We start from the raw sequence: 273703 nt of genomic DNA, 5'->3' as shown, positions 1-273703 counted from the left end.
ACTACACAGTGAGTTCTGCACTGACCAGAGCACCCTACTGAATCTCTATCTCAAAAAAAAAAAACCAAACAAAAATAAAAAATGAGTCTGTGGTTCTATTTTATTACTTACCCTAAATGTACATTTTCAGAATCGAAAGTTTTTAATTGGATGATATTTTCTTCAATATGTAAAGATTTTATATTACATAGTCACCTGAAACAAGTGAATTATTAATTTTTTGTGAGTATACCTGTACTTATGACCACGATAGAAAGATGTTTATCAAAATAATATATCTATTTCTTCCTATACTCAGATTTTTAAACAACTTTTATAAATAATCCAATTTTAGAATTTCACTGTAACCACTTTACCATGAATTCCTTCCTTTTCTCTTTATTATTTTCTCTTGAATATGTTATAGAAAATAGTCTATCTATGCCACATCTTTTTAGGTAATGTGTCCTTGGGAATGGAGAAAATCAAATGGGATGGATGTTGTTTTTCCTACGTTGTTCTATTACCAATCAATAAAGGCTTGGAAGTCAGATTTTGGGGGTGAAAACATGATAGATCAAAGAAGCAGTAGGGGAGGGGTAACCAGCTGACCTCTCTCCAAGAGGTTAAAGGACCATGATCTGTTAAATACATCTGGGGTACACAAGCTTGATTCCTAGTTACCTGCTTCAGACTCAAGCCCAGAAACATGTAAAGGAAGTTAGATTAAGCTTACTTCTAGAATTAATTTTTTTGAGGTAATATTTATACCTTAAGAAAAGTTTTAAAGAATCAAATAAAAACCAAAGATTATGAGATTAGTGACAATAGTCCCTTAATTTTGGTTTTTCTCCTGTCCCGTACCAGGTGGCTCTTCAGACATGAGACAGAGATTTTAGATTTTTCTTTAACAAGCACACTTGGGTTTGAGAAGGAGAGAGCCATGTTCCAACTCCAAAGCCAGCTTTAATTTTTAATTGAATTGGGACCACAAAGAAACCATTTGCCTTTTATATTTGTACAGAGCAGCAAAAACAAGTATTTGGGAAAACTTACGAAATTCTACCCGGATGGAGATGTGCTATACCATTAAGCCAATTTACTTTTTTTTAAATTTATTTATTTGTTTATAAAAATTTCCACTTCCTCCCTCCTCCCCATATCCTCTCCTTCCCCCCACTCCCTCTCCTCCTCCCCCCTACTCCCTCTCCACCACCTGTGGGAATGGAGTGTCTCCTGTGCCTCTGTAGAGGATTAGCCCTAGCACCAGCAGGTATCGGGGTGTCCATTGTCCCTGCAGCAGGTGTGCATGTGGGGGAGCCACAGCAAGGAAGGGTGTGGGGGGTGGCAGGAGAAGCAGCCTGGGCACTGGAGGAGTGGTGGCTTCAGAAGCCACAGCGTGATCTCCTGCTACACATTGGATGCCAAAATGTGCTCATCTCAGTCACTCGATTATCAATAAAGACTCAGGAGTCAGGTATTGGGGGTGAAAACCTGATAGATCAAAGAAGTGGCAGAGGAGGAGCGACCAGCTGATCCTCTCTCCATACTTCCCAGATCAAAGAAAGCACAGGAAATCTCTTAAGCTCCTCCCTGCTCCTTCCTGTGCATCTTCTCTATCCATATTCCTGGCTTCTCCATGGCTATTTCCAGTCAGCCAGTTGCTGGCTCTGCCCCCTGATTCAAGGTTAACTTTATTGACAGTCTCAGGTGTCACTGTGCAATCACATATCTTACAACAGAGGAAGTTTGATGAAGACTTGAATATAGGTCTTGTATCCTGTAGGTCCATCTGGGTCTTGTGTCTGAACCATTTCCCTAGGGCAGAATGGGACCTAAGATGTTATTCTGTTTCAGCAACAGTCACTGGGGAATTGACCACTGAACTATAAAAATATATAACAATAACCTTAGACGAGTTCCTTTATATTCAGCAAAACTTATTTTATCAACAACATTTTATAGTTTCAGCAAGCACTTTATCTGGGCTAGATGAATTGGAAGGCCACAATAGGGAAACAAAATGTGTCATTTGTCTGCATACTGGTCATGGGGGGAAAGCATGCAGACTGGTTTTTCCTTTTTGATATCCAACAGAAATCAGTCAATGATAGTTACTTCAAACCCTCTGCATTTGGTGATAGTTCACAAAACGTTGCTCAGGGCCAAGACGAGGATTTTGTGGAAGAAGTCATTCTAATGGATTTATTTGAGGTGAAAGCTGCAGAATATGAAGATGATCAAGAGCAGATACAAAAACAGGAGGCAAATATTTTTTTGCCAAGTAGTTCTCCAGGTAATACACTCCCCCGAAATACACAAGTCATGCATGTGTCATGTTACAGGGTGCTGATTTGTGTGCATGTTGGAGCGGTAAAAGATACTGATCTTATATGTATGAGTTATCCCACTGTGGACTTTAAAGTGCTTATCTGAGTTTTGTCATTAAGTGGCCAACCAGCATAAACTGCCCAAAGGCATGATGCCGCGCATCCTAGAAGACGAAGGATTCTATACTAAAGAAAAGCCAGTGATGTGTAAAAAGATCTGCAACAAAATGGAAAACCGCCTGCTCCAGGAGGCAAGTGTACCAGCTAACATGTGACATTTGTTTATAGTGAAATATTCAATTACTAGATTTTGTACATATTTCTGATAGGGAAAATGTTGGTTCGAAGAAAGTGGAGAGATAATGTCATTGCCTTCACCTATTAGACAATCTTGGAATTTTAGGATCAGCACGAGCAAGGAATCTTTGAATCCGGCACTGAAGACTGTACTCAGGAAGGTAAGCGGCAGTAATCTGTTTGTAATCGTGCCTGGATAACAGCTCTTGTAGTAGCAGTTATCACATGTTCTATAGTTTTACTTTACCTTCTAAGTATACTGAGCCTAGTCATAGAATAGCTAACCTTGGATGAAAATATTAAGTAATCTTTAAGATTATTGCGTGACACTGGGAGTGGACTCTGAGGTTTCAAAAGTCCAAGCTGGCCAGGCCCAGTCTTTCTTTCTTTCTCCTTCTCCTCGCTTTCTACTTCTTTTCTGCTCTCCGTCTCTCTTCCCCTCTCTGTCTTCCTTTGTGTGTGTTCAGCTTTGTCTGTCTGTCTCTCTCTCTATCTCTCTCTGCGTCTCTGTCTGTCTGTCCATCTGTCTTTCTCCCCGCTGCCTGAAGATCAGGATGTGGCTCTCAGCTACTGCTCCAGTACCATCCATGCCACCATGCTCCCCATCATGATGATGATGGACTAAACCTCAGAAACTGCAAGCCAGCCCCACAATAGAACAGTGATGAATACAGTGATTAATAAGAGAAAGGGAAATTCCTTGGTTTATGGGTTGAATGGGTGAACTTTGGTCTTGTATGCCAAGATGGAGAATTTTTGGAAGTGGAAGTTCTAACTTTGTATCTCCTAAGATAATTCATTCCAGTGCCGCGTTCTTATTGTTTCCTACTGTTGAATTAAAATCTGCCTCCTGAATGCTCTACTTATTTGACCATATCTGGCTACAGAAAACTTATAAAGCACATTACCCCTGTGACAGCTGAACTATTTGAAGTCTATAGTCACTCCGTCCTTTAGCTTTTGCTTACAGTGTAAACTCATGTCCTAAGATTGTTTTTAGAAATTCCATCAGCTCAGTTACTGTTTTAGCTTCTGAGGACCACAGCCAGTAAGTATTGTGTTGGAGGAGGGCCGCTTGTTTGTTTCCCAACTGCTCAGCCCCCAAATAATCATACAGAAACCATATTATTTAAACTACTGCTTGACCCATTAGCTCTAGCTTCTTATTGGCTAACTCTTACATATTAATTTAACCCATTTCTGTTAATTTGTGCATCATCATGAGGTCATGACCACCCAGCAAAGTTTCAGCAAGTCTGTCTCTGACAGCAGCTCTATGGTTTCTTCCTGATCCATCCTTCTTTTTCCCAGCATTCAGCTTAGTCTTCCCTGCCCAGCTCCATTCTACCCTATCATGGGCTCAAGACAGTTTCTTTATTCATTAACCAATGATATTCATAGCATACAGAAGGGAATCTACCATCAGTATTGAGTAAGCAAAGACCAAGCAAAGACTAATGTCTCCCCACCAGGACAAATAAAATCAAGTGTGTGTCTTAGCTAGCTAGTGCTAAACAAGACAAGCTTCTCTAACTTGAATCCCCAGCTTTATCATCTAATAGTTTTAAACTGAAACGACTATCTTTTTGGTGTTTTTCCAGGTCAACTTACCAGTGTACTATTAACTGATCAGTTCCTTAAGTGGACTTGAGCGGGGCATTATATAGAGAACAGGGACTTAACAGACATGGTTAATAAAAACTAAGCTTTTGTTACTTTTCTCCTTCCTCCTTGAAGACACTAAGGCTGAATTACTAACTCAAGAAAAAGCAGAGAGGCAGAGGTTTAGGATCAGTGCTGGTGGCCTCTAGTTCTTAGGGAGCACCCAGTCTGCCATACCAGGTTTGGGGTGACCCATCATTTATTCCAGAACAACAGAAGGTGTGATAGTAATGACTGAAGGCATAGTTTTTGTCAATTTTCTTTTTAAATAACAGAATTACAGGCTGTGTAAACATCAAAGAAGTTTACTGAGTCCTTGAGTCTTCCCCAAGGTCATGGGACCACATCTGATAACGACCTTGCTGATATGAAGATGGATGCTAAAATCCCACACTAGTTCAGAATTGAGTATGCTTATAATAAAGGGTTATTTATTTAAGGGTAGACTCACAGATCACAGTCCTCTGCTCAAATGGGAAAACAGCAACCGAATCCAGCCACCAAAAGAGAGGGCAGACACGTGCTTTATTTACATTGCATTTATAGTATAAGAGGCCACACCCAAGTAGGCAGGTAACTTAAAGGCTAATGGCTGAAGGATTTCCTACAGCACCCCCCCCTTATGTTTAAATAACAGAGTTCTAAACCTAATACAAAATTATATACAATAAGAACAAATATCAACTATAAAAATTAGAATTGCATCCAGCATAAATAATATCAAGGAAGAAATGTGATAAGTGTTTCAATAATTATCCTATCCTAAGGAGTCTAAGTCTTGTATGATAAATAACTTGGCCAAGTCATGAGAGGAAAGTAACTATGACTATCTAGTATTCAACCCCATCGAAGACCTGAGAAGGGAAATATTACTTGAGTAAGCAGGAAGTGCAATCAAGTAACTTCTAAAATGTGTAACAAATGACAGAGAAAACTGGCTACCTGGGCAATCACCCAAAATCTCATTGGCAATGTTGGAGCAACCAACTCTGGCTAAGGCCTAGAGTAACTGACAGACCATTTTCAGAGGCAGGAAATTTTTCAAAACTGTCTTACCTTGTCTTGGCAGGATTTGACAGGCTTGCTTTCTTGCTTGCTTGTTTGTTTGTTTGTTTGTTTGTTTATCCTGCCTGTCCTATACAGACATCATGCATTTTGTCAGTGATCGATACATGGGGAGTTCCTTGCCCAAAGGTCAGATTTTTCAAGAAGAAAACAAGCTCCAAGTGGAGTGTCTTTGGTGCTCAACATTCTCTTGGGAATAGTTTGGTGCTGCCAGGAGCAGTTGTGTCTCACATCAATAGAACCCTAAGTTGTTTAAATGCCATATTCTACAGCTCTTTGAAGTGGCTGAAGATTACATATCTATGCAGAATACAATCTCTTTGTATCTAAAAAACTTGATTAGCCTAACTATAAGTATGACAAACATGGATGACTATTGACTTATAATTCTTAATACCTATGTGACTCAAAAACTAAGACTCCATATTAGAATATTAAACAATCTTTAAACAACTGTGCAACAATGACCTCAAAGTGTATCAATATACAAAATGTCTTAAGCAGAGGTAGAAGCATGCATGTATAGAATATGACAAAATAGTTTTGCCTAAATATACAAATATTGTAGACAAAGATAGGAACATATTCAATATAATTTAAGTTTGTATCAGTATAGAAGAATCTATACCAATGTAAATTGCCTATAAATAATAGCTCACAAGTATTTACTCTGTAACTCACTATTATTATTAGTGTGAGTAAGCTCACACTTATCTATTATCCCATCCAATTTCCCTTTTTTTAAAAAGAGATCCCTGAGCCTACATAATTTCCCCTCAACTGCCAATCCTATATCAATTATAATCAACCCTAATTGTTGGCTCTAACCGAGGACAAACTTTGTTGGGAGAGGGGACATTGTCTCCTAGAATTACTTCCAGCTGTCATGGGGGTAATGTTCTTTCTATGGGATCCTGTGAAAGTAAAATGATGGTTAAGTTTCAAGATTACTGTCTGGTATAATTGCAAATAGTCTCTGAGTATTCAGAAGGGTTTTTCTGAGGTTTCTATTTGGAGTTCTGGACAAAACTTTGTAAAAAGGTGCATCATTTCAGCTAACCATGTTGGAGCCATCTTGAACATCTGGTACCCAAAACAAGTCTTATAGTAGTGCTATCAGCATCATGATGGAGTCACTGTTGTAGGGCTCCATCTTCTTCCTAAAAACTTCAAAATTTATTGCAGGAAAATTCATTGTTCAATGTAGAAAGCTTAAACATTATTTATACAGACATATATTCAATGAAAGGAATGACAGAGACAAATATACATATGAAGAAAAGTAAATTTTTTTCTAAATTCTTTCTTCTTTCTGTCCCATACCAGATGGCTCCTGACATGAGACAGAAACTCTGAATTTTATTTTTAACATGTTTGGATTTAGAGAAGGACAGAGCCATTGTCCAACTCCAAAGCTAGCTTTGATTTTTCAAGTGAGTCATGATTATTATTCTAGTTAATATTCAGAGATTCTTACTCTCAGACCTGTCCTCATAAGTCATAATTCTCTTTGCTTGGTGATCCTATCTGGATAGTTATCTTTTCCTCTTAAGGTATGTAGATGTCCAGGATATCTTGACTGTTTGAAATGATTATTTTCCTGCAAAGACAAGAACAGAAACCTGCCCCAACCCTTATAAGGTTTTCTTATCACCTGTATGATTGTCACCTCTATGGATGAGCCGTCATTTCTCTTTCTTAAAAGATTTCTCTTTTTCAAACTGAATCTTTATTAATTTTGATGATATTCATAACTTTTCTTCCCCTGTGGAAACAAGAACGAAAACCCCTTCCCCAATGTAACATATCTCCTGGCTTCTATTATGAGGTCAACACATCCTTGAAATAACCAGCTGATGTAATTCAGAAGACTTTTCTATTATAAAATGTCTCTCTGCTGCTGTTGTTCCTTTCTCATTAACATTAAAAAACTCAAGGTTAATAAAACATTATGTAATTTATTTCTGGGGTATTTTCCATTCCTTTCTGTTTCTTTAACATATCCTTTATGGTTCAATCTTTCTATAACTGCCTGATCTGTAGGATTGTTTGGTATACCTGTAATATGCTTTATATTATAATAAGCAAAAAACAGTTTCATTTTCTTAAGAGACATATGCTGAACCATCATCTGTTTTTATTTGGTCAGGTATACCCATGGTGGCCATAATTTCTAATAAATGTGTGATAACTGAATCAGCCTTTTCTGAGCTCAAAGCAGTTGCCCATTGAAAACCTGAATAAGTGTCAATGATGTGGTGTACATAATTTAATTTTCCAAAATCTGTAAAGTGGAACACATTCATCTGCCAGATTTCATTCCTTTGAGTACCCTTTGGGTTAATTCCTGCAGATAGCAGTGTTTGGTTATAGAAAGAGCAAGTAGGACTTCTGTTTATAATCCCCTTAGCTTGTTGCCATATAATAAAAAACTCTTTAAAACTTTGCTATTCAGATGGGTTTTTTAATGAAATTCTGAGACCTTCAACACACTTCCAATCAATAATCAATCAATTTCTGCATTACCTTATGCTAGAAGACCTGGCAGATCCGAATGGGATCAGATGTGTGTTATGTATATGGGACAAAGCTTATTCCTGATTATTTCTTGAACCTGTATGAATAATTAAGTCAATTCTGTATCATCTGGCATAGATTCAGCAGTTCCAATATGCAAGACAACTATTTCTGCATATTGTGAATCAGTAACTATATTAAAAGGTTCTTTAAAATCCCTTAGTACCATGAGAATAGCAAATAATTCTGCCCTTTGGACAGAATTATAAGGGCTTGGTTCCACCTTACTTAAATCTTCTGAATTGTAACCTGCCTTTTCTGATTTATTTGCATCAGTATAGAATGTAAGGGCTCCAGTTAGTGGTGTGTCCCGTACAATGTGGGGAAGGATCCAAGTAGTTCTCTTTATAAGGTTAATTCTATCACTTTTGGGATAATTGCTATTAATCTCTTCTAAAAAAATTAGCACAAGTTCTTTGCCAAGGTTCATTGTCTTCTTATAATTTTTTAATTTCGTCAATAGTAAAAGACACTATAATGTCTACTGGGTCTATACCTGCTAGTTGATGAAGTCTCAATTTTCCTTTCATAATTAATTCAGAGATTTTTTTCCACAGAAGTTTTTAATTTTTTACTTGGTTTATATGCTTAAAAAGTTCATTCTAAGATAATTTCTTTCTGCTGCATTAAAATTTCTGTAAGGGAAATTCTGGAAGGCAGTATGACTAGAATACAAAGATTTGGATTCACCCTATCCACATGTGCCTCCTGTAATTTTTCTTCAATGACAATCAATTCCTTTTCTGTATCAGCTGTTAATTCCCTGGGACTATTTAAGTCTTCGTCACCATCTAAGGTTTTGTTTAAATGATCAAGTGTTATCCCAATAGCTGGTCATAGACTGGAAATGTCTCCTCACAATCTTTGAAAGTCATTGAGTCTTCAATCTGTCTCTCCTAATTTGTGCCTTTTGTGTTCTAATTTTCTGTAAACCTATTTTATAACCTAGGTAACTGACACAATTTCCTCTCTGTATTTTTTTCAGGAGCAATTTGTAATCCCCATTTTGGCAAAATTTTCTTTACTTCTTCAAACATTCTAAAGTATCTACATTTGAATCAGTTAGCAAAATGTTATCCAAGTAATGGTAAATTATATATTTAAGAATTTTTTAACATATTATTTGCAATGGCTGACTTACAAAGTATTGGCATAGGGTAGGGTTATTAAGCATTTCCTGTGGGAGGACGGTCCACTGATATCTCCTAGTAGGCTGAGAATTATTGTAAGTAGGTACTGTGAAGACAAATTTTTCTCTGTCCTTTTCTTGTAAAGGTATAGTGATTAAATAATCTTTTAAATCCATAATTATAAGAGGCCTTCCTTTTGGTAATAGAGAAAACAGAGGAATTTCAGATTGTAGAGGGCCTATAGGTTGAATAGTTTGTTGACATCTCTTAAATTTGTCACCATTCTCCATTTACCAGATTTCTTTTTAACAACAAATACAGGAAAATTCCAAGGGCTGGTTGATTCTTCAATATAATGAGCATCTAGTTGCTCCTGTACCAGCTGTTCTAAAGCCTGCAGTTTATCTTCTGTTAAAGGCCACTGTTTAACCCATATTTGTTTTTCAGTTAACCATTTTCAAGGTAGGGCCATTAGTACCTCTAAAAGTTTGCTAGTTGCTTTGTGTTCTTGTACAGCCTGAATAGTTTATGACCTTTGTGTATAGTACCTTATAATATCCTTCCCAGAAATATGAGTTTCTGGGACTGCAGGAATGTTAACATGGGTATTCCATTGCTTCAGCAGGTCACAATCCTATAAATTCACCGCAATATTAACCAGATATGGCCTTAGCCTTCTTCTCTGTCCTTCTGTTCCTATGTCCTTCAACCCATCTCGTGATTTGTTTTACTTGAGATAAGGTTCCAATTCCTAGAAACTGAACAAATGCCTCTTGAAGAGGCCAATTTGGATGCCAAGATTCTGGAGTAATGATACTGACATCCACACCTGTGTCTATCAAACAAACAATTACAATGCCATTTATATGCATACTTAGCTTTGGTCTTTGATCATTTATAGAAGTGTGGCAGAATATAAGTTTCCTATATCCTATTAAATTTTTGATTCATTTTCCATGTTTGTTCCATCATCCAGAACAGTATAGTTTTTTTGTTTGTTTGTTTGTTTTTGTTTTTTATAGAAGGCTCTGGACATTTAAATTTTTCTGGTGAGACATACCCTCCACAGTGACTGGGAATGACTGGACCACTTTTGACTTGGGGGCCTGTGAGAGGCCCCCAAGGGGTTTCCTGATGCTATTGGGTTGCCTTGTCTGTCTTTTGTTGATCTGCTTTCATTGGTCAAATGTCAGCCTTTGTTACACCTTCTACATAATCCAGAAAGTTGATAACTTTTATTTTTGCCATTCCCAGAGGAGACATTATTTCTAGGAATTCATTGTCTACAATCCCTTCTCAGATGTCCTATTCTACCATAATTAAAACATTTGACATTTTGATGTCTTCTCATACCTTTGGAAATTGCTTCTCCTACTCAAGATTCAGTATTATAGTCAAATGTCTCAATGTTCATTGTATGCAGGATCCATTCATTCATTGGTGCTGATCTAACGTATCTTTTTGCATTCTAAGTTGGCATTTTCAAAAACCAGAGATTCAGTAAGTACTCATCTAGCTTCTGGGTCTGTTACTCCTATTTGTACAGCCTTAGTTAATCTTTGTAAAAATGTCACCAAAGGGTTCTTTCTGGCCCTGTTTAACCCTGATATATGATTCATTTTTTTTTTTACTAGTTCTTGAATCCTGTTCCAAGCATTTAAGGCTGCTTTGTGGCATAGGGAGAAGATTTGTTCATCGTAAAGAGCTTGAGCCTATGGGACGGCATATGTGCCCTCACCAAGAATTTAATCTTGTGAAGTCTCAAGTCCTTTTGCTTTTCCCTGTTGTTCTAAAATTTTTGCCTCTTCTCGCAAATAACATTTTCACAGCAGTCAGGGCCGATCATCCAGGACTGCTGAAACTAATTGAAGCCACTCGTGTGAGGCAGCCTTATTGCTAGAAGCCCATGTCTTTATCATCTCCCTAACAAATGCGGAATGCAAGCCATAAATTACAACAGCTTGCTTAATTTTTTTTTAGATCATCCATTCCTATAGGTATCCATCTACCTTCTTTGGATCCTTTTGGGCATTTAGAACTTGATGCTTTGTCAGAGTAGATTACAGGGTAGGAATTTAAAACCCTGGGTAAGTCATCTCTGACAGCTACTGGCAATGTTAAATCCTGTCCTTGTTCCTTCTTTCCCTACTCATAAGCTCCAATAATTTGTTTAATCATTTCAAATCTTTTTACTACTGTCTTTTCTAAAGCATGAATCTCTTGGCCTGTATATATTTCTACTGGTTTTATTGAGGTACCAATCTTCTGGTCCTCATTCTGTACATGTAATTCCAAGGTCTGAAGTTTTTCCTTTAAAGATAACATCTTATCCTTGGATACTATTTGGATCGTGTGCAGATTGCCTTCCTGGAGAGATACTCTATCTGCTAACCTATCAACTTTTTAACACATTTTGATTGGCAAATTCAATAGTATGAATTATCTTACAGATTATCTTACAGATAATTTCTCAGTACCCTTGACATGGATTCAATTTTGTTTGTCAAATTAATGTTGTTACCCGTCTCAATAGTATTAATTTTTTCAGATACCTTTTGATTTTCGGTGGTATTAATCCTATCAGCTAGCTGTTCATTATTAGTCTGTAAAGACTGTATCATTGCTAAAAGTGCCTCATTCTTGGCTCTGTTATCAAACCATTTTCTTAAAGATATAATATGAAGAAAAAAACTGAGTCTCAATATCCTATAAATGGTTTTATCACAATAACCATATAAGCTTTACAGAATACAATCCATAACATCAGCAAAAATGTTATTGAAATTTTGCATGGTAATGTCTGCCATTATATAACTTTCAAATTTATTTATTTATTTATTTATTTATTTATTTATTTATTAATCAAATAGTTACCTGTTTTATAAGATCCAGTAAGTTGTTTTAGGTATAATAATCTCTATTGTCCAGCAGGTGTCATGGTTGCAGTGTTGTGTCAGGTGGCACAACTGGTAGTGGCACCAATGTCCTGTGCAGCTTCAGCCTTCTGCCTTGGTGCTGATCAAACACTGACAAATACACTTTGCTTGACAAACCAAACGGAAGCTGTGCAAGTCACTGCACATCAGGGGATGTGGCAGTGTGTGTGTGGGAATGTGCACAAGCTTGGGAAATTTCCAAGTCGCCACACACTTAGCTCTGCTGTGGCAGGGCTTTTACAATAAAAAAAAACAAAACCACTTAGTAGGTGAAAGCAAGCCAGGTGGGCAGAGGTGGGAGACCTTCTGGGCCATCAACTGTTTGGGCCTTTTGAACTGGTCCACCCATTAGGTGTGGAGTTGGTATCCATGTGGGGCACCAGATGAAGATGAATGCTAAAAAGAAATCCCACACTAGCTCAGAATTGAGTACAATACAGGGTTATTTATTTAGGGGTAGACTCACAGATCACAGTCCTCTGCTTGAACAGGAAAACAGCAGCTGAGTCCAACAGCAGGAAGAGGAGCGGGCATGCTTTACATCGGCATTTATAGTATAAGAGGCCACGCCCAAGTGGGCAGGTAACTTAAAGTCTGCCCGATGAAGGATTTCCTACAGCACTGGCAGAGTCCCAAGACAGTGCAGTATGTCCTGGCAAGAGGCAGAGCACATGAGAAGAAACTCGACAAAACAGATTTTTACAGCTGATGACCCACTCTTGAGGGAACTATTTCATCCATTTGTTCTGGTTAGGATTTTGTCAACTTGACACAAGCTGGAGTTGTTCTGGGATAAGGAACCCCAATATAGCTTAGATTTATTTTTAGCTAGCTCTTATATCTTAAATCAACCCATTTCTATTAATCTGTGTATCACCATGAGGCTATGGCCTACCAGTAAGGTTCTGGAATCTTTCTCCTTTGGCAACTACATGATGTCTTCCTGACTCTGCCTTCTTTCTCCCTGAATTCCGTTTAGTTTTCCTGCCTACCTATATTCTGCCCTGCCATGAGTCAAAGTAGCTTTTTTATTAACGAATGGTAGTAAAACATATTCATAGCATACAGAGGGGAATCCCACATCAGAGGTGAAATCTAGTGTCCAAATGGAGATATCTTTTGTAGAGAGAGGGATGGTGTCCTTAGACCACTTAGAGAGCCTGGCTTCCTGCAAGGGACTCTTCAGACAATTACTAGTATACTTACTCATAAATAATTTTAATAGATAATTCCATTTAACTCTGACTCACAAGACAAAACTCTTAATGCAAAAGTTGTAACACAATTTGGCATGGTGTTCCTATAAAAATTATTTTGGGTCTTGTAAATTGAAAGTCCAACATCCATGTAAACAGTAACGATGTACATGACAATAATTTATAGCAAGATGATTAAGATTCTGTGTTAAAATAAGGTATTGTAATAAAAAAGAAAAATGTAATATAAAACTATTTTATTAAATTAAAAGTTCAGATAAATTTCAAAGATGAACCACTTGCTGCCTTTACAGTTTTGAAGCTCTGGAATTTAAATATGCCTAGCATGTTATTTTATAAGAAAAAGTTACTTGTGGTTTCGAAGGCAACAGAATCAAATAAACTTGGACATATTTTTCTTTAAAAGGCAGTGAAATCTGACCTGGGATGCTGTTTTAGGAACAGAATGGATGGTCAAAGGGAAATGTACCAATTAGATCTTAACATTGTGGGCTTGCAGTTCAGCCATCACCCGCTCTTCAATCAAGAACAAGTCCTATGTGCCAGGCTGCTCCAGCTCTGTGAGTCTTTCCAGGACAGGCAGAAGCAGAGTTTATCTCAACTGCTCTATGAGAAGGTGAGGGGGCTCCTGGTGACTTTCTAGGGCCCAACACTTAAAACTGGAAGAGGATACTCTTGGAATAGAACAGTTAGCAGAGAACCTTCTCTCTTAATGCTTAAAGATTTAACCCACTAGAACAGTGATCTGAGAACAAATGGGAAGGTTTGACTTGTGGAGGAGATAGCCTCAAACCTTCCCCATAGGATGTTTGCCACAGATAAAGCATCCACTAATTCGTGCTACTCTTGGTTCTATGATGCAAGAACATTTGAAATTATAATGGTATCTTAGTTAGGGTTTCTGTTACTATGAAGAGACACCATGATCATGGCAATTCTTTCTTAAAAAGGAAAACATTGAATTGTGGTGGCTCACTTACCATTCAGAGGTTTAGTCCATTATTGTCATGGTGGGAAGCAAGGCAGCATACAGGCAGGCATGGTGCTAGAGAAGGAGCTGAAAGTTCTTACATCTTGACTCACAGGCAACAGGAAGTGGTCTGTAACACTAGGCATGGCTTGAGCATATATGAAACCTCAAAGCCCATTCTCACAATGACATACTTCCTCCAACAAGACCACACCTACTCCAACAAGGCCACAGCTTCTATTAGTGCCCTCCCTTTGGGGGTCATTTTCTTTCAAACAACCACAAATGGCTTTAAGAGGCACCACCTTAAAGTCTTGCAATTTAGCATTTGTACTCAAATAAGTAGCAGTCTTGAACCTCCTGTGAAATTGAACTGTCTGCTTCTGAGGATGACTAACCTAGAATTTTTGGTACTCACAGGGACTATTCTCATGTAACTACTCTATTTCCTCCTCCTATTAAATTCTCTCACACAATCAATAACATATAATTCAAACAGATGAACCAAGTTCTGGTATTTCTGCACTATCATCATCATCATTATCATCATCATCATCATCATCCTCCCCACCAGGGTGAGCTCTTCTGCATTGCTCCTTACAACAGTGGGCAAGGAGAGGGGCCAGTTCTCCTGCTTACCTGCCCTCAGGGTCAGAGCTGCCCAGGTGAGGTGTAGGTCTCTCCTGAATGCTCTGCTGAGCCAGTGAGGGACAGAACCAGCTCTCCCTAGTGTTGCAGCCAGTGAGGGACTGGGCCAAACTCTGTACAGCCCTATCCTCTCAGCCTTTGAGGGTATCAGGAGCCATGGACATCGACAGAAACTGAGGCTGCATCAGAGCCATGAACCCAGACATGGGCCCTGGCAACAGTTCAGGCTCAGACATCACCATGCCCTGGGTGGCAATCAAGCTACCCACCTCAACCTGCTCCTCACCTATTTCAGCTCTTCGGATATGCCCCTGTCCACAGGACATGACCATTCTGTCTCTCTCTCTCCCATACCACACTATACATTTGCCCACCATAGGAGTCCTTCTGCTTGGCACGGTAAGCTGCTGAGTGGGCTCCATGTTTTCTCCTCAAAGCCTGAGGCGAACTGTGCCAGGTCTGTGTATGGGACTCATTGTCCCGCTTAGTATGTCATGGTCCTGGGCAGGACCATGCTTCCTAGTCACAAAGAGATAATAGTGCCCAACCACCTGGTGCCAGGTTCCTGGTTGGTGCTCAGGTGTTGCTGGAGCCCTCTCACAGGCTGTGGCTAGAAAACCTGGGAAATTATCTCATCTTTAAAACCCATAGCGACAATAATTTTTATCTCCATAGAATACTGTCTATATGAATATATATGAATATATTCGGAGTGGCTTTATCTTTACTGTCCATACTCATGGCTCTATACATAAAGTAAGCTATTTGAGATCATAGTTCATCACATATTTCCACATTGCAGTCTTACAAATCAATCCTTATTCTTTTAATCAAGAAAAACGATCATTTAATTGCAGCTGATCGTGTCCGGAATCTGACAGGCCAAATTATAAATACTCTTCCATGTATTACTATGATATGTGTATATAACTCTAGCCTTTTATCCTATGTGTGTCTTGGATAAAATTGAGCTCCAACCTGATGCTTTGTCTCCCAAGTTGAGCCTGGGGGCTACCAGCATCATTTCTGTACTGACTTGAAGAGCTATCTTTACTGTAGTCTGATGAATATATTTATGTACTATTATGTGCATAAGGACTATCTCTTCTACTCCTCTATTGATCTAGTCTTACCTTGTTTTCATTACTAAACAATTATTAGATTATGTAAGGTAGGATAAAATTTACACTTGTGTGCTTCCGTTGCACACATCTGGATTTAGGTTTCTACAGATGAGTTAGAGCAGCAGTCACACGTATATGAAGTATAGCAAAAACCTCTTTTCTTGATTGCAGCTCAAAGCACTGACAGAGACTACCAAACGCGCTAGCAAAAACACAGAAATAAACCAGTTTACTGGGGAAACATTACAAGATTATTACTGGCAGATAAGGTAGGTTTTGAGTGAGTCCTGCATGCATCAAACATTTATTAAGTAGATTGGATGATAAGCTGTACTTGCTCTGGGATATATAAAATTCAAAAAGTAGAACTTCCTACTCTTCAGGAGATTACAGAGATGCTGCCAGTCTTTCCTTAGGGCTGTGTTTGTGTAGAAACATTTCATAGAACTACCATGAGAAAACACTGGTAGGTTTAATATCTACCAATGAAAGGTTTCTTGATGAACATCTTTGCAGAATTCCTGAGGAGAAAGTCTGAAGCCAGAAAGTAGAGTAATTAACTTGGTTTAAAAGCAGGATTGAGCAGACAGAGAAGTCGGTGACCTTGGAGAAACAGAAAATCACCCTAGGTGACCTGAGAGCCATTACCTAGACTGACACTCATCATAGGAGCTCCAAAAGATGTGACAGGCCTGAGGAGCCTTGAAGCCATGGCAGGAGAGGAGGATACTGAGCTGATAGCATGCAGACAGGAAACAGAAAGAGAAGAAAGGAAAGGAGAAGAAGGACTCGGTGCAAGATGCATCCATTAAAGTCATGCTCAAGTGACCTGCTTCCTCCTGCGAGGCCCCACCCCCAACCAGTGGTACAACCAAATTTTAGTTAAGTTAGTTAGAATCTACGTGATCTAGTCACTCAACAGCATCATCAGTGGAGTTTCCAAATGGGTTGTTAATAACAGTATTTGGAGGTGGGGTCTTTAAAGTTAATTAGGGATCCATGGTCATGGGCGGTGGTTTTTAATGTCTTAATAAAAGGACTTTGGAGAGCAGGCTCTACCCACCAAGAAAGTGATACGGGTTGAATATTGAATGGTATTTCTCTACCCCCACGTATTTTAAATAACCACAGTCTTTCCCCAGCTCCTTCCTAGAGTGACCGATAATCAGGATCATCCTCATTGTTACTTCTCATCGAAATCTCGTGAGATCTGAAACCTGACCATGTCTGAACTGTTCCTAAGTTAGTGGCTGCATGGCTGCCCAAATATAACCTAAAATTTATGGGAGGACACCCTTGTATTAGGGGAAATAAAAGCACTGACTGGTTTACACTTTTGGTCATAAAGAGCAGAGTACCAACCACAAATGATCTCAATGTCACATAGCAAGAAACGTCACCAAAATGTCAGGGCTCCCAGCCCCTTTCCTTATGGTTTCTTTCTTTCGGCATCTTCTGCCCATTCCTTTGGGGTGTCTCTGACTTCTTAGCTAGATTTCCCTTCTTCCAGAAAGCTCATATATTAGCAGAAAGCTTTTGAATAGTGATTTTAAAACAACAACAACAATAACAACAACAAAAACCTTTGCGGAGTTCATTTCTGCTGTGTTTTCAGTGGACAAAAGAAAAGCATCCTAAGATAGAGGTTCCAGATGTGGGTCAAGTAGGGGGACCAGATCGGTTCAGTCCAGTATGTTCTTCTACGATGCTCCAAGTGACCTCAGCTCTAACCTAGCAGCCCACTCTCACTCTGCAATTCTTTTCACAGCGACACAAAGCGACTGTACGACGCAGAAAGGGAAAAGGACCATGCCCTACTGCACAGTGTTTTGCAAACTTGGAAACAGATGAAATCTCTCCGGCAGAAGCAAGGATTTACAAGCACCCCAGTGAAACTGCAGTTTCATAGGTAAGTGGCCGCTCTGTGTTCATTAGTCCTCGAGGAAGTGCCTGCAGACACGGAGAATTCACAGTCACTGAGAAAAGATGTAGAAGGAGCACACTGATGTGTAAAGGCCTGTGTGTTGAAGATCTCAACAAATCTTACGAATCATTTAGAAGGTAGCTTGGTTGAAAAGTGGGTGGAGGGATTGGACAGATGCACACCGGGAGGTAAGTGGACGAGAAATGAACACATGAACACACGAGTAGCAGCACGCCAGAGAGAAGTGCAAGTTAAAGCCACAGTGAAGCAGTGTTAGCAAAGCTGTCCAAATGGCTAAAAACAAAAAGTCAAGCAAATACCGCCAAGGATGCTGAGCAGCAAAATCTCCATGCATTGCTGATGGCACAGAGGCAGTTTGGTACTTTCTCATAAAGTTGAACGTGGATCCAGCAATCATACTGCATACATTAAAAATAGTGAAACATATTTGAAAAAGTTAGATTGAGTCATAAAAGTGTATCTATTATAATATGGGAATTCCAATTTGGAATTAAATTTGTTAGTCATGTAAGTTCCCTCCTGACAACTCTTTGTCCTGCATCTATCTTTTTCAAAACTGCTAAGGGTGAGGGTTGTTTCAGGCAAGTAGGGAGGTGTATTTTCTGTTGTTCCTCTACTGTGCCGTAGCTTTTAACAAAAGCATTTCTGACAGTGCCTAAACCCAACCCAGCATGGGATTTCATCTTAAACTCCCAAATGAACTCCCAAACTCAACACACCCATGCACCATGAACTCCAGAGGACAGCCACAGACACCACATGGCTATTCAGACTCAAGACCTTGAGCACAGGGTATGTGTTCCCCAAGTCTTATTCTTGCTGCTTTGAACTCCGGTCCTCACTGTTGACTTTTCCTAGCGTTAAACAGATTTGATCTGGGATTTGCCTTGGTGCTTTTTTTTTTTTAACTTAGAAATACCTGCACTAAATCCTGAAGTATCAGTGGCTCGGATGATCCTAGCAGGACTTATCCCCAGTGATCCTAAAGTACCCTTCAGATAAACCAGGAAAGCAGCGTGTTTAATGCTCCTGAGACCTCTTTGTCCTGGACAACTTCGCTGTTCTTATCCTACCAACCAGCCTGGTCCTGGTTGATCCTAACTCAACAAGATTGTAGCCACCTCTCCAGAGAAGACGACTTGTGACAAGAATGCGTGGCACCGACATGCTGCCTCCTTCTCGTGTTTGGCTTGGGGCACAGAATCTGACGTTCCCTAATAATACCCTCAGTGAGGCAGCTGAGTGAACATCTAGATGTACGTGGAAGGTGGTAGCTTATATTAACAGCAGATGCCACCAGTGTCCATGATACTCCTTAAGGAAAGGGGAGACAGTGAGATTAGGAGAGGCTCGAGAGCAGATACTTGAGAAATGTTTAAGTGGCTTAGAAGGGGGGAGAGACCCAAACACAAGACAGAGAAACACCAGAGAGCACTTTACCACAGAGGTGCAGGGGTGTGCGGGGTGGGGGAGGCACTGTATATACAGCAGGAAAGAATGTCTAACCACACTTAATGCTTCTGAGAGACTGATTGGATCTCTGACATGGAGGAAAAGACAGTCTCAGCTAATGCATGTTTTATAAAGTGGCAATGGCTGATGGGAACTAGCAGGAAGTTGAAGATAAAGCTGCTCATCTCATTCAGGCTGGAAACTCACCTTGTCAAGTGTGAACACCACTTTGTTAAGTTTCGAGAGACCTGGGCTGGCGCGATGGCTCAGTGGGTGACAGCATGTGCTGCCAAGTGTGACAATCAGAGTTCTGTCCCCAGGACCCACATGGTAGGAGGAGAACTGAGTCCTGTAAGTTGTCCTCTGGCCTCTACATTTGTGCCATGGTGTTCACATGCGTGAGCCACCCACCCCTACCTAAATAAATAAATATGTGGAAATAAATGTATAGTTCACACACACACACACACACACACACACACACACACACACACACTTTTTATAAGGTAGAGAGAAACCGTCTGAGCCGGTTGCTGCCAGTTACTGACTCCAAACCACACCACTGATAAATCAGAGAGCTCAGGTTCATGTAGATATTGGCTTCACTTATGTTCTCTGTTGGCCACTACTACCTAGAGGAATGCAGATCACTAAGAAGAGCTTAAGATTTGAAGGTGTGAGGTGAATGGAAGTCACACAAGGGGAGACTCTACACTTACTAGACTAACCAAAATCTTGGCATTTTCCAAATGGTTCAGAATAAAAAGGAGTCCACAAACCCAAGATGACTCTACCTCAGTAACTATCCCAAAGGGATTCTAAATATAAAAGCCTCAGAACTTATTAATAACACTAGTTCTCCAAATTACTGTCCATTAGAATCACCTGGGACTTGTAACAACCACTGTTCCTAGTTAATTGGTGTGGTGCATGGTCTGAGTCCAAGAGTCTTAAAATTGAATCTCCCTAAGTGATTTAATATGTCATAACATTTGAGCGATTACATTAAAGTACAGTAAGTCAGCTGATTGCATATTGATGGCTGTGAATCAGAGAAAGGCAATAATGGCTATCCTTGGTCATTCTGTGAAAGTTTGTCTGTGCACTTCACATAAAGCACCGATTGCATTCGGCCTTCGCATCAGCCTGACTTTCAGATGCGAGCAGGCCTAGAGCACTTCAGTCATTTGCGTTCTGCAGTGCTGTGGATGAGGCTGGGTTTTCAGCACACGTGCCCTGGTCTCAAGCCTGTACAGGTATCACACACAGAAGCCTTCCTGTGTTCTGTTTCAGAAAGGCAAAGGATATCATCCCTTAAACAGCTCTAAATGGGAGCTGGAGAAGTGGCTCAGAGGTTAAGAGCACTGATTGTTCTTCCAGGTCCAGAGTTTAATTCCCAGCAACCACATGGTGGCTCACAACCATCTGTAATGAAATCTGGTGCCCTCTTCCAGCCTGCAGACGTATATACTGACAGAACACTGTAAACAAAATAAATAAATCTTTAAAAAAAAAAACCCAGCTCTAAGAGGATATGCTTGACAGTTTGTCGATATTTTAAATATATTCCAGACCCTTAGAGGATGTATATCACCCGGAAGAGAAACCACCTTCCTGTTTGTAATCAGTCCTCTTGTGCATGGAGAGGTTTCATTTCTCATGACTGAGGAATTGCTGGGTCACATGGTAATCTGGTTAGCACTCTCCCAACCTCTTTGCAGAGTAGCTGTGTCCTTTTATACTCCAAACAGAGTATACATTTGCTGCAGGAGCTCCTTCCGCTCCTTCAGCCAATAGCAATGGTCTGGTATCTCAGTGGTTATTGGCTGAAGGAGCGGAAGGAGCTCCCGCAGCATACATTGTCCCAAATGACTCTCTTCTGAAAGCATCAAAATAAAAACTGAAACTTGGAACTGAAAAGCACAAAACTCCCTAATCAAGAAAAAGTGTTCCAGATAAGAAGAGCCTTGTTGAATTGTAGTAGTGCCCACTGCACGCGGCTGTGAGACTTAAGTCAATGTGTATCAAGTACTTAGGGCACGCATGCTCAGTAAGTACTGAGAGTAAGCCATTGCCAACAGTAGCAGAAACAGTCCCAGCACTGTGACCTTCTTACTGTTAGTGCATCAGCCCCAGAGAACATATGGAGCATGTCCACTCCCTCTGGTTACCTTCTACCTCTACACCACGTTTTGTTTGCATGCCTTAAACCATAAGAGACAAAAATGGGATTTCAGATGCATGACTTTTATTTACATTATCCCCATTCTTCTGGCTACTTTTCTCCCCTGAGGAGAGGTGGACTTCGAAAAGGCTGCAAATGCTGGTAGCAGATTTACCCACGAAGAAGAAACCGGTGAAAACTGCAGAAATGCTTAGGGAGGTTTTTTTTCCCCAAAATTTTCTCTAACAACTCCCAAATACCTACATTACTTCTGCTCTAAAGAATTTTATTTATTGTTAATTAGGATAAAAATGAACACATGGAATGAGCAGAACCAAGCAGGAGTGTCTGGGGAAGAAAGTGAAGAAATGCCACTTCAGAATGGAGACACACGGGAGGTATGTAACATGTGTGATGACACCGGCCATCTTAACCTGCTGGAGTATTCCATTACTTGGTACATGCTTCTTGGAACTTGCAACAGATAGCAGACAAATCCAAGTGTAAACAGCTCCCATGCTAATTTATCCGTCCTCCTCTTTTGGTTTCTAGAGATGCTCCTATCCAGCTTCAGACCTGGAAAGAATGGAAATGGATAGACTGAAGCCAATTACACCAGTGCCATGGCTTTCTTTCTCAGCAGAGTTAACCAACGTATCCAAGTGTTCATTGTAAGCACCTCAGCAAACTGTTTCTTTCTCACCAGTTGCCCATTGTATTGTTTCGAATAACGATGTCGGATTTCTTGAGTACCATTTGTTTGACACTGCTACATTTGCATATATGCATTTTTATGTGCCAGCATCCCCATTGCTCTATGGAGTGTGATGCTATCCTCATCTTTGAAGTGGGGGGAGTTGATTCTAATGGAAGGTTAAGTTGCTCCAAGCCACATATCAAATACATTCCTGAAGGAAGCCTATACTGTTTTTACTAGCAAGCATGGTATATTAGTAAGTTTTATACTTTGTCATGGTTGTAATTTTTATTCAGGTAGGAGTGGGGACATAAAGTCACTGTTAGTATATTTTCACTGGCCTCATTATAGAGCACCTGGCATTTATGGAAACTGCTCCATGTCAAGAGGGCCCCTTGAACAGTTCCTTTCTTTGACAGTACGGATTTCATTCTTTCCCGGATTTCTTTCTTGTCCTTGCCTAAGATGTTATGTGTAAATAAATAGACGATTTCTCTCATCCACTAGGCTTGCAGATTCCATCTTCCGTAAACAGGATATTTCAGCTTAGGGCACCGAACTGCATCTAGTTTTCTACTTTTCTCTCCCAGAGGAGGCAGATGAGTTCATTGTTGAGCATTGTGAATGCATCATTTAGCCCAGAGCTGGAACGTGGACAATATTTCAGTAAATACGCACATTTATAAGGAAATGGATTGAAAAGAAAACACAAAGACTAGCAGATCGAGAGCACAATTAGCACCGACCTCTTTCTGAGCAGAGAGGTCCAGCAGAAAAGCAGCCTTTTATTGGCCCTTTAATGAGGGCCTAAGATAATTTATTAGGTAAAATGTGTACAAAATGCCCATCCGAAAGAAGGAAGGGAAACAAACCATGAGAAGAAATCAGTAAAAGAATGGTCAACATGACCGTTCCATTTAGGGGAAGGTTTGTATTGTAAATAAGGGAGAGAAAATATCCAAAGACATCTGAAAGAGTCCAGAGCAGAGAGAAAGGGGAGTAGACTGGACATGGCCAGAGCTATCCGCGAGAGGGGAGAGCACACCAGAGAGTGGAGAGTAGAGAAGAGGCAGCACAGGAGCAGGGGTGGACAAACCATGTGGATTATAAGGAGCTGATTGTATTGCATTATATTATAATATTATATTATGTTATATTATATTATTTTATATTATATTATATGGAGGTTAGCTGGGAGGAAGGACTCCTTTGGGGCATGGAAAAACCCATTTTATAAGTTCCTGAGGAATGCTGGCTTCTGTCTAACTGCCAGAAATCCTTCTGTAGTTGAACTTGAGCTCATTTCTAGACATATGGAGAGCCTGAGACTTGAAAGAGGAAAGAGGAGAAAGGAAAGAGGACCTACATGCCAGAGAATCTAAAAAAGGGTTGGTATGGTTACGGCAAAAGGAAATACAGCTTCCAAAGCCATGGCTGCGAGATAGAACAAAATCGATTCTTTAGAAAGAAGTAAATGCTGAGCCAAGGCCAGAAATGAGAGGAAGCAGAAATGGGGAGGATTAAAGATGGTTCACAATGGAAGAAAGCAGGCACAGTTTCCTGAAGATAACATAATTTTGAGTTGATAAATTTTCATAACATAGAGAGCAAGGTCTGTGGTCTATAAGGCCCACAGCAATTAGGATGTCCACACAAGACTCGACTTTCAAATTTGCTCAGTGTATTCAAACAAGCATTCCTTATACTGTCAAGCTATTATAAAAAGTTAAAAAAGCTATCTCACTGAGCAGGGAACAGTCGTTTGGACAGAAATGCTGCTGTAGGGTTTCCCTGGGGAAATCTCCGGTGAGAACACTTCTGACCTTTGTGGGCTCAACCCACATCTGCCGTGACGTCCTTCAGCTGTGGCAGGCACAGCTGTGGAGGGCACTGATGGAGGTCCAGGAAATTGTCAAGGATGCTGGCCAGCAGCCTGCATGAGCCCAGTGATGGTGCCGGAAGTTCAGTGGCTGCCGAGGTCAGAGTCACACAGAGTGTCAAAGACTCTTTGCTGATGGCTAGAGCCATGTCTTGGAAGCACAGCAGTGTAATCCTAGAGACCATTCGCAGAGGTCCAATTCTTGTATCAGGCCATTGTGCAGTTATCAGGATATCAGGGCTCTCCTCTGGGGACTGGTTCACCAGGTAGCATCGCCACCCTGGGGTTAGTTCTCAGCATATCAAGGCCTGTCCTGGGCTAGGCTGTATCTGAGCTGTGGGGTGCTTGCCAGGGGTTTGCTCCTGAAGCCTACCTCTTTGGCGGCGTTAGGCATTGTATTTCAGATCACATAATACGACTTTTGAGTTACACCAAGTGGTTTTCTACTTACATTTCTAATGCACAATCTGTGTGTATGTTGTTGAGAACACCACACAGGATGGCTGTCTCGGGGGTAACTGGGAAGACGGAAGAGAAGAGGAGACACAATAAACATCGTTTGTCCCCTGACCTCCTGGGAGGGCTACAAGGAGTAGACAAACAATGGAAAGAGACTCTGGCCCATCAACTGATTATGGCAGTGGGGAGCAGGCGGTTTCAGGCTTAGGTCTAGGGCTTAGCGCCAATGAACCGTTCTGAAACCAAGCCTTACTCCTCACTGGCCTAACCTCATGGGTTAGGTGATTTTATGACCAGCAAGTGTTTCCATAGAGAAAGTGACCCCTTTCTCTCCTATTGTGGTGTTTGCCCCGTCAGGAAAGGGGCAAACACACCCTGGAGCCTAAGGAATTTACAGTTGTGTGTGTGTGTGTGTTTCTGTTTTTTATGCAAACCCTCCACCCCTCACCATAACCTCCTCTTCCCTCTCTTGTAAGACATCTGGTGGGTGTTACAGTTTCTTTGAGATATGGCTTGGCGGAATTAACAGCCAAACCTTGCTTTCAGTTCCTTTCTATTTTTGAATGTACATCTATCTTTCTTAAAAAATGATTGACTATAAAGAGAATATTTCTATCACACACAAGCAGGTGCTATTTGACTTAAAGATAGAATTTATCATTTGAAATAGTCGTTCTTTTTTCTTTTTAACTTCCTAAGGTAATTTTGAGGAAAAAAATAGCATCTTACATTGTTTCTGATTTTTTGGGTCATCTAATGACTTGTTTGATTTTTTTTTAGATATGAGCAAAAAAGGAGAGCCAAAATTCAAAAGCTCAAATATTTTATCAAAATATTCTACAATGATAAGCAGGTTTCTTGCACTTCCGTGTCTCCCCTACAGCTTGATTTTAAAGTCATGTTTCAACAGATTTTTAACATTCACCTATTATACTGGCCCGAAACTATTTGCTTGGAGGTATGCCATTTTCATTCATGTTTGTGTCTTATTTTATGCCAAATGTGTCATTTTCTTGCTAATGCTTGTTATATATAGTAGGTTATTTCTTTTATATTACGGAATGTCTTATGGCTATAGCTAGTAGTATATTTACAATTAATAAATGCATAATCTACCTCTGCTGTGGGCTTTCATGTCTTAAACACAGAAGTGTATGTTTTTGATCCTCACATCTTTCTGTTTCACTAGCGCTCCCATCAGCCCTGCATATGCAGTGTTTCTCTTCATAGTGAGTAACCTGGTTAAGCTACAGTAAGGCCTAGGGGTAGCAGAGCATCAAACAATCGCTGCACGTTTTCCCAGCCCAGACTTGGTGGCTTCAGTCTCTTGCCATGCCTGTTCTTCATCCTTTTTTCTTTCGTCCTTCCTTGTTGCTTTTATCTTGCATCCCTTTAAGAAAGGGGGTAGACGAACACATAGCAGGCCCCTGATCTAATGGGCGCACGTGTTTGACTACTTAGTTCTCAGCTGGTGGCACTGTCTGGGAAGGCTGTTGGACCTTTATGGGGCGAAGCCTTGCTGGAGGAAGTGAGTCAATGTGAAAACAAAACTGAGGCTTTCTAGCTTGTCCCCACTTCCTGTTCTTGCTGCTTTGTGAGCCCGGCCGCGTGACCTGCCAACTTTCTGTTCACACCTTGACTGTGTGAGGAAAATGTCGTAGAACAGCGTTATTTTTATATAGTATTTTTCAAAAATTATACTGATGTGTTATTGAGAGTTCTTCTCTTTTTCTGTTGTTCCTGTTTCGCATTTTGCTGAGTTCTCAATTATCTATTTTATATGTAGGTTTATGAAATAAGCAAAAGGACAAGTTTACTGGTTAAAATCTATCTGCCATTACCTGACAAGACGGAGCTGAAAGACAAGACTACCCTGGAATATACAGAATTTAGTTCCGATAAACTGGTCGCACCAATGGATGGAGGTGTGGGGAGCAGTGAGTATTGAACATCTCCTCTCCTCGGCTTTCTTCATGAGTACCAAATCATAAATGAGCCTGGGTCACACTCATGAGTAAAGAATCCTAGCTGGGTGTTCTGCGACACAACTTTTCCGGGGGAGATGCAACACGTACATCTCAGACAGGGAGCCCACAACAGACCAAAGTGCACATCACAAAGTCCAACTTTGTGAACCAGCGAGTTGTATTGAGTTCACTGACAGGAACAGAAATGACTGAAAGACAGCTGCATCACCAAAGCCCACCCGGCATGAGTGACAACTCACAAAGCTGGGGACCTGAAGCCCATGCACAGCCTACAGGCAACTCCACAGGTTGAGGGCATTTATTCCAGGTGCTCCCATTGGTCTAAACCTTTTCTGGGAAGCCTGGCTGGTCTCTGTTTCTCCCAAGCCGCTGGTCTGGTCTCAGAGTCTTCTTAGAAGTTCAACTTCCCTTCCTCTCTCAGAGGGATTATCAACTTTTATTGCTCATTTTTGCCAGGGGTGGGAGTGGGGGGGGAGCGGTTTTAGTGAATTGGTTTAGTTTCAGGAACTTCCTGAAGCTATTTTGAGTTGTTTCCCTGCAAAGCAGAATGCTTCAGTCTGGAGGAAATTTACACAACACTAGCTATGGTAGTACGTGTGATCCCAGCTCTCAGAAGGCCCAGGAGGATAATGAGGTCTAGGCCAGCCTCGAATTCATAGCAAGTCTTAAAAAAAAATGGCTGGGCGGTGGTGGTGTACACCTTTAATCCCAACACTCGGGAGGCAGAGGCAGGTGAATCCCTGTGAGTTTGAGGCCAGCCTGGTCTACAAGAGCTAGTTCCAGGACAGCTAAGACTGTTACACAAGGAACCCCCCCCCTCACAAAAAAAAACAAAAACAAAAACAAAAAAACTTCATTTACAGTATTTGGTTAAAAAAAATTCAGATTAAAAAAATTAGATTAAAAGTTTGTCTTGAATCAGGTCTTTGGGAAACTTAAACATTGTCAAGAATGCCTGTGTTTCTCCTTGTCCTACAGAGCAGGAGCAGTGTGGGTTCTGGAATGTGAGCTCTGGGATGTGTACATGTATTTGTGTGGGGCTTGGGTGTCTGTGCAGGTGTCAGTGTGTATTGTATGGTGTACGTGAAGTGTAAGTGTGTGTATTTGCGTGGTATGTGTCTGTATGGGTGTGTTTTGTGTGGGGTGTGTGTGCATTTTTGTTGAATGTGGGAGTGTTAGTGTGTGTATGTGTGTAATTGTGTGGTGTGTATGTATTTACGTAGTATGTGTCTGTGTAGGTATGTGTGTTATGTATTTGTGTAGTGTGTATGTGTGTGTGTGTGTTTGTGCTTGTGTGTGTAGGCAGGTATCTTTTTGTCAGTCATTGTTTACCTTATTTTGAGACAGAGCCTCTTACTCAACATAGGCAGGCTGGCCAGTGAGTAAGCATCTGTCTACTCTTGTTTTCTCAGTCTGGGATTGTGTAGGTGTGCCACAGGCCACCCTAGTCCAGGATTGTGTAGGTGTGCCACAGGCCTCCCTAGTCCGGAACTGTGTAGGTATGCCACAGGCCTCCCTAGTCCAGGATTGTGTAGGTGTGCCACAGGCCTCCCTAGTCCAGGATTGTGTAGGTGTGCCACAGGCCTCCCTAGTCTGGAACTGCATAGGTGTGCCACAGGCCTCCCTAGTCCAGGATTGTGTAGGTGTGCCACAGGCCTCCCTAGTCCGGAACTGCATAGGTGTGCCACAGGTCTCCCTAGTCCGGGATTGCACAGGTGTGCCACATGCCCAACTTTTTACTTTGGTGCTGAAGAGCTGCACTAAGGTCCTGTTCTGAGCTATCTCCCAGTCTGGGGGGCTTTGCTTCTGACTTCCTCTCTTTTACTGACTGTAATAATGCTACAGAATATGTCTGCTATTCTTGAATCAGTAGAGCAGGTAAGGGAAAAAGGAGGAAAAGAGGGACTGAGAAAAGGGATGAAGGAGAGGAGAACATTTCTATCCTCTTGTTATTTGATTACCTCACTCTTCTCATGCAAGTAGATTAGTTGTCACGTCTCAGAGAACACAGACCAAAGCCTCCCCTTAATGGTGAATCAATCCCACACCAGTTATGTTTTAAAGGGGTATGTATTTTGGGGGGTAAACTTACATGCACATAAACCGTCAGGAAATTAGCCTAGTCGCTGGAGCAGGAGCAGGAACCAAGCACCAGAACCAAGAGGCCCGAGCTGAGGCTTGCTGCTCTTCTTTTAAAGAGAAATAGACCACACCCTGGTGGGCTGGTATTTCGGCGGCTATTGGCTGACGGAGCGGAAGGCGCTCCCGCAGCACTGTGGGCTCGTGCTTCAGCGACTATTGGCTGAAGCAGCGGAAGATACTCCTGCAGCACCTCCCCCTTTTGTTTAAGTAAGAGAGTTCTAAGCCTACTATGAAATTATATACAGTAAGTACAAACCTACAAAATTATATACAATAAGTACAAATATCCTATTCTAACTAGCTAAAGTCTTGTATAATAAATAACTTGGCCAAGTCATGAGAGGAAAGTAGCTACATTTATCTAGTCTTCAACCACATAAAAGATCCGAGAAGGAAAATAATGTTACCTGAGTAATTAGGAAGTGCAATCAAAGAACTTCCAAAACATGCAACAAATCACAGAGACAACTGTCTACCTGGGCAATCACCAAAGACCTGTTTGCAGCGTTGACGCAACCAACTTTGACTAAGGCCTAGAATAACTGACAGATTATTTTTAACAGGCAAGAGATTTTTCAAAACCATCTTGCCCTGTCTTGGCAAGATTTAACAGTTCTGTTTATCCATTTCCGGATTTTATCCATTTCCGGATTTTAACAGGCAAAAGATTTTTCAAAACCGTCTTACCCTGTCTTGGTAAGATTTGACAGGTCTGCTTATCCATTTCTGGATACCATGTATTTGTCAGTAGTTGAGGTATGGGCAGTTCCTTGCCCAGAGGCCAGTATTGTCAAGAAGATAAGCTCCAAGTGGAATGTCTTTGGTGCTCAGCAATCTCTCGGGAATAGGTCGGTGTTGCCAGGAGTGATTGTGTCTCACTACACAGAACTCTAAGATTAAATTAAATGCCATTTTCTACAGCTCTTCAAAGAGGTTGAAGACTATTTATATATAATCTCTATGTATCTAAAGAACCTGATTAGTCTAACCATAAATATGACAAACATAGATGACTATTGATCTACAATTCTTAACATGTATCTAACTTAAAGACTAAGAGAATGAACAACTGTGCAATAAATGAGTACAATGACTTCCAAATGTAAACAATAAATATCAATACATAAACAATATATGAGTATCTTAATCAGAGGTAGAAATGTACACTGCAATATGGTATACATATATCAATACAATATATATCAATACATAAAAAATGTTTTAAACAGGTAGAAGCATACATACATACAATATTCAATATAATTTAACTTTGTATCCATATAAAAAAATCTATGCCGATGTAATTATCTATAAACAATAACTCACAAATACCATTATTATCTATCCAATTTTTCCTCTTTTTTTTCCAAAAAGATCCCTGAGCTTATAAAATTCCTTTCCCAACTTTCAACCGTATACTAATTATAATCAATCCCTAAATATTGTTCCTAAACCTGAGGACAAACTTTGCTGAGAGAGGGGACATCATCCTCTAGAATTACTTCCAGCTGTCATGGGGGTGAGGTTCTTTCTGGAGGATCCTGTGAAAGTAAAATGATGGTTAAATTTCAAGATCAATGTCTTTTAAAATTGCAAACAGTCTCTGAGTATTTTGTGGAGGTCTGGCCAGAATGTTGTACAAGATGTGCACCATTTCAGCTAACCAAGTTGGAATCATCTGTGCAGCTGATACCCGAAACAGGACTTGTAGTAGCACTATCAGTATCATGACGTCATATCAACTGAGTGGAGTTGTTGTTATGGGGGTTCCATCTTCTTCCTGGAAACTTCAAATGTCAGTGCAGAAAAAACTCATTGTTCATTGTGGAAAACTTAAACATTAATTATATAGACATATACAAACATATATTCAATGAAAGGTATGATAGACATATTCAATGAAAAGTATGATAGATATGAAGAAAAGCAAAGATGTTTTCTAAACTCATATTTCTTTCTGTCTCATATCATGGCTCTTGACATAAGACAGAAACTCCAGAAACTCTGGGTTTTTCTCCTAACAACAGGCTTGGAATTAGAGAGGGACCGAGCCAAGAGTCCAACTCCAAAACCAGCTCTATAAATTCAGAAATATGATTTAGTATATTCCAGAGCTTCATACTCACAGAACCAATTCAGTTTTCTTGATAAGCCATATTGGGTAGTTATTTTTCCATCTGTCAGTATTCAAACATCCAGGGTCCTTTGAATTTTTCAAAGACGAGTGTTTTCCTGTGGAGACAAGAACAGAACCCTGCCCCATTCTATGTTTTTCTTACCACCTGTATGGTTATCATCATTGTAGATGCTGTCATTTCTCCTTTCCAAGAGGTTTCTTCTCTTCAAATCTAACCTTTATTAATTTTGATGGTATCCACAATTTTTCTTCTCCTGTGGAAATAAGAGCAAAACCCCTTCCCCAACGTAGCACATCTCCTGGCTTCCATTGAGAGGTCAGCACATCCTTGATATAAACCGGTTGATTTAGTTCAGCACTTTTCCATTATCCAATGTCTTTCTGCTGCTGTTGTTCCCTTCTCATTAGCGTTAAGAAAATTCAAGGTTAATAAGGCATTATGTAATCTATTTCTGGGGGCATTTTCCACCCCTTTCTGTTTATTTAACATAGCCTTTATAGTTCGATTTGATCTTTCTATGACTGCTTGACCTGTAGGATTGTATGGTATACCTGTGACATGCTTAATATTATAATAAGCAAAAAAACCATTTCATTTTCCTAGAGACATAACCTGGACCATTATCTGTTTTTATTTGTGCTGGTATACCCATAATGGCCATAACTTCTAATAAATGTGTGATTACTGAGTCAGCTTTTTCTGAGCTTAAAGCAGTTGCCCACTGAAAGCCTGAATAAGTGTCAATGGTGTGATGTACATATTTTAATTTTCCAAATTCTGCAAAGTGGAAGACATCCATCTGCCAGATTTCATTCCTTTGAGTACCCTTCGGGTTAGTCCCTGCAGGTAGTGGTGTTTGGTTATATAAAGAGCATGTAGGGCATCTCTTTACAATCTCCTTAGCTTGTTGCCAGGTAATGGAAAACTCTTTCTTTAAACCTTTGCTATTGACGTGATGTTTTTTATGAAATTCTGAGGCCTGCAACATGCTTCCAATCAATAATTGATCAATTTCTGCATTACCTTATGCTAGAGGACCTGGCAGACCCGTATGGGACCGGAAGTGTGTTATGTACATCGGGAAAAGCCTATTCCTAATTATGTCTTGTACCTGGATAAACAATGAAGTCAACTCTGTATCATCTGGTATAAATTCAGCAGTTTCAATATGCAAGATAACTCTTTCTGCATATTGTGAATCTGTAACAATATTAAGAGGTTCTTTAAAATCCCTTAGCACCATAAGAATGGCATATAATTCTGCCTTCTGGACAGAAGTATAAGGGCTTTGTTCCACCTTACTCAATTCATCTGATTTGTAACCAGCCTTCCCTGATTTATTAGCATCAGTATAAAATGTGCGGGCTCCAGTTATTGGAGCATCACGTACAATTCGAGGAAGAATCCAAAAAGTTCTCTTTATAAGGTTAAGTCTACTGCTTTTTGGATAGTTGCTATTAATTTCTCCCAAAAAATTAGCACAAGCCCTTTGCCATGGTTCATTGTCTTCCCATAACTTTTTTATTTCATCAGTAGTGAAAGGCACTATAATTTCTGCTGGGTCTATACCTGCTAGTTGACGAAGTCTCAGTTTACCTTTTATAATTAATTCAGAGACCTTTTCTACATAAGTTTTCATTTTTTTACTTGGTTTGTGTGGTAAAAAGATCCATTCTAAAATAGTATCTTCCCTCTGCATTAAAATTCCCATAGGAGAAATTCTGGAAGGCAATATGACTAGAATGCAACTAAGATTTGGATCCACCCTATCTACATGTGCCTCCTGTAATTTTTCCACAATCATGGTCATTTCCTTTTCTGCTTCAGCTGTTAATTCTCTGGGACTATTCAAATCTTTGTCACCATCTAAGGTTTTGTTTAAATGAATTATTAGATCAGGTGTTATCCCAACAGTTGGTTATAGACTGGAAATATCTCCTAACAATCTCTGAAAATCATTAAGAGTCCGTAACCAGTCTCTCCTAATTTGTGCCTTTTGTGTCCTAATTTTCTGTAAACCTATTCTGTAACCTAGGTAATTAACAGAATCTCCTCTTTGAATCTTTTCAGGAGCAATTTGTAATCCCCATTTAGGCAAAATTATCTTTACTTTCTCAAACATTTTTTCTAACGTATCTATGTTTGAATCGGATAGCAAAATGTCATCCATGTAATGGTATAATGTAGATTTAGGGAATTGCTTATGTATCATTTCCAATGGCTGACTTACAAAGTATTGACACAGGCTGGGGCTATTGAGCATTTCCTGTGGGAGGATAGTCCACTGCTTGTATCTCCTAGTAGGCTGGGAGTTATTATAAGTAGGCACTGTGAAGGCAAATTTTTCTCTATCCTTTTCTTGTAATGGTATGGTAAAGAAGCAATCCTTCAAGTCAATAACTATAAGAGGCCATCCTTTGGGTAACAGAGAAAGCAGAGGAAGTCCAGACTGTAGAGGGCCCATAGGTTGAATTACCATGATGACAGCCCTTAGATCTGTCACCATTCTCCATTTGCCAGATTTCTTTTTTACAACAAACACAGGAGAATTCCAAGGGCTAGTGGACTCCTCATTATGTTGAGCATCTAATTGCTCCTGTACCAATTGTTCTAAAGCCTGCAATTTATCTTCAGCTAAAGGCCATTGTTTAACCCATATTGGCTTTTCAGTTAGCCATTTTAAAGGTAGGGCTGTAGGTACCTCTAATGGTTTGTTAGTTGTTTTATGTTCTTGTACAGCCTGAATGGCTGGTGACTGTAACATGAGGGGGCCGGCTTGTTGGGGTTTCCATCCCTCCAAGTACCCCAACAGCTGGCAAGCAACAAAGAAAATCACACACAGGACTCCATAAGGTTATAAACTGATTGGCTCATTAGGTCAGGCTTCTTGTTAACTCTTATAACTTATATTAACCCATTATTCTCATCTATGTTAGCCATAATGGCTCTGTACCTTTTTCAGCTGGGCAGGTTACATGCTGTCTCTTCGGTGGTCTGCGCAGGAGTGGCTGAGGAACTTTTCTCCTCCCTAGCCTTATCCTATTCTCATTACTCCGCCTCTACTTCCTGTCTGGTTGGCCCGCCTATACTTCCTGCCTGGCCAATCAGCGTTTTATTAAAATACATGATTGACAGAATACAGATAATTCTCCCACACCAGGTGACCTTTGTGCATAGTACTTTATTACATCCTTCCCAGAATCATGACTTCCTGAGACTGCAGGAATGTTAATCTGGGTATTCCATTGTTGTAGCAGGTCACGGCCCCATAAATTTATTGCAATATCAGCTACATATGGCCTTAACTTTCCTCTTTGACCCTCTGGTCCAATACAGTGAACCCATCTTGTGCTTAGTTTAACTCAAGATATGGTTCCAATTCCTAGTAATTGAACATATGCCCCTTGAAGAGGCCAATTTGGATGCCAAGATTCTGGAGTGATGATACTCACATCTGCTCCTGTGTCTATCAAGCCAACAATCACAATTCCATTTATACATACTCTCAGCTTTGGTCTCTGATCATTTATAGAAGTTTGCCAAAATACACGTTTCTTATTTCCTAATTGAATTTCTGACTTATCCTCCACATTTGCATCATTTAGAACCTTATGATCTTGTACAGAAGCTTCTAGAGTTTTTAATTTTCCTGGTGTGACATGTCCTCCACGTTACTGGGAATGACTGGGCCACTTTTGGCTTGGGGGCCTGCGAGAGGCCCCTCAGGGAGTTTCCCGATGGTATTGGGTTGCCTTTTCTGTCTGTTGTTGATCTGCATTCATTCGTCCAATGTCTTCCTTTACCACACTTCCTACATATACCTGAATGCCGAGGTTTCCTATTCCTGCCATTCCCAGATGAAGTGTTATTCCTAGAAATACCTTGCCTGCAATTCCTTTTTAGATGTCCAAATTTACCACAATTAAAACATTTGGCAGGTTGATGTCCCCTCATCGCTTTAGAAATCGCTTCTCCTACCCAAAATTCGTCATCGTAATTAAAAGTCTGAAAATTCATGGTATGCTGGATCCATTCATCCATAGGTGCTGATCTAGACCTTAAAGGCCCAATTATCTTTTTGCAGTCTAAGTTTGCATTTTCAAAAGCCAGTGATTCAAGAATTAGTCGTCTAGCTTCTGGGTCTGTTATTCCTGTGTTCAGAGCCTTAATTAATCTTTGCAAAAAGTCAGTATAGGGTTCTCCCTGTCCCTGCCTAACCCTAGTATATGACTCTACCTTTCTTCCTGGCTCTGGTAATCTACCCCAGGCATTTAAAGCTGCCTTGTGGCATAGAGACAATACTTCATCATCATAAAGAGCGTGGACCTGTGGATCAGCGTAAGCTCCTATGCCAAGAATTTGATCCTGTGAAACCTCTATACCTTTTGCTCTTCCTTGCAGTTCCATATGTTTGGATTCTTCCTTGAAATAAACTCCAAACATCAAGGAAGGTCCATCTTCGAGGACCACTGAAACTAACTGTGAGAAATCATGGGGGATAGCCCTGACATTAGAAGCCCAAGTTCTTATCATTTCCTTAACAGATGTAGAATGCAAGTCATAATTAACAATGGCTTGCTTAATTTCCTTTAGGTCATTCATACCTACTGGTGTCCATCTAGATTCTTTGGTTCCCTTTGAGCCTTTTGAAGTTGATGCTTTGTCAGAATAAATCACAGGGTATGTTGCTAAAACCCTGGGTAAGCCAGTTCTAACAGGTGGTGGTGGCATTGTATCCTGCCCTTGTGTCTTCTCACCCGGATCATCAGTTCCAATAATTTTTTTCAATCATTTCAAATCTTTGTATCATCACCTCTCTTAAATCCTGAATCTCCTGACCTGCATATGTTTCTAGTGATTTCACTAAGGTATCAATTTTTTAGTCCCCATTCTGCCCTTGTGACTCCAAGGTCTTAATGGTTCCTTTTAAAGATAGTATCTCTTCCTTGAACTGCCCCTGGATATCATGTAAATTGCCATCCTGGAGGTATATTCTGTCTGTTACCTTATCAAAACTCTGTGACAACTTTTCAAAGTCAAATTTCAACAGCTTGGATCCTTTCAGGTAATTTCTTAGTGCCCTTAGATAAGGAGTCAATTTTGCCTATCATAGTATTAATCCTATCAACTAATGCCACATATTTCCTCAATGATATAACATTAAGAAGGAAGCTAAAACCTAATAACCAGTAAATTGAGGTACCTCCATAGGCATATAGGCCACTTGTGATTTCTACCAAAGTGGCAGCAAAAGCTGTAGCTAGAGTCCCATTAAAAAATAAACCTGCCATTTTACCTTTCAGCCACCATATGGGAATGTCTCCGAGTCGCGACTGGAATCACTGTAGGCCTCACGACAAATCCTGTTTTAAAATCTGCTCTGTTATTTGTTCAAAAACTGGGGAAAATGAGTCAATTGAGAGGTCAGATGTACACAGAGAGAAAATCCAGAGGCCAGGCACAGAGCACAAAAAGTCAGAGAGCTTCTAGTGGCCAATAAACAAGGCAGCCTGGCCTAACCTGGCCGGGCTCTCCTGCCCTGCCGCTCTGTTCAACCCGATGTAAAGGGTCATGACACAGCCACTGTGCTATTGCTAAAGAGGCCTAGTGCTTTGGGCCCCGTGTCCCTGTGCTGGATTAAGGGTCAAGCTGCTTGCAGCGCTCCCAATCAGTTATGGCGGATGGCAGGGGTTTCAAATAGCTTGCTGGAACTTCAAAGGGAGCTTGCACTGTGAGCTCTTTGACTCATGTTGCAAGGAAAAATTTTAAAAATCCGTGCAGAACAGAGCAAAGTAGGCCAGGAGAGACTGTCCGAACCTGTGTATCCTGGGAGGCATGGAGGTTATGGCTGAGGGAGGGCTCGTGCCAAGCCAAGCTGGTCAAGCTGAGCTGGCAGTAGGCAGCCAAGCCAGAGGCCGGCAGCTGAGGGAGGTGGGGGGGTGGAGGGGTGGGGGGCTTGTTTCTTAAACCAAACACTGGGCGCCAGATAATGGCGAATCAATCCCACACCAGTTATGTTTTAAAGGGGTATTTATTTTGGGGGGTAAACTTACATGCACATAAACCGTCAGGAAAGGAGCCTAGTCGCTGGAACAGGAGCCGGAACCAAGCGCCGGAACCAAGAGGCCGAGCCAAGGCTTGCTGCTCTTCTTTTAAAGAGAAATATACCACACCCCAGTGAGCTGGTATTTCAGCGGCTATTGGCTGACAGAGCGGAAGGCACTCCCGCAGCACTGTGGGCTCGTGCTTCAGCGACTATTGGCTGAAGCAGCGGAAGGTACTCCTGCAGCATCCCCTCCCTTCCAGATTCCTTTCTTTCATCTTCTTAGGGGTTTTGCATCTCTTTGTGCCTATCAGGTGAAAAGCAGAGGTGTGGACAAATGAGCAAGAAGAAAGCCAAAGAAAATGTGGACCAAAAACAAAACTGGGAAGGGCAGGCTGAAGAGCACAGTCTTCTTGGGTCCATAGAGATCAAAACATTCTCTTCTTCTATAGAGGCCTTGGAGGGGAGACTAAGGGCACCAAACATAAGGGAGCGTGGTAGTAGTTTCACAGGGTGGTGGTAAATGAGACAGGGGATAGAGGATGTAGGGATGTAAAAAAAGAGAAGTCTGGCCCCTTTGTGTGTGTGTACAGTGTGTGTATCTGTGTGTCTGTGTGTCTGTGTGCATGTGCCCTTGCACTCATTCATGGAGTCTAGAAGGAGGTGCTGTGTCCCTTGAGCTGGAGTCACTGGCATTTGTGAGATGGCCAGTGTGAGTTCTGGGATCCTAACTCTGGTCCTCATGATTGAGCGGCAACAAGTGCTCTTAACCACTGAGCCCTCCCATCTCCCCCCCCAACCCCATCTGACTTTTTTTTTTTTTGCCAATGATCCTTTCTTACTGGAAGAAGTCCCAGAAAGAATGGTTACAGAATCCCAGATATAAGAAATGGAGAGATGCTCATCTCTGTGTTTGACTCAACATTCTCCTCTCATTTGTAGTCTGAAACAGTCCTCCTTGTAGTACCTTAGAGGGGAGATGAAGGATTGGTGTGGGAGAATTGTCTGTATTCTGTCAATCATGTTTTAAGTAAACGCTGATTGGGCGGGCAGGAGGTGTAGGCAGGGAAACCAGACAGAAAGTAGAAATGATGCAAGGAGAGCAGGAGAATTCTGGGGAGGAGGAAGTTGATTCCTCCCACTCCTGCCCAGATCACCGAAGCAGCAGGATATGAGTTGCCCCACTGAAAAAGGTACTGAGCCACATGGCTAAAATAGATCAGAATAATGGGTTAATCAAGATGTGAGAGTTAGCTAATAAGTAGCCTGACCTAATGGACCAATCAGCATTATAACTTACGAGTCCTATGTGTGATTTTCTCTGGGACTAACAGCTTGGGGGCCGGGCAGGACAGAAACTCCAACAAGCAGGGCCCTTCATGTTACAAAGGATACAAGATGGAGGCCAGAGGCTGCTATGGTGACTTTCATCGTTGCTCTCCACCCTTTTGTTGTTGTTGTTGTTGTTGCTTAATTGAGTCTCTCCTCCATGGACCAGACGGCCATCACTCTGGCGAGGCTGCCTAGACAATTGAGCCCCAGGATCCACCTGTCTCTGCCTCCTCAGCCCTGGGATCACAGAAAGCTTTCATATGGCTTCTAGGGATCCAAACTCACATTCATGCTCGCATGAGAGGCATTTTACACACAGAATCATCCTCCCCACCCCTCAACTTGTGGATTTCCAAATGAGTGATGTGTTCTAAATGTCTTTTGTAAACAGATGTGCCTTTTAATCTCGAGGGAAGTGAGAATGAAGAACTTTGCCTTTTAACCTCAGGAAAACTCAGCTATTCCCTCTCATGGGCTTTAGATGACAATGGAATCCCTTTGACACCCGTATCACAGTCATTGCGATCTGCATACTGTAGGTAATAAACTTTTCATGTTTGAAACATAGTTTTACATCTCAGCAAGACATCCCATAAAATGTGCATGTAAATGTTTGGGTGAAGGCTTCGCTCTAGCCCCTGGCATCCATATACTCAAAGAGTCTGGAATGTTCTGATGGAAGCTCCATCCCAAGCCCCCTCCCCTAGAGCTGCCTCAGTCCAGACTCTGCCCCTGAGAAAGTCCACTAACTGATGAACCCTCCCCAGAGATGCTCAAGACCACTCTTACAGGGTATTTAAAATGCCCCCCAGAAAACAAACACATGGTTTTCTGGTCTTCCTTTCCCATCTCCTCTGGGGGTGGGGGTGGCCTGGAAAGCCAAACAGGAGCATTTGTATCCATTAAACCTTGGCTTTTTTTTTTTAACTTGGTTTGATTTGGTCTGATTCGGATTATTGCGTCAACAGAGAAGCTCACTGGGGCGTAGAAGGGGCTTGTAGACAGCAGCAGGCTGCTGACTTTTCGTTGACTCTTCACACTGTGGCACTGTTTTCTGTGTAGGAGGACGTGTTTCTTCCCCGCTTAGGTTTACAGTCACATGGACAGCTAGAGAGGGATTTCCATCTGTAATCCTCAACTTGCAAAGGCTCAGAGTTCGTTACTGAGGGTTTACATTTTCCCAGTCATTCCAGATCGTGTGGTGGAAGGACAGTCCTAGACTTCTAGAATGTACTTGCAGTACTCCACCTTAATCCACACAGTGTGGTCTTCAGCTCTCCAACCGGCCTTGAGTAAAAGACAGAGCAGCAGACTTGGTGTTTGTTGGTAGAAATGGTTCACTGCTGATGGGGATTTTGGCTCAACCCATAGTTGAATGCCAGTGGGGTATGCAGGGGACTCACTGCAACATGGTTCTGAGGTTTGTGATAGTTTATGAGGCAAGTGTCATGGGATTCTGTGAAATCCAATGACATATTCCTTCCTTAGAAGGTATCTTGTATAAGTTTCTCTCTCCAATTTACTGTGAACATTCAAGTTTTGCCTCAACCCTTGTGTTCTGGGGCATGTGGACTAACACTGTCCCAAGAGGAAGGAAAACATGTTGCAAGATGTTAAGGATGTCATGTCTTAGAGATCTTTTGTAACAAAGATAGAAGAAGAATTCAAGTTCAGAAATAGGAAATAAAAGGAAGACTGACCCGAACTCCACCTGTCATGGCTGTGACTTCATTTGCGGTCATCGTGTCCTGGGGTGGGTCAGCCACAGATTGGTAACAGCCATTAGAGACGTAAGAACAAACCCTGATGAAAGAAAACTGGATGAAGTGGACATCAGCTTTGGCTAACACATTACAGGATCCGTGTCCACATTGCAGTTCTATGACCTCAGTTGACAGATGGGAGCTGCTCCCAAGTGCTTGCGAGAAAAGGGAATGAAAAGGAACAAAACAAATCAAAAAGGAGGACGTGACTGCTCCTAGGTGTGGTGGCGGCGGAGGAGGGTTATTGTAGACTGGAAGGGGAGTATGTCAGAGGCAGGGGAATCCAGGGGAGTCCAGAGAGAGCATGCCCCTGAGCCGTCAGAGGAGAGAGCTGAAGGGGGAAAGGGGAATAGCAGGAGACTAAGAGGCCAGGAGGGTAAAGAGCCAGGTAAGTATAATGATTGAATCCTATAGAGAAGGGCTGCTGGGGAAGGGCAGCCCAAGCCCTGGGGTGGAGGGTTGTGGGAGATGGCAGGTGCTTACCATATGCTGTAGCAAGTAGGGACTGAGGGATACTAGGAGAACCTGATAGGCAGGTCCATTTTGATATGTTAAATAGGTACCTCCACCGTCTGTCCCAGGTTTGAGACCAACAAAAAGATCTTAGAAACCCATTCCAGATTCTTCTAGTTAACATAGCTATGAAAACATCAAGTTACTTGAAAACTCCAAGTACACACTCTAAGGTTGCCTTCTTTCTGCTCTTAGTCTACATTTAAGTCACTAAGGGCATATCGTGAATCTAGCTGTCCCAGTGTTTGACTCTCCTGGCCTATACTGTCTACTTAGTCGCATTGTTTTTTGTTTGTTTGTTTGTTTGTTTGTTTTATTTCAACAACCTAAAGACAATGTTTTGAAAATTTTTTTTAGCTATTTGTTTTGTATATTTATTTATTTTCACATTTACTTACACATGCATGCTGCAGTGCCCACGGAGGTCAGAGGACAACTTAGAAGAGTTCTCTCCTTCCACTATGTGGGCTCCAGGGATAGAACTAAGGTTATCAGGGTTGATAGTAGGCACCTTGACCCACTGAACCATACTACCAGCCCCTTAGGTTCATTTTTTTCATTGTGTGCTTTCTTGATTTTACACAAACAATTATTTGGATTAAAGTTTAGTATTGTGCATCACATAAAATATTTAGCCCATTATTATGTTTAGAATTTTTAGGATACAACCAAATAGTACTATTCACTTAAACATCTACGGCATTCCAGCTCCTCTGCAAATCAGAGATGGCACAGATGAAATACCTGTAGAGTTTTATCCTTAGCAAGATTATTGTCATTTACCATTTACCGGAGAGCTATAGTGAGACTAGAAGATGAGGAACACCAGTTCGTGTATCACAGAGATAGGTTCTCTTTTATCCTTAAATACGGGATGTGGGTAGGTTCACCTCTAGGTTCCCACCATGGGCGGGCTTTAGCCTGTGCAATGCGTAACCTGTATGTTGTATGTAGAGTCACAGAATATCTTCTCCACATTAGTGTGCTGAGGAATGTTGATGCCAGAGGTGTTCCTGGACTCTCGTGGCCCGTGAACTCTCAAAAGCTTTCTGACTGGGCAGATGACATCAGGATCGATCCAAATAATCCGGAGTGTTCAGATATAACAGAGCTTATTATGGTACGTTTTTGAAACTCTCAATACTATTTATTTCCTTATATGTGTCTCTTACACTCTTTCATTATTTGCTGTGTATTTTTCCAGAGGCTTGGGGTGCACGTGAAAGTAGAATTGGGGGCACATATGATTTTCAGTCAGAGTACAGGAAAGACATTTAAAAAGCATCAGCTGAAATGATTGCTTTGGACCTGGTGGTTGGCAGGCTGACCTTTAGGCTAGCGTCTGTTACACACCAGCCATATTATTAGATACTGAAAGTGATATATCAAGAGGACTTAAGAATGTTCTCTTGCACGCAGACACCATTATCTGGGCACTTGTGCTCATCCCTACAGGCAATTGAACTGTTCTGTGCTCCCAACATGCTTTCTTTTGACCTCCCTTCGTCCATGTCACACTGACAGTGGCTGTCGTATCCACCCTCCAGGTCTGGTGTTCCTAGTTCATCCACATGCCCCTTTCTGCCTTTTGTTCATATACAACATCGCATTTTCTCTTTCTGTGTGAGTCCTGATCATTCACGTTAGAAAGCATGCCAGCCAGAGGCTGTATTTCCACAGGTCACTTGCCTCCCCAGGTCCAATTGCTCCGCCTTCTCAGACTGCAACAGACCTCACTGCTGATGGAGCGAAAATAGTATTCTGAAATAATTCTTGAATTAAAAATAATTTCCTAAGTAAAGACTTTGCGTGTTTGTGTCTTACAGTATTTGAGACATAGAGGGCAGGAAATCCCAAAATATTTCCGTCTCGAGCAGTTGCAAGATGAATTTAACTTTGTGTCTGAGGAAGAAATGAGAAGGAGCAAACGCTTCCAGCTGCTGCAGCTGAGAAACGCCGGCCAGCTAGATCTCTTCCTTCTGCAGCAGATGCCTCTCTACGACAAAGAGATTCCAGACATAGTCTTCCAGGTACTGACTCCCATTCAGACACAGCTCATTGTATGTCAGTAGCCGCTGCTTTCAAGCTGTCTTCATCTCTATTCATTTTGGTAATTAATAATCAACACTCAGACCCTTCCCTTTTCTTTAGATATTACAAACGTACAGATCACCTAAGTCCCATCATGACCTTAGCTTGACTTTTCAATGTAGTATTATCCAATCTACTTCACAGCCCAAATTCATTTGCTGTCGTCCAGATTAATGTGACTGGTGTGCTTTTGTTTTCATAAAATGTATCACCAATGTTATAGTGGTTCCAGGGAGGAGTCAGGAAAGGAATACTACCACAGTGAATACAGATAGTAATTTTAGGACATATCTCAATTCAGATCTTTAGAATCTGAAAAAGAGACAAGAGATGCGCTGGTCTCGTTGAGTTGTATGCTGCAGCCGCTACGTTCAACCAGTGATGGTCCATTACACCATGCTGTCCGGGCCACACCGGCCGGGAGTTCCTGGTGGTTGCTGTCAATCTGCAGGTGGGGGAGTAAAAGGACCTGCTTTTATTAAACACATTACCAGCTCCCACCAGTCTCATAGTAGGGGATTGTAAGAGAAGACGGCCGGGAAAGTAGCCACTGTCATAACCCCACTGGAGCTTTTCAGAGAGAGAGTTCACAAACAACTGTTTCCCACCGCTGGAGAAACTCCTGCCCAGTGGAATTGCCGCTGCAGGGTGATGGCAGCCAGCTTGAGTACAAAGGCCAGATTCTGATGCCCTCTCGGTCACCTGGAAGCTACACAGGCAAAATTATGCAGGGCTCCTCTCATCATACTTAAAACTTCAGCTGTAGTGGGAGTGTGCTGCCCCGCCCCCCAGTCAGGCAGGTCATGGGTGCTCCTTAGGCGTGGCTCAGCGGGAAAGAAGAGCGACAAAGCGATGATTTTTCTCATCTCATTTTCAAAATGACAACTTCTCTTGATCATCACTACAATTTAGAAGATCGGTGTGCCTGTCAAATGACTCAGAGGATAAAGGCACCTGCTGCCAAGCCTGACAGTCTGAGTTCAATTCCTGAGAGAGCCCACTCGTGTGAATTGCCCTCCACGTGCAGGTGCTTATACTAAATACATTAATACAAGTAAAAGATCGATGGACTTCACGCCAGAAGGAAACAGGATATATTTATAAACTGGTTTGGGCCAGTTCTCAGTGAGAGAATCAGAAAAGGCGGTTCCTTCTGAGGAATGTTTGCCACCATCCCTGTTCGTGAACAGAAACAAATTACAATATTTTTGTTGGAGTACGTCAGATTTGATATTACATTCAGGCAAAACTAACCTCATTCTCTCTTTAGGAGTATGAAAGTCAGGCACAGAAGGATATGCCCATCTCAGATGTGAACTCTATCACCGCACAAAGAATTAATTCTGTCAATTTCCTGAGAAAGGTAATGAGAGCATGGTATTGTCAATGTAGTTGGCTTCCTTGGGTGAGCACCCGTCTGCTAGGTGCACGGTAGATAGTCTTCAGAGAGGCTCACTGTGAGAGCACAGACCTAGCTTCTGTCGAAGTAAGAAAGTTACAATGTCTTCCTCCTACCTCATCCTAATTAACACTGCACTTTGAAAGCAAGGCTCGGGATATGATCTAATAATGAGTTTGCCATATTGGAAAGTAGAGACATGTGCTTACTCCCAAAGAAAGAGAACTCACATCATTTTATACCTTCTGGGACATCCAAGAAGGAGGTGAGCTGGCTCTACTGAGGGCTAAGGGAGCAATTGCTGAGGATGCCTGATAGGCATAAACAAATCCTAGGAAGGAGCGCTAAGAAAGCTATTTGGCTGTGTAGTTAGGTGTAAACTTGTTAGTCTAGACCTGCAAAGTTGGCAGGTTCACATAATAATACTAGAATCACAGATAATGGAATGTTTACCCTGAAGACCTATTAGGTCTATAGATTCTTAATCCTTGGTCTCACTGGACTGTCTGTCAGTGTTTGCTGTGTGCTGCAGAGCTTTATATGTGTTCCATGGGACATAAGTTGTGTGCACTAGATCTTTCCTGTTGAATTGGCATCATGGGTAGCCAAGGCTGGAGCTATAGCTGTAAGGTACAGTCCCAGCTAGCTCAAGGACCACTCGATAATGCTTTGCTGAAATGACAATATCTAAGAAGCTAGTGCATTTCTTCCAGAGTGGTCCTTCAATTTGTTTATTCCGGGACCATTACTGAGTATCTACTACGAGTCCTGACCTCCCAAAGTTTATATTCTAGAAGAAGCCATAATAAAATAAAATAAATATAATAAAAATAAATATTTGAGAGAATGGAGCATGTTAGGGGAAGGAGTAGAAAATGATGATATGAACTTTGTCTTTCTCTCACGTGTGTGTGCATGTGTGTGTGTTTGTTTAGGGGGTATATTTATAAATAACATGGTCAAGAAAGGAAGCGCATAGGAAGATAACAGTTGGTCAATAACTCACTACTTGTTCATTTAGAACTGAGCTAAGTAGGGAAGGTAGTCATAGAATTTCCTGGAAAAAAAATCATTTCAGGTAATATAAATCTACATGTTTGAAAACTCAACTGAAGCCCATCTGTCTCATGGGAGAAACTGCAAGGAGCCCAGTCCTACACAGTGCTAAGGGAGATGAAAGAGTAAAATTCCTGCATAAGAGCGGTCTGGTTCAATTTCAAGGGGGAAGTTTGTTGCCTGTGTGGCAGGTAACCAAGCTCCAGGTTTCGCTGTCCCCAGAATGACGTGTGGCAGGACAGAAAGCTGAAAGTCACCAACTCTGCTTTCTGGTTTCATGTCTGAAAGCCTAAATCTATTACGAAGACTGGAGCTGGGGGAGAGGGAAGAGTTTCCCGAGACTGTTGTAGTCGTAGAAGAATGGGGATTTGAGCCAGGTTCCGTGGTACATAACTGTAATCCCAGCACTTGGGAAGCTGAGTGAGGATTGCAAGTTCAAGGACAACTTGGCCCACTTAAGATCATGCCAGCCTGTGCTACATACTGAGACCCTGACTCCAATTTTAAAAAGAAGAAGAAAAGATCAAGGTTTATAGCAGCAGCAGTGAAACTCTCAGCTCCGATTGACTCTTGCCATGCTGGTGGAATAGGGACCTATACTTAGCATTAGATGGACTGGAGGGAACCACAAGTGCAGGTTTCTTCTAGTCTGTGGGCCAGGGTGATTTATGTTGGGCACTAGACTATCTTTTTTTCTTAGCGAAAACTATATCTGGCAGCACAGACCATGAGTTAGCTGGGGACACTGAGCAAGGAAATTGGATAAGATGAAAGGAACAAGAAAGGTAAGGGTATAGAAGGAATTTTCTTTGACATAAGAGTTAGTTTTGAGACTAATAAAATCAGTTTTGAGAATAATTTTAATAGTAGTAGAAATAGCAATATTTCTTCTTACCTAACTTCCTTCTTCCTCACTGCTTGAAAACTCAAGGGGTAAAATATACAGTGCTCCAGAAGCATTGTGAATACATAGCCTTAAACCAGAAACATTGAAAATACATAGCCTTAAACCAGAAACATTCCCTTTCTTTTAACTTCTGGATTTTTCTTTAGGTGAGAAGGTTGATAATGAAAAAAATCATCAAAGTCAGCAAATTTAACTTATCAGATATTGTGGCTGACTATGAAGAAATTGTATCTACAAGGTACTTTAGAATTATAAAATGTGCAAGTAAACCCTTAAGCTACTATCATCATAATCCTCTGGGTTCTCTGTATTTTAAAAATATTATGTCACATGTCAAACCTGCAGTGATGTGTTTGTCTAAGTTGTTAATACTGGGGTGAAAACCTAACAGACCCAAGGAGCAGCAAAGGTGCAGCCAGTTGACCTTCTCTCTACACTTCCCAGATCAGAGACCACAAAATCTCTAAGTCCCTCCCTACTCCTTCCTGTGCATCTTTTTTTATCCATATTCTGGCTTCTTTATGGTTCATTCCAGTCAGCTAGTTGCTGTCTCTGCCCCCTGATTCAGTTAACTTTATTTCCACAGTCTCAGAGTATCACAGTATGATCAAATATCCCACAACATTTCCCCCTTTTAATTTAAAGAAAAGGGAAAAGTTTTAACTCCAACACAATAAAAACTATATACAATAAGAACAATTATCAGGTATTGACTAAATAAAAAGGAAAAAATTCACTGAATGTTCCTCCTGATGCTGTTCTGTGTTTCAACCTCTTATTTCTCTCATATCTCTGGTTTTTGTTGTTGTTGTTTTTGCTTTAAAATTCTAATCCTCACGCTCCTACCCTGGAATGTATAAATTTTATCGAGGCTGGTCTTCGACATATGTGCATCTTGTAATTTCTTTTCTACCAGAGCCAATTCTTTCTCAGCCTCAGCTGATAATTTTCTTGGACTATTTATGTCCTTATCACCTTGTAAGTTTTGAAATAAATTACTTACTTCTTGAGTTGTTAATCCAATTGCGAGCCATAGCCAGTTTATATCTCCCAGCAAATTTTGAAAATGAAGAGTTCATAATTGATCTCTCCTGATTTGTACTTTCTGTGGTTGAACTTTCTGTAAACCTATATTATATCCTAGAGCAAGAGAGTTTCCCAGCTGTCCCAAACTAAAAATTCGGCAAAACTCGAAGCCCTTCCCTTCTTCCTGTGTGTCTCTATGGCCATCTTCCTGGTTCTTCTATACTCTCTATGGCTAATTTCTGTCAACTAGCCCCTCATCCAAGGTTGATTTTGTATTAGCACCTTCTTGGGGTTTCACAGTGCAATCAAATATCCTGCAACATCTCAGTGGTGGGTGCCAGGGCACTGAGCTGCACAGGGGCAGGTGGTAGAGCCTTTGCTGGGTTATCTCCATTCCCTAGAGCCCAGTATGAAGCCCAAGAGCAGAGTCAGGAGTGGGCCTGATCCTCTCTAGAGACTACATGCAAATTCTCAGCATTACCTGTAAGGTTCTGACTGCTATGTGATACTGAAATCCACTGTGTTGCATTTTCAGACCATGAGCAGAAACGGCTGTGATTGTGGATTTTTGTCATCAGGAGCAAATAACTGATTCAGAGAAGTGGAGAATACTGAAATATTCAGTAATTTTTGAGAAAATGCTTGCTTTAGAAAATAATAATTGTGGTGTAATATAAATGTTTTATAGCTTTATCTTGCTGCTTTTGGCTTCTTTTTGGAGTGTGTAACCAAAGAGCTGGTGCAATTACATGCACTCCCAGTCTAAAGGGATCACTGCTTCCTTTCAAAGCTCAGAAATGATTTCTACTTTGGGTTGAAGAGAGCTCTGTCCCCTTCTGCAATGGACACAATATGGTTCAGAATAATGGCCTTATTAGCAGTTATCTTAAACACTAGCATATTTAAAACAATGTTATTTTGTGTATATGGAGCTGATCACTTTTTACTCTTTAGCCAGTTGACAGATGCGATTTGTAAGTTCATTGAACCACGAAGGAAGTTAAAGCCTCAGAGGAAAGAAAGAAGAAAAGTCACAGCACAGAGTGTCTCTGATGGGGATATAAAGATTCTGGTCAGGATCTTGAGAGCTTACAACATTCCTACCAGAAAAAAAGTAGCTCATAGGTAAAGTGATGGGCTCCAATGTCTGAAGTTGCAGAAGGTCTCTCTTAAAGATGTTAAACACTCTCACTACTTCATCTGTGAAACTTTTATTTCATTAATGTTTCAATGCATAATGCCTGGAGTTGTGGCTCAGAGACAGAGCTCCTGCCCAGCACATAGAATGTTGTGAGTTGAATGTCCACCCCACACAGATACTTATGTACACCCATACATACAAATCACATGCATAAAATGAATAAGCTTTTAACCCCTCATTAGGCTAGTCAAACCTATTCATGATGTCACATATTGAAAGTTTCTGAAGTAGCTCAGAGGTAGAGTGTTTTCATGGCATGCTCAAAGCCCTGGCCCAAAACAAACTGCCCAAACCAAGCAAAAATGTTTCAGAGGTATAGGATTCCCAAAGTAGCCTTAGTGTGTGCTTTGGGGGTACTTGTCACATGAGCATCTTCTGTGTCACCAAGTGAATTCTTTTTGGTCCTGTTCCCTACTGTGAGTTTCTGAAGTTTTCTGTGATCAACCACTTCATTTACTGTCACGGCGGTGTACTCTCCCTGTCAGAAGCAGAACGGTGGGAAAAGCAGGTGGGACATGCATTTTGTTTCAGGAAGTCTTCCAATGTGGAAAGGCTCATTGTGGTCAGAGTCCCTGCAGCTATAGCCTGTTCTGCCTAGGACCCGTAGGTAACTCTACCAAAGTGGGACATCACCTGTCTTTCCTGTATGCATCGATTATGTTTTATTTGTATTTCTTGGGATCAAAATAGACTTTACCTACCAAAGGCTAATCAAATTAAGGCCCTGTGAATATTAAGTACCTATTTTATAAAATGTATCCTGGATATTTAAGGGCAAAGATTATTGATAAATATGAATATTACTACCCAGATGCCCCAGGAATATGAGGCATTTCTTCTTCCATGTTTACCACATGCTTGCTTTGATAAGCTTAGTACAATTCATGGATTCTATCTGTGAAAAACAGACACTTTTTTTACTGGCTATTCATTTATATGTAAAGCCTTGTAAAGATTTTGACTTTGTTTTACAAACTACAACCTTATTTCTTGACACAACTAATTGTTTTCACAACCGATGCACATATTAATGGTTGTTTGTGAAGAAAGGACATAAAATTGCTGTCTCTTTCTATAGCCATCATTCTACAGAGGAAACTATTCTAACACCAAAAAAAAAAAAAAGTAGGAAGACTATATTCCCCAAATAGTACATTTTCCCCTGGGTGCTGAAAACCAGTGAGCATTTTGCCACTAGATCCATCTTGTACTTCAGTGATCAGGAACCACATTCTAGACTAGTGATGTTCACCAATGTGATATGACAATAAATAAATAAATAAATACCTCTGTAAGACCCAGGGTAATCCTCATGGTTACCAACACTACTGCTAAAACTATGTCTCAATGTTGTTTTTCCTGAAGAACTTGGGGTACGTCTACTTACTTGAGGTCATCCATGTCTCACCACAGACATCAAGAAGCAATCAAATCTGTAGCCTCGAATGACTTCTTAAATGAGGTATTTAACATCTTATGTACAATATTGGCCGACTGCTCTCAGTTGCGCCTGGCTTCCAACTGGCTTATTCATATCTACATTCTTCAGATTTCAGTTATTTTCCTTTAACAAGGGAAAGGTATTATTGAGTAATATAATTCACATCATCTCACTCTCTGCTCTCAGGCCCCATAGAACAAGGTCTGAGCTCCTCACTCACACACAGAATCTTTGATAGTCTAGCTCTTTCTCTGCCTGCTGTTTTCATGTCTGTCTACTGCACAGCTATGTTGTCTTGGCTTCCAGTAGTTGTTCCCTCTGCTGGAAATGGCCTCCACCCATCTCCATGCTCTTACCCAGATAAGCATAGCAGTGTTCCAAAGCCTGAGCTCAAACAGGATTTCCTCTGTGATGTTCATCTTGGCCTCACCTCAGAAACACACCCATACCCTTTCTTGAGACCCCCCCCCCCAGGTGCAATCTGGTTCTCTTGCTTTATTGCTTACATTTTATGGTACTTATTAACTTGTCTGTCTAGTTTTCCATGAAAAACTTTAAAACCTTTAAGGAAAAATTCCATTTGTCTTTGGATCTTTGAAGAGTGCCTGACATAGAATAAGAGCAGTAGATGTTCACTAAGCCAATGACTAAACAATGGCTATTAGGAGAACTATAGAAACTAAGGAAACAAGATGCCCGATGATCTAACTTTTTGCTTTCCTCTGTCATGTAAGATATTTTTTAAAAAAAACCCAGTAATTGTTTACTCTGCGTTTCAGGGTACTGTGCACCCTTTCATAGAAGTTTCTTTTCAACACACTGTATATCAAACCAATACTGCAAGCGGATCTCATCCATGCTGGAATGAAGAAATCAAAGTAGATTTTATGTAAGTTGGAGTTCATTTTCCTGCAGTTTCTAGTCAGAGTAATTCTGCAGTGAGGGAGCATGCTTATGTATGCTTGGATGAGTGTGCATGTGGAGGTAAGTAACGTCCACCTTTTTTCTTGGGAAGGGGTATTGTGTGAGACTCCTTGTAGGGAGGTACAAACAATGTCTGTTCGCCCCAGGTAGGGAATCAATGACAGGCCAAAGAAGTAACTCTACAAAATCCAATTTGGAAAAGCAATGAGTGTATTGTAGCTACTGGCATAAGTATAGGTGAGGGCTTAGTTACAGAAGCTGCATCACCACAAAAGCCACCCCAGCCTGGATGTAACATCGGGAAAACTAAAGTCCTGGGGTGCTCTGCAGAACCTGCAGGCAGCTTAATGGGTCAGAGTCTGCACTCCTCAGCGATCCTTACTGCTTAAATAACCTCAGAGGTGGGACTTGTGAATCTAGTATGTTTCAGGGGCTTCCTGAGATTTGTGAGTTGTTTATTTCATAAGTCTTAAACAGTCTTCCTCTAGGATAGAAGTGTCTCTGTTCCAAGACTATCACTATAGAACACACAGTATCTCATTCTCCTAGTACTCAACAGCCTTTATCAATGTATTGATACTGTTAGAGAAAGGGGATACTGTTAGAGAATAGCTCACAGGAGTGGGTTTCTCTCTTGAGCTATGTGAAGAGCCAGCAAGAAGACTCACACCAGATACTGTATACCTCTGTATTCCCAGCTTCCAGAACTGGGAGAGATAAATGTCTGTTCTTTACAGGTTACCTTGTCTCAGGAGTTCTGTAGTTGCGACATTAAATAGACTAAGACACTTTCATCCCTTATCTGAACTTGTGTATAGTTCACTATTGAGGGAAAACACCATGATTACTTAACCCTTTCTTGTCTTACTTCCCTTTGCAAACAGCGCTGTTCTGTACATTCCTGCACTTGTCTTCTAAAGCATGTTGTTTTAAGTTAGTGGCTCTCAAGCATCATAGTCCCCTAGACAGATTCTTAAACATAGATATATGGACCTACCTTCTTAGTTTCTAAATTTGTAGGTTTACCGTGGGGCCTAGTAATTCCACATCAATCAAGATTGTACATGTATGTGCTTAATCAGCAGTGTATTTCCTTTGCTTTATTTTCTTAAAACTTTTAGCCATTTATATTAATATTTTAGATTATTTACATTCTGTCAAGAAAGAGTAAAACCATATTCCCTACGAGATTTCTTTATGTAAAAGGCATTTTAATGAAAGTTAATAAATCGGATTTCAGCTTCCAGAAGAAACATGTCCCCAAGTTTCCACTTGCTTCAAAGAAGAAAAGAAAGATAAATATGGGCTTGACTAATCCCATAACTAATTGTGCTTAGGAACACACCACTCCATATCATTTTATCTGGTATCACTGTGCTTTACTGCTGAACACACATTTACTGTCTACTTCATAATCAAGTGTCCATAGCTGCTAAAAATTTAAACATTTTTCAAATAATATAATTTTATTTTGAGGAGTGGGAAAATTGAACTTTTATTCCTATATATATATGATCATTTTATATGAATATTTTACATTATTTCATAGTCCATATGGCATCATAATCATTGTATGTGATTGTTTATATGATTTGACATTATTTATGTTATATTTGTGGGCTGGAGAGATGGCTCAGCAGTTAAGAGCACTGCCTGCTCGTTCAAAGGTCCTGAGTTCAATTCCCGGCAACCACATGGTGGCTCACAACCATCTGTAATGAGATATGTTTCCCTCCTGAGGAAGAGACTTGGTCAGTTGTCCTCCTCAACTTAGACCATGAAATCCAATATGGACAAGTTCAACAGAACCACCATATATGGGCTGCCTGTGTATACAATCTTTTCATTCATATGTTTTATCTGGCTCACATATTGGCATATAGCCACTTCCAACAAATGCTAAGGAAACACAGAAGAACTGACATAACTATCTACATGTTCTCTATAGTAACATGGCACAGGCTATATGGGCTTTTTTACCCAAGATTCCTCTCTCAAAATGAAAACCACCAGACACTGACCAGGATGTATGAGAGAAAAGGGGAGAGGGAGAGGGAGGGAGAGAGAAGGAACAGGACAAGTGGAGAAAAAAATGAAAAGTTTGTAAAGTAAGGTAGATAGATGATCATGTGTGTTTGGAAATACTTGGGTTATTAATTTAGATATTAGAGTTTAGAGTTTATTCTTTGGGGTTGTTTGTTTAAGATAAGGTCTTGCCATGTTCCCAAACTGGCCTAGGACTTCACTATATAGATGAGGCTGGCCTTGAACATTTGTTCCTTCTGCCTGAGCATTCTGGGTGCTTGGATTATAGTCATGTGCCAGTATGTCCAGATAGATACACTACATTAATTTGATAAGGAAAACATAAAAGGATCAGTAAGAAAGATAAATTTATAAGTAAACTAAATAGAATAATAAACTAATATTAAATACTGACAATTTGTGCTTCTAACAGTTAGATAAGGTTAAAACTGCAGTGGGAACCAGAAAGTCACCTAAGGATCCAACTATTACTTTTTTGTTGTCTGTAATAGAAGAATCTGTTCTAAGTCCTTGTTCCCTGTGACATTCCAGTGATTAAAAGCTGTATGCAGGACTGTAGAGAGCGCTGTAGTATTTCTCTAGTATGCATCAGGCTCTGGGTTCAATCCCTAGCACTAGAAAACGGGGGGAGGAAGCCTACATGCAAATGTAACATATGGTTACAGTAAATAAAGAATAATTAGTGAAGTCTAGTTTGGAGGATGAATTGTGGTAAAATTTGAGGCAAGTTTGAATAGACTATATAACATAAGATAATGTCGAGGACTTGGTAAGTTAAGGTATACCAAACGGACAAACTGAAAAGTGTGTTGAAGTGATTCTTGTCCTTTCTTGTGCTAGCATAGTGCTGTAAATATACATAGCCCCCCCCCACCTTGCCTGGGCATTCTGACCATGAAATGAAATCCCAGGGAACAAAGTAGGAGAGTTAGCTTATTTTATTTCTTGGAAATATAAGAAACATTCAATTTAAAATTGTCAAGGAACATAACCAGTGTTTTCTGGTGGATGCTGCCAGCACCGTTATCAGAAAAGTATAGGTATTATTGGAGATTCCTTGAAGTAGTACTTGCTTAAGAAAACAAACAAAGAAAACCCCCAAAACTTTAACAACTTCAGTAGCAGTAGCAATTGTATGGTAAAAAGTGAAAATATTGCCAGGCAAGGGCTGGACTGCTTGCTACTCAGCAGCCAAAAGTTGGAACCTCAGGGTTGTGGGCATCCTGGGATCAGGGAGCTGCCACCCCCAAAGCTCTATCTTAGGAAACTCAGGGGCACAAAGGGCTCCTAGTGGTAGGGAAAGGAGTGGAGTGAGACCAGGAGCAGGAAGGCTACATGCTGGGCTGAGCATCACCAACCTGGGCAAACATTTCCTTTTTATCTGCTGCCAGCACATTTCATACAGGTCATACCAAGAGGTTGACCTGACCTCTTGGTAGTAATTCCTAAATTTTCTTCAGTGAGGCATACTTCTTTTCTGCAAATTAAGCCCCCCAGCAATGTCCATGTTTTGTATTAGCTGTTGAACAGAACTAAAGAGAAAGAAAGGTGTTACACACTCTGGTGTAATGTAGTGGTCACTGGCTGGCCTGGGAATTGTAAATCCAAAGATGTCTGGAGTCTCGGTCATTTTGGTGCATCTTCTCTTGTGCCAAGCATTGTCTTTCTCTGCCTGACTCATTTTATTTAACATAATCTCCAGCTGAACCCATGTTGTCTATTTTTATTTTCATCTTAAGAGGAATATAAGGTAAATTATAGTACACACATTAGTTCCAGTGAACAGTAGAAGCCAGGCTTCAAGACATATAGCTTTTTGTAAGTTTAAACTTTTACAAAGGAAAAGATTGTAGGTAATTTATTATACTTTATCAATGATGTGCTTTAAAAAATTAAGTAGATTTTGAAAAAAAAAACTTCAACATTCAAGTGTCCTTTTCTTGTTTTCAGCTCACCAGGACATGATTACAGCTTCTCTAGTTTATCGAAAATAAAAGATAATATACATATCAACGTTTTTGATGAAGTGGTAATTGAGAAACATGAGGTAACATAGGAAAATGTCTGGTTAATGTTGAAATAATTATGAGGTCAAACTAAATGAAATCTTGGAACATTTTTGTGAGCTTATTTTGTTGTCTATTTCTGAGACAGGAACTCACTGTGCAGCCCAGGTTGGCCTAAAGTCATTGTATGGCCCTGGCTGGTCTTGAACTTATAACACTCCTATTATGAGTTTATGCCACTAGGCCCCATGTAATTTGCTTTAATGTGATATGTGAAATATTTTCTTAAAAGGGTTTGATGCAGTAAAGTCAGACACATGACAATCCACTCCAAATGTAACAAATCATAGCAACCTATAAGGAGGAAGGATGGTGAACAGGCCAGGACTTGAGAGACCATTACATTTAAATGCGAGCTTTTTAGTAGTAAAGACAGAAAGATAGGCAGAAAACCTCATAAATTTTTCATTTTCTGATCAAAGAAAATACATGGCTCTACACAAGACACCGAGTTATTTTAGGACCAGAATTTTGTTGTGTTTGCTATAATTTCAAAACGAATGACTGCCTTTCTGTACATTAGTGGAAAGTCCCAACCCAATGCCTAGCACCATAGCAAACTCTGTAGTACGTGTTAGTTTCCTTCCAGTTAGCTTGGCATGGAAAATATAATAGCTGCTGTCTTCAGGTAGGTAAGTTAAATACTTTTGTATAAATTGCTTTAAAACCATTGGAACAGTTCCTAGCAGTAAGGTCCACCCTGCTCACTGCCTTCAAGCCAGTACTCCAGATGGCAGGTGGTAGAAAGGAATCAGGATCACTCAAGAGCCTTCCTCAGCTCAGAGTTCAATCTTGAGGAGCTTGGATGTGCGGAGGGCTTTATCAGGAGGGAAAGGATACTTAGTGAAATGATGACCAGCAGACTACACGCTGAGTTAGGTCTTTGTCATCCAAAGTATCTCTTTTTTTTCTTCTCTGAACCGTTGCCATCATGGTTCTCAGCCACCTGGTGTTATCTCCTGTAGTTCTGTTTAGACGGTCATCTTACTAACCAACACCTCCCCCCACCCAAGTTAAACTGTTCAGCAATTTACATGGGTGTGTTCTGTGATGAAGGAATGGAAGGGGAGTTATAAACGTCAACAGATGTTCTGGGTTTTGGGAATCTAAACCAAGAACTTGTTGGAAGGCTCTACCCCTGGCGAGGGCGGAAGGGGACACCACCTAGCCAGCATAGTGATCAGTGAGGTGGCAGATGTTGTAGATAGATTGCACTCGCGTCCATTCTTGTTACTTTGTTTTTTGTTTTGTTGAGACCGAGTTTCTCTATGCTGCCCTGGCTGCCCTAGAACTTGGTCTTTGAACCAGGCCAACCTTGAACTTCACAGAGATCCACCTGCTTCTGCTTCCTGAGTGCTGGGATTAAAGGTGTGCTCCACCATCACCCAGTGTTAAAATAAATTGAAAGAAGTAATGTTTAATATCTTAGCCATTTAGATGAGCCTTCTCTTCTGGGTATGTCCAACCTGTGACCCACAGGCCACATGCATCCTGGAATAACTATGATGAGCCCCAACCCACTTGCAGGTGACATCAAAAAATTAGACACTCATACATTAGGATTTAGAATGCCAGGGAAAAGGGAAAGGGACAGACCTTGCCAAAGAATTGACAAGGGATGTGCAACCAACTTGTAAAAAGGACGGTAGGAAGGGAAGTGGAATCGCTCTGCTGGGGACAATGCCCTTGAGAAGTGACCCTCTTATCGCAGTTGGTTGAAGGCAGATGATTCTAACTGGGGGAGTGGAGGCTCTAGGTCGGAGAAAATGGATGAGATCCTGCAGTGCAGAGCCCAAGATTAGATTGTCAGACAAACTCTTAGTGGCAACGCCTTCAAGCCAGCTTCCCAAGAGTGTACGAACATTCACATCAAAACTTTACATGAATTCTTAGTAACAGCCAAAGGTAAAGTATTAAGTGGCCATTTGTTGACAGCTTGCATTCAAGGATTTACTGTGAATAACTTTTCTGGTTCTATCTCAGTGGCTGGTTTGACAGATGGGAATAAGCTGACTGACACTGAACTCCATTGTAATAAGGCTTTGCATTGTTCTGGGTCAGTCTGCACATGTCAGGTGTTAAGATGTGCTTGCGACAATGTTGGCACTCTGTTTAGAAGAGGAAACTGTCCTTATTGGCCTTTCCTCATGGACTGTGTTGTAGGTAACTATAGACTAAGCATTCCATTTTCCCACAAAGGATTAGAACAAGCGACGAGATAAGCGTCCATTTGAAAGAGAGTCTGGGTTGATTATTGATCACTGTTCTGTTCATAAATGCCTTTTTTCTCCTATGTTTTTTCTTCCTACTGTCAAATCTTTTTTACTCCCCATGGATCTCCCCTTCATTACAAGTCTCCCAGACACGTCACAGATTTTTAGCACTAGAGATGACAGAGCTGTTGTGAACTGCATTTGGAGATGGGCTGGACACTCCAGGCTTGGAGCCTGGGTTAACTAAACAGTAACATCAACGTGATAGCTCCGGAAAGAATTTAAATGAGCCCAGTGTTCAGATGATGGTTTAAATGCTTAGGAAGGAAAGTGGGGTTGGGGTGTGTGTATGGAGAGAGTACAGGGGAGGGGAGGGGGAGTGAAGGATGGGAAGAAAGGACAAAAGTAGAGAAAGGATTCTTTTTAAAGAGTTCACATCATTAGCATATCATTATCAGTGGTCTTCCAATCTTTAATATACTATTAACCTCTTATTATTCCTGACTTTATCCAAGTACTTCTGTTTTTTGTTCTGATTTTACTATTTGTGTTTCTTTCTTAAAAATATTTATGTTACTATTTATTTATGTGTCCATGTGTGTTTATGTATATGTGTATGTATAGACCAGAGGGATGTCAGATCCCCTGGAGATGGAGTTAGTTACTGGTGGTTGTAAGTAGTGTGAGGTGGGTGCTGGGAACTGAACTCAGGTCCCTTGGAAGAGCAGCAAGTGCTTTTGACTACCAAGCTGTCTCTCTAGCCCTTTGTGTCTGTTTTTAAGACAAGATCTTAAAATATTGTTCAGGTTGGCCTAGAACTCATGATTCTTCTTCCTTAGTCCCCCAAAGGGAGGGGTTACAGGTATGCATCAGCACACTGAAATTCTTTAAGATCAGGGATTTCTGGAATAAAAGGGGGTGGGGGCTTATTTAGCTATCACAGCTCCTAGTCACAAGGGGTCCTTGGACAAGGTCCTGCAACAAAGCCTGACAGCAATTGCAAGTAAGTCAAAAGAACCCCAAAACCAGGACCTTTTTATAGTGAAAATGGGGGTTAGGAGAGCATAAATCACTCACATTGAACTTACACTGCCTGGATAAAAGAAGGGCAGGAAAAGCTGAGACAGGAGGAGAGTCCCTAACTAGAGAAGCTTGCTTCTGCTCGGTTGCCCTGGTCAGCAGGCTGTGCAACACGAGGCATTGATGGCCTTGGTTCTGTTCAGCTCGTGTCTTGTTAACTGATTAATGTTCCCTGTTTTCCCTCCTCCTCTGGCCCTTGTGCTAAAATTTAGAACTTCACAGGACTTCTACCAGATTTCTCAACTTTTTTGAAAAATAATCATTTGAAGTTTTATACTTCATTCTGTGTTTTCCGTTTCATTTATTTCTGCTTGAAGTTTTATTACATTCTTCTAATGTCCTTGTGACCATGGTTTCTGAATTTATTTGGGCAAATGTGTTCAATATCTGTTTGTTTGGTCTCTGACTCAATCCTAAATAATAGAAGCATTCTAAACCTCTCTCCTCATCTTCAAACTATCTTGGACTGAATATTTTCTACCTGACTTACCTACTATTTTTAATTCACATTATTTTCTATGTATGTTTTTTATGATGTATTCTTCCTTAGTCTACAATTTTTGTATATTACATGTTTACATTCTCAAATGTTTGAAAGGTTTTAGTGTAAACTTTCAATTTTACATTTTAGTTGCATCATTTAGTTGCATGAGCAATCATATCATTTATTTTCTTGTTTCCAAGTTTTGTAGAATCAGTGGTCCCACTCTCCAGCTGCACTTTAACATAAGCTAATAAAAAGAGCAGGCTAGGTTACAAAGAAATCACATCCTAAGACAAAAGGAAAGTGTCATTTTGATTTGCAAGGTCTAGGTGCTGAAATGGTGGCACTGAAAGTGTTAAACTGCCTCTTTGAAGATCGGCCTCCTGCTGACCTGCCCTAGCAGGCTCCCAAATGGTGATCTTCAAAATAAAATTCTTAACTGTGTGTGGTCAGGGCTGCACTTGGGAGGTATAGGTTCAAAGTCAGTCTCAACTACATCCATGGGTTCATGGAGAGACCTTGCCCCAAAGGAATAAGACAGAGTGAGAGAGAAGGACACGCAATAAGATAGGGATGCAAACTGCACCCAAATACACCACACAAACACCCAGAGACAGAGAGACAGAGACAGAGACACAGAGACACACACAGAGAGAAACAAAAAATGAATTGTTATAGCTCCCTGTGAGTTTGTAAAAGTATTCATCTTATAGGGGCCATTTTTTGAGTTTGACTTCAATTTGCTTTAACAGGACCATTGTCTTAAGAGCTGCAGTACTCACTCCTACATACAAAAGAACTGGATGGGCTCTGTCAGCTTCCCCTTCTCAGCTCTTCTGCAACAGTCTGAGGTAACAGAAAGTTCTTTTCTTATTATTCCAAGATTTGTTTCTGTCTAATAAAAGCACTTTCTGATGTTAGCCAGTCAGAGTCTGTGATTGACAGGTTGAAAGGTTATTAAAATGACCCTATATTACCAAGTGCCGTGGGGTTTAGAGTACTTACAGAGTGTGACTATCTCTGGGAGATACCTGTAAACTTATTTCTTACATTTTGAAAGTGTTAATTAAGACAGAAAAAAAAAGCAGCTAGGCCTAAGTCAGAAAGCAAAATTCGTATTTGCACAAAGGTCTTTCTAAGGCCAGACCCAGGGGCCAAGAATTTTGTCTCACCTGCCTTGTTTATCAGCCATGTCAGGCTAATTACGAGATCTGGTCTCTGCAAGACCCTGTTTAGGGTCAATAGCAGCAATGAGCCTGCATGACCAGCATGTGTGAAACTCCAGTCTAGGCTCCAGTTTGGGCTCAGTTATTTCCTTACTGAAAGATCTTAAGCAAGCTATGTCAGACACAGGAGATTTGAAAAGTCAGAAGTGAGTTTCCTACCTCAAGGTCATTGTCTGGTGGGCAGGGGGTTTAACATTTTGGTGCATCATGGTATGCCATAGTGTTTCAGTGGTATATGGGATGGGGGGGTTAACATTTTGGTGCAGTGTGGTATGCCATGGTGTTTCGGTGGTGTATGGTGTTTCGGTGGTATTTGGGATTGCGTCCTGTGAGTGTAAAGAGTAGCCAGTAGAACTTCCCTCTTCCTGGGTCACTGGGACAATGGAGGTGTAGGGTAACAGGAGAAGAATGTTTTAGTAACTTGTTTGTTTTGTTGTTGTTGTTGTTGTGGGATATTTGTACACTGTGTGAAGATGTAGTGCTGTGATTGGTTTAATAAAAAGCTGAATGGCCAAGAACTAGGCAGGAGGTGTGGGCGGGACTCCCAGGCAGAGAGAGGAAGTAGGAGGAGATAATCAAGGCACTGAGGAGACATAAGGAGCCGTGGAGGAGTTGGACATACAGAATGAAAGAAAGGTAAAAAGCTACATGGTAAAACATAGATTAATAAAAGCAGGTTAATTTAAGTTATCAGAGTTAGTGGAACAAGCCTAAGCTAAGGCCAAGCTTTTGTAAATGATAATAAATCCATGTCTTTATTTGTGAGCTGCTGGCCCAAAGAAAAGTTCAATCACAGTTTTTCTTACTTGGCTCATTGAAGTAAATATTTCAATTAATTTCACAAGTACTTGAGGGCATTTAAGTGAGAATTAATCATGTGTATATTAGTTAGGACTTGATTAGTTCAGGTACAACAGGAAACCAAGCACGGGTGATGTAACTTGGTGGTCTATTTACCTCCCCAGTAAAGATGCCGGGGCAGCTGCTCATGAACTGTCATGAACCCAAGCTGTCTTTCTCCTTCTGCTCCACTGTCCTTACTATGTGTCCTTTATTCTCAGAAGTGCAAGCTCTTCCCTTCAATTCCAGCTTCGTAGCTGTGTTGTTACCAGAGGCAGGGAGAAACAAGGCAACCGTCCCCATTTCAGAGAAGGAGTTCCCCAGCCATCCAGATTTCTGCCTACATTTTGCTTATGTGACCACAGCCCTTCTGTCATGGCACCAACCGAAACTCGACTCTTTTTATTTTGTTTTTAGAGAAGCAGATCATAGATAATAGCTGGAAGATAGGAAGATGTTATAGGCAATCACACGAAGCCATAATGGAACATATTACCGATAAGGAGATCCAAGTGGTCAGAGGCGCAGGGCTTCCTATAGTTGTAAATCTCTGCAGACATCTCTCAGCCTCAGACCAGGCTGTGTGATGGGCAGGTAGTTAAGAAGTGTGGTTTTCAAAGATAAACAAATATGGATTAGAATCCTGGCTCCCCTACTCATTAGTTCTATGATCTTTCACAAAATAATAACTCTTACAACCTCAAATCTAATACTTTAAATAAATATGAGGGCCTCACTGATGAGAAAACCCTGCACCAGCACTTGGTACAGGGTCTTACATAGCACGGGCTCGGTAACCATTAGCTGCTGCTGCCCCTTCAATTTCTCATTTACATTCATGATCCCTGTTTCCATCTTGCTCGGGGCTGCTTTTCCTGCCATTACCTCCCCCCCCACACAAACACACACACATACACACTCCAGACTCAAATGCAGAATATAATGTGATCTTCTTTGAGCCTGAATTAGATTTTCTTGTTGTAAGGTTTATCTTACTTTGGCTTCTGTCTACATGTGTGGGTATGCGCTCGAGAGTCCAGATGAGAGCATCAAACCCCCTGGAGCTGGAGTTGCAGGCCTCCTGACATAGGCACTGGAACCACACCAGGATCCCCTGGAAGAGCAGGACACACTCTTAACTACCGAGCCGTCATTCCAGTACCTTAAATTAGATTTTCTAACCAATCACTGTGGTTTGGTAATCTGCTTCTTTAGTTCTTCCTTTTCTTATTTTTTCTCTCTTTGCATAACACATATTGGTCAGGGATCCAAAGTGTCAAGGGTGCCCATTGATCACCCCAGGGAGCCTGGTTATCCCCAGCAGGAGCCCCTGTCCCTGGAAGTCAAGTCTCTCCTGGGGAGAAGATAGGTTTAGCTGATATTGATTCTCATCACGTGTTCTTTCAGATTAGCGGGACATTTCAAGTGAACATTCCGCCTGTTTTGCTTGGGTATACCTGGAGTAACACTTACATCCCTCCTAGAGAAGACTGCAGTGGGCAGAATCCAAAAGAATGTACATTCCTAAATATTTTTGCTACAATTGAACCTCAGATATCATATATCACGTTCAATCCAAAACTAGATGAGGTAGGTTCCACACCGAATTGTTCTGGAACAAATCATCAAAAGAGTGGAAACTGTTTTTAAAAACCAGTTGTAATTTCAAAGTTGTAAGTAAGCAGTGGTTTTTCTCTTGTTTTCGGGGGAGGGGGGGCGGCAGGGAGGGGCGGCACAGTGTTGAACTATTTTAAATCTGATTCTAGTTTTCAGATCAAATAGACATTTTGCAGCGAGCACAGACTTTTGCCAGGAACTGTAAAGCCATGTTTCCCAACCGAAGAGTTGTGACCACTGTTTTTAATGGCGAAGGGATGCAGGTCTTTGTAACAAGATACATCAAGGCGTTGAATCCACCTCAGCAGCTTCTCGATATATTTCTTCAGGACTTGAATGCTACCCTTGTGAGTGACATTTTTTTTCTTTCAGTTATTGTTTTTAGCAGCTTCATGGAGATTATAGAGCACGTTTGAAGAATCAGGTATATCTTTTATTTGGGGATTCATCTAGGTGATTCGGTCTCTTCAGACAATTTGTTATTTGTGAGTTACAGAGCTCTCCTAACAGGACCCTGAGAGCTAAAAATCAAAGCCTGGATTTAGGTTGCTTTTTACTGTACTCTGTTTTTTCCATTGTGATTTCTTCATGCCGGTGACTCTTACTACCCACTACCCTGGAATTAACAGTATTCTTGGGTGCTCATGGAGTACAGGGGGCATGTGACTTGATTGCATGAAGCTAACATATTTCCCAGCATCTGTGGAGCATTGTGGGGCATATGACTTAAGCAGCATGAGGTCGTCAGTGCAGAGTCAAGGCTGTGCATGGAGGGGATCTGCCACACATCGCTGAATGCTAAAGAGGTTTCTGTGTGCTCCTTTTTTACCTTTGGGTCTCAGTCTGCCGCATTCTGGTGGGGAGGGGAATTCGTCAGTGTGACTTGTGTTGTCGAGGAAGCAGGACACATCCCCTTCTCTAGCTGCAACAGCTCCGTGTAAGTTTATAAGGAAAGAAACTCAGAAAGATTCTGAAGCAAAGCAAGTCAAACCTCCGCTGTTTTGCACCTTTTAAAACTGTTGACCTGTTGATGCAGTGTTACAGTATTTTAAATTCTAATAATTTATTACAATAATAAATTATAAATAATAAATACAATAATAGTGCCTAGCAAGTGCTCTCTGGGTCAGGCCACCTGGGCCCAATCCCCAGAGCCTCATGTAGAATATTACCTTTGTGAGCCTGAACAAGTTATTTCATCACTCTGAGCCTGTTCCCCGGTCCCCTGAGAGTCCTGCCATGTGCTCTGAGGGAGAACGTATGTAAAGCACTGGGCTGGACAATGGACATACTCACTGATGTCAGTTAATGTTATTATTCCAGAACCTCATCGCACGATTTGTATCTTTGATTCCTTTTACAACAGAAACATTGGATGAGAATGATGGTTTTGACATATGGATGACATCAGAGGTAAGAAATGACATCGTATAGTTAGTTAAAATGTGAAATGCTTCTCATTTGTCTTTCCTCTTAAAGTAGCACTTCTTGTGCAGCGTTCTGCCTTGTGAAATGTGAAAGTATCTGATAACTCATGTAGGCTTTCCAGCTCCCTAATAATTTATGGAAATAAATCGTTAAGATGATTTGTTTTCAAAATTCAGAGCAATTCCTCATGAATACTTTTATTCCGTGGGAATTTTAGCAGTGCAGTATTAAGACATCCTCCAGAGCAGTGTGGATTGTCTCTGTGGAAACAGTCAGACATGTCAGCAGCATGTCACTTCTCAAATGTGTCCCTGGTCCCCCCGCTCTGAATGGAGAGCTCCTGCAACTGTGCTCTTCTTGCATCTGTTTTTGGTTCTTTGCAGACAGATTGCCAAGTGGAATACAGGACCCATGCAATATTTGACACACACTTAATAGTATCTGGAATTTACATTTAACTGGGATTCTATATTTTTTTCCAAACCTGGAAACCTTTCATCCTACCTTAGCTTTTATTGAGTGGTTTTTAAATTGACCCACACTTATACTGTATAAACATATGATTCAGCTACACTCTCTTTGAAGCAAAGGGACACTTGTTTTTTATTTCCTCTCATACTTAAATTTAGCGTTAAACATCCAATACGTATTTTCAATTGGATAGTACAAATATAAGAGAGAGCTGGTGTGGTGGTGCTTGCTTTAATCCCAGCACTGAGGAGGCAGAAGCAGGCAGATCTCTGTGAGTCCAAGGCCAGCCTGATCTAGAGAGGGAGTTCCAGCACAGCCGGAGAAACGTAGTGAGACTGACGAAAAGAAAAAAAAAGAAAAGAAAAAAGAAAAACAGAGAAAAAAAAGCCCTGAGAGAGAACAGATGATCTGGAGCCAAGTTGACGGCTCTGCTAGCATTTATTTGGTTTTCTTGAAGGGGCTGGATTGGGGCTAAAATGAACTAAGACATACAGAACTAACTTAATAGTTAACTTCCCTGCTTTTCACTAGGTGGGACTAAAGTGGATGTATACAGATGGCTTTGCTCCAGGATCCAAAGATTGGTAATAGGTTTTCTGTACTTTGATAGTAGGTCTCCACTGACATAGTAAACCAGATCAAGCTGAGTTGAAAAAGTAAAAGAACAAGTTTTGTGGAGGCCCAAAAAATGTGAGCCTATTTCCACCTTGACTGAAGGTCAGAGAGTTTTAGCTTGCTCAAAGTTAACAACAATAAGTGTGGCTACACATCCTGACCTAGGGTGTGGTTACTTGGTGTTTTGGACATTCATATGGTCCATGAAAATAGGTCCACTCCACCCTGATCAGAGAATTCTAGCATACTTCTCTTTCTTTTGAATTAGGAGGTTGACCTTTGGAGGGGCTGCCTTCAGTATACTTGGTCTAGGGTGGGTTCACTGCCTAAACAACAGAATGCCTTTTTTAAAGAATTGATGACTTGCTGTCTCAAAGTATTGAAGCAAATAACTGTTCTAGTTGTCCATTGTATCATGTTAAAGCAGTGTTTTGCTTTCTCCCCCCTGTTGTATTGGGGTATAAAAGTGTATGGAAAATTAAAAGCAGGAATTTCAGTATTTACTGGAGCTCCCTCCCAGTACTATCCAATAGTTCTGTTTTATTATTTTCATTCCTGTCTTAGGTCTCTTTACTTATTTTTCTAATACCATGCCCCTACCTTGGTAAGTGGTATACTTGTCAAAGCTGGTCTCTGACAGGATTTATTTTGAGCAAAGTAACTCCCAGGTGAGTCCTCCAGTCCCCAGAGATTGAGGCAGGAGAAGGAGCAGAAGACATCACATGCCTGAACTAAAGGAGGAAGCTTAAATACAATGTAGGCAAGGGGCGATGATGTATCCTCCACGAACTAGGTTTGTGCCCACGTATTGAACGCTTTAGGCAGCGTCTTGGAGAGGAGCTACTGTGGCTGCCAAGAATGTAAAACTGCGCTTTCTGTGCCTTTTCTTTGTTGGAAATTCTCTGAGAAGGTGGGGCTTGGAGAGAGAAGAATGGGGCTTTCTGGATCAAGCAGAAATGCTGTTTTTTAGTCTAGATTCTTTTGAGACTATCTAATCAAAACATGCTCAAGGGCATTATGGTCATGTTGAATATTAAAGAAGCTGAGCTGAAAATAAGCATTCAGTCCTACCCTGAACATGGCCTCCCTGGCCACACCAGTGCCCATAGCTAAGGTGTTACTGCGTGTTTGAGATTCTTCTTGGCTAGTGTCTATCCTTCCTCTCTCTCCTAACCCTGTCATCTAGTGTCAGATGCAGCCGGGACACACTGATGTGGCTGTGTCTCTTGTTCAGCTTCCATAAAATGTTTCCATGCTGTTGAATAAACAGTTGATGCCCAGAGCTTGCCGGCATCTTCATCCCTCCCCGTCTGCCTGGCCTCTCTGGGGCTGGAATGACCTGGGGACTGTGTGTCTCATCAGCCCGTAGTCACTGCTACCCAACAGCAGATTGCTACTGTATCTCAGGGTGCACAGAAAAGAAACGGCTGACGTGACCACTCCATGATACAGCTAAGGCCTTTGTTGTAGATATGAGAGAGAGAACATCCAGAGTCATCTGAAGGTGTTCAGGGCAGAGAGAGAAAGAAGTAAACTGAACGTGGCTAGCAGGAGATAGAGAGGAGGAGAGGAAAATAGTGAAGATAAGAGCGAGTTACTGGGAGTTAGAGAGAGAAAGTAAGAGCATAGCAAGAGATAGAGGGATATGTACGTAAGAGAGGACATAGTAGGACTAGCCAGGTTATAAGAAAGATGAATAGCTGAGGGGAGGGAAGCCCATAGGCTGGAGGGAGTTTAGGGTGGGGAGGAGATGGGAAGGGTTAGGATGCTTGCATGGATCTTGTAATGTGAAACAGGAACCTGTGACGCTGAGGGAACCTGGAGGCTAGCATGTGCTCTGACATAGTGGTGGACAGCACAGCCGCCATATGTCCCTGCCCAGAGGTAAGGGAAATGACTGCTTTTGCAAATGGCAGCAGGTTCCACGAGTGCCTGCAGACTGCTGGCTTTTATCTCAGCACCAGAAATCCTATAGTCCAGTTTGAGCTCATCTCTGGCTATTTGGACAGCCCAAGATCCAAGATCACAGCTAGCTATCATTTGAACAATTAAGACACATCAACAGAAGATAGAAATCCAGAATTTTACACAAAATTTTCCTTTTAAAATAATTCTAGGGACTAAGGCCAGGTCATGGTGGCACACACCTTTAATCCCAGCACTCCAGAGGAAGAGGCAGGCATATATCTGTGAGTTCGAAGCCAGCCTGGTCCACATGGCAAGTTACAGGACAGTCAGAGCTATACAGAAAAACCCTGTCTCAAAAAATTAAAACAAACAAAAAAATTCTAAGGAACAAACAAAGCATACTTATGATGGTGAGTTGTAGGCCACCAGACTGCCTTTCCTGCTGTCCCCCATTGCTTCTTGCCATACAGTCGTACCTGTTGTCCTATATCTGATCTCTTACTTCTAGCTCATCTGTTCAGCTCTTTAGGGTAAAGATGTTTCTATTATGCTTTTGTATTTGGCATTATCTAACTCATATTTCTTCCTTTTTTTTTTTTTTTGTCCTGTATTGGTACAGGACAGATGGTAGCCCCAGGGCCCAAAATTTCCCCAGATCCTGTGTGATTGCTTATCAGATATGCTTCCTTGGAGCTTGGGGCAGTATAGTACTTGTTCTCAACAAAAATGCCCCATTTTAGATGTATATTGTCTGTCTACTCTATAATATTCATATTAACTGTCCCATTATCCGAGTGGCCTGGCTTTCCAAGTTACTGTTCTCTTCTCCTCACATCTCATTGGAGCCAGAGCGCTGTTTTGTTTTTATATTAATAGCAGCTGATAAAGTCAGGACACTTAGACAGAAGGAAAGGTAAGGCTCTAAATGTGTTCCTTGTTCTATTCTCCTCTCCTCTTCCTCTCCTCCTTTCGGAATATATTGCATTATGTTTGTTCCTTTTCTTTTGCCCAGTGCTGCATCAGTTTGGCGATTGGAAATAAGGAAGAACATGCCATACTTCTCTGTAATTTCTTTCTGTACTTCGGAAAGAAGGCATTGGTGCTCCTGGGGACCTCAGTTCTAGAAGTAAGTGCTGGGAAAATGTGAATAAACCAGATTCAAACTGTGTATTCGCTAGACTTGGGGCGAACTAGACAGTTTCACGGGCAAACATTTTTGACTTGAGGATAATGATGTTCACCAAAAGTCCTACAGGGCAAAGAATAGGGTTTTTTCTCCTTGTGAAACAGTGCTGCTTAATAAGGCCACTGTCACTATAAAATTACATCATTCAACAGCAGCTGTTTATGGTATATGAGGGTTATGTAGCATCAGCTGCATGGAGCTGTGGCTGCCCTCATCTACCACCATCGTTCAGGGTTTCAGATACCACATTGGAAGGCCTTGAACAAACACGCCAATAGTGTCTTCCAGGGTTTACTCTTACGAGAACTGATCAAAATACATCCTTACCGATAGGAAACATTCTACAACTCAATTTAGACACTTCTGTATATTCAGAATATATATCCTTCCAGAAGCTGTCCTTTGTAGCTGCTTCTGTTCCTGCGTGGCTGTTTGTCCACGTGTCAGCATTCCAGGCTTGCCTTATGTCTTGCTGCTGCTACGTGTCTTACTTCCCAATATCCCTTGCCATGGCTCATCATTTGTCAAATTTGTTAATGGCCCATTGGTCCCCTGCTGTAGTTGTTAAATGCCACTAGGTGGCAGTAAACACACTAGATCTCAATAAATATATATTTGAACACCATAGGGGGCTAGTTTCACCTGAGTTCTGTGGTTGGGGTGAAGCCCCCTCTCACTATGGAGAGGCATAGTGAAGAACAAGAGCTCTGAGCCAGACACTGGGGACATCAGGCACACAGGGCAGTGTTGAGGCTGGCTGGGTTCAGGACAAGTGTTAGCACCCAGCAGCTTCCCTTAGGTCAGACCTCAGCTTTGTTCGCCTCTCAGATCCTAACCTCTGCCCCGAAGTGGAATTCTGCCTCTCACGGCCACTGCACCTCCTTAAACTCCGACTTCTCACTAAAGAGGGGGCAAAACAAATGTTCCTACCTCACAGAATTGAGAGCAGATTAAAAGGAAAATCAGTGTGGATCTTAGCCTAAACAATAAATGTTAAATATTATTATCATTACTTGAATTATTTCTTTTTCACTAAGAAAGTGTCAACACTAAAGAGATACATGTAGAACGAAATAGCTATTTGTGAAAACCTTTCAAATTGTATTTATTATTGAGGAGGTGCACGGCCCAGCACACGTGTGATGGTCATGGGAAAACTGTGGAGTACTTTCTCCTTCCGCCTTCAAACAGGTCCCTGGGGTCAGGCCACATCACTGGTTCCATAACTAGTTCTTAGTATCTTTCCTAAATAAATATTATTATTAGTGTGTATATGGGGAACAGCATGCCACGGTGCACATGTGGAGGCCAGAGAACTCTGTGGGTTTGTCCCTGCTCTTCTACATGAGCTCCCAGGATGGAACTCAGGTCGCTAGCCTTGCACAGAAGTGTCTTCACCCACTGAGCATGCTCCCCAGCCCTGGGCTTCTTATTCATTAGGTTGCCTTTCTGTATACTTTAGCTTCTAGTTCCAAGCCTTGATTTCAGTTTAGTGGATTTTAAACTCCTTTAATGATTCCCCCTTAGCCTTAGACCACTTTATCTTCCCTTTCTCTGCCTGGTATTCAGTCTCCAAGTATATTCTAACCAAAGAGAGGCCCCACTGTAATGGTCTGTCCCGTCCCTTTGAGACAATCCCCACCCACTCCCTCCCCTGTCAGCTGAGGCAGGCAGATCTTCCTTCCTGCTTGCAGTCCAAGACTCTCTCTCTCTCTCTCTAAGAGGCAGCTTCTGTCTCTCCCTTCTCACACTTCTCCCTTTCCCCCCTCTGTTTTTCTCTCTCTCTGTGTTCTTTCCCCTTCTCCTCTTATCTTCCATAACCCACTAAATAAATATCCAACTTCACTCTGCATTGCATGCCTATCCTTCTCTGTCTCTCACCCGCCATACAACTTCCTGCCTAGGACCTGACTGCCTTGGTGGCCTGCCGTGGTCTCGGAACCCGCTGCCCACTACCTGCTGCTGCTCAGGGACCTGTGGCGTGGTCTTATGGCCCGCTGCCAACGGCCGCCACTTGGGGATCTTCAACATTTTACTTAAATAATTTCACCCACAGCTCTTTTGTGTGAATCAGACAAAAATGACCCTGTCACAGATTGCTGTAGGACAATTTAACAGACCACTGTCTGTTAGAGAGTCATCATTGTATACAGATTTTATTAGAGTACTAAGTTTTATTGCCACCAGTGTACCCTACAGAACCCCCAAGGGTGGTACTGGGTCACAGGTCCTCTGAATTTAAATCCTCATACTACCTGGGTCTGAGGATTTCTGGAACTTTCTTGTTGTTGTTTTTTTTTTTAAGAATTATTGCTTGTTTGTTTTGTTTTGTTTTTGCTGCTAGGTTTTTAAACTCCCAAAGAAACTTTTAAAGCTCAGAATAATTATTATATGATAATTATAGGAGGTAGTAAAAATACAGCAAATACGACTGAATCTTTTTCCTTATGCAGGGGCATGTGGCTTTTGTATTAACCCAAGAAACTGGAGAGTCTTTGCTTTGGAATCCATCAACGGGACAGTGTCATAAGCAGTTTGACCCATTTTGCCCCTTGCAAAGTGTGGATTGTTTGTTCAATGATAGAAATGTAAGTATATGAAGGAAATATTTTGAGTTATTTCTTCACACCATCCTCAGCACGCAGTAGAATCACCCAGGAACTTAGAAGTGGTGGTATTCAGAAGTCTGTGGGGTCAGAGATCAGGCCATCATTTACCCTTAAAGCCAGTCTGTAGAGCTTCCAGGGATGGCACTACCAAGCTAATGCTGCCCTTGCAGTGCCCTGGAACCTGCTTCTCCCCAGGCCTCCCTTGGCTTCCGCCACTTTGTTGAGTACCAGGCTCTAACATCTGCAGCATTCTTAGCTGCCATAGGTCTTGTGTTCCCATGGGATTACACCGACATTTTGTTTATGCATTTATAGGTCTGGTTTAATATTCAACAAAATAATACACCGATGGCTGTGCATTTTGACTACTCAAAAGAAAGCTTCTGGAAACAGTTGCTGCCAAAAGACTTCCCAGGGACAAAAGCCCAAAGTGTACAGGTAAATACGCTTTCAAGTGCACCTGCAGGAGAGTTACTAGTGTATCTAATCTTTGTCAGTTGTGGCAGCCCATGGGTGTTGAATTACTCGGCAATGTTCACCAAAGATGAATCCTCTGCCATCCAGCTTATGTTTGTTCTACTTTGACCCCTTTCCTGTATCTGCAGAAAAAAGAATTTGAGAAAAGAAAATGTCATCTTGAGTGTTATATAGATCTTAAAACCTTTGTAATGTTCAATGTGGCTTAGTAGGTTTTTATGTCTGGTGATGATCAAATATAAAAAAATGATAAATAAAGGTGCTTCTCTGGACTCCAAATCATAGAAGTCATCCGTGGAATAAAAACAGGACATAAATAGTACCAGTGAGTGGGGCTGAAGCAAGGATGACAGCAAGGTCTAAAACCACTTCGGCAAGGGAAGGAGCTAGAGCAGGCATCCCCCCTGAAACCAAGGACGAGGATGGAATGCTCCTTCTCCTCACTTCTGAAATAAGATGGGAAGAAAAAGCCTGGTGTTCAGGAGACTGGAGACCAGAACCGACCGAGGATCTGAATGATGTGGCCAGCAGATCTGCGCTGTGATCACTAGCACTGTCCAGATTGAGGGCTATGCGGTGCCAGAGTCAAGGCAGTTACAAAGTCCACAAACTAGGAGCTATGTGAGCCAAGAGAAAGGGGAAGGAGACAGTGAAGGGGAGAGAAGGCAAGAAAAGAATGGAGTAATAGGCAAAAGATTAATCACAGAAGCAGAAATTCACATGTGCAGCCTCACTTATAAGCAGGGAAATATGACAAGAAAAAAGATGTGTGATCATACCAAGTGTTAACAAAGAGCAGAGAATAGGGCAAGTGCAAGCTGCCTGATGCCATGATAAAGTTGAACGTGCTCAACTTGTGATCCACCAGTTTCACCATCTAGCTCTGTGCCCTGGTGAATGTGCATAGGGAGAAAAGCACAGTGGTCAGCAGAGAATCAGATGGATGAACAGAATGAAACAGCAAGGAATTAGAAACAGTTACTGTTATGGATTTGCTGCGGGTCCTGAGAGCAAAGGGGGTCGGGCAGGGTCCTGGCGCACCACACAGCAGGTCTCCAAAGGTGGCTGGTTCCCTGGGCGTTCCCAGTGGCTAACCATGTGGGTGGTGGGTGGGCAAGGGGCAGACAGATAGGCACACCATGCAGATGAGTTTGCTGCAAGCTGTCCGGGTCCCAAGCAAGGACAGCACACGAGACCACACGCAGCACACGCAGGCTCCATGTGACTGTGGAGGGTGGGCGAGAGAGACAGGCATACCATGTAAAGTAAAGTTAGATATTTATTAGATGGGTTATGGAGGGGAAGGAAAAGGGGAGAAGGGTGTGTGTGTGAGAGAGAGAGGGGGGGGAAGGAAGAGAAAAAGGGAAGAGAGACAGAAAAGAGGGAAGCGGAGAAGTGGGGAGAGAGGCAGAAGCTGCCTCTCCCAGAGAGGGGACAGGAAGAGAGGAGAGTGGGGCAGAGGCTGCAAGGAGGAAGGGAGTAGGCGTAGCTTGTCTCTTAAAGAGCCAGAATATTACAGTTACAACTTCTAAACTGGTCTGTGGATTGTGAAATATCATATAACGAATTCTGCCACGGCACTGGAAATGTTTGAACCAGCTTGCACAAGTTCTCATCAGTGTGCGTATTACCGTAGAGTATATGGGTGGATCTGCATATCAGTAGCTCCTCTAGCTCCCCAATTCCAATTCCAATTCCCAGACAAGGTTGAGAAATGCTGGCCTAGAACTATGCACACAACAAGAGTGGATAGAAAAGGTGTAACATAAAGAAAATATGAGGAGTATGTCAAATAAGGCACAAAGTACAAACTCCTTAAGTTTGAGAACTACATTGTGTATATGTGTGTGTGTGTGTATACACATATATACTTTTTTCTCTGTTTTTAAATTCATTTTATTGAACTCTACATTTTTCTCTGCTTCCCTCTCTTCCTCTCCCCTCCCCTCCCCTTCAACCCTCTCTCATGGTCCCCATGCTCCCAATTTACTCAGGAAATCTTGTCTTTTTCTACTTCCCATGTAGATTAGATCCACATATGTCTCTCTTAGTGTCCTCATTGTTGTCTAAGTTCTCTGGGATTGTGATTTGTAGGCTGATTTTCTTTGTTTTATGTTTAAAAACCACTTATGAGTGAGTACATATGATAATTGTCTTTCTGGGTCTGGGTTACCTCACTCAATATGATGTTTTCTAGCTCCATCCATTTGCCTGTAAATTCCAAAATGTATTTTTTTTTTCTGCTGGGTAGTACTCCATTGTGTAAATGTACCACATTTTCCTTATCCATTCTTTGGTCGAGGGGCATTTAGGTTGTTTCCAGGTTCTGGCTATGACAAATAATGCTGCTGTGAATATAATTGAGCACATGTCCTTGTGGTTTGATTGAGCATCCTTTGGGTATACACCCAAAATGGTATTGCTGGGTCTTGAGGAAGGTTGTTTCCTAATTTTCTGAGAAATCACCATACTGATATCCAAAGGGGCTGTACCAGCTTACATTCCCACCAGCAATGCAGGAGTGTTCCCTTTACCCCATAACCTCTCCAGCATAAGTTGCCATCAGTGTTTTTGATCTTGGCCATTCTTCCAGGTGTAAGATGGAATCTCAGAGTTGTTTTGATTGGCATTTCCCTGATGGCTAAGGTTGTTGAGCATGTCCTTAAGTGTCTTTCAGCCATTTTAAATTCCTCTGTTGAGTTCTCTGTTTAGGTCTATATTCCATTTTTTATTGGATTATTTGTTCTTTTGATGACCAATTTCTTGAGTTCTTTGTATATTTTGGAATCAGACCTCTGTCTGATGTGGGGTTAGTGAAGATCTTTTCCCATTCTGTAGGCTGTCGTTTTGTCTTGTTGACCATGTCCTTTGCTTTACAGAAGCTTTTCAATTTCAGGAGGTCCCATTTTTTAATTGTTTCTCTCAGTGTCTGTGCTACTGGGGTTATATTTAGGAAGTGATCGCCTGATATACACTTTTATACACACTAGATTTGGAAAGGCATAGATGAAAATGCTAAATAATAAATTCAGGTTAGAGGTCACTTTTAGACTGGCGGGGGAAGAGCAATATCAGAGAGCAGTATACATAGAAGGACAAAGAGAGAGAGCACAGTGTGCACGTGTGCTGACTCCGGGGAAACGCTTCCCAGAAGACATCTCCTCAATGATGCTGGCCCCTTCCCAGTCAATTCTTCAGCTCCAGCTGACCAGACACCACAGATTCTTCATACAAATGGCCATAAGTCTTTGCTTCCCTCTGAAACTTCACAAACCAGGGTCTTTTCATCTGCACTGTTTTCAACAGTTGTATCTTCTAAACTCCTCCAGAACAGCCCACTGAGCTCTCAACAGTCAATGCTTGTCTAGCCCAAAGTCCCAAAGTCCTTCCACAATCAACCCCCCAAAACAACATGGTCAGGTCTCCCACAGCAACATCCCACTATCCTGGTACCAATTTCTGTCCTAGTCACTGTTTTATTGCTTTCAAGAGACACCATGACCAAGGCAACTATTATAAGAGAATGCATTTAACTGGGGGCTGGCTTACAGAGGTTTAGTCCATTATCATCATGACAGGGAGTATTGCAGCATTCAAGTAGACACTGGAGCAATAGCTCAGAACTGTATATGCATAGAGAGCTGTCTTATCTTTGTTCTTAAAAAAAATCTCAAGTAAGGACTAGGAAAGGAGCTCAGAGGTAGAGCACTTGCCTATCAAACTTGAGGTCCTGGGTTCAATTTTCAGTATTGTAAAATAAATAGATAAATAAATAAATAGAACTGAGTGAAAATCTAACCCAATACAGAGGAACACAATGGTTACTCATGGCCGTGTAGCCATATGTTGGGTATGAATTCATTATGCCATTCTCCATGATTGTCTGTCAATTCAAGGCAACTCATAGTATCAAAAGGACTGCATAGTTCCCGGGGCTAAAGTCAAGAATACCAAGGAGTATAGAATTTCCCACCTTCAGAGTCTTCCCCTCTCCTAAGAAACACCGCTGTCCACCAGCCCCTTGTGCATTCTCCTAAACATTCCCCACGCAGATCAAGCTTATGTGTGTATTTTCGTATTTCCTGTTTGAAGTGCCATTTTTAAAAAAGGGAAATGTGCTTATCTTTCTTGAGCAAACCACACATACAGCCTGTACAGTCCACGCTTCCTCCACTACCCTCTAGCCGGGCTGCTGCCTCCTAGAGAGAGCTTTGTTTTGTTTTGTTTTTGTCTGTTTAGTTATTTCTTGTCCAGTCAGGAGGTATTTTGTGGTTCTCTGTTGGTGTTGTTTTACGTGTAGTTGCCACAAGGTAAAAAACACATCCTTATTCTTTGACCTTACATTTTCAAGGAGGAAAAATAAACAACTAATCCCGCCCCCAGCACTAGCCCAGGCTAGAGGTGAGTGCTGCCACAGAAGGCATGAACGTGAGGGGGCAGTGGTTTTGTTTGTTTGTTCTTTGGGAGCTCACAGCAGGAGGAGGGAGGAAAGTTCTGGGGCTTCAGCAAAGTGACTGACAAGCTAAGCTAGCAGAACTTGCCTCCTTGGAATTCATGGAAAAGAATGGCCTCCAAGGCATAGCTAGCAGTGGCCACCTGCAGTGGCCAGGAAGTGTCTTTCCAGGAGCTTCCAGAACATCTTGGCTGCTGCATAAACAGAGATGGGTTGAGGAATGAGCAAAATGCTGGTAGGGACTTGAGCCTTAATCTTCAGGGAAGTCAGAAGCCAACATCACTACTGGAGGCCATGATCCAATATAGGCTCTCAAAAGCTTCTGTGATTGTTGGACTTGTATCTTTGGATTTTTATGGTGCTTGGAACTGAACCCAGGGCTCTGTGCACGCAAAGCAAGCACTACCATTGAGCTGTATCTCTCTCCAGTCAGTCTCCTGCCTTACCACATCCATCCCTGAATAAGCCTCTCTCTGACCACTATTTTACATGATCAAGAACACACCTTTCATTGTGTAATATAAGCACATTTAGACACCCAGAGCCCAGATTAACAGGCAACTTTTTAGTAGTTCTGAGGAGCACAAGTTCCTGCAAAGAAAGGTACCTTTGACAAAACTGGAAAGCCCACAAAACCCCTATCCCAGGATTTACCAAGTCAACAGACTCGGGCCTGAAGGGACTCACTAATCCACAGGAGTTGCTCCAAGGGTAGATAATGGTTGCCAGGTCAGGGAATCAGTCTCCCTGCTCTGTGTGGAGTAGCTGCAGCCCCCCTCAAGGTGTCTCTGGAGTTCAGACTTGAACTTGCTCAGCTGTGTTCAGTGGGCCTGAGTCTACTCTTTGCTAAAGTAGCTGTCCAGCCACTACTGGCAGGCGCCAGATTCATCTGGGAGACTTGTCAAAGCACAGAGTTTCTGATTCAGTGGGCATGAAGGCAGAGCTGAGAGTTCACATTTTTACCAAGTTCCTGTCTGGGGTTGGCTCTGGGGCACGACTGGGAACACAGAGACCTAGCAAGTGCTGTTTCCTTTTGCACAACTTTCATTCCCCTCTGGGATCACCTGTCTCTGTCCCTCCAGCTGCCTCTGGTTCCAGTTCAGAATACCCAAAGAAGCAACTGCCAGAATCCAACCCCTTAAAACAACTCTTGTAAAGCTCACAAGGAAGGTAGAGCTGGGCTAGCAGGAACTGAGAGGTAAACAGAGTTGTATTTGTCAAAGTCCCCAGAAGTGTAAGAGACCAGTGCTGTGAGATCATTCGGTAGTATCAATAAGCATGCCAGATACTTGGCTAAAGAAGAAATGAGAATAGAATAGCAAGTGTGTCTTACCCGTGAAAAGTATTCCTTTCATAACCCTGCCCCCATGATGAGTAAGTAGTGTGGAAATCAAAGAAAATGTGTGGTCTTTGTTAGAATTCGAGATGGCTTTTCCCTTGAGAGACTAGTTTGGGTCCAGCCTTCCCAGCCCCAGGACTTCAGGGGTGACTGGGATCTAAAGGTGGTCTAACTTTGAGCTGTCTACATTTCAGCCTGAAGAAATAGTTTATTCTGACACTGATAAAAGCATGGTGGAAGATCTGAAGAGCAGGTACTGTGTCCTCCCACTCATCTCTTGTCTGCCACCTCCTAGCCCAGCCTTGCAAAGTGCTCATTAGACTCAGCAACAGAAGCATGAAGAGGGAGATGACAACGGCTAGTCCTACTGAACCACAATCCCTTTAGCAACTAAAGAATCCCTTGAAAGGACGGTCGATGTTAACTCTGGGCATCATTGGCCATGGTTGAAACATTTTCAGGGTAGATAGTTGATAAGCCTATGGTAAAGGCAATGCAAAAGCCAACACCTTCTAGAAGGATATGAAGGCGAATGGCCATGACCCTGGTTGTGGTGAAAACATCTCAGTTGGACAGTACAAACACTCAACAGCACTGTCAATCCTGGATGGTCCCCAAACATATACATTCATTGCCTTATGGAGGGCCTCCATCAAGCCCTAGATGGGTCATAGGCTATAGTAGGTCCCACTCCCACTCCACATGTATCGGCAGTTTCTGAATCTGACTTCCTGCAGTGTCTCACACTCACACAGCAGGCTGGAATGTAACCTACTGTGTGGCCTAAATCATCTTGTCACTTCCTTTCCTTGATCACATACAAGTTTACTCCCATCCCCAGCCGTTACTCCCCACTTTGTGAGATTAAAAAAAAAACTATTATTAATATTTAGTGTGTGGGGATATTTACCACATGCATGTGTGGTGCCCACAGAGGCCAAAAGAGGACTTCAGCTCCTCTGCAACTGGAGTTACAGATGGTTGTGAGCCACCACACGAGAGCTAGGAATTGAAACTGGGTCCTCTGGAAGAATAGCCATTGCTCTTAACTCTTGAGCCATTTCTCCAGCCCCCATTTCCCAGGAAAGAAAACAAGGAATAAATGCAGTAGGGAAAGGGTTCCCAACTAGTGTGCATTAGAATTGCTTCCAGAACTACTTACACTACAGGCTCTAGGGGCCCAGACTCCACTTGCATCATTATCAGAAGGTGAAGCATTCAGACATCAGCCCCATTGAGGCCCACCTAACACTTTAGCCAACATACTATAAACTCGGGAGTTGCACTATAAACTCAATTGAGAAGAGACTTTCAGTAGCTTCTCTATAACAACCTATAGCCTCAACCCCACAAGGTCATCCCACTCACAGGACCCCGTGAACCAGCTTACACCCTTCTCCCTTTTCCTAGCATGGTTCCACCAGGCACCATTACAGGGCTGCTCTAAATTTCTGCTCCTGTGGAATGACTTTCTAGGGTAGGTGGGTGGATGTGACTGCCATATTTACTCCCTTGCCTCCTTTCCTCCCAAGTCCACACCCTAATTAACTGCACTAATAATTCCACTCCGGCTAATACCTCATACCAGATATCTGATTTTTAAAAAGGCTATTTCCTGGAAACACTATGCCCTTTGCAAGGGACAGGTAAAATATCAGCCAGTAATCACATGGCAGGTGCTATCAAGTAGCAAGTGCTATACTTGGATATCTGGAAGAGATACTCTTAGCAGGCTATGCATGGAGGCTTCTGGCCTTCCTGAACCAACAAGAGCGTGCCTCTCCCTACCTGATGGATCAGTGTGAATCATAGCTGGCACCCCTTACTGTAAATCTCAAAAGTTTCCTTCTCATTCATGAAGTGACAAAGTTCTTGTGACATTCACTAAATGAGTCACAGTTAGTCACGGAGTTATCTTTGCCTTCTTACCACAGGCTGGAGAGGGCTCTGAAGTGTAAAATGATGGAATGGCGGCCTAAACACCCCACACGCTGGAATCGACAGTGCACATCTGTCCTGCGACAAATCCTTCCTAAACTAGAGTTTTACACGGGAAGTTTTGCCTCATTTGAAGACAGTGAGTTAGAAAGGCTGCTACAGTTTTACTGGGTTTGTATATGATTTAATGTGTAAATGGCATTTGGTTTTAACCTGTTACTAACTGGTAAATAGCGGCAATCTGAATTATCACTGAAATGCCTCTTTTCTTGCTCACCGAAGACAGGTGAGCTGGAAATCCAAATCTCCCCCTCTAGGACCCAGGGGACTAGATGTCTCCCAGGAGAACTCCCTGAGAGAAAGAAGGATCTTGGGAGCTGAGTACCTCAGCAGTCAGGGAGGGCACCATCCATTCAGGAATAAGGAGCAAGTTGTTCTTATTTTTTTTCTTATTTTAACAGAATTTGGGATTAAAGAGATTAATAAATATAGTTAAATTTAAGCTAAAGTTTAAAGCTTAGTGTTTCTATGTAAAAATATCAAACTAATAATGCATAACAGACAATAATTAGGTCAAGACAGAACCTTTCAGCCTGGATTCTACTTACTTATAGAACAAAAATTCAAAACTCAACATTACATGCATGGCATTTTCTTAGAACAAACTGTGTGTTTTATGACACATAATGGTGAACTCTGAGGAAAGAAGTCCTCTCTGAAACTAGGAAACTGAGAAATGATCTCCAGTAACCTACTGGGTTCTATATCATTGTTTCTGGGCAAGAGAAGTCCAGAAAACTTCAGTCACCTCTGTATGCAAATTACGGCCAACTCTATGTCCAGCCTGGACCTTGATACCCAGCCTCACCTTTTACCATCATCAGTGCACTGACATCTCCCTGGAAAGTGAAGGTATCTCAAGCTCAGCCAGTCCATAAACAAATAAGGTGGACATTTGCTAGTCTTCCTCCCTTCGTCCGGCAGCGGCGCTCCCTCACACACCCACCTGGTCTCTAGGAACTAGTCCACTGGACTTTAGAAACTCCAGTTTCCAAGGGTGAGAATATTCCCCTCTATCACCCAGGAAGCTAGATGTCTCCCAGGAGGACTGAGAGAGAGAGAGAGAGAGAGAGAGAGAGAGAGAGAGAGAGAGAGAGAGAAGAGAGAGAGAAGAGAGAGAGAGGGAGAAGAGAAAAAGACAGGGAGCTGAGTACCTCAGCAGTCAGGGAGAGTACCACCCATTCAAGAATAAGGAGGAAGTATTCTTACTTTTCTTTGTTTTTAATAGAATTTAAGATTAAAGAGATAAATAAAATAGAGTTAAGTATAAGCTAGAGTTTAAAGCTTGGAGTCTCTATGTAAAAATATTAGACTAATAATAAATAGTAGACAATAACTGGGTCTGCACTGAGTCCTGTAGCCTGTAGTCAGATCCTATTTCAGTCATTCACTAGTTTCAGCCTAGGTGAAGTCATTTAACCCAGCCATACCTTTTGTCCCATTGGTAACAGGAGTAAAAATAGTTGTCTGTTTTGTGGTCATGGTGAGGATTGAGTTTATACTTAATATTTTACTCACAGTTTAGTGTTTAGAAAATGCTAAACATTGTTTCCGTTCTGTGCTAGGACCTAGGCTAAGCATTGGAATTATGACAGGAAACAGTAAAGATACAGGTGATGGGCTAGAGGAGACCAGAAAATACAAATGATGAAATGTTAGGTGAGCTGGAGAAAGGGCAGTGCCCACGGGAAAAGCACGTGATGTGTGCAGATTTAAGGATGAGAAAAACTCACCCGAGGGAAGCAACGCAAGGCTGAAGAAAGGGTTCATGGCTGTCACCTGTGTGCTATTATGTAACATTACTGAGACCACATTCCTTCAATAGTATATCACACAGTAGTGACTCGATACAAAAACAATCTTTGAATAAACTGCTCAAAAGCTCCACTTACATCCCTCCTGTGTAGGACCCCCATTTCCGTGTTGGCAGTTCTAACTTTGTTCTGTGTCAGCTGCACCGATTCTGGCGTCAAACAGCGCTGGCTGTTCTTTAGCCAGTCCGTAGAGCGGGGGTGATGGGAGAACTTACTTTATAACGTTATCTGTGGCTCATTTAACATGGTATCTACAACGTCAGGGCCACTCACCAAAGCCGGTTATTGTTAATACTGCCACATGAGTAAGGCTTCTGTGATGTCTATGCAGACGGTAATTCTGACTTCCTCTAGACTGTAACGTGCTATTGTGTTGTGCTAACCTCATCCAGGTCACAGGATTTCCCATCCAGATGCCCTATACAGATGTCCAATCAGTCATTGATGCCGTCTACCAGACTGGAATTCACTCTTCTGAATTTCCCCAGACGGAATTTGCTTTAGCTGTGTACATTCATCCATACCCAAACAACATACTATCTGTGTGGGTCTATCTGGCGTCCTTAGTCCGCTATCAGTGAGCGGGAAGAAGGGAAATGCAAAGAGCACTGTGGTCTCCTAGATCCAAGATGTCCTGTCACCTTGAGATTTTGCTGTTTATTTTCAAGTTCACCAATGCTGGACATAATTTGGATTCCTGAGTAGAGCTGGGAACTAGGAAGACCACACCTACCCTTCTCCAGGCTTTGAGGGTAAGTTTAGATATCTCCTTACCAACATACCTCTTCTGGGAGCTCCTCGGGCAGTCTGGATGCTTTGTGTATCAAAGTCTACTTAGATCTCATTCTGGAAAGGAAGCAGTTCTGGCCTGCTCAATCATGGAGATCACGCCATCTCCATCAGAGCCATCTTGAAAGTCTTATTAAGAATGAAGATTCCCAGATTACCCAGGACTTCCTAAATCGGAACTGCTGAGAGGAGAGCAGTATTTCCAACAAGCTCCCAGGCAACTGTGATCCCTGGGATCACAGTGTGGAGGGATCACAGTGTGGAAGCCTGACCTTGCAGAGTGTTGTCAGTACTAATGAGACATGGGTGCATTTGATGCTCTTTCCGGTACAATTCCAGGTAAAAATTCCCCAGAGGGAACCCTGAGGTCATGTTCCCGTCTGAAAGCCAGCAGGCTCCAGATGTAAGAAAAGCCTGTTTCAGTTTGAGTCAAAGGGCCAGAAAACACCTATGTCCCAGCTTAAAGAAATTAAGCAAGAGGAAATCCCGTTTACTGGATTGGGGGAGGGCAATCTTTGATTCTACTCAAACCTCCAGCCAGCTGCATGAGGACTGCCCACATTCAGAAAGGCTGTCTGCTTTACTCAGTTTACCAAGTCACAGATTCGCCAATCCAGTGCTGCCTTCACTTGTGTATCCAAGATGCTTGATCACAGGGGATCCTATGGCCCCGTCAGGTGGATAATATCAGTCTACATCCATTTTAACCACAAGTAAAAATGTATGTAAATTTTTAATTTTGGAGTACTCACAGGTAAATTCCATATTCTAAATACTGCAAAAGTTTGGGCCCTATTTTTGAGAGTAAAGACTCTCCTTAACAATCTGCATCATAGTGGCTCGGCAACAGCATTAGGATCTTCCATAGCAAGTTCATTGCAGGTGTGATCTGCCTCTCCTCGCCCTCTCCAGCTGCTGAGGGTCAGGTATTTTAGAGAAGGATGACAGGTGTCAGCGCACTAAGTCCAGTTAATGAGCTTCTCCAAATCTAAATGGGAGGTGATGGTGCTGTAGGCAAAGATCCTGGGTGTGACTTCGTGGTTGCAGCGACTTAAATAGTACACAGGCGTAAATCTGTACCAAGGAAACAAGTCAAGAACAGGGCCCAGGGTTTCTGACCTCTAACGTTTGGTATCCAAAAGAATCTGATGGAGCCCGGGAAGAATCCTGAATGCTCAGTAGACTAGAATGTAAGACAAAAACAAGGTGCACAATATACCATGGAATCAGGTACCATTTTACACACAAAATGAGGCAAGGGGGTTACATTTGTGCGATGCTATAAAGACCTGTATGTTTCTGGGAAGGTAGAACAAAAGGCACAGCAGTAATGGTGCCTCTGGGAAGAAGTGGGTCCCTGGAGGAAGGAATCTGCTGGTCCTTACTCACTACTTCATATTGTTGAATGTTTTGTCTTTTGCATGCGTTATTTAAAAAGTTTTTCTTTTAAAAGCAATTTAATTGTTCAATTAAATTTACTTTTTTAACTTTTAAATACATTTTATGTATGTGGTTTACAAAGTTTTGTTTTTGTGGTACTACAGCTTGAAACCATTTGATAAACACAAGCATCAAGTATAGAAAGCGTCATGAATAATCTCCTCTGTGCGTTCCAATGTTAGTGTCTATGCTGCCAGAGCATGGCGGCTTCCTAAACTGCCCAACGTTCCCAGAATTACGAAATCTGCTGAGAATCTGGTCTCACCCTCATCTCTGGCCAAGCCAGCCTTCTGCGCCTTAGGCTGCAACCCACCTCTAGTTCCTTCTCTCTGATGGGTGGGTGTCTTGCCCTTTTAAGTTTTATACCTTTGCTGGCCACTTCCTAGGTTTGTCCTCCATTTCCCTTTCAGGTGTGTTTTCTCCCAAGAGGCCTCCCGTGTTTACTGTCCCCCTTCTGTTGGGCACACCCAGATAGACACCGGTGACTTACTTCCCGTCAGGCCTTTGCATGGCTCCCCATCATAAGACAAGGTCCACTTTTCCAACCTTGTTTCCCTCAAAGCACTTGTTACCATGGGGTTTGGATTTATCTTTCATTTATTGTGAGTAAACTATGAGAAAACAGAGTTCAGTTAAGTAACTGCTTCGTACCCAGCTCACTCTAAAGGAATAAAGAAATAGAAGACTAAAATTTACCTCTTGGGAATGGAAGACCACCAAAGACATACACAGACATGAACAAGAATGGATATTGCCATCTTATGACAGGCCATTGAAGTCTAGAAAATAATACATGATTTCCCAACAGTATCTCCCTATAAACAACGTCCTCAAAGTAGAGACTGCAGGACAACCGGCTCATTACAGCATCACACAGGCGATTACCGTCTGTGGCCCACTTTTCTGAAAAGGTTAAGAAAGGCCTAGACTCTAAATCATTTGGAAGCCAAATTATCGCCATAAACCTGCTCAGTGGTTATGAATTGGAAACGGGGGATATGGGTACTATTTAAATACCATAAATACATGGAAATTTTAGCCCGATGTGTCCTCCTCCTCTGCGGGTAGCCTCTTCCTGAACTGCACTGGGCTAGGCTGGGCCCTGCCAACTTTCATTTGTACATTTCCCTTTTCTTGCCAGCAGTTCCCGAACTCCTGCTTTCCCCAGGCATTAGCATTGCCACCCACAGGTCGCAGCGTCCCGCCAGGATGTATGCAAATGCCAGTGCGATAAGACAGCTCCTGCAACACGCGCCTGCTCCTCATTTTGTAGAAACCCCTTATCGCCCTTCCTCTTTCTAAACAAAATATTCAAAGGAAGGGGTGCGGTCTCATGACTTTTGTTTAAATTCTGAAGTCGCTCTATAGGCTTTGGAAAGTTGGGGGACTACTGTCCCAGCTGACCACCTGCTTTGCGGTGGTCCACCAAACACTTCCAAATACAATTGATAGGATTTCTGTTACTCACATTTCAGCTCCATCAACACTTGCTCCATCAACACTCCAACATCGATGCTGGAGTGTTTCCAGAGTTTGGGGGTTTCTTCATTGACCACCGCAGATGGCCAATTACATTCATTATAGATTTGACAAGCCACGTTACTAAAGATGTTAATTCCACTCACAACTCTTTGAGAATCGCCGAAGCAAATGCAAGGAGAAGAACTGAATCAGACTGCTAAAAGAATACTGGGTTTAGAGTAGGAACTGGAGCAGCGTTTGTCAAGCAAAGCGGCTTAGGGACAGTGGGAACAGCTAAAGTCTATTTGAAAGGGGGCGGGGGGGGGGCCGTAGAGTAGTTCCTCTAAGTGAGAGGCAGCGGGCCAGGTCCGCGCTGCCAAGGTTAAGCGCAGGGCCGAGGCGTCGCAACTTTCTTTGCCTGCGCCCGGGACCCATCAAGGAAGGCTCGCTGCAGGTGAGTGGCCGCGGGGGCCGCCAGACTCCAGCGGCTGCAGAGCCGAGCAGCCCGGGTTCTCCGCTCCGGCCGGGCGGGGGCCGCAGAGCCGAAGTCGCACCTGGCGCGGCCCGGCCGCCGATTGGCCGGCGCCGGGCGACCCCGCTGTATCGCGAGACGAGATTGGCAGCGTGGGGCGGCCCGTGCCCCCGCGCTGGCTTTGTACGCCGAGCCGCCTGCCGGTCCTTTAACAATGGGCGGCGCGAGCGGCCCGGTGCTGGGCCCGAGCTGAGACGGGGGCTCCGCGGCCGACTGTCCGCGGCATGAGCGCTGCCGGCGCCTCGCGAACACCGGCCGGGCTGGTGCTGTGAGGGCCGCGGGTCCCGGTAAGAGACAGCGCGAGCCGGGCAGGCTTGGCCGGGAGGGCAGCATCGCGAGGAGAGGCGAGGCGCCTGGCACGGCCGACCAGCCGGCCTTTTGTTCGCCACTCGGGGGACGCGGCGGCGGCGGCCGTGCCTCAGACCCCGGGAGAGTAGAGCGCGGCGGGCTGCCCGCGCGGACCTGGCCGAGCGCTGCTCACTCTCCATTCCCGCGGCGTCCGGACTGTGTCGGCTGTGCGGGACGGCAGAGTTCGAACCCGGGACTTGGAGAGCCCGAGCCCAGCCGTCCCACCCCGAGCTCCCCAAGCTTGCACCTTCCCGCTCCTCCGGCTGGCGGTCGCAAGCTAAGCCCGCGCCTCTGACTCCGGGGAGATCGGGCCTTGCTGGCCTTGGAGGATGGCTGCTTGGGGTCGGGTCAGGTGAAGAAGAGCAGCCGCGCGGGGTGACCTGAGGTCACGGCGCTGGTGATGGGGACGCGGAGGGTCGTGCGGGGGGGGGGGGGGGTGCTGGCGGTGACCGCGTCTGGGGCGTGTCTTCCAGACTGAAGCTGAGGCGTCTGGCCGGGTGCGCCGCCGGCTTCCATGGAGCTGGAGGGGCAGTGGTGGCGAGGACAGCTGGCTGCGGATATTCACCAGGCACTTCGGTACAAGGTAACGCCGAGGCCCGACCTTCCCATCCCGGCCCTTGTGCTCCCTGGAAAGGCCAATTGGGTTCTTGACTCCACTTTACAGGGCAAAGAAGGAGAGTACGCTTACTTGTCAGGGTTAATTAACCTCTTCCTTCCCTGGGCTGCATCAGAAGAACCTGTAACTGTGGAGAGGAGTGGGGCGTGGTAGTTGGGAGAAGGAAGGTGGAAAACGATGTTCCAATGTTGCCAGGTGGAGCATGGATTTGATTGTGTGTGTGTGTGTGTGTGTGTGTGTATACTGACTTTGTATCGAGTGAACAGCCGTCTTTGCTCGCTGCTGTGTGCAGCTGTTGTAAGCCACAGTTGGGCATAACTCAGCTCCCCGGCCTTCCCTCAAACTTGGTATGAGACTTCAGACTACTTAATTCTCTGTTTCCTCTGTAAGAGGAGAAATAGCAACTCTGGAGCGTTTCTTACGGGCTGATTGTGAAATCTGATGTCTGCACTGTAAAGGGACTTAGAATGGTGCCCCGACCTATATTAAGAGCTATGTGCTAACTTAACTCACTGTTACCTGGTCCTTCAGGTTTGAGGCCATTTGAAAAGCCTTGAGGTGGAAGGAAAGAGCTAGAGCTACTCTTTGGTAGCATCACGTGTAGAAAGTAGATGCGGTATACTTAATAAGCACTGAAGAAAATACACTTTTTGGACCAAAGTCTTTGTATTGTTGCTTCTTCAGGAACAATTTTACTCTGAGTGACTGTAAGTCAGATTTATAGGATAGCCCTGCTTCTCTGACAGCCAGAGGAGAGATCTAGAAAGATCTCTGATTTGGTTTCACCTAGGTTCTTAAGTGTAGAAAACTAGCAATCAGAACAGCTGACTCTTCATTAGGAAGCTCATGTAGCTTGAGGCTTAAGGGTCCCAGGATAATGGATCTGCATCTTGTGTATCTGACCACATGTAGGAGGTTGGGACATCAAGTCCTGGCTTAAGTTGTTAAACTTGCACCCTTTTCTCCAAAGCTTGAAATTACTAAATGCTCTTTACTAATCCTGACATTCAGTCTCGTCCCCCACAGCCACCCCAGACCCGTGTGAGACTGCGCTAAATAAATGTTCCAGCTGTGGAATGATTCTTTGGTATTTTAGGGGGAAAGTTGTCCCAATTTACTTTTGATTTTTGGGAGAGAGATATGGATTTTCTAAGTGTCAGTCTCTCGATCTCTCTAGTATGTAGCAAACTAGTTAGTTGGTATAATGGCACCTTTTTGTGTGGATGTGGAAGTTTAGAGACTTTTTCCCCATGGTGATCCCCATGGTTTTTACCTTCTAATATTTTATATGTAGGTAGTTTTAACCCTGAGTGGTTATCTGGATTACTTTTGCAGGTGATCTTAGAAGTAGAATTTTCCTTTTTAAAATTAGGAGTTGTTTGCTTTTGTGCAGTCTCTGAAGGGGCCACAGAATAAGACAGACCTGTATAGTCAGGTGAACGTGAGGAATTTCTTCTGAAGCCTGTCTCAGGCCACCTGTTGCAAACTGCTCAGACTTGCCTTTAAGCTCAGTGTATACCATGGTCCTGATTTCAGGGAATGATAACATTTTATAAATGATTTGCACTAATTAATGGGACTTGAACTTTACAACTGAAGAGGTCCCTATTTGTAGTGCACTGGAGTCAAGGAAGTTAAACTTTCCTCATAAAATGCTGATATCAGCTACTAACCAGAGATTTAGTCATTTGTTTATGGAGCATGTTAGTACTTAGTATATGCAAGGTGTTTGAGCAGTGACCGTGCCACAGGCATGGTCTTGCCTACGTAGACTCCAACAATCTGTTTTATAAGTCAAAGGCATCTGAAGGTAGCTCTTCCCTGGGGCAGTTGTCATTCATTTGCTGTGAAAGACAGTCTATATTTAGTTCCAGTAAAGAGGTAGTTGATGTGACCATCATTGTATTTACTGGGAAAGTGAAGTGCGCTGAGCGCCAGCTATACTACTTTTGTAAATAACAGTTTCCCGCTGAGACTGACTTCGCAGGCCCATCCCTGTAAGTGCTTGTCTTCAGTCATTCTGCTCTGATGGTGGAACTCTTTGGAAGGTGTTTGAGGAGCTACAAAGACAAATGAAGACGACAGTCTTGTGAGAAACATTAAGAAAGTATTGGTCCCCAGGAGTTGCAGTTATATTTGGGAGTTTCCTGTAGGCTAGAGATGCACGGGTCTGGATAGGGATGGAATTTGAAGTGCCTAGCTGGTGAGGACTTAAGACTCAAGATGGTGCATTTGGCTTTCCTGTGCTTTGGTCCTTTACATTCCTGAGAAGCAAATCAAAATAAGAGTGTTCTGTTCTAAGGGACTAAGGAAAAAAAGCAGAAGAAACTGGCTGATGAAGGTAAGGTCCTTTTTCCGCGCCTGCTCGTCTGTAGTCCCTGCGGAAAGAGGACTGGCTCTAGCAGTCATCCGCAGCGCTCGTCCTTCCCACTGAAGAGGCAAGGGGATTTCACTGGACGTATTATTAAAATCTCTGGGGCAGGTCAGGTAGCTCAACAGGTTATGTGAGATATTATGGGATGGCGCAGTGGGTGCTTGTGGTTTGAGGGTTAGAGTCTTCGTGAAGGTGGATGGAGAGAACCAACTCTACAAACCTGTCCTCTTGTCTCCATATGCACACCATGGCATGTGTGTCAGCCCACAAACACCATGTGCTCACACGGTAGTAACAGCGAATGAAAAACCTCACTGATGGCCCTGGGGTTCTTGGCTGTTTTTACTAATATTTTCCAGGTATGATTCCTAGTCTTCTAATGTAATATTCAGGCCCCCCCCCCAACTCCTTATCCCGTGGACCAAACTAGGTCTTCTTTGGTGTTCTCAATACCCTGTGATGTCAACAGTGTATTGTAATAATCTCTGCATTTTAATTCACCTGCTAGGAAGAGACTTGAGACAATTTCCATTGTTTATCCCCAGGACTATAAATTATAAGTTTTCCTCTTTCTAAACTAAAACTCTGTACTCTTTCCAGTTCCTCTGCCACCTGACCCTGATAACCACTATTTGACGCTGCTCTGTGACTTTTAGCAAATACTTGGTGTAAATGAAATCATAATAATATAATAATTGTCCATTTATGTGACTTAGCATATTATCTTTACGGTTCATCCGTGTAGCATATGTCACTTTTTCCTTTTTTGATATGGGATTTTTCTGTAGCTGTGGAGCCTGTCCTGGAACTCATTCTGTAGACCAGGCTGGCCTCAAACTCAGAGATCCACTTACCTCTGCCTCCCAAGTGCTGGGATTAAAGGCGTGTGCCACCACCATCCAGCTTCACAATTTCCTTTTTAAAGCTGCATTTTGTGTGTGTGTGTCTGTTCATCCATCACATTTTGCTCACTGTGGGTAATGGTATTGTGGACATGAGTGTACAAATACCTACCTGTCTTTCTACTCTCAGATTTGGGATATATAACTAAAAGTAGAAATGCAGAGTCACGGGGTGATTCTGTATTTAAGGTTTGAAAGCTGCCACCCTGTTCTCTCCAGCAGTTGCATCACTTGTGTCACCATTAGTCATGGGTGAGGGTTCTAGTGTCTTCATAGCCTTGTCAATACTTGTTGTTTTCTCTTGGAGGCATTTTTGGGGGTGGGGTTTTGATAATAGCAATCTAGATGGGTATGAAGTGGTAGCTTGTGGTTTTGGTTTACATTTTTTTTAATGATTAATGGTGTTGGGCATCTCTGTACTTGTTGGTTACTTTATGTTTTTTCTCTGTGTCTCTTTGTGTTTTGTAAAAATACTTTGTATTTTTGTACATATGGTACCATGTATGTGATTGATGCTCTGGATATCGTCCTCTACCATTCTTTCATATTGCTCTGAGAAAGGATCTACCATGAAACTGGAACTTGTTTTGGCTATATTGTCTGACCAGCAAGCCCCGGAAGTCTGCCTGCCTTTGCCGTCCCTGATGTTGAAGTTAGAGACCTGTGCAGCCGTACCCAACTTTTTATATAAATCCTAGGGATTTGAGTTTGGGTCTTCATGCTTTCATAGAAAGTTCTCCTACCCTTTCAGCCACCTCCCTAGCCCGCTTGCCTGTTTTCTTAGGGAAAATGTCTGTTTATTTTCCTACTTTAAAATTGGTTGTTTTATTATTTTTGAGTTATAGGGATTTTTTTTGTAATTTGTGAAGGATTGGAGATATAGCTAAGTAACAGTGTGTCTAGTCTGTGCAAGGCCATGGGTTCAATTCCTAGCACTCTAGAACAAGAAAAAAAGAGAAAGCTTAAAAAATATTTTGGCTACTAACCTCTTATCAGATATATGATCTTAAATGTTTTCTCTCATCCTGTGGACTGCTTTTTTCACATGATTGTATCCTTCAAGATATAGTTTATTTATGAATTCAGTGTACTTACTCCTTCTTTAGTTTTGTTTTATTTCTGTGTGCTTTTGGTATTTGTAGTTCTTTATTCTGTTGTGATTACCTGTCAAGTTTATTCTTGGTCTTATACTCATAAAATGAATTTGAAAGCTTCCCATCTTTGATACATATTTGGACACCCCCCCCCCCGTGTGTGTGTGTTTGTGGTGTTGCTTGTTGCTGAGAACTGAACACTGAACTCAGAGCATTGCACATGATATGAATATGCTGTACCACTAAGCTAAATTTCCAGTCCCAGAATCTCTTAATAATATAGAGTTTAGAAACAAATTATATAATATTGTCCTAAGAGTGAATACTGGTGATTTAAAATTTTTAGTGTATATGAAAGGTGGCAAGGTAAAGATACTAACTGGTGAAAGGGAAGTAAGGTTGAAAGATAGTGATGGATAAGTCCTGGTCTCTATATGAGTGTATTGTCTGCGCAGTTCAGGAGCATACTCAACAGTCTGCTCCCTCTCAACCTAGGAAGGGTGTATTTGGGCTGTGGTTGGCTTTGTGTTTGTTTTTCTTAAAGCCATACACCCTCTTCCCACTCAACTTTATTTCTACAGTCCTTTGAAGCCAAGCATGTCTTTAAGCTCTTACAACAGAATATTTTAGAAAAACAACGTTAAGTCTGCCTTATGAAGATCTTTCTATAGATTAAATGCTCTTCCTTTTCATTTAGGAACTGAAGTTGCCTTCTTACAAGGGCCAGTCCCCTCAACTGAGTCTCAGGCGATATTTTGCTGATTTGATTGCCATTGTGAGCAATCGCTTCACTCTGTGCCCCTCTGCCCGCCACCTTGCTGTCTATTTGCTGGACCTGTTCATGGATCGCTATGACATCTCTATTCAGCAGCTGCATTTAGTTGCACTTTCCTGTCTGCTTCTAGCAAGTGAGTATGAATCTGCTTTACATGACTCAGAATCTACATGTTTATATGATAGAGCTATAGCGAACTCAGTGAAGTATTCAAGTCCCAGTCATTTCAGTTTATTGCTTTTAGGAATTATATACTGTGCTTGTTAGCTAGATATTAAAAAAATAGTTCTGACATTTAAAAAGAAATACATGCCCAAGCCCTACCTCCTGAAGACTGATACAAATACAAATTCTAAGCAGCACAGATATACTGGTTAATCTCCATTGTCGACACAATTTGAATCACCTAGGAGATACACCTCTACTCATATCTGTGTGGAGTTTCCAAAGAGGTTTAACTGAGGAAAGACATACCTCAAATGCAGGTAGCACCATCCCATAAGTTGGGGCCTAGACTAAATAAAAAGGGGAAAAGGAGAAAGCCAGCTGACCCCTTACATTCCCTTGTCTCTGCTTCCCAGTCAGCACTACAGATGGAGCCACTGCTGCCACTGTGTCTTCCCCACCATGACAGACTGCCTTCCTCTGGACTGTGAGCCAAAGTAAATCCTTCTCCTTTAGCTTTCTTGTGGTCAGATAAATGAGAGGCGTCACTAATATACTGTGCCAGAATTTCAATAATAGGGACTCGATGTTTTTATTTTTTAACACTTTAAAAATCCCAAAGGTAATTTTGGTTGAGAACCTTTGTTCTTGATCAGTGATTGACAACCAGAAGCAACTTAGGGAACACTACAATATCTAATGTGTAGATGTTTGGATACTGCTAAACCCCCTGGATTCAAAGAACAAGTCCCTGGAACCAAGATTCTCTGACTCAAACATCAGTGTAACTGGAGTTGAAAACTGTCTTAAAGGTGCTGCACCCTTTGTCGTGGCTACATGGTATAAGTTTAATGAACTCAGTCATGTTTGCTGCAGCTGATACTAAGTGGCTTCGGTATATAATCTGATAGACTCTTATTTATTACCCGTACAGAATGTGCTGCTAGGCTCTCGGTGCTGAAACTCACCTTGTTTGCTAGTATCTACACTGACGAGAGAGGGCATATAAAAGAATGAAAATTGAGTTTTCTTCATTCAACAAAGTAAAAAGATCACATTTGATATGAAGTCTAATTGATAGTTGTATTTGATATTGTTTTTGTATTATCCATATCATTAAAACTTATCTCAAAGTAGTATATAGTTGTTATTGTCGGCCTTGACCTCTGATCTCACTGGAAGGTTGGCATCCAATATGGCTGCTGTGGTAAGTACATTCCCATTAGGCTGTGAAGCTAGTAATCTTTCTAAAATACCTTTTTGCTTAGACACTAATAAACCCATAAAACTCAGTGTATTATTAGGTGGTATCATTTCCAGATCTGAGCCTCTTAAATTTTATATACTTGCTCCAAGACTACTACCTAAGTGACTTTTTAAATTATTTCAGATCCTTTGTGAAACCAGATGAGTAAATAAAACCCAACTATAGTGATGGCTTCACACTGCCTGTGGGTTCGGGTGAGAACTGATTAGTGAAGCATTTAGAATCCTTACAGATCCAGCTGCTGGTCTTGTCTCATCCATCATGTGCCTCCTGAGCCAAATTCTTAGCAGGATGCTGTTTACTTCCTGAATATCTTTATTTCCCTTTGAAATCTGTTTTCCTCTAAGATCTAGACACATAGTTCCCCTCTCCATCTTAAAGCTAGAGAAGTAGTACTTACACATTTGTAATTAACTTTAATTAAAGTTTTATGCTCATAGGAAATCATATATAAAATGCTACATGTGTTTCATCACTGGCTATGAAGCCCTTTAGAGTTTATCTGCATAAGATTGGAAAATCCCGTGCTTGACAGGTCAGGTGTATGAACATCCATAAGTAATATATTTGTTTTTATCCCATAGAATGTTAGGTTACAGAATTAGCTCATAATGGAGACCTATGCTGGCCATCAGACAAAAGCAATATTTAAAATTTTTAAATCAATAATGAAAAAATAGTTTTATGGCCTGCGTTTGTCTGCTCAACCATTGCCAAGTTCCAGCTTGCTCTCTGTGCTTCCTAGAGTGTTGTGAACCAAATAGGAAGCTAAGCTTCACGGATTGTAAATAAAGAACGATGCTAACAGTCTCATCAGATAACTTACATTGTGACTGACTAAAGATTGCTTACCAGTAACTTACCAAACTGACTAGTGCTACTTATATTACATGGCACTACTGGAGTCCACTTCAAGATCTGGTTGGTTACTAAGAGTTTTAAGCCAGACATGACAGACCCTATATTCAGGCAACACTGCAAGACCCTGTCTGCAGGAGGAAACGTTTTTGATCACCCTGTAGTGCTGGCCATCATGATGCTAAATTCCTACACTTTGCTATTTCCCTAACAGAGGAAGGGAACTTGATTCTTGTAATGTGTTAGGATAGCTGAAATGGAATTTTCAGTTCTTGTATTAAAATTACTAACTGCAATGTATGGTTGTGATCCTTTTGTTCTGTGGAAGCTTATTTGGTGTAATTAATGTGACAATGTATAATTTTTAAAGCTTATTTTCTAGTAACAAGGTGTACTGTTCATATTTGTTGTAGTTCAGATATGAATTGCTAATGGGGCTCACCATTCCAGAGGGGAGTAGAGTCCATGACCATGGCAGGGAGCATGGCAATAGGCAGGCATGGTGCTGGAGCAGTAGCTGAGAACTTGACATGTTGAGACACCAACTGTGAGGCAGAGAGAGGACTGACTGGAATGGTGGGCGCTTCTGAGACCTCAAAGCTCACCTCCAGTGACAACCTCCTTCCACAAGGCCACAGTTCCACCCCCTGGGTACCAATCATTCAAGTGAGTGAACCTATGGGAGCATTATCTTTCAAAGCACCATAATCACTGACTACTAGGAGAACCAGATACCTCTTCCCTTAGTTCTGCTGTCACCTTTGACCCCCATGTTCCTGAGAGAGACTTGGTTTTACATTCTTCCTTTTCCAAGGTAGAGCAGGTGTGTTCAGTGTACACGTCAAAGCCTCAGCCCTCCTAAGTAAGTGATAGGTAAGAGTTGGAGCAGTTGCCCTCCGCTGGGTCAGAACTGAAGACCTTGGAACTTAGTTAACAACATTCTGTCCTCCTCTCCATCTCTAATACATCCAAAAAGCTTAGGATGTTTATAAACTGATAGTCTGTTTTCAGTGTTTGATATGTGTTACAAATTTGTGGAATCTAGTATCTCTTTTTTTAAAAAAAAATAGATTGGTCAGTATATTTGATCTAGTATTTGTTTACTCTCCAAATTAGACACCTATTTTTACTGCAGTCTTTTTTTTTGTTAATATTTATTTATTATGTATACAATATTCTGTCTGTGTGTATGTCTGCAGGCCAGAAGAGGGCACCAGACCTCATTACAGATGGTTGTGAGCCACCATGTCGTTGCTGGGAATTGAACTCAGGACCTTTGGAAGAGCAGGCAATGCTCTTAACCACTGAGCCATCTCTCCAGCCCCAATCTAGTATTTCTTATATTCTGTTTTTCTTTTCTTTTTCTCTCTTTTTGGTTGATGTTTTTGTTTGTTTGTTTTCCGAGACAGGGTATCTCTGTGTAGCCCTGGCTGTCCTAGAACTTGCTCTGTAGACCAGGCTGGCCTTGAACTCAGAGATTCACTGACCTCTGCCTTCTAAGTATTGGGATTAAAGGTGTGTGCCACCACCACTTGGCGGAGTCTACATTTATATAATAATTGGATGCTGTATATAATTTGACCAAAGACAGATCACAATTTGTATATTCTTGGAGGTAATGCTTATCCACCTACCTGGGTAGCTACATTACTAGAATTGTGAAGAAAGGCCCTGCACATTATCTGATTTGAAAGTGCTTTGTAGTATTTAGGAGTCAGATTGTAGTGATGGTTTTTTTTTTTTTTTTTTTTTTTTTAATCAGTAACAGTACAAATTTCAGTAACCCTTGGTTCTCAGGTTAATTCTCTATAAAATGGAAATAAAAATGCCTAGTTTATAAAAGTTGTTGTGTGGAGCAAGGGCAACATAGGAAAATTGCAGTATAGAAAGTTGAACATTGGATGGCCAATTCCCCAGTATGCTGTTCTGGAATCTCTAGCTTGGCTTTTTACTCTTTTTTTTGTTTTGTTTTGTTTTGTTTTTTATTTTTTGTTTTCTTTTTTTTTTTTCTCCAGCCCTGTTGGCTTTTTACTCTTAAAGGGTCTGACTTCTTCTAAAATAGCTGTGTTTGTCCATGAAAGTAACTGTTCTTACATTTTAGCTGTTTTCCCTGGCTGGCTTCAGCTTATTTGAGCAGCATTAGGCTTACAGGCAGTTTGGAAGCAGCCTTGGAATGAGGCTTCTGATACAGGCTCTTAGTGCTTATAATTTGTAACAAGTGTTACAAATTGTTCCTTTTGGCTCCCCAGTATTAAGTTGCTTTTTTTTTAGTTTATTTTTTATTAGGTCTATTAGAAAAATTAAATCGCATAGTCGTTTTGATTTACATTTTAATTTTTAATGAGTTTAGCCTCCCTATCCCCATCGGTTGCCTTTCTGTTCATTCCCTATTTCTCTATTAAATTTATGGTCTTAGTAATTTGTGAGAATTCTTTGTATATTAGTATAGATGACTTTTCTATTTGGTGGTGAAAGAATAAAATGTTGTCTGAGCTCCAGATGGGATCATCCACTCTACTCATTGTATCGATCTTCTCTGCCACAGAGCGACCATTTGCTATTGTGTTTAAAATGTGGTTTCCATGGCTGGTCTGTACATTTCCCATAAGGGAAAGGCGGCCTGGTATTTTGTTTTTGGCTTCTAATTCTTTATTTTTCTGGGAAGCAGTATGAATTGCCTTTATCTTCATTTCCTGTTTGGGTCCTTTATCAATATAATCATATGGCTTCTGGTATTTCCTTTCAAGTGAAAAAAAACCCTGATCTTTGTGGTTCGTGTGTATGAACAAGTAAATTTAAACTATGCATAGCAGTTAACACAATAATGATAGATGTGAATGCATGTAACTCATTGATGTTATCACACTTTTGGAATTTCTTGTCCATTTGTTGAGTATATACCACTATCTATGACAAAAAGGTTCTCAAAAACTGAAAACTGAATTAGAATCCCAAATGTGGTGATTTATGCAGCATGTTGTTTATTTTTTAGACAGGGTCTTACTATGTAGTTGGCTGACCTGAGACTTCCTATGTAGACCAGTCTGGTCTTGAACACATAGAAATCCACCTGCTCTGTTTCCCAAGTGCTGTGATTAAAAACCTGTGCCACCATACCTGGCATGCATTTTATTTTATTTTTAAGTGAATTACTTTTACTTTGTATGCATTGGTGGTTTGCCTGCATGCATGCCTGTGTAAGGGTGTTGAATCCCTTGGAGCTAGAGTTGCAGACAGATGTGAGCCACCATGTGGGTGTAGAGAAATGAGCCTGGGTCCTCTGGAGCAGCCACTGCTCTTAATGGCAGAGCTGTCTCTCTAGCCCCATGCAGTTTATTTTTAACTTTGAAAATCAGCATATGAAAGAAAATCAGAATATAAACTCCTTGACATTTACTTTAAATATTTTTATAAGCACAGACACAGAAGTCTGGCATCCTGAAAGCTGCCCCCAACTAATCTGGCATGGTGTTTTGCTTTAGAAGTTCAGATTTGAGGATATAAATGTCTTCCTTCTGGCTCCCATTTTTAGTTCACTCAACTTTTTGACCCTGGGTGAGCTGGCTGACCTCATGTAACATCAATTGACCATAAACAGTTTTATTTTTTGATGATGAAAGTTTCAAGGGGAGAATATGAAATACTCTTGATCCTTGAATTACAGTGAATTATGGCATATTAATTTCTTCAAAGGAACTTAAAGCATGGTATAAATAAACTCATTAATTTTTATAACATTCCTTTGAAGTATGTATCTAGTACTGCTGTACACAAATGGCAAGGTGCTTGAAAGCCTTGATGATTTCATCTGGAGGGACTGAACAATTGCCCACATCATTGTCCTTCTGCATAGCTTCACATTATTACTCTGAGAATAATGACTTCTTTTCCTCTTCAGTGGTGATGCTGATCATGGTCATGAAGAGCATTGTGGTATAAAGGGCCATTCTTATATGGCTTGAATTGGGAAAAGCTGTCTAGATTCTTAAAGTCTGAATTATATAAGTTTTGCTTCTCTCTGCAGTAGTCTTTAAAGAGTAGTTTTAACCTGGGGATGCGGTATGTTTGTAATTCTAGATTCTCAGGAGACTGGACCAGGAGGATGTCAAGTCTGCGACCAGTCTGGGCAACTTAAAACAGCATTTTGAAATTAAAATTGGAAAGAGTTGATAGTACAACTCAGTTGTACAGCAGCTGCCTAATATGTGTAAAACTTTCAGAGGACCCAGGACCTCAATAAGTGGTTTAATTTTAAAGAAGTTCACAGACTCTCTAGAGCTGAAGTAGCCTAAGGATAGGAGTTTAGAGTCTCCTGACATCAAGGACAAAGCCTTCTACCCCAATTCTGTTTCCTAAGCAAACTCCTAGGTAGGCAGCAGTGCTTTTCCAGCCCCAAAATGAGCCTGTGAGCAAAGCCCACTGGCTACCTACTGCAGCACACTGGTCAGCTGATTGGCCTTGGCCTTTGCCATTTGTGGTAGCAGCTTTAGTCAGTGTTTCAAATCCACCCCTTCAAAAAATATAGTTTCCCTGCTTTGGCAGTCTTTCTTACCTTTCCCTATAAATTGTTTATAAATGGGTAGAATAAAATTAGATTTCTAAGGAAAACAGATACTGAAATCATTTTCAAAATATTGAAACAATTTTTAACAGTAGTGGTGCACACCTTTTATCCCATCTTTCGGGAGGCAGAGGCAGGAGGATCTCTGTGAGTTCAAGCCAGCCTGCTCTACAAGAACTAGTTCTAGGGCAGGCAACAAAGTGACACAAACCCTATCTCGAAGAACAAAACAAAACAACAAAAAAAGAACTAATGTAAACTCCCTTGTGAGGAATCTGTAATTATAACTTGAGCATCAGTGTAAAGTAGAACACAGTACTGAGAGAGTGCGTTAGCCCTAATCTCTGTTCTTTCGTGGACATGGTGATGCCCCAGAGACAGGCATGGGTTATAGAAATACCTGAATGCATGCTTTATGTGTAGTAATGCTTGTTTGGAAATTTAAATGTAAGTTGGTTCATAATCTGTAGAAACAGTTTTCTTAGGTGGAAAGAAAATCTAAGTGAGTAGTTGGAACACTAGATGAGTGTTTTCTCAGAAGTTGATGCTTCAAATTATGAACTCTTACCATGTCACCTTTGCTCCTGCCTTGAGTAAGGGGATTTAAAAGAAGATAAGAATCTTCCCCTCTCCCCCACCACCCCCTTCGCTTTAAAGCTTTATTCTTGGAGGGAAGGGAAATATGCACTTGGGTGTGTGTACTTTGTGGAACTAGGAGGACAACTTTAGTAAAGTTTGATCTCTTTTTCCACCCTTATGGGGATTGCACTCAGATTTCCAGCACCTTCACCTACTGAGTCACCTCATTGACCCAGATTTTGAGCTTTTTGAGACAAGTTCTCACAATACGGCCTATATATATAGCCTCACACTTACTGTCCTGCCTTCGCCTTCCTAATGATTACAGGCACATGTCATGCTCCATGCTCAACCATACCTAGCCCCCCTTCCCTTTTTTGAAAAATAAACTTACAGAAGAGGAGCAGTAGAGGTCCTTTGTGTGTTTGTTTTTGAAATAACAGTGCCTGTATTAAAGTTATTTACTCAGTTTTTCTTTCACATTTTCTTTCTCTCTGCTATTGAGACTATGCTGAAAATCTGCCAAGATTACATATGTGATGCTGACTAGTTTCCAGAAAAGTTCAGAACTCCTGGGGAGTGTGGCTCAGTGTGGAGCACTCACCAAATAAACTTCTGATGTTAAATTCTCGGTGCTCTAAAATGATTTTCCTTAACCAGCTACTGCCCACAAAAGGGACACTTTTGGGGGAGGGGGAGAATCAAATAGGTAGTTACTGCCTCATTATAGTATGACTATTTCCTTTATGCCATAGGACACTGTTCAAATCTGTACACATTTTTTTCAGAGAATGGTTAAATGTAAAGGGTGGGGAAGTACTAGGGAAGACAGTGTGCAAACATGGAGATTGTTATGATGTAGGTACATCTATATGAGATGGAGACAATATGCTTAAATCTGTATGTGTCCTACTAGCAAGGCACGAGGTCCCATTTAACTGGTAAGACCTCCAAAGATGACTTTTCTAACATTTTCTCCACCCATTCCCCCTTCTTACAAGGTAAATTTGAAGAAAAAGAAGACAGTGTGCCTAAGCTGGAGCAGCTCAACAGCCTGGGCTGTATGACTAACATGAATCTGGTGCTAACGAAGCAGAATCTGCTGCATATGGAACTGTTGTTATTAGAGACCTTTCAGTGGAACCTCTGCCTTCCCACAGCTGCCCACTTCATTGAGTATTACCTCTCTGAAGCAGTGCATGAAACAGATCTTCATGACGGCTGGCCAATGATTTGCTTGGAAAAGACTAAACTCTACATGGCCAAATATGCAGATTACTTCCTGGAAGTATCTCTGCAAGGTGAGTTGTTAGAATACCCTCATGTGGCTGTGCACTGATAACACATGTATTCTGTTGCTTAAGTTCATTTTTGGTGTCTCCACAGATTATGCCTTTCTAAATTATGCACCTTCTTTAGTAGCTGCTGCATGTGTGGCTTCTTCGAGAATTATCCTTCGTCTTTCTCCAACATGGCCTACGAGACTGCATCGTCTTACTGCTTACTCCTGGGATTTCTTAGTACAGTGTATTGAACGACTATTGGTGTAAGCCTTTTTGCTCTCGCATTTGTAATGTCTAGCTAACATTTTCCTTTGTATATAATACACCCTATAAACTGCTTCTCAAAGACCCTAGGCTCTGAGGGTGCTTCTGTGAGTTGCTCACTGCTGTGAACAAATAGTGCCATGCAGCAAAGGAGCGTTCTTTGCCTGTGAACCAGGTAAAGCTCTGTTGTTGTCAGACTCTACGTAGTTGACTGGAAATGGAGCTGTTGCATATGTGGAGGCCCACAGCACTGAGGTCAGTCCAGGTTCACCCCATTTCCATCTCCATACCACTGGATTTTAAGGGTCATCAGGATGTGCCTTCAAATTCCCAGTTGGAAAAAATCCTCAAAAGTTCCAACAATGTTTCTACCGAGATGAATCACTTGAGAGAGCTATAAGGAAGGTGTCGCTGTTGTTAGGATGGTGGCACAGTGACCGCTACTTAGGTAGCAGTAGTGACTGGTTATGACGTGAGCTATGGCGCAGGTGGGACGTGGGACTTGGCAGCATTCTTGCCAAGTAACGGTCTTGTTTCCTTTCTCTTGTCTCAGTGCTCACGATAATGATGTGAAAGAAGCAAACAAACAGAGGGGACAACCAGCTCCTCCGACAGCACAGCTGGGTGTGTTCCAGACAGCTCAGCCCTCGCGACCAGTTCACTTCCAGCAGCCTCAGTATCTTCATCAGACCTCGGTGCAGTGTCGACACCCTGTGTCAGAGCAGCCAGGCCGTCAGCAGATTGTGTCCGCCACACACACTTCGTCTTACACCCTGCAGCCTTGTCCTGCGGGCTTCCAAACTAGTGTTCAGGGCCTGGGCCACGTGCAGACTGGTGTTGGAATGTCCCTGGCCATACCAGTGGAAGTTAAACCCTGTCTCAGTGTTTCCTATAACCGGAGTTACCAGATAAATGAACACTTCCCATGTATTACTCCATGCTTTGAGAGGTGATGACGTATATATTGTAGATCATAACTGACCCAGACTGCTCTGAGATGGATAGCTCTGGGGCAGGCTTTTTATTTTCCTCTTCAAAAGGAAAGAAAAACAGATCGTATCAGTGCAGCAGGCACCAGCACCAGGAGACTGTTCACTGCCTCGAATACCTAGGAGGACTCGGCAGACACTAACGGGTGTCAGTCTGTGTAAGGCTGTGACAGAAATGTTCCAGCCTTGGCTGATGGTCCAAACATTTCAAAATGCTTAATGCAGCTGAAAATTTGTCATTCTGATATTTGAGCTGTGGTAGGCTTTGGGGTCTTATGCTGGCACATACATCAAAGACTTACTGTGTATCTGTGGACTTGCCAAACCATCTTTTATGAAGGAGAGTTAACAGTATTAATTTTTGAAAAATTGTTTTAATCTTTCAGCTCAGAGTCTTTTTGGCCTACTGGTGGGTTCAAACTCACCAGTTGCTAAGTATACTAATCTGTGCAGTTAAAAAAACACAGATGATTTTATATAACTTCCTATCATAAATAATATACATGTTTGGATTTATATACTAAAATCAGGGGTGAAACAGATACATACTTTGAAATCATGATCATAATTTTTGTTTTACTCTGGTAGTTTTCCCCCTAAGTGATCAGCCCCGATTCTTCAGGATTAAGTACATTTAACTCAGGGAACTTGTAGAACTTGGAAACACTTAGCTGTAACCAACATGCCTTGCAGTGTTCGTGTGTGAACTACCTGTGTAACATAGGCTACAATGCTCCTGCTGGGATGAGAATCTAAAGTGGGTCCTGTGGTGCTCACACGGGGACAGGTTGTGCGTCACCCCATACAATCAGAGGTTGATAATCAGTTCTGTCGTCCAATTTTCAGGAAAAGGCATGCTGAATAGTGTCAGTACTAGAGTAGAGTCTGGAGTTGAGGGTGGCCAGGGTAGTACTCAGGTTGGGCTAATGCAGCACTTTGTTATGGGGAGGGTAGTTCTGTAAGCAACCTTGGAATCCAGCAAATCAAGCTAAGAAAGCAGGGGTACTGATTTAAAATTTCAGTAGCTATTTTCATTAGACTGGCTGTGCAGCTGCCCTGGGACAGTTCATTCTATTGGTAGTGAGTAAAAACAGCAGTAATAGTCATTACAGCAAGGGCAGCCTGGCCATAAAGTATTGGGGGAGGGGCAGATAAACTTAAAAAGTAAAAAATAACTGATGAACTGTATACATTGTGCTCTTATCCATGAAAGAAGAAAGAACTGGTGGAGGGAAACTTTGTGGTTTAAAATGAGTAGGGCGTGTCTGTGTTTTTATAAGATAGCACTTGAATAGAAGGGAAACTGTGGCAGATGTGAGACTACCAGTGTGTGTTGATGAGAACTAACTCTAAAGACGGGGTGTGCAGCAGGAGTCTCGTAGCTAGCCAGTGGCCTCTGTTGGGAAAGGAAGGGCTCCGCAGCGTGATGGACTGGTAGAGGCAGCTCCGGTGGATGAGTGCCGGTGAGTGACTGCTGCCAACAGGAATTTTTAGGGAAGTATCCTTTCCTTAAAGGAAGCTAACTTTCGTATTTAGAATGCAGAACGCGTAGTGTGGACTTACTAGTCTGGTGCTGAAAACCACCAGAAGAGCACGCATGGCAGTTCTCAGGCATGAAAACGGTTACCCCTTTTCCTCTTTAAAAAGGCTGCTAATTGGATTTTATAATTCTTACCTTAGGAAAACTTGAATTATTAGGAGAAAGTAGGTTCAAAAGATGATAATGTGTCTTTCACACTCACAGACAGAGCCCAGCAACATGGAGTCCAGTTTTCAGTGTTGTAACTACCTCAGTAATGCTATGAATGTAAGCTATTGGGATAGAAATCCTAACTTGAAACAACAGCCAGTGCCTGTGGTAATTTAATGTCTTGTCAATACTTTTAGTGATTGGTTCTGTGTCATTCTTATTGTCGAAGACTATTTGCCTTTTTAAAAAGCTTATTAACACTTTTTCCAGTTTATATTTAAAAAGCTGAAGAACACTGGATTAATCCTTTTGGGGGTAGTCAAGTAATTGATGACTATTGCTGTATACCCAGTGCGGGAGGCCGGAGAATCATGACTATTTTAGAACCTTTGAATTCAATATAAATGGAACTCAACAGCAGTTAGCTTGGGGGTGGGGGCTGTGTGGGTTTTGTTTAATTTATTAATTAGTCTTAAAAGTTGTTTTTGTTTTGAGATTACTGGACCATCATTAAATGTGTACTGTGAAAAGATTAATGATGTGTACAAAGGACTTAACGAGAGTCCTTAAATAAACACTATTCAAGTACAAACTGCAAACCAAAATATCTGTGCTCTGACTGACCACGAACAGGAGTATGGTGCTAAGTCTACACAGCAGGGTTAGATGAGTGCTATGCACTTGATTTTAAATAAAAGTAGTTTTCATGAAAATGGTCTTGCTGGTTTTGTTTTAAATACAGGCTTGTCAGGTGTAACCTCTGAGCCATGTTGTCATGCATGTCAGACTCGCAGTCACAAATGGATTTACTAAGAGGCTTCCAGATATAGAACATTGTCACAGTGACCGGAAACATTTGTCCCTTTATGTATTACATCCTGATCATTAAAACCCATGAGAGTGTATCAGACAACTTTGCCTTCTAAGCTTAAAATGAGTTGTGTGTTAGTAACTGTAAATTCTTTTTTTACTGAAAATATTTTTTTCGTGCAATATGTTTTCATCGCTGTCCCTCCCTCATCTTCTAGATCTTTCCCACTCATCCAATTCTGTGCCTCTTTCTCTCAATCTTTAGAAAAGAAACGAGAGAGAGCAGACCACAGCAGGAAAAAAGAAAGCACATAACATGCAGAGATGTATGCATACACACAAACCATAAAAACACAAAATTAAAACCAAGTTACATAAGCAAAGGCCAATAAGGGGGGAAAATGCCCAGACAAAGCATGAGACAAAAATATTCCCAGAGTATCATTGAGTTCATTGTGAGTTAGCCCTGCTCTTGAATGTGGCTTGTATACTCAGTGAAACTCCATTGGAGTAAATTTTCCTTTGTGAGCTGTTGTCTATTAGAAACAGTTTCTTATTTAGAGATGGAGGGTGTGTCTACTTCCCCTCTCAGTTCTGGGACCCAATCTGGCTTGGACCTGTGTAGTCCCTATGCATGCTGCCACCTACTCTGCGTTCACACCTTCATCAGTCCTGGTGTGTCTGGAAGCCCTTGTTTCCTTGGCCTCTTCCATCCCCACTGGCTCTTAGAATCTTTCTACCTCTGCAAGGTTCCCTGAGCCCTGAGAGGAGAGGTTTGATGGGGATAGCCTATTGAAGATTGAGCATGTCCAACTCTCTCTGCACATTGGCTGATTGTTAGTCTGTTTCCATCTACTACAGGTAGGAACTTCTCTGATGATAGCTGAGTAAGACACTGATCTATGATCTATGGGTTAGCAGAATGTCACTAGGATTCATTTTGTTATATTTCTTGCTTGTTTTTTTTAGACCAGGCTGGCCTCTAACTCACAAAGATCCACCTGCTTCTGCCTCCTGAGTGCTGGGATTAAAGGTGTCCACCACCACCACCACCGCCTGGTGTTGGTACATTTCTCTGGCAGAACGATAGTATTTGGTTCCCCCTAGATCCATGGCCTCTCTAGTCCCGGGTTCTTAGCCTGTGAGTGCTGGGCATGGGCTCCATCTCCTGGAGTAGACCTTAAATCCAGTCATACGTAGCTATGAATTCTAGTACTATCTTAGAAGCTTCAGGAAACCTGCAGTCTGCGTTCTTAGGAAAAGTCAGGACAGCCAGGTGGTGGTGGTGCACGCCTTTAACCCGGCACTCAGGAGGCAGAGGCAGGCGGATCTCTGAGTTCGAGGCCAGCCTGGTCTACAAGAGTCAGGACAGGCTCTAAAACTACAGTGCAGCCCTCTCTCGAAAAACCAAAAAAGAAAAAAAAAGGACAAAATGATCAGCCATCTGAGTGTCAGCCATGAGTAAGCCTGTGTTCACCAAGTGTAAATGCCATTTGTCACTGAATTCAGCTGAAGCCTTAGCAGGTTTTGATGCAGCATTAGCACCCGCTCTCCCAAGACTTAGTATGTGGTTCTTTAGAGCTGAATTTAGGAAGCAGGAAAAAGAGCAGCAAGTGTTCTAAACAGGGCCTAAGCTTTGCACTCTGACTCTAACCCAGGAAGTGTTGCTAAACAACTGCTTTGGAAGCAGATGGTTAAGACACCACCTACCACCCACAAGGCTTACATCTGCCTCCATAAATATGGCTGACACACTAGAAACAATTAGCTGTAGAATCTGGGACTCTTGCTTAATAACTGTGGTGGTTTAGGAATCATTCATTTTGAAAATCCTCGTTTCCTGCTCTAAAAGTAGCAAGTACAGTCAGTTGATAGCGTAAAGATTGAAGTCATGCCTCTAGGGGCAGGTAAGTGCTGCCCTCATCCCAACTATCTGGAGACACTGTCAGATACTCATTACCACCTTAAATTCAAGGAGTTCTTAACCTTGAGTCATGGGCCTCTGGCTCAGTATGCACTTTAGAGACGACATCCTCTCCCTAAAGTTTTGTCAACAGAGAAATCTGGTTTAAAGATATCCAACAGTGTTTTGTGCATCTGGGTGACTTGCTAACCTTCCTCTAGTAGGATATGCTCCTCTTCCTTTTTAATAGCCTAACAGGAGTCCCCTGTATCCCACACCCAGTTTCTCCTCTTACTCATTTTACATCGTATGTTACTTTCGTCACAACCAAGTAGCGCGTTATTGGAAGTCTTTAGTCAGTTCTTATGTGTACATGTTCACATATTCATGTACATCTATGTGTGAAGGCCGGAGGCTTATGTCAGGTGTCGTCTTCAACTGTTCTGTTCTATTTCCTATAGCTCATTGACTAGACCAGATAGCTAGCAGCTCCAAGAATTCTGTGCCTACCCTCCAGTGCTGGGATTATAGACTTGCTTTGTTGTGTCCAGCTTGCCTGCCTGCCTGCCTTCCTTCCTTCCTACCTTTCTTTCTTCCTTCCTTCCATTCTTCCTTTTTTATATATAAATTCATAAGTGGTGAGGGAGGCACATGTGTGTGCATGCATGTGTAGACCAGAAGTTGACATCAACTGTCTTGCTCAATCACTGTACACTTTACTGAAGAAGGGTTTCTACCAGAACATGTGCTTGCCAATTCAAATTAGCTAACCACCGTGAAACCAAGGATCCTGTATGCCTCTGAGAGTGCTGGGGCTGTCGTCAGGCTACCATCAGTGATGCTGGGGATCCAGACTCACACAACAAGCCCTTTATCCGCTCAGCCATCTCCCCAGTGCCCCCCCTTTTATCAGCATTTGTGCTGAGGGACTGAACTCAGCTCTGCATGCTTGAACAGCAAGCATTTCACTGATTAAGCCATTTCCCCAGCCCAAGATTTTCTTAGTTTTTCCTTCTTGTAATTCTGATCACAAATGTCTCCCCAAAGTCTTGTTAAAGTCTTGATTTTCTGCTGCTGATGCTACCAAGAGGTTATGGGACCCTTATGAGATGGGACCTATGGAAGGAAGTTAAGGTCATTGATAGCGTGCCCTTGAAGGGGACATTGGGAACCCTGGCTTCTTCCTCTCTCTATTTCCCAGCTGCAACAGACGTTGAGAAGTTGTAGTCCCTAGTATCTGTCTCTCCTCCACAGTTTCCTACCCGGCAGATCACATTGAGATTTTCTTTAGGCAATTCTGAATTGCAGCAAAGTCTCAGTGGCGACTTTGCAGTTTGGTGCAGGTATTTGAATATGTTTCTTATGGGCAGGGCGTTTGTCTTACTTATTCTTTCTATGTATAAACCTAGAACAACATGGACTCTTGGAGTAAATCAAAAAACAGTCCTGAAATGGCCAATGACAACTAAACAGGCTTGTGCCAATTTAAGAGAAAGAGTATTCTTTCTAAGGGTGAGGGTAAGCAGGATAACACTGGGCTACGGAGCTTTAAGAGTCAAAAGTGAATGCAAGTGTTGTCAGTTAACCTGTTCCTCAGGGCTTGTGATGTAATTCAAGGGACTTTACAAAGAAAGAATGCACTGAGAAAGGTAGGTTAGTGAAGAGACCACAGTCCAGAGGCTCTGCAGTGATGACATCAGAAAGTGGAGGTCTATGGGTACTTACAGTGCAGGTGCAAACACCCGAAAAGGCTAGAATTGATAGACTAATTCTGTTATTTACAAAAGTGAATTACCAATACTAAGGTGCTGGCTAAATAAATAGAAAAACAGGCTATTATACAATCGGTATTCCATAGATATATCTATGAGAACAAAACCATAAATCTTGATTATTAAAGAAATATAGAAAAAAAAACTACCCATTAAATTTTTTTTCTTAAAGTTTAAGAGCTGGTAGGCTAACAAAAGATAGCAAAACATAAGTTCAAAAGTAACAAATCAACACAACTCAGGCAAACGCAACCATTAAGGGAAAGGCAATTCCAGAGAAGACAAAGTGGCTAAGAGCACTCGCTGTGCAGGCATAAGGACCTGGTTGGGATCCCCAGGACTCTCTTAGTAGCCAGTACCTGGAGAGTGGAGACCAGCAGATCCCTAGAGTTCCCTGGGTAGCCAACTTCTCTGAACAGGTGAGCTTCAGATTCAGTGAGAGACCCCCGTCTCAAGGGAATATGCAGAAAAGAATAAGAGACAGCACCCGACATCTTCCTCTGACTTCAGCATAAATATGCTCCCGCATGCACATACAAGCACATGTCATATATAACACAACAACATTTTAAAAAATTACCATTTACAAAGTGGAATCATAACTCAGTGTTGTATGGAAGATAAAAAAAAAATAAATTTAAGGATTACCGTTAAAAACTCGGAGGAAAAACAAAGATCAAAACTTCAATAGCAAGCAGCATAGTGGTTCAGTCTTATAATCTAAGCACTTGAAGGCTGAGGCAGGAGGATTGGCACTAGTGAAAAGCCAGTCTGATGCACATAGTGAGATCCTGGCTCTCAAACAGGAAAAAAAACAATCTTACTAAAAGACACACATTCTAGTGTCAAACGTTGTACCTGCAATAAGAATGAACAGGTAGGAGCAGCTGGGAGCAAATAATTTAGCAACATTGAGCAAAAAAAAAAATATAGGGAAAAATTATAAAAGAAAACAAACATCAGTTGCAGGAATCAATTGTTTAGCATATCGCTTTGGTAATCTGACAGTTTACACAGAAGTTCTGAGAAGGAAGGTGGCACAAACCTGGCATGAAACAGAGGACACTGAGTGATACCTGGGGACAGCCTGTCACCATGCCATCAGCGAAGCTCTCGGGCTCCCCAAGTCTTTAGGCAACCAAAATTCCTTTATTGGCCTGGATAGGTGCCTAAGGTTAGAGACGCAGTAACTTGCTTCTTGGCCCATTCCCAGTAGCTACTGCAGTCCTACTCAAGGAGAACAGAACTATGGTCTTCAACTGCCAAAACTCTTGATGGTTTCCAATGAAACCAACCCATTGCCAATTCCCACTGCAACACAGTTAACTAATAATTGATCTTCATGTTTCCTTTGATAAAGTCAAACTAATATGAACTCTCAAAAACATGAAAAACACCTGATTGTGCCTTAGTATACAAAGAAAAACTGCAGTCAATCCAAGGAATAGAATTAATGTGGAAACACACCCAGGTAATCGCAGCGAAACATCAGGTGGTGTAAACAGAGGTCTGTACTCTCAGGATGCTGAGGCAGGAGAGTTTGAGGCCAGCCTGGGCTCTGTAGAGGACCCCCTCACCCCACACACACAAATTCCAAATAAACAAAATCCAACAAACAAAACAGACTGGCACCAATAATAAATGAGTATGGCTGGGATGTAGCTCAGTGGTAGAGCACTGTCCTCGTGTGTTCAGTATCCTGGATTCAAACACTGGCACTGGAAAAAAAAAAAAGACTTCAATTTTTAGTGCTGCTGTGAGGACCAGCTCAGCAGCTCAGGAATTGAGGGGGAGTCACTGAGTTGACGAACTCGTCACTCAATTTGACTTTTCTACCTGAGGAAGTAAAGCTTAATTCTCTGGGGCCCGCAAAGAAGGGAGACACACACACACACACACACACACACATTTCTCTATTCTTTATTTCTTTTCTTACCTCTATCCAGATGTAGAGGTATCCCTTTTGTGTCTGTATTTTTTCCCTTACAGTTAACATACCCCTATCAGAATCTTTCAAGCAGTATAAATTTATGATATGGTTACACTATATTTTTAAGTGAATGATTACAGTGAATACAAGTAGAAAAAAAAACATGTTTCCCATTTTCCTTATATGATTAAAAATTTTATGTATTACAGAAGAAAAACAAATTACTTCCAAGAACCCACATACATTCATCTCCAAGCAACTTTCTATAGGTTAACAGAGTGTAAGCAAGCAAGGTATTTTTCTCAGCCAGTTCTTTTACTGGCAGGCTGCATTTTGCAGTTACAAAGTAAGGATCAATCACTTTATTATTTATCTCAGAAAGTAATCTTATGAAAAATCTTAAAAGAATTACAAATCTAAACATTTATATGTGAAAAACAATCAGCTCTAAACCCTCAGGGAGTATACCCACTCATCAACAGTTTTTTATATCAGGAAGCTGAGGGTAGAAATGGGCACAAGGAATTCATCATCACCTTTGATCACCAACCCATCCTAGCAAAAAAAGGCATGTCAGCCAACAATAGCCAGGCTGTCATTGTTTCTGTTCCCTGACCTCAATGAGTCCCTCACTCAACTATTAAAAGTGTGCCTTTCTAAACTTTAAATTGTTCCCCAAGATTTTCTACCACAAAGCCACTTACAAAAACATCTTAACCTAACCTTAAGTCATTACTTACAGCTTTGTTTCAGCTATGATGCACACGGAAACCTGTGACCACGTCTCCCAACATTTAGATTAAAAGAGCTTGAGCTAGCCTAGCTTCTGGGGCTCAGTTTTCCTTAATCATTAACCCAAGCCACAGTCTATACTGCTCCTCAAAAGAAACTCCTAAGTCCTAGCTGTGTGACACTTCCTTGGTGTTAGGATTCAGGCATTATGCTGGCCCCTGTCACCTGGCAGGATTCACTCAGGCAACATCCTGGCCAGTCCAGGGTCCTATGCTACTTAGTCTGTATGCAGGTGCAAAAGGTCCCTTTAAGAGACAAGCTCCGCCCATTCCCACTCTCTTCCTGTGGTTCTTCTGAAGAGGCAAGCAGATCTGTCTCTGTCTCTCTCTCTTTTCCCTCCTTTCCCTTTATCACAATAAAACGCCTCACTTAAGCTCTGTCTGCATGGCTGTTTGTCTGTCCCTCACCCATTGTGGGTTCTCACTTGCTGCCAAGGTCCCTCTCTCCTGCAGAAATCATTGTTCTTGGTCCTATTTTCTATCCTCTGCAGCCTTTGCTTTATCAGGAGCAAGGGCAACACTTTAAGCAGTGCAGCTTAAGAGGAAATCATTCTCATAATAATCCACAGGTAAAAAATGCCCAGTAGAAACGTGTTATTTCCATGAGATAATCACACTACATTAAAGGCAGTGAGAACTCTCCCACACACATTCATTCATATCATGCCAGATACCAGAGAAAAACGATGATGGCAAACATGCAAAGACACAGCAGTAGTCAAAGATATTCCGGAGCCAAAGCCCTCGGGCCATTGCCTATCTGAGATTCACCCATCAGCGCCTTATATTCTGGTGAACCAAACTCCTGAATTCAAGTACAACCCACTGCTCCTCTGACATGGTCACTGGCACTTCAGTTCAAACAAAACAATCTAAACTGAAATTAAGAATAGCTGGAATAGTCACTATAGAGAAATTTCTACACATCATGAACTCTGTGATAAAATTATAACAGTGTTCAAAAGAAAATTAATATCCAACTAAACATGTTAGAAGAAGAAAAAGAAGCCAAAAAAATCAGAAGAAAGAAAATAAAGGTGGAAATTAATGAATTTCAAAAGAAAAAACCTACAAAGTACAAATATGATGTTTCTATAAACATAGAGTGCAGCTAATACTTAACAGAAAATACTTAAAAATTGGAATGAGGGAATAAAATTACCACTATTTACAGACAGGAATGTATAGATAGAAATTTCAATAGAATCACTAAAATAAAAGGGGAGGGGGAATATACAGGCCGTAAGTTAAATCCGCATGGTATATAATTAGAGTGTTTGTCATATATTCAAACAAAGACCAGTTAGACTTACTGCAAGATAAACTTAGTTAAATGGTCTCCAAAAGATGATGAATGGCCTAACAGTAAATATAAGAAAGACTGTACATAAGATCAGAGATTGTTATGAGTAGAGTCTTCTCTACATAGCAGAGAGTTGGACCCATGAACTCTTAGCAGTACAATATTTTGGTTCCTGTTCTATTGCCATGAAGTAAAAAGACACCATGAGCACAGCAACTATTTTTTTAACATTTATTTATTTATTTATTTATTTATTTATTTATTTATTTATTATGAATGCAGGGTTCTGCCTGAATGCATGCTTGCATGCCAAAAGAGGGCACCAGATCTCATTACAAATGGTTGTGAGCCGCCAGGTTGTGAGCTGCCATGTGGTTGCTAGGAATTGAACTCAGGACCTTTGGAAGAGCAGCCAGTGCTCTTAACCTCTGAGCTACTTCTCCAGCCTCAAGCACAGCAACTCTTATAACAGAAAGCATTTAACTGGAGCTTGCTTACAGTTTCAGAGGTTAGTCCATTATCATCATGGCAAGAAGCATGGCAATACTCAGGCAGACAAGCTGGAGAAAGAGCTGAGAGTTCTCCATTTGGATGCACAGGCAGTGGGAAGAGAGAGACTCTGGACTTAGCAGAGACTCCTTCAACACACTTCCTCTAACAAGTCACACCTCCTAATCCTTCCAAATAGTGCCAGCCCCTGGTAACAATGTAATGGAATCTATGAGCCTAAGGGGGCCATTCTTATTCAAACCACCACAATCACCAAAACAAGACTTCCCAATGAAATCAGGCCAGATAACCTGTTGGACATGCCAGAAAAACAAAACAAAACAAAAACCCTGTCCTAAACAGCTATTTCATAGAAAAATCAGTATATAATTGATAAGCTCTTCCAAAGAGGTTCAATTACACTTAAAATTAGGAAATAAGAAACCTAAAAGTGAGATTTTTTGACTTATCTTTACAAGCATGAAATCATTTGGTTACAAACCCATTTTTTGGAGAAGTAAAAATACATGTTTAGTAAAGTCATTCATAGAATTTATTCTGACAACCTTTCTAAATACGTTTTGGTTCAGGACTGGAGAGGTGGCTCAATGATTAAGAGCACTGGTTGCTCTTCCAGAGATCCTGAGTTCAATTCCCAGCAACCACGTGGTGGCTCACAACCATCTGTCTGTAATGAGATCTAGTGCCCTCCTCTGGCCTGCAGGCAGAACATTGTATAATAATAAATAAATATATAGATATAGATATATAGATAGATGGATGGATGGATGGATGAATAGATAGATAGATAGATAGATAGATAGATAGATAGATAGATAGATAGATAGATAGATAGATAGATAGATAGATTTGGTTCTATTTTAAATTCATGAGAAGTTGTGCTAATCCATCATGAAATAAAAAAGTAGAATATGAATTATACATTTGATATTCAGGTCATGTAAGATACATGTGATCCTGTGAGCACTGGTGTAAGGATGCCTCATTTCATCCTTTGATATAGCTCAGGGGTCAGACAAATCTCTGTGAAGTACAGAAATACTTTATAATTTTAACGACACTTTAACAGTAAGGTAAATCCCTTACTAATGACTGTCAGTCATTTGAAATATTTCACTCTTATCAATAATAGTGACAAAAACAATCTACCCTGTCTTGTTTCATAACTGTATTGATCTGTAAATAGTTCATTACATTTAGAATTCTCATACAAATTTAAAAAGGTTACTTTTTTTTAAGATTACAAAGTAATTCTTCCATGGTTTTTCTTAGGTCAAAATTTAACTTTATGAGATGTGAATACAGCTTAATTTTTTGCAGGTGGTTACCCAGTTGACCCAACTCAATTTTTATTATGGTCTGTATTTTCCTTCACTACTTTAAGATGCCATGTCTATCATATATATAATAAGTCCTACATATATTTGTTTGAAATTTTCTATTATGTTTCATTTTGTCAACCCCTTTGCCAGTATCATTCATTGACTGTAGGTGTACAGTAACATAAGCTAAAGTTTTCAATATTCTCTTTTTAGAATTTTCTGGCTTATTCTTACTTATTTTCATTGAACACTGAGATTTTGTAAGGTTTATACATGAATTTTAGGATACTTGATGGGGTGGTTTGAAAGAAAGTAAATGGTCTCCAAAGGGAGAGGCACTACTAGGAGGTGTGGCCTTGTTGGAGGAAGAGTGTCACTTTAGGGGCGGGCTTTGAGGTCTTTTTTGCTCAGAATTTCCTCAGTCTGACAGTCGGTCAACTTCCTGTTGCCTGCAAGATGTTGGCCTCTCAGCTATTCCTCTAGCACTCTATCTGCCTACATACTGCCATGCTCCCACCATTGCCTCATGATGAGAATGGACCGAACCTCTGGAACGGTAAGCAAGCCTCTTCCAATTAAATGTTTTCCTTCAAAGAGTTGCTGTGGTTATGATGTCTCTTCACAGCAATAAAACCCTTAAGACACTTAATGTGTTTTTTAACATTTATTATTATTGTTGAGAATTTCATATATGAATACTGTCTCTACCTAATTTCCACTCTCCCCTCTCTAACTCCTCTAGTGTTTTCCCCATTCCCTCTCTACTTCATGATTCCCCCGTGTGTGTGCGCACACGTGTGTGTAAAAACAACATGCTGAGTCTATTTAGTGTTACTGTATATGTATTTAGGGGATGGAGAAGATGAATTCTTCTTCTTTCCACAGCCATTAGTTATCTCTAGCTCTTTGTCTAAGGGTGGAGGCTTGTGAGATTTCCTCCGTCCGTACTGGAATGTCAGCTCAGTCTCCCCACAGTAGGGCTGCTTACACTATATAACTAGCTTTCAGGAGAGGTCTGGGGATTGAAACTGAGGTCTTTATACTTGCATAGAAATCACCTGTACTCAGCACCTCCAGCCATTTTCTGATGTATTTTAACTAACTTTTGTATATATTAAAGAATGGTTATTTTTAGGACACATTTTGTTTTCAAGACTTTTTCCTTAAATACATGAGTATTTGCTTATATTTAAACACTTAAATGAATTAAAATTATTTAGAACAAAAAGTAAGCTACTGTTTTATACATATTATATATAATATACATACATACACACTTATATGGGAAAATATATCTTTTTTATGTTTAGAGAAAGAACTTCTCAGGTCAAGAAGTGAACCAATTTCATTCTACTCCAAAGAAGGTTCTAGATGGAAGCTTCAACAGATATTTGTGCATTTCTTTTTCTGGTTTGAAGAAACACAGGGGTCTTTGTATTAAAAGATTTATTTCCGGAAGGGTTATCGCTCTTTTTAGGAAATGGTTAATTTACTGTGTCTTTGTATGTTTGTGAGTATGTCTACACTCTGTGGTGGTTTGAATAGGAATGGCTCCCACAAGCTTATAAATTTGAATGCTGGGTCATCAGGGAATGGCATTACCTGAGAGGGATTAGAAGGTGTGGCCTTGCTGGAACAGGTGTGCTCCTTGTTAGAGGAAGTATGCCACAGTTAATGGGCTTTGAGGTTTCAAAAGCTCATGCCAAATCCAGAGTTGATCTCTTCCTGCTGCTTGTGGATCGGCTACGTCTTGAAGCACAATGTCTGCCTGGGTGCTGCCATGCTTCTCAACATCATGATAATGGGCTAAACCTCTGATATTGTAAGCAAACTCCAATTAAATGCTCTCCTTTGTAAGAGTTGCTGGGGTCATAGTGTCCACAGCAGTAGAACACCAAGACACACCATTATGTGTAGGTGTATTTACAGGCCATAAGAGGGCATCAGATCCCCTGGAACTAGTCTTGCAGGTGGTTGCAAGCTACACAATGTGGGTGTTGGAACTGGGGTTCTGGTTATTTGCAAGAACAGCAAGCCCTCTTAAACACTGAGTCAATCTCTCCAGCCCCAGCTGTGTCTGGAAAGTAGCTCTTTAGTCTCTTCTGTTTGCTTGACTCTGATGACTGTGTGAATTGCCAGGGCTTTACACATGTTAATCAATTGTTCTATCACTGAGCTACATGCCCAGCCATTTTATTTATTTAAAAACAGTGGCTCACTATGTAGCCCAGGCTAGGCTCACACTTGTAATCTTCCTACCTTAATCCCAGATGCTGATATTACAGGTGTGCACCACCACACTTGGCTTGAGTGTAGCACATAAACAACAGAATGCACACCTTCAGTAAGCTTTGACAGATAGAAACCTGTGTGATGACCACGACAAGCAAGACTCAGAGCATTCCCTTTGTCCTAAAATGTCCTCTCTGTCCCTTCCCACTCAGTCATCCTTGTGGCCAAGCCCACAGTCGAGACACCCATCAGAAACATCACCCTGAGGTGAGGACCTGCTGATGTATAATCAACTTAGTTTTCCTAGCTACGGGGAGTCAAACCGACCCAAGACTTTCTCAGAGTCCCTGATGAAAGGACAAAGGGAACTTTCCTTCTATGTCCTTGTCCAGGAGTGGACTTGGCAAGGCTAGTCTAGGGCTGGAGCCAGTGCCTCAAGAGAGTCAAGGTTGTGGCTTCTGGAGACCTGACTCTTCCTCCTGGGCTGTGGTTATCAGTCCTTAGTCAGCTGTGTCTGAGATATTCTGTGTTCTCTTTGCCAGCATTGTCTGACTTAACTCTCTGTTGTCCTTGGTTGTTTCCCCCCTGTAAATAGTATATACGATGCTGTACTTTTAAACCTGCTTAGTTTAAGTCATCAGCTTCTTTGAGATCCCTGGGTACCAACTCTTGCTGTTTTCTTCTTTATTTCTCATCCTTGATCTTCCCATACAACATCTTGCTGTTCAAGACCCCTTTTCCTACTGGTTCAGGACAGTTAGGGTTTCAAACAAATGAATCTGTACCATATGTTAAGATTGGGGCTGGCTTCTTTCATTTGCTATCCTATTTGAGATTCACCATTTTTTTAAGTTTTAATCAATTTTTTGTTATTATTGTGTGTGATATGTGTGGGGTCTGACATCACTAGGCTTGCAAGGCAAGATCTTTATATGCTAAGCCACCTTGTCAACCCAGCTTGCTTTTATTTCTGCATGATATTTTGCTTGTTCTTTGAAACAAAAAGAACAAATCACAGCACATTATAAATTAATATTAAATAGTTTGGGAGTTTATTAATGCCTTCATTCATTCACCCACACATCTTGTCTGTGCGCGCATGTGTGTGTGCATGCATGCACAAATGCACACGTACATCTGTGCATATGTATGGAGACCAAAGATCAACACCAACTGTCTTCTTTTTAACCAGTATCCACCTTAGTTTTTGGGACAGGATCTCTCTGTGAACCTGAAGCTCACCAATTTGGTCAGTGACTGGCTCAGTCAGTCCCCGGGATCTCCTACCTTCCCCTCCTCAGCATTAGGATTATAGAAGTCATCCACCTTTTCAACCATTAACCTTTTTCTCATTCCACAAACATTTTCCCGAAGCTTCTATGAATCAGGAAAGTGTCAGCCACAGGTTAAATGTAGGCCACAAGCTGCATATAGTAGCACAGGCCCTAGAATCTTAGTACTTGGAGCATTGAAACAAAAGGATCGCATTTTAAGACACTATCTCAAGATAAAAATAAAACAAAAACATACAAACACATAAATGTAGGCTGGTTCTGGATTTGCATGTCACAGTTTGATCTTTTGAGATAAAATTTATCAGTCCCTCAGCCTTTTTTCAAGTACTGATACTATGGATCTGCAGTTAAAGTGATGAGGTACCAGAGTCAATGCTCTCTGTGGACTTCATGAATAATGTATTGCATTCTATTATTAGAACAAAATCAGATGGCCACAGCCAAGATTACATGTCCATGTTCCCGGCAGGAAGAACTATATATGTCACTTTTATCAGAAAAGCAAGAGTTCTCCCAGAAGTTCCCAGAAGATTTCTTCTTATTTCATCATCCAGAAATGAATCTCCAGGCCATCTATAGGTTCAAGGAAGTTGATGAGGCTCTTGCAAAACAAGATGATGGATGTGACTGATGCATACCTATTTTGACACAAGATTGGCACAGTGTCACCCTAAACAAAGCCAAGGCTCTAACAAAAAATACATGTTGTGTCTGGCAAGCCTTTTTATGATGGCTGCAGTGAGCCTTGGGGAGACTTCGGCATAGACATAATAATGAGAGGATATTCCTACACGGGTGCAGAACTCTCCTTAGAGCTCACCAGCCAGCTCTCTAGAACAGCACACACAGTCAGCACATTTGCTCCTCTTCGCCGATGACTGTGTCTGTCAAAGTTATGGCTGTGGAACTGGGCCCTTTATAAAGGAAGATATAGATGGATAACATTTGCAGGCTCCCCTGAAGAGGGTCCCTCAAACCTGAGAGCTGAGGAAAGCAGTTTCCATGGGAATCTAGAGTCAACTCCTTCCTCTGCCGTCTCTCCCACGCATGCTCCCTGCTCAGCTCTCCTCCGTCACCGGGAAGAGAGAGAAATCCAGTTTAGATTCTAGGTCAAGAAAGCTTATCCTTTGTGTCCCCAAATACGGAGAAACCAAAGTCAATTCTCACAGAGAAACATGATTAAGATAAATAGCAAGTTGTCAGCTTTAGAACTCGAAGACCCTGATGTGAAGACATGCCTCTGATGTGTTAACTCAATGACCACTCAGATAAATATAACAGCTTGCAGTATTCCTAGCCAGAAAAGCTGGGCAAAATAATTATAGGCCTTCCCCACCAGAATAGGTTTGCCATAATAATCTTCCAGCAGGTATGAGAAAGACAGACTCACCTCTTCAGAACGTGTTCTTGTTTCAAAAGTGGATATATGGTTGATTTGGGGCCAATAAGACATATGGTTTGATTCCAGGAGAGGCTGTCTAATGGTGTACAAGGAACCTTGCCAGCTCTGCATGGGATGCCTGAAGCTGCTGCAGCCAAATGCTGCAGCTTGATACTCAAGTTACGACCCACCAACCGTAACAAAAAAAAAAATGCTACAGAAAGTTGACAGTGTAGCTTGATGCTGTAGTGTTTGTGTAGTGACCTGAAGCACTGGGCTCCATCCCCTGCAGAGTGTGGGGGGGGCACATATGGTGGCCGGTGGGGGGGGTGTTGTGTGGGCAGTGACAGAGACAGTGGCAATAACCTATGTCTTTAGTGATATCACTGTGTATCGGAGCAACCTACCCTGAACCTGCACACACCCCCTGCCATCTGGAGTCTCTGTTCTATAAGTAGTTGTTATCTAAGTGTTCTATTGCTGTGGAGAGGCACCATGACCACAGCAACTCCTATAAAAGAAAGCATTTAGTTGGGGGCTTGCTTACAATTCCAGAGGTTTTAGCCCATTGTCATCATGGTGGGAAGCATGGCAGCATGCAGGCAACCATGGTACTGGGGAAGGAGCTCAGAATTCTACATCAGTATCCACAGGCAGCAGGAAGAGAAAGACACTGGACCTGGCTTAGGCTTTTGAAACCCCAAAGTTTACCTTCAGTGACACACTTCCTCTAACAAGGCCACACCTATTCCAACAAGCCACACCTCCTATTTCTTTTCAAATAGTGCCACTCTCTGATGATTAAACATTCAAATCTATGAGCCTATGCCTGGGACACTCTTGTTCAAACTGCCATAATTATACTACTCCTTGACTCTGGGTTTCTAATACTTGCAGCCAAACACACTACAGCTAATGCAGACATTTTTGTATCTTTTACATCTTCAACGTGGCAAACTATAAGTATATTTCATTATGTCCTCCTAAAAATATTATCCTTTGGTTATCTGAACAATTTCAGCTAGAAGATTCATTATACACACACACAGACACTCACTTGCATGTGCATGCTCCTCCCTCTTTGGTTTTCTAAAAAATGTTTATTCTTATATCTCTTAGAAGAAGATATATCTTCAAGGCTCCTCCATCCTTCACCTTGAGTGCTGTTAAACCTAAAAGGCATCATATGCATGAAAACCTTCTATAACTAATATTTTTATTTCACTACCAAAAGAAATACTCAAAATCCAGTTTCTGCTCAACTACCAACAAAACAATTATATTCAGTCTAATTCACCCAACATTCATATCAAAAATAGGTTATTACCAACTTGTTCTTCTAAATGTCCATTGCCACTCCTGAGGGCTATGTTATCTAATGCCTGGATGGATGTTTCTTTGTGTCTTTTCAGACTCACTGAGCCCTTTATGCAACTGTAGCTAAGATCTCAAGGTTAGAAGCTGGCCTTGACGTCAGCTCCTCCCCACTCTCTCCTTCAGCCCCTCCTTCTGCTGCTTGCTCTCTTCCAGAGCAGGTGTTGTCCATTTCAGTTCTCTTCAAGGGCGTACTTGATTTCCTCTTCCGCTAGTTAGCATTTCCTTATGTCTTCCGATTTCAGCTGAGCACGGCTTTAGCAAGACTTCCTGACTCCCTGACATAGCTGGTTCTCATGTTAGTTGCATTTCTTGGTATATATTTGCATTTTGTATTTGTCCGTGACTTGGGGTTACTGGCGATTCACTACAGTAGAGCGTAACTGTTTGCGTCTCTGCAGTAGTCCCTAATGAAACATGAATCTTACTTTCTTTTTCCCTTTTGTTGTCGTCAATATCCACAGGAAAGTTACTCTGGGATCTTCAGCTAGAAAATCCTTTCTTTAATAGTATATTATGCCAGGCACACAGAGCCGGGTTGTCTTAGTACCCATTTATAGTGTAGTTTGGAGGACATATGAGGATGATGCCCAGGTTGCAAATAGCACAACTGTTGTGACTGCAAGATGTCAACACGAGGATCTTTGCTTGTCACTAGACATAACTTCATTCAGGATGGAATTATTCGGCCCCCTCTATAACCCCTTCTCTGTTCTAGCAAAAGGTAAAGCCCCGTAACAACTTCATCTCAGAGTCAAGTTAGCTTCTCTCCATCACTCCGTTTCCTCTTTTTTTTTTTTTTTAAATGAGTGGCTGACTTTTATCCTTGTGACACAATCAGAGAATGTATGGGGAGAAAGAACAACGTGCTCAAAGGTGTTTGGTTGGGAGACCAACTGAGGGCTTCCCACATGGCAAGCTACAGCCTCCACCCCAGGCAGATCCAGCCAAGGGCCTCACACACGTTAAGCTATACCCCTCCCCAGGCTTCATGCTTGAAGGAAGTTTGCAATGGCTTCGATATCTCTCTTCAGGGAACAATTGTCAGGTCCAAAGGCAACTCCATTCCCCACAGTTCTGGAGCCTGTCTCTTTCTATCAAAGGAGCCACTTCCTTACCACTGTCAGAAGGACGAACAGTTGTCTTGGTGCCTGTTATCATCCCAAAGCACATCCTAGCCTCCAGGTTCACTCAGTACCTGTGGCTCCTCTCACCCTTCTCTCCCTCCTAAACCACTCCAGCTCACGGGCTCTCCTTACCCAGCTTCTCATTCCCTTACAGCCTACCATCTTTGCTATTCGTTCTCTTGGTCCCCCCTTTGTCTTCTTCTATTGCCCCCCCTTGGTCTCCTTTGCCTGCAGTCTCTCCACCCCATCCCCACAACCCATGGCCTGGTCCAGTCTGCTGTTGATATTCAGTGTACTACTTTCTCTCCCTGCTCTGGGCTCTTCGAGAGGCCCCTGGCTGTACCCTCCATCAGATCTAGAATAACACACCCTGGAGCAGTCATGTCCTCAGTTTATGCATCTGCTGCCAAAACCCTTAGTTTATACAACTGTCTTCATTTCTACTTTCCACGTGCTTCTTTCTTTCTTTCTTTCTTTCTTTCTTTCTTTCTTTCTTCCTTCCTTCCTTCCTTCCTTCCTTCCTTCCTTCCTTCCTCTCTCTCTCTCTCTCTCTCTCTCTCTCTCTCTCTCTCTCTCTCTTTCCCTCTCTCCCTCCCTCCCTCCCTTCCTTTCTTTCTAACTTTTTTCTCTTTCTTTTTTGCAGGGCTGGGAATCTAACCCATAGCCACCTACATCCTAGACAAGTGCAACTATCTCTGAGCTGGAGCCTAAGCCTTAGCTTGATCTTCTTGAGAGACACTTTTCTTTTTAGTATGTATGTATGTATGTATGTACGTATGTATTATGTATGTACAGACGTGTATGTGAGTGTGCCTGGAGCTGACATCAGATGTTTCCTCACTCTCCACCCTTTAGTTGTGACAGGGTCTCTCACTGAACCTTGATCAAGCCAATATATATCTGTTCTAGATAGCCAGTTTGCACTGTCTATCCTCAGTTTGCAGAGTCCTCCTGTCTCTGCCTCTGGCATTGGCACTACAATTTCTCAACTTCTCCCTGGGTTATGGGGATCCTAGCCCTGGTCTCCACAAGCACTTTAATCTATTTGGGCATCTCCCTAACCACCCCACCAACTTTTAATGTGTCTGTAAAAGTTTCTACTATAATAGGGTGTAGGTCTTGGAACAGTACTTTTTTTTTAAAATCTAGAATGAAAACAAACACATATAACTGTGAGGAACTTGAAAACACATGCTAAACTTTGAATGTATGCCACAGAGGCCTTTTTCTGGAGAGTCTACATATTGAAAAAAAATGTTATTCTTCAAGTCTCCAGTAAGTGGCATGTGATAGATGCTTTATGACAATATAGACATGAAAATCAGAGGACAGAAGAATGAAGATATTCTAGAAATCCAAAGAAGAATGGCGAGAGAAGTAACTATTGGCCACCAGGAAACACTGTCAGTGAGGCCAGAGGAACAGCTTTTAGGCAGTGCGTGTTTAAGCTGACTTCCTGAGAACCTAGGACAAGCCGCACGAATCCTAAGACATGCTGGTGAGTTTAGAAACAGTGTGGTAACTAGTGGCTTTAAAACTGGTTGATTTGAGTGGAGGTAAAATACTGCAGTTGACCAAGGAGAGACCAAAGTGAGAAAACGTGGGTAGAGGGGCAATGTTGTCCTGACCCCTGGGGGTGGAAAAAAAGGTGCAGCACAGAATGGGGAAAGACAAGGTGCTGAAAGACTGTTGGATTTATTTTCTCTCAAGGTAGAGAGAGGGTTTCAGAGTACTCAACGGTCAAGAGGAAGGAGCTACCAGGACTTGAAAAGGCCAAGGTTCTAACAAACAGAACTGAGAAGGCATTCATATGAAAGGAGGAGAGAGAGACAACAAGGGCCGGATGGGCAGCATCAGGGAAATGCTGGCCTGTCTGGTGCTACTAATGTGAGAAGTCCCTGTTTATGGATCCTCTCTTCTCTGAGAATCACAGACATAATCTGCTGGGAATGAATGAAGAAACTGGGGCTGGGGGTGCTCAGGAGGAACAGGGAGAACTGAGGTAAGTAGATGTTTGAGAGTTGTTGAACCAGAGCAGTGGTTGTGACCCTATACTCGAGCTATCCAAGAAGCAAAAACAGAACTGGAGGACACTGTGAACAAACCAGCCCCTACCTCGCTTAGGCGAGTAAACAGATAAATTCTCTTCCAGAGATGGGGAAACAGAGAGTGGCCAGGTGACGTTACAGTCATAGTGTACCGCTCCTCACCAGCGGTCAGTTTTCCCCTCAGGGAGTCTTTCGGGAAGAGAGAGGCTTATAAGAAAGCTTCCTCTCCACTACAGGTTTTCTTTGCTGGTGAAACTGAGTGTCTCAGACTCAGGTCAGAGTTGTGAAGTGTAAGACAAAGAGAAATTTTGATGTCTGAGGTTACTATCCTCACTATTCTGAAGAGACCCTAACAAAAACAGCTTAGGGAAGGAAGAGTTTCTTTCAGCTCACAATTTGAGGATACAGTCAGTCCTTCACGGAGGACAAAGTTTGGCAGCGGGAACCCAAGGTGGCTGGTCACACTGCATGCCCAGTCAGGAAGCAGAGAGAGATGAAGGGTGAAGGCTGGTGTTCAGCTCTCTTTCTCCAATTTCATTCAGACTAGGAACCCCAGCATTGATGGTGCCACCCACAGATACAGAGTTTATCTCCTCAGTGATTCTAGATCCTGCCAAGTTGGCAGTATCGACCTTCACGAGGGTAAAAAGGCACTGGTTATGTAGAAGACCTAAGTTTGCCTTCTTCAGAACAGCAACCGGGAAAACTCTGCTGCACAGAGAAACTAGAAATGCTCTCAGAGTGAGATCAGAAGGACCCAACTCCCCACCATGGGTATTTGACTTTGAACACCAATAAGTACCGTTGAGAATATTAACTTCACAGTAGATCTTTATCATAACAATCCCTAATATTTTTTTCTTTCAGGTAGCCAAGCTATTAGGAACAGTCATACCAGCCACTTGATTGACAGCTGCCTGGGAAAAGGAACTACAGATCAAACAGTTCTTTCCTAAGCTGCAGGCTGGACATCTATCAAGGCAACCCAGCCATTTTGAGCAGTAAACCCTTCATGGATCCCTCGAGGAAGCTCTACTCTAGTGCAAAGACCACTACTGCCATGGCTGTTGCTGAAACCATCGACATAGCAGTTCCAGGCTGCTTGTCCTGGCTCCAGGAGAGTTCACTACAGTCATGACAAACCTTGGTGATGCCTAGACGACCCCACCCATATTGTAGCTGTTCTCATTAGGAAGAGGGAGGAGCACTTCCTTAAGTGACTCAGGAAAAGCTTGTGATTGGTACACATGTAAAACTTGTGGCTGTTGGGCCTGTAAGCTGTGCACAAGCATGCCACACCCATATATATACATATATATGCATATATATGCAATATGTTTGTCAGCCTCGCTGGGTCAGTCCAGGAGGCTTCTCACAAGGCACCGGGCACCCTGTTCCTTCAACATCAGGCTCCAGTAAAGGTTTCTCTCAAATGGTCTTAATGGTTATTTATGCTCTTTATTCACAGGTAGAATGTGATGGCTGGTAACATAAAAAATAGACAAGCCCCTGGCCAGCAGAAGTAGACGACTGCGTCAGAATGACCTCCTAAGCTGTAAGATGTCCTCGTGACTTCCAAGCTACAATCCCTCACTCAGCACCTAGGAGGAGGGCAAACAGTTCCAGAGTGTGGCTGGGAGGAGAGATTGTGGGGCCTATGGGTGATGTGGCTGTTGAGAAAAGAAGCGGCAGAGCTAAGATCATGAAACACAAGAGACCATGATGGGCCGTTGGAAAAGTTCCAAAGCATCATCAAAGGTCAAGAGCTGGGGCCCAACACCTGCAGCTTGCGCTGTTTCTTCAGCGGCAGAGCGCTAGGCCACTGGCACTCAAGGCCTCTCAGGCCACTCAAGTACTTACAGCTGCAAGTCTCTGGCTTTGAAAGCCCTTAGTCCTCAAGACCTCGCTATAAGTGCCCGGGTTTCAGGGCCCACTCACCAAGTCTCTGGAGCTTCGGACTGCCAATACCAAAAACATTGCCTAGCTGCATCTGGAGAGAGGAAAAACAAAACAAAAACCTAAAATAATCCAATCAGCACTTTTGTGATTAAAAAACCAAAACCCTAAAATAACTTTTAAGAAGGGTCCCTTAGATGGCCTATTAGTCAGAATAATCAGTTTTCCAAGCTTTATCATTTCCCTTCAAGTGACAATATCAGGGTCGAAAAGATCAAACCAAAAAGAGTAAGATTAGAGAGAGAACACAGACCACTCAGCCGAATATCTACAGCGAATAGTCTACAGTCCTATGGTAATTCCCAAGCCCCCTTGCTGTGGGATATTTGTACACTATATGAAGATGTAGTGCTATGATTGGTGTAATAAAAAGCTGAATGGCCAATAGCTAGGCAGAAGGTATAGGTGGGACTTCCAGTGAGAAAAGGAAGGGGAGGAGAACTTGGGCACACAAGAGACATGGAGAAAAAGTGGGAGGTTCAAGATGGAAGAGAGGTAACACCACATGATAGAACATAGATAACACCACATGATAGAACATAGTTTAGTGGGTAAATTGAATTAAATTAATGGGTTCATTTAAGTTATAAGAGATAGTTAGGAACAAGCCTAGGCTATAGGCTGAGCTTTTATAATTAACAAGAAGTCTCTGTGTCATGACTTGGGAACTGGCTGGTGGGACAGAAAGAAATTCCTTTCCCACCTCCTCACATCAACAGAAGTACTGACCTCATGAGGCACACTTTACTAAGGCTGGGAAGGTTGCTCTGGCTACACCATCAGACTCTTCTTCAACCCCAAATCTGAGCACTTTTCTGTTTATTCACACACTTTCAAAATATTTTTCAATTATCATTTTTGAAATTCAGAACTCAGAAATCCTCCATGCTATTTGTAAGTTGATAGGTTTTCATAACACAAGAATTTAATAAGCCATCACCATTTTCATAACTTTTCTTATCGTGAAGATCTTTAGCCAGCTTAGAAATAAATCAGTTAAGTTCTTTGTTTAAGAGTGTATATAGCAGCATTTCAATTTTACCAAGGTGTCTTTAAGAGACAAAAGTACTTGATATTATCAGGATGAAAGGAATGCTACTTGGGGAGATGATTCCATTAGTAAATCGCTTGATACATGAGCTGGGTCCTGGAGTTCAGGGGTCATCAGTGAAGTGAATCAGTGAACTCCAAGGTCAGTGAGGGGTGCTGTCTCAAGACAGAAGGTGGAGAGTGACTGAGGAAGGCCTCTGACTTCAGTTTGTGCCTTCACGCTCATTCTCACTTGTATGCATACACACATACACACACACACACACACACACACAGAGAGAGAATGAAATTTGGAAATACTGTTGCTTTTTGTGTATATGTGTCTGTACTTGTGTGTGCACATGTGTGTAAAAGCTAAGTGTGACCTTGGGTATCATTCCCCGGGCGCCTGTCCATGTTGTTTTTAGAAATAGGATCTCTTATTCTTCTGGAACTCACAAAACAGGATGGATGGATGGCTAGTAAACCCCAGGGATCTGCTTGTCTCTGCTTCCCCAGTGCTGGGATTCCAAACACCCAAAATCGTATCCAGCCTTTCCATGTGGATTCTGGAGCGGAAGCTCAGGTCCTCACTCTTGCAAAAACACTTTTTAAAAAACCAAAACAAAACAAAACAAAAACCAAACAACTGTTCTATAGCATTTTTCTTGGAATCAACACATCCCCTCCAGAAGGAAGGGAGCCACTTATGAGACTAGAAGGAAACAGAAAGTCACTTGTCTGGAAGGACAGAAACTTGAAAGAAAAAGGGAGCAAAACAACTGTGGAGGAGATTTGCCTAAGTGTAGGGGGCACTGCAGCAGCTCTGAGTCCTTACCTTTCTGTGAGGCAGATGCTCTTGGGTCATCTCTGCTCCTGTAAGTAACCCCTCACCCATACTCCTGTTAGTAGTCCCAAGAAAAAGTCATTGCTTCACCAATTTGAATACTAGTATAATCATTTCTGTAATCTACTGTGAGTTCCCTTTCTGGAGTGAGTAGATGCCTGTCTGTAAATATAAGTGTGAGCATGTGTGTGTGTGTGTGTGTGTGTTGTGTCTGCCCAGGAAAGTCTCTTATACACAACAGATTGAGCTATCTCCCCAATTCAAGGCTTGCTCTCTAAATAATAATAAATAATAATAATAATAATAATAGCAGCAAGATAATGTCTGTCCCTCCTCCCTCCCCTTCTTTAGTACCAGTGTTAAAGCTAGGGCCTGAGGTATGCCTCGGCACTCTTTCCTTAAAAAAAAAAAAAGATTGAGACAAAATATCTTTAAATTTAAATTGTCTGGACTGGTATAGGCAGAGGTTGCTTGTGTTTCCCAGCCACCCAGATGAATACTTTACATTGGTATGGATCTTGATCTATTGATACAAATTTAAGGTCATTTTAGTTATATGTATTTCTGCTCTTGCTTAAGGTATTGGGTTTATGCAGCTCATTTAAAAATGTAATGTATAGTTAAGAAATAGTCATTTATAGTAGTCAAACTTGTAGTCATGTTAGGTTTTCTAGATGTACAGAGATATTTCAGATGGATAGGTATTCTTCAAATCTTTCAAAGATGTACAGAATATGGCATTCAAGATGTTTTAAGAACTTAGGACTTTTCATGACAGTGAGACATGTCTGCTTCTGGAAACACCAGTTACTTCAAGAGGACGATGGGCATTGAAAAGGCTTCTTACAGAGTTTGGGCAAGAAACTACTCTTGCCTGGACTGCTTGATGATATTCTGTATGAACTGGACATGCAAGGCTGAACATTCCAAAAGACGGGATGGTCCTTCAGGGTTCCTGCTTCACAGAAGAAACTGCCATACATTCTACAGGATGCAGACGAAAGGGACTGACAAACTGTCAATATAGGCAACGCAGTCTTGCAAATTTCCTGCTTCATGAAAAAGTCTGCCAGATACTATGGGCCTGTCAGCTGGAAAATGAATGCCCCAATGTTACAGAACTTTGGGTGACTGTCCAGGCAGCAAGATATCTCTGTCAGTCTAGAACTTTAGAAGTTGCTTACAATGCACTTCCTGTTTACTTAGGTAATATTACATCCTTCTAGAGCCTTTGATGGACTTGAAGAAAGATATACTTATAAAAGATGGATTAGATATAAAACTTTAGACTCACAAAGATAGGATAAATGATAGAGTATTTTCCTTAATTTGCCAAATGTAAGTGAACGAAATATTGTAACTATAATTCTTGCTTTATAACTGTTTTGTTGTATGTAATCTTGCTATGTTAAAGTTAAAACCTTTTTATTTAGACAGAAAAAGGGAGGTGATGAGGGATTCCCCACTGTATGCTGTGAACATGCTTTATTACCATTGGTTAATAAAGAAGCTGCTTTGAACCTATGGAAGCACAGAATAGAGTGCAAGATGGAAATTCCAAGCAGAGATAGAGGAGGGAAGAAGGCAGAGTCAGAGAGATGCCATGTAGCTGTTGAAGGAGATTGACTCCTTCCCTGGTACCTTACCGGTAAACCACAAGCCTCATGATAAAATAGAAAATAATAGAAATGGGTTAATATAAGATGTAAGAGTTAGTTAATAAGAAGCCCAAGCTAATAGGCTGAGCAGTGCTTTAATTAATACAGTTTTTGTGTGATTATTTCAGGTCTGGGTGGTCAGGAAATGAACAAGCAGCCTACACCGATAGGAACTTGCAATCCTCCTGGAGAGCTAGGATTGTAGGCCTGGACTACTAGGCCCAGTTACTTCTGCACTTTTGGTATACTATATATAAAATTGAAGCCAAATGTAATTTTTAAAAATACATTTGTAATGTGAAATGAAGATTTGGTTATTTCATTTAGCAATTTGGGAGGGGGTATTTTTCAGACAAGGCAGGACTAGTCTCGAACTTGATGTGTGCTCCTCCTAACCCGCTTCACCAATGTTAGGGTTACAGCATCCACCACCATGTTTTCATTTGGCATATGTTTACCTAGAACATGCTGCATATTGGATATTGTGTTAATGTCTAATTGTGCAAATAAAAGAAATGGCTCCTACTTTCCCATCACCACGAAGCTTTTACTTTGTTTTGATTTGCTTTGTTTTGAGAGAGTCTTGTTATGTAATGAAGGCTAACCTGAGCTCAAGTAGCTCAAGCTAGCCTCGAACTACTACCTTTCTCTGCCTCTCAAGCTCTGAGTTACATGCTCGCACCACTATGGCCAGCAAGAGCTTACTGAATTTTGAATTCTATATATAAAAAACACACAACACAGCAATAAAATGCTATAAAGATGTAGATATAAAATTAGGATGGAAAAGCTGCCTAGAACCAAGATGTATAAATATTCTTTTAAACTTGGACATCTCAGAAATTAGTCATTATACTTAAGCAGTAGGTGGGAATACTACCACTGGAGATGCAGAGAACTCCGTGAGAGGGTTTAAAAGAGATTTCAAAGTCAAAAAGGTCATCTCAAGGACCCATGATTCAAGAGCTGAAGAAATACAGAAGTTCAGTGAGGTAGGGTGGTGTACATCTGTAATCCTAGTGCTCAGGAAGCTGGGGCAAGAGGAGTACCACGAGTTTGAGGCTAGTCAGAGCTACATACTAAGTTCAAGAATAGTGTGAGCCACATCGCAAGAAATTAAAATCTCAAAAATTAAAATAAATTTAAGATTAAAGGTAAGTAAGATTCAGTGGGTTAATTTACTAAAAATGAGAATAATGACATTCAGAGAATTTAAACTATTTGCCAAACAGACTTTTCAGGTTAGGTAAAACAGAGTCCAGGTCTATTTTCATTCTTTTACCAAAGTATTCAGTTTTGAGGAAATGGACATCAGATAAAAGAAGTACATAAACATTTCTTGGTATGTTTAAAGCCTTGGGTTCAATCTATGGGCGGTAAGACAATAAATCCAAGAGACTAGTGCAAACAAAGCAGGTTTGATATACTGCTCTGCAGAGAGAAAAGGCAAAAATGGCTGATTTGGTGGAAGATAATGATTTGTAATGTCCCTCAGTCATGGGAAATTCTTAACTTCCTTTTCCCACAGGTCAGGACTTACCCTCTTCCCATGTTTCTCATCCAATTGGTTTAGGACACAGAGACTAATTTAAGGAATCATTTGGGGCCCCTTCTCTGATCCTGGGCTCAGTCACATAATAGGTATCTGCATCTTTCCAACTCTCAGAGTTCTGAGACAAGCAGGCACCAGCTGCCAACTAGGGGACAAGGGGTCTAGCACCTCCTGCTACCTGTAATCCTGATGAACATTAAGTGAAAATAAACTAACAACTTATGTCCTCCAAATCCACAGTACAGCAGGGGGAAGGAATTAGAAATATAAGAACATGGCATTAGTCTTGTGACCATGGACAAATCCATCTTTACCTTGTTCTTCCACCTGTTAAAACACCACTTTACAATGTTGACATAAATATTAACTAAATACTACAGTCTGTACTGTAACAGATATTGGTGTATGGTAAGTCCTCTATAACTGGCAAGTCCTTACAATCAAATTTTAGCAGGAAATAATTTAAAGTAAGCCTCAATTATCACAAATAATGGTCATCACATGAGGCCTGCATCCAACTACAATAATGAAAAATGAATACAATGATTAATGCTTGAATGAAAGCAATAAAAATGGTCACTTTAACACTGTTTTGTCCAGAAGCTAAATTAGGGACCCAGAAGAGCTGCATTCAAGAAACCATACAAACAGTAAGGATTTAGGCAACCTTTGGTTAAATTATTAAATACTTTATTAGGCACAAATTCCAATCTTAACACATGCAAGGAACAATATATTAACAGATATTTCAGTTATTATATTATATTACCAGATACTTCATTTTGTTTCTCCTTAAAAAAATTGAAACTAGACAGGTGAAGTGGCACACACTTTTAGTCCCAGCACTCAGAAGGCAGTGTCAGGCGGATCTCTTGAGTGAACAGGAAGCCAGCCTGTTCTATGGAGTGAGTTACAGGACAGCCAGGGATATACAGATATCATGTCTTGAAAAACAAACAAACAATAACAACAAAAAGAAAAAAAACCCTGAAGCTAATTGTGTACAAGTATATCACACACACATACACACACATGCATGCACGTACGCACACACATACACAGCGAGAGAGAGAGAGAGAGAGAGAGAGAGAGAGAGAGAGAGAGAGAACAAAATGAAACACAAGTTTTGGTAATTAGTGTAACAGGACACAGAATTTGGCCAGAAGCATAATAACTGATTATGATTTACTAAGCCTATTTTAAAACACTTTCTCATTCATTACCAACTTAGTACTTTGCACATAGTACATAATTATACAAAGAAATCTGGAAGGTGGAGGCAGGAGTGTTGCTGTAATACAATGGATTCCAGACTCCTCTGAACTATAGTTTAAGACTTTCTCAGAAAACCTCTTTCAAAGTGCTTCCTAATGTCATGTTGTTTTATGTTTAAAAATAATGGGATATTCTGAAAGTGAGTCATGGCTCTCATTGCTCTTTCTTTTACTATTATTATACTTACAAAAATAAAAAACCCTTTCCAAGTCATCTTTGCTAATTGTGAGCCTTGAGGTAACAGTCTAAACTACAGAACTCTCAAATGAGACCAGCCTGCTGGAAGTACTAGTGTCTACATTTTGTTTCTATAAATGCGGCAGCTACATTCTGTTTTATACTACACATTTCAGGCAAGTAAACAGTTTCAACTGAGTTTTTTAATCTATGGGTATTAAGTTGACTTCAACTACTATGAAATGTAAATACATCAATTTACATGTTTGTTTCTGTTTACTTGGTGACAAGATCTTTAGGACACATCCTGCGCAAAGGAAAAGTAACTAAAATGAATGTACCTAAAATATTTTCAGAAACTCTGGCAACAGCGACCTTATGAATAACTCGGTCCTCTTTCCTCCTCTTGCCACCCACTGCATCGGGGCACAGTTCAGCTTCTCTAAATGTTTGTACTTATTCTTGTTTTACAAGAACACTTGTGTTTAAAATCACATCCTAGCATGATCACGACTCAACATGTGAATCTGTTTATGAATTCTGAATTATAAAGCTTGTAGTACTTTGCTTATATTGGAGTTTTTTTTGTTTGTTTTAGAACTCTGAAACCAATCACACTGAAATCAACACCCATCCTTGAAACTTTAAAGTTTCAAAATTTCCATCCTCTTTAGAAGTCTAGGGCAGGGCAGACTGGTTGAGTGTGGCTGGGTCAGCAAAGAAGTGCCCAAGAGTGAGGACAGTCTTGGCTGAAAGGACAAAGACCTGACCAGGACCCCACGGGGGTGGAGGCGCCTGGTGGCACTTAGTGAGAGGCCGGTCCCTAGCGCCTCCGCGGAGTCCTCAGCGCCCCCACCTCTTCCGCGTCCCGCACGCCTTTTCCTGCCGTTTCCTCCTCGCCGCCGCCGCGATGCCTGCCCAGCGCCTTGGCTGCGACGGGACCAAACGCTCGGCGCACAGAGACAGGCTTGAACCGGCCGCGCGGCCTCGCCCTGCCAAGGGTGGGGGGGGGGGGTGTCAACTTCTCTAGAAAAGCCTGACAAGTTGACAGCGCGCGGGAGCGCAGCCTGGGTGCATCCTGCCTCGCGGAAGTCTCCTCTGCTGCCTCTAGATGGCAGGCTTCGAACTCTCGAACGTCAAACGCCTTTTGGGCAGCCCTTCGCTCGATGTCTACTGCGGGCGCTCGCAGACGGCAGCCATGACAGTTACATCCGGTATGAGCAGGAGCCACGTCCTGAAGCTCCCGGAAGTGACGCGACGCGGAAGGATATGCGTTGGGCCGAGGAAGACTGAGGTGAAGTGGTCTCCGGAAGTGGGTGCAATTGGCCGCTGCTGATGGGACAGTGCTGGAGGAGGAGCGTGGCCTTTAACACAAACTCAGTCATTGCCTGATTCGACCATCCGGGCGACAGCAGCTGTTATCATTTTTATTCCATAGATATGGAGAAATTAAGTCTGAGATAGGGCAAGCTATTTATCCAAGACCATACCTGTAGTATTTAGCCTAAGCCAGATACTCTGTCCTCTGTAGTGATTCTCTCTTTGGAAAACTTAAATTCTTATTTCTTGTTATCATAGATTGTTGCCTCTGCAAGCATTTCTTAAGCTCAGTAGCCCAAGGAGTGGTTCTAAGCCACACCTATGCTTTTAATCAAGGACCAGACTCTTTATATCCTTATGGGTATAATATTTTCCTGTGCTGGGAACAAACATTGGAAAAACGTAGTCTTAAGCAATTTGTTGCAGACTGGGCAAAATAAAACTTGATCTTCTGTCAGCACACTACTTTATTATACTGATTGGTGACAGCTAGAAAGAACTGAGAATTTTGACTGCAGCATTACAATGCAGCAACTCTGAACTGCCATAATGAGATACTGGCAAAATACAGGTTTCCGAAAAGAGATTGTTTCATGTTAATCTGACTCTCCAGGCGTGGCGGGTGGGGGAACTGAGAGTAAATGTGCAGAAAATGTGTAAAGGGAACTCTCATCACAGAAAATGGAGGAGAACTAGGGGAGGTCCAAAGATCTTCCCAAAGTCTGAAACTGTTAAGGAGGGAAGGACAGAAGCCAGGGAGGTTGGTGAAAGTGCCCTAGACTGTTAACAGTCTAAGTAAGTTTTAACAAATCAGTTGGGAATCCAAAATCTAAAATCAGTCATTAGAGGAGACCTCCCCGTAACCAGTTGGCACAGCAGTTCAAGATTGGTTTCATGATTGTTGGAAACATTACAAGCATCAGTGCCCCTCTGCCCTAGGGGGTCCTGCTGTTTAGTCCTGACTAACCTGGTATTCGGTAACCCACAGTGCCCTTTAACTTGCTACTATTCTTCTACCTCAGCGTCAACTTTGAAGTCTTAAGAGAAGATTTTAGAGATGATAAGAGGAGTGGGTGTTTCTAGAGTGTTGCCACACTTTTCTACACTGCTTCAAGTTCAGTGACACGAGACTCAATGACATTACTCAGAGAGAAGTGCCTATGTGTCGCCAGGGCTTCTAGAGAGCCTGTGGTATTTTGACATACATGTGAGCACTTCCAAGGGTAGGAGCAATGGACCAGCAATAAGTTTGGGCAGAGGTGAAGGAGAGTCACTGTGTTGCTATTGCTTGTTTCAAACACAGAGTGTCAAGGCAAATGATGCATCAATTGTGGCACACATGGGAGAGAGTTGAGTTAGAGCCTTTTGACATGCCTTAGAAGAGAGCTGAGACCTTTGCAGAGAAAGTCTGTGTAGGTTGGATGAGTAGAAAATCCAAAGTAATGGATAGGTGGAGTATTAATGGATAAACTGAATGCTGCTTATCTAGAGGAATCTGCTTGTTCAAGTTTTCCAGTTGGTTCCTGCTTCTTTAAAGCTGAAAGTTCCAAGTCCCTCTTCCTGAGACACACCTTTTAATGGCCTTTTATGGTCTCATGTAGCCATGTCGAATGGCCAGAATACAATAGTGACTTTCTGAGCAAGCTGTCTCCAACTTGGGAAGTGCTAGAATTCCTTAGACTTTAAATTTTAACCAAATTTCTCTTTTACTTTTCTTTATGGATCCAATAAATGAACATGCATGTGTGCATGCATGCGTGCGTGCGTGCGTATGTGTGTGTGTGTGTGTGTGTGTGTGTGAGCATGCACATGCCCATGAAGCCAAGTATCCTGTTGTCATTCTCAGCCTTATTCCCTTGAGGTCTTTCACTGAACCCAAGTTCACCTTTTTTTTTTTTTGTGCAGAAATCTTCCTTTCTCCCTCCCTCCAGTACTGGAGTCTGTGCCTGAGTTTTCAATGGATGTTCAGGATCTGAACTCAGGTCGTCATACTTGTGCAGAAAGATCTCTTACCCAGTGAACCATTTCCCTAACCTCAGCATTTTTGAGCATCTGCTTTGTGTCAATCACAGTGTTGAAACTTTGAAGCACAGAATGGGGAATAAATACAATAATACCATAAGTATAAAATATTAACAAAAAATCAAGTACTACAATACTTATTTTTAGAAAGGATCTGACCTTGAGGAGGATAAATACCTCCCATTTCACTAATTGGATATGTGGAGAAATCCAGAAAACCAACAACTCAGGTCTGTTGTTTGGCTGTACATCTCTGCCCAATCTGAATGATGGTCAGGGGAAGTTAGGTTGATCAGGGAAGTAGGGATACTGTTTGCTCTTGGGATTGCTCTCCACCTTGCCAGGATGTTGTAGCTATTTCAAGGGTCCTTCAGTGGGATTTCTGGGAGGATACCCCAAGTGGGTTCATTGAAGGAAAGGGGAGGGAGTCTGAAAAGTGGAGGTCCCCAGAATCCTTTAAATCTGTACCCAGAACCCCATGGTGAACTCACAACTTTTGGGCTCCTTTGATGCTGACAAAGTCCTTTGAGGGACTGTTTGTCCATTCTTACACAATTTGTCATTTTTCTTCTCCTTCATCTGTGGCTGTTGCTTCCCTGTGTCCCCATGACTGTGGCCCTCTTCTTCCTGCCTGTCACTTCTACCTCATATGCACCAGTCCCTTTCAGGTACATGATCCTAGCACTCTTACTTGTCGCTTTTGCTGTCTAAGAACACACGACTTTCTCCTTCTCTGAGCTTGTCTTCTCTCTCAGTTGTACAATTATTTTGTTCCTGTCGGTACCTCTAGATGATCACCCCTCCCTCCAAGACCCTCATAACACACCTTCTGCTGGAAGAAGACAGCAACCCCTAGCAAGTTGCTTCCTTTCTTTTACCATGAAGACCTCACTGAAGACCAAAAAGGGCTCACAACTGTAAAGGCAAGTTTGTAGTTGATTTTCAGATGACCCTTAAGGACCATAAACTATGAAAAAGGGTAGCAGACAGGGGATTGACAACAAATCAATAATGTAGAAAATCCATGTTCCTAGCTTAAGGTCATAAACAGATTTAATACATAAGCAGGTGTAAGTTATTTTGTAAGTCAGTTATAGGTCTTGGAAATGGGAGATTTAACTGCTAAAAAAGTGTAGTTGAAGTAGTGAAGTAAGGTTACGATAGATCAAAGGGACCCAGCCCTCCTGAGGGACCTGTGGTAGGAATTCAGCATTATTAAATACTGTTTAAAACCTTAGTTTCTTAGATCTTTATTGTAGTTCTTAGGTCTTTAATTTTTTCCTCCTATGACTGAGCAAGAGTCAAGGATGGGCAATCTGGCCTCTTGCAGGAAGCTCTGACTGTCCTAACATTGGAGCTGTTAGTCATGCACTCATTTCCTTGACAGCTAGCTGACCCGCCCAGGGAGTCCAGCCTTGTTGAACACCCCACGACATTCAGAGAACTCTATTCCAGCTGCAGGAACCACTGCAACCGTGCCCTGCTGCTGGAGTCCAACTGGTCTTTCAGGAGAACATGTTCCAATCACAGCTCCAGGCCACTCAGTGGAATTGGAAGACTCTAGTGTGGGAAGGCAAGCTTCAAGTAACTCTAGATGATCCTGTCTACCCTGCAACTATTCTTATTCAGGATAGCAAGAGGAAGCACCTTCCCAAAAGCCTGTGATCGCTATGTAAAGCTTCTGACTGGTTCATAGATGAGGTGTCTGATAGGTGTATATGTAAGCTATGGAGGTTAAATAGGAAGCTACTCACACATAAAACTGTGTTTGGTAGAAATGCATTCTTCTAGTATTCCCAATCACCCAGTTTTGCAACACTTGGCCTCAGGAAAGGCTTCTTCCAAATGTGAACCTTTCCCACATAGGGATCTACCATGTAGCCCACAGTAGCCTAGAACTCACCCTCCATTTATCTCAGCCTCCAAGTTGCTGCAATTATGGGCATGCAACACTGTACCTAGCTTCTGAATATTCTTTTATTGATTAATTGCAATCTTTTTTACAGATAGGGTAGGCTGCTGAGCTGGTTATACAAGGAAAACCAGAGCTCCTAGGAATTTTAACCCCAAACCCACCGACCAGCAGTGAAGAGGCTGCTAAGGAGTTCAGGCTTGCTGTGGGGAGTGAAACCTGCAAAGCTGGGACCAAAGAGGGCAAAGAGATTTAAGAAACTGAAGGCAAAAGCTTCCAGTCTTATTTCCTGGAAGAATTCTTGAAAGCCAGCAGTTAAGAGTCCTAGAGTCTCAATACCCACAGCTCAGGAGCTGTCATGCTAGTTCCTGGGTGCTTGGCTGTTGCCTCTCAAAGGCTAGAACAACCAATAATCTCCTGAGCTGAACTAGGACTGTAAGTCTTTGTCTTTCAAACCTAGCAACACTAAGCCTCTAGGTTCTTGAGGCTTAAAGCCACAAGCTCCTGGTTTGAAAGCCCAGCCTGTAAGCCTCTGATGCTTGAGAGCTCAGGGATGCCAACGCTAAGGGATCTGCTCCTTGCCCATTCATGATTTCCATTTGAATGGAGCAAAGGGACCCTTGCTCGGTCATCTTTGATGGTAAATTGCTATGTTAGCAACAGAAGGGGAGTAAGAGGAGAGATAAGAATAGCTGATGCCTGAACAGTGCTTACAGTGCTAATGGTATTACTCTCTACGCATGCGTATAAAGCTCATGGAATTCTCTGAGCAAGCCTGTCAGGAGCCTGCTGTCACTATTCCTGTCATTTTTTCCTCCCCCTTTTTTTGAGACTAGATTTCTCTGTGTCCTCGCTGTCCTGGAACTTGCTCTGTAGACCAGGCAGGCTTTGAACTCATAGAGATCCACCTGCATCTGCCTCCAAATTCTGGGATTAAGGTTTGCGACACCTTCACCCGGCTTTTCATGAGAGAATAGAAAGCAAAGAAAGAATCAACATACCAGCCAAATCTGAAATCTTGTAGTCCACGAGCCTTTCAAGTCAAATGATGAAACAGTTTATTTTAAGACATTTCAAATATTCAAAACTGTATCACTGGCAGGAGGCCTCTGGAAAGAAAAAGAATGATATCTAAGAAACAGGATCGTTTGTTGTTTAAGGAAATACTGCTTATAAAAGATTTCTTCTAAATTTTTAATTTTAAAAAGTCAAAATTTTAATTAATTTAGTAAAAAATTTCCACAGAATATATTTTGATGATATTTGCCCTTCTCCAGTTCCTTCCAGAAACTCCCCACCTTGCTACCCACCCAACTTCATCCTCTTTTTCTCTCTCAAAAAAGAAAAGAAACATAAAAAATGGAAATTAAACCAAAAACATCCCAATAAGACAAAACAAAACAAGAACAAAACAGACACAACAAAACTATGGAATCTGTTTTGTGTTGGCCAACTATTCCTGTGCATGGCCTGTCCTGGAGAGTGGCTGATACACACAGTGACACTCCATTGACAATAACTGATTTTTCCTTTTTGCACCAGATATCAATTGCAAATGTCTTCTTGATTTGGCGGTGGAACTTCACCGTCAACCCCCCGCCCCCCCATCTTTCTGACTTTTTGTTTGGTTTGAACTTCTGCTAGTCTTGTGAGCGCTATCGCAGTCTTGTGAGTTCATATGTGTGTCGCTCCTTTTCTCTTTGGATGATGCTGTTTCTTTGGCGTCACCACCACCTCTGGCTCTCACAGTGTTTCCTCTTCCTCTTCCCCATAGATCCCTAACATTTGAGCAGTTTGATAAAGGCAGCCCATTTAGGGCTAAGTGTTCCAAAGTCTCTCATTCCCTACACATTGTCCAATTGTGAGTCTTTGTGTTGACTGCCATCTACTGCAAGAAGCAGCTTCTCTGAAGAGGGCCGAGTAATGCTGTGATCTGAGTCCCAGCCCTAGGGAAGCAGCTGTAGACACCTAATTGAAAATGGCTCTATGGATTAGCAGTCATTCCTTCCCTTTGGGGACGGGGGTAGTTCATACCAGCTCTCTCAGGACAAAGCACACAGAAGTGGTGTCGTGTGACTTCTGGGGGTTCCAAAATAATGCTTCTGTCTAACTCTTTCTCTTACTGGGAAGCTTATTCTGGGAACCAACCACCATGTTATAAGGAAGCCCAAAGTAATCTACAAACAGAAGTCACCTTGGAGAGACTCTTAGGAAAAGAAAATGACCCTCCCAGCCAACGTTCACCGCCAGATTTCTAAGTGATAAGATCTCAAGTGAGTTCAAAATACAGGCTCTCAATCTTCCAACTAAGGATCCAAACACCATAGAGCAGAGATGAACTGTCTCTATGCTTTTTAGGAATCTGACCCACACAGGACCCATAAGCATAGAATTTATTTTATAATATTGAACTCAGCAGTAACTTTATTATAATCACAAAACCTGAAATATATTAATATGATAGATAAGTTGTACAAAGAAAATATTGGCGTCCACAAATGGACTACATATCAATCACGAACAAGACTAGAGGAAAGAGTAAGCTTAGGAACTGGAGAGGGGACTCAGTTGATCACATGCTAGCCTCACAAATCTGAAGACCCTAGAACCCACATAAGGTGCTAGGTGTGGTGACGCGTGCTTACTAACCCCAGAGACAGTGAAACGGGAAGCGTGACAACCAGTCCTGGAGCTCTTGGCCTGCTAGCCTAACCTACTTGGCCGAGTCCCAGACCAGAGAGAGGCCTTTTTCCAGCAAAAGGAAGACACCTAAGATTGTCTTCTGACCTCCACACACACACATGTGCACCTTCACACAATGTGCACCCCGTAGGCACACATACCCTCACACACAAAAGAGTATGGTTAATTCTAATGAAGTATCATACTCATTTAGGGATAAATATTAGGTGAAAAATTTCATATTCAGTTCTTAAAATTCACCTTTAGTGTTTTTACACTACAAGAAGTGAAGACTGAGAGAGAGACTATTCTGGGAGGCCTTGTTTAGTAAAGGCACTGTCATACGGAATAGCTTTCTGAGAAACGACTAAGAGCAGCGAAAGATACAGTGTCGTAAGGCGAAAGCAGCAGTCCGTCATTAAACAGTGAACTTTGCTGCATGTCGCTTCATAGGTTCAAAGTACAAGTTTGTGCTTTATAGAAAAGAAAAGTTAATTGAAAAAAACCAAGAGTGTGAGTGGTGGAGACCGATGATATGGAATGAGTCTAATTAAAAGCTTTCTTATTTATTTATCTGATATTTGTCAGAATTGTGTAGACCACGTGCTGTGCCCATTTCCACCTCATGAAGCTAGGCATCCAGGGCAGTTCTCCTAGGCTTTCCCTACCTGTTCTCTATTTGGCCTGGAACGTACAGACAATGTATCCTCTTAGGGCACATGACTTCATATCAATAGGGATAATACCAAGGAGCTTTTTGTTTGATTTTTTTTTTTTTTGATATGGGGTTTCCTATGTATCTCTGGCTATCCTGGAAGTTGCTCTATAGACCAGGTTGACCTTGAACTCACAGAAATCCTCCTGCCTCTGCCTCCCAAGAGCTAGGATTGAAGGTGTGCTTCACTATGCCTGGCTCCAGGTGTTTTTATTACAGAGCTCACAACAAAGCCTCAATTAGACCCATGTAGTCAATTGTAGCCATCTCCTGTTAATTGAAACACTCCCTCATGGAGTGAAGAGTCAGAAATAAATGAAATTTACAAGCCCCCCTCCCTCCCAAGATTATAAAAGCAATAAACAATTTCTGGGGAGAGGAGACCTTTCTGCCAGTTAAGCCATCTGCAAATTATGGGAGAACTCAGTGAGCTGTCATCCATGCTTGGATAGGCTATGTGTCTGCTCTGAGTCCCCTGCATTCCTTTAAGTAACCTCTTCCCTCTGCTCCTGTGAATAATCACGGTAAGCTCATTAGTTACTAATCACTTCCATGATCTGTCTTACGTGCCCTCTCAGGGCATTCCCCAAAACAAGTCATAACTCCTAGGTGTAAAATCAGGGGCGTTGTGCTCATACTGTGCTGACACATTTGAAAGTGACTGTATTTCCCGTATGAGAGGGGCATGAATAATTGGGAAAGTAGTAGATAGCCACTGAGGTGGTGTCTAGTGATTTTTGTTGTTTGAGAGTAACAGATTCTGAACAGACTCTCCTGTATGGAAACATTTGATCCCTGTGGTCAAAGCAACATAGTGGGAATGAGGGAGGACAACAAAGATGATGTAACAAAAGGCAGGTAACTTCTACTTTGTGGTCTCTCAGATGAGCTGCTGTGGTGGATGCCAGCTGCCGTGCCCAGGGTACATGCAGCAGCCTCGTGGAGCTGTGGGCTGCTTCAGAGGAGTCATTTACCAACAACTTGCCAGGCATGGAAGACATTCGAAGGCAGATCATGGTGGTACTTCTAGTGAGCACCCCAATTGTTATTAGCTTTCTGACACAGTGCCTGAGACACCTTGCTATGATGCTTTTGGGGTCTTCAAACACAAGTTGTAAAAAAAATAATAAATGACTGGGTTTATTTGTGAAGCATGAGGCAAAGTTAATGTAATTATAAATTGCTAACACAGGAATTTTCCCCAAATATGAAGGTATCTTTCCCTATAAAAACTAAAACTTTCAAAACCATGCTAAAAGTGAGATCAGGACCTGTGGTGCTTTGCTGACTTTCGGGAACCTGTTCCCCATGTTGGATTATTTTGTCCAACTCTGATGCAAAGGGAGGAGCTTTGTCCTGCCTCAACTTGATGTGCCTCACTTTGCTCAAGCCCGTGGGAGGAGGTCTGGCCTTTTCTGAATGGAGACAGAGGAGTGGAAGGGGAGGTGGGAGGTGGGAAGCTGGGGGGCAGACTGGGAGGAGAGTAGGGAGAGGAAACTGTGGTCAGCATGTAAAATAAATGAAAAAAAATATTATTAAAAAAAGTCATGCTAGGGATGTAAGAGCAAAGCTGCTGGAAAAAGACAAGCAGAAAATTTTAAGAGCAAAACTCATGCTGGAGAGATTGCTCAGTGGTCAGAGCACTTTCCCCGTCTTCCAAAGAACCCAAGTTCAGTTCCCAGCACTCACATCAGTTACAACCACCTGTAACTCGAGTCCCAGGCATACCCTTACACAGACACATAAATCAAAATAATAGTTAAAGAAGGCTTTAAAAGCAAAATTCAGTTAAAGAAATTATCGTCAATGAAACAGAAATTGGATATTTAGCCATGATATCTAAATAGAGACAGTGGAAGCTAGAGATTACGGAAGATGCTTTCATTACTGTTCAAGAAAACAACATTCAACCTAGATTCCACGGCAACCAAAAATAAAGAAGCAAAGGTAAATCTTTAGACCAATAAACATTGAAAAAAGATCACTTGAAAACATATACTAAAAGATATAAGCAAGGGTATATTTTTACAAGAAAGAAAGAGACCCTAGATAAAAGCTTGGAGTTTTAAACCAGTATGAAGTCTTGTGGAAGTAAATCTGAAGTAATCATTTCTGTCCAAAATAGAAATAAATATATTGTATTTTTAAAATACAGAGGAAATTAAAGTACATGAAAGATAGGATTGAATGAGATTACATGTTCTTTCTACATTGACCAAGAAAAGATTGAAACACTAATATACCAGAAGTTAATAAGTTAAAGGTCAATTATGTATGCTATAGATAAGGTTATTAAAGACAGGTATAGATCACTACCAAGCTGACAGAATAGACAGGAATAATAAAACACTTTAAAATGAGGGAGGGAATGAAGAATATAAACATGAAAATGTGGGAAAATATAGTTTTAGGTTCACATGTATTCTTAGTTACATTAAATATAAATGATTGTACAGTCCAACTCTTGGTAACACTGTCCCTATCAGGAAGAAAGGCAATGAATGCACTATTAAGAAGAGACGCATTTGAATGACATGCATGTCAACATCAACTTAAAGACAGCTAGTGTAGATATATTATTACAGAAAAAGTATATTTTAAGGAAAGATGTATTACTACAAATAGCCTCATTTCATAAAGAAAAACTCTGTTTACTTGACAGATTTAATAAAAAATTTTATGTATGTAATAACATTGCATTTATAAAATTATAAATAAATAAAAATTTATTTTATAAAATAAAATAAAAAGATGTATAAAGTAAAAGGAAAGAAATATAAGAAAAAATGACATCTACATTCATAATGGAAATGTCATTAATTTTATCAGCATGTATTCGCTGTATACACATGGGAAATTTGAGAGTATTTCTTTTTTAGCTTTTAAAAACTTTATTGGTTTTTACTGGTGTGTGTGTATGTATATATGATGTGTGCGAGGGGCAAATCATAGCACACATGTAACAGAGAATGATTTTGGGTAGTGGATTTTATTCTTGCAACATTTTGTGGATTCTGAGGATTAAACTCAGGTAATCAGGCTTATGCGGTAAGTGCCTTTACTTGCTAAACCATCCTGCTAGCCCTATACATGCATTCCTAGTTAATAAGAGAATAGATTTTAAAAAATAGAGATCTAGAAGAAAATAATTCAGATTGGCCTAAAAGACATCTATAGACTACTGTACCCATTACCTTATATTCAGTTTATTTTGAAGAGCACACAAAGTATTTATCAATATTGACTATATTGAAGACTACAAAGCAATCTCAACAATTTAGGATGGTTTGATATTGTGAGAAATATCTTTCTTGATCACAATTAAATTGTGCTTGAAATCCATAACAAAATGCAGCAAAGAAAAAAATCAAAGAACACCTGGGTTTAAATATTAAAGTTTGTATTTCAAAATAGATCTTGAGGGTTAAAGAAAAAACTCACAGCAGAAGTTAGAATCTGTTTTGAAACAGCTAAAGCAGTGTTTAGAGGGAGATTTACAGACTTGTGTGCATGGAGAATGAGAAAATCAATCAACTAGTTCAGGGAATCACTAAAGAAGTGACCAGAAGCAAAAAACAAGCAAGCTCAAATCATGAAAAGGGAGGAAATGATACAGATAGCATAAATGGGCGAAATATTCATTGAAGAGGATCAGCAAACTTAAACCTTTGAGTGCTTAAGATGGGGGGATCACAATTTATATCAGCAATATATAAGGAGATATAAAAACATCTACAAATAGGAAAATGATAAAATCATGACAATGAAATTAGCACTTAAGAAAAAATGACAAATTCTAGGAAAACATAAAAAGAATGAACACAAGAAGAGGAAATGAATGTCTGGAAAATGTGCCGAAGACATGCATGGGATTCAATGATGTCACTATCAATACACTTTGTGTCTAAGAGTGTACTTTCTTCCTTGGATGTTCGGGATCTGACCTAGAGCCCTGTGCAATGCTAGGCAAAAACTCTGCCACTGAACCACCCCTTCCAGGTAAGATTGTATTTTCTGAAAAATCATCAAATATAATTTCATTTGATGTTTTCCATTTAATTTCTTTTCTTATGAGACAGGGTTTTTCTCTATAGCCTCGACTGTCCTGGAACTCACTCTATAGACCAGGCTGGACTTGAACTCAGAGTTCCACCTTCCTTTGCCTCCGGAGTGTTGGGATTAAAATCATGCACCACCACTACCTGGCTGTGCTTTTGCACTATTAGTTAATGTTTTTAAAAACTCTATTCAAATGACAAACATATTTAATATTTATACAAACACATGCTATTTATATGCTATTATATGTGTTTGAAATGTTTAATGCCTAGGGTCCTCAATTATAGAATTTGGTTAACATTTAAAAGGTTAAAGAAAGCTCCACTATGTGATATGATATAGAACTATTTCTTTATTTGTCACGATCTTGGAATAGTCTGCATGGTATAACTTCTAGGAAATGTGCTGAAACTCTGTGTCTTCACATTTATCTCAAGAGCAATGAGACAGCTAATGAAATGGAATAAAAATATTTGCTAAACTTTTCATCTGACAATCAGGCCCCATTCTGTGTATTTTTAAATGGGCAAAGTTTTTGAGTGGAAACTTTTCCAAAGAAGAAATTCAAGTGGCCAGTAAATATTACCCGCCCCCCCCCCCCCCCCAATGCTCAGTATCACTAGCTGCAAGGGAAATGCAAATCAAAACCACGATGAGTGATTCTGTTGCCCTGGTTAAAATGGCTACTAAAAACAAACAACAAAACTGAACTAGCAAATGTTAGTGACAGTGGACAGAAGTGCAACTTTCAAACAGTCGTGTGTGGTCCAACGGGATGGTTCAGCAGGTAAAATGTTTGCCCCAGGGGTGGTTCAGCAGGTAAAATGCTTACCCCACAAACCTGACCTCCTGAGCTTCATCTTAGAATGCGCATAAAGGTGGAGAGAACTCAGCTCCACCAAGATGCACTCTCACTCCCCATATGCACACCTACTAAGAATAAAATTTTCAAGAATTAAAAAATCCAGTACTGAAAGTAAATCAGTACTGTTATTAAAGAGAACAGGGCAGAAGTTGCTTCAAAAAAGTGCAAGCAAGTTTGTTATATGTCTGATTACCCCGCTGCAGGGTGGATATGTCCAAAGAAAGCAAAGTCTGTGCACAAACAGGTATCTGAACACTCATGTTAATTGCCTCACTATTCGTAGTAGGTTAAGCCAGGGAATTAACATTCAACAACGTTCATCAACAGGTGACCAAATGAAAGTGTGGAATGCACACACAGGAGAGTATTGTTTGGCCATTAGGGAAGAAGGGAATCCTATATTCTGTATTAAAGTGGATGGAGCTGGATAAGATGATGTTGAGTGAAATAATCCAGATATAGAAAAGCAGTTGCTTTATATTTCTCTCCTATGTGGACGTTTTAAATAAAGTCGATCTGAATGTAGAATAGAGATTTTTAGAAACTATGAGTGGGAGAGCTTGAATGGAAGGAAGCTGAATGCTGTTGTGCACACTGCATGCATGTACTGACATCGCACAGAAACCCATTAATGCACTCAAGAAATGCATCACAATAGAAACAAAAACTGCATTTGGGCCAATTGGGGGGGGGTTCACACTTGCACCTCCACCACTTGAGAAGCAGAGGCAGAAGGTTAATTTTATCCTGCTTTCCTTCACTGTTTTCCTGCTATGTCTTTCTATCTTTTGCTTTCAAACTTGTTGTATACTTTTATTTTAGGTCTTTCTCTTGCACACAGCTCAGAGACAGTATTCATTTTTGGGATTCAGTCTCAGAATCTGTCTTTCATTGACTAAACTTAAATTTGTTAAAATGGTTAATTGATACTTTTGGATTATTTTTATTGTAGTATGGTACCATTATTAGGTCTTGATGTTTTCCTTTTCTCATATTGGGTGGAAAACATGCATTACTCTCTAAATTTTTCTCCTGTATTCAAAACTGTGGGACCTGTGTCTATTGTTTTAATAGTCATCCTTAATGCTTGATGTACATCCTTATGTATATAAATTTTAGCAGTGTCCATACTCAGTTTTCTTACCTTTATTCTGAAGATAGTAAGGTATTTACCCACTAAATGCCAAGCCTAACTCTAAAATCTTTTAACTGTCACATAGTTTTAGTATCAAGTTTTTTTAAAGATAAAGTTCTCTCAAATAATTAATTTTCTGAAATGTTGGAAGTTTCAGAAATCCACAATTTGTTAAATCTGCGATCTTCCCTCCAGACTGACTTATTTTCTGACAAAGTTCACCCTGTCTAGGAAGGTGATATTTAACTTAGTTTACTCTTCCTATGTGGAATATCTTTATTTCGCTCTCACTGTACTGTTATTTCAGCTAGCGGTGAGATCCTTGGCTGATCGTAATGTCCTTTACACTTAACAAATTCAGACATTGTCTTAGGGTATCTATGGTGTCACTGGGGGTGGGGCTTTTACCCTTGCATATGTTTGCATTTAATCTTCTTTCTTGATAGAGGCTTAAATTTTTTCTTTGCTTTTATTGTTTTTACAGCATCACTAGAGTATACCCAGATGTTTTTATTACCCCACTCAGCATTCATTTTTTTAATGGAGAATTATGATATATCTTCAATTCAGAAGAATGTCAAGGCTGCATCATTTCAAATACTGTTTTTCCACACATATGTGCATCTCTTGTGGAAACTTTTAACCTAGTCTCCAAGCTCTTAACGACGCTGTGTTTTGTCATATTTCTCTCTCACACTTATTTTTTGCATTTCAAGGCGATTTCTTAGTACTGTTCTCACACGTATCTTATTATCTATGGTAACCACAGCAGACATTCTCAATTTGTTCACTTAAAATATTTTTTTTTTTGGAGACAGGGTTTCTCTGTGTAACTTTGGTGTCATTTAAAATATTTTAACACTGTATTTTACTTCCAATATTTAAAGTGGTCATTCTTTTATTATTACTTTTTTGAGACAATGTTTTATACAGCCCCTGCTGGTCTCTAACTCAGGAATGGACTCATATCTCTAATTCCCCTGCCTTCTCATGTTAAGTATTGATATCATATGAATGGACCATTTACACATGGCATTCAGTTGCAGTTCTGATGGAGCATTCTTAATAATAATGGTGAAGTATTGATATTTTCCAGTATCAGTCCGTGCTTTATTTCTGACCACCTTTGTGATTCATCCCCTGGTCTTTCCAGCATTGTTTCATCACTGATCCTCTGAAGAAGCTCTGTTTCTTCTAGAGGAAATTTTTGTTCCAAAGATGTATTTTACTGAGTTTTTCCTAGGTATATTACTTAATAAGGGTTGGCGGTTCAGCTGGATGGGAAGCTTAGCTTGTATGCTTTCTCCTGCTTGCTGTGGTTCACTCTTCCCTATCTAATTGTTTTGAAACTGTCTCTCTCAATGCATGGTCATGGGTGTAAAGTAAACTGAGGCCACCCCAACTCTCTGCAGAGCCAGTGACTAATGTTTGTGTTGTCCTTGGAGCCTCCTTTTAACGTCACTCTGAGATTTTCTTGTACTTCATCTTGGGTTCTATCTGTTATTTTCTAATTTCTGATTTGATCTTACTTGTTCTAACTTTGGGGAACCATTAACCATCTTGGAAAGATTGTTAGGTCAAGGACAGATAATTTCTTTTTCTAAAAATATCCCAATGCTACACTCATATTTAATTAACCATGTATTCCAGCACAAAGATGAATCAGAAAGCCTCCACCCCCTTAAAAAGTGGAAAGCCACTTTTATAACAAGAAAGGCAAGAAATAACCTAGAGTGATTATATATTTTATATGGTTCAACATTGTTTTATCTGGACATAATTTGATAGCCTTCAGTCTGGGGTTGCTTCAGGTGCTAGCTTCTGGGATAAGCTGAATTCTGTTTCCTGTTATTAATCTGTATTCCCTGATCAAGTTTCAGCCTCCTTATGCATCAAGCTGCGTCATAGTTCACTACATTAAGACTTTTCTTTGGGTCAATTCCTGTGGAGGATGGTTTGGTCTATTTCATTAGGGTCAGCCACATTTTGAGGATAATTGCTTGAAAGTCTTTTTCAAGGATCTGGTCTTTTTCAGTGGCAGGTTCTGGCTTGTTTGTTTGTTTGTGTGTGTGATTGGTTGATTGGTTTTTTCCTCCCCTTTGAATGGATCATACTCCACTACTTTTTGTGTGCCTTGTGACAGTTGTTTTAAAAACTGGACATTTGTGTCTAATGATGTTATAACACTGATCATGAGATTACCTAGAACTAAGCAGTAACCTGCCCCAGAGCAAAACTGAGGCTTCCCTCACCCCCTCCCAGGCTTGCTGCTTTCTGACATTTTTTTAAAAATCATTGTGGTCATGCTAAGGGTGAGCCTGAGGATCATATACTGTTGAATGTCCGTACAGGTATTTCTGAGCTTTTGCCTTTCTCTAGGAACATGCAACAAGATTCTCATTTCCTCCGGATGTATAGTTGCTTTCGAATGTATGACTCCTCCAAGTCTTCTTCCCAAAGTGGGGGAAACAGAAACATGAAAGGAAGGGAAAAAGACGTGGGCCCTTTAAATGCCTAGCTGTTGCTTCAGCTTGCAGAGGAGGGTATTGCAACTTTGACCTGCAGCAAGTTTGTGTGACCATTGTGCAACAGTGCCGCTTCCCCTTTCTGTCAGTATCTCTGTGATTAGTATAATGATCTGTAATCACAACACAGAGCCCAGTGTGGACTACAGCCTTGGTCTTGCATGTGAACCACTGTGTTCCCATCCACCACTGTCACAAAACATAATAATATGGAAGAAAGGAGGGAAGAGAGAGAGAAAAAGAAGAAGGGGAAAATAGAGAGGTTTTGGTTTGTACAGAATAAACTCTTGTTTCTTGTTGCATATCCCGATTTTTCCTCCAGGAACAAGAACCTTGGTGTTTTCCTAAAGAGACTGCAGAAGTGGGCATGAGCTATGAGCTGAAATAAACTAAAATTACTTGCAATCAGTCTAGACAAGACTTCCTCTGGAAGTTGTAAGCCTTCAGTGGACTTGAGCGTTCCAAAATAGTTACATCAGACAGACTGCGACAGACCGCTCTTGACCAGATGTCATGATAGACACCTGGCATTTAGTTTATGTGCAGGTGCTGGGAATAGAACCCATGTCCTCTGAACCAGTGCTTTTAACTACTGGGGAACCATTTCCCCCAACTCTATCACTTTCTTTTCTGCTACAGTCCAATTTTTCCTTCCTTTTAGGAAATCAGTGAAATACAAAATGACCTGACCATAAGTCATTCAGTTCTCTCTTTCCTTCTATGTCAGATGCTAAAATAAAAAAGAATTTTAAATGTCTTTTCTGTCTCATATTTTAGGGCACAATATTAAAGGTTGAAGTGAACAGATTGGCCACATCGGGTGCCTGATTACTAGGGCTGCCTTCAACACTGACAAAGTGGAGATTGTTGCCTTCAGTGACTCCTTCATTGATCTCAACTACATGGTCTACATGCTCTAGTATGACTCTATCATGGCAAGTTCCACAGCACAGTCAAGGCTGAAAATGGGAAACTTATCATGAATAGGAAGGGTATCTCCAGGAATGAGATCCCACTGACATCAAATGGGGTGATGCTGCTGCCAAGTATGTTGTGGAGTCTACTGGTGTCTTCACCAACATGGATCCACTTGAATGGTGAAGTCAAAAGGGTATTCATCTTCTGTTGATGAATATCAGCCCCTTCTGCTGACACCCCCTACGCTAGCGATGGGTGTGAACCAGGAGAAGTATGACAACTCATTCAAGATTGTCAGCAATGCCTCCTGTACCACCAATTGCTTAGCTCCCCTCACCCCTGGCCAAGGTCATCCATGACAACTTTGGCATCTTGGAAGGACTCAAGACCACAGTCCATGCCATTGCTGCCACCCAGAAGTCTGTGAATGACCCCTCTGGAAGCTGTAGTATGATGATTATAGGGCTACCCAGAACATCATCCCTGCACCCACTGGTGTTGTCAATGCTGTGGGCAAGGCCATTCCAAAACTGAATGTCAATCTCACTGGCATTACCTTCCATGCTTCTAAACTTAGTGTGTCTTTTTTGGATCTGACCTGTGCCCAGAGAAAGCTGCCAAATCTGATGACACCAAGAAGCAGGAATTGGAGGTCCCACTAAATGGCATCTTGGGCTACACTGAGGATCAAATTGTCTCCTATGACTTGAATAGGGATGCCCACTTTTGCACCTTTGGTGCTGGGACTGGCATTGTTCTCAGTGACAGTTTTGTGATGCTCATGCCTGGTATGACAATGAATATAGCTACAACAACAGAGTGGTTGATTTGATTTCAGGGCCTACATGGTTGTCAAGGAGTAAGAAGCGCTGGACCACCCACCCCAACAAGAACATGAGAGGAAGAGAGAAGTCCTTGCTGCTAAAGAGTCCCTGTCCCAACTCAGCCCCTAACATTGAGTATCTCCCTTAACAGTTTCCAACCTAGACCCCAGAAGAGGGAGGGCTTTAGGCAGCTCTGCTCTCTAAATTATGCCAGTAAAGTTCACTGCTCACACACACAAAGGATGAAAGAAAGAAGGAAGAGAAGAAAGAAAGAAGAAAAGAAGAGAAAAGAAAATAACATTGGGAAAGATAGCACTTGAGGCTCAGCTACTATTTTACAGATTATCATTAGTGACCAATCCATAATACCCTTGATCAAGGGGTATGTCCACTTTATGTTAGATCACCCAGGTTCTTTTTGTCTTCTTTGTCCAAATCCAGATGCACTGGATTATATTTTTGGGGCCAGGAACATGGGCTTGAGTTGAAAGAGGAAGAGAAAGGGACTCACTTTTAGGAGACTTTTGCTCTTAAAAGTAAACATCTTGCAGGAGGTACTGGCGCAAATCTTTAACTCTAGCACTTGTGAGGCATAGGCAGGTGCATCTTAGAGTTCAAGGCCAGTCTGGTCTACAGATCAAGTTCCAGGACAGTTGGGACTACTCAGAGAAACCTGTCTCAAAAAAAAAAAATTAAACATCTCATCTTTTCATTATGATTACAGTGTTTATGGTGTTCCAAGCCATGCTTACTTTTCTGCAAATGTGTATTAGCTTGTGACCTTTATTATGATATGATGTCACACAGTTCAGAGGACAAAATGCCCAAAGTGAAATGCATTATATCCATTTCTTTCTAGGAGAAAATATAATTGTCTTATGTTAACCTGTTTTATGGTACAATGTTCATGAATTAATAATACATTAACAAAATATTTGTAAGCAAGAAGCAATCTTTGTGACTGTCACCACCAGAGTTACTGTGAAAAGCTCAGAATTATTACTCATGTCATTTTATAACATGTTGGTCTTCAGAGCAGCCAACCCCTGAAAGCATTACTATGGATATCCTATTCCCATTAGTTATCCTTCTTAAGTGTGAAGCATTATAGAATGAAGCTTTACATTCTGACTATCTCCTTGTCTTTTCACTTTTGTTAGCTTCAGTGTTCAGAAGAGCATAAAATGAGAGCTGTTTAATAAAAATAAAAAATGGGCAAGAGGAAGAGTTCAACAATGTTTTAGCTTATTTAGCATGTATATTTTGAATCTTCTAGTATAAATGCAGGCTTTCAAGACTTTACATATATACACGTATATATACATACACATGCAGACGTGCACACACACACACACGCACACACACACACGGAATTTTATGGGAATGCTTCAGAGCACAGTGAAGCATTTTCTTGATAATTAACTCTACCCATATTACCAACATTTTTTTTTTTGCTATTAAAAATAAAAAGTCAGGCGGTGGTGGTACCAACTTTAATCCCAGCACTTGGGAGGCAGAGGCAGGCAGATCCACATGAGTTCAAGGCCAGCCCAGCCTGATCTATAGAGAATGTTCCAGAACAGTCAGAACTACTCAGAGAAACTCTGTCTCGGAAAACTTAAAAAAAGAAAAGAAAAGAAAAGAAAATTGTTTAGCCAGGTGTGGTAGCACTCGGGAGGCAGAAGCTGGCAGTTCTTTTATGAGTTCGAGGCCATCCTGGTCTACAGTGAGAATTACAGGACAACCAGAGCTACACAGAGAAACATGGTTTTGAAAAACCCTAAAGCCAAACAAGATATTTTCCTCTTCTCTCCTCAGGCATATGTATTCTTTCTGGAGCAATACAAATATTGTGTTGTTAAAGAGAAAATAGTCCTCATAATATACTGCCCTTTGGTATTAATAAATTTCTCCTTTGGCTTTCTATTTGTACTACTCATGTGAATTTCAGCATGCCTTTTCTAGGAGGACTTCTGTCCACCAATGTATGTACCACCCAAAACTGAGGGGTTCTTTGTGTGGTTTTTAATTAAAGGGTGGAGGAAAACTTTTGTGGCGACAGGTCATTGTGTTCAAAAGCATATTCTATGAGATTGGAAAACACTTAAAAGTTTTCAAGCTGTTTTTAAAGAAAAACCTGTAAGTGCCAAGCTAACCTAAAAAAAAAAAAAAGAAAAAAAAAACTACGGTACACAGTCGAAGCCAAAGTTCTCAGAGTTTCGCGGTTTTATTATTTTGCTATATCCTTCCGCCTAGTGTTTTTGAAGACAGCAATTGCCACGTGCTTCGACATATTTTTTGCAAGTTAGGTGCTTATTCACCAAGTGAGGTGAGTAAGCTTCTGAAATGGTTTGAAAGAGAGGAGCCATGTATGAAGTCTGTACAACTCTTGCATGACGTAGGGGGCGGATTCTTTTGTCAGGAGCAAGGATTCCATTTTTGAGACTGTTGTGCGTGAGTGGGCCGGGGATTCCTTCGCTGAGAGGACTTCCTAGTTCAGACGACATCTCCCCGCCTTAGGATGAAGTCGCCTGGCGCGTTGTGAGGAGACCATCCCTCAGGGTAGCCTGTGACCCCGCTTTTGAGCTCAGCGTGGGCTCTCTGTGGGCCGTAGCTTCTTCCATAGACCAAGACTTCAAGGGATACCAAAACTTGCACGGTCCGAGTGAGTAGTAGGAAGACGCCATGTGCTAAGACGGGGCTGGTTAAACCCTCTGTGTGGAGGCCATTTCCTGTCAGCCAAGGCTTGCCAAGCGCACCCAGCTTCTGGTGGGTACAGAGTGGCCTTCTCCCACTCTTCCAGGGACAGTTGGCTCCCCGCCGCCGGTGAGCGCAGGGACAGTGGTGAGGGGGGACCCAGGGAGACCCCAAGCCGTGGACTCCCGCCATGGCCTACTCTCGTGAGGCTGAGGCGCGGACCCTTCCGGCCGCCGTTCTCTTCCGCTCGCCTCAGGTGAAGCGCGGATCCCTCCGCCGCAGCGTGCGCTGCCGGCAGCGCGGCGCTCGGCTTTCCGGAAATACCCGGATGGACGGGTAATGGCCGCCATCTGGGACTCGCAGGCAATGGGGACCACGACAGGTATTCCCTGTAGTGCGGAGCCGCCAAGACCAGTTAGGATGGCGGGGCGCACAGAAAGACAGCAGGGGGCAAGGGGCGAGTCCGAGGGTTATCAGGGTCCCCCCAAAAGATATAGGGATCCGCCTCTTGTGATAGGAAGCCCATGTTAAATAGTCCCGTCCATTCAGCGCTTCCGCCCAACTTGCGGCAAAGTTTTTCTAGAGAAGTCCGTGTTTTTTAAGCCGGGGCTTTTGTCAGCGGCTCGAGCCGGCCGCTCTCGACTCTGCTCGGGCTTGCTGTAAGTTTGTCTGTCGGAGCTTTGCAAGCTCCTCGCCCGGGGCCGGGGCGAGCGCGGCAACGGTGTTCTTCCGCGCGCCCGAGGGGCAGCGGAACTCCGGGGAAAGGGGCGGATCGGGCGTGGGGTTCGGGGGCGACTCGGGGCGCTCGGCGCGCGAAGCCATCCCCGGTCGGGCTCCGCGGCCGGTGCGAACGGGATGGACAGCCCTCAGCCCGCACCCCTCGAGCTGTAGGTTCGCCGGTCCGCCTCGACGGCATCCCTACTGCGGGCCCATTCTAGGGCTCTTGGGGGCTGTTCCTCGCACAGACTCCCCGCTCCCTGGCGCACGCACTCCGCGCCCTCTTCAGAGTTGGGCAAAAAAGTGCTCCTCTTGGCAGACTTCCCACCCCCACCCCCCAACCACACCCAGTGGCAGATGGATGTCTTTGTAGCTGGCCTTTTTTTTTTTTTTTTTTTTTTTTTTTTACTTGTAGGGTCCATCTTGAATCTCTTCTTAACATGGTGTCCTCTTTGTTAAGTCTCTGAGTAGACGGCTTGGGTAATGCCAAGGATACGGGCTGAATGCATATATGGTGATGTGTTTTAACTCTTATCTAGACCAGTGGATCAGATGGAGCTTCGAAGTTTAGAAAACAAAAGTTAAGAGTTAGTTTTCTCTTTAGGTTTAAATTTGGGGCATTTAGTGTTTGTGAATTTTCTTTTTAAGTCTTGAAAATAGAAAAAAAAAGTCACATTTTAGTTGATGAGAATGTTGAGCTGCCTGTGATTATCTCAGGGATGCAACGTGATAACTCACATTGTGGTAGGAGCGTCATTAATTTGAAAGTCTGTTTTTTAGGCACTCTTTATTAATTCTGATTGAATTGCTCTTTTTACAGAAGAACAGCTCTGATTAGAGTGTTTTGTAGTATATATGATCAGAGTGGATAGACAACGTTTAAAAGGACTTAAGGCAGCTCAAATGAACACTTTTGGGGTATTGGCATTTTGTGGGGTAGGTAATCACATAGACCTTACTGGGTTTTTGTTTTGTTTTCTTTTGCAAAATGATAATTACCAATTCAAAACGTGTCTAGTGTTTGAAAAGATAAAAGGGCATCAATTACAGTGCATTTCTACTGTGTGAGCTCATTGTATATAAACTTGTAACCCGAAGGTTTTATTGCACACTTCCTATCTTCCTATATCTTTTCTGGATATACTGTGTGTGTATGTATGTGTATGCATGTATATATATACACACATATGTATGTGTGTATATATATACACATACACCCTCCGATTTCAAAAGATGCTGTATTTTGAAATATAAATGGGAATTTTTTTAACTAAATCCAGTTTGATTTTAAAAAATACCTGACAGTGCCCTTTTGATGTACTTTTACTGCTACTCTTTGCGTTTGTTTGGGATTGTTCTCATTGAAGCAGTTGCCCTGTAGAGCACTTAATATGACAGTCTTTCTACTTTCTATTGTTTCTTAAATGCAAAGTTTGAATCTTGCATTTTTTTAGGTACTCTACTAAAACGTTTTTTGCAATAAGTGGAAGAAAACGGTTATTACAAAGTTTTGGACTCTTTCTTGGTTCTTTGCTCTCATGTCTGGACTATGAATATTCATACTGGCTCACATGGTGAACGGTTTTCATGGGATCTCAGATATCAGCATGAGCATCATCAAGATGCTTTTGTAGTGGTCACATAAGTGGTTCAGAATTGGATGCAGTACTGGCTCTGCTTTTGTGATTTAGGTGGGACAAGACCAGTTTTCATTTTACTGTATTAAGTGATGCTAATGTATTAGATAGATTTTTATGCTTTGAGTTGTGACGTTTGTATTATACAAGTTATGACATGTTATCACTGGGTATTAATGATATGCTTATGCCTTAGTACAAAGGATCTTAAAAACAAACTTATATGCCAAGGTTAAGTATGAAGTGTAATTGACAAAAAACATTTTACTTTTACAGTCAAAAATTTTGAAATCTTGTTTTTTTTTTCATTTCCAGATATTATCTCTTTTTATCACTGTACCTGATTATGGCTTTGTCCAAGCATTAAGTTGTGTGCCTTTGTTCCTGGAAGAAAGGTATGATAAGGATTGGCGTGCTGGAGTAGATAGTCTATTAAGTAGTAAGTTCCCATGTTTTAATAGTGGATTAAATAGACTGAATGGTTATGTGTTTGTGCATTTTTTAAGTTACCTTAGTATTTTATTTTTGGCCAAAATAGAAGGGACTTCTACAGGTAGAAGTTTTTATTTTAATGCAAGCAAAAAGTAATTTTGGGTTTTATATGGTACCTAATTTGTTAGGAAAGGTTGACTAAAGAATTATGATGGTTTCCTGGAATAAATATCTGAATATCTTGATGTAAACAAGAAGAATGGCAGAAACTGCCTACAAATTATAAGTAGAGCTATAAAGATGTAGTGGAAAATGCTGTGCTTTTGTACAAAACGTGTTTTAATTCGCCCTCAGTCCAGAGATACATGCCGCTCGCCTGTGTCAGTTAGGGCCTGTGGGTGCCACGGTATCTCCACTCTCCTCTCAAATGCACTAAGTATATATTAAAAATACCCAGGATTGATTATGCTATTTTATATTGCCTGGTAATCATAATGTTATTTCATGAACTTTATCAGTAGATTGTGTTCGTTTTAGGGCCGTTTTTCACAAAGGCATAAGTTTTGTTTATTCAGAAATTAATGTCTGACAGCTATATTGAGTAGAACAGTAAAGCTGGGTTGAGATACCAAGTCGTCATTCATGTTCCTTACTTGAGTAACTTCTTTTTATATAATGTGTTTGACGCCTTGCCAGATTTGCATGGTACTTCGTCTGTTAGTAAAATAATGATAAATGTAGAGAATTTTCAAAATTGTGTTGATGTGTATTGTGTAGAAAAGGTGACATCATGAATAGTGAAAGTATTGCATGAAGTGAGGAAAAAATTGCAGCATGATTACATACTGAAATAATTTAGATTATTACAGGTTGTAAAATCGATGCTGGGATTGGTATTGCTACATGAGTGTCAGAAAAATAGAGTGTATTTAAGTTTGAAAGCTTAGGCTTCATAGGGGTCTTATTTCAAGAAGTAATAATAGATAAAAATAAATATTAGCTCTATCGACAGTTATTAATGCCATTTTGTTGATGTTAAATATAAACTATACCTAAATGGTATGAGATTATCCATTGTGGTAAAAACTTCTTTGTATCTATCTTGAGAATTAAAAAAAAGGGTCATTTGGCTAGGGCTGTAGCTTTGTAGTAGAGTGTTTGCTTTGGCTCAACATTCAATTTACAGGGCCTCAGTAAACAAATGGTCGTAAATAACTTGGAATGCTATTCTGTTTCTTAAATTTAACTGATTTTTTTCTTACCTTGCCCTTTTTGATTGATCCTTTACTTACAGACCAAAACTATACTTCTTTTAAAGATAAAGCCAATGAAAGTGATATGACAGTAGACAAAACAGTTTGATAAACAAGATGAATGAAATTTAAGTAATATTTGATTATTCATAGAATTCATCTCCTGAAGGGCATGCTGGCACACGCCTTTAATCCCAGCACTCAGAAGGCAGAGTTTGGAGATTGTGAGTTCTGCAGCTAGCCTGGTCTACATAGTGTGCTCCAGGTAGCCAGGGCTACACAGTAAGCACCTGTCTCACTCAAAAGTTAATGTGCTGCTTGCTTGTTAGATGCTGGTGTTGTCTAGGATCATGTCTTCTTTTCTCATAGTCAGATCCTCTACCTTCGAACCTAAAGATTGTTAATGGTTTAAGTATACCTGGGTTTGCAAACTCTTCTTACAATCAAACAATAAATGTCTTGACTTTGGGGGGCCATATAACTTCTGTTACTGCTATCAGCTGTTATTGTAATATGAAAAGTAGCCATAGATGATAATATGTAGCTTATGTTTCAGTGAAGTTCATGAAACAGGCTGTTGACCCGGTTTGGCCCGTAGTTTGTAGTTTGCTAGTTTTGTGAACTAAGATGTCTCAAGGTCTCCCAGATGTGTCCACCTGCTAGTGTCTCTGCCTTCCTTGCAGTTACTAGGGAGGAGTTGTCTTGTTTTCTTAGTGCTACTACATTTTTCTTCTATCCTCAGCTTAAAAAATTTCTAACATATTATTTTAATTGATATTCATTCATACTATAGTTTTGTTTGTTAAAAAAGCACAAGCACACACCAAACATTTCAGTTCTACCTGTGTATCTTTTGTGGTAAACTTCCTGAAAGAGTGGTCTATAGGGCAGCTTTGTTCCCATTTTTCTCTTCAATCTGTACTGTTCTACCTTCTCTATTAATTAACTCCTCCAAAACTATACTAATCATTGTTCCTGGTGATCATGACCTTAAAACCAGTGGTAATTTCTGTGTTAGCTTACTTAACGGAATTAATTCCATTTTCTTCACCTTGCCTTTAGAATACCACATTCTCATTTAGCTTTAGTATCAGTGGATGTTCCTTTTCTGTCTTACTTTCCTCTTCATTTTTCCTCCTAAATATTGTCATTTATTTTGTTCTCCTTTCTTTGCTTTTTTTTTTTTCTTGAGACAGGATTTCTCTGTGTAGCCCTGGCTATCCTGGAACCTACTCTGTAGATGGGGCTGGCCTCAAACTCATAGAGATCTGCCTGCCTCTCTGGCATTAAAGGTGTGTGCCGCCACCACCCAGCTATATTGTTATATCTTGAGGCTTTATGCTTTAAACTTTTTTATTTACTTATGCTTTGGTGATTTTAAATTATGTTCCAAATACATAAATGCGAACACAGTTATATCATGGTGACAACTGAAATTTTATCTTTTAACTAGAACGCCGTATGTTTCATGCAGTACTAATTATACAATTTCACTGAATTGTGCATGGGTATAGTTGACCTTTTAAAAACACTTTCCTGTTATTTCTACATTTTTTTAAATATTAGTAAATATTTGACATACATTTTAATTATATTAGAATACTTAATGGCTTATAGTACAACATAGTTCTTCCAGTTATTGGATTTGGAAATTTTAATTGCTTTTGATAGATTTCTTTATATCAGAGATCATAGGTCAATAAATCTTGTAGGTGCTTCTTCAAAATCAGTTCAGAACCCTACCATACCTTCTAGATTCATCTCATACACGGTAATTTTAATAATCTTTAAGTTGGTCCCCTAATAATGTAATAACTAATAAATTAATAACTCCCAGATTATCTCTTTTAAAAGTAGTTCAGGGGCTGGGCAATGTAGGTTAGTTGGAGTATACTTGACTAGCATGTCCAAGACACTTTCAAGGAAGAAACAAAAATAATTCAGCTTATGTCTTATATCTGAAGTAGCTTCTGTCTGATTCAGAATAAAACCAAATTGCTTATACCTTCAGGCCCTATTTGTGTCCCCATGTTATACCTTTGATTTTACGTTACTTTGCCTTTCAATCTTTCTGATCCGGTATATATCCAACTGATATATCCAAATATATCAGGCATGCTGCACACTCAGGATCTCGGCACTTAATATTTCTTTACTTAGAATGCTAGCTCAACTTCTTTTTTTAGTTTATATTAATTTGTTTACTGTGTGTCACTGGTTGACCAAGAACTAAGCTGGCCCAGAGATCCACCTGTTTCTGCTTCCTGAGTTGGGGAACTAAAAGCAAGTGCTACGCCTGTGTCCCAGTCCCTACTTTTAACTTAAGATTCTCTTCTTTCTTTTGGCAGTGCTGAGGATAGAACTCAAAGCTTTGCAGAGAATACTAGACTAGTAAATATCACTGACCCAGGACCCCATAAGAACTTTTTTTGAAGGGAGATTTTCCTGATAACACTTTGGTTCTTCCTTTCTCCATTGTTTGATCTGTTTTGGCTCCCTTTGAATAGATTAACAGTGTACTTTATTCTCTAAACTGTAGACTATTATCTCAATAAGGGGAGGCATTTTTTTTTATCCGCCCCCTTTTCCCTATTGTACTCCTGATACTTCAAGCAAAAGACTGGCACTGATTTGGTGCTAACAACAAACCCAGGACTATATTGATAGAGCAGCAAAGAACATTATAGATAGAGTTCTTATATAGTTAAAACCCTAGTGTAGAGTTAGAAGATAAATTGGAAGATAGTTAAAATGTTGCCAACACATTGTAAAAGTCTAATAAAAGGCATAAAGTAGTTTTTATTTCTTACTGAGGAGGGTGATTTATAGGTTAAGAGAAGGCTTTGCTGAATGGGATACATTTGCGCTCAGCCAGAAGATGAGTGGATGTAGCCCTTTGAGATAGAACAGTTCAAGCAAGGAATAACAAATGGAGAGGCAAAGTTAAGAAAGGAATATCTGAGGAGTTAGGAGACCGTGGGGGTTTGCTAGATTATATTTGCAGATGGCAAATGAAGTATGAGACGAGAGTGAAGAGAGAAGACAAGGATAAGGTGTGGTTTCGCTTTTTAATAATTACAAATCAAGATTTGTTATTTAATACTTTAAAGTTATGTGTAGGTGTGTGTGTGTTTGCATGTGAGTATATACACTTGAGTGCTGGCACCCATTCTGGGCCAGAAGTGTCAGGTCTCCTGCAGGTGGGCTTAAGGTGGTTGTGACTTACCTAATATATGTGTTGGGAACCAAACTCAGGTCCTCTGGAAGAGCAGCAAGTACTCTCAACTACTTAACCATTTTTCAGCCCATAACAGGGATACTAGTGCCTTGATCATGGGCTTCCCAGACTCTGGAAATTATTTCTACTGTTTATGGGCCACTCAGTGTTTAGTATCCCTTTATTTTATTTGTTTGTTTGGAGATAGGGTTTCTCTTTGAACCCTGGCTGTCCTAGAACTAGCTGTGTAGATCAGGCTGGCCTTGAACTCACAGAGAGATTAGCCTGCCTTTGCCTCCCAAGTGCTGGAATTAAAGGCGTGCGCCACCACTGCCTGGCTATATAGTATTCTGTTAGATCATCCCGGTGGACTTAAGGTTTAAGTTATGGAACATTGTGAGTTATATTGATATATTATTTGACTCCTGCATAGAGAATGCATTTTATTTTATTGTATCTTTTCAATAGTATATTATTTTATTTATATGGTGTTTTGCCTATATGTGTATCTTTGCACCACCTGTGTGCAGTGTCTGTGGTAGACAGAAAAGGATATCAAATCCCCTGGGACTAAAATTGCAGATCTTTGTGACTTGCCATGTGAGTGCTAAGAAATGAAACCTGGTCCTCTGGAAGAGCAGCTATTGCTCCTATCTTCTGAACCATCTCTCCAGCCCTAAAGAATGTGTTTTTGTGGTAGACAGTAGGGAAACATGGATGCCACTTAGGAAGACTGTTATTTTGCTTCAAGTTAGAGCTGACAGTGACTGGACTAAGGTGATGACATTGACTGTCAAGAGAAGGGGAGTGAGGATACAAGATACATTTTGAAAATAGTAGATTAAGATTACTTACGGGTTATGTGGTTGTGGTGGTTTGAATAAGAATTGCTCCCAAAGCTCATATATTTGAATGTTTACTCGTCAGACAGTGGCACTACTTGAGAACAAGTAGAAGGATTAGGAGATACTCTTGTTAGAGGAGATACATCCCTGGATATGGACTTTGAAGTTACAGAAGCCCAGGTGCATCCGTACACTTTCTCTTTCTCTCTATCTGCCTGTGGATCAGGATATTGTCAGCTACTGCTCCAGCACCAAGTGTGTCTCCATGCTCCCCATTGTGATGATAATGACCTAAACCTCTGAAACCGTAAGCAAGCCCCCAATTACATATGAAACACTTTCTTTTCTAAGAGTTGCCTTGGTCTTGGTGTCTCTTCACAGCAACAAAACAGTGACTAAGACAATATTTAATAAGAGAAAGGATAATTCCTTGCTTTATGGGTTGAAGAATAGGATAGATTTTGTTACTGTATACTGAGATGGAGAAAGAATTTTTGGGAGTTGAAGTTGTAACCATGGAAAAAAGGTCCTTTGTATATGAAGAAAACAGTTTCTATTATTGGAGGAAGCTGACAGGGATGAATTACATGTTCTTATGTGTTTTCACGTCAAATAGCAATCTGTCTTTGAGTCCTTTCCTTGGCCTCATACATTTCAAAATCTTTCTTTCTCATACATGTTTTTAAATTTCATTTTATATTACATCCACAGTTCTCCCCCCCACCCATTTCAAAATCTTAATATCTGCGTATTCTCAATCACAGTTGTAATGTTCAGAAGAAAGGCAACAAAGATTAGTATTTATTTATTACATATTGGATTCAGTGCTAATTTGTTTCATTTTTACACCATTAGTTTAATGAATATTACATTTTAAGATTACATTTCTGATTTTTTAATATTTCAAACTAAACTCAAGTAAAGCAAGTTAACATGCTCTCTAAAGTTTCTTATAAAATGATTTCATCTGAAATTCTAGGGAATCAGATACAGAATTGAATTTCGGCATTTCTAGACCTATATTTTATCATGTCTCCTTTATGCATATGAAGATAATATGTTAGTACTATATTTTTGCATTAAATTGCATATCAGCTCACATTGATTAGAAATGATCATGCTTGAGTTGTTTTTTTATATATATGTGTGTGTGATATGTGTGTATGTATGTTTGTATTACAAAACCATCTCTTGCTTTAGTATAATAGTTTTGAGTTCTTTAGGTAGACATTTTAAAATTTTTAAATGACTAATGAGAAAAAAAGAAAAAGAAGAAAAAGCTTCAGATGCTTTTTTCCAAATCATGAAAAGACAGTATTTTGAGGATATTACTGTAGGATCTGCTTTTAAAGAAATAGACAAGGTTTTTGTTGTTTTGCTTTTGTTTTTGTTTTTCTAGATTCTTGGGCAGAATAATCAGTAATTTTTTTCTGCCTTATACTGCTTTGATTCCCTCCCCCTCCGGTTACTTGGATTCATGTCTGTTTGCACTAAGTTATCACTACAGAAAAAGGATTGAGTAATTGTCAAGGAATGCAGTAGTTATAAAGAAAAAGCTCATGACAATTATTAGCTTTCCAATCTGTACTGTGGTGTTACAGAGCTGTAGGCTGAGTCACAAGCACTAAGATTAAAACTATTGGGTTATTTTTATTCGTTTTTTGTTATTAACTGGAACCTAGTGAATAAACCACAATTTTTCCTTCTTGGGTTCTACAGAGTCTCTTTGCTCTTTGATCTGCGAAGGAAGCAAGACTAATTCTAGGACTGGACATTTGTGACTCACTCTGTTGGGATCTCCTTATCATGGGCATTTTGCTGTGAAATTTCTCAGTCTTTTACTCACTGTTTGATTTCTAACCTGTGTCAACATTGTTTCTTTTCTGGTTCTTTTTAAAAAAAAATATTACTTTTTTTTTAGATAGGGTCTTGCTGTGTAATGGCTAGCCATAAAATCTTAATCCTCTTGCCTCTGCCTCCTGAGTGCAGGAATTACAAGGTGTGAACCACTATAAACCAATCTTATTTTGTCCCTTTGATCTTCTGATTTTTTTTTCCCTCTATTTTTACGCCTCTTCAGTTTAATCTTGTTTTCTAGTGCTATCTTATTACTCTTTTGGAAGTGCTGCTCTTATGTTTTCTCCTTATCGACCACCTTTCACATAAATTTACAGTGTCATTTATAGTCTAGTTATTGCTTAGCCTTCTGTAAGGCATTCTCTTTGAGCAGCACCTTTGGAGAAAAAATTGCTTCTCACGTTTCTTGTTTTTTGACCTAGATTGCCCTTTCAATCTTTCTTGTACATTCACGCCCTATTGTCCTTCAAAGGTTTTCACAAAGTATACTTTTTTTGTGAAACAAGTACAGTTAGCATTGGTTCGTCTACTATGTGTCCCTAAGTATGAACTTTTGACTATATTTAATGGAAGCAGTATGAGCTATAAAGCAAAAAAAAAAAAAGGGACTTACTTTAAAGAGTGAGGATTTCCAGAATTTAATCAAGGACAGGACTGCACACGCAGGTGTCCCTAAAGGCTTCTGGTAGTCAGGTTGTTCTTTGTTGTCATCCACATACTAAGGAGGGCTGAAGAGTCTGTTGATCGGGCAACATAGTTTTATTGTACAGAACATGCTGTCGTTCAGTGGTTTGGAGAGTGTTTTTCTACAGATTTATTTATTTGCCTTTCAGGTTCTTTTCCTATCATACAAATGATGACCTTTCCTCCTAACTTGAAAATACATTAGATGCTTTAATGTACAACTTTCTTTTTTTTAAATTAAAAATGTTATACAAACTGTCTTTCCCAATTCAATCATACATCTTTCTGTATAATGTTTTCTTGTGGATATTTTATAATTTACTTCATATTCTTTTTTTTCTTCTTGGTTTTTCAAGACAAGCTTTCTCTGTGTAGCCCTAGCTGTCCTTGAACTCGTTCTTTAGATGAGGCTGGTCTCAAACTCAGACATCCACCTGCCGCTGCCTCCCAAGTGCTGGGATTAAAGATGTGTGCCACCACTACCTGGCTATCATAGTCTTATTAACCTATGTTTGCATGATATTGATGCATACTCATTTCATAAGGTATATTCTTTTAAAAATATTTATTTTTATGTGTATGAGTGATTTACTTGTGTGTGTGTATGTGCACCATATACATTCAGTGCCCATGGGGCCAGAAGAGGGCACAGAATATATCAGTTTAAGGAAAACATTATGGTTAGTTAGCTAGTACAGAACATGGTAGACAGTATTATAGGTCATTATTCAATTTCTCTGTAATATCAAAGTCTACACTGTTAAAGATTGCATTAGAAATTCTAAATAAAACTTTATCAGATCAAATCCAGCACTTTCTTAAAGAGTACATTGAGGTGTGTTTATAGCCCACACATACTTAACTAGAGCACTTACCTAGCATGTATAAGTCCCTGGGTTTGAGTTACATCATTGTCCTTTCCTTCCTACTCCTTAAAAAAACAAAACAGTATTCTGCTGGTTGTGATGGTGCACATCTTTAATTTCAGAATTGGGGAGGCAGAAGCATGTGGATCTCTATTAATTCGAGGTCAGCCTGGTCTGTGCAGGGAGTTCTAGGACAGTCAGGGTTGTGTAGAAAGACTCTACTTCAAAACAATCAAATAAACAAAAATTAGTATTCTATCTAGTACAGGCTTCTTAAGATTTTTCTACTCATAGCCCTTTTGCCCCCCAAAATTTTTATGTAACTGGGTAAATAGGCTTATAAAATGAGTAGACAAATTATTTACTGATAATGAATCATAATAACTTGTTTTAAAACAATTATCTGGCACACATATAATTTTATAACTTAGCAAAGGCTAAAACAAATTTGCATACTAATATGGTGGATGTGCTTGTTTTTATATTTTTTTTTAAAATTGCAGTTTTTTTTTCTCTAAATTTCACTTTATTTTAGCTTTCCTACATGCTTGGTGCTGCAATTCCTAGGTTTTCTGAAAATTCAGAGTGTAAAGTGATCAGTTCTTAGCTTTACCAACTGTTGGCCAGAGATTATAAGTGCTCTTAGTCATTGCTGCCTATTTGCTTTCCAGCATCTAACATTTTCTTTTTGTAATCTCTGCAGTGGGAACTCACTGTTAATTTTTCCATAAGAACTTTTTATATATTTGTTGTATATGTTCCTTTTCTCCAATCTCTAATTATACTAGTAATGCTGTTTATATTTACTTCTGTGTTGTAGAGTTTATTATATAGTCTCTGGATCTTAGCATTTCTTCTCACTTGAGAGTAAATGTAGAATGAACTCTTGGGTTTCTTCTCCCCTGAAAACTCCATAAATGCCTACTCCATATCCATACCTCCTAGCAGTTACAGCTGGTGTTGGGTATAGCTACTAGTTGATGAAGTTAATGAAAACTTTAGTTCTATTTAAGATAACTTTTTACTATATTTGGTTATAATTTTATTTTGTTTTTTAAACTAAAATCTTTTACTAGATAAGTCATAAGTGTTGAGCTTTATATTCTCTTCCTACTAATAATATGCCTAGAATTTGGAGAAACTTTGATTTTAAAAATTCAAATCTTTTTTTTAAAATTACTATAATTTTTTTCATCTGACTTCAAAATCATTTTTTCTTTCTTATAAAACATTAGCTGTTTTCATATATATACATATATATATATATATATATATATATATATATATATAATCTCGAATCTCATTGTGATTGCCAACTGTAGAATTTTCTCATTTTTAACCGATAGTGATAGTCTGAAAATGGTGACTAGGTGGTGGTGGCTGTGGCTCACACCTTTAATCCCAGCACTCAGAAGGCAGAGGAAGGTGGATCACTGAGTTCAAGGCCAGCCTGGTCTACAAAGTGAGTTCCAGGATAACCAGGGCTACACGGAGAAACCCTGTCTTGAAAAACCAAAAAAAAAAGAAAGAAAGAAAAAAAGAAAGAAAGAAAGAAAGAAAGAAAGAAAGAAAGAAAGAAAGAAAGAAAAGTCACAGAAATAATGAGTTCATGTTTTAATTGCATACTACTCTGAGTGGTGTGCTGTAGTCTATTTCTGTACATCCTGGCATGAATTATTTGTCTAGCCTGCCCATGCTGTATATGGTACCTGGCTTCTAGTCACTTGGGAGGTATCTTAGTTGTCAACTTGATGTTCATGACATCATATTTTCCAGTATAGTAGCTCAATGCTATTCTACAATATCTCTTATTTACCTTGCTTTGAGAACATTGTATCATCAGACTTCATACCAGAAGGATGGTGAATATAGTACAGTTTCATACTTTTTTATTATACATATTATCCTATTTTATTATTTTTCATCTTTTATTGTGTCTGTATTATAGGTTAAATTTATCATAGATATATGTAAGAAGATAACTGTATATACGGTATTTAGGTACTTCTGGTTTTAGGCATCTCCCTGCCCCTGAGTGAGGTCAGGGGATATGGAGAAGCTGTGTATTGCTTGATTTTTAAAAGAAATTTTCTTTGTCTCTTTCTTTTTTTTTAATCAATGGCAATAACTTATTGTAGTCATTCTGGGTAAGAGAAAGAGAAAAAGAAGTTTTTCTGAATACTTAAAATTGTTTCCTTCCTTCCTTCCTTCTTCCTTCCTTCCTCCCTTCCTTCCTCCCATCACTTTATCCAGTTATTTGTGCTTATCTTTTTAGTTTGTTGTTTTTCATTTTTTTCTTTGATCCTACTGTGTGTCCCTGACCAGCCTGGAACTCACTATATGCCCAGACTGGCCTCAAATTCACAGAGATCCTTCTGTCTCCCAGTGCTGGGATTAAAGGCATGCAACGCAATGTCAAGCTCCTGCTTAATTTTTCTAGTGATATCAATAATTGAGATGTGGTAAAACAAGATTTTCTCCCTTTTTTAATTTGAAGGTGACCTAAGCATAATTTAAGAAAAGATAGTACTAGGCAGAGAAGATATCTGTTAGTATAGGAAGGTTCATTTGCATTCAGTAATAATTTTCCTTTTACATCTCTCCTAACAGTTGATAGTAGCAATTCCCTATTTCTAGCTTCTGAACTCAGCTGGAAACTCTGGATTCCTCTCTTTCCTGAACCTTCTGTCACCTAGAGAGCTCCAATTTGATCTTCCATTCAAGTCTCCATCTCTCTCAAGGTATGTTTAGTGAATAAAGGAGGCAAAATTTTGTCACTTTCTTACTTACTGATATTTATTAAATATTGATTGAATGAGTGTCTCCTAATGGGCTTCTTCCTCTTTGAAATGGTGGCTTGCATCTGAATGTGCTGCATGTCTTGGTACTCCCACTGCCCACTCGCTGAGGTGCGAAAGTGGCTTGAGCCCCAGAATTTGAGTTCACTTTGGACAAAAAAACTTTTTCTCCACTAAGTCTTTTTGTTATTTCAGTGGTCAAAGCCTATAGTTTTTGTTGGTCATCATGGTGTAGGAAATTGCAGATTATTTTAATACTTTTACAAAGGTGTCTTATTTCAGTGATTTAGGATGATGGCAAACTTATAAGTTAATAAAAACCAGTTTAAATAACCAGTAATCTTTATTGGTGGAGATGAAAATTGGACTGTAATTAAAAACTAGCTTAATAGATAGGAGTGAAAATTATGATAAAATTCCTGTCTTGTATTACCTGAGGTATTTATAACATAGTTTGTTTCCTTCCTTCCTTCCTTCCTTCTTTCCTTCCTTCCTTCCTTCCTTCCTTCCTTCCTTCCTTCCTTCCTTCCTTCCATCCATCCATCCATCCATCCATCCATCCATTCATCTTTCAGCCAAAAGGGGCAACTCTAGAATAAGTTGTTCTTCAGTGACTTTACTTATACACTTACAGGGTAAACATGCTTCAAGATCAGATAGATTCTCCAGGTAAGGTTGAAATTTGAGATACAAGCCCTCAACTACCTGAAATATTTGAGCTCTTCCAAGAGTGTATTGACATTCTGCATTAATTGAAAGTTATCAAATTTAGGTAAAAGCTAAGGGTATTTCTTATTTGTAAATTAAGCATTTCCCTAGCTAGTCATTACTAAATCATCTTTAAGTTCCATCTGGATGAAGGAACATTCATTTAGACATCCTTATATCCTGACTTTCTAACAGTTCTAGTTACTTTCAGTAGTTTTCTTCTTTTAGGTCCCCTATACCCTTTATATGACATTTACTGTTACACACCCCACCATCACCATTAGTAGTAGTAGTAGTAATAGTAGTAGTAGTAATACTAAAGTTTAAAGATCCCATTCTAGGTTCACTATTTCAAATATTTTAGAGTCAGTAACTTAGTTTACTCTCTTAATGGGTTTATCAGATCAAATAGTTACTTTGATGACAATTATCCTTGTTGATAACCATCATTGAAAATTTTGCTTTGCAATTTATTAATATAATAAAATAGTTGATAGGGAGTTTGCATCTATAGTTTTTACTTCTTTATGTTTTTTAGTATATTGCAGTTTTCAACCAATAGCCATTTCAATTTAAATCCCTTTTAATATATGAGGAAACGATAAATACGCATTACCTCTTATGTTACTCATAGAACACTTTGTCTTTCTGTTCAGAGAGGAGCACAAAAATAAATACAAGTTATATATTAGAAAAATTAAATATAATTCTTTTGTAATATATCTACTGTAGGTTTTTAACTTTCTTGGATATAAGAATAAGAAAATTTTAGAACTGCAGAATTGCACATTGGGTGGAAGCAAATATATATCTAGATATCTTTCAGAAATATTATATGCATAAATGTGACATGGAATGATAGTTCCTATAGCTGTCTTTGTTTTCTGTTTGTTTTTAGCTTTAAAAAAATTTTTTAATATGTGCATTACAAGAAAGAAAACACAAGAACAAAGTCATCTAGTCATGAGTAGCTCAGCTTAATGTGTCCTTCTAAATCTTGTTCTTTGGGCAGAGTCTATAGCAGCCTTTGAAATAGCAAAAGAGTAGGAATTAAGTTCCACCAGCAGTAAGAAGTAGTCCACAGCATATCTACTCTGAGATGTTCTGAAGTCATTGGAAGGGGGAACTAGATCTGTTTGCATTGGTGTAGCCGCAGGGCGATTGGTAATGAAAGGTCCCCAGACTATCTTGATATAAAATATACAGCTTTAATAAACAGAAGTAAGACTTACAACAGCTTACACCAGAATCCAAACGATCCGTCAGGACGCAGGAGCCAGGTGAAAAAAGAGAGCTAGCAGAGCGCGCTTGCTAGGTTTATAGGCAGGCTTTTGCCTGAGGGCGGCACACCCCAAAAACAGAATGTGATTGGCTGAACTCCCCTATCATCTCCCCCTTTTTTCTAAAATAAGACAGAACTAAACCAAATACAACTATATACAATAGAAGCAAATAATAAATATAAAGTTACAAGCAACAAACAATGTTAAGCAAGAAACATATAACAAAAGTTCTGCTAAATAATGTAGATGGTAACTACAACTATCTAATCTTTAACTCCATCAAAGATCTGAGAAGGAAAATAATTTTACTCAAGCAGCCCGGAAATACAAGCGGAAAACTTTTGAAATGTACAACGAATGGAAGAGACAACTGAATACCTGGGCAATCACCCAAAGTCTTGTATGCAATGTTGAGTCAACCAACTTTGGCTAAGGCCTGATGTAACTGACATGCCATTTTTCAAAGGCAAGAAACCTTTTAGGACTCTCTCACCCTGTCTTGGCAAGATAAGACAATAATTCTGTCAGTGGTTGAAGTATGGGCTTTTTCTTTGCCCAAAGGCCATTTCTGCCAGGAAGAAGACAAGCTCCATGTGGAGTGTCTTTGGTGCTCAGCGTTCTCTCGGGAGTAGAGCGGTGATGCCAGGAGTGATTGTGTCTTACAACTATAGAACTATGAGTTAGATTAAAGGCCATTTTCCATAACTCTTCGAAGAGGTTGAAGATTATACTATCTATACTAAGTATGATCTCTATGCATCTAAATAACCTGATTAGCCTAAATATAAATATAATAAACATATATGACTTGATTTTTATCTATCTAACTTGAAGACTAAGAGAATGAACAACTGTGCAATGAGTGAGGACAATGACCTCCAAATGTAAACAATGTATATAAATATCTTAATCAGAGGTAGGAATGTAAATATATGTATATATATTAATACAGATATAGGTAGAAGCATACTCATATACAACATTCAATATATCTTCGAAAGAAGTATATACAAAAGTAAAGAAAGTTAAGATGTTAAAGTCTTTTAAGTAATATTCTATTTATGCAAGACAAACAGCAAACTTCATGTGTGTATGTTGCTTTTTTGCATTTATCTTATCTGTTCCTACCATCTAGTAATAATGCTGATTTTCTTCTAGGAAAACATCCTATAGTCCCTAATGCCAGTTCATGCTTGATGGTGTTTTATGCCTCTGACTCTCATGAGTCTCCTGTAAATCAGGTATGGTCATTCATAGAAATTTGTCTTATTGTAGGAAATGACAGTTAAGAAAACTTGGGCCAAGACTGTGTCCTGTTTTTGGAGGAGTGATAGGTTTTTTAATTAAGTTTGTACCTTGAAGGCTGCTAACTGAACTTGAATAGTCATCTTGGCATCACCTGGAGCCTGACCATGAAGCTAAGGGAAGGAGAAACAGCAGAAGCTAATAATACTGTTTCTATTGCTAGATGATGCTTCCTCTAAACCTAGGTGTTCTTAACAGATCAGGTCTTTGTGTCTTTAGTATATGTGTTTGATTAGCATTTTTGCTTTGTTGAGTCAGAATGAATTTAGAAATAAGAAATTTACTTTGAATTTTGTGATGAAAGTTTCAATTCTTTGTTTAATTTTAGGTGAATTGATTCAAGGAAAATCCTGGTTATTTTGAAGATGTTGCAGCTCAGTATTGTTTTGTGTTTAAGTCACAAATAACTTCATAAATTTTCAGAACAAAAGAAACTGGATTTTTTTAAAAATTAAATCATGCCATTTGAACAGACACAGCTATTTTGTGATGAAAAACAAACTACTTTGACAAAATGTGATACAGGAAATAAGACAGCAGATACTATTGGATCAGTACCTACACCAAAACTTGCAGAAACTCGTTTTCATTACGAGCTAAAAAATGTGAACATCAGTTTGCCCAAGATAAATATTCCAAATGAAGTCTTAATGAAACATGAAGTTGAAAAATACAGAATATTATTTCAGAGCAAACCACAGACTGCAAGGAAATCTTTCAGTGTAAAGACTGTAAGTTGTGCTGAGGAGTGTGTACTGCCTTGTAAATCTGAGCGAACTGAAGAAGAGAGTGTAAACATGTCTGCAAAAATACTCAACTTCAGTTGTTTAAAATGCCAAGACAGTACTCAGTATAGTCCAAACGATTTGCAGAAACACTTTGAAATGCGGCATCATGGTGAGTTGCCTTCGTTTCCTTGTGAAATGTGTAGTTTTTCAGCAAATGACTTCCAGATATTTAAACAACACCGAAAAACCCATAGGAGCACTTTTGTAAAATGTGATATTTGTAACAGTGAGCGTTCATATACTTTATTGGAGTTGACAAAACACTTCACGTCTAAACATTGTGTTAATGGTAATTTTCAGTGTGAAGAGTGTAGATTCTTTACCCAGGATGTTGGCACATTTGTTCAGCACATTCATAGACATAAAGAAATGCATTATAAATGTGGAAAATGCCGTCACCTCTGTTTTACCAAGGGAGAGCTTCAGAAGCACCTTTGTGTCCACTCTGGTACTCTTCCCTTCACTTGTCACTACTGTAGCTATGGTGCCATTCATAAAGACCAACTTGTCAGACATGTTATAACTTTGCATAAAGAACACTTATATGCAAAAGAAAAACTGGAAAAAGACCAATATGATACAAGAGTGGCAACAACTACAACAGGACTTAAACTAATACTTAAGAGATACAAAATAGGTCCAACAAAGACGTTTTGGAAACGTAAGACAGTTACCAATGGGAATGATGAAAGTATGGGAAAAACTGCTCACACGTTTAATATAGTGAACAAAACACAGACTAAATCTGAAGACCAGAGTCAAGAGCAATTAAATGAAGAAAAGGGTGAAAGACTGCACTGTGAGAACGATGATAAACCCACAGAATCAGAAAAGTCAACTTTGCTGTCCCCTGGTCAATATAATAAAGCTGACGAGGGAGCAAATGCTAATTCAAGTTCTTTGAAGAGTGGTGTACAAGGGCCTACAGTGTTACTGGTGAGAAATAATAAGATAACAATTCCTGCTAACTACAGTGCTAAGTTTATGGGCTTTAAGGTGGTCGATGGGAGACAGCATATTGTAATAAAATTGTTGCCTATTAATAAACCGAATTTACCTGCACCAGCCTTACAACCAGACACAGAAAAGGATAGTACTGCTAATTTGCCACCCCAAGCTTTGAACAGCGCTGGATTTGCAACTGGAGTAACAACTGAGGTGAATGACACAGATTTTGTCAAAGCAGCTCCACTCTCATCTTCGTCTCCTGTGCTTTCCAGGAAAGAAACTTCTGAAAAAGAAATGGCTTTCACATCTGAAAAGAATAATATGCTTCAGACAGTAGATAACAGTAAAAGTTTATCTTTGCCAACAACATCAGAGTCAGTTGCTGCATCAGTGAGTTTGACTACAAAAGTTGAAGCAAGAGATAATGTTGACTCGTGGGAAAATCATACCACTCAGAGTCATCCAGATGCATTAGATACCACCACCATTAAAAGTCCAGATAAAGTCAACCTTACCACTAAGCCAAATGCATACAGTTGTGGAGATATGCATAATTATTGCATCAATTATGTTAGCTCTGAGTTACCTGACGAATCCTCCAGCTATTTTGAGTTCTCCAACCAAGGTTCATTACCTTTTCATAATTACTCAAAGGTGAATTACAAGCATCATAGGTTTTCAAGAACAGGAGGGTTTGAAAACCTTCCGAGGGACTCTTCCAGTGAAACAACTCAGGACTCAGCTAGTGATAGCGATTCACTTTCACCACTAATGAAAAAGGAGAACTCCAACTCAGGTAGCCCATTAGCATCTGTCAGCCCATTGAATGATAAAGATGGAACTTTCAAAACAAAAACTGAAATTGAAGAACCATATAATTTAGAAGAAAGACATAACTTTGATAAGCAAAGCCTCTTCACTGATGAAAACCAAAATTTATTGAATGTTACTGAAGAAACTAAATGGAATGACATTCCCAGTGCTGGCTCCCCTATGATGCCTAGAATCACATCTGTTTTCTCTCTCCAAAGCCAGCAGGCTTCAGAATTTTTACCACCAGAAGTAAACCAGTTACTTCAAGATGTACTGAAACCAAAATCTGATATAAAGGAAAATTCTGATAACATTACCAGTAAAAACCTTCTACTCAATTGTGACCAAACATTTAAAAAGGCTCGGGAAGAAGAAATGGTAGTAGAATCTTCTAAAGACTTCCAGGTACAAGACATCTTCCCAGTTCCATCTCCCAGTGTAGGTGTTAGTGTGCCTACAAATGATTTGAATTTAAAATGTAATGGACAAGAAAAACAAGTGGTGTCAGTATTACAAGATGTGAGAAATTCAGAGGTGGCCGCTAAAATTCCAAGTATCGTCACACTACTTAAGACTCAGTCAGATGCAATAATAACACAACAACTTGTAAAAGACAAACTCCGAACCACAGCACAAAATTCGAGTCCTGTATATATTCAGAATCCATTTCTAACCTCAGAACAGAGAAATCCTGTATTTGTTCAAACTCCAAAAGGTTTTCTTATACCACTGCAGGTTGCTAACAAACCTGGATTCCACGTTTTCTCTGGAAGACCACTCCCTTTGATTAATAAACAGAGTGCACCTGCTTCTCTTCTTGTGAACAAGAAACCTGGAGTGCTTTTGACACTTAATAAAGGGAAACCTGAAGGTGTTCACACTGTCAAAACTGAGAATGTTCCCAGCTATGGAACCGTAACTACGGAACCTTGCAAAACACCTTTTCTTAAAGTAGAAGCAAACAATAACTTTCTTACCCCTACACTTTGCTCTGGTGGTGGCAGTTGTGTCAGCATGAAAAGTTGCTCAGCAAATGCGTCACCTTTGAACGGTCCTTACATTATTAAAACATCAGTGGCTTCTTCAGTGAGACCTGTTCATTTTCCTAACATTCTACCTGAGCAGCAGGGCCCTAAGATGAATATCTTGGATACAGGAAAGCAACAGAATGAAACCTTGCCCAAAGCATCTCTGTACACCCTCATGCCTGATGGGAAACAAGCTGTGTTTTTAAAATGTATGATGCCAAATAACATTGAACCGCTTAAGCCTAAGTTAGTCAGAAGTAGTCCTTACCAACGTATTCAGCCAAAGAGACCTGAAGGAGCACCACAGAAAATATTGGTAAAAATTTTTAATCCTGTTTTAAATGTCAGTGCTGCTAATAATCTTTCAGTTAGTAACTCTGAACCCTCATTCCAGAAAGAGAATGTACCATCTAAACTACTGGGACTTGGAGAGCAGAAAGAGCCAGAATCTTCTAGAAATGCCTTACCAGTCTTAGTAAATGATTTGATGCCAGCAAATGGAATTGTTCATGCTTCTACTGCAGCATGCGCAGAATCTTCTGAGGAACCAGCATGCATCAGTGAGCATTCAGAGACTAGAGTATTAAGGTATAAAGCCAATTGTACAAATGAGAGAAATTTCAATAAAAGGAAGACTTGTAAAAATAAATTTGCAAAAATTAAGACTCGTATAAGTCAAGATTCTGAAACCACAATTGTATCTAGAAATAGAAGCTGTAAACGAAAGTATATTGATAATTACCAAGAACCTCCAAGAAAAAAGTCCACATTACATAGAAAGTGTAGAGAAAAGGCTAATGCTGATGATGTTCAGGAAACCTTTGCATTTAGCAGACCCAGGCTTTCAAAGGATTCAGGTAGAACTTTGAGACTTTTTCCTTTTAATTCCAAACAACTGGTGAAATGTCCTAGGAGAAACCAACCAGTTGTGGTTTTGAACCATCCTGATGCAGATGCCCCAGAAGTAGAACGAGTGATGAAAACTATTGCAAAGTTTAATGGACGTGTACTGAAGGTTTCATTGTCACAAACAACTATTAATGCTTTACTGAAGCCAGTTCATTGTAATACTTCAGAAACAACTTACAGTGACTTTTCCAAGAGACACAAAATGGTTAAACCTGCTAATTCTGTGAAAGAAAGATTTGTGCTAAAACTAACACTCAAAAAGACTAGCAAAAATAATTACCAGATTGTAAAAACTACCTCTGAAGATGTCTTGAAAACTAAGTTTAACTGCTGGTTCTGTGGTCGAGTTTTTGACAATCAGGATATGTGGGCTGGCCATGGGCAGAGACATTTAGTGGAAGCTACTCGGGATTGGAATGTGTTAGAATAACTTACTGTAATTACAAAGGAAAGAGACTTTAGAAGGAAAAAATGGACTAAATTACCATAATTCAGGCATTTTCTACATCAATATAGTTTTTGAACATTTTAAGAGTTGGTTATATTTCTGTGGAAGAAGAAAAGCTTTATGTGTGGTACTTGAAAATGCCACAGTTCACATGTTTTGAAAGAAAGTAATTAGCACAGATGAGCCTTGTTTTAGTTGTTTAAAGATGCATCTGTGGGAAGGTAGGTCTAAGGAAAGTTTTGATAAGAGTTTTCCCAGCTGAGTTTAGAGAGTGAGCAGAGGGTAATGGTGAACAACCGCATTCGCTTTCTTCTCCAACCAGCCTTATAGATCTGACAAACGAGTTTTCTCTGGAGATGAAGAACCGTCTCACACATGAGTTTCTTACCACTTGTGAAGATGGCCTAAGCTTGATAAGGTTACTTTCTATCTGTTACAGTTCATTTGAAAGGTATTATGTTCCTTCAAAGCTACATCTTACTGGACTGTAGTTAAACTTGAAATAATGCTTGAAGTGTTTTGGGCAAGTAAGTACTGTTGCTGTTACTCTGCCCTGTGTCAGATTGGAATACCCTCAAGATGATTCTGTTACTCTGTGACCATCTCAGTCACTTCAGTAAATGAGGCAGTCTCCAGAGGAGAAAGGAACTTTCTCTAAAATCCACTTGAAAGTCAACATTTTCCTGAATTTGGTTCTGTTCTCCAATGATTTCCTTGCACAGAACTGTGTTTATCTGATTTGGTTGGCATCCTTTCACAATGAACAGAAAACATAGAAACACTTCAAAGGGAATGGCTTTTCTTGAAAATTCAAACAACTTATTTTTACAGATACAATAATTTAAAGCAAGGTTAACAAAGCAGATCATATTTTTGCTTGTGTTTAATTACTGTTTTTACCTGAACGTGTCCAGATTAGGACAGACCATTTTCATTAGTAATTTTTCAGGATGACCAACAACCCAAAATAGTATTAATAGTTGGCATTTGAAAATAGAGAAGCATTAATGACGGACTCTGTAGCAATTCATAAAACTTTAAGAACAATTCGTAAGAGACATGCCCAACAATTTCAAAATGGATATTTTATAACAATCCATTGATTTAACTTTACCATAAACATTTGTATCAATTTTTTGCCTCATTGAATAATGGAGTTCTATTTAAAAACAACGTACAGTGTCATTTTTTTGTTTTGTTGTTACTATACATATTAATGACATTTTCATTGATTGGATAAAAACTTCAGGGCTTCTTTTTTGTATATAACAAAAATGTACATATTTTTGTACTTGATTATGTAAATTTGCACAGAAAGTTTATGACACAAAAATTTATTTTCTTTCAGTTCTGTGCATGCATTAATAAAAGTGGGTGATTTAAAATGAAGATTGTACCCATGTTATTTTCTTGTTTTTTATTTCTGACTTTTTTTTTATTTGGTTGGGGGCATATGTTTTATTTTTTTCAGGGATTAAACACTATTGTTAGCAAGTGCCTAAAAATGATGTGAACAGTTTACATATGTCAACTGTAACAGTAGGTCCTAAGTGGGCCCATTCCCCTAATAGTTTTGATTTAAATAAAGCCATAAATAGATGCTTCAAACTATATTGCTATGCACATTATACTTGTACTGTTTTTGTGCAGTTTATCTACTTTCTTAGTGAAGTATTTTTTGTATAAAACCTGTTATAATTGTGTTTCTTGAATTGAGCCTGAGTGGAATTGATTGGAAATACACAGTATATATTAATAATGTACATGATGTTTAAAGAATGGTAAGCATTGTTAAAATTTCCTTATTTGTTGTTAATGAAGGTTTTGAAGGTTTTCTTCAATTAAACTTAAGCTTGTGTTTACATGAGAGTTCTTTGTTTTTAACTGAGCTAAAACCTAATAGAAATTCCAATAGGAAATGCTTCCCCTTCTCTCTAATGTCTGTGAAGACTACAGAATAAGTATGGGACTTTCCTTTTTTCCTTCCAAAATTATAGATGAACTTGGAGAAAGGTCACATTTATGGCAACTTATCCTTGGTTCTGTTGGGAAACACTTTTAGCTGAACTTCGCTTTTATGGATAGGCCCATAAATAACATGTATTACTTTCTGGGAATAGGAGAGAAGAGGCTACCCTGACAGTCTGTAACATTCAAAATACATTTCAGGGGCTTGAGAGGCTCAGTGGTTAAGATAAGAGTACTCATAGAGGGCCCAGCTTCAGGGCCCAGCACCCAAGTGTTGACTCACAATCCTTTGTAACCCCAGTTTCATGGGTTCTGACTGCCTCTTCTAGCCTTCAAGGACACTGCATGCATGTTCATGCAGGCAAAATGTCCATACACGTGAGATGTTTTCTTTTTAAGAAATAGAACAAAATGAAAATATTAGAAGAGCAAAATATTAATGGCAGATGATTGGCTTTCATATCTTGAAAATGTTAAGATGTACACTGAGAACTGGATTTCTAAACAGCAATAGTAAGAGAACTGATTTATTGAAAAGCACACAAGGTAATCTGCATGACTCATCTAAAGAAAAAACTCATCTATGGAATACAGTATTTCTCAGTGGCCAAATGGCTACTAAACTTCGCTGACTGCATTTTTCTCAGCATTGCTCTGCCTATAGCTCGTTCCCCAACCTCTACCTCCATAAGCAAAAATTCTGTTCAGAAAAGGGCTAGAGTGAGCTTCAAAGTCTAGCATATTGCCTATTTCAGGGAGTCTCTATTAGGTTCTCTAGAGGTAGAACTAACACAAGATAGCAGCATACATGTTGACTTCTGCGGGAGGGGCTGGCTTCTGCAGTTAGGGAGTCTGAGAAGCCCTATCAATAGTCTGCAGACTAGAGACTCAAAGATGCTGGTAATGTGACTCATAACAAGTTCCCAAACATGTGACTCTTAATTCTTCAGTCCAAGATCAAAAGCCTGAGAGCTAGGGTGTAGCATGATTAATAAAACCGAGAGACAGATACTGGGATTCAACCTTAAGGTCAGAAAAACAAAACAGCCAGCCACTAGCTCTTTCTACCTTAGTCTGAAATGGTGATACATACTGCCTCCAGAAATCTCAGAATGAAACTATGTCTGAGAACCGTCTCCTTCCTTATATTACTCTCTAGTGCTAGGATTAAAGGTGTGCACCACTACCACGCTGTTTCTGTGGCAAACTAGTGTGGCTACTAGGATTAAACATGTGTCACCACAGCCTGGTGTGTAAACCTGACCAGTGGGTCTGTTTTACTCTCTGATCTTCAGGCAAGCTTTATGTATTAAAATACAAAAGAAATATCATTACACTAGGGGACTTTAGTTCTGTCATCGGAGGACAAAAGCCCACCTACTCTACCATCTTTGAGAAAAGCCCTTACACATTAAAACAAAACAAAAAACCACTTAACAGTTTTCAGGGTATTTAATCCAGTCAAAATGATGCCTTAAGCCCACCACAGGTCATAGTTTTATTCAAAACAAACAGTTCCTACCTCAGAGTATTGCTAAAAACAGCAATCAGCAAGAGCTTAGGGAAGAACAACAGTTGTGGATCATACCAGAAGTCCCACCGAGGAATTTAAGGACAGTGTCAGTGAAAGTGGTACCTGGAGAAAAGCAATACCCTTCTAACCGCGCACATGCTGCAAGTCGTAACCTCAGAAGAGTGACCAAAGGGATTCTGGGTTTCAAGTTCCTGGCTGAACACAGGCAAATCTATAAAGTCCCTCAGCAGTGAAAGCTGTTTGTCTTTAAGACATAAGGGTCTTGTCACAAAGGGAGTACACCTCACAGATGCAGAGGGTTGACCACTAAACTTGCAGACCCAAGAACAACTCCTGGGAAAGGGAGTCTTAAAAAATCAGACGACGGGTGCTTGAATAACAACATCTGAGGCAGAACTAGGCTTCTGATTTAGCCCAGCCAGGTCACTACAAAATGAAGTATCTGAGGGGTGTGTGTGTGTGAGAGAGAGATGACAGGAAGGAGGGTGCAAAACATTACATAAAATGTCCAGTTTCAATACAAAATTAAGAAATACAGAATTAAAATTGTGATCAGGGAGAAACTAGAAGCCTTTGAGAGGTGTAGCAGTTAAGTGATGAACAGTATTGTTCAAAACTAAAAGAAGCCGATTCAAAGAATCGAGGAAAGCTTAGTAATTCCTCAATCATTAGGGATAGTAAATAATCTTTATTAAAACCCCATGAAAATTTTAGGCTCAGAGCCAAATACTAGCAGCTTAATAGGAGATTTGAGCTAGTAGAAGAATCAACAAACTTGAGACTTTGCAACATGAAGTACAGTTGAGAGGGCAAAATCTGTCACTATCTATACAATTGTAGATTTAAATGTAAGCAAGAAATGTAAAACGAAGAAAATAACGGTAAATAGCTGTGGTTTTCATTCAGGCAAATGCCTCTTAAATATGGCACCCACAGAACCTTATTCCTCATGTTTGCATACCCATCTGCCCCTAGTTGCCCATAAAATCTATTTCTCCTTCCCAGGGAGATCCACATATCCTCTTGAGCCCTCCTTGTTACATAGCCTCTCTGGGTCTGTGGATTGTGGCATGGTTGTCCTTTACTTATACAGCTAATAACCACTTATGAGTACATACCATGTTGTCTTTCTGGGTCTGGGTTACCTCATTCAGGATGATTTTTTTTCTAGTTCCATCCATTTGCCTGCAAATTTCATGATGTCATTTCCAAAGTAATTGTACATGTTTGCACTCCCACTAGCAATGGATGAGTGTTTCCCTTGCTCCACATCCTCTCCAGCATGAACTGTCACTTGTGTTTTTGATCTAAGCCATTCTGACGGGTTTAAGATGGAATCTCATAGACATTTTGATTTGCATTTCCCTGATGGCTAAGGATGTCGAACATTTCTTTAAATGTTTTTTCAGCCATTTGAGATTCTACATTTGGGAATTCTCTGTTTAGATCTGTACCTCGTTTTTAAATTGGGTTATTTGGGGTTTTTGCTTGTTTTTGTTTTTGTATTTTGATGTCTAGTTTCTTTAGTTCTAAATGTATTTGATCAAGCCTCTGTCAGATGTAGGGTTGGCAAAGATCTTTTCTCATTCTGTAGTCTGCTATATTGTCTTATTGATAGTATCCTTTGCCTTAGAAAAACTTTTTAGTTTCATGAGGTCCCATTTATTAATTGTCAACCTTAGTACCCATGTTATTGGTGTTCTATTCAGAAAGTTGTCTCCTGTGCCAATGTGTTCAAAGTTATTTCTTACTTTCTCATCTATCTGGTTCATGTATCTGGATTTATGTTGAGGTCTTTGATCTACTTGGACTTGAGATTTGTGCATGGGGATAGATATGGCTCTATTTGCATTCTTCTACATATTGACATCCAGTTAGATCAACACTACTTGTTGAAGATGCTTTCTTTTTTCCATTGTACAATTTTGGCTTCTTTATCAAAAATCAGGTGTTCATGGATGTGTAAATTTACGTCTGGTCTTTCAGTTTAATTCCATTGATCCACCTGTCTGTTTTTATGCCAATACCATACAGTTCTGTAGTAGAGCTTGAGGTCAGGCATGGTGATATCTCCAGAAGTTTCTTTATTTTACAGGATTGTTTTGGTATCCAGGGTTTTTTGCTTTTCCATATGAAGTTGAGTATTGTGCTTTCAAGGTGTGTAAAGAATTGTGTTGGGGCTTTAATGGGGATTGTGTTGAATCTGTAGATTACTTTTGGCAAGATGGCCATTTTTACTATGTTAATCATACTAATCTATGAGCATGTGTGATCTTTCCATCTTCTGACATCTTCTCCAATTTCTTTCTTCAAAGATTTGAAGTTCTTATCATACAGGTCTCTCACTTGCTTAGTTAATTACATCAAGATATTTTGTATTATTTGTGGCTATTGTGAATGAAAGGTATTGTTTCCCTGATTTCTTTCTCAGCTCATTTATTGCTTATCCATAGGAAGGCTGCTGTTTGTTTTTTTTTTTAACTAATCTTATATTCAGTCACTTCATTAAAGATGTTCTTTTTAATCTGTGGTGGTCTGATAGGATGCAGGGGGTTATTTCAAATTTTCTTGTATCAGTTGAGATTTTTTTATGTGACTGAGTATGTGGTCAAATTTGGAGAACATTCCATGAGGTGCTGAGAAGTGTATTATTTTGTTTTTGAGTGAAAAATTCTGTGAATATCTTAAGATTTATTTGGGTCATAACATCTGTTTGCTCTAGTATTTTTCTATTTAGTTTTTATGTGGATGATCTGTCTGTTGGTGAGAGTGATGTAGTGAAGTCTCCCACTATTAATGTCTGAAGTTCAATGTATGATTTAAGCTTACTTAGTGTTTCCTTTACAAACGTGTGTAGCCTTGTGTTTGGGACAGAGATCTTGGGAATTGAGATGTCATCTTGGTAGTTTTTTTTGTTTTGTTTTGTTTTGTTTTACTTTGATGAATATAAAGTGTCCTTTCCTATCTCTTTTGTTTAATTTTGGTTTGAAGTTTATTTTATTATCTGGGATTGCTACAGCTGTAAACAGAGACTGCATTTTCATTTCCTGGCCACCCAAACCCAAATAATCACAAAGAAACTATATTAATTACAAGACTGTTTGGCCGGGGTCTTAGGTTTCTTACTGACTAGCTCTAACTATTAAATTAACCCATTTCTATTAGTCTGTGTATTGCCACGAGGCTGTGGCTTACTGGGGTAGCATGTTACTCCTTCTACGGCTACATGGCATCTCTTCGACTCCATCTACCCCCTCTGTATCTTTGTTTGAACTTTCTGCCTAGCTTCACTCTACTAAGCCATTGTCCGAAACAGCCTTATTCATCAACCATTAAAAGCAACACATATATAGAAGGACATCCCACATCATACAACAGCTTGCTTCTTGGAGCCATTTGCTTAGAAAAATCTTTTTCAACCCTTTATTCTGAGGTAATGTCTATCTTTGATGTTGAGGTATATTTCTTGAATGTAGTCGATGGATCTTGTTTTCTAATTTATTCTGTTAGTCTGTGTCTTTTTACTAGGAAATTGAGTCCATTGATATTGAGAGATATCAATAATCAATGACTGAATTCCTGTTATTTTATTCCAGTTGTTGATGGTGATAGAGTGTGTGTGTGTGTGTGTGTGTGTGTGTGTGTGTGTGTGTGTTTTGAGTTATGCTTGTGTGAGAGTTCTTACTGTCTGTATTTTTGTGGGTGTAGTTAACCTCATTAGATTGGAATTTTCCTTCTACTACTTTCTGTAGGACTGGATTTGTAAATAGATATTGTTTAAATTTGACTTAATTGTGGAATATCTTGTTTTCTTTATTTCTGGTGATTGAAAGTTTTGCTTGCTATAGTAGTCTGGGCTTACATCTGTGATCTCTTAGAATTATTATTATGTGACAAGTTGTCTTTCTTTTCTGGTCTAATCTATCTGGTGTTCTATAAGCTTCTTGTACTTTTATAGGCATGACCTTCTTTAGGGCAGGAATATTTTCTTCTATGATTGTGTTAAAATATATTTTGGGTCTTTGAGCTGGAAATCTTCTTCTATTCCCATTATTTAAGAATAATAATTTTTGTTTTTTATAGTTTTATAGTTTATAGTTTTTATAGTGTCCCACACTTACAGAATTCCCTCAATTTGTGTTTTCTTTATTTCTTCTATTTCCATTTCCAGGCCTTGAACAGTTTTATTCATTTCTGTCAACTGTTTGTTTTTTCTCATTTTCTGACATCCTGTAAGAGATATATTGATTTCCTCAATTTTTTAATTGCCATTTCATTAATTTCTTTAAGGGATTTATTCATTTTCTCTTTCAGGACCTCTATCATCGCCATAAAGTTGGTTTTCAGGTCTTTTTCTTGTGCTTCAGCTGTGTTGGAATGTTCAGGGTCTACCATATTGGGATGGCTGTGTTCTGGCTGTGATATATTGCCCTAGATATCCTTGTGTTTTTGTTTTGTTTTTTCAGAAAAGAGTTTCTCTCCTAGAACTTGCTCTGCATACCAGGTTAGCCTCAAACTCACAAAGATTCACTTGCCTCTGCCTTGTGAGTGCTGGGATTAAAGGTGTGTGCTGTCACATACCCCCATGGCATCTGTATTTGGAGTAATTATAGGTCTGGGTTCCAATTTCTGGATTTGTCTTTGTTAGACAGGTGTTTTCTTCCTTGGTTTCTGTTTCTTATCTAGTTTTCTTACTGCCATGGCCTGTGGTTGAGTAGAGGGTCTTCTAAACTGAGGGCTGGATTTCTGATAGCCTGGTTGATCTCTGGTCCAGCAGATATTTGCTGCCTAAGTTTGGTGGAGTTCTGGCTGTGTGTGTAGTCTCTGATATGGCCAGGGGTCTTCTGGTGTTCAGGATCCTGGCATGGCTTCTGGTAGAGTAGGAGGCTTCTGCCAGGCTTTCAGGGAGTTGGCCTGGTCTTTGGGGTTCAGGATGCTGGTTTGACCTTTAGGGTTCAGGATGCTGACCTGGTCTCTGATGGAAGAGGAGGCTTCTGGAAGAGATATGTGTAGGCCTGGATAAGGTAATAAGGAGAGGAGGTTACTTGGGGTTAAACTGAGTGGGTGCAAGCAGGGCAGGAGGGTGGGGCAATCTTACCTAGGGTTCAGAATACTGGCCTGGCCTCTGGTGGAAGAGGTGGCTTCTTCCAGTGGTATGGGCCAGGATAAGGTGACTGAAGACATCCTTTTAAACATAGTCATTCCTTGATTAAAAATTCTGCTTGATGCTTTTATAAAATGAGAATTCTAGATTGAAGTATTAATGTAAATGTAATGAAGATGTAAATGATTTAGTTCCACACTTCATGTACCTGACATATATTCTGAGTGGCACAACGGGCTTGGTGGCTGTGGCTGGTTACAGCAATGATAATTCACACTCCTGAATTTTCACAATTTTATTACTTTCTTTGAACAATCATGGAAGATAAAGTGCATGGTCATCTCCATTTCATGCATGGGCAAGCCAAGTTCATACCACCTGTGGACACAGAAGCTGGGCGTGCATTAGAAGCATCATTTCAGAGGCCCTTATAGTAACTCCAACAGTACCTGCTTTAAACTCGCTGAAGAAATTACGTTAGGCTTGTTCTGGTCTTTAGCGTATAATGTTTCACCCATTTTTTATACTAAAGTTTACAAAGGCTGTGAGTCATGGGCCTAAAGTCTTGGGTCTTTGGGTGTTTGGTCCATGGAGAAACCTTAGTGGTGCAGGAAACTGGAGAAAATCTGTAGGCTGTGTATGTATCTAAATGTACTTTTCTTCTTGAGCAAAGATCACTAATGGCTTTCATGAGATTCAAAGAACATCATAGCTACTGAAAATAAAATTAAAACCCACAGGTACAGAGAAAAATCTTAGGAGTCTTTCTGATATGTAATCAAAATAAATGTTCACAAGCAGTTTTAAGCAGATACATTTGAGGGCTTGTTCATGGATCAGTTTCTTTCTCTGCAAAGGAGATTTCAGCTCGGGGAATGAGAGTTAATATTGAATAAGCATAAGTAAGTTGTAAGTGTATTAAAGTGTAACTTTGCTCACTCTGGATCATTGCTAGAAAGTTGTTGCACAGATGTAAAAGCTGATGTTAACAGGGATAAGAAGCACACTTGATAACATGAAGCCAATACTGTGTCACCTTGTGCTTAGATGGAGCTACGGCAAGGAGCATTTGCTGCAACTAAACTTCAGAGAGCAGACCTTTAAAATTTTTCTAAGCATCTTCACCTATAAGTAGAGGTTGTACACCGTCTTAACATCATTTTGAGTTTGGTCCATCTCTAAAATCCTGTGTCACATATGGCTAGTTTGCTTCCCATGAATGTATTCTACTCTTAGGCAAACCTGTCGCCATCACTATAAAGTGGCTTTGCTCCCAGGGTTCAGAGTATGAAATTCCTGCTATGGTCGTCTCATTTCAGCACAGGGCAGGCTTCTGATGGTCAAGGCCTAGCCTCTCCATCTCTCCTGCCCATTGGCATAAACTTGCAGTCTTTCTGTCTTCACAGTTGCATTCTGCTTTGCAACATTCTGGAAACAGAAGACAGGAACTGGGATGTTGCCTTCAGCCGCCGTACCACTCCCATCCCATCAGCTAGTTTGCCTGAGAATTTCTCCATGAAAAATGATTTGCTTATTAAGCATTGAAAATCAAAGAAAACCAGCCCACAAATCACAATCCCAGAGAACTTAGACAACGAGGACACAAAGAGAGACATACATAGATCTAATCTACATGGGAAATAGAAAAAGACAAGATCTCCTGAGTAAATTGGGAGCATGAGGACCTTGGGGGAGGATTAAAAGGGAGGGGAGAAGCAGGGAGGAGAGCAGAGAAAAATGTAGAGCTCAATAAAAATCAATAAAAGAAAATCATAGACGAAACTTATGGGATCTCTTGGAGGCTTTCCTAGCTTCATTGAGAATTCCACCTGCAGAGAACGGCTTTGGAGAAGCAGGCAGGGTTACCTACACTTTAGTGGACTCTTTCTGGGAGGTTGGTGGGGGGAACTGGCATGTTAGGTAGGATATTTCTCCCAACACCGGGGAGGAGAGGATACCTCTGCTGAGACTGGGTCCCAGCGTTTGCTCCAAGAAACCCACCATAGCAGTGCTAAGTATTAAATTACTATGGGTTTGCAGATATGAAAAAATTTTTAAACAAGTTATGCTTCTTCAGCTTGTTGAAATGTGCCACCTAGAAGAGGACAGTTGGGGACAGAGCAAAAGAGACTGCCCTGCGAGCAGGGCAGTAACAGAAGGAAGGAAGGAAGACTTACTGACAGTAAAAAGTATTTCCATGTAGCACTTGACAAAACTGAGAGGGAGCCTACACTTTAGCATCTCTAAAGAGCACATTAGAGATGCTCTTTGTGAAAGATTCCCTCAGTCTTCTTTATTGTGAATTGTTCTTTCTAGTACATTCTAAGCAATTCCACTGTTAAAATGTAAAAGGGAAAACTCTATCCAAAATCCCCAAACTTCTGTGTAAAAACTGTCTGTGAACTGTATTCATTTCACAGGGCTGTTCTAACAAACAACTACAATCCAAATGGCTTAAAGAAAGAGACTGGGACCAGAGAGATGACTCAGAGGTTAAGAGCACTGCCTGCTCTTCCAAAGGTCATGAGTTCAATTTCCAGCAACCACATGGTGGCTCACAACCCTCTGTAATGAGATCTGGTCCCCTCTTCTGGCCTGCAGTCATACATACAGGCAGAACTCTGTATACATAATAAATAAATTTTTAAAAAAAGAAAGAGACTCATTGACCCCCAGTTCTAGATGATTGGAGTCTGAAGTCAAGGTGTAAACAGACCCATGTTTCCTCTGAACCTGGAGGGGATCTGTCCTTGCCCTTGCTTGACTTCTGCTGGTTTGGCAGTCATCTTTAGTAGCGCTTGGTTCATGAGTACACAGTTCCAGTCCCTGGTCTTCTTCACATGGTGTTCTTCTCTGATGCCTCTTCACAGCCTTCTCGCTATACATGGCTGCATCTGTAACAATAGCTCTTTTCTTCATAAGGAACAAGTCGCCTGGGGGCACCTACCTTACTTACCTCATCTTAACTTGACTCTATCTGTGAAGGCCTTGGATACCATTCAACCAATAATTTAGTAGTCATGAAACTGACACATGAAACCTTGGCATACTGTTTATAAGAGAGTCTATAAATTGCTCTGACCTATGGGCATCACCACTTGGCTTTTTAAAATACTATTAAGGCTACTATCTTATCCAGTGATCAAGTGCGTTCTTATCTGATTATTAGACTTAATTAGCTGCATATCTTTTAGCGCCACCTAGAGTACATTTCTGAACTGACCTAAGACCTTATGAAGGCTGTTCACTCTAGTATCCCCTTGATCTTGGCTGTGGGTTAAATGAGAAATTATGTCAAGGTGGTTGGGGAAAGGGAGTGGCTTTGAGAGAGGGAAAGCCTCACCTATTTTCCGTTTGCACTCTCTGCTTCAGCTCATGGTTGAGACGCTAGCTCTCAACATCCTGCTGCAGCTGCCATGCCTGCTGCTTGATGCCATGATGGACCATAAGAATAAAACTCTTTCCTCTGTAAGTTGCCTTGGTCATGGTGTTTTATTACATCAACAGACAAGGAAATAATGGAACCCTTGTATTCATCAACACCAGCTTACCTGTTTTCCTAGCACCTGCCTTTTCTGTTTACTTTTTCTATCATCTCATTTTCAAACTCACATGAAGTTTAGGCTGTGTCTCATAGATGCTCAGATCAAAGCGGGAATGATGATTTTTAATAAGCAAAGCTAATAACACAATCTAGCAGAAGAACGAGAAAGTCTGTTCCTGTATACCTCTGCCGTGGTTGGAAGGCACACATAGAAAGATCTGCTCTACCCCTACCCCTTTGTCTGCCACTCACTACCTTTAACCCTTTACACATTGTCAATTTAACTAAAGCTGGGCATGGTGGCACACACTCTAATCCCAGCACTTGAAAGTCAGAGTCAGGTGGATCTGGTCTACAGAGAGTTCCAGGATAGTCAGAGCTACATAGTGAGACACTGTCTAAAAAAAGTTTAACATAATATCTGTCAAACATCAGCAGTAGACAGCCTGACTACATTCAGGTACAGTAGTTGCTGTAAGGGCCTAAGTTCCCAGAAGCTTTGTATCCAAGAGTATAATTTTCTTAGTTTAAAAATGCACTGTTGTTTTCTTACATGACTGGAAATGCATTACACCTGTCACTTTTAAATACATTTATTTGGAGAATATTAGTAGCATAATAACTGAACCTCCCCAGCTATTGCTTCATCGGGTCAGGCACTAGAAAAGCTCATGTGAGCCTCTTATGAAGGAGTGGAATTTACTGCCTTAGCGGCTTCCTTCATCTTCTCTCTTATTGCTGGCTTTTCAACTCCAGAAGATGAAGTTTTCTCAAAAGAAGAAACGGAGCAATGTCTGGAACCGCAGTATTGATGTCTGTGTCTTTAGGAAACCTTCACAGCATATTTCAGTCTTGTGGAATCCTTTGTGTTATTCTGACTGTCAATCAGAACCAGGGGGTTGTGCTGATGGTTCTTGACGATGTCCACCACACTTCCAAAGTACTGGGGAAGGAGAGCACGGGGTAATTAGCAGGGAAGGAAACCACAGGTGAATCAGCGTCTGTTTATGCTACGTCCATGCTCTGTGCCTCTCATCTCGCTTTCTCAAGCTGTTCACAGTGACTGGGTCTCAGCTGATATTCTGCCCGTAAGTGTCCATCTAGCTTAACAAAGGCTGGACCCTGCAGGACGGTAGGCTCTGGACATTCCTGTGTTTAGTCAGACCAACGCCACGTGGACAGCTTCAATTAGAATACCTACTTAGACAAGTTACCTCACCGATTAGAATGCAATGTTTTTTAAAATGTTTTGCTCAATGATTTAAAATATTTGCTTCAGAGTTGGGTGTGGTTGCATTTCTTTGATCCCAGCACTCTGGAGGCGGAGACAGGATGATCCCTGAGTTCAGTCTAGCCTGGTCTACAGAGAGGATTCCAGAACAATCATGAAGAAACTCTGTCTCAAAATTAATTAAAAACCACTTCTTATTGTCAAACTTGGAACTGCCATGCAATAGACTTCTCTACATCCCTCACAGAACACAAATTATCTGTAATGTTGCACAAGTCTTGACAAAGGCCCATGTCCCAGGGCAGTGGTTCTCAACCTTCCTAACGCTGCGACCCTTTAATACAGTTCCTCATGTTGTACTAACCCCCAACCATAAAATTATTTTTATTACTACTTCATAACTGTAGTTTTTCAAATGCTGTGAATTGTAATGTCAAAATCTGATACACAGGATATCTGATATACAACCCCTGTGAGAGGGTCATTCACACACCCCCACAAAAGGGTTGCGACCCACAGATTGAGAACTGCTGTGTTAAGGCAAGGTTCCCACAGTGTTACGTTAGTGGGACCTTTAAGAAGCAGACCTCATTGGAAACCTTTGCTTCATTCTGGATGTACCCTTGAGAGCATTGTGGAATGTGATGCTTCCTTCCTTCCTGTGAATGATTTCACTCTGCCATAATGTACTGACTCACCATGGGGTCCAAAACAGCAAGGCCAATCTACTATGGACTAATACCTTCGAAACTGAGCAAATACAAACTTTTTAATCTTTATAAGTTGGTTATGACAGGTACTTTTGATACAGTGATGGAAGTCAACTGAAACACAATTGATATAATAGTTGCTCTTAGAATTTGGTACTATGAAAACTGATCTTTTAGAGACATTGACATTTTTGTTTTCTTTTATGAACAAGAAAGGGAGGCTTTCTGAACCCTCTTGTTTCTATCTACACTTGGCTGCTTGTGAATGTAGCGCTAACTTGATGACAAATCAATAATGAAATTTCATGCTATACTCTCAACATACACATTAATCTTTCTATATTAGAATCTCCCATGTCTCTAAGTCTTGATTTAAGGATGTCAGAAAGTTTGTTTTGAAAAATGAAGTTTCAAATGAAAGAATAAATAAATATAACACAGACCATGAAATAAAATGCACTAAGTACACCAAAGTTTATAGTCATTAAGTAAGCATATCTACCATTTTAAAAGTACTTGGTCTGCAGTAGTTCCATGGTTTATAGAATTAGTGTCCCTTGACTTTACTGTACTCCCTAGCCTCTTCAGTACAGACAGCCACCTGGTACAAAGCAATTTAAAAGTTGTATTGATTGTTTGGATGACTTCCAAGAGCTACATATTGAATAAAAATAAATTCATAATACTGGACAACTTTCTAAATGAAATATAGTTGTGTTTAGATGTCTGGCCATCTAAATGTTAGACTATGGGGGAGAGCAAGTGATAAGGACTTTCAAATGCTCTCACTTCTATGCCCTCCTTCTCTGCAGTCGCTGACAGTTTTGTAATTGCCAGTGGAATTCCTCTGTGAAAAATGCCATGATACACTCGTTTGGGGCACGGGCCGGGGGAGGCACAGAATGTTGTCAAACCAAATACAGTCAGAACTTTGAAAAGGAAAGGGCTAGAAGATGAGCAAAAACAAGTTCTTTGACACTGAATTCCAAGTTGTGAAAAAAAAAATGTGTTCTGAACTTAAGAAACCCAGAGAGGGCTGGAGAAATGGCTTGGCAGTTAAGAGCACTGGCTGCTCTTTCAGAGGATCCAGGTTCAATTCCCAGCATCCACATGGCATCTCACTACTGTCTGTCACTCCAGCTCCAGGGGACCTGACACCAATGGCAAAACAACAAGGCAGATAAAATAATAAATAATTTAAAAAGAGAAAGCCAGGCCATAAGGGGCACATGCCTTTAATCCCAGCACTTGGGAGGCGGAGGCATGAGGATCTCTTTGAGTTCAAGTTCAAAGATCAATACAACTTTTAAATTGCTTTGTACCAGTTGGCTATCTGTACTGAAGAGGCTAGGGAGTACAGTAAAGTCAAGGGACACTAATTCTATAAACCGTGGAACTACTGCAGACCAAGTACTTTTAAAATGGTAGATATGCTTACTTAATGACTATAAACTTTGGTGTACTTAATGCATTTTATTTCATGGTCTGTGTTATATTTATTTATTCTTTCATTTGAAACTTCAATCATTTTTCAAAACAAACTTTCTGACATCCTTAAATCAAGGCTTAGAGATTTGAGCCTGGCCTACAAAGTGAGTTCTAGGACAGCCAGGGCTACACAGAGAAACCATGTCTTGAAAACTTGAAAAACCAAAAAAAGAAAGAAAGAAAAAGAAAAGAAGCACAGAAGACAGAAGAGGATTTGAGTTGGACTGAGCTATAAAGCGGAGTGGAAGCACATTTGTGGTTAAATAAAAGATGAATTGGCAATCATCTAGCTGTTGCTTTCCCTCAGTTCTCTTTATTTATACTCATATTAATTCAGTGTATTTGAGATGTCTGCATATGTACAGAAAATAATTGGTACAATAACTCAATATCTCATGGACAATAAAATAGAGCAGACATTAAAGCTATGAGATTACTGTACTGTGTAAGCCAAAAAAACTGCATGAAAAGCTAAACAATAAATTAACTAGCTATTTATTGACTCTATATATTATGCTATACACAACAGAAGTAAAGAAATGGGGGAAGGGGCTGGGAGGAGTGGGAAAAGAGAAAACTATGGTCGAGATGTAATATATGAGAGAAGTTAAAAAAATAAGAAACAATCTTTCAAAATATGTGCATAGTTGATATTAAACAGCACAAATTTTCTCTTTACCATTTTGTGTTTAGTGTACTGAAAGCATTATGTTTTTTCTTACAAATAATTTAAAGATTTTTAGTTGATTTTCAGCATTGCCAGACACCATTATCACACTGCTACATATTTTAGTCAAGGGGCTGTTTATTCTGAGATAGAGGAAAAAGTTCTGACCTATAAGGACAAGAGGAACTGAAGAATTCTTGTTAGCTAGTGTGACTTTTCTCTGAGAATTCAAAGTTTACGTAAGAAAATTTCAGGACTAATGACTAGGACAGCTCCCAGCTCCCCATTTTCAGGCCTTCTGTAAGTGTGCTATGCTCCTGAGGAAACCTGGAAACGAGACAACTCCTGGACTGTCCTGCCAGCATCGCCACCATCTCCTAACACTGATTATGATGAAAGAACATTTTCAAAGAGGCTTTTAAGATAGAGTTCCCAGCAGGAGGGAAGCAGGTAAAGACCTGTAAATAATGTTATCTGGACTCCTTCAACCATCCAACCCTCTTTCATTGCCAGGGAAACTCTTGTGACAAATGCTACATACATTCATTCCGTCTGTTTGGCACAGGGTGATGTGCAGTCAGGTGTAATCGGAAACTAAAGCGCTAGGAAATTAAATAGAGCAGTTATTTAACTTTGTTAAATGACAATGCAAGTCTGTTCTCAGATTCAAGAGTCTGTCTTTTCTAATGATTTGAGACTTCGTTTAAAACCACAAACTATAAAAACAAGACAAAACAAACAAAAACTAAAATAAAACCATAAGGAAAACGTTGAATTGGATTTGGTAATGAATTTCCTGGGTATGCCATGAAGAACACAGGCCCCAAAACTAAGATGCGTTCATGAGACCATATCGGAGAACAAGACTAACAGTTAAAAGGGAACCCAAGTAAGGAGGGGAATATTTTCATACATTCCCAAACTCAGAGCTGGGGACTGGTGGCACACATTTTTAATCCCAGCATTTGAGAGGCAGAATCAAGAGGATCTTTGAGTTCAAGGCCAGCCTGGTCTACAGAGTGAGTTCCAGGACAGTGTGAAACCCTATCTCAAAAAATCAAAACCAAGGGGCTGGAGAGATAGCTCAGTGGTTAAGAGCATTGCCTGCTCTTCCAAAGGTCCTGAGTTCAATTCCCAGTAACCACATGGTGGCTCACAGCCATCTGTAGTGAGATCTAGTGCCCTCTTCTGGTCTGCAGGCATACAGACAGACAGAATATTGTATACATAATAAATAAATAAATAAATAAATATTTAAAAAAATCAAAACCAAAGCAAAATCAAAATCCCCAAACTCAACAGCAGCAAAAACTGGAACATTTGATTGAAAAGTATACAAAGAACTTGAACAAACAGTTCTCTGTGGATGATATAAAGTGGGCAATAAACATATGGGGAGACGCTGAGCAGCACCAGCCACCAGAGGAATGCAAATGAGGTGCCATGACGCATCCATTAAGATGACTCCTATAACACACAACCCAGAAAATAGCAAGTTACAGGTGTTGGTGGGATGTGAAGTTGAATGCTGTGTGCCGTTGGTGGGGTTGTCACATGGAGCTGTATGTCAAGCCGCACACCTAAGCATGATCGAGATGCCCTATGATAGTGTTCTGATAGGTGTGTCTTAACCGCATTTTTTTAGAAAACAAAATAAAAAGTACATAAAGGCTATTTGATTTGTTTCACAAATGCTATTATTTTGCCTGTAACCAACCAACAATTGAATTTATTCATTTAGTGTCCACTAAAGTAAGCCAGTTTAATCCAGTTCTGTAAAGGTGAACAAGACATAGTTGCGGCTTTATCTTTGGAGAAGACAGAAGCATAAGTAATTATGATTTAAAGCAATCAGGGCAGTTCGTGGGTCACTGTTAGTGGAATCAGTATTTATCCCTAGTGCATAAACTGGTTTATTTGGAGTCCATTCCCTATGGAGGGATACCTTGCTCTGTGTAGATACACTAGGGAGGGCCTTGGTCCTGCCTCAAGTGATGTGACAGACTTTGTTGACTCCCCATGAGAGGCCTTATCTTCTCTGAGGAATGGATGGGGGGTGAAGGGGGAAAGTGGGGGAAGACAGAGTAGAGGAGGAAGAGAGAACTGAGATTAGTATATAAAATAAAAAAGATTATTTTTAAAAAATAAAATAAAACAATGCTGAGTTTGGAAAGGATGTGGCTCTTTCTGAAAGTATCTTCAAAAAATGTTTTTTTTCTTCCTTCTTTTTTCCTGCCTCTCTTCTTCTATTTTAGAAATTGAGGTAGGGCCTCACTTTATAGCCCAAGCTGGACTTGAACTCATAATCTTCTAGCCTCAACCTTCCAAGTGTAGGCATGACCGGTAGGTGCCACCACACTCACTCTTAAATGTCTCTTCACTAGAGCTTACCTTGTGTTATTTTTCTCTGTTTAAACTGTTCTTCCCACCTTTCTTCCCTTTCCTTCCTACAACTTTCATTCCACAGATTCAAATTCAACCCATCATTCAGGATGAGAACCATTTCTGGACCCTTCATAGGTGTGATAGCTTGAATAAGACTGACACCCACGGGGCCACACAATTGAATACTTAGTCATAAAGCGGCACTATTTGAGAAGGATTAGGAGGTGGGAACTTGTTGGAGGCGCTGTGTCACTGGCTTTAGGGATTCAAAAGCCCACACTAGGCTCCGTGTTGCTCTCTTTGCATACAGACCAGGAGAGAGCTCTAGATGCTTCTCCAGTGCCATGTTGCCACCATGCTCCCCACCATGATAATAATGAACTAAACCTCTAAAATTTTAAACAAGCCCCCAGTTAAGTGCTTCCTTATAAGAGTTGCCTTGGTCATGTTGTGTCTTCGCAGCGATTGAACAATAACAAAGATAACGAGTTACTCTAACTCATGTTCCAAGATTCCCTTATTGGGGCAAGTTACCTAAACAGAAACGTGTTGAGCTGTCACTTTGTCCCTAATCAAAGACATTTCTGCTTGTTATTTAAGGCCTATGTGGATATTTTTTTATTACATAAGCTCATCTTGACCCAAATAGTATAGCCTAATGTTTCAAATCAAGTTCTGAATTCTCACATCCTTCCCTGGTCACTAAACTTAGAGCCAGAGTTGAGCCTTGATTTTGGAGAGCTAGTCCAAGGCCTTGATTCTCATCACTTTAATCCTATTTGACATTTCAACTTCCATCTACAAGTTTTCTTGAACTAATAAATTTTATCCGGTTGCCCTTATTAATAATAGGTGGGAAGAGAGGAAGAGGAGACAGCTCAGTGGATAAAGCACGTGCTGTGCAAGCATAAAGATGGAAATTCAGATTCCCAGTGCCCGTAAAGATGCCATGTGGGCACAGTGGCCTGCCTGTAATTCTGGTACTCAGAAGACAGAGCCAGGGGAATCCCTGGAACAAACAGCTAGCTAGAGTAACCATAGTCAATCAAGAGACCCTGCCTCAAACAACAGTGTGGAGAATGATCAAGAAAGACTCCCAAATACAAACCTCGGGCCTCCACATACATGTATGTGGACGTGCGTGTGTACCCCACACGTGCACACCATGTACACAGACATATGTAATTTAAAAATGAAACAAAAGCACAGGCACAGATATGACTGTTTTTCTCCTACTTCCTCATAGGAGATACTATTACACAGCGTGCATCATATACTACCTAATACGGCATTTTATTTTGATTTTTTTTTGATTTTTTGATTTTTTGAGACAGGGTTTCTCTGTAGTTTTTTTTTGGTGCCTGTCCTGGAACTAGCTCTTGTAGAACAGGCTGGCCTCGAACTCACAGAGATCCGCCTGCCTCTGCCTCCCGAGTGCTGGGATTAAAGGCGTGCGCCACCACTGCCCGGCTTCTAATACGGCATTTTAAAACATGGTGCTCATTTTATCTTCTACTTATGACATACATACATTCCTAAGACCAAGTGCTTTGTGTCCTTTTCCTTTGCCTCTGGCACCTAACAGAGCCTGGTGCCACAAAACATAGATGTAGAGCTCAGTTAAAAAGAAATCACCAGCCAGACATGGTGGTACCTTCCTCAGGATCCCATACTCAGGAGGATTATAAATTCAAGCCCAGACTTGGCAGGGAGTTTTAGGTCCACCCAGACTACATATTACAACTCTGTCTCAAAATAAATAAGTAGGTAAATAAATAAATACAGAAAAAATAATTACTGACCTCTTCACCATTTTTCTTCTTTCCCAAAGCATATTGTTTGGTTGCTTCAATAAACCGTACAGGAATATTATACACTCGCTTATTAAAGAATGCGACTAGTGTATATGGCTGCTTAGAATCATGGCCAGAGCTTTTCCGAATAAGAAATGATCCGTCCTGTTTAATGAAAGTAAAGCACAGTGATAGTATTAGTTATATTTCTGTAAGCTAGAAATCAGTTTTTGAAGGATATTTCATTGTTTTCAAATACTAATAACTTAGTTCCATGTTTTTGTTATTGATTAGAATTTGTTTTATTATTTCTCAAGAACACTGTTCATAAAATGGTATATGCAGACAAACTTGAGTGAAGTCAATGCCAGTGTTTAATGTGTTTCCTGAGGGAGTATGTTTGTCGGGGTTTAGGAATATGTAAAAGGATAGAGTGAGATCAAACCTAGGGTATTTTGAGTGAGGGCCCACGTTTGCCAGTTCCCTTGAGTAAAAGTCTAACATATTCTGTGTGAAAGAGCTGTAAGAAGAAGGTAGAAGCTGAGAGTTCAAGTTTTTAGCTGAAGAAAACGCTCGCCTCCACAGATTTATGTCAAAGTTGAAAAACTGTAATAGAATATTCCAATTTGTGTTAAGTATTTTCTTAGAATAGTTTAGAATCATAAATTATAAATGGGTATGAGCAAAACCTGGCCAAAAAGACAGGTAGAAGAAATGCAATAAATGGTGATCAGCTTCAGGAAAGAATTTGGAGAAAAAGAAAAAAATATCTATCTTAGAAACAAAGAGAGAAAATTGACAAGATTTCTGCAAGGGAACTCCAAGAGAGAACTCCAATGTGAGACCCAAAGGAAGCCATGGAGACCACCATGACATTTAAAATGGAGTGCCACAGTCAGCCAGACAGTGACGACCACTGAGGAGTGTCAGGAGGCCTTGACACGACTCTGAAAAGATCGCAGCTGACTGTCCTCACTCCGGAGGGTGTGGAGTCGGGGCTCCCCGAAACAGCTGCAGTGATGGTGAGACTCACTCAACTCTAGATGGCCCTGCAACCCGTGCCACCATGGCCAAGGACTAGCCCTTCCCCTAGTAGACTAGCTAAGGAGGTATAGTGGTTGGTTCGAAATATAAGCCTCAGTGCTGTGATTGCTATCAAGGCAAAGCTGTGATTGGCCCATACAAACAGGTTGTGACTGGTTGAAAACACACCTCTCCCCCACTCTGTCTCTCTCCAGTACCACCGTCTCTGGCAGACAGCAGACGGTGCCCCCAAAAAGGTGGTCATTTTTTTCCCCATAAGTAGTGTAGGCTGGACAAGAAGAAAAGCAAAGATTGAGAAAATCCTCAGCTTGTTGGACACAGCCCAAGAAAGCCTTCTTCTGGGCTACCCACAATTTCCATCTAGGAAGAGCAAAGGAACCCTCGCCAGCTCATTGATGACATTTTGACAGGGATTCGGGCTTTAAAAACTGGGAGAGCAGAGGAAGTGACAAGGGCCCTTTAATCTTGCATTGTCGCATCTGTACCCAATGTTGAGTTCTTAAAAATAAACACTTGGATCCCATGAGTTGGTTCAAAATAGCCCATCACCCCTCACTCCAAGGTGGGGCTCCTGCAGCATCAGGTCTTCCCCAAACCTCCCCTGCCTCCCACTTCCCTCCATTGTTTGAGGGGAAGTGGACCCCACAGAGCCTTGAGATTAAAGGTAAAAAGGCAGAAGATGGAAGAACAAAGTGGGTGACCCCAAGAGAGGAGAAAGTGCAGGGAAACAGTCCTGGGCCTACACCCCTGCAAAGACTTAGTTGGGTTTATGATGAGCTCCACAGTGTAGGATCTTTAGATGCCCAAACCTTGTTGGATCTGTGCAGGGCCTCTTCAGCAGACTTGCGGTCACAGGCACCAGCATACCAGGGCTTGCCGTGAAGTTCAGCCTCCTGTGAGACAGGCATTGTAGAACATGAGTTGGTCCTCAAAGTATTTAGGTGAGGTGCTTAAATGACAGGTTTTGCAAAAACCAAATCAGGAACAACAATCTGCAATTCATTTTGTTAAAATGAGTTTTGTGTTTCCTTTGGTCAACCTCAAGGCTTATATGGACTCACTAGGCCCCTGAACCACTTTTCCTCCTGAATGAATTACGTACACTTTTCTCATTGTTTTCTTATTCTTGATGCTTTATAGAGGGCTTCATATGTGTGTTCATATGCTCATATGGCTCGTATGCACGAGCCCACACACACACATGCAAGCAGAGGGGCACGTGTGCCAAATATCACCATTTGATGTTGCTCCCCCAGGAGCTGTCCAGTTTGTTTTGTGAGTTAGCTTCACCACTGGCACGGAGATGAAGCTGGGCTAGCTGGCCAGCCCACCCCAGAGCTCTACTGTTTCTGTCACAAGCACACATCATCACACCCCTTTTTCATTTCGTCTTCTTTGGTTCTGGGGATAGATTTCAAATCCTCATGGTTGTGCAGCAAGCTCTTTACCAACCGAACTGTTTTCCCAGCTCCCAATGGCCAGTGTTTCAGTTACATTATCTTGCTTGATTATGATGAATAAGGATATTTATTCGCTTATCACCTTCACATTTTGCATAAGCTCAGAGAGACTTATTCAAAGGCACAGAGGGCCCTTTTTCTGTTTTTTTTTCCCCCCCATGTTGTTCTGCTTGATATAGGCATTAACATCATAAGCCTCCACAGGTCTATTCTGAGGAAATTATAAAGTTTAAATAAAAACTATGTGAGAGGAATAACAACAAAAACAACACATTCCTCACTAGTTTAAAGAGGCACTAATTGTTTTTCAGGGTATCCGGAATAGACATGAGAAAAAACGGAACAAGGTTTTTCTTCACCACTGAGAAAACAGGATATTCTATAGCCGTCAGAGCAACTCAGTTGAAAGCCAGACTCCATCCTGAGCCTTTCTCCACAACATCTTCTCAGAAGACGAGCCCTTTCCCAAGGTTAACTTGAAACAGTCTGATGACATCATGATCATGCCATACCTGGTCTGCAAAAGTGGAATTCGATGAAAAGCTAGGTAATGGTCCATCTGCAGCTGGGCTTCCCGCTTCTGGAAACCCTAAAAGAGAGTTGAAAATCTCACTAGTCTTCCCTAGATCCCGTGCAGTTAGTTAGAGGGCCCATGCCTATTACTGAGCTAGCACTGTGGACCATACACAGAGCTGAAAATCCTTAGACAATGCTGCTCAGAGGCGGCCTTAGGACCCCTCGAAGTCCCCAAGATCATTCCAGATGTTTGAGAGGTCTTTACTTTTTGGCAAATATTTATCTTTGAAAAACCCGGGTTTTCTTCTTGTCTTTTAAGAAGGAAAGTATAGCAACTGACTATTGGCTCTAGACATTTAAAAGTTCTATCAGGTTGGACCTGGTAATACAGTCTGTAATGCCAGCTACTATGAAACTGAGGCAGGAGAATCACAAGTTTAATCCTGGGCTACACAGTAGGACCCTGTCTCAGAAGCAAATCTGACTATAAAACACATGAAATAGAGAAAACACTCCGTTGCTTCCTTCCTTCCCCTTCTCTTCCTTCCTTCCCCTCTCTTCCTTCCTTCCTTCCTTCTTCCTTTCTTTCTCTCATTCTTGTGTGCCAGATATGGATCTAGGCATTTATTTAAAGTAAACCAAAAGTGTAACTAAGAACTAAAAAAAACCAAACAAATAAACAAACAAAAACTTGTGTGCAAAAATGCAAATGTATTTTTGTAAATGACAATTATTCTGTTTGAGTGGTCAATCTTGATTAATTTGGAATATGTTCCAAATTTCATGTAGCATTTTCCTTTTTTATTTCACCCCCTGTATTGAGTTGAAAGAAAATGAAAGGTGGCGTAGTTCCATTCTGTGATCCTGACTTGTCTGACTCATAGGTGTGTATATTAAAGACTGAATTTTTCACCGTGTATGTGTGTATATGGATGTGAGGTTAGGGGCTGAGAGAGGACGTTGGTCCCTGGAGCTTGGGGTACAGGCTTTGTGGGTGCTGGAAAATGAACCCAACCTCTCACCTACCTCTCCAGATCTGATTGTCTGACTGCTCTATAAGGTGAGGGTAACCTTGGGAAAATTCCTCAGATAATTATCACATTCTCATTGTAGGATACATTTTACAGATATATGTGAGGTCCATTAAACCATATTTCAGATTTAAATAAAATACCTATAATTTACTAAGAACGTTCTTGGTGCCAAGCACTGTTCTAGGTATTTCCCATGTGCTGTTTTACTTAATTTGATTTTGAAAATAGCTGTATTATAATTTTTAAGTGATGATGGCTGATAAGTAAATGTCCAAGGAATACTAAAGATTGGGAATATTTACCTTTCAAAATAACTCTACAAAATCAGTATCTTTGGCCCCATTTTACAGCTAAGGAGATGAGCAAGAGAAGACACTGGGGCTTCATGGTGGAGGTGACAGGGCCTCCCATACCTGCCCTTCACCCGGGGTTGGCCATCGTGATTTCATTGCACTTACTTGGCAGAGGAACAGGCTTTTGATGGACAGGCCTGAAAAGAAGACATGCAGGGTAAGTAAAAGGCAGAGGACTGTAAGAGGAGGTTTCTCTTCTGCCCACCAGTTCCCGAATAACCACTCTGAGACTAATATTAATTACAAACTGCTTGGTCTATTAGCTCAGGCTTATTATTAACTAGATCTTACAACTTAAATTAACCCATTTCTATCATTCTATATTTTGGGCTTGTTACCTCACAGCTTGCTTCCCCGGTGGCTGCTGGTATCTACCTGACTCTGCCTTCTTTCTCCTGTTATCTCTGCTTGGATTTCTTGTCTGGGAATATTCTGCCTAGCTATTGGCCAACCAGCTTCTTTATTAACCAATGGTAATAAGACTTATTCACAGCATACAAAGGGGCATCATCAGAGCACAGTGCACAATCTGGAGAATCCACACCAAAGGATAATGAGATCTAAAGATGGGAGGGGCAACAAAACCTTTGGAAAAGTAAGATTTTTCCCCCTTAACTCTGAAAAAGGAGGACCCTTGACTGAAGTGTTACGTTTTGGATGAGACTAAAAACTGGAAGAATGGGTCTCTGAAATTTTTAGTTTCTTAAGTTGCTAACACCTTTCCAGATTTAATGAAGGACTTCCTTTGTTTTTAAAGGGAAAGAGCTAGCTCATGATCTATTATTCCCACACTGTGGAGGCTGAGGCAGGAGTTAAAGGGCATCCTGGCTACATATATAAGGAAGGCAATAAATACATAGCCAGGCAAGCTAGGGTTAGAGTCAGACCCTTTCTTTAAAAAAATATATATATAAAAGAAATAGGAGAGGTGGGTGCTTCCTGTTGTTCTAGAAGACCTGAGTTCAGCTTCCAGGGCCCACAATGGATAGTTCATAACCATGTAACCCCAGCTCCAGGGGATCTGATGCCCTTTTCACGCACATGCAACATATACTCACATATAGACATAAAAACAAAATGAAAATGAAAAATATCCTTAAAAGAAAGAATGAATAAGTGGAAGGATTCTTACTTCTGGGTGGGAGGAAACACTGGTGACTGTGCGGTGTCTTGTCTGTGACTAGACCCTCGGTGGCGTTCAGCAGGGACAGGCTTTTCTAGAGTAAAAGAGGTCTCATATTAGGATTATGGTGAAATACCTGTCCCTGCCCACATCACATCCAGCCACATCAGCTGTGTAGGACCCCCTTTGGACAGATGTTTTAGAATACCCTGTCTTCTAAGGTGTTCTCAGTCTGTGTACTTGCCACCCTCTTCGTGTGTGTACTCTTAGGACTGTGACTCCCTGTTGGCAGTGTTACCACGCTGGTACCTCTGCACTCCTCCTTCTGTACCTGAAGACAAAAGCCCTGGGTACTGCACTGTAAGTGTCTGAGCACAGGTGGCTGTCAGGAGATGAACAGGCTTAGCATCCCTCTGCATCACTTCTTCTCTGCTTTCTGTGTAACCGCATCCCTTCAGGTGTTAGCACACAACTGTGTATCTTGCTTGGTCGTGAGAGGTGAGATAATGACTTATTGCTGATGAGAGGTAAAATCTCAGAATTTATAATGATCTACGTCTTTGGAAAAATCAATCGAATCAACGTCCAGGTTACCCGTGAATGTTGATACCACTTGGATCTCAATATATTCATGAGGGAGAGTAGGCAATAGGCTTAACCACAGAGTCTAAGAAATTTCTGTTGAAGCCCATAGGGAACTTCCCTACTGAGACATTAAGAAAAGGCAAAAGCATCTAATCTCCATGGGAGGTAGAAAAAGACAAGACCTCCAGATCTCCTGAGTACATTGGGAGCGTGGGGATCATGGCAGAGGGCAAAAGGGGAACGGGGAGGAAGGGAGGGGAGCAGAGAAAAATATATAGCTCACTAAAAACAACAACGAGAAAGAAAAGATAAAAGCTGCAGAGATTTCAAAGGAACAAAAGCAGCGACTGGCGTGCTGTTAGTGGTCAGCCCTCGGGTTCTGACCTCAGGCCGCCTTGAACTCTAAAGGTATTTCAAATGTGTGGTGGGTTACTTTGAGCTTTCATGCTAACTTTGTGCACAGTTCTTTAAAACTCAGAAATTTCCAAATGAGCGTAAAGCCTCCATTAGGTTCCAGCAGCCTTAAGTGTTGACCAGGCTGTGTTGTCTCCAGACTCTGTTAGCCAGGGCCTTAAGCGTTGACCAGGCTATGTTGTCTCCAGACTGTCAGCCAGGGCCTTACCATCTTGTAAAAGCCTCTTCCATTTTAGTGGAGCTGTGACAGGCAGCTCCCGTAATGACAGTAATTTGGTTTCCAGAACTGTGGTGTCTCTTGGGCTGTCCAAATATCCAGAAATGAACTCACCCTGGACTATAGGGTTTCTGACTGTTAGATAAAAGCCAGCGTTCCTCAGGAACTTGTGAAACTGGTTCCTATCTGTGAAAAGGATCGTTTCCCTTACCTCAGGCAGAAGGGACATATGGTTACCTGTGGCGGCTATAGGGATACCAAAGTCCATGCTGGCCTCTGGGCTCCCTCAGGAGCACAGGACCTGTCACACATTTCAGAGTCAACTGCTTCCCTCCCCTCGCTGCTTGTCCACCTTAGAGCCTGGCTATTCTCACTATGAACTCGCCTACTCTCTGTAGCTAACCTTTGTTCTCTATCTCTTGCTATCTCAGTATCTCCACTAGTTTCTCCTGTTTCCCTAGTCCTAGCTATGTTCAGTCTACCTCTCTCTCTCTCTCTCTCTCTCTCTCTCTCTCTCTCTCTCTCTCTCCCCCCACCCCGCTCTAGACTCTTCCAGATGGCTCTGGCTGATTTCTCTCCTATCTACAATAAAAAACCTTAACCACATCATAGATCAGTCACGTCAGCTGTTTCTTTCCTGCACCCACTCACACACAAGAACTCAAGCAGATTGTTTCTCTGGATTAGATTGTTTCTCTGGATTCCTGTCTTTGTATCCTAGCCCCCCCCTCCCCCGTCATGAGAGATGTTTATCAGTCATCTGATTCTTTAAATGACTACTCACTGGTCCTTCCAGCAATGGCCAAACAGCAGCCAAAAAAGAAAACTTTTCAACCTGAGCCCCAACTTGTAAGCAAGCAGTGGGTAATGATTCCTACCGAGTTTGCTCACCCAGCAAAGCCTTGCATGGTCTCAAGTCACTAGCTTCCTGTCTGTCTTTCCTTCAGACTCCTCTTTCACAGTCCCGAAGTCTCCTCCCCAGGGCAGAGATGGCTGCTCCCTCCCTTTGGGCCTCTGTTTTTGGAAGGAGACCAAAGGAAGCAGCAGCTTGCTAAACTCCTCTTTGCAAGGCCTTGAGCAGCAGGGTGCAAGCCAGCAGCCCCTCCCTCTTGGTTTTGGAGGCTCCAGAAGCCTTGAAGCTTGCACAGAGGCTGTCTGCTATGCTCTCTGCTTACCAGGTTGGAGAGCCTGGAAGGATGGTGTGAGGCATGCATGTCATGTCCAGGAACAGAAAAACTTTAAAGGGGAGGCAGAGAACCACACAACAGCAGAGGAGGAGGAGGTGGAAGACAGAAACAGCCTGGGGAGAGAAAATAAGACAGAAATAGCATGGCAGGGGGGACCTAATGGTGCAACAAAAGCAGAGATAAGAGTTGGATGCATGTGTGCTCACTGTGAGCCGGGACGCCAGCATGCTCGGGGCAGACAATGACTTAGGCCATGGTGAAAGGACACGCACCGTGATGAAGTACAGGGTTACTTCACGTGTGGAGTTGGGTGGGTGCAGGACTTCAGGGTCTCTACGCTCTAAGTGTTGACGTCATGAATGAGTCATACTTTCTCTTTCTTGTCCCCATTCATGTTTTTCAAATACAAACTTTAAAAATGGGGTCATTCTTTTAAAAAGCATGTTGAGTTAAGATATAGTGAAGTAAAGGCAGAGAAGTGTTTGGAGATGTACTAAGACTATGGGCATTTGAACTTTGAAACCTTTCCAGCAGAACCTTTTTAAATAAAGAGAGTTTTAAAAATTCATTACTTTGTCTAAGCTGTTCTCTAAGGTCATACGTAGTAGGTGGCTCTAAGGTTATACATAGTACTACCATGTTCTCTAAGGACATACATAGTACCACCATGTTCTCTAAGTGCATACATAGTACCACCATGTTCTCTAAGGACATACATAGTACCACCATGTTGCTTTCTAGCTGACTGTACCTTCTGTGATAGACAGTGGCAGGCAGGCTGTAGTCTTCTCCATAGACCCTGCCGGCCAAGCTCAGACTTCCGAGCTAACTTTGTGACTTACTACGACCATGCAAAGCACTAATCATTCAGAATTGGCTTCATATTAACAATCGGCTCATAAACAATGAAAGAAATCCAGAATTAAGGATTGATATGCATATTATTCATTGAAAAATTACTTTTAGAGTGCATGCGCAGCCTTCAGAATAAATATACTTACCTTCACAAACTTTTGATGCATTCTGTGAAGAGGCAAGTGGAGTCTATGATAAGGAGAAAAAGACAAAGACCTTCAACACAGCAGAACATGGAGCTCAAAGTCAGAGCAATACTAAATACGCTGGGAGAGACCTGATGCAGTTGCTGTAAATCGTGGCAACAAAGCTATAGTGGTTTCCAGTCACTGAAAACTGGATGGGTGTGTCTCATGGAGGAGCAGTGCATTTCACTGTGGGGACATCACTAATCTGTCAACAGTGTTGAAGGACACTATGGCCCCCAGCAGCTGCCGGGCAGCAATGCTTGTGCGGTGGGCATCGGGCATCTGACTTTGGTCACATGGTCCCACCCTCTATGTATCCTAAGTGACAGTCACTGTCAGGTTTTAGAGCAAGCTCAGGTCCATCTGGGCTGCATGGCATCATGGGCTTGCCCAGGGTCACCCCATTCTGGCCAGAAGCTGAGTTTTGCCTGTGATGATTTATCTGATAACATAGTGGTCTACTAGATGCTCTGAGGTCCGCAAGGCAGGAAGTGGACAGAGGCTTCCTGCAGTGACCGAGGTGTGGACAACATCTTCTGTTATCTGCTGCACACATTCAGAAAGGCTAACAGATCCAGCAAGGACCAGCTCACCAGGGGTAGCACCTTCCCAGCTCTCTGAGCCTCAGAAGTTCCTTGGGTTGTCTGCAGCAGCTCCAGTTGTTAAGCCTGCAGTGTTAAGCACAGCTGGATGCCCTGCTTACTTTAAGTAGGAGGCTCACAATAGATACTGCAGGAAATGGGACACACTTTCAAGTGCAGAATCAACTTACCGTCTTCAGGGGTGTAGCTGTTTTCTTCCTGGGGAATAAAAGATCAGCCTTGTTAAAACACAGGGAAGATGAAGCAGAGCTACCACCTTCTTAGACCTAAACCCTGAAAGGGAAAACAGTGGGTAGGAGAGCGCTCTTGAAGGACAGACAGGGATGGCTGGAGGACTTGTGATGGTCCTCCCAGCAGATGGAGAAGGGTTAACTGTCTTAGCCAGAACTCTATTGGTGTGAAGAGAAACCATGACCAAGGCAATTCTTACAAAGGAAAGCATTTGCCTGAGGGCTTGCTTACAGTTTCAGGGGTTCAGTCTGTTATCAGTATGACAGGGAGCATGGTGGCATGTCAGCAGGTGCTGGAGCAGTAGCTGAGAGCTTTAGTAGAGCCTGGACTTACTTTCCTCAGGCTTTATGCTCCTTGTTGGAGCTTATTTTTAATTCTTTTCCCTTCTTTGATTCAGTACCCCACTCTCTTCTCTCTTCCTCCCCGCTATACCCCCTCATGTTTGGTCTGAGAGTGCAAGTACAGGGGAAGAGTACTAACAATCCAGTGTCTGTCGGAGTCTGGAGCTAGGTTAAACTCCCCACAGATCACTTCAACCATCTAAATGATCACTCCGAGTGTATATTATGTAGTAGAACCCTGTCTCAGACAAAGCTGAAAACCCACAAGAAGCTGTGTGTGGTAGCATGTGGGAGGCAGAGGCAGGCAGCCAGCCTGACCTACTTAGCACATTCCAGGCCAGCCAGGACTACTTAGGGAGACACTGTCTCAATTTTTTTTGGTTATTGTCACATTTTAGATATCAGAAAACAGGTTTAGAAAGACTAAGGAACTGCTCAAAGTGAAGTCAAGAGAACAGGGCAGTTATGGTTAATAACCCATAGAACTAAGACTTATTTGGTGTGCAATCAAGATTGCAACCATGAAATCCTGTTTTATACATATATAACTGTGCTTTAAAAGGATCTATTTTATTAAAATTTGTGTGTGTGCATGTGTGTGTGATGTGTGTGAGTGGGTGCATGTGTGTGAATGCATATATATGTGTGTGTGTATATATATATATGTGTGTGTATATATATATAGAGAGAGAGAGTACGTGTGTGTGTGTGTGTGTGTGTGTGTGTGGTATTTGGATAAGTGCCGTGTGGGTCAGATTTGTCTGACTCCCTGGAGCTGAAGTCACAGGTTGTTGTAAGTCTTCTGGCATTCATTCTGGGAATCAGACTCAGTCCTCTGAAAGAGTGTTGCCTGCTCTTAACCACTGAGCCAACTTCCCAGCTCATAAGCGAACTTCTTTAACGACCTGCTGAGCCAGCGTAATTGTATGGAGTCTATAGTGATTTGAATAAGAATGTCCCCACAAGCTTATATATCTGAATGCTTGGTTCTCATTATGTGGAACTGTTTAAGAGAGTTAGGAGATGTGGCCTTGTTAGAGAAGGCATGCCACTGGGGACAGGCTTTGAGGTCTCAAAAGATTTGTGCTGCCAGTCGGTGGTGGTAGCACATGCCTTTACTTCCAGCACTCAGGAGGCAGAGGCAAGTGGATCTCTGAATTCGAGACCAGCTGATCTGAAGAGCAAGTTCCAGGGCTACACAGAAAAATTGTGTCTCGAACTGACCCCCCCACACCCAAAGACTCCAACAACAACTACAAAAACCTTGTGCCATTTCCAGTCTCTCTCCTCCCTGCCTCATGGTTGTGGATCGAGACATAAGTTCTCAGCCCTTCCTTCACCGTGTCATCATGGCCTCAAACCATACGAGCCTAAGCCCAGATTAAATACTTTCTTCTACAAGTTGCCTTGGTCCTGATGTCCTATCACAGCAATAGAAAAGTAATTAATATGATGGTGACATAATGCTCACCCAGCAGTTTCCAAAGCCATCTGAGATCCCGTCAGCTTTGTCACAGAAAACACCCTAGCGCATGTTCAGGCGTACGAGGGCCTAGAGCAAGTTCCGAGGCCAGGCCCACTTTTATAGGCCATGCACTACTTGCAAATGAAATTAGGGAACAGAAAGTACAGATTGAACTTGAATGGAGATCTCAGAGCTTTTGGGTGCTGAAAGCTGGGGTACCCTGCAAATCACTGTGAGCCAATGAACTCACATTTTAGCTAAAACTGACTCTGTGTAAGGCAAGAGTCCTCACTTCCATTTTTAGTGGCAGTTCCTCTGGTCCATAGGTATGGAGAACTAACAGGAGTGCTCAGGGCAGCAGGGCCCCACCATCCCGCATACCCAGGTCTTGTACAACACATCACACACACATCACACATGCACTGTCCTCAGTCAGTACTCACCCAGCTCGTGGCAGTGGGGATGGCGCAGCAGGCAGAGATGACTTGGAGTCCCAGACCCCACTGTTTCGACCTGCACAAAACATACATGTGTCGGTCACTGGGCCTACCTTCAGGAATGGCCGGATTAGGGAGGCTAGCATTTCTGAGACACACAGGCTTTGTGCCACTTTAAGCGAAAGGCCTTTATCCAGTGACATTGAAGCCGGGTGTGGGGAGGGAAGAGCAAAGGAATGGGCATAGATGATGAGATATTTGAGACCCCAGCACAGGGCGGGCGATAATTCAGTAGTGAAGCACTTGCCACACAAATGTGAAGACAAGAGTCAGATCCCCAGAGCTCATGTAAGTGCCAAGTGGGCATGGCAGTTTGCTTGTAATGCCAGTCTTGGAACAAAACTCAGAAATCTAGGAGCAAGACTAACCAATTGATGAATTCTAAGTCTGATTGGAAGACCCTCACTGAACAAGGTGGAAGAGTGAGAGAGGATGATTACCAATGCCAGTCTCGGGCCTCCACACACACATACACATGCACCACATACGTATACACACATCATACTTATACAGACATCACATACATACAACATATCACACATATAGATACATCATACACATACCACACATCACACACACATCACACATACACATACATCAGACACACATCACACACACACCACACATCATGCATCACACGCACCACACATCACATGTATGCACACATCACACACACATCACACATACACCACACATCACACATGCACATAAATCACACACACATCAAACACACACACATACACATCACACATACATCACACATACACAAACATCACACATACCATACTCCACACATACACACACATAAACACATCACACATACACACATACTGACATACACTCACACACACATACACATCACAAGCACATCACACTCACACACATACATACACATCACACAAACACACATACACATACTCACACACATATCACACATACCACATACACAGACACATCACACACACAAGAGGAAAGAAAAAATGCCAGTGTATAAACTCACACAGGCTGTAGGTCAGAATGCCACTCTAATGCTTCTGGAAGACCTGTTCATTAGACTCAAGGGCAAGGTCAGGGACCCTGGTTCTGATAGCCCAGTGAAAACACAGAAGTGCCTTTGAGAGGGAGTCAAGAAAATACCACTTGCCCTGAGTACACTGTACAGGTATGCTCAGCAAAGGTGTCTAGAGACGTGTGGGCTCAGCCCACCCTTCCTGGTGTGCCCGATCTGCCAGTTCACGCATAGCACACCTCAGCACGGTGTCTGCTCCTCACAGACATCAGAGAATGTCTACTCAGTCACTGCCAAGTGAGAGCAGCTGCTAGGCCACTCCCCACATTGCAAATTCATACCAGTATGAGTGACAAATCTTTACAGTGTGCAAGAGCATGATCCCACAGCAAGAGCATGATCCCATAGCATTCTCTTGCTCTTCATTCTCCTGCAGGCTGCACTCTGCTCTCTTCTGCTGTTTCCGCTATTCTCGACTGCTTACCCTGTTCCCTGCCCCTCTTGCCCTGCTCTGGACTCTTCCCAGTGTCTCTGGATATTTTCTCTCTTTTACTCACTGTATAAACCTTCCCCCTAATATCAGAGCAGTCTTGTCGGCAGTTTTGCCACTGTGTCCCCTCGCATACAATAAGCTGTACATGTGGCGTGAAAATAAAGAGAAATGTCATCCAACCATGGTGTGTGAGTCCCACTGTGGTCACCTAACTGCTATTAAAACTGAACTTTAAGGTTGATACTGTGCAAATAGGCTAGCCACTCACATTCAGATAGAAGAACTCAGGGCAGAGGAGGCAACCATGTCTGAGAAAACAGGAGGCAGGTAAAAGGTCTAAGTCAGACCCCACTCCGACCCCAACCTTGTTAGACCCACTGCCTGCTTTCTCTGCTGAGCTATCCTTTCCTCCATGTCCCTGACCAGCACACTAACATCTCCCCTTCTCTTTCCTCCTCATAGCTTTTAGCCAACAGACAGGAGGGCCTTCCAGGCATGCTCTGAGCTACCAGGGCGTGGTGCTGGTGCAAGCCTGTGTGCTCTCAGGCCAGTGAGCGGGCTCAACAGATGAAAGTGCTGGCCACCAAGGCTGAGGACCCAAGTTTAATCACCAAAACCTATATGGTGTAAGAAGAGAACCGAATTTACAAAGTTGTCCTCAGACCAAGATATGAACATGCCCTGTCCCCTGACAAATATATTTTTTTTAAAAAAATCCACCATAGTCTTGCATTAGGAAGACAGCATTCTAGTTATTTTTCTGTTATCAAACTAGCTGGGAGACCTCTTAAAAAACATTGTCTCGGGTGCTCTGTGAAGTGGGGACACTCTCATCTTATTAAATTCACTTTTTATGATCAGAAAACAGGATAAATACGATATTTTAAAGAATCAGTCAAACACATCCAGAATGTGGGAAACGGGCAAAAGTTTCTGATAGCTAAAAATTTTATAGTGAGGGAAAAGAGCCAGATGTTCAGGGCCGCCTCGTGAGTGATCCTGTCTCTATGAAATGTCAGCAAAAGCAGGTTTACAGCGACGGATGAAGACAAGTGGTTGCCTGGAGCCGGGAGTGGGAATAGCACTGACTATATAAAAACGGACATAAGGGAGTTTGGCTGGGTGGGTGTGGAATCTAAAAGTGAGCTGGGGCAATGATTACATAATGTATCACTATAAACATCACGACTCATAGACATCAGTATTTTTATACTAAGATGGGTGAATGTTCTATATAATATTCATAGCTCATAAGTGATGTGGGATTTCCCTCTGTAGGCTGTGAATACCATTAATGAATAAAGAAACTGCTTTGGACCTATAGTGGGGCAGAAGTTAGGTATGTGGGGAAAACTAAACTGAATGCTGGGAGAAAGGAGGGCAGAGCAAGAGAGATGCCATGTAGCCCCCCCTCCCAGAGACAGACACCAGAACTTTAGCCAGTAAGCCACAGCCACGTGGCGATACACAGATTAATAGAAATGGGTTAAATTAATATGTAAGAGTTAGCCAATGAGAAGCTAGAGCTAATGGGCCAAGCAGTGATTTAATTAATATACTTTCTGTGTGATTATTTCAGAGCTAAGTGATCAGGAACCAACAAGCGGCCCCCTTTCTACTACATATAAAGGATTAGCCAACAGGATGGTTATTAGTGCTAGGCACTGCAAAGGTGCCACCTACACCTCACGAACACCAAGTGAAACAGACAGAGACTCCAAGAGGGCAAGAGGCAAGACCACGTGAGCGGTGGACCCAGACAGCATTTCTCTCTGATCAGATGTCTGTATCGTTCTTTGGAGGCTTGCTGTGCAGGTCAGAGTCATGGCTGCCTCTCTCGGAAGGAGGGTATTTCTGTGACCGTGGAGGGAAGGAGAATGGAGACAGACCCCTCTATTCACCGCTGGGCCCTTCTATGCTCCCTCAGAGTGCAGCCAGACCAAGACGCACATCAGTGGGACGACCCTGGCAGTGGGATACCAGGAACCCACCTCACTTTCTGAGCGTGTTCAGCTCTTGATTTGGACATTCTAAGGGAGAGGTGTGATGGGTGATGTACCCGAAGCATAAAAGTAAAATGGGATAACCAGCTTCCGTCTCTATCTGTCCTGAGCAGAAATTTAGAAGTGTTTGTTTTAAAGGTGCAGCTTGGGTGTCAATTGCTGCTTTCTCAGCTAAGACATTCATTTACAGGTCCTCAGTGTGTTCTGCTCCTATATGGAGATTTTCCTACATAACTCTACTTCAGCTTTATAGCTAACATTTGTTCCATTAACACCACCCTACCCCCACATCAGCCATGGAAGCCCCAGAGCTCCGTCTCTTTGCAAGCATTCTTGGAGACTGCTATTTTCTGCTATTATCAGACTATGCAGCATCCCATACTCTGACACATGCACACAAAAGACTCCACCCAGCCATTCCACACTAATATAGGCTGCACTAGTGTGAAATTCAGCTCGCACATTTATGGAGATTTATAAATTTCAAGGTTTTTTTTTTTTTCCCTGGGGCAGGGTGCAGAATTGTAAATGAAACCAACTTAGAAAAAGCTCAGAAATACAGATTCTATCTATCCTTTCTTGATAAAAGCTACAGACCGGACAGCCATTTTACTCTCTCCAAATGTTCACTGGGAGACAAGTCCATATGGACTGAGTTGTTTGGTTTCTATAAACTGGTAGTTCTCATATGACTAGAAGTTGATCCCAACTCAGAGATAGTTGACACCACATGGGGATATTTTTGCCCATCATGTGTAGGGAGATGGTTTTGGAATCTAGTGGGTAGTGGCAGAAAGCCTGTGGGCATGGACGAGACGGAGACTTGGTTCCCCTTTACAGGGAACTTGGGGACACAGGTGATTGGTCACGTGTGCTCTTAGCTGTATATCTCTTTTGGAACGGTTGTAAAACCAAACCAATCGCGCATATACTTTACCTGTGACATTCCCCGGAAGTGACATTGGCTTTGACGAGCTGTTTGGCTTGGTTGATCTATTCACCATGGGAGCTGAAACACACAAATATGCACACATGGAATAATTACAGGCTTGCTTTACTGAGGAAAGTTCTCGTAGGAGGAAAGAAGATCAGTCAAACCAGAAAGGATCCGCAAAGATTCTGTGACTCTTATTAATCCCAGAAACCATCCAAAGGGGAAGCTCTGGGTTGGATATATTAGCGATGAAAGGAAAGAAATAAAACAATCTGCTGAAACAGATCAGAATGCCACCTGTCTGGCAGAGTGGGAGACAAAAGAGAGTTTGGCTCTGTTTTGCTTTAATCAAAAGGATATTAAAGCTAAACACGGTGGTGCCAAATTAATCACTCGTCCTTCCCTTCCACACACAAATTCACTTGGCTTTTGAGATGGTCTGAGCGGAGGAGGGACATGTAGGTATTGTTTTGTGCACTGGGTGGCTTTGGGAGTACAGGAGAGTGCTGCTATTAGAAACAAACAAACCAAAGCCAGCATTCTTGAGGACAGTCCTCTCTGGTCCAGTTTGTTAGACAGAAAGTGTCGTCCAAGAGGCGCTGTCTCCTGTATGGAACTGTATTTTCCAAAGTCACTATTTCTGGAGGGTGCCGTTTCCATGTCTGATCTGAGACACGTGTTTATGACAGCATTTCTGATCCCTGGCAAGATTCACAGACAAAGCCCCCATAGGCCTGAGACATGTGGAACGAAAGAGCCAGGGTGCAGAGTCCACGGCTCTCACTTATCAATTCCGCCATAGACTTGCTCGTGGTGCACTGTTTCCAATCCACCCTGGGGCTTGCAAGCCTGTGAGCGCTCGCAAGCCTGTGAGCGCTCGGTTTTGAGGACCATTCTGCGTGAAAAAGGCAGCTGAAGAGAGTAGGTAGCCCCAGGGCTTTCATAGCCAGAGTCTAAAACCTTGACCGTGGAAAGAGGAGAAAGGGCTCTGAACCAGATGCTCCCAGAGCCAAAGGGTGGGTGGTTCCAGAGGAGGAGCTGTCAGTTCTGATCTCCTCAGTGCTTGCTGCTGAGCAGCCTGGTGTGGGCTCACTGCTAGGAGCTCTCCAAACTCCAAACACGTGCTTACCTTTCTCAGTAGGCAGCGGGCTGCTTTCTCGGGGATGGATATAGTTTTCGTCGTTGTCCTCCACAGGGACCACATAATCAGCCTAAAAGTAACACAGAAACGAGCTACGAGAATGTTTGCTGTGCGCTCACAGTTAACTGTGGGAGAAAGAGGCTTTCGTTTTTATGAAAGCTTTATTATTATTTTATTTATTTATTTATTTATTTATTTATTTATTTATTATGTATACAATATTCTTTCTGCCTGTGTGCCTGCAGGCCAGAAGAGGGCACCAGACCTCATCACAGATGGTTGTGAGCCACCACGTGGTTGCCGGGAATTGAACTCAGGACCTTCGGAAGAGCAGGCAATGCTCTTAACCTCTGAGCCATCTCTCCAGCCCCCTTTATGAAAGCTTTTATGGGCTGTAACTCACATAGTATAAAATTGCACAAGGTGAAGTTTACCATGGGGTGTCTTTTGGCATTTAGCTATCTGTTGGATCTACGGGGACTTTTCTACCAGACTCTGTTCCATGAATGCTAAGTCCGCGGCCACTGAAGCCCCTTAAGTGAAATGGATCGTAGCAGCTGTATTTTCTGTGATGAACCATCAGGAGCAGATGCAGCTTATAGAAGGAAGAATTGATTGGGCTCAGGGTTCCAGAGAGATAAGCATCCATGAGGATAGGAAGGCATCATAGCAAACAGAAGGCATGGCAGCTGAGAGCCCACATCTTTAACCACAAGTGTGAAACAGAGCCTTAGCTGGATGTGGGGGTGAGATTATAGAAACACAAAGACCATCCCAGTGACATCCTTTCTCCAGCAAGGCCACACCTCCCGAACCTCACCAAACAGTGCTACCAACTGGGGACCAAGTACTCAAATACTGGAGACTGTGGGGGCCTTTCTCATTCACACCACTATATCAGTGTTCAGCAAATTTTGGGTTCTTTAATCTCTAATATTCTCAAATACCGAACATAACTTTAGGTGTGTCTTGTCGTCTGGATCTATATTCCTCTGGTGGTTACTGCTTAGGCCCATTGTCCATATGCATATTTTTGCTCTCAATATCCTTTCCCACTTTTAATTGGGCTGTTTACCTTCCTATTGCTATGGTATATTAGCTCCTTGTATGTCCTAGATAAAAGTCCTCTGTAAGATGCATGACTTGCATTTTTTTTCTCCAATTTTGAGCCTCACTATGTGCATAGACTAGCATTGACTGAAGTGCTCTTGCTTCTGCTCCCAGTGTTGGTATTACAGGCATGCGTATTGGGCCTTGATTATGCTTCCTTGATGCGTCACTTCTGGCACAAAGATCTAAATTTAAAGTCCCCTTTGTGTATCTTTTATCTCTGCTGTTTGTGTCTTCATATTACTAAAAAATAAGCATTGACTAACCCAAGGTCATATAGATTTCTACTTATGCTTTCTTCCTTCTAATAGCCCAATAGTTTCCTAGCTTACATTTAGGTCTATGGTCTGCTTCTGGTTAATATTGTGTATGACATGAGCTAGGGTTCAATTCCCTCATTTTACATGTGGATATAAAGTTTTCCTAGCACTATTACTTTTTTTCAAAATCAGTTACTTCTTACTGTATTTTCTTGGTCTTTGTCAACAACCAGTTGACCACAATGAGGGAGAGAGACAGAGATAGAAAGATAGATAGATACATAGATACATAGATACATAGATAGAAGATAGATAGATAGATAGATAGACAGACAGACAGATAGAGATTTTATACAGATAAAACACAAATGAGCTACCCAGGTCTTAAAAATGATTTTTCTAATCTGGCCTGATAGACTGACAAAAAAGGTACCCAAAGAAGAAAAAAACAAAACCAAATAACTCCCTCCAAAACAAAACAAAGCAAAACAAACAAAACAACAACAAAACCCCATCCCGTCACTCAGCCATCTCTACAGCCTTAGTCAGTTGGGTACCCCCTCCAATTCTGAGGTACAGAGAAAACACATAGCTTGCACAAGGCAACAGACAGGATTTGAGCCCCATCTGAGTGCCGAGAACTCAAGTACCCAGAAGCCACCCATGTGCCTCCTGCAACCCACCCTTCCACCCTCTCCATCCTCCCTTTGAGCTCTTCTCTCTTTCCAGATAGTTGTTGTTTCTCATCTCTTCTTCACCTCCAGTAGGAGCCAGCCTATCTATACTGTCTAGAATCCAATCTATTTAGAGTAATGCTATTTCCGAAATTTATGGAACTAAGACAGTTTTATTCCAAAAGAGCGATGACAGAAAAGACTTGATCCAATCCCAACAAATTGCATTTATCAAGGAAAGTATATGTGCGATGTGCATTTCCAGTTCTGCAGTTCTATAGTTAGAAGGAACTACCTGCCAAAACAAGAGTATGATGGAGACCCATACAATCTGTACCTTAAAGAGACCACTGGGATCACTGTGATGTTTTCATAGAAACTTCATCATCTCATACACAATCTATAAAACCATAACTGTGGTGTCAGCCTGGTCTACATAGTGAGTTATAGGACAGCCAGTGCTACATAGAGAGACCTTGTCTCAGTAAAATAAAACAAAAACCCAATAAAAAAACAAAAAAAAACCCAAAGCAACAATAATCAAAACAAAATAAAAACAATGTTTGGGGGATGTATAAGGTTTTAAATACTAGAAAAAGAAAAAGTTGGTGTGTGTGTGTGTGTGTGTGTGTGTGTGTGTGTGTATGTGTGTACACATACTGGTTTCATCTTTTCTTTTCCTTTTTTTGTGAATTCTTTTTTTTTTCTCCTGAGACAGGGTCACATGTAGCCTAGCCTGGTCCCGAATTCATTCTGCAGGCAAGAATGACCTGAACCCTGACCCTCCTGAATGCTGAGACTACTAGTCTCTGTCACCACATACATGTGGTGCGGGAAGTGGAGACAAGTGATTTGTTCATGCCAGAAAACCACTCTACCAACTGAGCCACATCCTCAGTCCTTTGTGTGCAGATACAGGAGCACACATGAGCGCAGGTACAGGGGCACATGTGTGTGCAGGTGCAGGGACACATGTGTGTGCAGGTGCAGGGACACATGTGTGGGCAGGTGCAAGGACACATGTGTGTGCAGGTGCAGGGACACATGTGTGGGCAGGTGCAGGGACACATGTGTGTGCAGGTGCAGGGGCACATGTGTGTGCAGGTGCAGGGACACATGTGTGGGCAGGTGCAGGGACACATGTGTGTGCAGGTGCAGGGACACATGTGTGGGCAGGTGCAGGGGCACATGTGTGTGCAGGTATAGGAACACAGAGGAAAGTCTCAGGTATCATTCTTTCAGTGCTGATCACTTTGTGGGCTTTATTTGTTTGATTTTTTAAATTTAATTTTATTTACTTTTATCTTTTTTTTTTCAGACTGGGTTTCTTTGTTTGACAGGGTCTCTCATTGGTTTGGGACTCATTCACTAATTAAGTTAGACTGGCCAGCCAGTCAGCCCGAGGAATCGGCTGGTTCACAGCGTTGGGATTACAGGTAAGCCTCACTAGCCCTGGCTTTTTAATGTGGGTTCTGTGGGAACTGAACTCTGGCCTTTCTCCTTGCAAGGCAAATGCTTCGCCAACTGAACTATCACTTAGCCCCTGGCTTTGGCTGTAACCTTTTGAAAATCTCATCCTCCCATCTGCTCCTTGGAGAGCACAGCCTCCTCTACGCTTCTTTCCCACTGCTGCGGGTTTCCTTGAGCCACTTCTGCAGGACACTGTGTGGGGAACTCTGCCTCTCCTCCCTCAGTTCCCTCCCACCTCATCAGAGAAATGGAGACCCTGTCACAGCCCATGGTATCCCTTTGCTTCTGTGTGTAAATTCACGGAGAGTCTTCCTGGTTCCTTACCCTCTTCCTCTCTGCTCTCCTACTCCCTGCCACCTATGCCCTCCTTAAAGAGACAGGATCACCTCTCTGACTGACAGACAGACTGCGTATTGAGAGACCACCACTCCCCAAATCTGATAGGAAAACAGTGTGTGTGTGTGTGTGTGTGTGTGTGTGTGTGTGTGTGTGTGTATGTGTGAGTGTAAAAAATATATTTATATCTCTATCTATCTATATACTTATTAAATAAATATAAAGATAGTAAGGGAGGAAAAAACACAGTCTCAGAGATGTTGGGCAGCTAGCCCAAAATCATAAAGCTGACAGGATCAGAAGGGACTTAAACCTAGAAGTTGTCTCCACTGTGCATTAAAAGGCTTTCTTTTCTGTCTCCTGATGGAAATTATATTAAGATGCAAATAAAGGCCATTTCTCAACAGGTTCCCAAGCCAGAGCTTCTATCACCTGCAGGCATCTCAAAACAAGTGATTTCTTAGAGCAGCTTCAGTAAGATTCTGTCTGGTGCTGGCTCAGCGCTGTCTTTAGGGTTCTCCTGTGGGAGTGTCTTAATGGCTGTGCCCCCCCCCCCAGGGCTGTCTTTCTCTTTAAAATGCAAAGGCCGTGGGAGTCAGGGCCACTAGGTGCAGGCAGCATCATCACACAGGCGGGCTAGTTCACTGGGTTACTTTCAAGAGGAGAAAGACTCTCAAGAGGCAGGCACTGAAGCTGATGAGGTGAGTCTCTGAATTCCCGCCCCCTCAGAGCGGGGGAAGGGTGGGGGGAGCAAGAGCCCTGAAAGTTGAGAGGCAGAGGAGCAAGAGCTCAAGAGAGGCAGGGTGGGGGCTGTAGGAGAGGCGCAGATCCAGGACAACATCACGCTTCTTGGAAAGCTGTGATGATTAAAGTGGGTCATATTGCCAGTTTGAGAGAAAGCCAGTGTCACCTTGAGGGGTTTGATGGACAGCAAGAGAGTAGGGCTTGGAGGAAGGGAGGCTGCTTCAGGCCTACTGTTCTGGCCCCTCCAGCTCCCCTTTTGGGCAGCCCTTTGAGTAGGCTTACTTTACCTCATCCTCAAGGAGGTCTTTGGGCTTGGGGGGAATCTGAGGCTTCTGGAGGGAGGTGGGAGATGGCAGAGTGGAGGTCAGCCTCGTTTTCGTTGGAGGCCAGCTAGGCTTGCTGGGGAGTGACTTGCTGAAGGGTGGAGAATGCCGCTGGCTGGATCGATTATCTTGAACAAACATAAAACAACACAAAAGAGGCTTTAGGTCCTTAGTTGGATGGATACCGTGGGGATCTAGGAAACACACAGCCAAAGGCATGTATGTGACTACAGTGTGGTGTCCTTAAAGAAACCAAGTGAACAGGACAAGTAGACTGAAGCTCCCACGTCTGCCCATCTGTCTGTTTACCGAGATGCTAACTAGCAGAAGGTCCTTAGGACCACATTCCCGGGGGAGTGATAAAAGCCTACAGGCCCCAGAGAACTGAGAGTTCAACATTCTGCTAAGCCCAATGGGAGGAAGTAGCATGGGGAAGCAAGGAATGTGGTTCTCACTTGTATTTACACACTAAAACCTTCTTTGGGACTTTAAAAGTGACCCCATTCTGGACCTAACTCTGGACTTCTGGATAAAGCCTATTGTGATGGGTTTTTTAAGTTCCTCGGGATCCCCAAGTTATTCCAAAGAATTCCTTTCCTTACTCCTGGAGAATCCAGGTGACCCCTGCTTTGTTCAGGACTGTCTTTTCAGCAGGTATCTAAGAGCCCAGCCTCTGAAGCCAGACGGATCTGGGTTCTTTCTGCTCTGCCATCAACTAACTGCGCCTGTTTGGACCAGTTACAGTTTCTCGGGCCCTCCCTTGCTCCTTTTAAAACAGAAGATCACGCTATCCACCTTCGAGCTATCCTAGGACTAAGGAAAACAGCTGTGAGCTGAGTTCTGATTGGACTGACATATTTTCAGAAGTTGGTAGTATAGGGATGCCCTGGCATCCTTCAACACACCAACTTACAGCAGGCTGCTCGGTTTCCTGCTTCCTCCTGGGACATTACCTTGCCTGCCATGCCCTGACACTGCGGCTTTTCTTGGTGGCCCATTCTTGCTTTCAGCATTCATCGGAGGTATGTGGCCAAGGTCACGTTTACTGTGCTCAGACACCAGAGCATCTGCTTTGCGGAGCCTGTCATTGCCAGTTTTATTTGTAGCTCTTGGAGTTTATATAGAATTCTGAATGTGATGCTTAAACCCACGAGAAGTAGCAAAGCACAGAAGGTAGGCTTTGAAGAACTGAATTGTGGCTTCTGGCTTGCCCTGTGCACCTACCACAGCCTCTTCCCTCTCGGGATCATCACACTAAGTGAGCAAAGTCACTGGCCACATCCATCAGGGAATGAACAGGGCAGGATTTGGGGCGTGCCAGTGTGGAAGCTGAGAGGCCCAGCTGTGAGCCACTTACATAACCGTGGCACAGTTAGCTCGCTCCCTGCGTCTCTCCTTCCTCCACACAGTGAAGCTGTATCCTTCTTCCTCAAGACTGACAGGGCTAAGAAGCCATGGGTCTAAAACATCGCCCTGTAACCTATAGAACATAGCAAGAATAAGCGGCCTTGCCTGCGTATAAAGCAGTCTGGCACCAGGGTAGAGGGGACTTTAGTGGACACTCAGGTCATTGAAGAACACTGTTATTCTGTTTGTGCTTCTCAGAAGTTTCAGAGTCTTGGATGAAGGAGTTCCCAGGAGAGAGGTTGATTTTCCATGAAGCTACATAAGTGAGGGAGAGCAGTTCTTAGGGTACACCTTTTTTTTTTTTTTTTTTTTTTTTTTTTTTTTGGTTTTTCGAGACAGGGTTTCCCTGTGTAACAGTCCTAGCTGTCCTGGAACTAGCTCTTGTAGACCAGGCTGGCCTCAAACTCCCAGGGATTCACCTGCCTCTGCCTCCCGAGTTCTGGGATTAAATGTGTGCTCCACCACTGCCTGACCAGGGTACACTTCTTTATCAGTACAGGGAACCTGTTCAGTGCTCCCAATCTGGGAGAAAAGACAAACAAACAAACAAAAAAACGCTCCTCATAAAATGAAAAAGCCATAACATTGTGCCCCTAGACCTGCCAGCTCCTGGGCTGCTGCTTGGAAGTGAGAATAGAGAAGGGCAGGGGACCCTCAGGCAGCAGCTAGGTTTGCCCATCTCCTCTCCCCGTGGTCCAGCGTCCACATTGGCCTCACCTACGTACTCGCCCCTGGTGAAGGGCAGGGCTGGATGGACCACCCTTGTCTGCTGCTCAACAGGTGGTGGCTCATATGAATCGTCGCCCGTCTCCTCCGCGGGCATCACGTACATCTCAGAGTCGGAATGTTCGTCTGGATTTTCATAGTCACTGTCCTGCAAATATAAACACCATGATAAACACCATGCTTGGTATCCCTGCAGATGCTGCCAGGTGTCCAGTTCCTGCCTTAAGAGGCGGGAGTGGTTCCTGAGGCGGAAGACAGGAAGCTGAGGTCGGGGGAGACTGTTCGCATCCACCCACTCCACACAGCTCCACCACCACTACACAGGAGCCTCACAGGACTCTCCAGGGCAGAGACGGGACCCTTGTCTCATTTCACTTCCGATGTTCTAAAGGGGTTCCTTTGTCTGATCTAAAGGCTTTAGGAACAAGCCTGTATTTCATACTATCTGAAGTGGAAACCTACTAAAGTAAAAATAATGGCCAGGGGCATTTACCCAATCTTTATTCATCTTGGCTGTTTGACTTTGGGGTGCTTCCAAAGTCTGGTTTTCTTTTCTTTTTTCTTTTTTTCTTGTTTGTTTTTTGTTGTTGTTTTGTGTTCTTCGTTCTACACTCTCCTTTTAAAAATTACTTCTTATAATTACACTATTTCCCCTCCCCCTTTCCTCCCTCCAAACCCTCACATATATCCATCCTCGCTCTCTTTCAAATTCTTAATTCCGCCAGCTGTCCTTTTTTCCCCTCCTTTACCTCAGATGTGATCTTGCGCCGCCGCCAGCAGGGGGCGCAGTCTTGACACTGGTTTCCGCTACACTGGGTTCTCGGAGGAACTTTATGCCCAAGTGATCTACAGTGAGGTCACCCTTCCCCTTATTTTTCTTTTCTTTTTCTGCGGTTAAAGGAGGAGGAACTGCTGTCGTCAAAGACCACATCCACTCCAGGTGGTGAACACAGATTTGATTCTGGGCACTGGCATCGTGGGTCCTCATTCCCTCGAGGGACAGTAGCAGCGCCAGTTCTGTCCTTGCGACCTCTGTTTCCTTATGTGTGAGGTGGAGGTGTGGCCTATGTAGGATCCCTGACACATCAGGTCAGAGCGTGCTAACATTGTGGAAAGACACAAGGGTGCTGAAGAAAACTTTAGTATACCTAGTCAGCAAGACTCAGCTCCCAACAGGTGCGGACTGCGGAGCCACAAGGAGAAGATTGACAGTTCCTTCTGATGTATCTCTGGCCAGTGTCGCTACGGCTAGCTTCCTGTTTTTCATTCTGTGACATAGCAAGCTCGGCTGATGTTTTTTTGGTCAAGTCAGCCACCAGTGAGGTCACTGCCACCTGCTTTTCAGTCCTTCCTTGTTCCTCTCCCTGTGATGTTCAGCTAGCCATCAGCATTTGAAAACAAACAATTTGGGAGGTCTCCCCAGGAGGTTGGCACCCCCCCACACACACACCCAGACCCCAGGAGCAGATACTTACAAAGTCATCTGACCACCTCTCCTCTTCGTCGGTAGGGCTATCTGTAACAGAAGAGGGACATAGAGCAAAAAGCATGCATTCAGCTGGTCAGCTCTAGCTCACCCCAGGCACCAATGCTGCCTGTCTCCTGTGAGTCTTCTGGTGCATTTATGTGGCCTTGAAGGTAATTGCAGTCATATTGTTATTTGCTTTTGATCTCCTCAGAAAGCTTAAATCTCAAGGCATAAAGAGAAGCCCGGCAGGAGCAGAGCAGCGGGGGGCCCCTTATCTAGGCCTGTCCGCCTTTGTCGAGGGACATTACCGGAATATTATACTTGCCTTTTTTTTTCTTAAATAATCTCCATGACTATCAGGTCTAAGGGGTAGTACCCCATTCCCCCCTAAGGGGCAGGCCCACTAACTCAGTCCAAATTGAGTCTAGGCTCAGCTCAAACTAAACAACAGGAGGATTTCTGGTGGTTACAAGCCAGCATTCCTCAAGAACTTGTGAAACTGGTTCTCATTTGCCAAAAGGAGTCATTTCCCTTACCTTTGGCTCTCCAAGAACGTGCACTTGTGGCTGTGTATCAAAGCCCATGCTGGCTTACAGGCTCCTACAATCCCTACTCACAAGTACTTGTTATACATTTCCAAGCCCCTATCCTGGCCCCTTGCACCTCAGATCTCCACTCTCTTTGCTACCTCTACACTACCTTATTCTCATTATTCTCTCTCTCTCTCTCTCTCCCTCTCTCTCTCTCTCTCTCTCTCTCTCTCTCTCTCTCTCTCCAGTAGCCTGATCCCTCCTACATCAATCATTAATCAAAACAATGACGCCCAGCCATGCTCATAGTCCACTGTGATAGAGGCAATTCCTTAATACATGCTCCTTCTTCCCAGTAATTCTAGCTTGTGTCAAGTTGACAAAAACCCCAGAGAGCAGCGCTGGAAATTCGCAGGGTCAGGGTTTAGAGCGGTGCCTGAGGAAGGGGCTAGGGAGAACTGACTTGGAGAGGGGCTTTTAGTCTCATCACTGAATGCCTCCAGAGCTCCCTCTGCCTGCTGTGCATTCAGCCTTCCACAGGGTTGTCATGGGGCCCATATCTAGGCTGAGTCATGGCCTTGCTGTGTAACTTTGAACAGTCTTTTGCCCCTCTGGCTCTACTTATTTTGAAAGCTTAGACTGAATGGTCTCCCAGTACTTTCCAAGTTTTAAAAACACCGTGAGCCCAAGTCGTGTTTCTGTATTCTTGGTTCCGTGTGGAACCCAACACTGAATACAGTGCCCACCCTTTCTATGGCAGTTCTGCCCATTCCACCAGGGGGAAGGCAAGCAGAGACATGGAGCAGCAAGGGATGCCGGCTCCACTCAGGACAGCGGGACAGTGCACAGGGAGTGTCAGAGCTCATTTCTCCGGGGACTAAGGGTGGCTGTGTAGGCTCTGGTCTTCTGTGGCAGGGTGGACCGAGCGCCTTTCTCCCTATGGTCCTCTCCTTCCTTCCTTTTAAACATATAGTATTATTTAATTGCTGCCTATTAGGGTATGTATGCCTATGCACACATGTGGATGCCAGAGGCAGCCATTAGGTATTCATCTTCACCCTGGTTGCTAAGACAGGGTCTCTCAGTTGCTCACTGTTTCAATAGGCAGGCTGGTCAGACACACACAGCTATACGCAGCCTTTAGGTGAATATCCAGGATTTGAATTCAGGTTCTTTTGTTTTTCACAGCGAGCGCTTGTATCCACTGGGTCATCTCACTAGTCCCCAAATGAATTACCTTTTTAAATAAAAGTTATTTTAATTGATACATGAAAACATAAAAAGTATCCAGCTCAATAGGTTAATGTGTGGTGTTTCAGTATTTCAATACACATATCCATTGCATCCTGTTTAAGGCAGGGTAAACACCCCTATCTCTTCGCATGGGACTTTTGGTATCTCTCTTTAGCTATTGGAACTAGTTGTACATTGTTCTCTCTAGTCATCTGTGAGATAGCACCCTGGAATTTCATGCTCCCACTGGACCCGTTACCCAGCCTTCCCCACCACACCCTTGTCAGCTTCAGGTAACCACTACCCTGGTGGTCGGTGTCTCGGGTCTGTTCGGTTCTGGGAGAGCTGCCCTGAGAGCTTTCACAGACAGCATGAGAATGTGCTGGACGTGTCTTTCTGTGTCTGGCTTACTTCACTCGGCATAGTGACCTTCCAGTTCCACCCAGGTTACAAATGACCAGATTCCATCCTTATAACGACTGAATAGTATTGCATTCTCTGTGGGCACCACACATCCCTTATCCATTCATCAGCATGGAGACTCAGGCTGATTCCCTGCCTTGGCTCAGCAGTGAACACAGGAGCACAGATGTTTCTTTGGTATATGATTGCCTTCTCTTTGGCCATTCACCCTGTGGTACGGTTGCTGGATCACAGGGAAACACTAGTTTCATTCTTTTAGGGAACTTCTACTTTTTCACAATTGGTCAGGCCTCTCTCTGCATGACATCAGTGGGGACAGGGTTAGTACTAGGCAAACACCTCTGTGGGTGGGTGATGGTGTCTCCTGAGAGTCCCTGAAGATGAGGGGCAGAGGGTGAGTACAGAAGCCTTGTCCAGATCTGATCCCTCGGGGGTTTGTGGAATGACCTGAGGGTTTCTGCAGTGACCCCTAAAACCTGAGGCCCTTCCCTTGGAAGTGCTCTTCATCTGCAGAACTAAGACAAATCCGCCCCACTATGTCTGTCTATGTGTCTGTCTGTCTGCCTGTCTCTGTCTCTTTATGTAACCTGTGAGTTCCTTGGACACTCCCTCATTGAGGAGCTTCGGGGCTAATTTCTGAGTCTGTGCAGACAGTTGCATGGGAACCCCGAGACGCAGAGGAGCAGCTGGAAATGTCCCTGGGACATGAGCAGCTAGGGGTGGGGGAGGGCAGGACAAGGAAGGACACAACTACAAGTGTTGATGCTAGTTTTGCCGAAAGGATAGCTTCCAAAGAGTGAGAGGGAGAGCAGGAGTGGGAGCAGGCCCTGTTTGTTGGCCAAGTGCACAGGACTGATTTCTAAGATCGGGAACTAGGGTGGATCAGGTTTAAAGCAGGTTTGTTTCACTTTAATATGTGGGAATTCGTGCTAATTCTGACTCAGCAACTGTGTGGCAAGGCTGAGGTTATGTATGTCTAACAAGCTCCCAGCTGACTGCTGTCACTGTACTAGGGGTCAGACCATGGAGCAAGCCACACTCCTGTGTTCTAAGAGATGCTATTATACTGCTATCAAGGCTAAAGGAGGGGTTAGGGCTGTAGTTTGGTGGTCGAGTACTTGCCTACAATATATGAGACCCCTGACTTTGAGCCCCAGCACTGTGTAAGAGAAGACTAAATGGAGCATTTCAGAAAGAGGTCAGGTGTTTGCGGTCAGAGAAGGCTTTTGGGGATCCAGCAGATGGGAAGACACGCATTCCTAAAGCCAAGAAATGTCAGAGTGGCTTGCTGCAGCATCAGGACCCTGGGTCCAAAATCTTACTGATCTCCATTCCTCCAATGACAAGGATGAAATGAAGGGCGATGTTCATAGTCACATGGCCAGTTAGGGCTAGATGTGAGAGGACCTTGTCCCTAGACCCCGTGACCTGTGACTACACAGCGGGGCCGGGAGATGAAGAGAGTTGTGTTAGGGCTCACTGCTCCGAGGGAGGGTGAGAGTTAGAAATGGAATGAGGGGTTGAGGGCCACTTAGAAGCTCTGTCCAAGGACAAGAGATGATGAAGGGGCTGAGCTGTATCCATGGCAACAGGCAGAAAAGATACTTGAAGGCTGGAATCAGAGGGATTTAGAGAAAGACTCGTTCCTCCTGCAGAGGACAAGGAAGAGCAGGAATTGACAATGAACCCCATGGCATGCGGCTTAGGCAAAAGGATGGAAATATGGCGGGTGTTTTCTGCCTTTCACCAAAGAAGAAAACAGAGAAGGAGGAGGCCATGGGGAAGGGTGAGCAAGCCGCAGTGAGGAGAGAGTCCCTCTTGTAGTTGACTAGGTTTCTGAGACCTGACTCAGAGGTACAGCATCTGAGTCTATCATTTCCAATGCTGCTATTCATCCCCAGGGAACAGATATGCTTGCACATTTGTCCCCTAGCACTTGAATCGGATGTCACCTTCTCAGAGGGACCTTCTCAGACTACCTAAGTTGTCCCCCACCTACCGTGATTCTTTGCTACTGCACACTGCCCGTTTCTTCCTATATTTTACAGCAGCCGTCATGTTTGGGAAATTATTTTTAAAATGTGTATTTTCATGTGCATGAACGCAGATGTGTGTAAGGACAATCTTGGACGTCATTCTTGGCCTCGCCTTGTTTGAGACGGGGTCTCTTGATCATTTCTGTGTATGCTAAGCTAGTTGGCCCACAAACTTCTGGGAATTCCCCTGTTTCTGTCTCCTACCCTGCCACAGGAGCTGGGATTTCAGGCTGCTAAGGCAATCAGCCTGATGTGGTTTCTGGGGATCTAAACTCAGGTCCTCACGTTTGTACGACAGGCCCTTTACCCAGTGCCACACACTTGTGGCATATTTGTTGGGTGGGTCAAAGCTGAGGCACCTGGAGATGTTTGTTTTATAGAATAAACAGTCGAAGTGACATCATTTCTGCATTGTCTGCTTTGATGTCTTTGAGACAGCAAAGCCTGTACTGAGTGACCATTAGGAGACATAGAGGGCCCTGCATCCAGTCAGGGCTGCCCATCCCTTGGGAATCAGATAGGCTTTGGAAACCATCATGGAAGGTGGCCTCATTTGTGAGGGTACCACTGGTGGGGGTGGAGGGAAGTCCAGACTGGATATTGGACTGAATCACCTCTAGTACTCCTCTTAAATAAAAGGATCCAATCTTCCTGTGATTTTCCCATCATCCCTGTTTGGATACTGAAAAGGTCAGGCTGTTCCCTTTATCTATCTTTGGAGAGAAGGACAATTTGTTCACACTTCTATGCTTGGGAACAAGTTTCCTTGACTTATGAATTAGGTAGATTTTTAAATTCCTGGACAAGATCCCTATTTCTTAGATTCCTGAGTGCTGCACAGGAATCCCATGGCCCTCTGTCTGAACTTGCTGAATGCGTGGCAGTGTGGGGTTCTGTCTATTCTAGACAAAGGTGTTGAGTATTTGACTTTGATTACCATTGCTATAAATCTACCGATCTCATGATTAATCTTTTTGTGGCCAAAGTTGATTCTAGTTGAAATGGAGCTGTGTATGTGCAAGTATATGTGGAGCTCAGAGATTGATTTTGAGTGCCGTTCGTTGGGATTCTTCCCCCTCTTTTGACAGAGTCTCTCCCTGGGAATGGTTACCCAAGAAGACCCAGGGATTGGCCAGTCTCCATCTCCCCACCACTGGGACTACAAGTGAATGTTACCATGCACAGGTATTTTGTTTTGTTCTCAAAACAAAACAGGGTTTCTCTGTATAGACTTGGCTGTCCTAGAACTCACTCTGTAGACCAGGCTGACTTTGAGCTTACAGAGAGACCCACCTGGCTCTGCCTCCTGAGTGCTAGGATTAAAGGCATGTGCCACCATGGCCCGGCTCATGGCCAGCTTTTTGTATAGTTTCTGGGGGTCAAAATTAGGTCTTCATGCTTGCATATCAAGCACTTTACCAACTGAGCTATCTCTCTGGTTTCTTAAATAGTTTTATGCAGGATAGATTAGTCCCCACATGCACTACACAGAACTTTGCTTCCCTACTACATGAAATTGTAGACCTTTCTAACATCATCTGTCCTCTCTTTGTGGCTATCAATTTTGCAGCAGTATAAACTATATTTCATTTGTAAGTATAGCACTTCTACTTAATTCCTTGTATGTGCCAGAACTTGGGATGTGTGTGACAAATAGGTGGATAGGTAGATGGATAGATGGGTGGATGGGTAGGTAGATGGATAGATGGGTGGATGGATAGGTAGATGGATAGGTGGAGTACATTTTCACTGAGCACAGCAGTCAAAGGCCTCATTGATATGGTCGTTCTTAAAATCAGGTTGAGCATCCTTTGTTTTCAAGTAAGTACAACTTATTTCCTTCTCCAAGAAATAAGTAGGGGCATTAGACAAAAGCCAGTTAACGCATTTCAGAAATGCTCTTACCTAATGCATAGTCCCTTCGAGGAACACTGGGAGGTCCTTTGACTTTGAGCCTGTAAATGAGAACCAGCAGAACAAGAGTCAGTGGGCAGGACAACCAATGTCAAGGCTCACAGCCCAGGCCAACACAGAGATAAGAGACAGATAACTACTAGACTATCTTCTGGGTCCCTCACACTGAGAATTCAGTGTGTTGTAATCTAATGAAGCCAGTATTCTCCACAGTGCACAGGGAGCCTGGGACTTGGCCCTAGCAAGGCTGAGCCATAGAAGAGCTCTGGGAAACCCAAAGATTAGTCAACACTGCATTCAATGATTGGAGGAAGGGCAGTGCTCATTGGCTGTTGGGAAAGTAAGAGAAGATGACCTGTATTTTAATGGTTCACAAATACTCTTTTTTTTTTCTTGATACAGGGTTTCACTGTTTAACCCTGGCTGTCCTAGAACTTTGTAGAAGTTTGTACAAAGTATTCACTTTGTAGAATCAGGCTGGCCTTGAACTCACAGTAGTCCTCCTGCCTCTGCCTCCCGAGTGCTGGGATTAAAGGTGTGCGCTACCACTGCCCAGTGCACATATGTTTTTTTTAAAGGGGGGGGGAGGCAGATTCATCAATAACAAGTACTTTGCTCATAGGTTGAACAAAAATCATTTTGTACCATTTAAAAACATGACATACAAGACCTAGGCTATGGCTTCGAGCTAGAGCACTGTCCTTGCAGACATAAGGCCCTAGGTTCAATCCCCAGCATTAGGGGAAAAAACCATAACAATTAGGTAAGCATCATCTCAAGGTGGAAGGTTTAAAGTAAATTACTAATTAATGATAATTGCCCATTTTACTTAAGAGTGATATCCTTAATGAAATTTAAATACATATAGATAAAACTTATATCCAATATCTTTAATAACTAAAACATTATTTTTATAGAATCAGTATATACGATAATAATTATATATTTATTTATTTTAAAACCAACATAAGAATTTATATTTTATTTTAGAAATACACAAACCCCTTACAAACCAAAATTGTAGAGATACATAACAATAACAACAATATATATAATAATAACAAAATAACAATATTTGGTTTTGTACAGAAATTCCACCTTTTCCATCATAAGCTCTCCCATCTATATTTGCATCCCGTTCTCATCACAAGCTAACAATTCTCATCAAAATAAACTCATGGCGAAGTCTAGAAAGAGATTGTCAAAGGGACTGCATGGAAGAGGAACAGAACAAAAGGAGGCCTGGTGTCCAGGGACAACATTTCAAGACACCCAGGCCAACTCCTACCCACTGTCATCCTCTAGTCACAAAAGGAAACATTTAATAGCTCAACTCATCTCAGAATAGAGGTCAAACTCCAGGGTGGCTCTGCGACAGGGGAGAGTAGTCAGTAAGTGCTGGCTGCTCAAATGTGAGGACGGGTCCCCAGACCCACCTACATAACAGCTGGGCGTGGCAGAGCCCGCCTATAAATCCAGTACTGCAGGCCGGACACAGGAGGATCCGGGGAGTCCACTGGCAGCCAGTTCAGCCGAACTGGTGAGCTGCAGTACAGTGAGAGATCCAGGCTCAGAAAGCCAAGGTGGAGCACAGTAGAGGAATGTGGGACTCCGGTCTCCACACATATGCACACAGACATGCACATGCACCTACATGCCATGTGCACACACCCACAAAGATGTGTACATGCAATACAGAGAGAGAGACAGAGAGAGAGAGAGAGAGAGAGAGAGAGAGAGAGAGAGAGAGGCGCTGACCACAAGCCAGGAATAAAAGGTGAATTTTCAAAGTAATAAGTAGCTGTCAACTACACACCAAACCCAATACTTCACAGGCCTCTCCACATGCGGCCCATGGCCCATGAGAACTCCATCTAGTCTTTGTGGTAGAGAACCCAGCATGCTCGACCATGCTTCCTCCTCTCAAGGGAGAAACTGTTACTTTCCAGACTAAGAAGCATGACTTGTCAAGACAAACACTCTGGAGCCGGAAAGATGCTGGGGGCGGGGCGGGTAAACATGAGAACCTGAATTCGAATCCATCACCCACACGAGAAGCCAGCATGGCTGTGCATCTCTCCAACCACAGCATTTCAGGAACAGAGAGATAGGCACATCTTGAGCGCTCTCTGGTCAGCCAGCTTCGCAGAAGCGGTCGGTGAGTTTTCAGTTCAGTGACACACCTTATCAAGGCAATAACATGGAGAATAATACAGGTGGACACCCAACATCCGGATCTGGCTTCTGTGTGCATGTGCATGTGTGCATGTGTGCATGTAACACACACACACAAGGAAAAGTGCTCTGAGGACAGCAGGCAGAATATCTGAAATAGAAACTGTCAGGAACATCTCTGTCCCATGGCTGCTGGCGTATGACTGAGCGTGGGAGGTAAACCTCACTCCATCGAGAACAATGGAGTTGCAAACCTGGCAAATCTGGGGCAGCCCACAGTTGGTAGCGACTCTGACAGCAACTAGCAGAAAGGATAAACAGAAATGACCTCACACTTCTGCCAGCCCCTGGACAAAGCCTGCAGGTACACTGTCCTCCTCTACGAGAGGACCCCTTCCCCTTGCGGAGGACCACGGTCACAACCTGCCAATCCCTGTGTGTGTGGAGGAGTCTAGAAACCCCACCCAAAATAAACAAGAATGAATACGGTGCTCTACAGACACAGGGAAACAAACTGCCCCATGCTGCTGTTGGCACAAAATTGGAGGAGAATAATTTGATAATGGTGATAAAACTTTAACTTCCACTTAGAAATATTACTTCAGGAATTTAGATCAATGGAGCACGTGAAGTCTGAAGGCAGCCTCTCTGGAGTGGCAGCTACATGGAAAGGAATAGTTAGGGAATTTTGACTGATATGAAACCATCACTCCAGTACCAGTTAGAACCAACACCCTCCCCTTTAACACACCCACCCGTAGATAGTCCGTTTCTTTAATTATACTGTTGCTACAATAGACTACTAGCCAAACCTTACAAAACAAATACTGTCTATTTTTACATACTAATAAAGAGGTCTGTGGTAAAACCAACACCACAAGCAGGGAAAATGGTATGTGAAACATGGTGCTACTCAAGACAAAAATGTCGGGGGTGGCACGTGTAGTACTAGGGTACGCACGCCTGTGAAAGCACACACAGGCATGCATGCATGACGACTCACCCAGGACGATGCCTGTTCTGGGAGAATGGGTTAGGGGGAGACTATGAGGAAGTGAGGATTCTTGGTAAGTTTCAAATTCTTTGACTTTTTTTCCCATGGTGGATCTGTATTACATTAATAAAAAAGTAAATTTAAAGACTAAACACAAAGCATATAGTGATAGCGCATGCCTTTAATCCTAGCACTCACTAAGGAGGCAAAACCAGGTATCTCTCTGTGAGTTTGAGGCCAGCTGTGTCTATACAGCAAGTCAAAGCCACCCAGGACTACACAGTGAAACCCTATCTCAAAAGACAAAACAAAATGCTATTTCTCTTTGCATCTTGACTTAGATTTTAAGTGGTAAATGTAAGAAGCAGGTACAATTTCTACGGGATGTGTGTGGTTGTGGTGGTGGTAGTGGGGTGTGTGTGTGTGTGTGTGTGTGTGTGTGTGTGTGTGTATTTGGAGATTGAATCCAGGGTCTTACATATGCTAGGACCCTGCAAGCTCTTTAAGACTGATTTAAATTCTCCAACAGTTGAGATTTCAGTCATGTGCCAGGGCACCCAGCCTAACTTCTGTTGTCTTTTCTTTATTTAATGTAAGGGGTTTCAGTGTACATGAAAACCCAGGATTCTGGCTTTGCTTCTTCCAGAGTTCATGAAGCGTGATTTTAAGATAATAATTAAAAGAGCAGAAATCAGAATGTAGACCAGCTATATGACGTCACAAAAAAGCAAGGCTTGCTTGCCTCGGCAGCACCTAGACAAGGCTGAACAAGAGAAGCCAGGTTGCGTCTCCTTGAGTTCTTGCTGGCTTCTCCAGGATCATCCTTGGGCCTCAGCTCAGTGGTCGTCCAAGTAGTTTTCCTGCTAGGTGCCTTGGGCGGGCCCAGCACACCTCTTCACAGAGATGGAAAATTACAGATCCCCAAGTTCTAGTTCACTCATTTTCCTGTTTCCAGGATGTGGACTAACCACCACGGCTTCCTGGTCCTAGTAAAACGGTGAGAGGCGACATGGTCCTCACTCAATGACAGAAAGCTTTGTCCTTCACTCAGCACAGACTGCCTTCTTTCATATAAATAACAGAGACTTCACTCAGCACAGACCGCCTTCTTTCATATAAATAATAGAGACCAACTTACTTTTTTATTTTGTCCATTATTCCACCTTCATTGTTCTTAATATCATGGACCATCTTTTGAAGCTGTCTATAAAAAAAAATCACAAACAAAATATTAACACCGAGGCCGATTTTTGCAATACAATTTTTACCTTCATGAACAAAAGGTGCTGCTCCTATCTGGAGTCTACTCCACCCCCAGGGCAGCTTTGTCATTCTTAGTAGGTATTCTAGAGGTCACCAGCAGAAATACTGATGTTGAGCACTGTGACTTGAATGACTGAAGCTGAGGGTGCCACTTGGTAATAGGGCTTTGGATATACAATGGTTCATACCTCTCACTGGATAGAGAATTCCAGGTGTGGGAATGTAACTCAATAGCAGAGTACTTGCCTAGTGAGCCAAATGGATTTATGACAACATGAAGCAAGCTAGAGTCATCTGGGAAAAGGGACCTCAGAAAACGTCCCCACCACATTGGCCTGTGGGCAAGCCTGGGGGGGGTATTTTATGGATTGATAATTGATGTGGGAGGGCCCAAATCACTGTGGTAGATAGTCCTGGGTACTAGAAGAAAGCAGGATGAGCAAGCCACAAGGAGCAAGCCACTAAGAAGGAATTCTCCATGACTTCTGATTTAGTTCCTGCTTCTGGGTTCCTGCCTTGAGTTCTGGCCCTGATTTTGTGATGGAGTGTGACCTCTGATTATTTTAAATTAAAACATACAACAAGTGAAGAAAAGCCAATGGAGAAAGTTTGTGTGTTATCTGATTCTAGCTGTGCACATAGCATTGTGGGAAAGGGAAAGTTGTGGAGACGGTAAAAGATCAGCGGTATCTATAAGCTTGGAGGCTGGAAAAGGGGGAGCAGGAAAGAAGCATCTATGCAGTTCTGTAAGAGCAGATCCGTGTAGTACATGTGTCTATATAAATGATGCTGTGGGAAGTCCTATGGAAACAATACCAAGCATGGCCCCTCTTAATCCCAATCTCTGCTAGTAACATCCCATTGAGGCTTTCATAGCTAATGCACAGAAGCATCTAGTTTATAAAACTGAGGCCAACTGTGACCTTATATTTACTCTTAATATATTTATGTATATAGATTATGGCCTATAAACATGTTAAATTTTTTAATCAGTTGTATTTTTATTTCAATTGACACATAAGGTTGAACATATTTATGGGGTCCATGTAGCATTTCAACACATGCACACATTGTGTAGGGCTCACATTAGGATGAACATTACAGATCTCAAACAGCTGTCATTTCACTAGGCTATAAACAGAATTTCCTTTCTCCTAGAATATCAGAACTTACTGGTGCTATCAAACTGTGATTAACCACACTACAGGGCTGACCCCACACCCAGCAGTAGATGGCCAACATAAAATTTGTCTGGGCATTTCTGTACCTTAAAGACTTTTTGCTTATTTATTACAGTTTCTGACTTTGTGTTTTATGGGATTTCTGTATGTGCAAACGTGTGTGACATCCTGTCTGTGTATGTTTCTTTCTCTGCTTTTTCTTTGGTTCTTTCTTTTTTCTATTTGCTTGTTTTGCCTTTGTTGATTTTTATTTTATTTTATTTCTTCTTCCTTTTTCTTAGACGCCCGTTTCCCGCAAGAGAGAGGGAAGGGTATGTGCAGCTGGCCATGACAGAGGAGCAGCAGATGGCAGCTGACCTCAGGGGGACGGCCCCCTAAGAGGCCAATGCCTGATGGGTGAATCCCCGCTCACCAAGGCCCTGAGATCTCAGTCTCCTGCGTGTCTCTTGCTTCTGCTGTGCTTTCACCTGTGTGCGCTGCCATTTTTCTCTAGGATCTGGTGTGGTGTGAATGTGAGGTAGAGTGTTTATCCCAGGGAACATCCTGTTTTACTGGGCATTCTTACCTGTGGATCATTATGAAGATGACTTCTTCCTAAACTGTTCTAATTGATGATAATAATAATGTTAGTTCAAATAGAGTATTGATGATTAAAAATAAAACAAGGAAATGTCACACAGCTAGAACACATGAGTTTCTATTGAGTAGTCACATAGACTGTGGCTTAGGTTAATGATTAGGGAAAATAGCTGAGTCCCAGTAGCCCAGCTAGCTTAAATTCTTTTAATCTTAATGTTGGGAGATGTGTTCACAGGTTTTGGAGTGCATCATGGCTGAAACAAAGCTCCGAAAATAACCTGAAGTTAGACTAAGATGTTTTGTTAAATAGCTTTGAGGTGAAAAAAAAAAAACAAAATAAACAAGAAGACATCTAAAGTTTTAGAAAGGCACACAGTTGAGTGAGAAACCCTTTCAGGTCAGGGAATAAGAACAAAGCAACCCAATTATCATTAGCTGACATGTCTTTCTTGCTTAGATTAATTGAGCTCAAAGGCGATGATTAATTCCTTGTACCCATTTCTGCCCTCAATCTCCTGATATGAGAAACTATTGATGAGTGGGTAGGCACCCTAAAGATTTAAAGTAGAGCTGACTGATTGTTTTTCATGTATGAAAGTCTAGGTTTGTGGTCCCTTTAAGATTCTCTATAAGATTACCTCTCTAGATAAGTAATAAAGTGATTGAGTCTTCCTTTGCAACTTCAATATGCAGCCCGCCAGTAAAAGACTGCAGAGAAAAGCACCCCCTTCTTGCTCTCACTCTGTTAATCTGTAACAGGCTTCTTAGATGCAGATGGATGCGAGTTCTTGGGATGATTTTGTTTTAGTCGTGTAAGGGAGATGAAAATACGTTTCGAATACCTGTATTCGTTATAATCATTCACTTGAAAAATAAAATGCAACCATAGTGTAGTTCCTAGACTGCCTGGAAGACTTTGTTGGGGGTATATAAGCTGTAGAGAAGAGAATACAGCAGAAAAATAAAAGAAGGAAGTCATCAAAAGAGTGTGTGTGTCTTTTCCCTTGCCCCCTCAGATAGAAAAGTCACAGGAAACTCTGTGGATTTCCCTTTGACACCTGCATTGCTAGAACCTGTTCCCTAGGCAACAAAAGGTGTGGATTTGGGTGGGTGGGGAGGATCTGGGAGGAGTTGTGGGTGGGGAGACTATAATAGAATATATTGTATAAAAAAATCTATTTTTAACAAAAAGGGGGATAAAAAACCCTGCAACTTATTTTATCAGTCAATCTTTCCCATCCCTCTTTTCCCACCTCCTTCCCATCTCATGTTTTTAACGACTGAGTAATATCTCACCATTTATGTGTATTCACGTTTTGTTTTTCTATTCATTGGCTGTTTTCATTTCTTTGCTCCCGTGGCTGGTGCTGCAGTAAACATGGGAATATAGCCGTCTCTTTGACAAACTTACTCCATTTCCTTCCGCACCTCAAATAGTGGGGTCATCAAATAGTAGTTCTATTTCTTTAGTTTTGGAGGGGATGTCCCCACTGCTTTCTATAACATAAACCACTAAAGTATATTCCCACCGTATGTGTGTAACAGCTCCCGTTCTGCCACACCCTTGTAATCCTATGTCATTTGATAGTGGCTATTCTAACTGGAGTGAAGTGATACCTCATCGCCCAACAAACAAAAGGCCCAGCCTTCTGTTTCAGTCAACAGTATGCCATACCATCTACCTTCAACATGGGAGGAGAGCGGAAAGGGAGAGATGTGGCTGTCGGTGGCCTGCCTTCTTCCTTTATCTCCACTCAACAAGTACACCAGCAGGGCTGGCTCCCACCTGCTGGGTGTCCCTGTACCTGGGCTCAGCACAGCACACAAGCAGGGCTGCTTCCCACCTGCTGGGTGTCCCTGCACCTGGGCTCAGCACAGCACACCAGCAGAGGTGATTCACACCTGCTGGGTGTCCCTGCACCTGGGCTCAGCACAGCACACCAGCAGAGGTGGTTCCCACCTGCTGGGTGTCCCTGCACCTGGGCTCGGCACAGCACACCAGCAGAGGTGGTTCCCACCTGCTGGGTGCCCCTGCACCTGGGCTCGGCACAGCACACCAGCAGAGGTGGTTCCCACCTGCTGGGTGTCCCTGCACCTGGGCTCGGCACAGCACACCAGCAGAGGTGGTTCCCACCTGCTGGGTGTCCCTGCACCTGGGCTCGGCACAGCACACCAGCAGAGGTGGTTCCCACCTGCTGGGTGTCCCTGCACCTGGGCTCGGCACAGCACACCAGCAGAGGTGATTCACACCTGCTGGGTGTCCCTGCACCTGGGCTCAGCACAGCACACCAGCAGAGGTGGTTCCCACCTGCTGGGTGTCCCTGCACCTGGGCTCAGCACAGCACACCAGCAGAGGTGGTTCCCACCTGCTGGGTGTCCCTGCACCTGGGCTCAGCACAGCACACCAGCAGAGATAGTCCACGCCCTCTAGGTAGCACAGTAGCAATGCCAACCTCACAAACCACAGACACATCACTATCCCACATCCTTTTGTCTTCCCCAATGAGTATGTGGGCAATCAATCTCATTACAACTTCTTCTCAGAAGACAGGCTTTGCTAAAGAAGCGGCCTTAATTAGGCCTGGGGGTAGAATCACCCAGAGTTGTTTCTTGTTTGTTTGTTCATTTTTGTTGTTGTTGTTGTTTTTTATTTATTTATTTTTTTACCTTGGCCTCACTCCAGACCACGGAATTAAGAGTCATCAGCCCTCAAGTGTTTCCAGTGTGTGGTGTATGGCTGAGGCTGAGAACCTCAGACAGCATTATCAGGGTAGGAGAGCTTTGTGTACCCCAATCCCTCCAGCCCTGGAGAGCTGGTCTGTGAGAACACACCAGGGAGGGCCACAGGTGATCTTCAGAACATTTCTACGTATTCAAGGGTGGGACAAATTCTGGAAGGATGGTTTATGGAGCACCAAGATGAGGGGTCTTGGGGAAAACAGCCATAGTGCGGTGTGGCCAGCCACTAAGCAGGAGTCCAAGAAAGCTCACATTTGACAAGATTCATGCTCCGTTGTCTTTTATTAAATACAGAAGATGGTTCAAAAATGATTGTACTTGCCACAACATATTTTCAAAAGCCTAGCCAAAAAAAATTAAAGGTATGTAGGTGTGTGTTTGCGTGTGCGTGTTTGTGCTTATGTTTGTGTGTGTTTGAGTGTTTGTGCGTGTTTGTGTCTATGTGTGTGTAATGTGTGAAGTGTCTTGGTTTTTCTTTCAGCTCCCTCTGCACTCACTGGGAGACAAGGGGACATAGCATCTTGGCATTTCCCCAACTTCTCTCCCCAGAAAAGACCAAATGCAAAGCAACCAGATCAGAGAAAATCCCTTTGTGGGCTCTCTTTGGATTAGCAGAGCCTCAAAGAAAAGCAAGCCCTGCGAATATTCTTCCCCTTTCATCGGTCTCTCAGCCTTGGATCCAGTTCCTGCATTTCATGCTTCAGGGGCTGTAAGTTTAGCCTTGCCTCCTGAGCTGGTCTGGGTCCAAGCCTGCCGCTCATGCTTCCTACCTGGAAAATGCTGTACCAGGCTGGGAGGCCCTCTACTCTGTGCTGTGACGCCGTCAGTGCTCCTGTTTCTGAGTCTCAAACTTCAACTCGCTAACCCCTTCCTCATGAGCTTGCAGTAGCTCCCTGGTTTCCGTTGAACCTAGCTCGACATTTTCATCTTGGCTGATCACTGTTGGAGCACACCCTGATCTCCTGTAGAAGCTGTCATCTCAGGCACCTCTAGGACCTCTCTGCTCATACAAATGGTGGCCTGGTGTCTCCAGCTACTTGTTTCTAGGATTAATTTGGAGTAATATTTTCTCTGTTATCCTCATCCTCTCTCTCTCTCTCTCTCTCTCTCTCTCTCTCTCTCTCTCTCTCTGTGTGTGTGTGTGTGTGTGTGTAAAGAATACACCCAATCTCTTTACTGCTTCTTACTACAAATGTATCTTTAAAAGTGCTTCTATTTTAAACTTATATTTTAAATTAGAATTATTTTAACACACATCCATGGGTCTATTTGATTTTTGACATGTCTGTTTCTTCCTTCCACCTTTTGGGTCCCAGGAACAGGCTTGATAGCAAGTAAATTTACCTGCTGAACCATGTTTCTGCCCTTGGTTCCTTTGTTTTGAAACAGCCCCCTTCAACCCCTTTTGAGAGTTTCCATGGTTTAATATTTCTGACTCCAGATTCCTTAAAGAGGACTTCCATTTTTCAGTGCCAGGGATTGGACTCGGGGCCTCACCCACGCTAGGCGTGTGCTTTGCTGAGCTATAGCCAATGCCCACTTTTTTATCTTCTTAATTAAATTGTAATATGTATTTAATTTAGAAAAAGCTAAACTTCCACGAAGCCCCTGGAAAGGAAGAAAATGGAGCTTGTAATCTGGTGTCCTTGGATCTTCAGGCTGAAGCTTCTGGGTTCTCTGTGTCACCAACGCCCATCATGTGAACAGACTGGGAAATGCCAGGCGCGGGAGAGGAACAGGAAGTACAAAGGTTCAGAAGTAGGATCCTGTGGGACCTTTGGGGCTTGGTGGGAAGCTCGGAGTAGCAAGGGACAAGGCTGCTACAAGAGGTTTGCTGTCAAAAGTGAGGCTCACTAGCTAAAGGAAGGGCGGGTGCCACAGCCTTCATAGTCCCAGACAGCAGGAAGTACTCAGGGTCCATTCTTGGGGTGTGCCAAGATTAAGTGGGGAGAATGGAGACAGTGCGGGTGGCGGACTTGGTGGCCGGGAGCTCGGTGAGACCATCTCTGCTGAGTCTGATTCCAGAATGGTGAACAACCTGAAGACACAGGAACGATGTGAGCTCCCCCGCTGGAAACTCAGGCTGACAGCTTTCATATCGGACATTGCTGCCCACCTAGCGTGGCATTGCAGTTACTAACCGCTGACCCCAGGGAGACTGAGGCAGGAGGACCACAGTTCTGGGTCAGTCTGGGACATGTAGTGAGATGATGTCTCAGAAAAACAGACTGGGGAGGCAGCTCTGTGGTAGAGCATAGGAAACACAAGGCCATGGGTTTTAGTTCTGTCAAGGCAAAATAAAAAACGAAAAACAAAACAACAACAAAAAATCTTCTTTGCTGAGTGTGTCATCTTGGAGTCTGAGACAAAAAAATCATCAACAATAACTCTGTCCTGTCTTCATTTAAATTTTTTCTCACTCCCTCCTCCCTGGGATGCATGTGTGTTACTCATGTGCACATGTGTGCTGGTGCATGTGGAAGGAGTCATCCGTCTCTCTTCCACTTCGCTCACTGAGGAGAGTCCCTCAAATGCAGAGCTCATCCATATGGCTGCCTTTGCTAATTAGTTTGCTCTGGGCATACTGTTGTTGCCTTCCAAGTCTGGAACCGAACCGCAGGTGAGTCTCGGTGCCCACTGGCTAGTTACATGGTTTCTGAAGATTTGAACTCTGTTCCTTACCCTTGCACACATGTGTTTTAACTGACTAGCCATCTCCCAGCCCCGCATTTAAATTTCCAATATTTAGTTCTTCATATTCTTTTTTGTATTTAGTTTGAATTTTTTTTTTTACCTTGATTTACTTCTTTTTCCAGACTACTCCTTAAAGTGTGATGTCATGATTTGCTGTCTGTGCCTTATGTATTCCACAATTCAAGGAGTCACCTAAGCTTGAGACCCCGAGTTAAGCTGAAGACAAAGACTGTCTTCTATAAGGCAGGACAGGGATCCCTCCCCACTTCACGCTTTCCCAACTCCTCTGGTCTCTGCAAAATCAGAGTAAAGAAACAGAAAGAAGTCAAAGCTTCTCTAAGTCCTACACATCTTCCTCTTGGATAACTTTTCTTAAATGTGACATCACCGTCTCCTGACCCAGCATTCTGAAACAGATGCTACTGATTGTTCTGTTATTTGCCACCGACATCCTCCAAAGGCCTCTTTCCTCGCTCTCCCCTTGATGTCTAGCTCCTTTCCCCTCAGATGGCTGGCCTCCTTCCTCCATACTCTTTGTCTGGCCTCAACTTCCCCTGTCTACCTCCTCCAGCTTGGCCTTCCTGTGGCATCATTGGTGTTATATTTAGGTTTGCGAATTCAGCACCCACAGTTGCTTCCTTCTGAACAATGCCGTGTAATTGGCAAGATATTTTGACAGTTCCTTCCAGGGCAGGGTAGCCAGAGTAACCTCCTAGGGTTGAGTGAGTGGCCTCATCCCACTCACTGAGAACCAGAAAGAGTACGGTGCTGCTTCAGACTGTCTAGCTTTGATAACCAGGCTCCTCATTTTGTCTCTGAAGTCACAGAAATTTAGAAGTGACAGAGACCTCAGGTATAATCTGGGCCAGCCTCGTCTTGCCGCAGGGAGAGAATTAAGTTCTAGGGAGATGTGGTACCAGGGTTAGCTTAGTGGACAACTGCTTTACTTCTTTTGACCAAACCTTCTTCCTGATCTTTCCCACTCGGTTCAGGTCTTCTGCTGGGATATACACTATCCTATGGGAACAAGGCACCTCTTCCTTCCTGGGCCACAGCCCAGAGCCATAACTGAAGCACAGACCCAGCAAGACAGTTCTGAAAGACCAGCCTACTCCAGGCCAGCGGAGAGCCTTTGAGAAAGAACCAGAACAGAAGTAAACCCTTGGCATCTGCTGCGGACGATGCATGCACCAGGTATTGCATGTGTCACAACCTCACCTGGGGTAGCACCTGTTACTAACTCACCTTCTTTAGTGACAAGAACATTCTTAACCATTTTTATGTCTGCAGTGGGGTGAAGAGTATTATGGCTCCCCATTTATAGAGATTAGAACATTTGGTCCGAGAAGTTGAGGAACTCATATAGTCTTGTCACTATATGACAAGTGAATTGTGATTACAAGGTTCATGAACTTTGCCCTGTCTGAATGACACAGTGATTTATTTCAACTTGGGCCCTCTTCTGGGAAGATGACCACCTTTACCATGGCCCTCTATGGCCAGCTTCCCTTCTGTCCTTGGAGATGGCACCCAGACCCCCTACCTGCCCAGCAGTCATACTGGGGACACTATGTCCCCATCCCTGCCCTGTTATTGGCTTCCAAGGTCAAACATTTTGCTGGTAGGAAGCATGAGTATTTATGGCATCTTGGGCGTTAGTTAGGGGCAGAAAGAAAAGAGGAAGGGACATATATCAGTGAGAGGGAAGGAGACAGGGTGGTGTTGGTTTGATAGAAGGGACCCTCATGGGGCTCTGCAGGCCTGGGACGTGTTGGTGCTGCCTGAGCAGGCTGGAAGAAGAACAGCACCATTATTCCATGCCTAGGCAGAAAGGCCCTGCAGAGTCTGGAGCAAAGAGCCCATGTACACCTGACACAACAGCTAACTCACACTCACAGCTAACAGCCACTAACCATGGGAAGCCGATCACAGGTGTTTTCAGCTTCCTGCCCTGTCTCCATTTTCCTGCAGACATCTGCAAACATTTTCTGCTGGCAGATGACCTGCCTGTACTGCTGAGCCAGGTTATAAACAGAAGTTGGGCTGGATTTGGCACAACCAAGAACAGGGAAGATTCTACAAATATCCACTATCTTATTTAAAATCCTGGTTCCATTTCCCATGTCAGGCACAGATTGACTGGGGACTCCCCACGTCGAGACAGATGGGCTGACCAAAAACCTGTGCTATCCTGACTTCAAAATGTTCTTGGAAGATTTGTCACTTGACATGACCACAGCAATTGCCATGGTCCTTCCTCTTCCTGATTTCAGTGCCTAGAAGCCCTTGGTGCCCAAAGGGCTACAGTTTTTCCTGCCCTCTGAGTGTGCAGGGACCCTGCTGCTCTTGGCTCTCACCATCTATGCTGCATGGAAGCAGGTAAAGAGAAAGGTTCTCTATGAGTCTCTAAAAAGGCAGGTTATGAAAACCAAACAGTTATAGGAGGTGCCTGTGTCCACAGAGAGGTAGGTCCCTGAGTGAGCCACACATATTACAGAATTCTCACATACACACTGTTTCTACAGGTGGTGTACAATGAAGTGGTATGCCCAGCCTCTCTACAACCAGCAAAAATCATCACCTCAAAACAAACATACAGACAGCAACAACAGCAACAACAGTTAGGAACTTTTTGTAAAAAGCCAGTAGCCAAGAAGTCTTTCGAAACTGCCTTCATAAAAATTCTGGAAATGTTTTTCTAGGCAGTGAACATGTTTAAAGAGTTTGAGTGTGTCTTTTTTTTTTTTTAACAAAAACTAACTTAATGAGAAATGAAGCAGTGATATTAACCCCTCATATGATCAAGGTACATTAGCTACATCTGTGAACACCTCAGAATGTACTCTGTTGTTCTATATGATTACTATATGTTAGCAAAGATATTTATGGTAACTAGTGATAAAAAGAAATTACATGTTATGTGTGCATGCATGAAAAATCTCATACTGAAAGCCATTGCTGTACATGGTGATGCATGCTAACATAAACAAGTTTAATTGACTCAGCTGGAGAAAGAGGATACTGTCTGTGACTGCACTGTACTCCACAGTCTGCCTCCTGCTTGACTAGGCGCCCATTCCTGCAGCTGAATCCCAAAATATTGTGAAAAATAAAGAGAAATTTTAGAGAATAATTTTTCCTATGTCCTGAAAACTTTTGACTCAGTTAGACTTTTCTTTCTGGGCTCTGAGTTAAAAACAAAGACACTCAGGAACATCTTATATGTTTTGGGGTGGACGGGGGGGGGGGAGGTAGAGGATTGAAAAGAAACCTTGCAATTCTTTAAAAAAGCATCTAGAAATGTGTATCAAGAATACCTTTTTAGGGTTGCTGAAAAGGTTCACTCCTTAAAGCTATTGCTTTACAAACAAGCACGAGGACCTGAGTGTATTCTCCCAGCACCTGTGGGTGTGCCTGCAATCCTAGCAGTGGGGAGGAGAAGCAGGAGGGTCCTGGAGTTTGCAAGCCAATCAGTCTAGCTGAACCTTCAAGTTCCAGGGTGAGAAACCTGTCTTACAAAATAAAGTCGAGCGCAACTGAAGAAGACACTATGTGTGGGTCTCGGTCTCTAGCGTCCACACACCTGTGCGCACACACACACACACACACACACACACACACACACACGTACTCACACACTCAGTCATACAGGACAACACAAAAGAATACATTTCAAGAAAAACCTTGAAGCAGTATCTCATTGGTCAAATAAAACTATGACCATGGCCCCTTAAATAGTCTATATTATCAATTTTTAAAATTACATTGATTTGTTTATGTGTATGCACACACACGAATGTGTATGTGCTCCATGGTACCATGTGGAGATCAGAATACAACTTTGGGAATCAGGTCTCTCCTTCCATGCTGCCCAGGGAACGGACCTCAGCTTGACAGGCTCCTTTACACACTGTCTCGCTGGCCCAAACAAGCTTTTGATTGTAGAGAAACACACACAGTCCAAATTTCACCATTTATATAGCAATGCTTAGTAAACTCACAAGATCATACAACCACTGTCACCATCCAGACGCAGAGTAGTCAGTAACAGTTTTAAAACACATTATTTTCTTCAATACTTTTAAAATTTTAAATGAATAGCTTTTGTTTTAGTGTGTGTGTATGTGCGCGCACGTGCATGTGTGTGAGAAACTGTGTGTGACTGTGTTAGGAGGGATCTACTACAGGGCCTTGTATTGCTGGGCAGGCTCTCCCACTGAGCTCACCCCCAGTAGTGCTACCATCATTTTATAAGCAACAACATTCACCCTAAAATACAGCACTCAACACATAGGCCCAGCCATTTGGGGTTGGCATGGCAACTGAGATCTTTGAATGTGGATGTGCTGTAAAGCCAGAAGTCCCCTCGTTACTTTGTACAGTTAATGATCGCTTAAGAATAAAAGCCTTAGGGAGGGGAAGCTGCGATCAGGCTGGAGAAAAATTGATTAATTAATAAATAAAAAATAATAAAACCTTACAAATCACACACATACATATATAGAGAAATTAGCTTTCTCAGAATTTAGGATTCTGCTTTCCATTTTCTTCCCTGTATTTTGGTTGCTCTGTTTTGTTTTGTTGAGACAAGACTTCATATAGCCCAAGCTGGCCTGGAATTGACTATGTAAGGTCATGATGACCTTGAACTCTCTACCTGCTTCATCTTGTCTAGTCTTGGAGTTACAGGTGTGTGGCATCATGCTTGGTTTTCCACTTCTGTTTTGAAAAGGTATTTACCAGGACTGGAGAGCTGATTCCATGGTTAAGAGCACTGGTTCTTCTTCTACAGGACCCAGGTTCCATTCCTAACACCTACATGGAGGCTTCTAAATATCTGTAGCACCAGTTCCAAGGAACCTGACAGCCTCTTCTGGTCTCCTTGGGCACTAGGCATGTGCACAGTTGCACATTATGAACAGACATACATGGAGGCAAAACTCATGCAAAAAATAATTTTAAAAAGAAAGTGTATTTCTCATGTTTGAATCTATCACCAAAAAATATTTCTTGTCTCCTGATTTGTCTAGTGACATATATCCATATATACATATACATATATATATATATATCTGTCTTTAAAAAATTTATTCCTCCTGCTACATATCTTTACACCTGAACCAAGTACAGTTTTTGTTTTTATTCTTGTTTTCAGTAGTGGGGATGAAGTTCAGGGCCTCTTTCATGCTAGGTAAGTACTCTATCACTAAACTATATCTCCAGTCCCTCCCTTTACTTTTTATTTTGAAACAGGATTTCTCTAAGTTGCCTAGAATGGCCTTGAACCTGTGGCTTTTCTGCCTCAGACTCTTGAGTACATAGGATTAAAGGTTGGCACTAACAGGTATAGCTTCCAGATAGAGTTTGGAGCAGTTTTTCTCAGCCTTCCTATGCTATGGCCCTTTAATACAGTTCCTTATGTTGTGGTGACCCCTAAACAAAAAAAATTTTTTTTGTTGTTACCTCATGACTGTACTTTTGCTACTGTCATGAATCACAGTGTAAATATCTGTGATTTCCGATGGGTTTAGGTGATATCTGTGAAAGGGTTGTTCAACACCCTAAGTGGTCTCGACCCAGAGGTTGAGAACCGTTGGTTTAAAGCACGTGAGGGGATCCAGGAAAGCACTGTGTCTAAGCATCTGTTCTTCGTCTTCTGCTCTGACACCTGGGCATAGCCTCCCACATGGGGAACCCAGCTCATGTGGGCTCATGTGGGCGTGCCTCCACCTCCTATCTCTGTGTCCAGAACAGTGTCCCATTCATTCAACTTAATGATCTCTGTGCTGGAGGCAGAAGGATCACGTCCACTTCTGGGTCCAAGCTTGTTGTCAGAGCAATGACTCCTAACTGGTGCTGGTGTCAGGGAACAGCCAGGTCCCTTAGTGATGTGATTCTGAACCACAACCCCAAGACAGTTCATCCTGTGTGGAACTCTCTAGGGACACAACTCGGGGTATCCGGGAAGTTAAAACCAGGGTGTTTTTAGGGGGAATGGGTATTCCCGCTGTTGATTTGACATAGTCACTGTTACAATGCCCTTAGTATATGTGTATATTATTAGTATATAGTATTACTTCCGTTTTCCAGATGAAAGAACCAAGGTAAAATGGATTCAGTGCCCTCCTCCAAGATTAAGCTAATTAGTACTGAGCCGGCACCCAGACACAGGTCCGCCTATTCCAATCAAAGTGAATTCTCTGTCTAATGCAGCAGATGCTTTCCCAGGCTGCCTCCTAAATTATATCACATTGGTGATGGATGCTTGGCCTGCAGGGAAGGCCGGCTATACTCTTTGTAATTATAACTTACCCTCAGACAATGGGAACCACTGTAGGCCCGGTCACTGTAAAACACACCAGTGTGGTACCACTCACACATGAGTCAGTGATTCAAGTTGGGGCTTGAAAATACGCAACAACCCGAGTCATACCTGAGTCTACAGGGCTTTGTGGAGGTGTCTGACAAGTGAGTGGGCTCCCTTTTAACTTTTAATTGTTTTATTTTTATTTTTACTGTTTTCTGTGTATGAGAGTTTTACCTGTGTGTCTATCTGCATGTCTGAGCACTGCATGCATCCCTGGTTTCCAAGGAGATGATGAGGCTCTATATGGATTCTGGGAATTGAACCCTGGTCCTTCAGATCAAGTGATCTTAAACACTGAGCCAACACTCCAGCCCATCCCTTTTAGCTTTTTAAAATAGTTATCGAGGATATGTATAGAACACTGACTAGACTAGGAAGTTTATTGGCCAATAAATACCTCAGGGAGGGAGATGGAGCAAAGGGGTGATGTGTGGCCTTCTTTGCCTCCGTCCACAGGCAACATGGAGTGTGAGGGTTATCATTGGCTTTACTGGCACTAGCTTGCACAGGTGACTTTGCCTTTCTGGTCTCAATTGTCCTATTTAAGACATAAAGAGGCTTGAGGAATGTCCCTTATGTCCTGGGTAGGTGGGCCTCAGTGCTTCTCCGTAGACACTATGTCTCAACATAGACAAGCAGGCATGCTGCAGCATAGACACCTTGACCAACACTGGCTCTATAATTCTCAGTATCCAGTGTAAAACAACAACAAGGCCTCTCCTTGAAGTTACTAAGGCCGGTGATAGCAGTGTTAAACTACATGTGCGCTCTTCAGTGTGTGTGGCTTTACGTCCAAGGAAGCTCAGAAGCCTGGATGCATGCACCCTGCCTGCACTGTGAGAAGGAGTGAAGTCTAAAGAAGATCATCATGGAGGCAGAGCTGCTCCTGGGTTACTAAGGTTTCTTCATCAGGGAAGTGATCAACAGAGAAGTGAAGACCAGCAAGGGGACACCCAGAGTTCTTACGCAGGCTCCTTTGCTTTTGAACTAGGCTTTGATTGTGCTCTCAAAATCTACACATGCGGGTCCAAGGGAAATAACATTTTCAAGGCCTAGTCCGTAGTCATGGCAGAGCTGTGAGAATACCAGCGTGGACTCAAAGGCTGCAGGAGTAGCTGCCAGCGCACTGTTTTGGCAAGGAGGTAAAGCAAAGTCAGATAGAATGGGATGGGCCAGGGGGAGGGGGAGGGGCTTGGAGGAGGGCATCTTTGGGAAGTAAATGCCTTTCAACTGTGGAATAAGATTTGGGAAGGGAGGAAGGGAGAAAGAAAGACAAGCCTATTCTCACTATCATGCTTTAAATGTTAAATATCCCCGTAGGCTTCTGTGTTTGATGATGTCTTGGAAGGCTGTGGAACTAGTGAGGAGAAGTGGGTATCTCTCGGTAGACCTGAAAGGTAATATCCATTTTTGGTTCTATCCCAAACTCTCTGCTCTCTGGTCTTCCAAGATGTAACCAAGCCACACAATGCTGGTTCCCAATGCTGTTGACCAACCATGCCCTCCTGGCCATGATTAGATTGTGAACAAAATGAAACCCCTCCTCATTTAGGTTGTTCTGTGAGGTATTTCTGTCACAATGATGAGAGAAGTGGCTAACACACTGGTGAATGGAAACCCAGGGACAGAAAATGTGCCAGTAGTAAAGACGCTCAACACATGGTCAAGAGATGGCATGATGTGCCCCAAAAGAAGTTTTTGCAGTGGCCAGACATCCCTGAGACCCCACATCAGTTAGCGCAGAGGCTGCTGCATCACAATGGTGCTGGTGAGCTTAGAGGGTGTGTGGGACCTAGAAGACAGCTTCTAGTGCCATTTCAGATGCTTCCACTCTCTCAGAGGGACCTTTGAGAGGAGGGCTGGAATTCCAAACCCTTTGGACTACATTTCTGGAATGACAGATGTCATTCTCTTGCCCCCTATCAGCAATAGAGTTGGCCCCTAGGGTCCTCAGTCCCTGGGGACCTAGGAAACCCAGCAAGGCTATGGAATGAGAAGATTAAGTCCATTCCTGAGACTTTGAGCATCAACATCCGACACAGCAAATAGAAATAAGCTAGGCCACCCCTAAAGGAGTGTAGTGCCACCTCCCCACACATGACCATTAAACTAAGTGAAGTAAGCCGGCACAAATAGACAAATACAGCGTGGTTCCAGTTATTTGAGGTTCCTAGAGGAGACATAGAGAAGACTGATTTCTGGGGGCTGGGAGGGCAGTGGGAGCCTACTGTTTAATGAGCACCAAGTTCTAGTTTTGCAATAAGAGTCTTGGGCATGAACGGTGATGGCAGTTACACAAGGTTATGAATGCATCCCATGCTACTGAACTGTACACACAAAAATGGTTCAGATGGCAGAGTTTATGTTATATGGATTTTGTCAGAATTAAAAGGGGGGAAAACACAAAAATCAGGAGTCCCCAAGGTAGAGTCATAATTCCAGAGTCGCAGGTGTCTGAGAGAGGCACTGTGGCGTCTGTGACACTTGTGGAACAGGTGTATAGGTTCCATTGATGAGGCTCTGTCTGCAGAGGGCAGGAGCCTGGAAATTCCCTGAGTTCAGAGGCAGGATCTAGGATTAGCCACGGACTTGAACACCCCACTTAATAAGCAGAAAGCCTGGGTCCTTCACATAAAATCAGATAAACCATTTTCTGAGACCTTGATAAGACCAAAGACAAAGAGTCGTTTTATAGGGTGGTGGGAAATACAGAATTGATTTATAATAGTGCCAGGTAAAACTCCTAAGATAAAAAAGATTGTACTCTCAAAATCTACTCATCAGGAATGGTCTGATGGGTGCTCATGAGGAAGATAGCCTCAGGAATGCCACCCTGGCTAAGGGAGGATCACCTCAAATCTGTGTCTCATAAACACTGCAGGAGATATGTTTATGAGACTAAGAAGATCTTAAAGAATGGGCGACAAGCGTGCGTTATCAGCCCTGCATCTCCTTAGCTTTTGTTTTTATCCCTGGGACACACCTCACTCTTCGGGAGCCAAGGATGGTAATTGGCAGTTGGAACCAGCCTTCTGGAGTCAGCTCTGTCACCCTTCTGAATACATTAGAAGTTTTTCTTGAGAGCCAGGGAAGAACACAGTGGTTAGAGAAAGACAAAGACGCATGTCACAATTGACCTCTCATGCTCACAGGGTCACAAGTTTGGGGCTAAGAAGGACTTTGGGAGTTAGTTACCCATTTTGCAGAGAAGCACAGGTCAGACAAATGTAGGAAATGTGGGAAGGTGAGGACCTACCTCGGATGGTGTGGAAGAAGAGGACACAGATAGAAAAGAAATGGAGGAAGGCTAGAGGGTGTGGCAGGTGAGTAGGCAGGGTGAGTGAAGGGCAGGGAGGATGAGTCAGAATTGGAGCCGATCACGAAAGCATTGACAGAAACAGGGAGGGGCTGAGAGGAGGAAGGGAGGGCAGAAGAGTGAACGAAAACTGAATTGATTATCAAGAAGCTAATGTGAAAAGTTCAGGAGTGGGAAACTCCGATGGAAAATTCAGGAGATGAGGAGGGAGGTGTGTCCTGGGGTCTGTCAGAGAAAATCCCAGGGTGGGTCCTAGCCAGCAAGGCCTAGACACCCATGACAGAGCCTTCTGTCCTGAACAATTTCACTGGCCACTTAGATGAGGCCTGAGAGACATGTCGGTCATGTCTACAATCCATGCAAAGTTCAGTGCCACAGATGTCAGGCTCAGTAGAGAAAACGGCCAAAACAGAAAGAAGAAATGAAACTAGCAGGAAGCACACCAGGGTCAGTGTAAAGTCCTCTGTTTATGTCCAGAAAATCAATTGCAGACTATAGAATTAATAAGAAAGACCATGATAGCAGCATTAATAACTATTATCTTTTAAAGTCGGTAGTTATGATATGCTGTCATGATGTCAGTTGCTTCATTGGGACAATTCATTTAATTCCCACAATAGCCCTATGGCATTGGTACTATTATTATAAACCTTGCTCTACAGGTGAAAAAACTGGGGCCAGGAGAATTAAGTAAACTTGGCCTAATATCACAAAAATCTTGGTTTGTCTGACTAAAACCAATACTATATCCTCTAACCAACAAAATAAAGATTGAGGAAGCATGATTTTACCAGCCTTGTATCAAAGACTTCTTCTACTTAAACAAATCAGTATGTGTTCATGTGTGTTACGGGGGGGCGGGGGGACACACAAACACAGATCTGGGGAAGCTGTTTAAATGTAAAACTTTATTTTCAAGTCAGTTATGGTACCCTGAAAAGAGCGTCTGCTAAAGTTCTCTGGGATTGTAGATTCCCAGTGCTCACCCAGTGACATGGTGCTTGTGTGGTCCTAGGGATCTTTGCTGTTGAAGAATTGAGAACCCAGGCCTCAGTCAAGTTGATGATGGTGGCACTACCTTATAAAACTCAAAGAGCAATCAGGACTAAGAACCAAGTATGAGATTCTGCAAGTCTAGGGACTTCTATTGACAAAGAGATACATGCATACATCTGTTTACACACTCCTGGCCACCTCACCTGTCCTGGTTCTGGTACACAAATTTCTTAGTGAGTGTCACCCCCGCCCCCGTGGGGCCTTAGGAGCCTTTCATCCTTCTGGCTGAGGATCCTTCCCCAGCCCCAGCTCCCAATTCTGTCCTCATTTCCTTGGTTCACTATGTTTTATTCTTTTCCAAGCCATCCCTTCTGCCCCCAGTCTCTTGGGTCCCTGTCATCCCACTGAACCCCTATCCCTGGATCCCGGTCATCCCACAAACATTCACTGTGTGGTCTTGTCATGTCGTTGCTGTTTGCTCTGCTTTACCTTGAGCAAACCTCTCTATAAGCTTTGAAAGGCCTGCAGAAGTCTGGACATAGCTCTCCATTTACATTGCTGCCTGGTGCCAAAGAACTGGCTAGGCAACTTTCCGAGCTGCTGTTGGCCAGTCAGGGGCGCCGGCCCGGGAAGCAGAGGGAGCAAGCGTTTCACCTGCCCATTCCCACCCTGTCACGTATTTACAGAAAACAGTTGAGGTGGTGCTTTGAGCTGCTTTGTTTACAGTCTCCTTTCTTTGCAAGTTCCCACAAGTGGAGTTTCCACGTCGACGGTGCACGTTTTGTAAAAGCAGGCTGATTCTGTGCGGACAATTTAGTAACCAAGTGGAGAAAATGTTGCTTTGCTCTAAGCAGATGAATGTAGCATGTGATTATCTGCAGTATAATTTTGGTCTTCAGGCCTATAATATAATAACGTCATGCCCATCACCGGCTCCGTGATTAGACTGAACTTCGTCCCAGGGGCAACGGGTCATAAAGTGATTAAAGTTCTATTGCTCTCTTAGTTCAATTCCCATCCTGGTTCCCTGAAACAAGTTCTGAGGCTTTGGAAGGCTTTAGATTAGGAACTTTTGGGACCTCTGTTCAGAGCAGCCCTGACACTGAGGTCTTGTCAGCTCTCTGCCACATCTGATCTCTCCCGGCTTTCTCCCTGCTCACTGCTGCGCTTTTCACTCTAAGTGCCTGGGTTCCATCTGTTCCCAGCAGGATAGTCTCTGTGCCTCCAGCTGCTTCCATCCAATCCATCCTGCTCACTCTCTGATAACACAAACCACTACCCAACTCTGCATGGTTAGACCCCCCACCCTCACTTCTCCATCGGGCCCCACCAGAGAGGACCGAGGTGCCAGGGCCCTCTCACCCCATACATGCCTCTCCATAGCCTCTGCTGGACAGAACACTCCTCACCAGCGGTTGAGATATCCTTACATCAGCCTCTATATCCTTCTCAGCGTGATGAAACTGTTCTCCACAGTTGCCCATCTGTGTTACCTGAGCTGCCTCTCAAGAGCCTGATTCTTGAAACATCTTCACGAAAACGTCTCTGCTACTGCAATTCTCTTTACCACTTTGTGGCACCTTCTTACCTCCACTGCCCCCACCCCCATGAGATGCATAGGAAAAGACCCCGGGGGCCTGTGGGACCTACTGACATCCATCCATGTTAAGGGCTCTTTAGCTCCCCTGGACATGCTTTAGAAATGGCTGACCAGCTGGGGCTGCCGGCAGTCCTAGGCCCCTTAGTGCATCACAGTCTGCTTCTTACCATACTCCTCAGGGTTAGAGGACCCACAAGCTAACTGTGAAAGGCTGCCCATCTCCCAACTCTAGATTTATTTATTCTTCAACTTTGTCCCAAAATCTCCAGTTCTCCGACTCCGAAGTATGACCCCATGAAAGTCCAAAGTTCCAATCTACAGCTGGAATATAGCACACTCCTGAACATTTCAAAGTTCCAGTCTCTGAAAGTCATTGGCACCGCTACAGGGAGGCAAAAGGATCTTCACACTCAAAATTTGGGAAGCATTTTCATGGACCCTTGACTTATGCCTTGGTCCACTGCTGAATATATATATAAATAATTTGCTAAAGCTGTTTTTTGAATTATTATTATTATTATTATTATTATTATTATTATGTGTGTGTTCTCTGTGTGGGCATGATGTGTCAGGGCATACATGTGCCATGCAGTGCGTATGAAGTCATAGAAGAGTTTTGTGGAATTGGTTTTCTCTCTTCTTTTGTCTAGGTTGTGGGAATGGAACTCAGGTAGCCAGGTTGCTAGGCCCACACAGCAAGCACTTTACCTGGTGAGCCACTTGACTGTCTCTTCAGCAGTTTTCAAAAGAGATAATTATTGTACTGTCATGAAAGCATCGGAAAGACATATAGTCCCCCCACGCCCCGCGCATGCCATAAACTTACGATGAACACTCACAAAATAAGCTAGAGACGATAACCAGCAAGGACCACAAATGTTCCCCGTGCAGCGGGTGCAGACTGTTTGGACAAGCCCTTCCTCAGTAGGGTGACCTATTCAGACTCACAGAGCTGGCCATTGGTAGCATGTGGCCCAGAGAACTTTCTATCTTCTTACCTTTCCAGGACTTCACCCTTCATCCTATCACCGGCAAAAACCAGTCAGGGTAGGTCCACTCATTCCTACACATTTCTTAAAAAACCCGGTCTGCTTCCGCTTAGCCCTTGCCAGTCACTTCCTTGGAACTGGCAAAGTATTCTTGGGTATTGGCGCCAGTAGGAACACCAGTGGGGAAGGAACAGGGGTAAGGATCTGAAGGGAAACTTACCTCAGCTTCTGGCTGGCAGGGACAGTAATCTTATTCAGCTTGTCCATTTTTCCTGAGAGGAGACGTGGATCGCCGTCGGGTGGAAGTCAGTAGCTCCTAGCCTTCCTAGGGAGCAGCATGGTAGGGCACTGGGCTCAAGGGCTGAAGCCACTGGAACTGACTTCTGAGAGTAACCGCAGGCTGCTGGCAAACACCCCTGCACAGGGGAAGTAAAACTCGCTGGAGCGCATCGTCAAGTTTCATGTTTCTACGAGATCATGTGATCCAGGGAGTCAGCCAGCTTGGCTGATTACTGCGCGTTGTGTAAACTCCAGTAGCGAAATCTTATTGGGCATGCAAATCCCTTTCCAGCACCTCTCTTTTATGACCAGGTTTGTTGCCAGGTTGGAATAAGCTTCTGGCTGGACACTACTTCCTGTCTGTCCCAAATCTTAGGCGGTCCCTTTTTTCAGCAGATAGCCAGTGTCACCTGCAACTTCCCAGGTACAAGGAAAAGCTGAATAGTCAAGTACATCTGGAGTACTCTTGGGGGCTTTCTGCTTGTGTGCATGAAGCCGTGGATTAGCCTCTTCTGCTCAGAGAACTAAGACACCAAGTGGGCTGTTCATGGTGCTCCTTCCTCATACAGCTGGGTGGCAAGGTCATGACAGTGGTCATTTACTCAGAGACATAGGGTCTCTTCTTCTCGAACTGTGCAAGGTCAGTGTCACTTAGGGGTAGAGATAGGTGACTCCAGGACGGACAAAGTATTTCCATTCTGCACTGTGTGGAGTCAGGAGTTGCCTTGCTGAGAGTTTAATGATTTCAAATAATATCAGAATGCACCCCCAAGTCAGCTGAGAACAAGCCCAGTGATTTTCTATCACATGACACCAGGCAGATGCTTCTTCCTAACTCCCCTCCTCACTTCAGACACGGGTCCTCTCAGACCCAAGTGATATGTCAGATGTGGGGTATCCTAAGGACAGTGAGATACCTCACCTGCGGCTGTTGACCCCATCCAGACAGCTCTGCTGCCCTCCTCAAGACTCCCCAGTTCGCCCCCCACCTCCTCTGCCTACTCCGCAGGCTTCTGGTTTATCTGTGAGTTAACAGGCAGAACGCAGTCTAGGGTCAAGGGTGAGAAAGTGAGCTGGAACGCTCTTTCTTCCTGTTGTACCTGGGCACCCCACCCATGCTCCTGCCACCTGCTAAGTCCTGATCACCTTTGTGAGGGAGGCTATGTGCCTCACATAATCCAAGGGCCATCAGCCTGGGTCTAAAACATGTGCATGGGGACAAAGTGGAGGACTTTCATTTATCTCTCCTGTTATAGCCCCAACGTCTGACTGAAGAGAGACGGGGAAGGAGGACCAGACAGAGGAGGGAGGACCAGAGATGGAGAACAGAAATGGATTTCTTTGTTCAAACCCAAGTTCTTCCGTCCCCTGGGTCCCTTGCCTCTTCACATTCATGCGTGCTCTCTGTATTTCCCATTCCTTGGGATGTTCAGGAGCTGATGCTCCAGAGTTGATAAAGGGTGGGGTCCTTCTGCCCGAGAATAGATCATCATGAGAAAAACGCCAGAGCTCGTTTCCTGTAGCTGTTGGCTTGCCCTAACCAGGCTGCTCAGTTTTCTTGCAGTATATCCTGAAGGGAGGGGATCTAGTTCCCTGCCTCTCCCCTCCCCAGTTCTTAGTGGAAAGAAGCAGGAGAAAAACATGAATGATGTCATCAAGGGTCAGGAGGGTTTGGCCAGTGGCATGACAACAGTCTCTGGTTCCTTCTGAATTATTGTAAAATGCTCCCCCTTGGCCCCCCAACTTTCCTCTCCACCAACTCTGCTCAGCACCTGGTCTGGCAGCTTCTTATTTCCCCAGAGAAAGAGACGGGGGCAAGGGTTACACTTCTGCTTTTTCTTTTTACAGCCGCTTGTCTTTCTTCTTTTTACTGTATGGAGTCTGACACGATGAAAACGAGAATCTGCTTTTCCAGGCTGGACGTTCTGCCCATGTGATGTGTAGCGTGTGTGGTGTCAGAGTCCGAGGTTCCAGACCTGCCACCATGGCTTCACAGCCGTCACTGCTTGCCCAGAAGGGCTGTGCAAGAACGGGAAACCAATGACACCAAATCTTAGCGGTGGGCTCGTTAACGGAGCAGAAGCCCGGGGCGCAGGCCATGATGGGCGTTTGGGCCCAGATATGACAGCAGGCATGGAGAGCGTGACAAATCCCAGGGACAGCCCTTTTAAAACGTGCGATTCATGTGCTGAGAGAAGTAGAAGCAGAATCGCTTTGGAGAGAGTTTGGTATTATCTAGTAAGTTTGGTGGTGGGACCTATTTGGGACAGCGTAGGCCATGGGTCTGTAAGACATTTCTAAGTGGTGCACCAAGGTCCCATGCACAAATGTCCAGTGACGTGCTACTGCACCCCCTCTGCAGGGCCATGTGCGTGCCGTGCAAGGGCTGCACCGCTGAGCACCAGCTGGCAGCGGTGTTCTAACAGGAAAAGCAAAAGCCAGCTCTGGAAACGGCCCAGCTGTTCATCAACAGGAGAATAAGGAATGAATTGTATCATTCTCACATAAACGAATACTATCTGATGGTGGAAATCAGTAAACTCCAGCTGTATCACTATGGATAAATAGCAAAAATAATATTTTTCTCTTTAAAAGTATTTTATTATTATTTTATGTCTATTAGCGCTTTGCCTACATGTGTGTCTACACACGTAACCTGAATCCTTTGTGCCTAATGGGGGCAGAAAGCACTGGATTCCCTGGGACTGCAGTTACAGACATTTGTGAGGCTCCACGTGAGTGTTAGGAATCAATCCAGGTCCTCTGGAAGAGCAGGCAGTTCTCTCAGGAACTGAGCCATCTCCCCAGGCCTAGGAATGATGATGATGATATGATGATGATGATGATAATGATAATAATAATAATAATAATAATATATGAAATAAAGACACTGAAGAAACAAATGAATAGGCCTACAGGATGGCTCAATGGGTAAAGGCTCTCGCCACGAGACTGACTCCTGAATTTAGTCTCCAGTTCCCACGTGGTAGAGAGGATGAACCAACGCCTGCGAGTGGCTTCTGACCTCCACGTGTGGGCAGTAGAGCGTGTGAGCACACATATAAGTAAAAGTTGACTTTCAAAAAGAATTGATGTCTCCTAGAAATGGCTGTCTGAACAAGACCATACGGTGGGAATATCAACAGACTTTCTAAATGCAGCAGCAGAAACTCCCATGGAGTCCCTCCCCTAGACAAAGGACTGTAGGCAACTAATTAATGACTTCTGAGACAGGGAAAATTAACCTCATCTAGGGGCGAGCCCCCTAACTGAGCCTCCAATACGAAGCAGTCAAATTCTGAAATTATTTACATACAACACAACAACATAATACATACAAACAACAGGAACAGACTCAGCAAGTTGTACTTATGTAATTGTGTATATATACACAGTTACATATATGGAAGCAATAATCAAAGAAAAAGAAACCATAAATTTGAGAGGAAGACAGGAGGAAAATGGGAGGGATTAGAGGGAGGAAGGGGAAGGAGAAAATGATACAACTGTATTTTAGTTTAAAATACATTAAAAATAAAAGAGACCAATGTTGTATGGTTCTATTTATATTAAGGTTAGACACAACAAATTGTATTGAAAATTCATGCATGTATGATAACATCAATGAAGGGAATACAGAAAATTCAGGTGAATAATTTTCAGAAAATGAAACTGGGGTGAGAGGGCGCACACAGCTTCCAGGCAGGGGTAACATCTTCTTTCTTTTGTGTGTGTTTGGGACTGGAGGGTGAGTGAGTGAGTGTGTGTGTGTGTGTGTGTGTGTGTGTGTGTGTGTGTAGACCAAGGAAACGTTAGGTCTTGTTCCTCAGGTGCTGTCCACCTAGTTTTCTGAGACAAGGTTCCTCACTAAGACATGGAGCTCAGCTATTAGGCTTGACTGGTTGACCATCAAGTCCCAGAATTCCTTCTGCCTGTCTATTTTCCCGGACCTAGGATAGCAAGTGTATGCCACCAGAACTCAGGCCTTCACACCTCCAACAGCAAGCATTTCACCAGCTGAGCTATTCTTCCAGTCCCTATGTCCTATATCTTAAGTGGAGTGATGGATGTTAGTATTTTATTGTTATTATTCAAATCTCTCTCATGGGCATTGACTGGCAGGAATAATAGAGATCTGGGATTATTGAGGAAAGACATTCTGCCTAAGCCCAAATGAGCTCCGTGGGAGACTGAAGTTCGAGAATGAGAAGACAGACGGTAAGGGAGCTTGGAGTGAGGCCCGCACAGCTCTGTTCAGTCTTGGATGCTTGCTCTTGCTCGCCGTAACAATGCAACAACGTGTTTATTGGTCGCTTTCTGTGTGTCCTGCGCTCCAGTCACATGTGTTTTTCATATGAAGAGTTGATTTTTCAGGCTAAACAGCAGGTTCAAAGTGGTGTCCTTCCTCCCCAGAGGAGCTAGGACTCAGCCCAAGGCTGTTTACAGTCTAAACTGCCCATCAAAAGGGCTTTCCAATGGCGAGAGAGATCTGCGCTGCAGATAGAAGGCTCTGTCCCAGCATCAACCACAGACTGGAGTGCCCTTTAGTCTCCCTGACTTCATCTACTCTCAGAGGACGGGAGAGGGGATTCAAGGAGAGCCCAGACTTGTGTGGCGCCATCTGAACAGTGGTGAGGCGTCTAAAAACGGTTTGCACCTGTGGTACTTCACTGTAGTTTCCAGGGGAGAGGCCTTGGGTTCTCCTTTTTTCAGTCATCTTCTCAAAGAGAGGCTAGGTGGGAGCCCAAGTCCTCAGGGGCCCCGGCATGGCAGCTGTAGTTCAGTCAATCTGCTCGGGCACTTTGTCCTCAGGCTGCATTTCCGTGCTGGGGCCCCTTCAGGCAAACAGGCAACGTGTGGTGTTGGTACTGTGCAGTCTGGTTCTAGGCAGATCCGTGACCCCTTTAAGGTCATTGTCCTTTCTCTTTTGTGATGTGAAAATCAAGAAGGAATTACTGCTGAAGGCTACTTCGTCTGTCCTGATGCCCGAGTTCCTGCCCTTTGCCCCCAAACCATACATTCACTTTTGCTTTCCAGTCAGCCCTGGGAGCAGAAACAGCAGGTTCACCCCACAGCACCAGCAGACCTGCCTGCATTCTGACACACACAAGTTCCTGTGGCAGGAACGTGCCCCTGGTCAGCCATTCTTGGCCTTCTCAGCATCCCAGCCAAGGGCATAGTAGGTAAGGAAGGCGAGGGAGGCAGCTAGGGAGCCTGGGCGAGGCAGTGGAAGCAAATATCGAAAAAGGACGGGGAGGGCAAAGACAGAAAGGGAAGGGTGGCAGCTGCTGACAGCTGCTGACCTGTGCTCTTCTGCTGTGGTGGGAAAGGAAAGAAGGAAGAAGAAAGAAGGGGACAATGGGTGTGGCTTGAGCAGAAGATTAAAGTCCCTTGAAGCTTAAGCTTCACTTCCTATAGTCAAATCGGTCCTCTATTTTATCCGTTCAGAAAACTCAACATTCTGTCTCTCAGACAGACCTAGGGTGCAGCGTTTAATTAGTTAAGAGAAAGGCCCATATGAAAATAGCCTTTATTCATTGCATTGGTTCAAGAGCATGTTGGAAAGAACATTCTAGCAGCCTGACATTGGGCTGGACAACTTTCAGATTCTGGGTCATCTTTATCTCCTCCCTTGCCTTCAGCCCTCAGCCTCTCCGTCTCGAGTCTCCGGTGACAGTTCTGCCTTGGCCTGCTTTCCCTCCAGCCTGAGCCTTCACGGGATTATAAACGAACTGCTTGCTGTTTCCCGTAGCCACCTTCACCGTCACACTCTGGCTTCCAGCAGCAGACCCTTCTTTAGGCCTTCACAGGCAGGAGTTTCTGTTCTACTGGAACCAAGTGCAACCGCCTTTGCCACCCCTCAATGATGCTCTCGTTGATGGCCCATGTTATGCCTCACTACTGGCCAGCGAGTGACCACCTCTGGATCAAAATGCCCATCAGACACCACACTCCTTGATTCTCACCACTCGTGTGGTCCAGCCACTACCCCAAACTAGCAAACTAGAAACAAGCGTGGGATGCAGATACTTTGGAGAACCAGACAACCCAGGAGTCACTCAGTCAGATAGCAGGCAATGGTGGATAGGCAGAGTTCTCTGGCGAGATGGGTGTGTGAAAGCCATGGGGAGCTGAGATAAGGCTAGTGGCCTCTATACACCGAGGCTCTACCTGCCAGGAGGGCATCAGCAGCAGAGGCTGCCGCTGTTGATTAACATCCTGGATTCAAAAGGCCTCCAAATAATAGGACATGTTTGTGTGTGAGTCTGTAACGTCAGTATATGAGAGGTGGGTGCAGGAGAACCACAACTTTGGGGCTAGCTCTGGTTGCATAGCAAGACAGGGTCTCAAAAGAGAAAAAGGCAAAAAGAAATTTCCAAGTAGATACTGGCTAGCAAATAAGGAAGTCTTCATGTCATGGCTCCCTGTGGAGGATAGGGTGAGTCAGCACCATTAAAATGTCATTCTCTCTGATTTCAGCTCTGTGTGTGTGTATGTGTATACTGGCCAAGTGTGACTTTTGAAGGGAAAATTTTAATATATTGCATAAAATTGGTAGAAATTAATATTCATAGTGTAAGAATGAAAAAATAAAAGCATAGAACATAAAACTTGAAGCTAAATTTAATAAAGAAGATCAACCTGCACAGAACACTAAAAGGCTATGAGGGCAATGTTATTCCAGATGTCAGACACATAAACAAAATGTTTCAATTACATCACATCGAGAAGAAGGCAGACTGCCCATTAAAAAGAGGCGGGGTTCTGCTGAAGCAAAGGCTGACTTCAGACCAGGGTAAGGACGAGGAAGATACGCTTGCTTTCTTGTCTTTGCCTCTCCTCCCTCACTGAGCTGCCCAGTGAGGACAGACACTGCAAGGAGGGTCCAGTAGATACCTTTGAGACAATCTGAATATCAAAAAGAGTAAGTGACTGCTTTACTTTAGACCATCAATCAATAAAATATCCTCTCGTTCAAAATAGTAAAGCTTTAGAAAAGAATTTACTAACATTACAGGCAATTATTTCATTCATTCTAATAGCTAGAAATTTATAAAACTAGATTGTTTGGAATTTTGAAAAGAATAAAGCCTCTTTTCCAGCATTTTAAGAAGGCCCCAAAATTCTTCCCCAAGTTTTATAGAAAAAAGTTAATTAATCAATACAGAATAAATGGCAGAATAAGAAAATCGCAGAGGAGCTTGACGGAACAGACCTGCAATCTTGGTAGGCTGAGGCAAGGGGATGGCAAGCTTAAGACCTACCCGAGCTATGGAGTTCAGAGTCAGCCTGGGCAAGTCAATGAAATGTTGTATCAAAACGGAAAGTACAGAGGGTCAGTGTGCCCTGCTTGGTGGTGCACATCTTCAATCTGAGCACTCAGATTGCAGAGGCAGGTGGGTCTCTGTGAGTTTAAGGCCACCCTGTCCTACAGAGCAATTTCAAGACAAACTGGGTTTATATGGTGAGAATTTGTTTTAAAAGAAAGAAAGAAGTGGGCTGGAGAGAAGGCTCAGTGGTTAAGGGCACTTGTTGCTCTGCAGAGAACTCAGGTGGATCACCCACACATGACTCACCGTTCACAGTCCCAGTTCCAGGGGATGTGATGTCCTCTTTAACCTCTGAGGGCAATGTATACATGTGGCATACATACATACACACAAGCAAAACACTCATATAAACAAAACAAAACAAATAAATCTTTAAAAGAATTTTAAAACGAGAAGGAAAAGAAAAGGAAAAAAGGAAAAGGGGTGGAGGGGACCAGGGATAAGACTCAGTAGTAACATGCGTGTCCAGGGTACACAAAGGACTTGAATTTCCTTCCCAGTAAAACCACCATTGCACAATCTCAAATGAGAAACGGATTAAGCTGAAGACCATCAACTAATACCAAGGCAGGTACGGGAAATATTTGTGAGAACACCATATCCCGATTATAGCACAACATACCAAAGTCCGTCCTAGAGACTACCGGCCAATTACAGAGCTGAGGTGTCCAGAGCTGAGATCTGGGGGTTAGTACCTTCATTATATAATCAAGTCTAGCCTATCCACAGTGTTTCCTGATGTGAGTCAAAGCTAAGTGCCCTATCTCACTTATGAAGGACTCTGATGCCAAGGCTTACTTTCAGACTGGTTAGCTTTCAGACCTAGCTTTCCAGTTTACATGGAGTGAGCCATAGTTGACCCAAATGAGAACATCTGGCGAGTGCAAGGGTTACAAGTAGGCTAGGACCACAGAGTGTAAGCAAACTGTTAGGCAAGCTGGGAAAGAGATTCTTGTGGAATAAAGAGTCTAGAAGAAGAAGTTGTAACACTGAAAGGAAGCAATGAGGGTGGGACTTCATTTTGGGGAGGCTGTTGTTATTGTTTTTGTTTTTTAATCCAGATGAAGAAATTCTACAAGGCAATCACTTGGTCTTGAAAGCAAGAAAAGAGTGAAGGAAGAAGGAAAGAGGAAAAAAAATAAGAGGAACTGTTCAAAGTTAAACCAGACTCAAGAGTCATAGCAATCAAGTACAGTCACTGCATGACCCTGATTTGAATGTTGATTTAAGGAAATTAGCTACAGAGAGAGCTCAAGTCAACAGCTGAGATTTTATTGTGATCTGGATATAAGTGGTATTGACAATTAGCAGCTTAGGAATTGTTCACTGGTTGAGTGGTGGTGTAGATTCTTCTTAGACCATGTTTGGATGGAAGGTGCTGATAGACTTAGAGTGTGAGGGTCATGCTAGCAGTGACTGCACAGGATGGTGGGGTACAGGTTCTATCGTGCCAATCTTTCAGCTCATCCACGAGTTTGAAATGTTCAAGTTTAAAACTACTGCAGTATTCTAAACGATGGTCACTGCCAGTCCTCTCTGCAGAAGCACCAGGGTGTTGGGGCTGCCCAGCATCCCAGGCCTGGTCAATACCGCCTCCAGAGAAGGAGAGTACTGCTTTGGAGACCCCTGGTGTCTCTTGGGTGCCCCTATTCTTTTTCCTTTTTTCTAATGTCTTATGGCCTGCCCAAATCCCATCCACCTTCAATAACCATTTTTGTTTTGCAGAAGCTTGCCAAATTTCATCCAGCAGAAAATCTTCTCTGATTTGTTCTATCTCTGGGTACTTCAGTTTCACTTTGAGCATTTGCCAATATTGTTTACTTTTTGAAAATATAATTCTGTTACCTTGTAGATTTATGATTTATGTCTGTATATCCACATGGAAGGACTCTGTTCTGTTTCATTGGCCTTTCTTTTCCTATCATTTTCTCTGAGGTAGGGTCTCAATATGCAGCACAGAAGGCCTAGAACTCGCCATCCTGCTGCCTGGGCCTCTGAAGTGTGGGATCATTACCGTACCTGGCTGTGATCTTTCTTCATAGGTATCATCATAAAGCTAGAATGTTGTTTAGCTGTAACTTCCCCTGTTAAACCTGGTTGGCAGTGACGGACTGTAAAGGTATGAACCGAAGACAGCTGTGAGACCCAACCCCACTTCTAACTCAGGCAGTGAACTGAGTTGACAGTGACTGAAATCCTAATCACTTGCACCAATGGGAACTCTGTGGCCAGGAAAACAAAACCAAGTCTGCGCATAGATAGAGTGAGCTATCCTAAAAAAACCGAGTCCTGGAAGTCACTGCTAGTCTAACTGGCCTGGCAGAGACACTTTTATCTTTCATCTGACTAACAGACTATTGAAACAATGGACCCCACAAAGCTGGAATTCCCCCAAGAATCTCATGCTGAGAGACAAAAGACCTAAACCTAGGCCAGCAGGAAAGATTTACAATTCCTTACTGCGCCTTCCAGAAAGGTCAGAGGTGGGCGGTATCACACCTTGACTGATTCCACCTGCATGTCTTCTTTACCTTCTAACTATGTCTCTAGGACCCTAGAGGCCCAGATCGATCAATGCTGATCTCACCAGCATTTCCTTCACCTTGATTCCAGAATGTTCTCCTTTGGTAGACTCCCCATACTTGAAACCCCAACTGCTCTTCAGAGTGGTCCAGTTTTCTTGATCTTGTGTTCAGTCAGATTGAGAGGATAAATAAACATCAGGGCTGGTCAGTTCAGTTTTAGATAAACAAGTGGATACATTTTTAGTAAAAGCCCATCCCAAATACTGCGTAACATCCTGTATTTTTAGCTTACAAATCTAAGATCAGGAAACCAAGACCCAGAGAACGAACTATCTGTCTGTCTGTCTGTCTGTCTATCCATCCATCTATCTTTTATGTGTATGAGTGTTTTGCCTACATGCATGTATGTGCACCACCTGTATTTCTGGTGCCCTCAGATGCCAGAAGAGGCTGCTGGGTCTCCTGGAACTGATGTTATAGCTGCCATGTGGGTGCTGGTAGCTAGACTTGGGTCCTCAGGAAGAGCAATCAATGCTTTTAACAGCTGAGTCATCCCTCCAGCCCCTGAAAAAGTCTAAAATAGACAAAGATTCAAACTAGAACAAAACAGAAAAGGACAAAGACTGACTCACTCCCCACCTAGACAGTGTTCTTTTTTACAAAGACAACAGAGTCTTTGGTCAGAACAAGGAAGCTGATTGTTAATGAAAAGAATTGTACATGTGCGGTAATGTTACTTAACTCACAGTGTAGTCCCTTAGGGTGAGTTGTCTTATGAAAGCTGTCCTATCCCAGTCTCACACTGTCCGAGGGAAGAAGTAAAATTTCCTCTTGCAATAACCAATTGAGGATTGTCAGACTAGGAACTTTAGCAGCTTTGAAGTTGGAATGGGAAAAACCAAATGCACCAGTGTTATTCTCACAGACCTTCCCGTTTGCTTCTTCATAAACAGGCGGACCCTACACCTATGAAGTAACAGGTATCTATGCAAGGTCACGTCACAGACATAGACCTTTAATGATGCCTGTGCTATAATGCATACAGAGAGTCTCCAAATTCGGAAATAAATGGCAGACTCCATAGAAAAGTGAGCAATTGAAAACAAGGTTATATAAACAAGCACGTAATCTTACCGGACCAAGAAATTCAAATTCAAGTAAGCGTGAGATACCAACTCCTAAGTTTTCTAAATAATTTTAAGGGATAATCCTATTCAGGTTTGCCAAAGGGCTTGCTTTTGTTGATAGAGCGTGCTTAATAACAGGTCTCAGGATTCTTAAAATGCCTGTCTACTTAAAGAAAAATGAAAAATTCAGAAATTATCCCCAAGCTTAAGGTTTGCTTATACAAGGGCAAATGTAGAGTGTACCTTGAAACTATGAGTTCTTTAATGTTTAAATGCCACATATGTAAAACCTGCATTTAACTTAGCGATTTTTCAAATACGAATGAGTCAATTCATGAAAGACCCGGCAGTCCTGTGCTGGGCGGTCTGCAGAGTTCAGGGCCCAGCATCGTGCTCAGGACCATTTCCCCCTCATTCTGGGCCACTCGCTCAGTTGCTTCCTCCGAGATGGCCAGATGCTACTGTTCATAGTAGCATTCAGCTTTCAGAGAATTGTGTGAACCTGTATTTAACAACGCTGTTATTTGAAAAAAATGATATATATGAGATTAAAATTAAAATTGTTGAAAAATAAATGTAACACATCCACTTAAATCATCTCTTCCCAGTTAAAGTTCTACCAGGGATGATTTCGAGGCTAGTCACATCTCCTATATTTATCTCCGTGTGAGGGACACGATGATGGAGTTTCTAACCAACTGTGGTGGAATGATTTTCAACCCAGGAAGAGAGCAATGCTATAAATCAGAGCCAGCTGTTGAATATTTCCCAGCACACCATGATTCTGACTCTTCCAGAGTCTTCCAGCTCCTCAGATTCAGTTCAACAGGATGGAGATAACACCCTCCGATGTAGGAAGATTTGGCCTGCTCATATACTGTGCAAACCAATGACTTGACAGCCCCATGGCATGGTGAAGGACAAGGTTTTTATTGTAGTTGTTAGGGAGGGGACATCCAGAGGCATCGGGTCGAGTCCAGAGCACAGAGAGAGAGAGAGTAGTAAGCAGAACATGGCCAGCAGACTGGGCCTTGGCAGGAGAAACAGGAGCAGAGGGCAGGGCAGGGGAGTGAGAGGAGGAGACAAAGAAAGGACCAAGAGAGAGCAAAAGAAAGGATCAAGAGAGAGCATAGTCAAAATAGCAGGGTAGTAAGGAGAGTGAGAAGCTGGAAGTTTGCAGTGGAGGGAGGTGAGAAGAGCTGGGGACTTGTGATTCTGAGGGAGGGAGTCTGCAGGCCAGAGAGCACATTGGTAGGCTAATAGGTACCACATTTGTTCCTTCTGTCAGAGGGGAGGGAAGGGCTCCTTCGCTGGAGGAGAACTGACTTTTGTCCAGCAACCAGAACTGGGGGAAACGGAATTTCGTTTGGACTGGACACAAACTGAGGTCACATCTCCATCTTTGAACTAAGCATGAAGACTGAGGGAAAGCCACGCTGTCCTCCACTGTGGAGACAGGTCAGAGCCCCCCCCCCCCAAGATATTCAAAGTGCGTCCATATGAGCACCGATTGTCCATAGCAAGGGGTAGCATGGTGTCTGGGGAAAGCTCACAGTATAGCCAACCATCACTTGTAAAGCAGCAGATTTAGTCTACCCCCTAGTCCCGAGCTTTCCTCTGGGAGGGCAATGCCTTCATTCTTTCTCTCCTCCTGGCCTGGTGTTTGCTCAGAGCTTGGTGTCAACTTAGACAAACGAAACATACATCCAGTGTTAGGTAGGTCCCTAAAAATGAATTTAAATACTTTCTTCTTTTGAGGCAAGTGAAGGGAATATGTGTAACAAACAATTATGAAATGGCACGAGTTTCCTAGGGATAGCAAGATTCTGCGCTGTGAGCTGGCTCAGGAGCTGGGAAAATGGGCCAGCTCCCCAGGGAGGAGGCTGTGTAAGTTTCAGGAACCCACAAGGAGGAGGCGCATGGGGGACAACTGGTATTTCCAAGGCAGGCTGAGTGACAGCCCTGGAGGCCGCCCAGTGTTTCTCCCTCTCTACTTTCTGAGCTCTGTGGGCATCTCAGAAAGGCTTTCCTTCCTCTCTCGCCTTCTCTGTGCTCAGCCAGAAGGATAAAAACGGAACATAACATCACAAAAACTCCACTTGGTGCCCTTGAAGTACACACGGGCTTTCAACTAAGTCTTCAAAGGACCAGGGCCATTTGGATCCTCAGTGGAGCTGGAATGGAATTCATGCTGCTGGAGTGTTCAAAGCCAACAGGTTGACACTGTTAGCTTTCTTTCTCTCACCCATTACTATGTTACCAAACGCTTTGTTTTCTATTTTCATTGCAAGGGCAAAACACTTCTGCAACAGTCTTTTGAGCCTGGGGACCAAAGCATCTTTTATAGCTTTGCTTCCGTGGGAACAAAGAATTTTCAAGTGCCTAACAAGCAAACTACAAGTAAATGATTGAACTCAACTGCAATGAGCTTCCTGTAATGTTTTACACACTCCAGTGCAACAGAAGTGTGTGTGTGTTAAAATTTCTAAATATGAACTCTGGGGGCTGCATTTTCAGAGAAACTGATTGTGACTATACTCTCATTAAAGCAACAGAGTCACATATATATTTTTAATTTAATTGATATTTAAATTAAATATATTTAAATATTAAATATGTATATTAAAAGGCCTCTTGATAGAAGAAATTACTAGGATGGGAAATTAGTTAACTAACAATGCTGAAATTTTAAGGGGAAGTATTTCTATTAGCACAATATAAGAAAAAGAGGTTTTAAGTTTTGTTTTGTTTTTTAATATGATCATTAGAAATCAAGGCAATCTGTCATGTACCCTGAGAAACTAGTGATCAAAGGCATGGGTTTTACCTTGAGTTCAGCCTCCCAAAGGGAGGACTGTGATGAGGTTTCTAGTTTGGTTCAAAACAAGCCCAGACCAGAAAACATTTAAACTCAGATAATGGGGTCTCAGCATTTAAGGCACTTGCTGCCAACCCTGATGATGCGAGCTCAATCCCTGAACCCAGGCAGTAGGAGAGAACTGACCCAGCAAATGGTCCTCTGATTTCTGTATGTGTACTGGGGCACACGCACATGGGCATGAATGCACGCGCACACACACACATGTAAACACACACACACACACACAGAGACAGAGAGAGAGAGAGACAGAGAGAGAAATTGAAAAATAAGGAAAAGCCACGCAATGAAGATAACATATAAAATGTCTCACTGATAAATCCATATCCGCAGATCATGTGCGCATCAGAAACAACCAATTCTTTTTTTCATCAAAGGAAGACATTTGGGTTCGGTGCCAAGTTCAGCTCACCCTCCTACTCTTCATTTCTCTCCTACCACCCTTGACCGATAGCTCCTCAATTTCTCTCTCTCTCTCTCTCTCTCTCTCATTTTCTCTAACTAGCAGTCAATGTAGCATGGTGAGACTTAATGTTCCCAAACCAATGTAACTATGATTATTTTTTCCATTCAAAACTACCTATTCACTGTTACTTATTTGAAATTCATACTTGGTGTGTATACATTATTAACACAATAAGACAATTTTCATTTGTAAATATTTATATATATTTCCCTTTTATTTTCTTGATTTTTACTTTTAAATTGATTCTTTAAGTTGTGTGGTGTGTGTGTGTGTATGTGTGTGTGTGTCTGTGTGTGCTGTATGTACACGTGAGTGCAGGTACCTGGGGAGGGTAGAAGTGGCCGTCAGATTCCCTTGAACTAGGGTTAAGGGAGCTGCCCGATTTGAGTGCTGGAAACACCGTAAGAACAGTCTGTGCTCCTAACCACTGAGTCGTATCTCCAGACCCTCTTTTCTTATTTCTTAAACCATACTTAATTTTAATTGTTGATACACAGCAGCCATGGCTGGCCTTGAACTTGTGGTGATCTGGCCACAACCTCCTGAGTACTGGGTTATATGAATGTGTCACCAGGTTCTTATAAGGTTTTTAAGGGTTTTTTCCCCTTCCTGTCATCCTTCCGTATTTTCTTCCTTCCTTCCTTCCTTCCTTCCTTCCTTCCTTCTTTCCTTCCTTTCTTTGACACTTTTTTACTATATAGCCCTGACCTAAACTGTCCCAAGGAGACCAGGCTGCCCTTGAGTTTATGGAGATCTGCCTTTCCCTCCTGAATGTTGGGAATAAAGATAGACCCCACCATACTTGGCTTGTCTGTGCTTTTGAGCATTGTCTATTATCTAGTGAGCAGGACCGACTGCTTTGTAGCGCTCAGTGCTAAAGAAACACATGAGGACCCGTATTCATCAGAGCCTGGATCAAAGTGTGAGCCCCCTGAGTGTGGGGCACTGGGTGACAGCGTAAGTTACCCCTCCCACCCCAGTGCTAACAAGAGCACACATACATACATTTCTCTAGCTCTAGACTGGAATACAATTAATGAAAAATTCGAATTGAAAATGAAACAATGGCCAGACCGTGGTGGCGCACGCCTTTAATCCCAGCACTTGGGAAGTAGAGACAGGTGGCTCTCTGTGAGTTCGAGGCCAACCTGATCTACAGAGTGAGTTCCAGGACAGGCTCTAAAGCTACACAGAGAAACCTTGTGTCAAAAAACTAAAAACAAAAAAATTAAAGAAAAAAAGAAAATGAAACAATATGGACCTTCCTCAAAACAAACAAACAAAAAAAAAAGTGTAAATCCCTACGGTGGTTTCTATTCACTCCCTAAGGGTTCACTCATTGTTGATAACTGGCCCAGAGAAAATGTCGTTTGTCACGGCACCTGGCCCAACCGCTGGAGTGTTTTGGGCGACCAGTTTTCAAAGGTTTGGAACTTAATAAACTACACTAAAATGTGCAAACCACGGAAGAATGCTGATGTCATCTTCCCCTGGGGCTGGAGGGGTTCTGTGCTTTGGGAGCCTTGATGAACATTAGCACCAAGCAGCTAACTGATGGTTGCCTTGATGGAAAGGCTAATAAAGCCGGTTCCCAGCTGAGGGAACTCCAAAGAGCAGGTTCCTCAGGTCCAACACTAAATCACTGTGCCATTGTTCGTCATCAGCTGCCCTTTGTCCCCATTCTAAGAACTTCTTTAAGCCCTCAACCAGTGTGCTCACATTGTATCCAGTGCTCACATTGTATCCAGTGTGCTCCCTGCACTGTGTTCTCCTGAACACTGTGCCTTCCCCTTGGGGTAACAGACTGACTGTACCGTGTCTTCTCTGGCTAAGTTTATTAGATCTTAGTAGAATTTTCCTGTTGATCTGTGGGGTAGGAAAGAGCAATGTCCCGTTTTGACCTCAGGTCCCCGGCAGGATGGACTACAGGCACAGTGTGCTGGGGCAAGTGTGAGCCGTCAGGAACCCCTGTGAAGACTTGCTCGAGCACAGGAATGCTATCTTCATGATCTCTGGGGTGAAGTGAGGCAACGTGAGTTCCTGCAGGAGGGGGCAATGTGACCAGATAGCCACGCTGCCTGGTTCTTACCCCCGCTCTGCCTTTCCAGCAAACTGCTATAAATCATAGAAGAGAACATTAAAAAAAAAAAATCCTAGAAGCTGGGTGGTAGTGGCGTACACTTTTAATCCCAGTACTTGGGAGGAAGAGGTAGACAGATCACTGTGAGTTCAAGACCAGCCTGGTCTACAGAGTAAGTTCCAGAAAAGCTAGAGTTACACAGAGAAACGCTGTCTCGAAAAACAAAGAAAAAGAATCCTAGAAAACTATCAAACAAGGCCATGAATGTCACTGTTTCTTACCCCTCTGCCAAGCAGATGATGCTGAACTTCCCTGTTGCTCCTCCTCTTCTTATACCTCCCTGACCAGACACTATCTAAATGGATAAAGCTGAGAAACCACCAACCCAGGGTTCTTACCAGGAAGGTAACAGAGCAGACCAGCGCTAAAGAAATTGTAAAGATTGAACATTTAAACATTCAGAAATCTGGGTTGTGTCACCTACATTACCTAGCAGTGCTGGGCCAGCCTTGCAAAAACTCAAACCCTCAAACCCAGGCCAATCCCCGTCCCCGCCCTGTCACACATACATGGTTTATAAGGCTCTTCCACGGTCGCGCAAGCACTAGAACACCAGATCACATTCTGGCACAGTGGTTAATACTTCTTTGCACAGAAGAAAACCGGGGCTCAGGGCAGTTGCGTGTCTTGCTCACGGTTAGTGGACAGGAGAAGCAAGGGGAGGGTTTCTGATTTGGGGCTGTGTTCTTTCCACTCTCCCACACAGCTATTTATTGAAGTCTGGCTTCAGCTCAATGCACATTTATTTCTTCTTTTTCCAAGTGACGAGAGGCACCATTGGGGCTATAGGTCTAGTCTGAAGTTCTGCACCTCACAGAGCTTTCTGCTGCCAAATTTAGAAGTCATTGGCCTATGCTGATTCTCTCATTATCTAAGGAGGTTTCAGACCGGGGTGGGGGAAAACACAGATTAATTAATGAAAGAGTCTAGGATAGCTGGGAAGCTCTTGAGAGGAAGAGGAACTTGAGTCCAATATCATACTTGGTTTGCAGCAATAGATTCCAGGGTCGACTATTTAAATATGAAAATAAAAGCATAAGAAGAGAATATAGGATTCCCCCTCCTGTCTATAATCTCTGAGTGGGAAGAGTCTATGAGTAATACAAAGCCTAGACACCATAAAATGTCCACAAAGTACTACTGTTAACCAAGTTAAAAATCAAAGAAGGGCTGGGGAGATGGCCCAGTGGGTTAAGATGCTCACTGCGCAAGCATGAAAACCTGTGATTAGACCCCCAGAATTGACCAAAAACAAAACAAAACAAAAAACCAACCGAGTGTGGGGATGTGTTCACCTGTAGCCCCAGCACCGGTTGTATGAGGCGTGGTGTAGATGGGGGCGGGGGGGGAGTGTTAGGGGCTTGCTGTCCAGACAGTCCAGCTGAAACATCAATCTCCAGGCTCAGAGAGAGACCCACCTCAAAAAAATACAATGCAAAGAAATAGAGGAAAACATCTGATATGTATATGTGTGCACATGTGTGTGTGCACACATCCATTGAGTCACAGAGGTGTGCGCACCCCCTACACACACACACACACACACACACACACACATTCATATATACCACACACACTTTTTGTTTTGAGGCAGAGAACACATTGAAGCAAATGTTAGCAACCAAAACACAGGAAGAAAGCTAAGTTTGTTATTGCCAGGTCCAAAGGAAACTCTTAATTCCCCAAACTCCGAAATGCATTCCACAATATCCAGAAATGAGCTCAAGCTGAACTAAAGGAGGATTCTGTCACTTAGATAAAAGCCAAGATTCCTCATGAACTTTTGAAACCAAGTCATGACCTTTACCCCTGGCAGAAGGGACACAAGGTTACCTGTGGCGCCTACCTACTAGCTTATCAGAGCTCATACTGGCCTCCAGGCTCCCTCAGTATCCCAAGTTCCTGTTCCACATCTCAAAGTCCAGGCTAGCATTCTAGCATTCTAGCCCTGCTCACCTCCTCCCTCCCCTAACCCCCCTGCAGCTCACCTGTTTCCCTCCCTGTCTATCACGTCCTTAGGACCCTGCTGTTCTCCGTTCTCTCCCTGCTGCTGCTCCTCTCACCGGTGTCCCTGTCCCTGCTGCTCTCTCATCTCTGCAGATAGCACTGACTGTGTCCGGTCTGCTGGCCGTGTCCGGTCTGCTGGCCGTGTCCAGTCTGTTGGCCGTGTCCCGTCTGCTGGCCGTGACCAGTCTACTGGCCGTGTCCCGTCTACTGGCCGTGTCCAGTCTGCTGGCCGTGTCTGGTCTGCTGACCGTGTCCAGTCTGCTGGTCATGACCAGTCTACTTTTCTCTCCCTCTGCTCTGGATTCTTCCAGCTGCCTCTGGCTGTCCCTTCCCTTATCAGTACGAAGGACTGGTCACGTCAGTTTATACTCTTATCTCTAAATAAGCTCCATGAAATAAGAAAGATACAGCCTATCCAACAGAGAAATATTCTTAACAAACACAAGAAGTAGTGCAATCCCTACACACACACACACACACACACACACACACATATGCATACACACGCACACACGGAAAGTAAGCAAACACTCCACTAGGATGTCTTCTTCTATGTGTCACACACAATATGCAAAATCCCCAACATTTGTTAACTGTGGAAGGAAACGGAACTCGTTACCTCTCTGGTGTATAATCTGAGTTTCAACTGATAATTTCTCAAAGAGCAGTTTGCACACTGGCAATGTCTTTACAAATTAAATGGGCACCTGGAGAAGATATCAGGAAATTTCCTGTCACCAAAATGTCAGGAAAACGATGGAGCCTGAACCTGCCTTCAACCTCATGCTATCTGTGTAGCCCAGAGAAGGAGGGCCAGGAAGTCAGAGTAGCCTCCACCTAAATGTTATACAAGCCTCCAATTAGGGTTTGAGGTACAAGTAATATCATTAACATTTGAAGTGGAAAAACTAAACAGCAGTTCCAGGATTTATAGCAAACAAGAGGGAGGTAAGGAGGTACCATACACACACCAAGACACACAGCCTCTCTGGTCACCCACAGCCTCCATCAAAGCAGTGTAATTGCGGAGTGGGTGAACCTGCAGAGACCCAGCAAAGTCCCATAAACAGGGTCCATTCAGTGTTGCACACGTGTTGCTCCACAGATTTGAACAAATACTTACTGACCATTCTGCTTATTTTATTACTTAACACCTTTACTTTTTAAAACTGAATGAATGGTACAAATTTTTTTTTTTTTTATTAATGAACGGTACAAACCTGGTGTCTGCGTTCGCAAATAAAATAGATACTTACTGCACACAGGAAAATATAGAAAGAACTCGAAGTAGGGAACAAAAAAAGAGGATGCTGGAACCCCCTAAAGTTATTTAGTTGCGATATAATTCACCGTATTTTTTCCTTCGGGGACTTCGCTCACAAACCCCAAGCCTTCTAAAGTGGAAATACTGACCCCAAGTGGTAACAAAAAGAACTTCCCTGCCAGAGAAATGGAAAATAAGACCAATTCAGGAAGCCGCTTGGCTACTTTGCAGGTAAAAGCCTTCTGTTGGCATCACTGGTGGGTTCATTTTGCAACATTTCTCGTGGGTATAAGTCTGAGTTGCGCCCAGAAAACTCACATTCCTGCTCTGTCCAACAGTCTGAGACCAGGCTGGTGCTGTTAATATTTGCGTTGCCTTTGTCTTTGGCATGTGCCTCTGTGTGTGTGTGTGTGTGTGTGTGTGTGTGTGTGTGTGTGTGTGTGTGCACGCGCGTGTGCCCTTCCTTGCCTGTGTATTTCTGTGTGTAGAGGCATGTGGATGGATGTAAATGAGTACTCACAAGGAGATAAAAATCACTAGCCTTATCTGAGGTGTACAGAGAAAATGTGAGCTTCCTTCTTCTGTCTATAGAGGGCGCTGGTTTTCTTTTTTTTCCTGTGGAAACAGCTAAAGCTCATCCCTACTTTGTCTTTTCAACCCTTGCAACCAGTCCTTTCAGTGACTCCCCTTTTCTGTTTGAATGACTTCAGGAGACTCGACATCCTTCAGATTTCTACCATACCATGAGGCATCTGGTATGAACGATAGGAGAACAGTTGTCTGTCCTCATAACACCATCTCATACAGGGCAGGCAGTACCTTCTTCTGGTGTCCGTCCTGCTACTGGCCACCTGGTAAGATCTTGGTGGTGCAAATTTAAGTCACCGAGAGTATTGATAAAAACACGCCAGCAGTTAAGAATAGTTTCCTCATTAGCAACCCCAAAGATAGAATTTCAGAATTCTAAAAAGGAGATCAAAGCCGAATTTTCCACCTCAGCCATGCTCAACAAACACTCTGCACCACCATTTTCTCAACCTTGGATCGGTGTCCCACATCCAGGTGACAACTATCTAGTCCTGCCTGGCTGATTCGTTCATGTTTGGAGGGAAGCATGAGGATTAAGAAAGAAAGAGGTAAGCAAGAGACAACTGATAGTTGGGACGGCA

At 42.1% G+C, this 273703-nt stretch overlaps 4 protein-coding genes and 1 long non-coding RNA gene across 13 annotated transcripts in view; 4 read left to right on the top strand and 1 right to left on the bottom strand.

The window, feature by feature from the left end:
* Cc2d2b (coiled-coil and C2 domain containing 2B) overlaps nucleotides 1-82740 on the top strand; it is a 90655-nt gene extending 7915 nt beyond the window's left edge. Inside the window, exons 5-33 of the mRNA XM_087907720.1 lie at nucleotides 2077-2275; nucleotides 2430-2566; nucleotides 2639-2767; nucleotides 13600-13809; nucleotides 16107-16204; nucleotides 17704-17844; nucleotides 21801-21894; nucleotides 22049-22167; nucleotides 25312-25489; nucleotides 26318-26468; nucleotides 38566-38713; nucleotides 41432-41570; nucleotides 42277-42480; nucleotides 43812-43904; nucleotides 46050-46141; nucleotides 47884-48054; nucleotides 49496-49592; nucleotides 50351-50460; nucleotides 54492-54588; nucleotides 59137-59235; nucleotides 61858-62040; nucleotides 62217-62414; nucleotides 63391-63480; nucleotides 67502-67615; nucleotides 70129-70263; nucleotides 70600-70722; nucleotides 76748-76806; nucleotides 78488-78662; nucleotides 80758-82740. Of these exons, the coding sequence (XP_087763846.1) occupies nucleotides 2077-2275; nucleotides 2430-2566; nucleotides 2639-2767; nucleotides 13600-13809; nucleotides 16107-16204; nucleotides 17704-17844; nucleotides 21801-21894; nucleotides 22049-22167; nucleotides 25312-25489; nucleotides 26318-26468; nucleotides 38566-38713; nucleotides 41432-41570; nucleotides 42277-42480; nucleotides 43812-43904; nucleotides 46050-46141; nucleotides 47884-48054; nucleotides 49496-49592; nucleotides 50351-50460; nucleotides 54492-54588; nucleotides 59137-59235; nucleotides 61858-62040; nucleotides 62217-62414; nucleotides 63391-63480; nucleotides 67502-67615; nucleotides 70129-70263; nucleotides 70600-70722; nucleotides 76748-76806; nucleotides 78488-78662; nucleotides 80758-80946 (3972 nt within the window). The 3' untranslated portion in view covers nucleotides 80947-82740. The remainder of the gene's footprint in view (nucleotides 1-2076; nucleotides 2276-2429; nucleotides 2567-2638; nucleotides 2768-13599; nucleotides 13810-16106; nucleotides 16205-17703; nucleotides 17845-21800; nucleotides 21895-22048; nucleotides 22168-25311; nucleotides 25490-26317; nucleotides 26469-38565; nucleotides 38714-41431; nucleotides 41571-42276; nucleotides 42481-43811; nucleotides 43905-46049; nucleotides 46142-47883; nucleotides 48055-49495; nucleotides 49593-50350; nucleotides 50461-54491; nucleotides 54589-59136; nucleotides 59236-61857; nucleotides 62041-62216; nucleotides 62415-63390; nucleotides 63481-67501; nucleotides 67616-70128; nucleotides 70264-70599; nucleotides 70723-76747; nucleotides 76807-78487; nucleotides 78663-80757) is intronic.
* Nucleotides 82741-84373: 1633 nt separating this feature from the next.
* Ccnj (cyclin J) lies at nucleotides 84374-103065 on the top strand. Of its 3 annotated transcripts, none has more exons than XM_048452853.3 (6): nucleotides 84374-84509; nucleotides 85409-85518; nucleotides 90619-90829; nucleotides 99128-99427; nucleotides 99513-99672; nucleotides 100227-103065. In XM_048452853.3, exons 2-6 carry the CDS (start codon nucleotides 85450-85452, stop codon nucleotides 100624-100626), a joined length of 1140 nt encoding a protein of 379 aa, XP_048308810.3. In that variant the 5' UTR covers nucleotides 84374-84509; nucleotides 85409-85449; the 3' UTR covers nucleotides 100627-103065. The 3 variants fall into 3 exon arrangements, with proteins under 3 accessions (XP_048308810.3, XP_085550042.2, XP_085550041.2); XM_085693916.2 differs by lacking the exon at nucleotides 84374-84509 and adding an exon at nucleotides 84749-84874 and having other exon boundaries at nucleotides 99549-99672; XM_085693915.2 differs by lacking the exon at nucleotides 84374-84509 and adding an exon at nucleotides 84749-84874.
* Nucleotides 103066-152126: 49061 nt separating this feature from the next.
* Znf518a (zinc finger protein 518A) lies at nucleotides 152127-176716 on the top strand. 7 transcript variants are annotated; one of them, XM_085693918.2, is made up of 6 exons: nucleotides 152631-152700; nucleotides 153856-153971; nucleotides 154988-155067; nucleotides 166437-166567; nucleotides 169774-169856; nucleotides 170249-176716. In XM_085693918.2, the coding sequence occupies exon 6, from the start codon at nucleotides 170379-170381 to the stop codon at nucleotides 174834-174836; it is 4458 nt and encodes a 1485-aa protein (XP_085550044.1). In that variant the 5' UTR covers nucleotides 152631-152700; nucleotides 153856-153971; nucleotides 154988-155067; nucleotides 166437-166567; nucleotides 169774-169856; nucleotides 170249-170378; the 3' UTR covers nucleotides 174837-176716. The 7 variants fall into 7 exon arrangements, with proteins under 7 accessions (XP_085550046.1, XP_085550047.1, XP_048308812.2 ...); XM_085693920.2 differs by lacking the exons at nucleotides 152631-152700; nucleotides 153856-153971 and adding an exon at nucleotides 152127-152286; XM_085693921.2 differs by lacking the exons at nucleotides 152631-152700; nucleotides 153856-153971 and adding an exon at nucleotides 152127-152390.
* A 10865-nt stretch (nucleotides 176717-187581) lies between these two features.
* Blnk (B cell linker) lies at nucleotides 187582-252986 on the bottom strand. Its single transcript, XM_087907891.1, has 17 exons — nucleotides 252738-252986; nucleotides 231932-231997; nucleotides 227616-227665; nucleotides 221496-221536; nucleotides 220012-220168; nucleotides 217852-218015; nucleotides 212959-213040; nucleotides 211833-211904; nucleotides 207337-207406; nucleotides 205027-205054; nucleotides 204213-204255; nucleotides 200818-200902; nucleotides 199791-199822; nucleotides 198295-198371; nucleotides 197132-197215; nucleotides 195288-195443; nucleotides 187582-187947 (listed from the first exon to the last, which is right to left on the bottom strand). Exons 1-17 carry the CDS (start codon nucleotides 252782-252784, stop codon nucleotides 187828-187830), a joined length of 1374 nt encoding a protein of 457 aa, XP_087764017.1. The 5' UTR covers nucleotides 252785-252986; the 3' UTR covers nucleotides 187582-187827.
* Nucleotides 252987-257843: 4857 nt separating this feature from the next.
* Nucleotides 257844-259270, top strand: LOC125412273 (uncharacterized). The gene is made up of 2 exons (XR_007235540.3): nucleotides 257844-257979; nucleotides 258439-259270. It is a non-coding gene; the product is annotated as an uncharacterized LOC125412273 (long non-coding RNA).
* Nucleotides 259271-273703: the final 14433 nt, after the last annotated feature.

This window comes from Myodes glareolus, chromosome 7 (genome assembly GCF_982192425.1).
Source record: "Myodes glareolus chromosome 7, mMyoGla1.1, whole genome shotgun sequence".
NCBI lineage: Eukaryota > Metazoa > Chordata > Mammalia > Rodentia > Cricetidae > Myodes > Myodes glareolus.
This window is presented reverse-complemented; position numbering and strand designations above follow the sequence as displayed.

Bases quoted from the DNA above. Each gene is read 5' to 3' on its own strand.
- Ccnj (XM_048452853.3), top strand. From the start codon at position 85,450: ATGGAGCTGGAGGGGCAGTGGTGGCGAGGACAGCTGGCTGCGGATATT. The intron at 85,519-90,618 runs GTAACGCCGAGG...CTTTTCATTTAG, and splicing joins ACCAGGCACTTCGGTACAAG to GAACTGAAGTTGCCTTCTTA. The intron at 99,428-99,512 runs GTGAGTTGTTAG...GTGTCTCCACAG, and splicing joins CCTGGAAGTATCTCTGCAAG to ATTATGCCTTTCTAAATTAT.
- Znf518a (XM_085693920.2), top strand. From the start codon at position 170,379: ATGCCATTTGAACAGACACAGCTATTTTGTGATGAAAAACAAACTACT.
- Blnk (XM_087907891.1), bottom strand. From the start codon at position 252,784: ATGGACAAGCTGAATAAGATTACTGTCCCTGCCAGCCAGAAGCTGAG. The intron at 204,256-205,026 runs GTAAGTTGATTC...TCCTTATCATAG, and splicing joins CAGCTACACCCCTGAAGACG to ACTCCACTTGCCTCTTCACA. The intron at 200,903-204,212 runs GTAAGTATATTT...CTTTTACTCTAG, and splicing joins TGCATCAAAAGTTTGTGAAG to AAAAGCCTGTCCCTGCTGAA.